The following is a 282,500-nucleotide window of genomic DNA, read 5'->3' as shown; positions in this document are numbered from 1 at the left end:
AGGAATAGAATAGAATAGGAGAAGGAATAGAATAGAATAGGAGAAGAAATAGAATAGAATTAGAATAGAATAGAATAGAATAGAATAGGAGAAGGATTAGAATAGAATAGGAGAAGGAATAGAATAGAATTAGAATAGAATAGAATAGAATAGGAGAAGGAATAGAATAGAATAGGAGAAGGAATAGAATAGGAGAAGGAATAGAATAGAATAGAATAGAATAGGAGAAGAAATAGAATAGAATTAGAATAGAATAGGAGAAGGAATAGAATAGAATAGGAGAAAGAATAGAATAGAAATAGAAGGAATAGAATATAATAGGAGAAGGAATAGAATAGAAATAGAATAGAATAGAATAACAGAGTTGAAAGGGACCTTGGAGGTCTTCTAGTCCAACCCCTTGCCTAGACAGGAAACCCTATACCATTTCAGACAAATGGTTATTCATTGGATGTGCTAAAATTTCTCACACCTGATAGGAAAGATGGAGGGGAGGATGGAGAGATAGGTAAGAACTGGGGAGGAGGGGACCGTGTGATCTTAATGTAGAAAAGGAGAATGTATGTACCTCTTCAGTTCTTTCTCCCCTACAAATATACAAGAAAGAGAATGATGAATCAATGCCATCCTCTGGATCCCTTCTTTTAATAATCCTGGGAGGGGGGGGAGAGGGCACATGTGGAGGTGGGTTTCATTTGTGCCGCGTCTAGGACAAATAATAAACCTTTCCTATTTTAAGCATCCATTGAAATCGCTACAGGTAAAAGAATGCCGCCCGAAAAAGCCAAAATGTCCAGCCTTGTATAACAACGAGGCTACCTGAATTTCAAGAATGGAGGCAAACTGGTTCTCAGACGTTCATTTGGCTTGATAAGGATCTTCAGATTTGCAAAGGAAGGGCGATGGGGAGAATAAGAACAGAGGGGAAATGCCAAAGGAAGGCTTCAAGGCCGAACGTTTGTTCTCGAGAAAGAGCTTGAATATTGATTTTGAAAGGCCTGTAAGGCGAAGGTCGGGCCAGGAAGAAAGAAATGAATTGCCACAATCTTTGAGACTAGGTCCACGGAGCAGGCTGAAAAGCTGGAGTATCTCGAGAGAAGCAGGGTCTCACATAGGTAGGAGTGAAGTCAGGAAGGGTCATACCACTCATTATGCGTTCACCAAAGCCTTATCCTGCCCCCTCTTCCCCTATCCCCCAATAAAAGCCTTCAAGGTGTCGCAGATTAGTCAACATTTGTTGTGGTTAGTTGCAAAGTCTTGTCCAACCCATCGCGACCACATGGACAACGTTCCTCCAGGCCTTCCTGTCCTCTCCCATCCTCTGGCGTCCATTTAAGCTCACGCCGACTGCTTCGGTGACTCCATCCAGTCACCTCCTTCTCTGTCGTCCCCTTCTTCTTCTTTTGCCCTCCATCGTTCCCAGCATGAGGCTCTTCTCCAGGGAGTCCTTCCTTCTTCTTAGGTGGCCAAAGTCTTTGAGTTTCCTCTCCAGGATCTGGCCTTCTAAAGAGCAGTCGGGGTTGATCTCCTCTAGGACCGACCGGTTGGATGGCCTTGCAGTCCAAGGGACTCGAAGGAGTCTTCTCCAGCACCAGAGTCCAAAGGCCTCCATTCTTTGGCGCTCAGCCTTCCTTAGGGTCCAACCTTCACAGCCATCCATTGCAACTGGGAAAACCACAGCCTTGACTAGACACACTTTTGATTGGCAGGGTGATATCTCTGCTTTTTAGTCTGCTGTCTAGATTGGCCATCGCTCTCCTCCCCAGGAGCAAGCCTCTTTTAATTTCTTGCCTGCCGTCCCCATCTGCGGTGATCTTGGAGCCCCAGGAAAACTAAATCGGTCCCTGCCTCCATTTCTTCCCCATCTATTTACCAGGAACTGAGCACCCCCTAATTTTTTATGTAGCCTGACTGGTGCAGGAGAATCCGAAATCCATCTCACGATGGGGCGCGTGCATTGGGAAAGATGCAAATTTCCCGACTTGTTGGAGGGGACCATTGTGCAAAAGATGGCACACCAAGGAATTCCTGTCTTCCTCTGTTGCTCCGTTGATTCAAAGGCCTTGCTCGAATGCCACTTTTTGAGACCGAAGCATTTATGCCCTGTTGCTGCTGCTTCCTTGGATACAGGATGTGCCGTATTTTTCAGAGTATAAGACGCACCTTTTTCCCTCAAAAAAGAGGCTGAAAATCTGGGTGCATCTTATACACGGAATACACATTTTTTGCCTCCCGAAACCCTGCCCCCTTCACCAAAGTGGCCATGCAAAGCCTGTAGAAGGCTTTCAGAGAGTTCCTGGGGGCTGGGGAGGGCAGAAATGAGCAAAAAACTGGCAATTTTTTGCTCAATTTTGCCCCCCCCCCCCAGCCCCTAGGAGCACTCTATAAGCCTCCTAAAGGCAATGCACGCCCCCCTTTTTTTTGACGAAAAACGGGCCGTTTTGGGCAGGTTTGCAGAATGCAAATGTTTCCTCTTCAAAACCTTGGTGCGCCTTATACTCTGAAAAATACGGTACTTGCTCTGAATTTGCAACACCCTAAAATGGCACAAACGGGGTGTTTGCTGGTTCGTATGTTGCCGGATAACTTTCCCACCAACTTTGTTCCCCGGCCTTGGTTTGTGGGTAACAAAGTTGGTCTAGAATCAGGAGTGCCCAGCCCGTGGCGACTTTTAAGACCCCTGGACTCTTCGGTTCCCACACTTCCTCAGGCAGTTCTCGGAGACACATTCCTGGCACCCGGTTTTTTTTAAAAAAATAATCTTTTTATTACTTCCCCAAGTCTTAAAAAAAAAAAAAAAACTCGCGGTTGCATCACAACTTGAGTGTAGGATTTATTCCCCCCCCTCCTTACCACTTCACTCGTTGCTTTTTTTTAACCCGCCGTTTGAAAGTGTCATTTTAATTTTTCAATGTTGTCCCTGCCCAATCTCGGGAAATTGGGGTGCGTTTGTTCCTTTTAGAGGTTCCAAAGGAAGCCAACCCCCTTCTCCCCCCCCTTCTCCCATTTGTTTGCGCTGCGGCGGTCACATCGGGAACGGATAATCCCAGTTCCAATTCGAGCGTCGTAAAATTGCTTCACCCTTTTTTGAGAACAGAGGTGATATTTGCTGAGCAAGAAGGAAAAGCGTCTGTGTGTGTCGTTCTCCCCCCCTGCAGCATCTGTTGATTTCGAGAGCCTCTTGTTTGCTCTCTCGCGCGCTGCAAAACACACTCCTGGACCCTGCCGGGGTTAGCAGATCCAATGCTTCAGAAGCTCGGGAACAAACACTATTAATCAGTTCCATAGTCCAGTTGGAGGTGATTTTGTTGACTTTCTCCCTTGAGCCAACTGGGGCATCTCTTTTCTGTATAAAAAGGCTCGCTCCTCTTTCTGCCCTCCTCCCAACTTGGTGAAATATTAATGGACATGTGTTGGATCAGTGCAGCTTTCCTATTCAGAGCATCTCACTTTTAAATATATATATATATGTATGTATGTATGTATGTATGTATGTATGTATGTATGTATGTTATATTTGTACTGATAAATAAATAAAGGGAGACTAGTATAGATCTATTTCGAGCTAATTAGCTCTCATCAGCTAGCCATACCCTTACTGGGATTTGAACCCGGGCTGTATATATCTTAGGCAGGAGTTTATATATATTTAAACTCCTATTTATATAGGAGTTTGTGTGTGTGTGTGTGTGTGTGTGTGTGTGTGTGTATAATATACTCACATAATGTGAATATATGATCACCCCGACTCCGCAGCATTGCATTGTTTTAAATGTAAATACATTTAAATACATTTAAAACAATGCAATGCTGCGGAGTCGGGGTGATCATATATTCCCATTATGTACAGCTAGTTTCAACCATTAACAGTTAATCTACTTAATACATTGTCTGTCCTTCTGTTCAATCACAATATATACATTTGTTCCAGTCTTGTCATCTTGACTTATACCAATGATAAAATCTATTCCATACCTCAAAATATTCTGATTCCCCTTTATTTTTAAGTTCCAAAGTGACCCTATCTGCTTCTGCACAGGCCAACACTTTTCTGATTATATCTAGCTCTGATGGTGTATTTTCTTTTTTCCAATGCTGTGCATAGGTTATGCGCGCTGCAGTCAGTATATGTATAATTAGATAGAGCGTATCTTTCTTAAACCCCTCCGGTATTATGCCTAGGAGAAAAGTTTCTGGTTTAAACATAATTTGTTCTCCCACCATTTGTTCTAACCACGATTGAATCATTTTCCAATATTTTTTTGCCTCATTGCACGTCCACCACATAGGATAGAAAGTGCCTGGTGTTTTTTTACACTTCCAACAATTTGGGGCCAGATTTTTAAACATTTTAGAAAGCCATGCTGGCGGGAGAAGAGCATCTCACTTTTAAAGAGAGATCGGTTTGTTTTTTTCTCTTCTTATTTCCTTGCTGTTCTTGTCCTGCCAGGATTTTCTTTTTTTATACCTGGGCATGACAAAACTAAAGGTAGAAGCACAGATTATAGGTGAAACCTGGCTCAAACACAATCACCGGGAAAGGGACCTTGGAGTCCTAGTGGACGATTCCTTAAAACAGTAGCCAACAAGGCGAACACCATCCTGGGTTGTATAAACAAGAGGCGCAGAATCAAAATCACGTGGTGTGTTGGTAACGCTTTATTAAAACCTTAGGCGTCCACAGCTGGAATACGGCATCCAGTTTTGGTCACCACATCACAAAGAAACAAATGTGGAGACTTTGGGAGAAGTGCAGAGAAGAGCAACAAAGATGATTAAAGGCCTAGAGACAGAAGGAACGGTTGCAGGAATTGGGTTGGGCTAGTGTAGAGAAAAGAAGGAGTAGGGAGGACATAATAGCAGTTATTTGAGGGGTTCCCCATTTTCCAAAGCCCCCCGAAGGCAAGGCAAGAAGCAACGGATGGAAACTAATCAAGGAGAGAAGCAACTTAGAACTTAGGAGAAACTTCCTGACAGGGAGGACAATGAACCAGTGGTACAGCTTGCCACCAGAAGTTGTGAATGCTGGAGGTTTTTAAGAAGCGATTGGGTAACCGTTTGTCTGAAGCAGTGTAGGGTTTCATGCCTAAGCAGGGGGTGGGACTAGAAGACCTCCAAGGTCCCTTTCCAGCTCGATTCTGATTCTGAGGCTTGATTTGAAGATGCTGTTTGTTTAACGGCCAGAGGGGGATGTGGGGTGGGGGAATAATAGAGTCCTTGGACATCTGTCCCTCCATCCCCCCCCCCCCCCCCCGGGACACCAGCTCTCTGTAACCAGCTCCTTGTCTCCATGGGAAAAATCATCCGTTCCCTGGGAAATAAATCATGAGTCACTTTTCAAGAGATAGGAAAAGCAACATCTGTTGGGAGAGCCTGTATCATTTCCATAGAAATAGGTCATCTCGGGAGGGTTCCCTTCCCCCCCCTTCCACAGGAGACATTTGTCCTGTATTAATAAGGTAAATGTCCCCCTCGCACATCTGTGCTGGTCGTTCCCGACTCTAGGGGGCGGTGCTCATCTCTGTTTCAAAGCCGAAGAGCCAGAGCTGTCCGAAGACGTCTCCGTGGTCATGTGGCCGGCATGACTCAACACCAAAGGCACACAAAACACTGTTCTCTTCCCATAAGTGGTCCTTATTTTTCTACTTGCATTTTTTACGTGCTTTCGAACTTCTAGGTTGGCAGAAGCTGGGACAAGTCACAGGAGCTCCCTCCGTTACATGGGGCCAGGGATTTGAACCGCCGAACTGCTAACCTTTTTGATCGACAAGCTCAGCGGCTTAGCCCCTGAGCCACCACGTCCCTTTTGTATTAATGGACACATTTATATTCCCAAGTGTTGGTAAACTCATTCTGAAGTCGTGAGCCAGTTCAGATCTCACAGCAAAACAGGAGGTTTTTTTTTTCAAAAGGCAACTGGACTTTGTTTTTCCTTGAAGAGGTTTCACTTCTTATCCAAGAAGCTTCTTCAGATCTTCAGAAGGCAACTGGACTCTGTTTTTCCTTGAAGAGGTTTCACTTCTCATCCAAGAAGCTTCTTCAGTTCTTCAGAAGGCAACTGTTTTTCCTTGAAGACGTTTCGCTTCTCATCCAAGAAACTTCTTCAGTTCTTCAGAAGGCAACTGGACTCTGTTTTTCCTTGAAGAGGTTTCACTTCTCATCCAAGAAGCTTCTTCAGCTCTTCAGAAGGCAACTGGACTCTGTTTTTCCTTGAAGAGGTTTCACTTCTCACCCAAGAAGCTTCTTCAGTTCTTCAGAAGGCAACTGGACTCTGTTTTTCCTTGAAGAGGTTTCGCTTCTCATCCAAGAAGCTTCTTCAGTTCTTCAGAAGGCAACTGGACTTGGTTTTTCCTTGAAGAGGTTTCGCTTCTCATCCAAGAAGCTTCTTCAGTTCTTCAGAAGGCAACTGGACTTGGTTTTTCCTTGAAAAGGTTTCGCTTCTCACCCAAGAAGCTTCTTCAGTTCTTCAGAAGGCAAGTGGACTTGGTTTTTCCTTGAAGAGGTTTCGCTTCTCATCCAAGAAGTTTCTTCAGTTCTCATCCAAGAAACTTCTTCAGTCAGAACTTGGATGAGAAACAAAACCTCTTCCAGGAAAAAGCGAGTCCAAGTTGCCTTCCGAAGAACCGAAGAAGCTTCTTGGATGAGACCATCCTTGGCCCCAATTGCATTGGACGTGACAGTTGAATTCAGCCCCCGTCAAGGCAGCCTTGGGCAAAAGGATGAAGTTTGTTTCTTTTCACAGGGACATAAAACTGAGGACAAACAGCACCGTTGATAAGTGCTGATCGATGGAGAATGGAGAAAGTCTGTAGAATTGTAATTTAACACCACACAAAAGCAACTTTTCAAGAAAGGGGGTATTTTTGTTGCCTTTCTCAACTGCAGGAAACTTTTCTCCTTGGTGAAGCACCTGAAGGCAGGACAAGAAGCAATGGGTGGAAACTAATCTTAGGAGAGAAGCAACCTAGAACTAAGGAGGAATTTCCTGACAGTGAGAACCATTAACCAGTGGAACAACTTGCCTCCAGAAGTTGGGAATGCTCCAACACTGGAAGATTTTAAGAAGATGCTGGACAACCATTTGTCTGAAATGGTGTAGGGTCTCCTGCTTGAGCAGGGGTGAGGCGCTGTGGCTCACGGGGCTAAGACGCTGAGCTTGTTGATTGAAAGTTTGGCGGTTCGAATCCCTGGCGCCGCATAACGGAGTGAGCTCTTGTCCCAGCTTCTGCCAACCTAGCCGTTCGAAAGCAGGTCAAAAAATGCAAGTAGACAAATAGGAACCACCTTTGGTGGGAAGGGAACAGCGCTCCGTGCGCCTTCGGCGTTGAGTCATGCCGGCCACATGACCACAGAGACATCTTCGGACAGCGCTGGCTCTCCGGCTTTGAAACGGAGATGAGCACCGCCCCCTAGAGTCAGGAACGACTAACACAGATGTGCGAGGGGAACCTTGACCTTGCTTGAGCAAGGGGTTGGACTAGAAGACCTCCAAGGTCTCTTCCAACTCTGATATTCAGTTCTGTTCCTTACTCAGTACCAGGGTTATTCATTCCGGTTTTAGCCTTTTCCGAGATGTAGCCAACTTTCAGCCCAGCCTGGATTGGGGGCACCCTCTTCTACCCCTCCTTCCTCCCATCTCTTCCCGCATCAGATTCCCCGGCTGCTGCATTTTCCTTGAGATCCGGTTGCTCTCCTTCTGCTCGCAGCCAAGACGCAACTTGAAAACGAATTTCCTTGCTGCATTGCGTTACATTCTGGCTTTGGGCTACTCAGGAGCAGCCTTTTCACACACACACCCCCGGGCTCTTGGAAGACTTCCGTCCCTCTTTGTTAGAAGCCAAAGCAGAGCTAGAGAACTCGCATTAGGAACCTGGCTGGTTGGGGACTTTTTTGGGGGGGGGGGCAGCCGAGGCTGAAAAGCGACATCTCCAGATCACCGGGCGCCTTTCAAATGTTAAGAGATTTCATTTTGCAACGCCTGTCTCCAGATTAACACTTGGGGTCTTCGGTCCCGTACCAGAAGGAAGCGATGCTGGGGTGGAGGGCTTTTCTTGTATCCCCCCCCCCCCGTGAATAGCGTCCCGGCCGTTGATCTTTGGGAAGCACTCCAAGAGCCATTGGGACCTTGTACCCCAGGAAAAAAAATCAACACAAAACCCTTCCCGTTGCCTGACAATTTCCTGAGCGGCCACAGAACCAGTATATGTGCATCTCTCCCATGTTCCTTAGAGGCTCCCAGCCAAAAGGAAAGATTGGGGAGCTGGGGGGGCGATTTAAAGGGGAGCTAATGAAGGGCGAACCCCCACCGGGGCCCACTCGGCGTTCGTCCCAAATTGGGATCAGATCTCCTGCTCCCCAGAGTCAAGAATTTACGGGTGTCTCCAACCATCCTGGCCACCTCCTGATGGGGAGCGTCTCTTCCATTTGCAGGGGCACCAAAGTGGGGGGTGCAGTCCTAGGAACCTATTAACCCCCCCCCACACACAAATATTTAGCCCTTGATGGGTTTTGGTTGAAGAGCAGGTGGCTGCAAACAGCTTCCTCTGTGTTTTGTGTGTAATTAAGCCTGTTGCCAGGTTTTCAATACCGGCAATGGATACCTGATTAAACTTTAATTTGTCAGGATTTATTACAGCCGGCCTTTAATTTTGTTATTACCTTGCCAGGTAATTTTGCCGAATGAATTGAGTAGAATAAACTTCTTCGGAAGTTTGTTTTTTTAATTTTCTGAGAAGGACTTCAACATTTCCTGCTTAGACTCTTCTTCTTCTTCTTCTTCTTCTTCTTCTTCTTCTTCTTCTTCTTCTTCTTCTTCTTCTTCTTCTTCTTCTTCTTCTTCTTCTTCTCCTCCTCCTCCTCCTCCTCCTCCTCCTCCTCCTCCTCCTCCTCCTCCTCCTTCTTCCTCCTCTTCTTCTCCTCCTCCTCCTCCTCCTCCTCCTCCTCCTTCCTCCTCCTCCTCCTCTCCTCCCTCCTCCTCCCCCCTCCTTCCTCCTCCTTCCTCCTCCTCCTCCTTCTCCTCCTCCTCCTCCTCCTCCTCCTCCTCCTCCTCCTCCTCCTCTCCTCCCTCCTCCTCCCCCCTCCTTCCTCCTCCTTCCTCCTCCTCCTCCCCCCCCCTCCTCCTCCTCCTCCTTCCTCCTCCTCCTCCTCTCCTCCCTCCTCCTCCCCCCTCCTTCCTCCTCCTCCTCCTCCTCCTCCCCCCTCCTCCTCCTCCTCCTCCTCCTCCTCCTCCTCCTCCTCCTCCTCCTCCTCCTCCTGACGATCCATCTGTATTGGAAAGTCCCACAAGATCTTCACCTTCTCATGTTCGGTATCTTTTTCCAAAAAGTTCTTCTTCTTCTTATAACATTATTATTATTATTATTATTTCTTCTTTTGGTCAAAAGAAACTTTGTGCGATGACGATTCTGGCTGCTGGCCAGGGCTTTCTAGTCTTGAGGACTAGAATCTTGGTGCCGAGTAGGTCAGTATTTGAGGGGCTGCCATAAAGAAGAGGCGGGGAGGGGGGGGAAACTTATTGTACAAAGCATCAAAAGGCAAGGCAAGAAACAGTGGAGGGAAACTAATCCAAGGGGAGAAGAAACCTGGAAGGAAGGAGAAACTTCCTAATAGAACAATTCACCAGTGGAACTGCCGACTACCAGAAGTGATGGGTGCTTCATCACAGGAGGTTTTTAAGAAGAAACTGGCCAGCCACCTGTGTGACAGGGTATAGGGCCTCTTGCTTGAGCAGGGGGTTGGACTAGATGACCTCCACGGTCCCTTTCCAGCTCTATTCTGACTGATTGATGGTTTTAAATAGCGGGAGGTTGAATCGCAGCAACTGGGATGACTTAAGAGTTTTATGGACTATGACCTAACCCTAGCCGAGAGCATTCGAATCATAAAGGTGGGCTCACGGGCAGTCCTCGACTTACAACACTTCATTTAATGACCGTGCAGCCTTCCAAAGACGTCTCCGTGGTCATGTGGCCGGCATGGCTCAACGCCGAAGGCGCACGGAATGCTGTTCCCTTCCCACCAAAGGTGGTTCCTATTTTCCTACTGGCATTTTTTAACCTGCTTTTGAACTGCTAGGTTGGCAGAAGCTGGGACGAGTCACGGGAGCTCCCTCCGTTATGCGCTCGGGATTCGAACAGCTGAACTGCCGACCTTTCTGATCGACAAGCTCAGCGTCTTTGCCCCTGAGCTAAGGGTCTTTTTTTTTCCCTTCCCTTTTTAATGGAGGATTGTTCCTGGCTGTGAGCCAGGCTGGCTTCCCGAAAGGGCACCCTGTGGGCATAACGGAGCCAGGCTGGTGGGAACTGGCCAAGAATGTGTAACTTGGACTGGTCTTGAGGGCAAGCGCCCCCCCCGTAAATCACGCAGTATCTCAAGCACGCCAAGCGCATGGCTGCAGCCGTGTCAAAAGGGGCGGGTTACAGAAAGATGCCCAAAAGGTGAGATGGGAAGGAAAAGGGGGAGCAAAATCTCTAGACAATGGGGGCTGTGCCTTTTTTTTAAAAAAAAAGCACCAGCTCTCATTTCTGTTTTCTTTTGTTTTTTCCTCCCCCCCCCCCCCCCCCAAGTGAGGTTGGCTTTAAAAGCAGTTTGGAGGAAAGAGAGGATTGGAGTTAGTGAGATATTGGAAGGAGATGGCGAAGGCAGCTGAGTGGGACAACTGGCAGCATTGCGTGGCGAGAGTTCTTTGGGATAATTGCTCCTTCCTTCCTTCTCTCCTTCCTTTCCTCCTCCCCTCCCTCCCTCTCATTCCATCTAAGAATCACTTTCTTCCTTCCCTTGCTCCTTCCCTCCCTCCCCTCTTTCCTCTCCTCTTCCTTCCTTCCCTTCTTCCTTTCCTCCTCCCTCCCTCCCTCTCATTCCATCTAAGAATCACTTCCTTCCTTCCTTTGCTCCTTCCCTCCCTCCCCTCTCTCCTCTTCCTTCCTTCCTTCCTTTCCTCCTCCCTCTCATTCCAGCTAAGAATCACTTCCTTCATTCCCTTTCTCCTTCCCTCTCTCTCTCCTCTCCCTTCCTTCCCTCCCTCCTTCCCTCTCCTTCCATCTAATGATCACTTTCTTCCTTCCCTTGCTTCTTCCCTCCCTCTCCTCTCTCCTCTTCCTTCCCTCCTCCCTCCCTCCCTCCCTTTCATTCCAGCTAAGAATCACTTTCTTCCTTCCCTTGCTCCTTCCCTCCCTCTCCTCTCCCTTCCTCTCTTGTCTCCTCCTTCCCTCCCTCCCATTTCCATCTCTTCCCTCCCTCTTCTTTTCCATCCTCCCATTTCTATCTCTTTCCTTCCTTCCTCCCGCTTCTTTCTTCCCATCCTCCCATTTTATCTCCTTCCTTCCTCCCTCCTTCTCTCCCTTCCGTCCTCCCCTCCCTCCCTCCCATCCTCCCATTTCTATCTCCCTCTTTCCCTTCCCACCCGTTACAGCTTTCTAAGATACGTGGATTGCAGTTCCCAGTGCCAGTTGGGGGATTCTGGGAGTCGAACTCCCCACACAAGCCTTATATATTTGCAAAATTGAGAAGCACTGCCCTGGTGCATAAATCGGCGACCCTCCCACATCGAGACTCAGGCCGCCTGTCTCTCCGTCTCTGTTTCGTCCTCTGTCCTGCCGCAGCTCCTGAGAAGGTTGCGGGGTTTAATCCCCGACAGTCACACCAGGTGACCTTGAATTGGAGCTGCTGCCTGGCTTAAAAGTTGGCATCTTCTGTCTCCCAATTAGGTGCGGCTTCAGTCTCCTACTCTTCCTCCATAAATCTTGCCAGGCAGCTTGAAAGCTGGCATTAGGCAAGTCCACCCCTATCGCCTTACTAGCTTCTTCGTGCAAACTCTTCAACATTTCTCTCTTCCCCACAACCCTCCCATTTAGGGACTTGCCAGGTTTCCGCAATCTGGGTGTTCACCATTTCGCTATTCAAACATTCTTAATTCCTTTGAAAGGTTCCTGACAGCAAACATTGCCAAAACTCCCCCCCCCCTCTATAATTAGCCGGTTTAGAGAAATAGGACGCGGTGGCCCAGTAGCTAAGACTCTGAGCTTGTCGACTGGCAGTTCGCCCGTTCGAATCCCTAGCGCCGCGAAACGGAGCGAGCTCCCGTGACTCGTCCCAGCTTCTTTTTGAAAGGATTTTTTATTTTATTTTTTTAAACATAAAAGACAAGGTAAAACATTCTCCTCCATTACACACAGCATGTCGTTTGGTTACAAGCTTTTGTGCATCCATATTTTGAATTACGTGTACCGTCACAAATTTTCCATCTCATATGACTAGGTACCTCACTTTCGTTTTACATCATATATTCAATTGCAGTTAATATTGTACAGTTTAATGTCGAGACGTCGAGCAACTCAACCCCCAAGGAGTTTTGGGTGTTGCGTCTTGCTTCACTAGGAGGCCTGATCTGCTCCTCCTTTTGTCCTCCTTCCTCTTTCCACACCACTTCCCCGAACCTGGACAGGACTTGTGGGAAATTAATTAAACATATTAACAAAGTTAGAAGGCACCTTGTAGGCCATCTAGTCCAACCCCCCCCCCCAAGCAGGAGACCCTACACCATTTCTGACAGATGCCAGTCCAATCTCCCCTTGAAAGCCTCCAGGGATGAAGCTCCCACAACTTCTGAAGGCAACGTCTGTTCCATGGGTTGATTGTTCTCACGGTCAGAAAATTCCTCCTTATTTCCAGGTGGAATCTCTCCTTGATCCGTTTCCATCCATTATTCCTTGTCTGGCCTTCGGGTGCTTTAGAAAATAGCATGAGTCCCCCCTCTCCTCTCTGTGGTAGACCCTCAAATATTTTTTTGATTTTACCGAGAAAAGAACCACCAACTGGAGATCAAAGGATGGAGCAGAACCCCACACTCAATAGGGTTTAGGATAAGTGTTGGTGCATTTTGTGCGATCGTGGTCTTCCCTGGTCCTTCTCTTCCCTAAATTCACCTCCACTTATCCTAAAACCCTTCTGAGCGTTGGCTTCCACTCCATCCCTCGATCTCCAGCTGGTTCTTCTTTCTCTCTAAAACCGGTACCCGAAAACTGCAGAAAGCTTTCTGCTCCATTCTCTCTCTCTCTGCCCCCCCCTCTCTCTGTGTCTCTCCCTCTATCTCTCTCTTTCTGTGTCTCTCTCTCTTTTCTCTGTTTCTTTCTATCTCTCTGTTTCTTTCTCTCTCTGTTTCTTTCTCTCTCTGTCTCTTTCTCTCTCCTTTTCTCTCTGACTCTCTCCCTTTCTGTCTCTGTCTCTCTTCCTCTGTCTGTCGCTCTCTCTGTCTCTGTGTGTGTGCGTGTGTCTCTGTGTCTCTCTTTTTTCTCTGTTTCTTTCTCTCGTGTTTTTCTTTCTCTCTCTCTCTTTCTCTGTATGTCTCTCTCTCTTTCTCTCTCCTTTTCTCTCTGACTCTCCCTTTCTCTCTGTCTCTGTCTCTCTTTCTCTGTCTGTCTGTCGCTCTCTCTCTCTCTGTCTCCGTCTCTGTCTCTGTGGGTTTGTGTGTGTGTCTCTCTCTGTGTCTCTTTTTTCTCTGCTTCTCTCTCTCTCTGTTTTTCTCTCTCTCTCTGTTTCTCTCTCTCTCTCTCTGTTTCTTTCTCTCTCTCTTTGTTTCTCTCTCTGTGTGTGTTTCTTTCTCCCTCCCTCTCTCTCTCCCTCCCTCTCTTTCTCTCTCTCTTTCTCTCTCTCTCAGCTCTGCAGGCTTGGAGAGAGTTAAATCTTCCCTGCCAGCAGGGAAAGTGAGTGACGTGTGTGTGTGAAGCTTTTACGAAAGGCCCGGGTGGGGGCAACGCCCTCCCATCACATGCCTTGGCAGAGAACAGGCAGAGCTCTAGATTTCCCCCAGCCGCAGACTTCCCTTTTGTAGTAGGAGGGCAGGGCCGGCTCAGCCAATGGCAGCCGAGACAGCCCCGGTCATACCTGGGCGTCATGCCCACTAGCCCGGCATTTCGGCATTTCCTCTCTTCCCGGCAAGGCCACGACTGACAGAGCAAAGGGAGAGAGAGAGAGAGAGAGAGAGAAATCCAGCCGGTGGGATCTATCGTGACCACGCAACTCGGGCGAGGGGGGAGATGCTTTGCCTGTGCCTCTATGTGCCAAACTTCGGCGCTTTCCAGGGGGAGTTTGAGTACTTTGAGTCGAGGGGCCTCCCCGCCGGGCTGAAATCCATCTTCAGGTTGAGCCTCTTGATCCCTTCCCAGGAATTCTCCACCTATCGGCAGTGGAAGCAGGTGAGGAGGAAGCCAAAGAGGCAGTTTTCTTCGGTTTGGTGTGGCAAAGAAGCCACCAGGGTGTGTGTGTGTGTGGTCTTCTCCCCCAATTCTTTCCCCCTTCTTCTCCTCTTCTTCCCTCCTCCTTCTCCCCTTCTTCTCCCCTTGTTTCCCCCTCCTTCCCTTTCTTCCCCCTTCTTCCCTCCTTCTCTCCTTCCCTCCTTCCCCCCTCTTTCCCCCTTCTTCCCTCTTCTTCCCCCTCCTTCCCCCTTCTTCCCGTCCTTCTTCCCTCCTCCTTCCCCCTTCTCCCCTTCTTCCCCCCTCCTTCCCCCTTCTCCCCTTCTTCCCCCCTCCTTCCCTCCTTCTTCCCCCTTCTTCCCCGCTTCTTTCCCTTTCTTCTCCCCTTCATCAAAGCCTTTCAGATGGAGAAAAAGAGAGATTCGCCCCATTAGCATCTCAAAGAGAAGTTGGCCGGCCCTGGTTGGGACCCTCATTGCTTCCCCCCTCCCCTGCATTTCTCTTTGATTTGGGGATCCCTTCTCAATTTCCCTTTTTTCTCCTTTCGGCTTTCGCTTCACTCTTTCTGCCGCTACCAGTTGCTCTTCCCCTGTAGCATATTTGGACACCTTCCGACTTCAACTTCCAGCGTCGGTCTATCTTTTTTGCCTTTTTGGTGCTGTCCGTGGGGTTTTCATGGCAAAAGATCCTGGAGTGGGTTGCCCTTTCCTTCTCCGGGGAATCCCGTTTTCTCTTGTGGCCCTGCGCAGCCTAGGTTATAGCTTCCTTTTTTAATTTTTAATTTTATTTTTCCCATTCAAGTTCATTCCTAAGTATACATTTTTATCATTGCTATTTAACTTTTGTCTATTCATCACTGGTCTCTATAATTATTTTTACACACACACACACACACATTCTGCCACCCCGTGCTTCCATCTTATTTTGCAACAACCTTACTCCTTCCATCTTCTCAACCTCCCTTCTCTACCTTCTTCTTTCCTCCTCTCCTTCCTCCTCTCCTTCCTCCTTTCTTCTTCCCCTCTCCTCCTCTTCCACTTCTCTCTCTCTCCTCCACATTCCCCACCCTTGCTGTCTCTGCTTTACCCCTTCCCTCCTCATCCTGCTCCTAGCTTCGTTGAGCTGTGCAAGCCCCTTCGCCACGACAAGGCGGTAACCCCTGAAGGGTTTGTGTGCTCCTTCTCTGGTTTTGCCTTTCCACTTTTGTGTATATCAAAAGAGGCAGAGCAGCGGGGCGTAAAGAGTCTACTTTCTCGGTCTCTTCACTTAAGAACTTCCTACGTTCAGTCTTAGTTCCTTCCTCTCTTCCCAACTGACCTACTTTTCTCCAAAGTGAAGCCTTTGTGACTTCCGATCGCCCGTTGGGTTTGAGTTTATTGGAGTGCATAATTTGGCGTGCCGGGGAAGATTTCCTCCTGCCTCGGTGTCATGGGGACAGCGGAATGAGTAACGCAGATGGAATTTCTCTGACTTCCTTTGAAAACGCTTGTGGGCTTTTTCTTCAAGCCGAGCCTGTTCTCGTGACCCGAGCCGGGCACCTTTTGGAGAGGTGGGAACTATAGTTCCCGTCATCTTCACCTAGGTTGGAGAGGAGTCTTCCGGCCTGAGGGACTTGCTTTTACCGTAGTTCCTGACCCTGCCCAAAGTGCAGAGACATGGTGGGGAGAGTCACCTCGGAGAAGATCAGGAGGAGGGGAAGAGGTGGAAAATGAGAAGGAGGAGAGAGGGGAGAGAAGGAGGAGGAGAAGGGGAAGAGGAGGAGAAGGGGAAGAGGAGGAAAAGGGGAAAAGGAGAAGGGGAGGAGGAAAAGAAGAAGAGGAGAAGGAGGAGGAGAAGGGGAAGTGGTGGTGATGGAGGAGGAAGAAAAGGAAGAAGAGAAAGGGGAAAAGGAGGAGAAGGGGAAGAGGAAAGGGAAGAGGAGGAAAAGGGGAAAAGGAGAAGGGGGAGAGGAGAAGGGGAAGTGGTGGTGATGGAGGAGGAAGAAAAGGAAGAGGAGAAAGGGGAGGAGAAGGAGGAGAAGGGAAGAGGACAAAAAGGAAAGGGAAGAGGAGGAGGAAAAGGGGAAGAGGGGAAGGAGGAGGAGAAGGGAAGTGGTGATGGAGGAAGAAGAAAAGGAAGAGAAGAAAGGGGAGAAGAAGGAGAAGGGGAAGAGGAGGAAAAGGAAAGGGAAAGAGGAAAAGGAAAAGGAGAAAGGAGGAGGAAAAGGAAAAGGGGAAGAGGAGAAGAAAGGGAAGAGGACGAGGAGAAAGGAAACAGGAGGAAGAGAAGTTGGAGGAGAAGGAGGAAAAGGAGAAAGGAAAGAGGAGGAAGGGGAAGAAATAACTTGGAGATAGTTGATGGAAGGCGGTGCATCTTCGAAATGATTTATGTTTTTTTTTTTTAACTCCTCAACTTTCAACCAGGATGGGCTGGTCTAGAAATTGCCCTGGGGCGAAATTTCCAAACCTGGCTTATGCAGATGTGCACTAAGAAGAAGCCTGCATTCACCTGTATCACTTGAGCAAGGACCTGGGAAGTCTCTCGCTTGAGTTTCTTTCCTGGAAACCGCATCCCTGGCCGATGAGCCCGGGTAGACCACATTCCTAGAAGGCACTTTTTGGGGCATGGCAAGTGATTTTAAGGCCGAAAGGATGGAGCTGGTGAGGTTGCTTTTGTTAAACAATAAATGTTGGAGCCTCCAGCTGAGGTCCTGATCCACTCAGCTCACCGACACCCGTGAGTTGAACGGAGGAAGACCTCAATGGAAGGTCTCAGCCAGGGCTAATTCCAGACTTGGGACACTGGAGATGGGAAGCAGGAGTGTAACAACTCGGACTTCCTGTCATACTTGCAGAATTTAATAGCAGCAGTTCCTAATCATTGTCCCCACCAACACAGAATTGTGGCACACCCTTGAAAAAGGACTGTGTGGGTTGCCAGTAATTTGTGTTTCACCGGGGCACCACCAGCCCTTTTGACTGGGTGTAGGCATCTCTGTAGGGTTTGATATTCAGGACACCACCAACATTTTTGACTGGGTGTAAGCATCTCTGTAGGGTTTGATGTTCAGGGCACCACCAACATTTTTGACTGGGTGTAAGCATCTCTGTAGGGTTTGATGTTCAGGGCACCACCAGCCCTTTTGACTGGGTGTAGGCATCTCTGTAGGGTTTGATGTTCAGGGCACCACCAACATTTTTGACTGGGTGTAAGCATCTCTGTAGGGTTTGATGTTCAGGGCACCACCAACATTTTTGACTGGGTGTAAGCATCTCTGTAGGGTTTGATGTTCAGGGCACCACCAACATTTTTGACTGGGTGTAGGCATCTCTGTAGGGATTGATGTTCAGGGCAAAACCAACCCTTTTGACTGGGTGTAGGCATCTCTGTAGGGTTTGGTGTTCAGGACACCACCAACATTTTTGACTGGGTGTAGGCATCTCTGTAGGGATTGATGTTCAGGGCAAAACCAACCCTTTTGACTGGGTGTAGGCATCTCTGTAGGGTTTGGTGTTCAGGACACCACCAACATTTTTGACTGGGTGTAGGCATCTCTGTAGGGATTGATGTTCAGGGCACCACCAACCCTTCTTACTGGGTGTAAGCATCTCTGTAGGGTTTGATGTTCAGGGCACCACCAACATTTTTGACTGGGTGTAGGCATCTCTGTAGGGATTGATGTTCAGGGCAAAACCAACCCTTTTGACTGGGTGTAGGCATCTCTGTAGGTTTTGGTGTTCAGGGCACCACCAAGACTCTGTAGGCATCTCTGTAGGGTTCGATTTTCAGTTCCACATGCTGAGTACCAGATAACAGGTGTTCTCTTTTTTTTTATGACGGCATTGATTAATCATTAATTGACCTAGAGAGATAACTCCAGGTCCAGCAGGAGCACATGACAACGTCGTAATTTCAGAATTGCCCGTGGACCTATCCCCCACAGGCTGTTCTCTTGCATTGACATTTGGCCCAATCTGTCTCAAGCACCTCTTTCCCCGTAGCTCATTCCCCAGATCTCTTGATAACGACACCCGCAGGCTAAAAAGCTCCCCCCCCCTAAAAAAAGACTCAAATTTTAGCCCCCAAAGGCATTTGCGGTGTCTTAGTTGCAAGGAAAGACTTTTCCATGGATTTCAGGAAATGGGAATCTTCGGTTTCCCAGTTTGATTCCCTTCTTCGCTGCGAGAACGCAAAGAGCTGAAATATTTTGGCACCGGGCGGGACGTTGCCTGTTGCAATTTTAGAAACACCCAAACTGAGCCAATAAGAGCCTTCATGCCAATTGAAGTTCCTTCTTCCTCCTTCGGTGCGATCCGTGGCAAAATTTCTGGGGAGGAGAATTCTGCATTTTAGGGCGGCTCCAGGGTTGATTTATTAAGGCCCCCAAATGGGGGTCCTTTGGCTGGGGGTGGGGGGGAACTCTGAATAAGTTTGCCCTTGCTGTCTTCTGCTGACTCGCCTCTTTCTATCTTTAGCCTGTAAGCGATGATGCCTGCTCTCATTCTCTCTCTCTCTCTCTCTCTCTCTCTCTCTCTCTCTCTCTCTCTCCCTCCCTCCCTCCCTCCCTCCCTCCCTCCCTCCCTCCCTCCCTCTCTCTCTCTCTCTCTCTCTCTCTCTCCTTTTTACAACCATCATATGATTGTCTGGTGCGTTGGTCAGCTTGAAAGTAACAAAGGTCATTGCAAAGGGTGGCTGGATGTCCTTACCGACCAGAAAAAAAAAAACCCGGGCTTAAATTATATAACGGTCCCAACTTCAGCTGTTGAGCGGGAAGGGACATAACGCCTCTCGAGTACAATTTTAATGTAATAATTCTCTCTCTGAACAAAATCATAATTATTTGTCGACAGCTGCACTTATGCAGCCCCGTGCCAGGGCTTTGATTTTTGCAGGATGTTGGCTTATGGTGCACCAGCTGCTTGGCTGCTTTTCGTGGTTTGATTTGCTAAGAGATGGGGCCCTGAACTCCAGATCGAGCTTCATCTGGCCGACAAACATGAGGACAGATTACGGGGCTTAAAATCTCTAGTGGGATGCTCCATGCAAGCCAATTGTTCTGACCCCAGCAGCACGAAGCCGGGTCCCTGTCCCGATAAACCCCTTCTATTTAATTTACAGTGTATTCCTCTCCAGCAAAGTCTTTCTCCTCCCACCGTCTTAGTTCATAATGACTGACCTTGATCAGGCTTGGAGAGTGGCCAGGCCGGTATCTTTCAGATGCCACAATACTTGGCAAGAATACAGGAATGAACTGATTACCTCCTGCAAACTCCACTCCCCCTTTGCTCCTCTTTTATTTCCTCTGGGAGGGGCCGTTCATTGTCCACCTGTGGCCTTACTCTCAAATCGATCCTTGTTCTTTAGCTGTTCCCTTTGTCTGGCAGCTCTGCGGATGCATACACTGGGAACAGGCTCCAGCTGTTCTTCTGCCTCACTGATGTCTGACTCTGAAGGCAGCTGATAACTGACATACGGCCCTGGCCCCTTCTCTGCCCCCCCTCCCCACCATAGAGTCTCTTCCTAGCGTGGCATCCTTTTTCCTTTGCCGACTGGAACTCTGGTACACCCCCCCCCCCCACCATAGAGTCTCCTTCTAGCGCACCATCCTTTTTCCTCTCCCTGTCCTAACTGAAAGCTCTATCAATTGTGGAGCCGACTGGCGAGAGGAAGCTGCAGCAGAGGGATGAAAGAGCCACACGCGGCTCGAGAGCCACAGATTGCTGAGCCCTGTCCTAGGTGCTTATAGGAAAGATGGATGACTGAGATCATCGTGCCGTGTGAGGATGAGTAACTCGCCTAGATGAGACACTGTCGGGCTGTTCCTTCCAGAGGTGGAGCCGTGTTATTTTATTGCTATGAAAAAATTGATACCTTGGCTACGCCGTGGAAGTAACAATCGCATCATTTGTTTGTTTTTCGGCTTTAACCTCCCAGTCTGGTTGCAGTTTATTTAGTCATCGATGGTGGGACAATAGCTTGAGTATGTTGGTGATTCCTAAGGCCTTCAAAGTCACGAGTTTTCAGCGCAGAAAGAAACCCTTTCCTTCCTTTATTCAAAACCAGGTCTGTCTCACTAAACCCACTATGCAAAGCAGGTGGCGCAACTGGGTTGAGCAAGCCAAGATTGGCTGCATTAACAGAGGGACAAGAATGCGTTAAGTGTTAAGTACCACTCTATAATGCTTTTTGGTAAGAACACACTTGGAGAGCTGCATCCATTTTGGTGGCCACGATGTAGAAAAGATGTGGAGACTCTAGAAAGAGTGCAGAGAAGAGAAACGAAGAGGATTAAGGGACTGGAGGCTAAAACATACGATGAACGGTTGCAGGAACTGGGCATGGTTAGTCTAGGGAAGAGAAGGACCAGGCAGTCTTCTAATATTTGAGGGGATGCCCCAGAGAGGAGGGGGTCAAGCTATTCTCCAAAGCACCCGAAGGCCAGACGAGGAATAATGGATGGAAACAGGAGAGATTCAACCTAGAAATAAGGAATTTTTCTGACAGTGAGAACAATCAACCAAGGGAACAGAAGTTGCCTTCAGAGGTTGTGGGAGCTTCATCCCTGGAAGCTTTCAAGAGGAGACTGGACTGCCATCTGTCAGAAATGGGGTAGGGCCTCGGGTTTGGACTAGATGACCTCCAAGGTCCCTTCCAACTCTCATATTCTATCATCATTCTGTTCTTGGATACTGTTGAATGCCTTGGGAATCGGTAAATGGAGCCCATATTGGATTTTCTTGTGCTGCACTCTGAGGATCCTTAGAAGAAAAAGGACTAGGGGAGACAGGATAGCATTGTTCCAATATCTCAGGGGTTGCCCCAAAGAAGAGGGGGTCAAGCTATTCTCCAAAGCACTGAAGGGCAGAACAAGAAGCAATAGGTGGAAACTCATGAAGGAGAGAAGCAACTTAGAACTAAGGAGAAATGTCCTGACCGTGAGGACAATTAATCAGTGGAACAGCTTGCCTCCAGAAGTTGTGAATGCTCCAACACTGGGAGTTTTGAAGAAGATGTTGGAAAACCCTTTGTCTGTAGTGGTGTAGGGTTTCCTGCCTGAGTAGGGGGTTGGACTAGAAGACCTCCAAGGTCCCTTCCAACTCTGCCATTCTATTCTCACCCTCTCGCCCTCCTGTCTCATGACGGCTGGAAGGAACTGTTTCTGCTGGCGGGAATGTTCAGGGTGAAGGGTATTTATTTCTGAAACAACCTGACCTTGCCATCTCTTAATCTCTTTTGCAAAGAGACACTTTGCTCCCGAATTCTAGTTTCCCCCAGGTTCTTGCACAAGAATATATCTGCAAGGCATCCAAACCAGTTCTGGCTTGTTTTAGAGCCTTTAACGATCGCTTCTTAATGTTTCTTAGCTTAGCCAGCAAGTTTTCCAGCGGCGGTTAGATTCCCCCAGAAATAGCTAGTTTTCCTGTTGGTTCTCCTTATTAAAGCAAAAGAAAAATATTTATTTTCCAGGGGAAAGGCTAAAAAGCCAGCGTTCAGATAGTTAGGTTGACCTTGGGGCTTTTTTTTTCTTTTCAATTTTTCAATTTTATTAACAAACATGTAAAACACACACACACACACGCAGAACTTAAGACGCACAACACATTTACCCAACGCAATACAAACAGGAGCTTCCTGTTCTTTCTAATAGCAATTATCAATCGATACCGCTCACCTTATATTATTTCCCCTTCTATTGTATTTCATTTGGATTTCACCATTCTTAACTCTCCCATTTTACTCGTAACTCTTATTTTTGACTTTTGTTATATTCCTTCATTGATTCTTGTTTCTTGCCTCCATCCACCTATACCATTTATCCCATATATCTGGTAGAAGCCACCATATCTTTTAGGATAATAATTTTTAAAAAGCCCCATTCTTCTCCAGGATGAAGGAATCAACCTCTTCTTTCCAAAATCCGTATTTTAAAACATTGGAGAAGTTTGGGATATCCAATTCGGGCACGCGATCCTTTGCCTCTTTTCCCATTCCTCGGAAGAGAGTAATGTTTTTGTTTTAAACCCGGTGGGCCGAGTTGCGCTTGTCAATTTGAACATTTTGTTGCCTTTAATTTATAAATATTTATAATTTAACACTTTAATTTATAAATAGGAACCAGAGCTTTCAAAAGGTGCTTCCTTGCCCCTGAACAGTAGCAGTGATGTAGCCAACCAAAGATTTTTTTTTTTTTGTCATTTTCTCCCCCCCCCCCTCCTTGCAGAAAATCGTAAAAGCTGGAGATAAGGATCTGGATGGCCAGTTGGACTTTGAAGAATTTGTCCACTACCTCCAGGACCACGAGAAGAAACTGAGGCTGGTCTTCAAGAGCTTGGACAAAAAGAATGACGGTGAGCAGACCGGCGGGTTGGTTTTTGGCTGTCCCCTTTTGCATATCGCGAGCTTTGAGGTTCACTTCTCTCTTTCTTCTCTCTCCCCCCTCCCACCCCTCTCGTCTGGATGTCGCAGGTCGCATCGACGCTCAGGAGATCATGCAGTCCCTCCGGGATCTGGGCGTCAAGATCTCCGAACAGCAGGCGGAGAAAATCCTCAAGAGGTAAAGGAGCCCCATCTCTGCACAAACACTTCGCTTTGCCATTGATTTCCCCCTTAATCCTTCCGTCGTAATAGCCAGTCAAGGAACAAGCTGCCCACATGTCTGTCTGTCTGTCTATCTGTCTGTTAGCTCTTTAACTAACTAGCTAACTACATCCATCCATCAATCTATAGAATAGAACAGAATAGTGGAATGGAATAGGGAATGGAATAAGAAATTAGAATAGAATAGAATATAGAGAGTAGAGGAGAGTAGAATGTAGTGTAGAGTACAATAGAATAGAATAACAGTTGCAAGGGACCTTGGAGGTCTTCAAGTCCAACCCGCTTCTCAAGCAGGAAACCCTGCACCACTTCAGACAAATGGTTATCCAAAAACATCTTTAAAAATTCCAGTGTTGCAGCATCTATCTATCATCCATCCACCTATCTATCTAACCATCCATCCATCCATCCATCCATCCATCCATCCATCCATCCATCTATCTATCTATCTATCTATCTATCTATCTATCTATCTATCTATCTATCTATCTGCTATCTATCTATTTATCTATCTATCTATCTATCTATCTATCTATCTATCTATCTATCTATCTATCTGCTATCTATCTATCTATCTATCTATCTATCTATCTATCATCTATCTATCATCCATCCACCTATCTATCTATCCATCCATCCATCTACCATCTATCTATCTCCATCCACCTATATCTATCTATCTATCTATCTATCTATCTATCTATCTATCTATCTATCTATCATCCATCTATCAATCTCTATCTGCTATCTATCTATTTATTTATCTATCTATCTATCTATCTATCTATCTATCTATCTATCTATCATCTATCTATCATCCATCCACCTATCTATCTATCCATCCATCCATCTACCATCTATCTATCTCCATCCACCTATATCTATCTATCTATCTATCTATCTATCTATCTATCTATCTATCTATCTATCTATCTATCTATCATCCATCTATCAATCTCTATCTGCTATCTATCTATTTATTTATCTATCTATCTATCTATCTATCTATCTATCTATCTATCTATCTATCTATCTATCAATCTATCGTCAGCACTCTGTTTTTCCATATGTTTTTCATCTGTACAAGCATAAGTATCTCAAAATACTTTTTGTGAGCTGGCAGCACCCGATTTTTAACCATCACTTACTTGTCTCTCTCTCTGCCTTCTCCCCTTTGCTTGCCTGACTGCCTGTCTGTCTGTCAGAATAAGGACAGGGCACGCCTGGGGTCCTGTCACTTAGTAAGTACCATGAGGTCTACCTCTGCCCGGCCTCTTGTCCTTGTGTATCTCCCAACATTCCCCCCTTCCTCCCCCCCTTGGTGAAGTTTGAAGCGAGTTGCATGTTTCTCGCAGGTCTGGCAACGAAGGATCAGGGACAATGTTTAACGATCGCTTTCCCAAGCAGTATCAAAATCCACCTGGTAAAAAAACCTCTTAATTTCTCAGCGGAAAGAGCTTTGAGCCCACCCAAAAACTTGTTTTATGCAGCGAATTATTTTAAGTCATAAAATCGTAAACTCTGACCTTTCGGGAAAAAATATCATGGACTCTAGAATAACGACCTGGAAGTAACCGGATCGGTTATTCTCCCTCGTTGCCAGAAATCTCCTGTTAATAGTGTCTAATTAAAGAAGCTGTAGTTTTTAAAATTACCGTATTTTGGGGAGTATAAGACGCACCTTTTTCCCTTAAAAAAGAGGCTGAAAATCCGGGTGCGTCTTATACACCGAATGCAGCATTTTTTGCCTCCCCAAACCCCGCGCCCTTCACCAAAATGGCCGTGCAGAGCCTTTAGGAGGCTTTCAGAGAGCTCCTGGGGGCTGGGGAGGGCAGAAATGAGCAAGAAACAAGCTGTCTTTTGCTCAATTTTGCCCCAGCAGCCCCCAGGAGCACTCTATAAGCCTCCTAAAGGCTATGCATGCCCTTTTTTTGACAAAATGGCTCAATTTTTGTGGAAAACGGGCCATTTTTTGTTCGTTTTGGGGGGGTACCCCCCCAGGAGCACTTGACAAGCCTCCTAAAGGCTATTTAGGCCTTTTTGGGGGGGGGAAACGGACCCGTTTTCGCAAAAAACGGACCCCTTTTGGGAGGTTTGCAGAGTGCAAAAACTTTATTTTTTTAATTTGCTTCTTGAAAACATTGGTACGTCTTATACTCCGGTGCGTTTTATTCTCTGAAAAATATGGTAGCACAGGTTTAATTCCCTCTTCCCTTTTCCCTCCCGGCCGATTCCCGCAGCATGGATAGAAACGGGACGATGACGATCGATTGGAACGAATGGAGGGATTATCACCTTTTGCACCCGGTGGAGAATATTCCAGAAATTATCCTGTACTGGAAACACTCAACGGTAAGACGGGAAGATCTCATGCGCACGTAGAACCAGAGCAAATTTTTTTATGGCGGTCCCAGACCAGCAAATTTAAAAAAAACAAAACACGAAAACCGTCATTTTGGATCATATGCTGCCAAGTGTGAAAAACGTTCGTGTTTTTCCATGCGGTTGTAACTTTGAAAAATGGCCCCTCAAACGAATCGTCGTAAGTTGAGGACCACCTGCAGTTGTCCCTGTGCGGCTACAGGAAACCGGTGCTCATTTTCCGACGGAAAAGTTCTTTAGCATCTTCAGAGTGCCCTGATGATGGCGGCAGAGGCTGATAGGTCTTGGCTTGGTTGCCTTTCAGATTTTCGATGTGGGGGAGAATCTCGCCGTCCCGGATGAATTCACCATAGAAGAGAGGCAGACGGGGATGTGGTGGCGTCACCTGGTGGCAGGAGGAGGCGCCGGCGCTGTATCCAGGACCTGTACCGCTCCCCTGGATCGTCTGAAGGTGCTCATGCAGGTAGGAAAGACCACCAAGGCATGGAAGCTTCGGTCTACTGGAGGTCCTTAGAGCTGGCCCTTAGGGTCTCCCTGGAAACAACGAAGGACCGGCCCGTGGTGCCCCTGCCAGTAAAAATGGAGGTCTAGAGGGCCGCATGCTGTCCTCCGGAGCTCTATTTCCACTGGCAAAGGGTTGCAGGAGGCTGTTGCAACAGGTTGGTTGAGCTCCGTTTTCTGCCGCGACATACTCCTGCAAGCCTTTGCTAGTGAAAATAGAGCTCGGGAGGACTGTATGCTGCCCTCCAGACCTCCATTTTCACCGGCAAAGGGTTGCAGGAGACTGTTGCAGCAGGAAACGGATCTCAAGTGCACGTTTTCGCCAGCAGAGGGCTCGAGCCGGTACTGGTGCCCCCCCCCCCCCAACATGAGTGACGTCGAGCTGGCCATGCCCACCTGAGGTCAAATACAACCCTGGTGCAGCCCTCAATGAAATCAAGTTTGACACCCCTGGAATAGAGGGAATACTTGGATGTGTTCTGATCTCGGCTTCCCCAAACCACAAAGCAGACTCCTTGTCCCAACAAAGCCATTTTTATTAATCTACTGTGAATTCTGCTCATTCACCTCCAGCAAAGTCTTTCAAAGGTGAATTTACAGTCACAGACCTTCTCTGACTTGGAGAGCTGACAGGTCGATATCTGCAGAACTTGGCAAGGAGACTTGGAGAGTCACGAACCAATGAAGCGAACTAATGGCCTCCTGCAAGCTCCACTCCCCTTTTGCTCCTCTTTTATTTCCTCTGGGAGATGCCATTCATCGTCCACCTGTGGCCTTACTCCCAAGTAGACCCCTGTTCCTTAGCTGTTCCCTTCTCCTGGCAGCTCTGCGCATGCGCACACTGGGAACAGGCTCCAGCTGTTCTTCTGCCTCACTGATGTCTGACTTTGAAGGCAGCTGATAACCGGCATATGGCCCTGGCCCCCTCTCTGCCTCCGACACAGAGACCTCATCAGAGCCTTCCCCAGACTCCAGGACTGGCCCATCTTCCTCCCCAACCCTCCCCACTGTCCGAATCTGCCACCAGCTCCGCTGCTTGCTGGCGGGTCACAACAGAATGCTTCAAAGCCACCATGTCAATGGCCCAAAATTGGCAACCACTGCCAACTTCAGGAAACCAATATGAAAGTTCAAACTTGTGACACCCGGCCAAAGTTCTTGGACATTTGCCTTTTGCATAAGAATCGTCCTTACATCATTCTGGTCATGCTTCGCCTCCCAAAGTACTACACGTCCCTATAGAATTGGCAAGCTTCGACCCATGTCACCGCGTTGATGAATGACCCTTCGGTCTTTATGGGTCCAGCCTTGGCAGGACAGGTCTCGGTGGTGCGCGAGATGACTCATGACTTGGTAGCACTGTTTTCCCTGTTGTGCGCGATCAAAGGACAGCAGAGTTCTTGTTGCGTGTCAAACGAGGACTTTGGACTTTGCGCGGAAGCGGTCCAAGCTGTCCATCCACACTTACTTTTATCAAATTTGGTGTGGATTTAGCTGCTGTACCAAAGTCCATGTTTTCTTTGGACCTTGTTTTCCCCTAAAGCTTCCACCTTTTAAAAATGGGATGGGATGGGATGGGATGGGATAGGATAGGATAGGATAGGATAGGATAGAATAGAATATGGAATATGGAATATGGAATATGGAATATGGAATATGGAATGGAATGGAATGGAATAGAATTGGAATTGGAATGGAATAGAATAGAATAGGATAGAATATGGAATATGGAATGGAATAGAAAATGAAATGGAATATGGAATAGAATTGGAATGGAATGGAATGGAATAGAATAGAATTGGAATGGAAAATGGAATGGAATGGAATAGGATAGAATAGAATATGCAATATGGAATGGAATAGAATTGGAATGGAAATGGAAATGGAATTGGAATGGAAAATGGAATGGAATGGAATGGAATAGAATAGAATAGAGAATGGAATATGGAGTATGGAAAGGAATAGAAGATGGAATGGAAAATGGAATGGAATAGAATAGAAATTAGTATAGAATAGAATAAGGAATCAAATAGAATTCTTTATTTGGCCAAGTATGATTGGACACATAAGGAGTTTGTCTTTAGTACAGATGCTCTCAGTGTACATAAGGAGAATAAAATACATTCATCAAGAATAAAAAGATACAATGGTGATAGTCAAGGTTACTAATTAGCAATCAAATCATACTAGGAAACAAATAAAAACAATACAAATTGTAAAGATAGAAGCAACATGGCTATAGTCATAAGTGGGGAGAGATAAGATGCTAGGAAGGAAGAGAAGAAGAATAGTAATACAGCCTTAGTAAATTATTTGACAGTGTTGTGGGAATCACCTCCTTGGACCAGTTTAAGACAAATTGAACTGGTACCTTGGTGTGTCGGTGAGAAAAACTGCCGGAAACGCATCAACGGGTCTCCGCCTCAACCCAAAATGGTCTCTTTTCTCAGGTCCACGCTTCTCGCAGCAACAACATGTGCATTGTTGGAGGCTTTTCTCAGATGATCAGAGAAGGTGGCCCCAGGTCCCTTTGGCGTGGCAATGGCATCAACGTCTTGAAGATCGCCCCGGAATCGGCTATCAAATTCATGGCTTACGAACAGGTAACGTGTCAAGGATTTATGATTTGTGCAGTTCCATTTTGGAGGCTGTTGAGGGAGGGAGAAGGAAGCAATTGATAGCAAGAGCACTTACACTTACATTCCGCTTCACGGTGCTTCAAAGCCCCCTCTAAGCGGTTTACAGAGTCAGCCTCTTGTCCCCCCCCAACAATCTGCGCCCTCATTTGACCCTCCCTCAGAAAGGTTGGAAGGCTGAGTCCACTTTGAGCCGGTCAGGATCGAACTGCTGGCAGTGGGCAGAGTTAGCCTGCGATTCTGCATTCTAACCACTGTGCCACCACAGCAGATGGATGGATGGATGGATAGATAGATGATAGATAGATAGATAGATAGATAGATGATAGATAGATAGATAGATAGATGATAGATAGATAGATAGATAGATAGATAGATAGATAGATGATAGATAGATAGATAGATAGATAGATAGATAGATGATAGATAGATGATAGATAGAGAGATAGATAGAGAGATAGATAGATAGAGATAGATAGATAGAGATAGATAGATAGATAGATAGATGATAGATAGATAGATAGAGAGATAGATAGAGAGATAGATAGATAGAGATAGATAGATAGATAGATGATAGATAGATGATAGATAGATGATAGATAGATAGATAGATAGATAGATAGATGATAGATAGAGATAGATACATAGATGATAGATAGATGATATATATATATATATATAGAGAGACAGACAGACAGACAGATAGATAGATGATAGATAGATAGATAGATAGATACATACATAGATAGATACATAGATAGATAGATAGATAGATAGATGATAGATAGATAGATAGATAGATGATAGATAGATAGATAGATAGATAGATAGATAGATAGATGATAGATAGATAGATAGATGAGAGAGAGAGAGATAGACAGACAGACAGACAGACAGACAGACAGACAGATAGATAGATAGATAGATAGCAATAGCACAGACTTATATACCCCTTCACAGTGCTTTACAGCCCTCTAAGGAGTTTACAAACTCAGCCTATTGACCCCAACAATCTGGGTCCTCATTTTACCGACCTCAGAAGGCTGAGTGAACAACCTTGAGCCTGGTGAGATTCAAACTGCCAAATTGCCGTCAGCCAGCAGTCAGCAGAAATAGCCTGCAGTACTGCACTTTAGCCACTGTGCCATTGTGGCTCACGTAGACTTCTCCAGGCTAAGCATGGAACACCTTTCTCGGCAGATCAAACGTTTCATCGGCACAGACCAAGAGGTCTTGAGGATTCACGAGAGGCTGGTGGCCGGCTCGTTGGCTGGAGCCATTGCACAGAGCAGCATTTACCCCATGGAGGTGAGTTGCCTTCTCTTCTTTTCTCTTCTGGGCACGGTTTCAAACTTGGCTGGAGGTTGAAGATCTGAAGACGTTGACCCCCCGATCCGCTGCCATCTTGATCCGAGGTCTCCACACTTGGCCACTTTCAAGACTTGTGGGCTTCAACTCCCAGAATTCCTCAGCCGGTTGAGGAATTCTGGGTGTTGGAAGTCCACAAGTCTTGAAGATCCCGAGTTTGGAGACCCCCTGACCTTAGATGGACAGCATTGTTGATCACGCTATGAAAAGTAACAGAGACTAGAAGACTGGAGGGTGGGAGGCAGATTGGGGGAGATGGTTTGAGAACGTTCAACCTTCCCTCTTGACGTTCTCCAGGGCTTTTTTCATCAGAGATATTGGTGCACCTCTACCGCTCCGTTGCTCTTCCTTGGCCGTGAAATCTTCTATGCATCCAACCCAGAGGCGGTTTTGTTCCCCGTCTCCCTCCTGCCTAGATTTTTCACAACTCTTCCTCTTCCTCTTGTTGGCTAGGTTCTAAAAACCCGAATGGCTTTGCGTAAAACCGGGCAGTACACAGGGATGCTGGACTGTGCGAAGAACATCCTTGCCAAAGAAGGACTCGGTGCTTTCTACAAGGGCTACATTCCCAACATGCTGGGGATCATTCCGTATGCTGGGATTGACCTGGCCGTTTACGAGGTAAGCCACGTGGCTCTTCTCTCTGGCAAAGAAGAGAGGTTCTCGAGATGGTGGTTGGTGGCCCTCAAAACCCCAAGCAGAAGACCTAGCGGTCTTCGGCTCCAGATTCTCTCTGAAGCCTTAACCGCTCCCTGCCAAATGGGATTGGCTCAAGGCTCTTGAACCAAGTTGGCTCTCCGTTGACTGTTGATGGTTTCCTTCTAGACGTTGAAAAACAGCTGGCTGCAGCGTTACGCCGTGAACAGCGCAGACCCCGGGGTCTTCGTCCTGTTGGCCTGTGGTACCATGTCAAGCACTTGTGGGCAATTGGCCAGCTACCCCCTTGCTTTGGTACGGACACGAATGCAGGCTCAAGGTAAGATAACACCCCAGGCGTCACCCAAAAGCACGAAGCAGATTCCTGGTCCCGACAAAACCTTTGTGATTCAATGAATGTGAATTCCTCCCATTCACATTCAGCAGAGGCCTGGCAAACAGTCTTTCAAAGGAGCATTTATGACCACAGATCTCATCTAGCTTGGGAAGCTGCCAGGTAAATATTTTCCCAATGAGGTGCTGTGCGAGGAAAGACTGGGCACAGAGTCTCTGAGATTCATGGACAGATCTTCACACTCCTGAAACAAATGAACAAATTGCCTCCTGCAAACTCCACTCCCCTTTCGCTCCTCTTTTATTCCCTCTGGGAGGGACCATTCATCCTCCACCTGTGGCCTTACTCCCAAGTCAAGCCCTGTTCTTTAGCTGTTCTCTTCGTCTGGTCACTCTGCGCATGCGCACACTGGGAACAGGCTCCAGCTGTTCTTCTGTCCCACTGATGTCTGACTCCGAAGGCAGCTGATAACTGTCAGACGACCCTGGCCCTATATCTGCCTCCAACACAGAGCCCTCGTCCGAGCCTTCCCAGACTCCAGGACTGGCCCAGGTTCCTCCCCAACCCTCCTCACTGTCCGACTCACGTGTTCCAAATAGGTCTTCCCTGATTATAGAAATATGGCATATCAATGAGGAAGAAGGCCACAAAATCCACTTCTCATGCCATTGGTAGTTGGTTTGTGGGTCTTGAAGAGTAAGATATTAAATCACAGAATCATGGGTATGGAAGGGACCTTGGAGGTCTTCTAGTTCAAGCCAGAATGCTTACACCAGGGGTCAGCCACCCACGGCCCTTCCAACCCTCTGCTGCCGCTCCCTGTCGCCGGTTGGCTCCACAATTGATAGAGCTTTCGGTTAGGACAGATAGAGGAAAAAGGACGCCGCACTAGAGGAGACTCTATGGTGGGGGAACCGGACTTCCGATCGGCTCCAGAATTGAACGGGGGGCTTCCGGTTAGGACTTTTGTGGCTCTTTGAGTGTTTAAGGTTGCCGACCCCTCCCTTAGACCGTCCCAGACAAAGAGGTGTTCAGGAATAGACTGGACCAATGGACCATGACTTCTTACCTCTCCCAATCAGGAAATGTTCCCTTAGTTCAAGTTTGCATTTCCCTCCATATGCTGTACTCGTTGGTTCTTGTCCGACCCACAGAAACTATGGAGAATAGAATCCATAGGTCAGGAAAGGGACCTTGGAGGGACTTTCTCCTAGTCCAACCCAGAGCCCTCAGATCATCCCAGGATCTCTTGGAGAAAGCTACCAACCCCGTTGACCGTCTCATGCCTTCCCTTTCAGCCTCCATCGAAGGTGCCCCGGAGGTCACCATGAGGGGCCTCTTCAAGCATATCCTGAAGACCGAAGGCGCCTTTGGGCTCTACCGGGGCCTGGCCCCCAATTTCATGAAGGTGATCCCCGCCGTGAGCATCAGCTACGTGGTCTACGAGAACTTGAAGATGACTCTGGGGGTGCGGTCGCGATGACCACCAAGTGGCCTCTTGCGGACTCCTTTGGCCGAGCCTCGGAGCGACAGCTCTTGGGGCGGAATGGCCGTTTCATTCTGTGAATGGGTTGAAGACACTAATAAGTTGTGCGAACCAAGCTGTGATAACTCCCAGGCCTAGAGGGGACTGGGGGGGAGGGAGGGAGGGAGGGGTGGGGTGGGGGGGGCTTTTATCTTTGGGTTGCTGTCAGAAGCACTGGGGGGGGGGGGTGAAGGACCAAACCAGGAAACTCTCCCACCCCACCCCTCCTCTCTGTCCTTTGGCTAGGAGACCATCCCAAGTTGCTTCTAAAGGAGCCGAAGATTTTTGGGACAATCACGTCTCACTTTTCCCCAAGCCGCTTGAGAGCGGGACGAGAGATCCGTCCTCCCCTCTCTGTTTCTCTTGTTGGGGCCGTCCACGTCTCCCGTCCACGGCTTCGGTTCCCCAAATAAGACCTGGATAAGGTAGAAATGGCTAAGAGCCCAACCCCTCCCCCCCAAATATCTTTGCTGTTTACATCACATTCTGCTGGGCGAGAGCGATTTACATTAGAATCCTGACACTGCAATGTATATATATCTATATATTTAATTTAAAACAAAAAGAAACAGGTTTGAGGGACGAGGAATGTTACTTTTATCTCTTCCTCCTCCTTCTCCTCCTTTCTCCTTCTCCTCTTCCTCCTCCTCTTTCTCCTTCTCCTCCTCTTCCTCCTCCTCCCTTCCCCCTCAAAAGCTGGACAGACAGAGCGAAAGAGGGCGGTAATTTAATTTTTGCCAGCCTGCAAAAATGAGATGCACTTAATTTTGGAAGGGCCCCCTGTCAAGGCGTGTCTTCGCTGCTGATTATCAGGGGGGGGGGATACAAAATCTCTGCTTCCTGTTGTAACCTTTCTCTCCCCCCCCCCCCCCCCGCTTCCCTTTGGCTCACGAGGAGCATCGTTTTTGGAAACTCTTGAACCGCGTGTCCGTTCCGTCTTTCTTTAGTTCCTTACAGAGACGGATGCCAACACTTTGGGTTAGGGTGTAGGAGAGTGGGTTACAACCATTTTTTTGGGGGGGGGGGTTAGGGGTAACAAGTAGCTTTTTGCTACAGGGAGCAAAAAAAAGGGCTTTGTTTGATAATGGAGCAGCACATTGTGGGGGATTGGAAAAAATTGAGCTGCCCTGTTTTATCTCCTTTTTCTGCGAGGTCCTTCTCCCAAAGGGAAAAAAGGGAAAATTGTAGCAACCGTATTTATGACTTTCCCGAGGGGGCTGTTTAGCCCTCCTGGGGAGGCAGGGGTGGGGTGGGGGGGAAACAATTCTCTGAATTTTTTTTTCGGAGGCCAGCCCCTCTCGTTTCATTTCTTGTTTTTACTGCTTAGAAACGTATTTATTTTGTATTTATTTGGAAGGCGGAGCCGCGCCTGCCCCATCTATTTTTATAGATTTCTGTTGCCACAGAGTTTGTGTGTTCGTGTCCTTGTTATTTTTTGTAGAGGTTCTCTGTATTTATATGTTCTGAATTAAAAACAAACAAATGTTTGCTTTTGCACGTTGAAACTTGGAATCCCGCCCCCGGAGGAAGAAGGAAGAAGAAATGGAGGCAGTCGTCTCACCGAAGGGGGCCGGCAAAGCTCGTCTTCGGTGAGCGAGCGCTGCCCGTTTTACGTTTGAACCACTGAGTCAGGAGGGGAAAATGTTGAGCCGACAAGGAAAAGGGATGGTGACGGTGGAGAAAATCTTGTTTTCACTTGCACGAGAGTTTCGGATCTGCCTCCTCCTTAACCTTCCTCGGGGATTGGGCCTGACGGCGCGCGGGTTTTGGGTTGCGTTGATGTTTTTCGTCTTCGATAATGCAAAGGGCTGGTTGGACTCTAGAGGGAGATCTCAGGGACCACCCCAAAAACAAGCAAACACATCACCACGAGGTGCCAGTTTCGTTAACGCACAGAAGAAGGCGGGAAGCTGCTGCTGGGAAGGCCGTCGGGTGCCCCAACCGAAGGCGTCTCTTCCCAAATTCACCAAACCTTCGCAAGGAGAAGCTACAGATCTCGAAGCAGCAGTGCCCCTAGATATCCTTCACCCATCCGGTCTCAGCTGCTCTGTGTTCCGAAAGACTAATTTGATGGGTAATTGTGGTGGCATTCGGCGTCTCTCTCTTTTCTCCGTCTTTGTTGGGACCATAAGCACTCTCGTCTTCACTTCGCCACGCGTGTCTATCCAGATCGGTGATAACGACGGTGTCGTGTCCTTCCACGAGCCCCCTGCCCCCTGTTCTTCTCACAAGTTGTCGTGTTTGTCTAGGCAAAACCCTTTCCTTCCTTACCATTGGTGGCCTGGAGATAGTATTCGGAACATGCGAATCAATGCAAAATTCACCGCCTCGGGAGCGCGAAGAGCAGAAAAAAATAAAATAAAAATAAATCCAGAAGTCTTTGACGGTAGGGAACAGTTTGCTAATAAAGGTTTCTCATGCTAATATTTCTCCGGCTTCGGTTTGTCTTTGGTTTTTTTTTTCAGGTGGTCCAACACAGGGGTGAAATGTTACCGGTTATTTAAAAAAAAAATTCCTTTAAAAAGTTTTTTTTTTAAAAACAGTTCCGATGATCAGCTGGGCGACGAATCAGCTGTGCCACATGATTGTCGGAACTTTTTAAAAAACTTTTGTAAGCGTTTTTTTTTAAACTACCGGTTCAGAAGAACAGATAGTTTAAAAATGTTTTTTTTAAAAATCTTCCGACATTCAGCTGTGCAACAATTACCTTATTTTTCAGAGTATGAGACGGACCTTTTTCCCTCAAGAAAGAGGCTGAAAATCTGGGTGCGTCTTATACACTGAATACAGCATTTTTGGCCTCCTGAAACCCCCCCTCCTTCACCCAAATGGCCGTGCGTAGCCTTTAGGAGGCTTTTAGAGTGCTCCTAGGGGCTGGGAACACCAACTTCAAGGTGTGGCTTCTGACCTCTCCATGGCCATTTCTAAGCTCAAGCACCATTAGATCAATGTGTCCGTTGGGAATTAAATGTGTTTTTTGGGGGTGGGGAAGCTTGTTCAAAATGCATGGGACTGCACTGTTGATCTTGTATAAGTGAGACCTCTCCTAAGACCACCTTAGAAGAAATCCCTACGGCCTCTTCTGAGAGGTCTCGCGTGCAAAGGCTAACTCATCGTCTAGGGGGCCTACAGAAAGGTCGTTCTCCCTAAAACATGTCCCTGTTAAAAGCAAGCGCATTTGAAGTAGAAATGATGCAGGACAGCAGGACAGCCAAAAATCTTCCCTTCAGGTCGTAGCTCTTCTTTGGAGTATACCTTCTGCTGCTTGGACTCAGGTGTCTTTCTGGAAGAGAGGCTTACATTTAAACAGTGTCCTCTATTAGGTGTACGGACAGCTGCAAGCACAGGTTTGATGAACACGGAATGTGCAAACAAGCGTTGATTTGGAAAATGGAACCGGAGGTGTTTGCAACTAGGGCAGTGATGGAGAACCTTTTCGGCACCACATGTCCAAACTGGAAATGTGCAGGGATGTGTGCCTGTGTGTATGCTGGAGCACCGGAAAACCGAAGGCCAGTTGCCCGGTGCTCGCATGTCTGGTTTTTGCCCAGTTTTCGGGGCATTTTTCAAGCCATTTTCATGGAGTTTTTCGGGGAGTTTTTGTCCCAGAAAATGCCCCCCAAAACAGCTTGTTTTGGGGCTGTTTTCAGGGCCATTTTCAAGCCATTTTGAGGGAGTTTTGGGGGGTGTTTTTGGCCTGGAAAAAAGCCCAAAATGGCCCCCCAAAACAGCTTCTTTTTGACCCATTATCAGGCCTTTTGGAGGGCATTTGTGGCCCAAAAAATGGCCCCAAAACAGCTTGTTTTAGAACCATTTTCAGGTCTCTTCAGGGTTTTTTGGCCTGAAAAAGGCCCCCAAATGGCTCCCCAAACAGCTTGTTTTTGACCCATTGTCAGGCCTTTTGGGGGGCATTTGTGGCCCCCAAAATGGCCCCAAAACAGCTTGTTTTGGGAACGTTTTCAAGCCATTTTCAGGCCTCTTTTCGAGGTGTTTTTGGCCTGGAAAAAGCCCAAAATGGCCCCAAAACCAGCTTGTTTTTAGGCCATTTTCCAGCACTCCAGTGCCCACGAAGACCAGCTGACTGGCGCACGTGTGCCCACTGGAAACCCAGAACAGCAGCTGGTGACAGTGCGCGCGCCCACAGAGAGGCCTCTAATGTGCCACTTCTGGCATAGGTTCGCCATCATGGATCTAGACATCCTTGACCATGGAAACTTTAAGCAGACCCAACCTTGGTTAGGACTTGTTTGGGTGACCCCAAGACTTCCAAGGCTTTGAGTTAGACTTAAAAATCCCAAAATATCCAGTCCTTCTCTTAAGGGAAGGGCAAATATTTTCTGGAAAATCAGAATACGGTTGGACGGATGGGCAGTCTCCAAAAGTTCATCCCATGCCTTTAGAAGAAACGATCATTTTAGGACGCTCCAGATTTGCCATGCTAGGTTGTTCTCCACAGTGGGTGACGGTTCTGGTCTGCTTCTTTCCACATCATAACTTTCTAAAAGCAGGAAGGACCTCAAAAGGGCGTCTTCCTTTGGCATGGGTGAGGCTGGAGCAGCTGTCGTTGTCGAATGCCAGGAATGGAAGCCCGTTCATGGTTGCAGTCCCCAGGAATGAAGGATGATACGATCCACAAGCCGTCTCAAAAGGCATCTGCGTAGCTCCTCCAGGAGGGGGAGACTTTGGCCAATAGTTTGGCGTCTCGTATATATCCAGATCTTTCCAGAGTTGGTGAAATCTCTTCTTGACTCAAAACACCAGTAGCGGAGTTTGAGAGGCACGACGAGTTTAGAAATTCAAGGCGAAGGTAGACTTTTCTCAACTGGGATAACTCAAAAGTAGAATAATAACAGAGCTGGAAGGGACTTTGGAGGTCGTCTAGTCCAACCCCCTGCTTAGGCAGGAAAATCTACACCACTTCAGACAAGTGGCTATCCAGCATTTCGGGTCGCCTCTGGCAGCAACTTGAGGCTGATCAAATTGGCAACGCCACAACTGCAAGGACAAGGGCCTTCGTTTTTTTACAGCAGCAGTCACCAACTGTTGGTCCGTGAGAAAATTTTGGTCGCCCACGGAAAGATTTTTGCACTTTTTATATTGCACTAAATCAGGGATCCTCAAACTACGGCCCTTGGGCCGGGCGTGGCCCGCCGAAGCAATTACTCCCACTCGCTGACGGGATGGGGTCCTTCAGGCACTTAGCTTGGTTGCCCGTTTAGTAGCTCCAGCCCTTCCTTCCCTCCCTCCCTGGGAGTCCAGGCGCTTCAGTGAGTGGTGCGCGAAACTTTGGCCAGGCGCCTCAAAAGACAGAGTTTGCAGGGGGCCGATTTAGCGCCCGGGCTGGCTACAAGACAAAAATTCATTCTTGGCCGTATTTGAGATTCCTAGCTGCAATGGGCAGCAAAGTTAGGGTCGACCCCGGGCGCTTCTCTCCGTTGACAGGCAGCCAAGCTAAGTGCCTGAAGGACCCCATCCCGTCACTAATTCATATTAGTGGTCCACGGGATTTAAAATTATGACTTTAGTGATCCCTGAGGTCCGAAAAGTTGGTGACCCCTGCTTTACAGGGCAAATTCTCTTGAGGTCCACCTTTAAGTCCGAGGCTAAACGTGGTGCAATTCCGCGTGGATTGAAAGGACAGGAGATGACCTATTTCATTGGTGGCTTCTCGTCTGCCGAGCATGGGGGGAGAGAGCAGCTGGTGTGCAAATATTTGGCTCTGAGGTCCGAAAGGTTGGTGACCCCTGCTTTGCAGGCCAAATTCTCTTGAGGTCCACCTTTAAGTCCGAGGCTAAACGTGGTGCAATTCCGCGTGGATTGAAAGGACAGGAGATGACCTATTTCATTGGTGGCTTCTCGTCTGCCGAGCGTGGGGAGAGAAAGAGAGAGAAGCTGGTGTGCAAATATTTGGCTCTGAGGCATGTAGATTTCCCTTAGGTGAACTTCTTGTGAAAGAAGTGCACTGTGTTGAAAAGTAGGCAACTTTGGCTGAAGGAGGAACGTTTCCGCCTAACATGATTTTAGGAGGGAGCTGTACAAGCCAAGAATTATGTCTCTGAAGGGTAGTAAGAAATCAGTCCTTCAAGAAAACATTATGTATAAAGATAGAACTGCCAAATGTTGGAAGTGTAATCAACCATTGGGTCCATACTATCATATGTGGTGGACCTGCCCAAAAGCTAAAAGTATTGTACAAAAATACACACCTGGTTGGAAAAAAATGAATAAAGCAGCATATAAACCTGAAACCAGAGTTATATTTTGCTGGGCGTGCTACCTGAACAATACGATAAAAAGACTATATATCTTGGTTTTACATATAGTAACTGCAGCCACAATTGTATCTGCACAACAATGGAAATACTATGAGACTCCATGAGATGAGAATGTAATTAAGAAAATACTAGACTGCGCAGAAATGGATAGACTAACGCTTGCTCTTAAGGATAAAGAAGAAAAACTGAATATTTTTTGATGTGGGATGTATTTTATTGACGCTCAGACAATAGAAACAGAAGTTAGAAAGGAGGGGATATAAAAAGGAAATGCTAATGTGCAGAGAATTTGATGATGAAGATGTTATGCATTATTGCAATTATATTAATATATAGTTATATTATTAACGGTATTGTGACAAATATAATAACAAATGTGGATTAAAGGTAATAGTTCAATACAATACATTACAATACAATACAATACAATACAATACAATAGCAGAGTGGAAGGGACTTTGGAGGTCTTCTAGTCCAACCCCCTGCCTAGGCAGGAAACCCTAGTTCCCATCGCACATACGTGCTAGTTGTTCCCGATTCTAGGGGGCACAGTAAATCTACCTGTTCTGACATAATGTAAACCTTATGACTAGGGTAAAGTAAAGATTCCCCTTGCACATAAGTGCTAGTCGTTCCTGACTCTAGGGGGCGGTGCTCATCTCCGTTTCAAAGCCAAAGAGCCAGCGCTGTCCGAAGACGTCTCCCTGGTCATGTGGCCGGCATGACTAAACACCGAAGGCGCACGGAACGCTGTTCCCTTCCCACCAAAGGTGGTTCCTATTTTTTACAATAGAATCCCTTATGCCACCAGGCTCAGAATTTTGGGCTTGGACAATCAGGAATAGCGCTGCCTGCGGTCGGACCTAAGCATAGTACACAAAATTATCCGCTACAACATCCTACCTATCAACGACTACTTCAGCTTCAACCGCAATAGCATACGGGCAAACGATCGATAGAAACTCAAGGTAAACTGCTCCAAACTCGATTGCGGAAAATACGACTTCAGCCACAGAGTGGTCAACGCTTGGAATGCTCTACTTAACTCTGTTGTTACATCCTCAAAGCCCCCACAGCTTCAACCTACAACTCTCTACTGTGGACCTCACCCCATTCCTAAGAGGTCCGTAAAGGGGGCGTGTATAAGCCCACCAGCTTGACTTCCATCCCTCTCCTACTGTCCCCATGTATCTGTATTCATTTCCTTTGTTCATGTCCATGTTCGTCCTTATACCCGCTATCTTATACATGTTTGACGAACTAATAAATAAATAAATATGGGCACCACTTCCTGGGGAACCCTGGCGCAAGATCAATCAACATGGCACACGCTGATCCACCAAGGCTGCCAGACATCTGAAGACAGGAGGACAATCGTAGCACAAGAGAAGCGAGCACTCCGCAAATGGTGTTGCAATGGTGCCCGCTCATATCTGCCCGGCACATGGCAGAATGTTTCATGCCCATAAACATTCCGGCCACATCGTGTTCATCCCACAAGCTATTAGATGTCAAGGACCTCTTCAAACACGATGGACGAACATCAAGGAAGGCTGGACGGTCCATCACCCTCCAGTTAAAAACTGGCGTTTACACATTCCCCCCCCAAAAAAGCGCACCTTTTTCGACTGTGTTTGGAGAAAAACGTTCCTGGGAGTCAGATCTGGCTTTAAGGTGGCCTTCCATTGCTAACAAATGCCTGGGGTGTAGCAATCAATCAGACAGAAGCAACGAGGGAGTGAGACATTTCAAGGCAGGAGTCAAGAAAACACTTTGTCATCTGTGACGGTTTTCAGTCCGCTAGAATGGGGGGTCTTCATACAGAATGTTTTAGTTCAAATAAACTTGCTTTGACAAGGACATGTTTTAGGGAGAGTGACCTTTCCATAGTCCCCTAGGCGATGAGTTAGCGTTTGCACGCGAGACCGCTTAGAAGAGGCCTTAGGAGCTTCTTCGAAGAAGGTCTTAGGAGAGGTCTCACTTACACAAGATCAACTGTGCAGTTCCATGCATTTTGAACGAGCTTTCCCCCCCAAAATGTTTTAATTCCCAATTTAATTCCCAATTTAATTCCCAATTTAATTCCCAATGGACAAATTGGTTCTAATGAGGCTCGAGCTTAGAAATGGCCATGAAGAAGTTTAATAGAAAGAAGGACTAGTTTAATAGAAAGTTTAATAGTTTAATAGTCTAGTTTAATAGAAAGAAGGGTTTCCTGCCTAGGCAGGGGGTTGGACTAGAAGACCTCCAGGGTCCCTTCCAACTCTACTATTGTATTAAGGACTAGGGGAGACATGATAGCAGTGTTCCAATATCCCAGGGGTTGCCACAAAGAAGAGGGAGTCAAAAACTATTCTCCAAGGCACCTGAGGGTAGAACAAGAAGCAATGGGTGGAAACTAATCAAGGAGAGAAGCAACTTAGAACTGAGGAGAAATTTCCTGACAGTTAGAACAATTAATCAGTGGAACAGAAGTTGCCTCCAGAAGTTGTGAATGCCCCAACACTGGAAGTCTTTAAGACGAGGTTGGATAGCCATTTGCTGAAACGGTATAGGGTTTCCTGCCTAGGCAGGGGGTTGGACTAGAAGACCTCCAAGGTCCCTTCCAACTCTGCTATTGTATTGTATTAAATCAGAAGCCAAACCTTGGAAGTTGGGTTGAGTTGAATTGACTGCCAGGAAGGGTTGGACTATTCTCCTAATGCAGGGGTCAGCGACTTGCATTTTTTAAACATGCTTTCGAGCTGCTCGGTTGGCAGAAGCTGGGGCGACTCACTGGAGCTCGCTCCGTTACGCAGCGCTGGGGACTCGAACCGCCGAACTGCCGACCTTTTCTGATCGACAAGCGCTGCGTCTTAGCCCCCGAGCCACCGTGTCCCTTCTCAACAATGAGACCCCAGTTTAAATGACCTTGGAGGCACTCCGCAATCCTCGGCAAATAGCAGAGCCGTTTATAGCTACAAGAAGGCAACTACTAACCCTCCCGAATTTCCAATGATTGACCTCCTTCAACCAGGAGGAGCTTCCACCAGAACCTTTCCTTCTGCAATTCAGTTCTCTGTCCTCCTCCAACTTTCCTCAAGCATGAATAGAGGTGGTTCATCCCTCTGAAAGCGAGAGGACAACGCTGCCCTTCACCCCAGAAAGACCCAGAGGAGAAAGTCCTCTCTTAACTCCCTCGACCTACACCGGCCGCGCCTTTGCTATTTAGGGTAGTGGAGCCAAGAGTAAATAAATGCATTTTCCACCCATTTCTCTCTCCCCACTCCCTGTACGGAGATCTGTTCCAATCCGAACAGGAAGCCACGGATTGGAGAGAAAGAAAAGCGTATAGGTAGAAATATTAATGAGGCCTTCCCTCCCCACCCCCCAACCACCATCGCCGTGTTATAAAGAGCTCCATTGAAAAGGGTTTGAAGGGGAGGGAGCATATGTGCCTTCTGGGACCAGGCGTTTTATCGGCCAAAACTCAGAGAGATGGTATGAATTTTTTAAACACCGTTCCATCTGGTCTGAGAGGCAGGGCTCGAGGTAGCCAAAGGCGTCTGGAACGAAGAAAATGCCCATTTTTGAAACGGACAAGCGAATAACAGGATCGGAAGGGACCTTGGAAGTCTTCTAGTTGAACCCCCTGCTCGGGCAGGAAGCCCTATACCGTTTCAGACAAATGGCTATCCAACATCTTCTTAAACACTTCCAGTGTTGGGGCATTCACAACATCTGGAGGCAAGTTGCTCCACTGGTTAATTGTTCTCACTGCCAGGAAATTTCTCCTTAGTTCTAAGTTGCTTCTCTCCTTGATTAGTTTCCACCCATTGCTTCTTGTCCTGCCCTCAGGTGCTTTGGAGAATAAGTTGACCCCTGCTTTCTTGGGGCAGCCCCTCAAATATTGGAAGACTGCTATCATGTCTCCCCTAGTCCTTCTTTTCATGAAACTAGACATACCCAATTCCGGCAACCGTTCTTCATATATTTTAGCGTCCAGTTTGCTAATCCTCTTTGTTGCTCTTCTCTGCACTCTTTCTAGAGTCTCCACATCTTTTCTACATAGTGGCGACCAAAACTGAATGCCGTATTCCAAATGTAGTCTTAGCAAGACATTATAAAGACCTTGATAAGGTCTTCTACCTTGGAGGTCTTCTAGTCCAATCCCCTGCTTAGGCAGGAAACCCTATTCCATTTCAGAGAAATGACTACTTCTGGGGGCAAGTTGTTCCACTGGTTAATTGATTTATTCCATTCCAATTGTAATTCTCTTCTCTACTCTACTCTACTCTACTCTACTCTACTCTACTCTACTCTACTCTACTCTACTCCAATAGTTATTCTATTCTATTCTATTCCATTCCGATTCCTATTTCTATTTCTATTATTTCTATTTCTATTTCAATTCTACTCCATTCTACACCGTATCCTATCCTTATTCTTCATGGATGAATTTAATCCTTATTCAACCGTCATGTAAACGAAGAATAGGACCTTGAAGGTCTTCTAGTCCATCCCTCTCCCCCACGGAGATCCTCTGCCATTCCAGGCAAATAGTTGTCCAATCTCTTCTTTAAAAACCTCCAGTGATGAACACCCAAGACTTCTGGAGGCAACTTCTGTTCCACTGATTAATTGTTCTCGCGTTCAGGAAATTTCTCATTTACAGGAAAAACAAACAAACTACCTTCCATCCAGTTCTACGTCTATTTTTTCATCCTTCTTTTCTTTGGGGGCAGAGTCTGAAGGGCCATCACAGTTGGCAGGAGGAGGAGACCAGGTTTGAGAATGTGGCCGTTTCACATCAAGGCTACATAAGGGTGAAACGCTCCTTCTCAACCAATCACTATTTGGGGAGTTTTCTGAATCCTACTAACTCAGTGGCAAGATGCCAAAATCAACTGAGAGAGCTTCATCTTACAGGGCCTTTAAAGGGTCTTTATTCTCCCATGGGCTGGTCTCCCAGTTGAATATGTTAATTGGGCACATAAGCAGCCACATCTTGGTATCCTGGGTCGAAATGCCAACCCAGGTGGACTGTACATTTACTGTGCCCACTGTGGGCCTTTTTTTTTAAAATGCATAAAGTTATTTTTATTTTTTAACTTGCAAGAATTCCATTTTCGTTTAAACCGGGTGTTTGTCTGGGTACAAATAGTTTTGGAAGATAGCGGTCATCGTGTTTTAAGGATCGCGACGGCTCAGTGGCAAAGACGCGGAGCTTGTCGATCAGAAAGGTTGGCCGTTCGACGGTTCGAATCCCGAGCGCCGCGTAACGGAGTGAGCTCCCGTGACTTGTCCCAGCTTCTGCCAACCTAGCCGTTTGAAAGCACGTAAAAAAAAATGCAAGGATTAAAAATAGGGACCACCTTTGGTGGGAAGGGAACAGCGTTCTATGCGCCTTCGGCGTTGAATCATGCCGGCCACGTGACCACGGAGACGTCTTCGGACAGTGCTGGCTCTTCGGCTTTGAAATGGAGAAACTTCCTATAATCAACAGAAGAGGGAAAGAAAAACTCATTTTTTCAATCCTCCAATTAACAAAGTGAAGCCAACAATTAACGAAGTGAAGCCAACTCCTCTTGACAAAAAGTGAAAGGACCTAGAATAGGGCGATTGTATCCACAATTTATGTGGCTGAGCAAGACAGCTGTAAAGTGAATTTGGCCCCATTTTATGAACTTCCTCGCCATAGTCGTTCAGTGAATCATTGCAGTTGCTACATTAGTAACACCGTTGTTAAATGAATCTGGTTTCCCCCTTGACGTTCCTTGTCAGAAGGTCGTGACCCTGGGATGCTGCAACCGACATAAGTTCATGCCAGTTGCCAAATGTTTGAATTTTGATCACATGATCCTAAACGTCGTAAATGCCGTAAACCGATCGTAAGCCGTTTTTCTCAGTGCCATCGTAACTTTGGGCAATAAATGAACCGTAAGTCCAGAACTACCTGTACTGGGATGGAGAGAAGAGAAAAAAAAAAGAAGAAAGATACAAAATACAAAGATAACAAACAACGCGATGAAGGTTGATCTTAACAGTTTGGGTCTGGTATATTTTCTTTTTTTTTTTAAAAAAATAAAGGTTAAAAAAAAGGAGGGCTTGTTTTTTTAGAAACGTGCAGCCTTAAATTGAGCTCCAATTTTGTAGCTGCGTCCAAAAGTCCTAAACCCCGTGATTTGTATTGATTTTCTTGCATGAAAAGTCACGCTTTAAAAAAAAAAATCTTTCCCACAGTGATGTGCTGCATGGAACTATTAAAGGTGGCCCAGAAGGAAAGAAATGAGGCAACAATTGTTTTGCACGCTAGGAAGAATATTGCACCCCCCAACGTGAAATACGGGGCAATAATAACCATTTTATTTCAGATGGAGCTCTGTTCCCCTTTCCAACCAACTGCAAAATGTAAAAATAATAATCTATCTATATATAAAAGCCAAATACCATTCACTCATCACGAAATCTCCACAACTGTAAAGCCAACAAACTTGAAATTTGGCACCTTTGCTCCTCTTGGCTTTTAGGTGCTCGCTAAGAAAGGATTTTTCACAATGACCATCAGATCATTAGTATTTCTTATACTGTAATTAACACGCTTGATGCTAGGGAGTTCTACTTCCCCTCCCCATCTGAAAAGAGCTCTGTTTCAACTGCCAGTTGCCTCACATTCCATTACCTCAGTTCAAACTGGCAGACGTTCCACTCCTTCACTCAGGAGCGGTTTGGGGCGCCTTACAGTACTAAACGTCGGGTACCTCACCAAAATATCTACACCTTCCACCTATGGAATTGCTTCTGGACTCAAGGCAGCGGGAGCAATATTCCCTTACGTGTTTCAATCACCCACCACTACTGAGGTAACGGATTGAACCGGAGTGAACCGGATTTCTCCTGCATTGCCCGATCGCATAGTTTCATCGCGAAGCACAGGTATCCAGCTAGTAATAAAATAAAATATCATTTTAGCACTGCCAGCTTCTGGCCAAACAACCTTGAAATATCTCCGTGAGGAGAAACTAATTTTGAGGAATAAATCAACGTTATTCATCTCGAGCCCTTCCAAGTTAAAGCTTCGGCGGAGAGTTGATTAAGAAAAAGGGATCCAGCAAAAAAGCAGTGATTTTTTTCTAATATTAATGAGGGGAAAAAATTCTCGGGCCAACAATATAATTTAGCTGGAGACTTCAAATCGCCTCCAGAGTCATGCTGACGGAAAAGGAAGCTAAATTTGATCAAAGGTTTGGGCCTCGGCTGCACGGGCGGTATGTGTAATTTGGGCGTCTAGGTGTAATTTGGGAAACTTTAATCTTTAATCTGACCTTTTACTTTTCTAAGTAATAATTCTTTGTGAGACAGGAGAACGCTGTGGGGAGAAAGGACGCTGGGAGGGAAGGCGAATTCCAAAACTGTAAAAATAATACATAAAACAAGCAAATGCACCGGTACAGTCCTCAGCTTACGGCCACCATTGTGCCCGACGTTTCTGCGTGTTAAGCGAGGGATTTGTTAAGATGAGTGTGCTCCCTTTTACAACCTTTCTGGCCACCATTGTTAAGTGAATAACCGCAGTTGATCAGTTAGTCGCACGGTTTTTAAGTGACTCTGGCTTCCCCGTGGACTTTGCTTGTCGCGTGAAACTTGGGATCCAACAACGGTCATAAGTATGAACCAGTTGCCAAGCGTCCGAATTTTGATCACCCACCGGCGTGGGGCTGATGCAAAGGTCGTAAGTGTGGGAAATGGTCATAAGTCATTTTTTCCTGTGCTGTTGTGACTTTGAATGGCCAATGAGTGAGCTGTTGTAAGTTGAGAACTACCTGTATAAGTGTTACCTGGCTCAACAGGAGTAACTGTGAGAGAAGAAGAGAGAGAATAGAGCTTGGAGGGGACCTTGGAGGTCTTCTAGTCCAGCCCCCTGCTCAAGCAGGAGACCCTAGACCATTTCAGATAAGTCACTGTCCAGTCTCTTCTTAAAAGCCTCCAGTGATGGAGCACCCACAACTTCTGGTGGCAAGATGTTCCACTGGTTATTTGTCCTCAGTTTTTTTCCTGAAGTTTCCAGAAGTTGCAAATGCTCCAACACAGGACGTTTAAAAGAAGACATTGCCCAAACTTTTGTCTGAAATAGTATAGGGTTTCCTGCCTGAGCAGGGATTTGGACTAGAAGACCTCCAAGGTCCCTTCCAACTCTGTCATTCTGTTATTCTGGTCTTGCAAGAATTTTGTTGTGGCCGGCCAGTGGCCAGCAGAATCGGACAGTGAGGAGGTTGGGGAGGAACCTGGGCCAGTCCTGGAGTCTGGGGAAGGCTCGGACGAGGGCTGTACAGGAGGCCAGAGCTGTCTGACAGTTATCAGCTGCCTTCGGAGTCAGACATCAGTGAGGCAGAAGAGCAGCTGGAGCCTGTTCCCAGTGTGCGCATGGGCAGAGTTGCCAGACGAAGGGAACAGCTAAAGAACAGGGGTCAACTTGAGAGTAAGGCCACAGGTGGACGATGAATGGCCCCTCCCAGAGGAAATAAAAGAGGAGCGAAAGGGGAGTGGAGTTTGCAGGAGTTCGCTTCATTGGTTCGTGACTCTCTGAGGCTCCTTGCCAAGTTTTGCAGATATGGGCCTGGCAGCTCTCCAAGGCAGATAAGTTCTGTGACCGTAAATCCTCCCTTGAAAGACTTTGCTGGAGGTGAAGGAGCAGAATTCACTAAATTAATAAAAGGGTTTTTTGTTGGGACCAGGAGTTTGCTCTTGGGAAAAGCTCGGTCAGAGTATCTTTTTTATTTCTCATGCTGCAAGATCCAGCTGGTGAGACGAAAGACAGCATGGTGGATTCCTGGATTCTCTCCTGATCGATCTACACGGCAAAGGGTGGAGTGGATTCCTTTCCAGGTAGAGAACATGGGTGAGCTTTGCGGTGAGTTGGCAAAGACGGGCGGCTGGAAGAGAGAAGCTTGGATTTGTCCGCTGTGAAAGCATCTTTCTTTTGGGCGTCTGGGGTGGCAGCTGGTTGGCACCGACGGTTTGGAAGGCAAGCCCCATCTGAGGTCAGGCCCCATCCCAGCTCAACAGGGAACGCACAGGTTGCCAGATGCAACATCTACAGTTGGCCAACGCCTTCCGCCGTGCCCTCCCCAAAAATGCCTCCGAGCAATCCGAAGGCTTTGCAGTTTTATTCGGGGAATATAAAAATGAAACGAGGAACGGAAGATGCATGCATAGATCAGGTCTTTTTCTCTTCCTTCCCTTTTTTTCAAAGAAAGAATGCCTTCGTCAGGCAGCATCCTCTTAGCCTTCTGCCTTCTGTAAATAAAAAGGAAGCGTGTGTCGTTTTGTAACGTAAGAGACAGTGCTTAAAATTTCCCCATGACAGCTGATGGGCAGGAGACTTAGGAACAGATAGGGCAGAATTCGTGGCTGCCGCTTGTGAGGTCACAACTTGGAATCTGCTGTCCAATTCTACTCACCGAGATGCAGAAAAGAGGTTGAGGCTCTAGAAAGAGGGCAGAGAAGAGCAACGAAGATGAAAGGAGTCTTCTAGTGGGGACTCTCACCCAAAAGAGGGCAGGACGAGAAGTGACAGATGGAAGATGATCAAGGAGAGAAGCAACCTAGAATTAAGGAGATATTTCCTGACAGTAAGAACCATTAATCAGTGGAACAGCTTGCCTCCAGAAGTTGGGAGTGCATCATCGCAGGAGGTTTTTTAAGAAGAGATTGGACAGCTATTTGCTTGGAATGGCATAGGATCTCCATGGGCAGAGGGTTGGACTAGAAGACCTTCAAGGTCCTATTCTTCTTTGTTTACAAGACAGTTGAATAAGGATTAAATTCATCCATGAAGAATAAGGGTGGGGTGGGCGGGGGTGGAGTGGAGTGGAGTAGAGTAGAGTTGAAATAGAAATAGAATAGAATTACAATTGGAATGGAATAGAGTAGAATAGAGTAGAAATTAGAATAGAATTACGAGTGGAGTGGAGTGGAGTGGAGTGGAGTGGAGTAGAGTAGAGTAGAATTGAAATTGAGCAGAGTAGAGTAGAGTAGAAATAGAAATAGAATTACAATTGGAATGGAATAGAGTAGAATAGAGTAGAAATTAGAATAGAATTATGAGTGGAGTGGAGTGGAGTGGAGTAGAGTAGAGTAGAGTAGAGTAGAGTAGAGTAGAGTAGAATTGAAATTGAGCAGAGTAGAGTAGAGTAGAAATAGAAATAGAATTACAATTGGAATGGAATAGAGTAGAATAGAGTAGAAATTAGAATAGAATTATGAGTGGAGTGGAGTGGAGTGGAGTGGAGTGGAGTGGAGTGGAGTAGAGTAGAGTAGAGTAGAGTAGAGTAGAGTAGAGTAGAGTAGAGTAGAGTAGAAATAGAAATAGAAATAGAAATAGAATTACAATTGGAATGGAATAGAGTAGAATAGAGTAGAAATTAGAATAGAATTATGAGTGGAGTGGAGTAGAATAGAGTAGAGTAGAGTAGAAATTAGAATAGAATAGAATTACAATTGGAACGGAATGGAATCAAGATGGAAGGGACCTCAGAGGTCTTCTGGTCCAGCCCCCTGCTCAAGCAGGAGACCCTATACCATTACAGACAAGTGACCGCCCAGTCTCTTCTTAAAAATCTCCAGAGGTGGAGCACCCACGTTGAAGCGTAGTTGCTACGAAATTCACTTTTATCCCCAGGACTGATGATGCCGGAGTTAGCCTTGGGATTCTGCACATGTATAACAGTTGTTGGAAAATAGCAACAAGAAACGGACCGGTATATCCTGTCCAGATTCTTCAACTAGATAAGACGTCGGGTTTGATCCATTTATAGGCTGCCTTAGATCCTGTGGTTTGGAGAAGCAGAAGGTCTGCGCGGAATGGTTGGCCAGCACGTCTCCAGCGATCCAATCTTGGCCCTCCCTTGAGTGTAGAAATTAAATTCAGACGGCCCAACGCGCCCAACGGAAGGCTTATTTTAGAAAGGGGTCTCCAAGGCAGAATCTTAAGGGAGATTACAGATGTCAGGCGGCTAATCATAGCGGGTGGTTAAAGACCGCATAGCATCTGAAGGTGTCTTCAAACCCATGGATTCTCTCAGGTCAAGACGAGGCCAAATGAAACCAGCTCGCGGAGGGTATCTTTGGGAGGCTGCGCCAGACATGAATCCAAAACAAATGATTTTTTTTGGGGGGGGGGGGGGAAACAACAATGCCTAATATCAATAAAGGAGAATATTTGCAGCTCAGAGTTGAAATGACGGGTCCTTGGTGATCTCTGACCTTGGTTGTTTTCTTTTTTTTTTTAATATATATTTTTATTATTTTTACATTTAAAACAATGCAATGCCGCGGAGTCGGAGTGATCGTATATTCACATTATGTACAGCTAGTTTCAACCATTAACAGTTAATCTATTTAATACATTGTTTTCTTGCAGACATTTCATGACCCAACTATGTAATATCATCAGTGCTAGAATGGAGGGAGGTTTGCAGAGAGGAGGAGGAGGAGGAGGAGGAGGCGGAGGAGGAGGAGGAGGAGGAGGAGGAGGAGGAGGAGGAGGAGGAGGAGGAGAAGAAGAAGAAGAAGAAGAAGAAGAAGAAGAAGAAGAAGAAGAAGACACTAGATTTTCGACAGGATACAGTACTTTTAAAATAATAATAATAATAATAATAATAATAATAATAATAATAATAAGAATAAGAATAAGAATAAGAATAAGAATAAGAATAAGAATAAGAATAATAATAATAATAAGAAGAAGAAGAAGAAGAAGAAGAAGTAGGAGGAGGTAAAAGAAGAAGAAGAAGAAGAAGAAGAAGAAGAAGAAGAAGAAGAAGAAGAAGAAGAAGAAGAAGAAGAAGAAGAAGAAGAAGAAGAAGACTGGGATCTTCAGTGCTCTCTGATCTTGGTTGTTTTCTTGTGGACATTTCATGACCTAAATAGGTGATATCATTAATGCTAGTCGATGACGCTAGCCACTAGCACTGATATTGTTCCCTAGTTGGGTCATGAAACATCTTCAAGAAAACCACCAAGCTCAGAGAGCACCAAGGAGCCCTCAGTACCTAATATAACTGATTAATTGCCATCAGCTAGAATTCTGGGACTTCAAGATGGATGCTTCTGCCTAACAATATTTCTGACCTGTTACGCTCCTTTCTGGGTGGAGTTTTATTAATTTAGGTTGGCCATGCCTAACTAACAATAAACTAGCAATATCATTGCGATTTCTGGTTAGTGCATTGCCGCACGAAAGACTCATTTTAGCTTCTTTTGCTTCTAGCTGAATTGTTCCGTTGGTCTAATAAGCTCTCTAACTCAAAGTAAAGGTTCACCTTGCCCATATGCGCTAGTCGTTCCCGACTCTAGGGGGCGGTGCTCATCCCCGTTTCAAAGCCGAAGAGGCAGCGCTGGCCAAAGACGTCTCCGTGGTCATGTGGCCGGCATGACTCAACGCCGAAGGCGCACGGAACGCTGTTCCCTTCCCACTTAAGGTGGCTCCTATTTTTCTACGTGCATTTTTTACCTGCTTTCGAACTGCTCGGTTGGCAGAAGCTGGGACGAGTCACGGGAGCTCACTCCGTTACGCGGCGCTGGGGATTCGAACCGCCGAACTGCCGACCTTTTCTGATCGACAAGCTCAGCGTCTTAGCCCCTGAGCCACCCTTAATCCGGACTGTTTCCCCAGCACAATGTCTCCTTTGCATTGACTTCTGTCCCCGAAATAGCCTGCTGGGATTAATCTATTCCTGGTCTTGTGTTCCTCCATCCAACAAGGGATGTTTGTCTGCAAAAGCAGTTGGTTTTCCTGCTTAGGAAGAAGTCCCGGCGGCCAACAAAATAAAAGAGAGCCAAGCAACCCACAACAGAGCTCCAGTTGTGGAAGAGATGGAGCTGATATCAGCCTCTTGGCTCCATGGGAGATGGAAAGGAAAGCCAACACGTTGAGCCAACCTCACGTCTCCTGCTGTTTCTGAAAAGGAGGAAGCCAAGATGTGTGATGTACATCGTCTTTGTTTAACAGGAGAAAAAAAATTGACCAAGCTTTGGAGATCCACAACTTCCTTCCCTTCTCCTTTTGCCGCTTCCTGCTTGCATAATGAGTCAGAATCAGAGTAGAGCGGGAAGGGACCTTGGAGGTCTTCTAGTCCACTTCCTACTTAAAGAGAATAACAGGGTTGGAAGGGACGTTAGAGGTCTTCTAGTCCAACCCCCTGCCTAGGCAGGAAACCCTATACCGTTTCAGACAAACGGCTATCCAACATCTTCTTAAAGACTTCCAGTGTTGGGGCATTCACAACTTCTGGAGGCAACTTCTGTTCCACTGATTCATTGTTCTAACTGTCAGGAAGTTTCTCCTCCGTTCTAAGTTGCTTCTCTCCTTGATTAGTTTCCACCCATTGCTTCTTGTCCTGCCTTCAGGTGCTTTGGAGAATAGCTTGACTCCCTCTTCTTTGTGGCAACCCCTGAGATATTGGAACACTGCTCTCATGTCTCCCCTAGTCCTTCTTTCTCTTAAGCTAGACATACCCAATGATCGCCTACTAGTTATAAAAAATTGGTGGAGTGAGAGAAGGGAAAAAAACACCATTTGGTAGCCAGATCTTTGACGATTGGGGTCATTAAAAGAGAAATGCACGAAGAAAGTTGCCATTTCAATGGACCAACCATTTACGGATGGGTTTTTTTCAAGTTTCTTCTTACAATCCGTTTTTAAAAAAAGTAAAAATCATTCAGTAAAGTTGAGTTGGTGTTTGGGGACTACTAGCTAGCAATTACAGCTCCCTGAAGTTGCAAAGAGCCACAGAAAGGCATAATTGCAGTTCTGGACCCACCAAACACCCATGGAAAGTTTAGTCTTTGCTTTGCCAGAAATAACGAAGCCAAGTTAAAAAAGGGGTTTTTTAAAAAAAGCCCAGCATTAAACCAGGCAGAACAAGACGCTACTTATTAAACTCCACTACAAGTTTGCTCCGCGAAAGCTCGCCGCAAGCACATCGCGGGGGACGGAGGAGTAAGCCATGCCTTTCCAGCTCGGCTGAACTTTAAACATTTCGAAGGGTATTTTTATTTGATTTTTTTTTAACCCAACCTGGAGGGCCTACGCCCACTTACTCCCATCCAAAGCTAGCTTTGTTTCTTCAGTTTGAGAATTGGTGCATTATTTTTTTTAACCTGGGAGGATCGTCGGAGCCTTTGGTCCCAACCTTCTAATCAGATGATTCCACGTCTTATCTCTAGCTCTTGCTGAAATATATCCTGGCAGGCTGGACTGCAAGGATTAGGCAGGGAATTGACAAGATCAATCAACCAGAATAGAGCTGGAAGGGAGCTCAGACATCTTCTAATCCAGCCCCCTGCTCAAGCAGGAGAGCTTATACCTTTTGAGACAACTGCCTGTCCAGTCTCTTCTTTAAAAACTCCAATGATGGAACACTCCTGATTTCTGGTGGCAAGCTGTTCCACTGGTTAATTGTCCTCACTGTTAGGTTGTTTCTCCTTAGTTCCAGGCTGATTAGTTTCCATCCATCGTGTCTTGTCTTGCCTTCAGGTGCTTTGGAAAATAGGTTGACCCTCTCTTCTTTGGGGCAGCCCCTCAAATATTGGAAGACTGCTATCATGTCTCCCCTAGTCCTTCTTCTCTCTCGACTAGCCAAGCTCAATTCCTGCAACCATTCTTCATATGTTTTGGTCTCCAGGCCTTTCATCATCTTAGTTGCTCTTCTCTGCACTTTTCCAAAGTATCTTTTTTTGTAATGTGGTGACCAAAACTGGATGCGGTATTCCAGGTATGGCCTTGTTGTTGTTAGTTGCGAAGTCGTGTCCGAACCATGTTGACCCCATAAGACAACGTTGCTCCAGGCCTTCCTTTCCTCCTCCGGAGTCCATTTAAGCTCACGCCGGCTGCTTCGGTGACTCCATCCAGCCACCTCCTTTTCCGTCGTCCCCTTCTTCTTTTGCCCTCCATCGTTCCCAGCATGAGGCTCCTCTCCAGGGAGTCCTTCCTACTTCTTAGGTGGCCAAAGTCTTTGAGTTTCCTCTTCAGGATCTGGCCTTCTAAAGAGCAGCCAGGGTTGATCTCCTCTAGGACTGACCGGTTGGATTGCCTTGCAGTCCAAGGGACTCAGTGCAGGAGTCTTCTCCAGCACCAGAGTTCAAAGGCCTCCATTCTTTGGCGCTCAGCCTTCCTTAGGGTCCAACCTTCACAGCCATCCATTGCAACTGGGAAAACCACAGCCTTGACTATGCGCACTTTTGTTGGCAGGGGGATGTCTCTGCTTTTTAGGATGCTGTGTAGATTTGCCATCGCTTTCCTCCCCAGGAGCAAGTCTCTTTTAATTTCTTGGCTGCAGTCAGTATCTAACTTTCCTCAAAATATTCAGAAAAGATCATCTTAAAACAACAGGCATTAGCAAAGGACTACAATCAATGTTTATGTCACATATCAGCACATTTCCTCTTCAGGATCTGGCCTTCTAAAGAGCAGTCAGGGTTGATCTCCTCCAGGACTGATCTTACTAAGGCATGGCCTTACTAAGGCTTTATAAAGGGGTACTAATACTTTCACTGTCCGAGGAGGGGAAGTGAGATTCTTGACATGGTCCTAGAAAGCCTTGCAGAGAAGAATCGATGTCCCACCAAGCACCAAACCGCTTCTGAGTAGAGAGGGAAACCCGCCCCTTTTGAGGGCTAGCGATGAAGTCCCCCCCCAGACGCCCGACCTCCATACCTGACAATGTTTGTACAATCGTAGGCGCCCCGATGCCAACTTCTATAACCGCCAAGTCAACCTGGGAACAAAATAGCTCATGATCTCGTTGGCCAAGAGGGGTTTGGGTCCCCTAGATTGTAGGCCATAGCAACTATGGGTTACTTTGCTGGCCGAGGATATGGGAATTGCACCGTCATATTTTAGGCGATTGTTCCACGGTTGGCGTTGAGGACAGGGGTCTCCAACCTTTGCTGGCTGAGGAATTCTGGGAGTTGAAGTCCACAACTCTTAAAGTTGCCAAGGTTGGAGACCCCTGGTTTTCGATACCGTTCTCTGAGTTTTCTAATTCACTGGAGACTGGCGTCTAATTTCTGGGCACCTCCAAAAGACAAAATTTAAGAAGATGATGGGGAACTGGAGCGGTTTACCCAGAGAGCCTGACACCCGGTTGTGTGTTTCGTTCTTGATCATATTTCAAACAGAGAACCGTGGAAGAAAGCAGATATTTCTTTAGCATGCCGTAACGCACGCCCAATGAGCCCTGGTGGCGCAGTGGTCAGAGTGAGGTACTGCAGGCTATTTCTGCTGATCACCGGCTGCCAGCAGTTTGACAGTTCAAATCTCACCAGGCTCAAGGTCGACTCAGCCTTCCGTCCTTCCGAGGTGGGTCAAATGAGGACCCAGATTGTTTGGGGGCAGGAGGCCGACTCTGTAAACCGCTTAGAGAGGGCTGTAAAGCACCGCGAAGCGGTATATAAGTCCTATTGCTATTGCTATAAGGACTGCCGTAATCTTTTTCAGGACAATGGACTGACTAGATTTTGATGTCAGTTATTTCTACTTCTATAAGGGACGTGGTGGCTCAATGGCTAAGATGCTGAGCTTGTCAATCAGAAAGGTCGGAGGTTCGGCGGTTCGAATCCCTAGCGCCGTGTAACGGAGGGAGCTCCCGTGACTTGTCCCAGCTTCTGCTAACCTAGCAGTTCGAAAGCACGTTAAAAAATGCAAGTAGAAAAATAGGAACCACCTTTGGTGGGAATGGAACAGCGTTCCGTGCACCTTCGGCGTTGAGTCATGCCGGCCACATGACCACGGAGACGTCTTCGGACAGCGCTGGCTCTTCGGCTTTGAAACGGGGATGAGCACCGCCCCCTAGAGTCAGGAACGATTAGCGCATATGGGCAAGGGGAACTTTTACCTTTATTTCTATTTCAGTTCAAACAAAATAAAATATCTTGGCCCAGGCTTTACAATAGAAGAGTACAGTAAAAGGGGATTATGGAACGACAGAATGACAGATTTGGAAGGGGCCTTGGAGGTCTTCTAGTCTAACTCCTTGCTCGAGCACGAGACCAAGTACCATTTCAGACAAATGGCTGACCAATCTTTTATTAAAAGCCTTCAGTGTTGGAGCACCTGCAACTTCTGGTGGCAAGCCGTTCCACTGGCTAATTGTTTTCACTGTCAGGAAATTTCTCCTTAGTTCCAGCTTGGATCGCTCTTTGATGATTTTCCACGCATTACTTCTGGATATTTTTTCCCCTTTATGGCTCTAATCTATTCATCTACGGAACGGCTCCAGTAATTCACCCGTGCACAATTTTTTAAAATCCGTTGAAACCAAAGTGGACTTTCCCTCCAGGGATGGACGCCCTCCCAACTGGCCAAAGAGAGAAGCACCTCTTAAGACTCCCAAAACAAAACGGACAACAAGAATTGGACAAAATAGTAACAGGAGCTGAAGAAAAAATGATTACAAAAAAAATACAATTGTCTCTTAAAATTCAAAATGGAGGAGGAAACCGTGAAGGAAACCATGATAATTTGGGCTAAAAACTTCGGCTACAATATCGAACTGGAGCACTGGGGAAAATTATGGGGGGGAAATTATAAATTGACAATGTCAGCATCCTATAAGGAAAACATATAGAAAATGTTTTATAGGTGGCATTTACCTCTGGCGAGATTGGCCAAAATGTTCCCGAATAGCTCTCCAAGCTGTTGGAAACGTAACCACCAACTGGGGACCCTCCATCCTATATGGTGGAGGTGTCCAAAAGCCAAAGAATTCTGGACAAAAATTCAAAAACGGTGAGAAGAAATAGTAGAACAAAAAATTGACATGAACCCTGAGCTGTTTCTTCTAGGAATAATAACAAAAATATTAGTAAGTATGTCCAATATTTAATGCTTCATATAATCACTGCTGCCAGAATCTCATTTGTCCAAACTTGGAAACAAAAAAAACATTCCCTCAAATGAAGAAATCATAAAAAATGTGCTAGAATGAGCGGAAATGGACAATTTAACGATGGGACTAAGAGATAGAGAGGAAATAGAGTACTACAAGATATGGGACAGGTGGTATAACTGCCTCGAAAAGAGATGTAAAATCAATGCCTAAGGAACACGTAGCAAACGCAATGGAAAGAGATGGCATATACTTAGAAAGCAATAGAGATGGAAAGATGGTATATAGATGTATACTGTACAATGTAAAAATGAGAAAGTATGAAACAAAGAAGAATATGTGAATGGTGAAAAGAGTAAGGTTCTACATTTAGGCAAGAAAAATGAAAGGCACAGGTACAGTATAGGAGGTGGTACCTTGCTCAATAGTAGTAACTGTGAGAGGGATCTTGGAGTCTTAGTGGACAATCATTTAAATAGGAGCCAGCCGTGTGCAGCAGCTGCCAAAAAAGCCAACACAGTTCTAGGCTGCATAATAATAATAATAATAATAATAATAATAATAATAATAATAATAATAATAATAATAATAATAATAATAATAATAATAATAATAATATTTAATGCTTCTAGACCGCCCCCTCTCCCGCAAGGGACTCGGGGCGGTGTACAGTTCATACAAAATATAACAGGATACAATAAAATTAAATTAAATATGTACAGTTGACAATTGACATGGAGGAGGTTAAAATGTAGTTAAAAGAACTGTACAAAGCAGATATAAAATAAATTCAAACCCCTAAAAACAAATACAGTAAATTAAAAAACCCTAAAATAACCAGATATAATACATTTGCCAGGAGGGACAGTTGAATTATGCCAGGCCTGCTAGTCGGAACAGGTGGGTCTTCAGTTTTTGCCGGAAGGAGCGGAGGTCAGAAGTGGTTCTAATGTCGGGGGGGAGGTCATTCCAGAGGGTTGGGCCCATCACAGAGAAGGCCCTACTCCTCGGTGTCGCCCGCTGGCATTGCCTAGTGGACGGCACCAGGATAAGTCCCTCCCTGTGTGAGCGTATTGGCCGCAGGGATGTATGTGGGAGGATGCGATCCCGCAAGCATCAACAGAGGGAGAGAATCAAGATCACGTGAAGTGTTAATACCACTTTATAATGTCTTGGTAAGGCCACACTTGGAATACTACATCCAGTTTTGGTCGCCACGATGTAGAAAAGATGTGGAGACTCTGGAAAGAGTGCAGAGAAGAGCAACAAAGATGATTAGGAGACTGGAGGCTAAAACATACGAAGAACGGTTGCAGGAACTGGGAATGTCTAGTTGGATGAAAAGAAGGGCTAGGGGTGACATGATAGCAGGGTTCCAATATCTCAGGGGTTGCCACAAAGAAGAGGGAGTCAAACTATTCTCCAAGGCACCTGAGGCTAGAACAAGAAGCAATGGGTGGAAACTAATCAAGGAGAGAAGCAACTCAGAACTAAGGAGAAATTTCCTGACTGTTAGCACAATTAATCAGGACAAGAAGCAATGGGTGGAAACTAATCAAGGAGAGAAGCAACTTAGAACTAAGGAGAAATTTCCTGACTGTTAGCACAATTAATCAGGACAAGAAGCAATGGGTGGAAACTAATCAAGGAGAGAAGCAACTTAGAACTAAGGAGAAATTTCCTGACTGTTAGCACAATTAATCAGGACAAGAAGCAATGGGTGGAAACTAATCAAGGAGAGAAGCAACTTAGAACTGAGGAGAAACTTCCTGACAGTTAGAACAATTAATCAGTGGAACAGCTTGCCTCCAGAAGTTGTGAATGCCCCAACACTGGAAGTCTTTAAGAAGATGTTGGATAGCCATTTGTCTGAAACGGCATAGGGTTTCCTGCCTAGGCAGGGGGTTGGACTAGAAGACCTCCAAGGTCCCTTTCAACTCTACGATTGTATTGTATGTGTAGAAGATAACAGAATGGAAATTGGAAAACCTGAAATCAGAAAAAAAAAATACCGATAACAGAAAACTGCAAAAGTGTCATTGTGATTTTAATGTTTGGAAAATGTCCAATATAAAAACACACACACACACACACACACACAAATAAGGATCCCAAAGCAACATCGTCTTGAGGGGTGGGGGTGGGGGTGGGGGTCTCTTGGCATTTTGGTGGTCTGGGAACAAAAGGCCCCAAGTGTGGTGGGAAAAGAATGCCAAACATTTGACATCAAACGGTGGCCGAGATTTCAACGTGTCACCACTGGCAGAGTCCATAACGGGCTGTGTAATTTCTCAAAAGCCCATTGAGATGTTTCGCGAGCGCCTGGGCTGGGAATGGACACAAACGGACCAATTCCCCTTTGATCTCGCCTGGCGTTCTTGCTCCCCATTAATTGGGGGGGGATCAGCTCATGGGACAACATGAGCTTTTGGAGCAGTTCCATTTTTGAACATGGCAAAAGATGCAGAGTTATTTCTTCACCTCTGCGAAGAAGGAATCCATGGCCAACTGGACAGCCCATCCCAAATCTGGAATTTAGGGGGCAGGGGGGAGGAAAGTATTATTATTTAATAATAATATTATTAAAATTTTATCTTGAATGCAGAGTCCACAACATACAACCGTTGTGACTCTTTGAAGCTACAACAGCACTGGGAAAAACAACTTATGACCATTGTCCACACTTACAAGCATTCATGAGAGAGTTGGAAGGGATCTTGGAGGTCTTCTAGTCCAACCCCTACTCAAAACTCTGCACCACTTCAGACAAATGTCCAATTTCTTCTGGAAAACTTCCAGTCCTGGAACATGCACGACCTCTAAAATTTAGCAAGCTACGGGGAGAACGTAACAATTGTTCCACTCATTAATTGTTCTCCCTGTCAGGAAATTTCTCCTTAGTTCTAGGTTGCTTCTATCCTTGCTTAGTTTTCATCCATTGCTTCTTGTCCTGCCTTCACGTGTTTTGGAGAATAGGTTGTCCCCATCCTCTGTGTGGCAGCCCCTCAAATTTTATTTTATTTATTTATTTATTTTATTTATTAGACTTGTTAGCCGCTCCCTCTCCACGAAGGGACTCGGGGCGGCGTACAATAAATAAATCACATGTTACACGATTAGACATTACACGGTTAGACATTACACGGAGGAGGTATAAAATCACAACAATTGTTACAATACATAAACAACAATAATAGTAAGGTTAAAAATTAAAATACCCCGATTTAAAATTTTAAAATGTAAAAGTTTAAAATTGCCAGGAGGATTAGAGATAGAACTATAGTTGGGCCAGGCCAGCTAGTTGGAAAAGGTGGGTCTTGAGTTTTGTACGGAAGGAGCGGAGGTCAGTAGTAATCCTAATGTCGGGGGGGAGGTCATTCCAGAGGGCTGGGCCCATCACAGAGAAGGCCCTGCTCCTGGGCGCCGCCCTTTGGCACTGCTTAGTGGACGGCACCCGGAGGAGTCCCTCTCTGTGAGAGCGGATTGGTCGTAGGGATGTATGGGGCAGGATGCGATCCCGCCAGTAACTAGGTCCTGTGCCATGGAGCGCTTTAAAGATGGTGATCAGCACCTTGAAACGCACCCACAGGGAGCCAGTGCAGCTCGCGCAGGAGAGGTCTTATATGGGAGTATCTCGTACTCCCCATGATCACCGGCGCGGCCGCATTCTGGACCAGCTGTAGTCTTCGGGTGCATCTCAAGGGAAGCCCCATGTAGAGAGTATTGCAGTATCCTTCCCCTGGAGTGCGGAGGGAATGGGGAATGGGGATTTTACAGTATCCTTCCCCTGGAGTGGGGAGGGAATAGGGATTTTGCAGTTTCCTTCCCCTGCAGTGCAGAGGAAATGGAGATTTTGCAGCATCCTTCTCCTGGAGTGGGGAGGGAATGGAGATTTTACAGTATCCTTTCCCTGGAGTGGGGAGGAAATGGAGATTTTGCAGCATCCTTCCCCTGGAGTGGGGAGAAAATGGAGATTTTGCAGTATCCTTTCCCTGGAGTGGGGAGGCAATGGAGATTTTGCAGCATCCTTCCCCTGGAGTGGGGAGAGAATGGAGATTTTACAGTATCCTTCCCCTGGAGTGGGGAGGGAATGGAGATTTTACAGTATCCTTCCCCTGGAGTGGGGAGGGAATGGAGATTTTGCAGCATCCTTCCCCTGGAGTGGGGAGGAAATGGAGATTTTACAGTATCCTTCCCCTGGAGTGGGGAGAAAATGGAGATTTTGCAGTATCCTTTCCCTGGAGTGGGGAGGAAATGGAGATTTTGCAGCATCCTTCCCCTGGAGTGGGGAGAGAATGGAGATTTTGCAGCATCCTTCCCCTGGAGTGGGGAGAGAATGGAGATTTTACAGTATCCTTCCCCTGGAGTGGGGAGAGAATGGAGATTTTACAGTATCCTTCCCCTGGAGTGGGGAGGGAATGGAGATTTTACAGTATCCTTCCCCTGGAGTGGGGAGGGAATGGAGATTTTGCAGCATCCTTCCCCTGGAGTGGGGAGAAAATGGAGATTTTGCAGTATCCTTTCCCTGGAGTGGGGAGAGAATGGAGATTTTGCAGCATCCTTCCCCTGGAGTGGGGAGAGAATGGAGATTTTGCAGCATCCTTCCCCTGGAGTGGGGAGAGAATGGAGATTTTGCAGCATCCTTCCCCTGGAGTGGGGAGAGAATGGAGATTTTGCAGCATCCTTCCCCTGGAGTGGGGAGAGAATGGAGATTTTACAGTATCCTTCCCCTGGAGTGGGGAGGGAATGGAGATTTTACAGTATCCTTCCCCTGGAGTGGGGAGGGAATGGAGATTTTGCAGCATCCTTCCCCTGGAGTGGGGAGAGAATGGAGATTTTGCAGTATCCTTCCCCTGGAGTGGGGAGGGAATGGAGATTTTACAGTATCCTTCCCCTGGAGTGCGGAGGGAATGGGGATTTTATAATATCCTTTGCCTGCCATGCCCACCAAACCACACCCACAGAACCAGTATTAAAACTTTTGAATCCCACCACTGTCGCATATGCTCCTTCCGCGCATGCGCCTGGCCTCAAAAACAACTCCTAAATAGGACGGCATAGAATTGGGGCGGGGAGACAAGCCCACCCGCAATTTCCGCTACCGGTTCGGGCGAACCAGTCCGAACCGTCGGAGTGCCACCTCTGACTGCTACCACCTTATCTCTAATTCTTCTCTTTGTTAGACTAGACATACCTTGTTCCTTTTACCGTTCGTCGTACGATTTAGCCTCTGGATCCTTTATCATCTCTGTTGCTCTTTCTAGGATCTGAATATCTCTTTTTTTAAAATTTTGGGTCAACCACATCTGAACTTCATTCATCCCAGGAGGCATTTCTCAAGAACTTTTTGTTGTGTCCCACCAGCGGCCAGCACAGCTGGCGGCAGAGACTCAGACTGTGAGGAGGTTGGGGAGGAACATGGACCAGTCCTGGAGTCTGGGGAAGGCTCTGATGAGGGCTCTGTGTCGGAGGCAGAGAGGGGGCCAGAGCTGTCTGACAGTTATCAGCTACCTTCGGAGTCGGAGATCAATGGGGCAGAAGAACAGCTGGAGCCTGTTCCCAATATGTGCATGCGCAGAGCTGCCAGGAGAAGAGAACAGCTAAAGAACAAGGGTTGACTTGGAGTAAAGCCACAGGTGGACGGTGAATGTCCCCTCCCATAGGGAATAAAAGAGGAGCGACTGGGGAGTGGAGTTTGCAGGAGGCCATTAGTTCAATTCATTCGGGTGAAGATCTGTTCCTGACTTCTTGCCAAGGAATTGCTGCTACAGCGTGGAGTTTGGAAGATATCGGTCCTGGCAGCTCTCCAAGCCTGATAAAGGTCTGTAGATATGGAATCTCTTGAAAGACGGTTGGCCGGGACTTTGCTGGAGAGGAATTCCCTTTAACCTAAATAAAAAGAGGTTTTATCGGGACGAGGAGTCTGCTTCGTGATCTTGGGAAGCCTAGGTTAGAATACCTTTGCGATCGAGTTAAATGACTGTTTTTAGCATCGAGCTATAATTTGCGGGGTCTATTCCTGAGATATATTTATGAACCCACGAGAGAGATTTTTGAGCGAATTCTGGAGAAACTAGCTTGGCCTGTGTGTTGGTGTTAAAAAAAAAATGAACGCACAAGAGGAAAGTTCACTTCAGGGTATAGAATGTCATTTTCTTTCCTTTAAAAAGGGACAATCTGCTCGGAGAGCTGGATTCATCGCCGGGATCAAATCTGCCACAAAAGTTTAGCATCATTTTGAAAAGGATAAGTCGAAACAATTTTGGAACCATGAAGAAACACCGCAAGGCAGAGATAACGAAGAATATATTAGATTGAGCAGAAATGGATGGACCTATATTGAGAATCAAACAGAAAGAAGACATGGAATACTATCAAACGTGGAATTTATTTGATCAGTGGTTGGAAAAAAGGGATTGAGATTAAGAATAGAATCGGTATTGCTAAGGAAATTAAATATCCAGACAACACGTGTATTGTTTATAAGCACTAAGAAATGTGATTAATTGAAAATTTATTATCTATCATCTATCTATCTATCTATCTATCTATCTATCCATCCATCCATCCATCCATCCATCCATCCATCCATCCATCCAACTATTTAATCTACTTACCTATCTACCTACTCAACTTGTCTACTTGTCTGTCCATCCATCCATCCATCCATCCATCCATCCATCCATCTTTCTCACTGTCTTATTACCTAACTACCCATTTATTCTATAGATCATCCATCCATCCATCCATCCACCCATCCACCCATCCATTTAATCTACCTACCTACCTACCTTCCTACTCGTCTACTTGTCTGTCCGTCCATCCATCCATTCATCCATGTACCTCTTTCTCGCTCTCTTATCTTACTACCTAACTACCCATCTTTTCTACAGATCATCCATCCATCCATTTAATCTACCTACCTACATATCCTACCTACCTACACCTACCTAGCCACCTACTCAACTTGTCTACTTGTCCATCATCCATCCATCCATCCATCCATCCATCCATCCATCCATCCATCCATCCACTTAATTTATGTAGGTACATCTCTCTCTCTCTCTCTCTCTCTCTCTCTCTCTCTCTCTCTCTCTCTCATCTACCTACTTACCTACTTACTTACCTACCTACCTACCCACCAATCTATTCTATACACTCGCCTATCTGTTCATCCATCCATCCATCCATCCATCCATCCAACCATCCAACCATCCAACCATCCATCCATCCACTTAATTTATGTAGGTCTCTCTCTCTCTCTCTCTCTCTCTCTCTCTCTCTCTCTCTCTCTCTCTCTCTCTCTCTCTCTCTCTCTCTCATCTACCTACTTTCCAACTTACCTACCCACCAATCTATTCTGAACACTCACCTATCTGTTCATCCATCCATCCATCTCTCTACCTCCCTCTGCGAAAAGAGTGAGGGGAAAAAAAACCCCAGGGAACGCAAGGACTCAAGATAGCACTGCAGAATGGCTTCCCCTTCTTTCCCTTGGGGGATGCAGATGTTTGGTGGCCCATCCCGCATCCTCCATCGAGCTGGGCCGAGTCCCTTCCCAAGTCCCTTCCTCCCTTCTCTGATGCCAGCCTGGGGCAGGGGGCATCTTCCCCCCGTCTCCCTCCCGCTTCCGCACCTCCCTTCTTTTCGTGGTGGGGCTTCTACACCTTCTCAAGGCGAAGGGGAGCGGAGCCAAGAAGGATTTTGGCACTTCCTCGCCCAGCCTATTCAATTTGGAGAGGAGGCCGAGCTTCTGGAAGCAAGCTTGATATTCATTAGCTTGGAAAACGGCACAGAAACCAGACACCTGGTTCCCAATTTTTTTTTAAAGTCCCTGCAGCTATTTAAAAGCAACAGGAGGCAGCAGCGAAGGCAATTTTTGAAAAAAAACTCCGCTGCAAATCCATCCTCTTCTCTGCCTCCGAATTATTCCTCACTCCCAGCATCTTTGGATCGAAGGGTGAAGCTACCTGCACCCATCCAAGTAGGGGACTCATCACCTTTGATCCTTGGAGACGGTCTGGGGTGTCTCACGTCCCCCTCCCAGCTTTCCTTTGCATTTTTTTTTGCAATCCTCAAGGCTTTTTAGCTCAGGAATAGGGGAGGAAAAAAAAAACCCTCCCTAGAAGAAAACTGCAATATTTTTTTCTCTTTTTCTTTTAAAGTCTGTTTGCAGAGAGGATTCCTTCTACCCCTTACCTGGATGTAGCATGTAAGTATCTCCGCGCTCCCAAATCTCTCCTTCCGTGCGGCTTTCCATGTAAAAATCTGAATTTAAAATCGGGACGATGCTTTAAAGACTTGGAGAATTCGCGTGTGTGATGAAAGAAAGCTCCTTGGCCAATGATTTAAAACCCATTCTATTTTTTTTCTTTTTTTCTTTCTTTTTGCTTTTGCTAAACTTGAAGTGCAAATGATGTTCAGGGCGCGTGAATTTCTGCTCTCTTTTGACATTTTTTGATTCTGGGGCTCTCTTTTCTTTTAAAGGTCTGGAGTGATCGCTGTCCATAGGCAAATGCTAATTTTTTAGGAGCTGTTTGGCCGGGAATGTTTTGCTGTAAGGGAGGTAGAGCTGATTTTTATGGGGTGGGAGTGTGGAATTAAATTACAAAGTAAATTACTTTGCAGATTGGCATTGGAGTGCTTAAAATATCTAGCTGGGATAACCATTGCCTGGCGGTGTTTTCCTACCCTGCTTTTATTTAGAAATTGAATTTGAGAAAGCAAAGCCATCTACAGATCCTTTTTATTTTAGGTAGCTGGGAGAAAAAGGGCAGAATTCCTGTCCAGGTTTGGTGCAGTAGGGAAAATAATAATAATAATAATAATAATAATAATAATAATAATAATAATAATAATAATAATAATAATAATAATAATAATAATAATAATAGTAATAATAGTAATAATAATAATAATACCATTCTTCATTCTTTTCTCCAGCAATCTGAGAAGAAAACTGCTTTTTAGGAAGTCTGGCAGTCTCTTTGATCGTTAGCAACTTCCACTCCAGAGAGGAGGAGAAAAAATCAGGTGTGGTAGAAAGATGAAGTGTTGATATTGGCATTAAACTGGCCTAAGCGTTCCCTGGGATTAGGCTTCAAATCCTCTTAGGGACTAGCAGCTTTTCCATCCAATGCATTATTTATCACCTCTTTGAGCAACGTTTAAGAATTCCTTAAAAAGTCACCATCTGTTCAAAACCTTTTCTTTTGTCAGTTAGGTGTGTAAATTAAATAGAGAGTAACTTTTCAATTAATTCCACCTCTATTCCTTAACCATTCATGCTTCTGATCGTCCGGGGACATATTGAGGACTGGAATCTTGGTGACTGTTCACAACCCATTTTTTTTTAAAAAAGAGTTGTGTTAGCATCACATGAGCATAAGTTGTTTCATTAAATTGATGTGCCGCTTGTCTGTCTACCCAAAGGACAATGAATAACTTGAACCTAATTAGGGGCGCGGTGGCTCAGAGGCTAAGATGCTGAGCTTGTCGATCAGAAAAGGTCGGCAGTTTGGCGGTTCGAATCCCTAGTGCCGCATAAACGGAGTGAGCTCCCGTGACTCGTCCCAGCTTCTGCCAACCTAGCAGTTCGAAAGCAGGTAAAAAATGCAAGTAGAAAAATAGGATCCACCTTTGGTGGGAAGGGAACAGCGTTCCGTGCGCCTTCGGGGTTGAGTCATGCCGGCCACACGACCACGGAGACGTCTTCAGACAGCGCTGGCTCTTCGGCTTTGAAACGGAGATGAGCACCGCCCCCTAGAGTCGGGAACGATTAGCACAAATGTACGAGGGGAAATTTTACCTTTTTTTTACTTTTAACCCTGGATTCAGTTGAGAGTGTTGGGTGAGCCCCCAAAGACTCACAGCCAATTAAACCCCCATATCCCAAAGGTGCTTATATTCTCCCCACCCCTTGGGCAATTGGACCACCCCAAAAGGCAATTGGACTTTCTTCTGTTTTCCCTTGAAGACCTTTTGCTTCTCATCCCAGGAGCTTCTTCGGTTCTGAAGTAGAAACAAAAGAAAGTCCAGTTGGAAAGAAAGAAAGAAAGAAAGAAAGAAAGAAAGAAAGAAAGAAAGAAAGAAAGAAGCCCCTTTGGGACAACCATGACCCTTGAAGAATGGAGAATCTCCCCAGACATTTAAACCCCAATGAATTATCGTTTCATTGCTCACTTTTTGTGGGTCCTGGGGGTGGGGGGAAACTCATTTTAACTAAGCATGTACAATTAATCTTTTGCAAGCCAGATTCGGTTCAAGCCGGCCTCTTCTCTAAGAGGGGCAGCTCCGGATTTTTGCCAAGGGTTTAAATTTAATTTCCTGCTTCCCCCTTTTTTAATTCTTCACAGATTTCCCCCCCTCCCCTCCAATTTTGCCAATGGGGAAAAAAAAACACGTAGTTTCCAAATTACCCAACCAGCCCACCAGAGGGCAGCATCGACCGCCTGGCTGCGGGGCGCTGCTTAAAAGCGCTTCCCCCCCTTTTTTTTCCTCCCCCCTCCTTTCTCTTCTCTTTTTTAAATTCCCTTTTCTCCGTTTCTTTTCCTCCTCTCCCCGCTTTTCCCTTTCCTCTCCTCCTTCCCTGTTCCCCCACCAAAGCCAGACGCGGGTTTCCAACGGGGCGGAAAGAGCCACATCGCTTCTTAAAGAGGAGCTGGAACCCCTTTCTGGGTTCTTTGGGAAGACCCCCTCCCCAAAAAATAACACCCGGGCCAAATTTGCAGCCAGCCAAAGCGAGGTGCCGGGCTGAATCTTCCCGAACCGCGACTCGGTTCTTTCTTTCTTTCTTTCTTTCTTTCTTTCTTTCTTTCTTTCTCCTTCCTTCCTTCCTTTCTTTCTTCTTTCTTTCTCTCTCTCTTATCTCTCTTCCTTTCTTCCCTTCCTTCCTTTCTCTTTCTTTCCTTCCTTCCCTTCTTTCTCTTTCTTTCTTCTCTCTCTCTCTCATCTTTCTTTCTTCTTTCTTTTTCTTCCTTCCCTTCTTTCTTTCTCTTTCTTTCATTCTTTCTCTCATCTCTCTCTTTCTTCTTTTTCTTTCTCTCTCTCTTTCTTTCTTTCCTTCCCTTTCTTTCTTTCTTTCTTTCTCATCTCTCTCTCTCTCTTTCTTTCTTCTTCCCCCCTCTCTCTTATCTGTATCTCTCTTTCCTTTCTTCCTTTCTTCTTGCTCTCTGTCTGTCTCCCCCCTCTCTTTCTTTCTCTCTCTGTCTCCCTCCCTCCCTCCCTCCCTCCCTCTCTCTCTCTCTCTTTCTTTCTTTGGGGGAGTTTTTCCAGCAGGAGAGCGAGCTACGCTGCTGGACTTCGGCTGAGCCCCGGGAGGAGGGTAGGGGCGGCGGCGGCGGCGGCGGTTGCGGCCGCGCCGGGGGTTGGGTCGGTGGGCGAGCATGGAGCCCCCCGGCGGCTGCCCAAATAGCCTTCTTTCTCCCCCCCTCTGCCGCCCCGCAAGGCACCCGCGAGCGGAGACTTAAATGGGAAGCGAGAACTTCCAAGGCAGCCTTTCCAAGCCAGGAGTCCTCCGGAGCCGAGAGCGCCGCGCGGGCTGAGCCCAGAAGAGACGCTCCGAGCCGGGCAGCGGCGATTGGAAGCCCCCGGGGGGCCGGCTGGAGCGGAAGATGCACCCCCGGGCCACCTTTCAGAGGCTTCACCGCGGAAGAGCCATGCACTGAGAAACGGGATGACGTTGGTAGCGAGGCCGCCTGCCTGCAGACTCAAAGCCGCCGCGCTAAGGGGGTGAGCCAGCCAGGGGGAGCTGCTCTCGGGGGTCCGGGAGCTGGGGGGGTGGTCGGGGGAGGGGGTCGGTCAGGGGAGGGACGTCCAGATGTGGGAGCAGGCCTGGGAAGGAGCCCCAGCTCTGCTCCGGTGGGGGAATCCAAGCGGAGAAAGAGGGAAGGCATGTTCAAGGCAAGGGGGGGGAGGGAGGGAGGAGAGAGAGGAGGAGGAGGAGAGAGAAAGTTTTGCGATGGAAGAAAGTTGTTTTAAAAGAAAAAGAAAGGGAGAAAAAGGAAGGAAGGAAGAAAGAAAGGCGAAGGAAGGAAGGAATTGAGAACGAGAGGAAGGAAGGAAGGAACAAAGAAAGAAAGGAGAAGGACAGAAGGGAGAATGAGAGGAAGGAAGGAAGAAAGAAAGGAGAAGGAAGGAAGGAGTTGGGAATGAGAGGAAGGAAGGAAGAAAGGAAGAAAATGGAACGAAGGAAGAAAAAGGAAAGAAGGAGTTGAGAATCAGAGGAAGGAAGGAAGAAAAAGGAAGGGAGGAAGGGAGGAAGAAAAAGGAAGAAAGGAAGGGAGGGAGGGAGGAAGGAAGGGACGGAGGGAAGTCTCCTCTCCTTCCCTCCCTCCCCTCCTGAAGATACCTTAAAAGGTGGTCCAAGGGGCAGAAGTCCCCACCTAGGCAGAGAAGGTGGGAAAAGAAGTTGGCGGAGAGGAAGGGGATGAAGCTGGGGCACTGCCCCCCCATGAGAGTTGATTTATTCATACAATAGAGGTCCATGCCCCCCCCCCCCAATCTCGATGCATGCATGGAAAACCTCAATCCCTGGAGGAGCCCAAGAGAGAGTCATTCATTAGCTTTCTCACTCATTCATTGCTGTCCCTGTTGGGAGGTGGAGGGACTGTATATCTGTGCGGCGGCGGCGGCGGCGGCGGAGGAGGAGGAGGAGGAGGAGGAGGAGGAGGAGGAGGAGGAGGAGCAGTTTCTCCCTCCCTCCCTCCCGCTTCCTCCTTTCTCTCCCTCTCTCTCTCTCTCTCTCTCTTCCTCCTTCCCTCTGGCTCTGCCCCATTCCTCCCCTGGAGCCCAAGGGGTTAAGAGAGTTGGCTTGCCCTGCGGCTGTCAGAACCGGCCACACTTTGCAGATGCTCCCTTGATGGAATGCTGGCTGGAGGGGGGAAATGTGGCTCTCTCTCTCTCTGTGTGTGTGTGTGTGTGTGTGTGTGTGTGTGTGGAGGAGGAGGAGGTGATGATGAAGAAGAAGATAGATAAAAAGGTAGAGGAAGAGGAGGAGAAAGAGATGATGATGAAGAAGAAGAAGATAGAGGAAAAGAAGATAGAGGAGGAGGTGGAGGAGAAATGGGAGATGAAGAAGAGGAGGAGGAGGAGGAGGAGGTGAAGAAGAAGAGGATAGATGAAAGGAAGATAAAGGAGAAGGGGGGAGGAGGAGAAAGAGGAGGAGAGAAGGTGGAGAAAGTGGTGGAGGAGAAAAAGATAGATGAAAAGGAGATAGAGGGAGAGGAGCAGAAAGAGATGATGATGATGATGATGATGAAGAAGATAGATGAAAAGAAGATGAGGAGGGGGTGAAGAAGAAGAAGAGGATAGATGAAAGGAAGATAAAGGAGAAGGGGAGAGGAGGAGAAAGAGGAGGAGAGAAGGTGGAGAAAGTGGTGGAGGAGAAAAAGATAGATGAAAGGAAGATAGAGGGAGAGGAGCAGAAAGAGATGATGATGATGATGAAGAAGATAGATGAAAAGAAGATGAGGAGGGGGTGAAGAAGAAGAAGAGGGTAGATGAAAGGAAGATAAAGGAGAAAGTGGAGGAGAAGAAAAAGATAGATAAATAGAGATAGAGGAGGAGGAGGAAGAGGAGGAAGAGAAAAAGAGATGAAAAGATAGAGGAGAAGGAAATGAAGAAAAAGAAAGATGAAAAGAAGGTGAGGAGGAGGTGAAGAAGAAGATGATTCATTCATCCATCCATTCATCCATTTCTCCTTCTGTCCTTCCTTCTTTCCTCCCTCCCACCCTCCCTCCCTCCCTCCCTCCTTTTCTTCTTTCCATCCATCCATCCTTCCTTCGTTCCTTCCTCCCTTCCTCCCACTCTCCCTCCCTTCTTTCCTCCCTCCTTTCTTTCCTTCTTTCCTCCCTTGCTTCTTTCTTCCCTCCCTCTTTCTCCCTCCCTGTTTCCTTTCCTCCCTCCCTCCCTTTCTTCCTCCCTCCCTTCTTTCCGTCCTTCTTTCCCCTCCTTTCCTTCCTTCTTCCCTCCCTTCTTTCCTCTCCCTCCCTCTCTCCCCCCCTCCCTTTCTTTCTTTCTTTCTTTCTTTCTTTCCTTCTTTGCTCCCTCCCTCTCTCGGCCTCCTCTAAAACCAGATGGCATCCAACTTCTGACCTTCCCTTTGTAAACCTCCACCCAATTTTCACCCTTCCTGAATGAGAAGCTCCACCTGGTTTCATAGAAAAGGTGCCCATATGGGATTTATCCCTAAATTCTCTGCATTAGTATGTTTATTTTTGGGGTGTGAGTGTGTCATGCAATCAATCCAGTTTTGCAAAGCCTAAAACAGGAAAGGTGGGGGTTGGGGGGGTGGGGAAGTGTCTGATCCTGGCATCTCTCCTGTCCTAATTGCTATTTAGCTTACACATTTCTCTGTGTTGTATTTGCATCCAGTGACTTACATTCAAATCAGTTGGAGAGAGAGGGGGGGGGGAAGAGAGAAGGAGAGGGAGAGAGAAGGAGAGAGAGAAAGAGTGAGGGAAGAGAGAGGAAGGGAGAGGAAAAGAGAAGAGAGAGAGAAAGAGAGAGAAGGAGAGAGTGGAAAGAGAAAGAGAAGGAGAGAGAGAGGTGAGAGAGAACAAGAGAGAAGTGAGAGAGAGAAGGAGAGAGAGGGAAAGAGAAAGGAGAGAGAGAAAAGAGAGGGAAAGAGAGAAAGAGAAGGAGAGAGTGGTGAGAGAGAGGAGAGAGAAAGAGAAGGAGAGAGAAAAGAGAGGGAAAGAGAGAAAGAAGGAGAGAGAGAGGTGAGAGAGAACAAGAGAGAAGTGAGAGAGAGAAGGAGAGAGAGGGAAAGAGAAAGGAGAGAGAGAAAAGAGAGGGAAAGAGAGATAGAGAAGGAGAGAGTGGTGAGAGAGAGGAGAGAGAGAGAAAGAGAAGGAGAGAGAAAAGAGAGGGAAGGAGAAAGAAGGAGAGAGAGAGGGAAAGAGAGAAAGAAGGAGAGAGAGAGGTGAGAGAGAACAAGAGAGAAGTGAGAGAGAGAAGGAGAGAGAGGGAAAGAGAAAGAAGGAGAGAGAAAAGAGGGAAAGAGAAGGAGAGAGTTAGGAGAGAGAGAGGAGAAAGAGAGAAAGAGAGAGAGAAGGAGAGAGAGAGAGAGAAAGAGGAGAGAGAGAAAAAAGAGGGAGAGAGAGAGAGAGAGAGAAGGAGAGAGAGAGGGAAAGAGAGAGAAGGAAAGAGAGAGAGAGAAGGAGAACAGGTAGTTAAAAAATGCTTTACAAAGTTAAAAAAAAAGTTGGCCCCGCCCAGCCAGTCACATGACACCCCCACCTCCACCAAGCCACGCCCACCAAGCCATGCCCACAGAACTGGTAGGGGAAAAATTGGCATTTCCCACTGTCCAAAAGGGTGGTTGAAATCACCCACCCCATTTCCTGCTGTAGCACAACGTTGCGGCGGTCATATCTTTGTTGTCCTCGGTTTACGTCATCCCCCCAATTCTGTTGGAAACAAAATGAGGAATTGATTGATATGTTTCTCCTTTGTTCATTTTGTCCCCCCCCCCTTTAGGCGATTCCCTTTTTTCTGGACCGTTCTCTGTTTGACTTGCTTGCTTGGATTCACGCATGGAAATCCTGGAGGTAATTTTTTCACATTTTTGAGAAAAATGTTGGAGGAAGAAATGTTGTTGGGTATGCAGTGGCTTGGGGGCTAAGACGCTGAGCTTGTCGATCAGAAAAGGTCGGCAGTTCGGCGGTTCGAATCCCGAGCGCCGCATAACGGAGTGAGCGCCCGTGACTCGTCCCAGCTTCTGCCAACCTAGCAGTTCGAAAGCAGGTAAAAAATGCAAGTAGAAAAATAGGCGCCACCTTTGGTGGGAAGGGAACAGCCTTCCGTGCACCTTCGGGGGTTGAGTCATGCCGGCCACATGACCACGGAGACGTCTTCGGACAGCGCTGGCTCTTCGGCTTTGAAACGGAGATGAGCACCGCCCCCCTAGAGTCAGGAACGACTAGCACATACGTGCAGGGGGAACCTTTACCTTATGAAATAGAGACAATATTGGTTCAGGTGTTGGGCTGGAGAGACCCAACTTGAGGTTGTCCCTTAACTTGGGGAGACATTTGGGGATCTTTCTCTTATTGTGAATATTGTGGAGAAGGGTCTCTATGGAAGTCCTGTTAGCGATCCCAGCTGGTCTGCAACCTTAAACACTCAAAGAACCATTTGGACCCGTTTCCCACAGAAAAGAAAATAACGGGAGCCACAAAACCTGGGTCAGAGGTGGTATTCAGCCGGAGAACCGGTAGCGGAAAGTTTGAGTAGTTCAGAGAACTGGCAAATACCACCTCTGGCTGGCCGCGCCCCCATCTATTCTCTGCCTCCCAGCTGAACTTCTTTTGTTGCCCTGCACAGGAGAACGGAGCTGGAAAGCAGATTAGTGGGGTGGGGAGGGGAGGGGGATTTTACAGTATCCTTCCCTTGCCACGCCCACCAAGCCATACCACGCCCATCAAGCCACGCCCACAGGACCGGTACTATATATTTTTTTTAAAAAATCCCACTGGTGGAGGCGATAAACAGAATTTAAAGACGAACCTTTTCTTGGAAAGTGTTACGCTTCTCATCCATGAAGCAGAACTGAAGAAGCTTCTCGGGCAAGAAGCGAAAGGTTTTCGAAGAAACAAAACGAACAAACAACACCCCCCCCCCGAAGAAAGTCCAGTTGTCTTTTTGGAAGACACACACGCACAAAACATAGCGTCTTTGGCGTAACCATGATGGAGTTGGTGGAGACTCTCCGTAGAAGTTCAGCCGTGCCAAGATTTTCCACTCAGCCAACCGCAATGCCCAATGGGTCGGTGGCATTTCCCTGGAGGACGTCTAGGGTGCCAAAGAAACATTTGGCTCGTCAGTCTTCCAAAAGGTCATTCCGTGGGCCTGAATGGAAACGGAGAATCAACACCCCCCCACACGCACAATGGGACCATCCTTCATTGGTTGGTTCCCCCCTCCCCCTCTGGAATAAGTCTTGAGAAGGATGAGTAGGACGAGCTTCTGTCCTTCGCAAGTTTCCAGTCCCTGGAAACGGTCAACTGGAGGGCAAACATTATGAGTCCAATGTGAACATGGCTGGAGTTTGCATCTTTTTACCGTATTTTTCAGAGTATAAGAGGCACTTTTCCCGCCCCCTAAAAGAGGGTGAAAATTTGGGTGCATCTTATAGCCCCGCCTATCCCGTGGCCCCAAACGTTCGGCCATTTTTGGCCTTCGCACATCACATTCCAGGCTGCAGGGATCGCCACAGATCGCACGCCGCCTCTGTGCCTCACGTTTTCAGTCTCCGAATGCTCCGTTTCAGACCCGCGGAGATCGCCACAGCACATCACCGCTGATTGCCCCCTCCGTGCATCATTTTTTCAGCTCCCGCACGCCCCATTTTTGGCCTCCGCGCCTCGTGTCTCCGGGCTGTTCCGGGTGGCGGGGATCGCGAGGCACAGAGGCCAAAAACGCGAGGCACGGAGGCGCCGATGGTTTGTGGCGATGTCTGCAGCCTGGAACAGCTGACTGGAGGTATTCCGGGTAGCCGATCCACCTGCCAATCAGCTGCTTCTGCTGAAGCAGGCTAATTTGCTGAAGCTGCTAAGGAGGCTAGCCAGCTGAATTCCGATGGATGCTGGTAGGCAGAGGCAGAATGTTTTTTTTTCTTGTTTTCCTCCCCAAAAACTAAAGTCCGACATCTTCTTAAAGACTTCCAGTGTTGGGGCATTCACAACTTCTGTTCCACTGATTAATTGTTCTAACTGTCAGGAAGTTTCTCCTTAGTTCTAGGTTGCTTCTCTCCTTGATTAGTTTCCATCTATTGCTTCTTGTCCTGCCCTCTGGTGCTTTGGAGAATAGTTTGACTCCCTCTTCTATGTGGCAGCCCCTGAGATATATTGGAATACTGCTATCTTGTCTCCCCTAGTCCTTCTTTTCATTAAACTAGACACACCCAGTTCCTGCAACCGTTCTTCGTATGTTTTAGTCTCCAGTCCCCTAATCATCTTCGTTGCTCTTCTCTGCACTCTTTCTTGAATTTCAACATCTTCTTAAAAACTTCCAGTGTTGGAGCGTTCACAACTTCTGGAGGCAACTTCTGTTCCACTGATTAATTGTTCTAACTGTCAGGAAGTTTCTCCTTAGTTCTAGGTTGCTTCTCTCCTTGATTAGTTTCCACCCATTGCTTCTTGTTCTACCCTCAGGTGCCTTGGAGAATAGTTTGACTCCCTCTTCTTTGTGGCAACCCCTGAGATATTGGAAGGCTGCTATCATTTCACCCCTGGTCCTTCTTTTCATTAAACTAGACACACCCAGTTCCTGCAACCGTTCTTCGTATGTTTTAGTCTCCAGTCCTCTAATCCTCTTTCTTGCTCTTCTCTGCATCTTTTCTACATCGTGGCGACCAAAACTGAATGCCGTATTCCAAATTTGGCTTTACCAAGACCTTATAAAGTGGTATCAACACCTCATTTGATCTTGATTCCATCCCTCTGTTTATGTAGCCTATAAATAAATACCTACTCAATCTCCCCTGCCCACCTACGCATGCCCGCACGACCCCTCCCCAGGCTCTGGAGGTTGTCCTGAAACCTGGGGAGGGCGGAAAAGGGGGCAATGGCCCCCCGGAAGGGCAAAAAAAAAATCAGCTGGCCAGCGCGGACATGCACGTCGGAGCTAACGGCTGGTGTGCCACCGAATATGTCTCGCCATCCTGGCCCTATACCATTTCAGACCAATGACTGTTCAAACTCTTTTTTTAAAAGATCCAAAGTTGGAGCATCCACATTTTCTGGAGGCAAGAAGTTCCCCTGGTTAGTTCCAACATTATCCGTCCACCTTCAAGGCAGCGAGAGAGAGACCTCTCGTTTCTCCCTCGCGAAAACCTTACGGGAGAAGCCGGGATGGGACGGGATGAGCTGGCCAGCTCCTGCGCGCTAAAAGCAAACCACGAATGGAGAAAGACGTTGTCCAAAGATGCTTCGAACCGCTCTGGAGAACGTCAACGTTGAAGAAATTCTTGGAAATTCTGCATAGCTGGGATTTTGCAGTAATTGGTTGTTTAGGCTTAGGGTGAATCAACTCTTGAGAGTTGGTGGCAAGACTAACCTCTTGAGATTTTTCCCCTTTTAAGGATGATCAAAACGAATCATTAAAGCTACAGACGCAGCTGCTGGATTGGAAAGCCATGTCGCTTAGACATGTTTATTGGCAGCTACCTCCGGTCTCCTAAAATAGCAAAATCCCCTCCTCTTGGATTGATTTCCATTGCCTTCAACAGGATGTAGGGTTTTGGAGAGTCCCACAATAGAATAGAATCGCAGAGTTGGAAGGGGCCTTGGAGGTCTTCTAGTCCAACCCCCTGCTCAAGCAGGAAACCCTAAACTCTGAAGACAATTAATCAGGGGAACAACTTGCCTCCAGAAGTTGTGAATGCCCCAACACTGGAGGTTTTTCAAGAAGACATTGGACGACCATTTGTCTGAAGTGGTGTAGGGTTTCCTGCCTGAGCAGGGGGTTGGACTAGAAGACCTCCAAGGTCCCTTCCAACTCTGTTATTCTGTTGAGTGAACTGGATGGTTCATCTAAGCGCCCAGAGGCTTAGCTTCACTTTGAAATCAAACTCTAAAATCAGTGATGTTTAGAATAGAATAGAATAGAATAGAATAGGAAGGGACCTTGGAGGTCTTCTAGTCCAGCCCCCTGCTCAAGCAGGAGACACCATTGCAGAGAAGTAGCTGTCCAATCTCTTCTTAAAAACCTCCAGTGTTGAAGCACCCATAACATCTGAAGGCCATTCCACTGGTTAATTGTTCTCACAGTTGGGAAGTTTCTCCATTTCCTTCCTTCCTTCTTTTCTCCCCCTTCCTTCCTTCCTTCCTTCCTTCCTTCCTTCCTTCCTTCCTTCCTTCCTTCCTTCCTTCCTTCCTTCCTTCCCCTTCCTTCCTTCCTTCCCCTTCCTTCCTTCCTTCCTTCCTTCCTTCCTTCCTTCCTTCCTTCCTTCCTTCCTTCCTTCCTTCCTTCCTTCCCTCCTGAATCATAAAACTGCAAGGGACCTCAGAGGCCTTCTAGTCCAACCCTCTGCTCAAGCAGGAGACCCCACACCATCTCAAGCAAATCACTGCCCGGTCTTTCCTTAAAAAACCTCCAGTGAAGTTTCTCTTGATTCCAGGTTGCTTCTGATGTCAGAATCCTAAATATTTCACAGCCAGACATTGTCCTCAATGAGGGCCAGCCCCTTGAGAAGTTGGCTGAGATGTTCTCGGCCAGGGAGAATCCCAAATTAGCAGAACCTTAGGAGAAAAAAACAATAATAATCCAAGGCTGGTTGCTCAAAAGAACTTCCAGAGCTTGGTGGGAAGGAGAATTGTCCTCCAAAAAGTGACCCACCTGGGCAGAAGAAACATCTAATGTTGAATCACGACTTGTTCTACCTCAGAGTCGCTGGGAGTCAAGCAGCATAAATGTAATAAAATGATTCTGTCCAGCCTGGAAAATAATAGACTGAATCTTTTCACACTGGCTTTGGAATACATAAATTATAGTATGTAATTTTTTACATTGTAAGTTTTTTTTCATCCCCCCCCCCCTTCTCAGCTGAGATGTTTGGAAGAAGGAGAAAGCTCGTAGCGCACAAAATCATTTTGTATTTTTTATTTTGGTGGGGGGGATGAAGAGGAATAGGGCGAGTCTACTTGTCTTCCTGCGAACTGTGATATCACAACGGGGCGTGCCAAAAAAGTTGAGATCTTGACTCCGGTTGGCTTGAGGAGACGAAAACCTTGTTCTCTTGGAGTTGACTGTCCTTCTCATTCATTCTTCTTTGTTTTGTTTTTTTTCCCTGAGGAAGGAGAGAAATTCGGGAGATAGTATCAGAGGGAAGGAATAAAAAAAAATGTTCCATATCCTGAAATATTTTGCAAGGCTTCTTCAAAATTTCCTCGTGGGGACGCTTAGTTTCGCTTCATCATCACATCGCGGTTGGTGAAGTCTGGCTCTATTAATAGCCAGTCACCAAGGATGTTTTTTGGTTACGGTTTTGGGGTGTCACGTCAGAACGGTGGATGAAGGAAAGACAGTTTGTCTCTGGAGAGGCTCAGTCAACCAGGCCATGGTTATCCCAAAGGTGCTTTTTATTTTCCCCCCAAAGGCAACTGGACTTTGTTTTTCCTTGAATGGGTTGAAAGGGTATGTCAGAACCTGAAGAGGCTTCTTGGATGAGAAGCGAAATGTCTTCAAGATTAGTCAGAACCTGAAGAAGCTTTTTGGATGAGAAGAAAAATGTCTTCAAGAGTAGTCAGAACCTGAAGAAGCTTCTTGGATGAGAAGCGAAATGTCTTCAAGAGTAGTCAGAACCTGAAGAAGCTTTTTGGATGAGAAGCAAAATGTCTTCAAGAGTAGTCAGAACCTGAAGAAGCTTCTTGGATGAGAAGCAAATCATCTTAAGGACAGTCAGAACCTGAAGAAACTTCTTGCATGAGAAGCAAAATGTCTTCAGGAATAGTCAGAACTTGAAGAAGCTTCTTAGATGAGAAGCGAAATGTCTTCAAGAGTAGTCAGAACCTGAGGAAGCTTCTTGGACGAGAAGCAAAACATCTTAAGGACAGTCAGAACCTGAAGAAGCTTCTTGGATGAGAAGCAAAACATCTTCAAAGACATTCAGAACTGAAGAAGCTTCTTGGATGAGAAGCAAAACACCTTCAAGGAAAAACCCAGTTCGGTTGCCTTTTGGAAAAAAATAATAATAAAAGCACCTTTGGGGGGAAAACAATATTTGGTTTTAGTAGCTAGCAAACAAATACAACTTCTTGCAGGGACGAAAAGTGGGAATCAAACCTTGATCTAAACCTTGGTTGTCTTTATAACTTCATCCTCTCTTCCTTCTTCTAGATGTGGACGTCCTTCAGAAGTTGGGTCTGGTGGGACCAAGGACCTCTGGCTTGTCGCGCGCTGTTCCTCAGGGAGTTCTCCCCTTCCGGTTGGGAGTCATCCTCACCCAGCAGGCACGCCTCGAAGTGCCCTCCAGCTCCATTATCCCCGTCCCCGTTGGCCCAGACCTGACTCTCGTGTTAAGCGTGTGCTCCTTCCGTGTCAACAGCGCGTTCCTCTTCACAGTCAAGAGCAAACGGAAGAAGTTGCAGCTGGGCGTTCAGCTTCTCCCCGGCAAGCTCGTCGTCTACGTAGGCAACAAGCGCTCCGTCTACTTCGATTACGACGTCCACGACGGACGGTGGCACAACTTTGCCATTGACATCCGAAACGGGACGGTCACCTTGCTGACCGCTTGCGGGAAAGAGAAGGTGCAGGGGGATTTGTACAATAAGAAAGGGAAGACCTTGGACCCGGAAGGCTCTTTCCTCTTGGGGAGACTCAACCAACGCTCGGTCCAGTTCGAAGGTGCCTTCTGCCAGTTCGATATTTATCTTTCCGCCAAGGCCACTCACGATTACTGTAAGCACCTGAAGAAACAATGCAGGCAATTGGAGACTCTGCGACCGGACCTCCTGTCCTTTTCCCCGTTGACGTCCAAAGATCTGAGAACCTCTGAAATGACTCCAAAACAGTCGGACCTCGCAAGGATGGGATTGATGAACCTGACCACTATGGACCCTCCCTTGACGGTCTTCAAGACTCCTGCTTCTCGGAAGGAGAGGAGGCTGCAGGGAGCGTGGACCACCGTTCGAGCTCCTAAAGCACCATCTGCAACACCAACCATGAAGGTGAGGTTGCCTCCCGCTCGAACGATTGCAGAAGCATCGCAACCCGGCCGTCATCCCCAACAGATCGTCACCGTGGCGCCTCCGACTTCCAGGACAACTCGCCGGACAACGGCCAGAGTTTCAGGGCGTGCTTCCACTGTGGAGGAACTTCAGCCAGATGTTCCGCGTTTCCCGAACTCAACGGTGAAATTTGGCGTGGTTCCGGGTAAGACAGAGATGAGGAAAGCATCCCAAAAGCCGAGTAGCCAAGGAGTAACCATGAGGTCCTCTCGCATGCTGAGTACCACAAAGCCGACGATGGAGAGTAGAAGGAACTCCTCCAGTAGACGTTCTCCAGTCACCACAAAACACACGCTGGAAAAGGTCACTAGGGGCCCTGCACCAAAGACGGCCGTGATCCAGCCGGCAGGGGAGAAATCCACTCCTACCGTGGCTACCCTCTTCTACACCAAACCACCCCTTGGAGGGCCTTATCCTGTTTATGAAACGCATGCACAAAACTCAGACGACATCACTCTGGCTGCTGTTGATGGCCTCCAGGACTTCAATCCTGCGGGACCCACCTTGTTTCCGTTTGTTATTGGCCTCCCTGGGTGGAAAGGAGATCCAGGATCACCGGTAAGTCTATCTTCTTTCGATTATTGCTTGTGCCCGGTAGGTTGCTGGCTGTGAATTATGGGGTTTTGTAATCTCTACCCAAGGGGACGCGGTGGCTCAGTGGCTAAGTTGCTGAGCTTGTTGATCAGAAAAGGTCGGCAGTCTGACAGTTCGAATCCCTAGTGCCGTGTAACGGGAATGAGGTTGGTTGGTTGGTTGGTTTTCTCATCCCTTGTTTCTGGAGATTCTCGGTCATCCAGATCTTGGTTGTCCCCAAGGTGTTTTTCCTTGAAGAGGTTTCGCTTCTCATCCAGGAAGCTTCTTTAGTTCTTCAGCAGGCAACTGGACTTGGTTTTTCCTTGAAGTGGTTTCGCTTCTCATCCAAGAAGCTTCTTCAGTTTCTTCAGAAGCTTCGAAACATCTTCAAGGAACACCCTCCCTCCCCGCCCAAGAAAGTTCAGGTGTCCCTCTTGAAAAAGCCCCTCCTTCATCTAAGAAGCTTCTTCAGCTCTCGAGAAGCTTCTTGGATGAGAAGTGAAACCTCTTTAAAAACCTGAAGAAGCTTCTTGGATGAGAAGCGAAATGTCTTCAAAGAAAAACCAAGAAAGTCCAGGTGCCTCTTGGGGAAAAAAAAGCACATTTTGGGACAACCGTGACCTTGGATGACCGAGAACTTCCATAGACGTCGTCCAACCCAACGTGAACGGAGAGAGAGTCAATTTGAAGACTCTCTCCGTTGAGTTGTGAAGGTTGCTTTGGCTGCTGATATACAAAGTGGAGCTGCTGCGTTGTGTGTGTGTGTGTGTGACCCTTGGCGTATGAGTCATGCGTGGGGTTTTGGACATGAATGATGCTGATTTCTCCAGTCTGTGGAACATCTCGTGTGTCAGCTAGTCAGCCTTCCCATAGCATCCTTGACCTCTTGGCTATGAAGGAGAAGTTAGGATTGTCTTGGAGTCAACTTCTTTGACCTCCCCGCGATGACTAATGAAGGAAGACTCTCGCACGGTCTTTTCCGTAGCGCTTTGTTGGATGGAGAGCAGGGCGAGTTCTTGAGAAAACGTACCGCCTAACATCGATTCGGCCAGACAAGAAGGTTTTTGAGGATGGGAATGCTGATAACGAATGGGTTCCCCATTCTGACTAAGAGCCCTGGAATGATGGCCCTCTGCTCTCTTCCTCAAGCATGTCAGGAGAATGGCTCTTTCCCAACCTTTAACAGATGAACAGAGTTGGAAGGGACCTTGTAGGTCATCTAGCCTAACCCCCCCACCCAAGCAGAAGACCCTACACCATTTCTGACAGAGGGCAGTCCAGTCTCTTCTTGAAAGCTTCCAGGGATGAAGCTCCCACAACCTCTGAAGGCAACTTCTGTTCCATGGGTTGGTTGTTCTCACTGTCAGAAAATTCCTCCTCATTTCTAGGCTGAATCTCTCCTTGGTCAGTTCCCATCCATTGATCCTTGTCTGGTCTTCGAGTGCTTTGGAAAACAGGTTGACCCCCCTCCTCTCGAGTCCCTCAAGTATTGGAAGACTGCTATCCTGTTTCCCCGATCTTTCTCGTCACTAGACTAGCTATGCCCAGTTCCTGCAACCGTCCATCGTATCTTTTAGCCTCCAGGCCTTTGATCATCTTAGATAGAGTTGGCCCTCTGCACTCTTCCTCAAGCATGTCAGGAAAATGGCTCTTTCCCAACCTTTAACAGATGAACAGAGTTGGGAGGGACCTTGTAGGTCATCTAGTCCAACCCCCAGCCCCAGCAAGAGACCCTACACCATTTCTGACAGAGGGCAGTCCAGTCTCTTCTTGAAAGCCTCCAGGGAGAAGCTCCCACAACTTCTGTTCCGTGGGTTGATTGTTCTCACTGTCAGAATATTTCTCCTTATTTCCAGTTGAATCTCTCCTTGATTGCCGTTTGCTTAAAGAGATAAGCTCTGTGACAGGGTAGATTTTTAAAAAATGAAAGTATACGTTCCAAAGGTAGCTGCTTCAGGAGGATATCCACACCAGGCTCTCAAAATATCGACTTTCCTGAAGATTGAACGTTGCGTTGTTGCGTCTCCTCTTGCTTTGGTCAAAAGTGACGATGAAGCCCTTCTGCCATGGTTTCTGCTCATTTTGAAAGCCGGGCGAGGAAGGGAATCTTTTGAGAAGGGGAAAAAAAGAAAAAGAAAAACAGCCAAATCAAAAGGGATTTCGCTCTTGAGCCTTTGACCTTCCAGATGTTGCTGAGAGCTGCAGTATAACTTCCTCTTTGGCTTCTGCTGCTGCTGTGTCTTGTAGCTTAACCACTTCTGGAAGCCTGCAGAAAATTGCAGTTATGGCCCTTCTTAAAAGCAATCCCAATTCCTTTCTTCCACTGCCTCTTGTAAACTTCTTTTCTTCTAAAGAAGAAGAAAATTCCTAGTACCTGTCTCTTCCCACTTCTGACTATAACCATGCTGCTTGTATCTTTAAAATTTATATTGTTTCATTTGTTTCCTAGTATGATTTGATTGCTTATTAGTAAACTTGACTATCACTAAGTGTTGTATCTTGTGATTCTTGATGAATGTATTCTATTTTATTTTTCTTTATGTACACTGAGAGCTTCTGCACCAAGGATAAATTTCTTGTGTGTCCAATCGCACTTGGCCAATAAAGAATTCTATTCTATTCTATTCTATTCTATTCTATTCTATTCTATTCTATTCTATTCTATTCTATTCTATTCTATTCTATTCTATTCCATTCCATTCCATTCCATTCCTTATTCTATTCTATTCTATTCCATTCCATTCCTTATTCTATTCCATTTCATTCCATTCCATTCCATATTCTGTTCTGTTCTATTCTATTCTATTCTATTCTATTCTATTCTATTCTATTCTATTCCATTCCATTCCATTCCATTCCATTCCATTCCACATTCCATTCCATTCCATTCCATTCCTTATTCCATTCCATTCTATTCCATTCTGTTCCATTCCTTATTCTATTTTATTCCTATTCCTATTCCTACTCTATATTCTATATTCTATATTCTATATTCTATATTCTATATTCTATATTCTATATTCTATATTCTATATTCTATATTCTATATTCTATATTCTATATTCTATATTCTATATTCTATATTCTATATTCTATATTCTATATTCTATTCTAGAATATATGGTTGAACTGTGGGGTCCTTGGTGCTCTCAAAGCTCAGTTGTTTCCTTGCAGATGTTTCATGACCCAACTAGGTAACATCATCAGTGCTAGACGGGAGTGGTGTTTTCTGGGAGGAGGAGGAAGAGGAGGAGGAAGAGGAGGAGGAAGAGGAAAAGGAGGAGGACGTGGGGTCCTTGGTGTTCTCTGACCTCAGTTCTTTTCTTGCAGACATTTTATTACCCAACTAGGTAACATCATCAAGGCTCACAAACACCCCTCCCACCTGTGATACAAATATTCTCCTTTAAGCACAGCGAAGAAAACTTGTAAGTCTTGTATCCGCTGGGACGAAGCAGTCAAAATAAATGTTTCTCGTGTATTTCGGTGTTGGCTGTGGATGCAGGTCTGGTGGTCGTCGTCCTCCTCCTCCTCCTCCTCCTCCTCCTCCTCCTCCTCCTCCTCCTCCTCCTCCTTTGGAGCCTTCTTCTCAAAGGAGACTAGGATGAATCAAGCCAAGACCCCAAGAGCGTTGACTAACCCCTCTTCCCACGCAGCTTCCGCCACTGCCTTGCGAGCGGGATTGGCAATGCCAATGGTTAAAAACCAGAGGTGGTCCCAACCTTGGCAACTTTAAGATCCGAGGACCTCAACTCTGGCATTAAAGAATTAAACAAGAATAGAATAGAATAACAGAGTTGGAAGGGACCTTGAAGGTCTTCTAGACCAACCCCCTGCTTCGGCAGGAGACCCTATGCACCATTCCAGATAGGTGGCTATCCAGTCCCTTCTTTAAAACCTGCAGTAACGGAGCACCCACAACTTCTGGTGGCAAGCTGTTCCACTGGTTCATTGCCCTCAATGTTAGGAAGTTTCTCCTTATTTCCAGGTTGCTTCTCTCCTTGATTAGTTTTCATCCATTGCTTCTTCTCTTGCCTTCTGGTGCTTTGGGAAATAAGTCGACCCCTTCTTCTTTGGGGCAGCCTCTCAAATATTGGAGAATAGAATAGAACAGCAGAGTTGGAAGGGACCTTGGAGGTCTTCTAGTCCAACCCCCTGCCTAGGCAGGAAACCCTATACCGTTCCAGACAGATGGCTATCCAACATCTTCTTAAAGACTTCCAGTGTTGGAGGATTCACAACTTCTGGAGGCAACTTCTGTTCCACTGATTAATTGTTCTAACTGTCAGGAAGTTTCTCCTTAGTTCTAAGTTGCTTCTCTCCTTGATTAGTTTCCACCCATTGCTTCTTGTCCTGCCCTTCAGGTGCTTTGGAGAATAGCTTGACTCCCTCTTCTTTGGGGCAGCCCCTGAGATATTGGAAGACTGCTGTCATGTCACAAGAACAAGGCCTGGAATTCCAAACCCGAATATGCAGGAAAATATGTATTCTGCTTCTGCCTCTGTTGAGTCGAACAGTGGTTCTTACGGCTGGTCCGTCAGTGGCAGTTAATTATATTCCTGCTCCAAAATAGGAACGCAGAGTCACTGGCTGCAAAGCAAACATTTATGGGCCCATTGCCGTTTCCAAACCAGCGAAACGGCTTTAAATTCCTGCAATTCTCAGGAGGCGTATTTGAAGTCTTGGCTGCCTGTCACCACAATAGTCAGCCTCGTAGGCCACCGTTGAGGCCTCCAAGAAACAGAAGAGCTGATTCTTTGACCCATTTGGAGTCCAGGCATTAAGGAAATGGAGCAGCTGGGCTGATAGACGAATGAAAGCTCTTCCCTCTGTGTGGGCACAGAATTCAAACCAGACACAGAGCTGGAAGGGACCTTGGAGGTCTTCTAGTCCAACCCCCTGCTCAAGCAGGAGACCCTCGACCATTTCAGACAGGTGGCTGTCCAGTCTCTTCTTTAAAACCTCCACTGATGGAGCACTCCCCAACTTCTGGAGGCCAGCTGTTCCACTGGTTAATTGTCTTCAGTGTTAGGAGGTTACTGCTTAATTCCAGGTTGCTTCTCTCCTTGGTTAGTTTTCATCCATTGTTTCTTGTCTTACTTCCTGGTGCTTTGCCCCTCAAATACTGGAATACTGTCATGTCACCCCAATCTTTATTTTCGTTAAATTAAACATACCCAATTCCTGCATCCGTTCTTTGTATGTTTTAGTCTCCAAGCCTTTAATCGTCTTAGTTGCTTTTCTCTGCACTTTTCCCATAATCTCAACATTTTTTTGTGTAATGTAGTGACCCAAACTAGATGCAGTATTCCAGGGGTGGCCTTACTAAGGCTTTAATAAAGAGGTACTAAGGCTTAAGATAATAGAGGGCAAACTCTTTGGAACTGATTGTGTAGGGAGTGTGTTTGTGTTTTTATTTTTATTGTTATAATGTAGACTGAAGATGGCATTTAATTTTGTTATACCATGTGAAATGGCAATGACCTGACCTACCCTACCTAACCCACCCACCCCACCCCATTCTCACTACCCTACCCTTACCCAACCCAACCCAATACACCCAACCCTACCCTACCCTACCCAACCCACCCTATCCTACCTAACCCACCCCACCCCACCCCACCCCATTCTCACTACCCTACCCTTACCCAACCCAATCCAATACACCCAACCCTACCCTACCCTACCCAACCCACCCTAATCTAAGCGAACCCAACCTACCCTACCCCACGCTAACCCACCCCACCCCACCCCATTCTCACTACCCTACCCTTACCCAACCCAACCCAATACACCCAACCCTACCCTACCCAACCCACCCTACCCTACCCCAACCCAACCCACCCAACCTAACCCAACCCACCCTAATCTAAGCGAACCCAACCTACCCTACCCAACCCAACCCACCCTACCCTACGCTAACCCAATGCAACACAATCCAACCCATCGCACCCTACCCAACCCAACCCAACCTAACCCTCACCTTAACCCTAACCCTAACCCAACCTAACCTAACCCTAACCTAACCCAACCCAACCCACCCCACCCCACCCAAACCCACCCCACCCTACCCTAACCCAATGCAACACAACGCAACCCAACCCACCCTAACCTAACCCACCCCACCCCACCCTACCCTACCATATTCTACCCTACCCACCCACCCTATCCCAACTCAATCTACCCTACCTACCTACCTACCCCAACCCACACTACCCTAACCCAACGCAAGACAATCCAACCCAAAGCACCCTATCCTACCCAACCCAACGCACCCTACCCAACCCAACCCTACCCTACCCTACCCTACCCTACTCAACTCAATCCAATCCAAACCAAACCAAACCAAACCAAACTAAAGAGGAAGGCTGTGAAAAAGGGGCAAAATTCACTTAAGGACCGTCTCATTTAGCAACCAAAATGTTGGAGCTCGGCGGTGATCGTAAGACGAGGATTAGCTGTCGTGGTTCAGCAAAGCCCGTTTGTACATGACGGCCTTTGGTGCTCACACCTGCGGGCTTGAAACCTTTCAATCAAGTTTAGAATTAGGTTCCGCGTTTGGTCGAAGTTTGCCCTGTCTCTGTTTCTGGAGATTTCCTGGTCAGCTTCCAAGCATTCTTGAGCCTTCTGGTCTCTTTCACTTGGCCTCTTCTCTTACAAAGGGGGAAAAAAAAATACCATCATTCAGAAAGCAGCTACTTGGTCATCAATCTTCCAAGAGGCACCTTCGTTTATTCTCCCCGCCGAGGCTGCCAAAAAAGTAGAGGGAGAAAAAAAAAAAACCCAAGAATAATTAAAGCTGCAGCAGAATTGGACATCTTGCTGCAGCTGGAGAGGCGAAATCTGAAGAATTTAACCTCACGCATCCGTAACCTCTCCGGATGGGTCAATTTTTTAAGCTTAGCCTTACATTTCTCTTCAAACTGTACACATAAAATAGCTGGGCGATCACGTCATCGAGAAATGGATTATCCTTCAGCAGGGCAAATCTGGAAGGGGTCAGCTCTGCACATTTTCCCATCTGCTTTCTCAAAGCAAACGGGTGGGGGGACATTTTGGGTAGGAGAGCAATATATATATATTGTATATATACAGTATATACAATCTAGAGGGAAGTTTTTTTTACTGGAACCGAGCGTTTCCAAACTCCCATTTGGCTTTCCACCAAAGCAGGAGATTGCATCTCGGGCAGTTTGCACACCGGAGGTGCGCTCGGGGCACAGAGGCAGTGGTGCAGGGAAGACAATGCTGTTGTGGCCCGCCAGCAGCCAGTGGAGCTGGCAGCAGTCAGACAGTGAGGAGGTTGGGGAAGAACCTGGGCCAGTCCTGGAGCCTGGGGAAGACTCGGACGAGGGCTCTGCGTCGGAGGCAGAGAGGGGACCAGAGCCGTCTGACAGTTATCAGCTACCTTCGGAGTCAGACATCAGTGGGGCAGAAGAACAGCTGGAGCCTGTTCCCAGTGTGAGTTGCCGGATGAAGGGAGCAGCTAAAGAACAGGGGTCGACTTGGGAGTAAGGCCACAGTTGGACGGTGAATGGCCCCTCCCAGAGGAAATAAAAGAGGAGCGACTGGGGAGTGGAGTTTGCAGGAGGCCATTAGTTCACTTCATTGTTTCATGACTCTCCAAGACTCCTTCCACGTTTTGCTGATCTCGGCCTGGCAGCCCTCCAAGCCAGAGAAGGTCTGGGACTGTCAATCCTCCTGGGAACAGGCTCCAGCTGTTCTTCTGCCTCGCCGCTGTCTAGCTACCTCTCTGCCCTTCTCTGAGCTTTCCTCAGCCCCCAGGGCTGGCCCACGTTCCTCCTCAACCTCCTGACTGTCCAACTCTGCTGCCAGCTCCACTGGCCACTGGCGGGCCACAACAGTACCTTCCCACAGGGATGGATGCCTCTACGTTCCTCTATGTTTCACCCCCCCCCATTGCACCAGGTGTGCTGGCTCTCAGTTCCCCTCCCAGGTGTAATTCCAGATGCTGATTTTTCCCCCTTTAAAGCTCTGTTTGGCCCAGAAATCAGGGCACAGGGAGTCCTCGACGTAAGTTCATTTAGGGACCGTTCCGAGGTACAATGTCACTGAAAAAAAGTGTCTTTATGTCAGTTCTATGAATAAATTCCTCTGAAAATCAAACAAAAAGTTTCTTATGGCCGTTTTTAAAATCAGTTACCACCTTTGCAGGATCCCCGTGATCCAAATTCAGAGGCTTGGCAACCGGTTCGCTCTTACGACCGTTGCTGGGATCCCCTTTTATAAACTTCAGACCAGCCAATGGGGGAAGCCCGATTCACTTAAGCACCGGCTTTAGTCCCGTGACCAAAGTCATCACTGGGAAAAACATTTTTCTAAGTCACGTTTTCCAGTGCCACTGTAATTTTGAATGGTCACTAAATGAATGGTCATAAATCGAGGACTGCCTGTAGTTTGGCTTGACAAGGGCCTTGATAGGTGTAAGACTTGTCTTTTTTAACTCTAAGCAACTTGTAATTTTTTTCCTTCCTTCCTTCCTTCCTTCCTTCCTTCCTTCCTTCCTTCCTTCCTTCCTTCCTTCCTATCTTCCTTCCTTCCTGCCTGCCTGCCTGCCTGCCTCCCTTTCTTCCTCCCTCCCTTCCATCTCCTCCCTTCCTTCCTATGTTACTTCCTTCCTTCCCTCCTTCCTTCCTTCCTGCTTCCTTCCCTCCCATACCTTCCTTCCTTCCTTCCTTCTTTCCTTCCTTCCTATCTTCCTTCCTTCCTTCCTTCCTTCCTTCCTGCCTGCCTCCCTCCTTCCCTCCCATCCCTTCCTTCCTATCTTCCTTCCTTCCTATCTTCCTTCCTTCCTTCCTGCCTGCCTCCCTCCCTCCCTCCCTCCCTCCCTCCCTCCTCTATTCCTCCTTTCCCTCTCCTCCTTCCCTCCCTCCCATCCCCTTCCTTCCTTCCTGCCTGCCTGCCTGCCTTCCCTCATTCCCCTCTCCTTCCTCCCTTCTTCCCTGCCTCCCATCTTCCTCCCTCCCTCCCTCCCTTCCTTTCCTAGGGTCCTCCTGGTTTACCTGGGATCCTGGGCCTTCCAGGCAAGCGAGGACCACGGGTAAGTCCAAGATCCAGGGGAAATGGAGGGGAGGAAGTGGGGAGGTGGCAGAGGAACCAACAAGCTGTTGAGCTTCCATCTGCCCATCAGCCTGCATGAGTTTACCAGCTTCCAGCAGAGAGGGCCAATGTCTCAAGCTGGCTTCAAGCTCACCACGTCTTCATCTAGATTTTGTCTTTTTTTAAGGGACCTCCTGGCCCTCACGGAAACCCTGGCCGTCCTGGGCCACCTGGCGCGAAGGTAAGGGAGAAAACATCTGTGTGTGTGTGTGTGTTTGTCTGTCTTTATACACCTGAGTATCTGCTAACGAAGAGCATATTTTGATGTGCCGGTTGGACAGGACCAGTCTAGATGACCCTCAGGGGCACGTCCAATTCTAGGATTTCTTTCCAAACAGCTGAGCAATTTCCTTCTGCCAATTAAGTAGAAGATCCTGCAAATTTGGGACAACGGGGCACAGAGCCAGCAATGTCAGTTCTAGCTGCTTTCCTTCCTTCCTTCCTTCCGTTCCCAGACATTTCTTCCTCACCCCTCCCTCCTTCTTCTCCCTCTCGCTGTGTAATGTCTTTAGTCCGCTTGATGATTTTGGGGGGGAAATCATTCCCCCCCCCCTCATCTGGCTGCTCGCCGGCTGCCTGATTAAGAATTAGGCACTAGAGAGATGCGTTGGCAGTCAAAAAAAAAAACCCAACAAAAAACAACCCAGGCGGCATTTTAAAGGCGCAGTTGCAAACTCTGAAAAAGGGATAACTTTTAAGAAAACAAAAAGGGGGGGACAATTAAACCCTAAACTCTCCCAATTTGTATCGATGCCCTTGCGAGAGGATTTGCAGATTTCTGCTTTCTCGTGCGGTTTATTTATTATTATTATTATTTCTTTTATTCATTGAACATGAAACCCAGTCAACTGAACATTTAAAGATATGTCACAAATACCATTGACTGGTGCTGATGGTTGATACGGGTTGCTGCCAGTGTCCTAGGGATCAACCAAGGACCTTCTTAAAATATAAGATGTTCCGAGTAGCGCAGTTTTTTGCAGTTCCGCTGGTGTTATTGCAGGAAGCTGCAATGTCTTTCTTTCTTTCTTTCTTTCTTTCTTTCTTTCTTTCTTTCTTTCTTTCTTTCTTTCTTCTCCTTCTCCTTCCTCCTCCTCCTCCTCCTCTTCTTATTTTTATTATACTTTATTACAATAATACAATACAATAGCAGAGTTGGAAGGGACCTTGGAGGTCTTCTAGTCCAACCCCCTGCCTAGGCAGGAAACCCTACACCACTTCAGACAAATGGCTATCCAACATCTTCTTAAAGACTTCCTTCTTCTCCTCCTCCTTCTTCTTCTTCCTCCTCCTCCTCCTCCTCCTCCTCATTATTATTATTATTATTATTATTATTATTATTATTATTATTATTATTTTAAAAGTACTGTATCCTGTCGAAAATCGAAAGCTTTTAAACCTCGCTCCTAGCTCTCTTGCTAGTCCCACCTGGCATTGGTGTGAAACCTGCTGGGGTTTTTTGTAACGGTCTTAATGGGAAAAGACAGCTAACATGAGAAATAAACTTATTTCTCAACTTTTCCCCTCTTGATCTAGGGGAAAGTGGGCGTTTGGCCAACTCCGTGTCACCTGGGGGCCTACAACTTGGAAAAGCCTCATTAAAATGATTTAAAGTTAAAGAGGAGAGGCATGGAAAGGAAAGAGGATAGCAAGAAGGAAGAATGTAGCCCTTGATCTTTTTGAAATATACAACTTATTCCTGAAGTAGAAAGATTTGGGGGGAAAAAACCCACGCCGGTTGGATGGGCGGCCGTGCACAAACCGAGTTTTTATTAAACTTGGGTTGCCATCAGCCCATCCTTAGTAGGAGGTGATGAAAAACACGAGCGTGTGATAGTTACCGTATTTTTCGGAGTATAGGATGCAACTCCCCCCCCCTAAGAGAACGTGGAAATGTTGGTGCGTCTTATACACTGAGTACAGCCATTTTTGGCCTCCTGAAACTCCACCCCTGCATTCCATTTTTGGGAAAAATGGGCAAAAAACGGGCCATTTTTTTGCAAAAGTGGAGGCGTTTTTTGCAAAAGTGGAGGCGTTTTTTGCAAAAATGGAGGCATTTTTTGCAAAAATGGAGGCATTTCCCCCTTCCTTTAGCCCCCAGGATCACTCTGCAGGCTTCAGCAGGGCTGGGGAAAGACAAAAATGCCCCTGTTCTTTTGATAAACAGCCCATTTTCCGCCCATTCTTTGCAAAAACAGGGACATTTTTGCTGGGGAGGACAAAACCTTTTTTTTCTTACTTACCTCTTCGAAATCCTGGTGCGTCTTATACACCGCTGCGTCTTATAGTCCGAAAAATACGGTAGGCGGTGTGGGCATGCAGGCTAAACATTCTTCGGAATTGCCACGCTGGGTGAACATCTGGCTTCGAAATGGGTTGGACTTCCTAGAATTGTCACTGTTTTGATCATGAGTCACATCTGGACTCGTTGAAAGTTGCACCCAGTAGATTGGTAAGGAAAGGTTTTTTTTTTGAGGGGGATTCCCCCCTCCACCATGGCTGTGTTTTAGATCTTGAATCTTGGTGCTCTAGAATAGAATAGAATAACAGAGTTGGAAGGGGCCTTGGAGTCTTCTAGACCCACCCCCTGCTTAGGCAGGAAACTCTACACCACTTCAGACAAATGGTTATCCAACATCTTCTTAATAATGTCCAGTGTTGGAGCATTCACAACTTCTGGAGGCAAGCTGTTCCACTGATTAATTGTTCTAACTGTCAGGAAGTTTCTCCTCAGTTCTAAGTTGCTTCTCTCCTTGATTAGTTTCCACCCATTGCTTCTTGTCCTGCCTTCAGGTGCTTTGGAGAATAGCTTGACTCCCTCTTCTTTGGGGCAACCCCTGAGATATTGGAAGACTGCTATCATGTCTCCTTTAGTCCTTCTTTTCATTAAACTAGACATACCCAGTTCCTGCAACCGTTCTTCATGTGTTTTAGCCTCCAGTCCCCTAATCCTCTTTGTTGCTCTTCTCTGCACTCTTTCTAGAGTCTCCATATCTCTTTTACATCATGGTGACCAAAACTGGATGCTGTATTCCAAGTGTGGCCTTACCAAGGCCTTATAAAGTGGTATTAACCCTTCACGTGATCTTGATTCTATCCCTCTGTTGATGCAGCCTAGAACTGTGTTGGCTTTTTTGGCAGCTGCTGCACAAAGCTGGCTCCTATTTAAATGGTTGTCCACTAGGACTCCAAGATCCCTCTCAGAGCTTGGTTGTTTTCTTAGACTTCCATTACCCAAGCACTGATGACGTTACCTAGTTTGGTTAATAAAACGTCTGCAAGAAAACAAAAAACAATGCTAACCCTTCATGTCAACCCGAGCTACAAATCTTCTCCTTTATTGCTTTCGACCTTCGCTAAGGGTCTGATTTTTATGTCCCGGTTCCTTTTCATAGTCCCAGTTCTAGGCTGCTTGTCCCAAAGGTGCTTTTTTTCCAAGAGGCCACTGGTTTTTCTTTGAAGACGTTTCGCTTCTCCTCCAAAAAGCTTCTTCCGTTCTGACTGGATGGTGGGGAATGGAAGGATTTATACTCCTTGCAGACAGCTGGTCCTTTGCATCCTTTTAGAGGGTCGTTGAGGCCACTTGGGGGTTTACCTGTGGTGATCCTTAGGACACACACAAACCTCCAGGTGGTCTCAACGACCTCCTAGCGTGGCCTCCTTTTTCCTCTACCTGTCCTAACCGAAAGCCCTATCAATTGTGGAGTCGACCGGGTGACAGGGAGCTGCAGCAGAGGGATGAAAGAGCCATATGCGGCTCGAGAGCCGCAGATTGCTGAACTAGACCTACCCAGTTCCAGCAACCGATCTTCATATGTTTCAGCCTCCAGCTCCCCTGATCCTCTTGGTTGCTCTTCTCTGCACTCTTTCTAGAGTCTCAACTTCTTTTTTTGTTAACATTCGGACGACCAAAACTGGCATTCCAAGGGACGGCCTTACCAAGGCAGGCTTGGAATAACCGCATCCAGTTTTGGAGAGTCCCTGGGATTGGTTTTGCCTACGCCCTTCCCTCTCTCCCACCCCGCCCCGCTAAAGTTTTGCTTGCTGTTCCTGGAGGAGCTCCCAGCCAGCAATTCGGTGCCGGTGAAGGAAGCCCTGCCTTTGAGAATAGCTGCAGAGTGGAATTATCAGCACGACTTTGCTGAACGCTTGGACGGGCTGACCAGTTTCATTCAGAAATTGGACAGTCACTGGGCTGAATCCCCAGGGCTCCTAGCTGTCTTCTGCCAAGAATTTCCCCCAGCTAACCGACTTCTCCACTGGGCCTGGGTGTGTGTGTGTGTGTGTGTATGTGTGTGTGTGTGTGTGTGTGTGTGTGTGACCGCCTAAAGGACGGGATCCAGCAATAAAAGTTTGAGGATGCAGGGAAGGGAAGGAGCTACAAAGGAAATGCGGAAGCTTTCACGCAGGTATTCCCCTGCGTACGGACAGTTACTGTTCAAAGTGACGCCATCGCCGGGAAGAAAGTGACTTATGAACAGGGGTTTTTTTTCCCACACTTAATGACCGTTGCAAGCATCTCCACAGTCCTGTGATCAAAATTGAGCTGCTTGGCAACTGACTCGCAATTATGACGGCCGCGGTGTCCCACGCGATCCCCTTTTGCGACTTCCTGACGAGCAAAATCCATGGGGAAGCCAGATTCATTTCACAGCTGTGTTACTACCGTAACAACTGCAGCTGATTCGCTTAACCAGGGCAGCAGACAACTAGGCACAAGGACAGGTTTTTCCCCCCCGAATGCCCTCACTCTGCTAAACAACTAATTCCCTCCCCACTGTCAGACTATTCACTAAGGCTGCATTACTATGACTATTAGTCTTCTCATCGTTCCTATCGCCCATCTCCTCCCACTTATGACTGCAGGACTGTAATTTAGTTCCTTGTATCTTTACGATTTATAGTGATATTATTTCCTAGTATGATTTGATTGCTTATTTGTACCCTATGGCTATTATTAAGTGTTGTGCCTTATGATTCTTGACGAATGTATCTTATCTTTTTATGTACACTGAGAGCATATGCACCAAAGACAAATTCCTTGTGTGTCCAATCACACTTGGCCAATAAAGAATTCTATTCTATTCTATTCTATTCTATTCCATTCCATTCCATTCCATTCCACATTCTATTCTATTCCATTCCATATTCTATTCTATTCTATTCTATTCTATTCTATTCTATTCTATGCTATTCCATTCCATTCCATATTCTATTCCCTTCCCTTCCCTTCCATATTCTATTCTATTCCATTTCATATTCTATTCCATTCCATATTCTATTCTATTCTATTCTATTCTATTCCATATTCTATTCTATTCTATGCTATGCTATGCTATGCTATTCCATTCCATTCCATATTCTATTCCATTCCCTTCCCTTCCATATTCTATTCTATTCTATTCTATTCTATTCCATTCCATTCCATTCCATTCCATATTCCATTCCATTCCATATTCTATTCTATTCTATTCTATTCTATTCCATTCCATTCCATTCCATTCCACATTCTATTCTATTCCATTCCATATTCTATTCTATTCTATTCTATTCTATTGTATTCTATGCTATTCCATTCCATTCCATATTCTATTCCCTTCCCTTCCCTTCCATATTCTATTCTATTCTATTCTATTCCATTTCATATTCTATTCCATTCCATATTCTATTCTATTCTATTCTATTCTATTCCATTCCATTCCATTCCATATTCCATTCCATTCCATATTCTATTCTATTCTATTCTATTCTATTCTATTCTATTCTATTCTATTCTATTCTATTCCATTCCATTCCATTCCATATTCCATTCCATTCCATTCCATTCCATTCCATATTCTATTCTATTCTATTCTATTCTATTCTATTCTATTCTATTCTATTCTATTCTATTCTATTCTATTCTATTCTATTCTATTCCATTCCATATTCTATTCTATTCTATTCTATTCTATTCTATTCTATTATATTCTATTCTATTCCAGATACTAGTAAGGAACAGAAGAATATAGTAATACATTCTTATTTATTTGACAGTATTGTGGGAATTAGTTGTTTAGCAGAGTGATGGCGTTCGGGGGAAAAACTGTCCTTGTGTCTATAGTTGTTCAAGTGTGCAGTGCTCTATAGCGTCGTTTTGAGGGTAAAAGTTGTAACAATTTATGTCCAGGATGCGAGGGCTCTGTAGATATTTTCACAACCCTCTTTTTAACTCGTTCAGTGTGCAGGTCCTCAATGTAAGGCAGGTTGGTAGCCATGGCTTTTTTTCTGCATAAATAGGGAAGGGCAAACCCCCTTGGTAGGAAAGTTACTAGGGAACTGCTCGGACCTGGCCTTGTAGTTGGCAGGAAATGAGTCTCATTCAAAGACCCAAAAAATAAAAATGGAGCCATCACTAGAACATTGGCGCAGCTATAAAGGATCCTACAATTAGATAAATACACGACACTTCGGGTCACATGGTCTAAAGTAAACTACAATGATAAAAGTTAACTACTAAAGCATGCTTAACTCAACTGAGGCTTGTTAGGAGTCTTTATTTCATCTCTCCACGTTGCAGAAGGCAACGGCAGCCCACTTCCGTTTTGTCGCCAAGAAAACTTGATCGGTTCTTGGACGTCTCCGGGAGTTTATTTGATAAGCTTCACTTTGTTTTAGCTAAACAAAGAGAGGGAGAGAAAGGAGGACAAAGAATAACCTTCCCAAGTAGAAGGGAGAGCTGGATTATTACCCACTGGGCAGAACTGGCAGAACGCCCAAGACCTGGAAAACTTCCAAAAGCTTATTTAGACATTTTAGGTGTTCAAAATTTACATTACGAAGCTCTCTGATTATATTATGGAGGTCTAATCAGAGGTGGATTTCTGCCGGTCCGGCCCAGATCAGCCGAAGCCGTAGTAGCGGGGGCGCAAGGCTCCACTTACCCAACCCGATGCTTCTGCACATCCGAAGATGCATCGCGCATGCACAGAAGTGATACGTGGAAGCGCACCACAACCGGTAATAAAAAAAATTGGAAACCCACCTCTGGGTCTAATGCAAGGGAAGAGCAGGGAAGAGCCAGGAGTGGAGTTAAACAAGTCATCAGCTTAGAGTCATTACATTGCCATAAACAATCCAATCCCTCTTGCATTCTGGATGGATGGATGGATGGATGGATGGATGGATGGATGGATGGATAGACAGACAGACATTGGACATAGAGATAGAGATAGATAGATAGATAGATAGATAGATAGATAGATAGATAGATAGATAGATAGATGATAGATAGAGAGATAGAGAGAGAGATAATAGATACAGGAGAGAGAGAATAGATACAGGATAGATAGATGATAGATAGAGAGAGAGAGAGAGAGAGAGAGAGAGATAATAGATACAGGAGAGAGAGAATAGACACAGGATATATGATAAAGAGAGAGAGAGAGAGAGAGAGAGAGAGAGAGAGAGATAGTTAATAGATACAGTAGAGGGAATAGATACAGGATAGATAGATGATAGATAGATAGATAGATAGATAGATAGATAGATAGATAGATGATAGATGATAGATAGATAGATAGATAGATAGATAGATAGATAGATAGATGATAGATAGATAGATAGATAGATAGATAGATAGATAGATAGATAGATAGATAGATAGATAGATAGATATAGAGATATACAATACCTCCAAGGTCTAAATTTTGTTTTCCATTTTCAGGGCCAGAAAGGAGACCCCGGATTATCACCTGGGAAAGCACGGTATGGGCAGAAGGTAAAGTCGGGCTCGGTCTTGTATTAAGCGGGGTGGCAATGTGGTTTGGGGAGCGCCGTGTGTCGTGAGGATTTTGCATTCCTCTTTCCCCCCGCTTCTCAATGGAACTAGGGAATGTCACAAATATTTATGGCAGTGGACTTGATTTATATGGACTGTTCTCCAAACCTCAGTGGATGTGGGAGAAGATTCTGTTTCTCTTCTTCTGACCTTCTTCTGCGTGTGCCAGAAGAGAGGAGAAGGTCTTTGGTGTCTGGTAAACAGACACCAGATTAACTAGCTTTTATAGAGCCATGCTTCAGCAGTCTCAAGAGATTAGCCTCGGGTGGGAGTGCTCCTGGAAGCGATCTGACATTAGTTTATGATGTATTTAATCCTCCGAGTGGCAGAAGTTTTCCTGTGGTTCTCTTGTACAAAAATATCAAAAGAAGGCAGAATAAGGTAAAGGTAAAAGTTCCCCTCGCACATCTGTCGCTAGTTGTTCCCGACTCTAGGGGGCGGTGCTCATCTCCGTTTCAAAGCCGAAGAGCCAGAGCTGTCCGAAGACGTCTCCATGGTCATGTGGCCGGCGTGACTCAACGCCGAAGGCGCACGGAACTCTGTTCCCTTCCCACCAAAGATGGTTCCTATTTTTCTACTTGTATTTTTTAATGTGCTTTTGCACTGCTAGGTTGGCAGAAGCTGGGACAAGTCACGGGAGCTCCCTCCATTACGCAGCGCTAGGGATTCAAACCGCCCAACTATCAGTCTTTCCGATCGACAAGCTCGGCGTCTTAGCCGCTGAGCTACTGCGTCCCTTGTCTTTGACTTTGAATAGTACAAAATAATACAAATAAAAATCAGCACACACCAATGCCCAGAAACCGTCTTCCTGATGTGATACGGGTTGCAAACATGTCAAAATTGAATGGGTTAGAAGGAAAAGCTACCGTAATTTTCTAAGACGCACCTTTTTCCCCTCAAAAAAGAAGCTGAAAATCTGGGTGCGTCTTATACACTGAATGCATCATTTTTTGCCTCCCGAAACCCTGCCCCCTTCACCAAAATGGCCTTGCAGAACCTTTAGGAGGCTTTCAGAGAGCTCTTAGCGGCTGGGGAGAGCAGAAATGAGCAAGAAACAGGCCGTTTTTGCTCAATTTTGCCCCCCAACAGCCCCCAGGAGCACACTATAAGCCTCCTAAAGGCTATGCATGCCTTTTTTTGACAAAAAATGGGCCCATTTTTGCAAAAAAACACAGACGGGCAGGTGGATGGGCCAAATGAGCCATTGTATCAGTAGAGTGGCCGCTGCTCCCAGCTACTACCGGTATAGCTGTACCGGTCCGTACCGCCTGGAACCCACCACTGCCTCGTTCTCTTATAACAATGTCTCTGAGATTGTCTTTGCGGTCGTGAAGATTTGACATACGGAGTTCCTTCCTGCTTAGATTTCTGGTGGCCAGGTCAAATAAAAACCTGCTCTTCTTTTTTGGTTACAGGGTCATATGGGCTTGCCTGGATTGACAGGATTTCCTGGATCACCTGGTAGGAAGGTAAGAACTTATTTCATTCTGGGGTGGATCCTATTGGGTGGTTTTCCTGAGGTGGACTGAGTATGGACTCAAGTGAAGTTTTGGGACCTTCAAACCCAAGAACTATTTGAGACAAGCAGTCATTCTTTAGTAGCCTTGAATCCATGTATTCTGGAGGAACATCTTCAAGATCAATTCCAAGAGGTGCTCCAATTGCTTCATCTTGCAGAGGAAATAAAAGAGGAGTGAAAGGGGAGTGGAGTTTGCAGGAGGCCATTAGTTCGCTTAATTGGTTCGTGACTTTCTGAGACTCCTTGCCAAGTTTTGCAGCTCTCGGCCTGGCAGCCCTCCAAGCCAGATAAGGTCTGTGACTGTAAATCCTCCCTTGAAAGACTTTGCTGGCTGTGAATGAGCAGAATTCACAATCAATTAATAAAAGGGGTTTTTTTTTCGGGACCAGGAGTTTGCTTCAGGCTCTTGGGAAGCCTCGCTCAGAACACGTATTTCCTGCTGTTGCGGAGACACGAGTCCATTTTTCCTCCACTTTCTTGGTTCTCCTGACACAACGGAAATGGCCCCCCACACACCAGGACTCTCCCCTGTGACTTCTTCAGACATTCCTTGCAGCCGTGGATTTACCCACAATGCCCCTGAGAAGAGTATCCGAAAGAGCTGACCAAACCATGCAGAGATGCCTTCAAAAAAAGCAAACAACAAGAACCCCAAAACCCAGCAATTTCAAACGTTGCTTTCGCAGCCCTTTCCAGCGGTGGTTGGTGGGTCTTCAACATCCTCCAACCTCTGCTCCTCCCACATCGGGAGGAGGTTCCCCTCCCCTGTTCCGCGGAAGTTGCATCGGGGTTATTTGTGAGCGGACTAAATTTGGCGTTGTATCCGATCTGCAGAATTGTCTCTGCTGATGTAGCTCAGGATCAGTCCAGTTCTGGGTCTGGACCTGAAGAACTCAAGGAGTGTCTATTTTTTAAAAAAGTGGCTACGTAGGAATCTACAAATAGGATATTGCCCCCACCCCACCCCCCAGGTTTCGGCCTCCTAAGCTTTTTTTTGTTTTGTCATAACTGTAAAGTACTTTTTTGGATCTCACCCCACCTCTGGAGAGTTTTCAGCTCACCATTAAACTGGGCTTCGCTTGCGGTCTTCCCCAACTCTTCTTGGCAGATGTACAAAGCTGTTTTGGTCATCATTTCTCCTCTTCTTTTCTGTCTGGACTGTCACACGGACCGTCGGCTGGGGATTAAGCCTGCCACCAAAGATGAGCGATTCGTCCCCTTCTCCCAAAAGAAGGCTCAATTGTGACTGACAGCTTGGAATTCTCCAGAAACCTCTGGGGGAAAAAAGAAGAGTAAATCCAGATGGTCGTTTTTCCCCCCCCTCCCCTGTCTCTTGACATTTCCGGTTCTTCTTGAAGGCATCTTGGGGACGTCAATCAAGATTGCTTAAAAGCCGATTGCCTCTTTCATCACTTTCCCGTCTTGCTTTGGAAGGGTAGTTAATTTTTTTTAAAAAATAATAATAATATTAATAATGCACGGTCGGTCATGCAGCCTGAAAAGGATCGACAAGTTAGCCGAAAGTTTTTCAGGACACGGTGAGCCAAATTGTGGGGGTCAGGTTTCTGGATGGAGAAGATGTGGATGGTTTAGTTGAGGTAGCCAAATAGTACTTCAATTTCAATGCGTCGAATATGGTGTTGGCTTTAGGATCAATTTAGGGTATCAATCAGGATAGAGCTGGAAGGGACCTTGGAGGTCTTCTAGTCCAACCTCCTGCTCAAACAGGAGACTTTATACCATTTCAGACAAGTGGTTGTCCAGTCTCTCCTTAAAAACCTCCAGTGATGAAGCACCGACAACTTCTGAAGGCACTGGTTAATTGTCCTCACTGTTAGGAAGTTTCTCCTTAATTCCAAGTCCTTGCTTAGTTTCCATCTGTTGTTTCTTGTCTTACACTTTGGCAAGAAAAACCAAAATAGACAAGGAGAAACCGGGCTTAATAGCAGTAACTGTGAGAAGGATCTTGGAGTCTTAGTGGACAACCAGTTAAATATGAGTTAGCAATGTGCGGCGGCAGCCAAAAAAAGCCAATGCAATCCTACGTTGCATTAAAAGAGAGATACAATCAAGATCAAGGGAGGTACTAATACCACTCTGCAAAGCCTTAGTAAGACCACACCTAGAATACTGCATTCAGCTTTGGTCACCACGCTATAAAAAAGATGTTGAGACTCTAGAAAGAGTGCAGAGAAGAGCAACCAGGATGATGAGGGGACTGGAGGCTAAAACCTACGATGAACGGTTGCAGGAACTGGGCATGGCTAGTCTAGGGAAGAGAAGGACCAGGGGAGACAGGATAACAGTCTTCCAATATTTGAGGGACTGCCACAGAGAGGAGGAGGTCAACCTGTTTTCCAAAGCGCCAGACAAGGAATAATGGATGGAAACTGACCAAGGAGAGATTCGACCTAGAAATAAAGAGGAATTTTCTGACAGTGAGAACAATCAACCAAGGGAACAGAAGTTGCCTTCAGAAGTTGTGGGAGCTTCATCCCTGGAAGCTTTCAAGAAGAGACTGGACTGCCATCTGTCAGTCATGATGTCAGGTCTTCTGCTTGGGCTGGGGCTTGGTCTAGATGACCTACAAGGCCCCTTCCAACTCATCTGTTATTCTGTTATTCTTTGCGTCTGCCTCTCAGTCCGCTGAATCTTACGTTCATAATATACTGAGTACCGAGCCTTCTGTTAAGATGGAGCTGGGCTCTGGAAATGTGTGTGTGGGGGGGTGAGCTTAGCAAACTCTACAAACCTTCAAACCAGCTGTGCTGTGTTTCCCTCCGAAGCAATGTAGGAAGCCACATGCCGAATTAGACAACTGGCCCGTCCCAACTGCAGGAATGATCTATTATGACTGACAGCTGGCCCAGCTTCCGTGCGTAAAGAAGGAATTTGGCACCTCAGGAGGCTTCACTTCTGATTCATACACTTCTTGAGCTGCTTGAGAGGACAAAGCCATCTGCAGGAAGTCGTGGAAGGAGTCACCAGCATATTGGGTGGCATTTTTTTTTTGGTTTAGTAGCAGACACTGGCAAAAACACCCACATACTTTGGCATGTGGTATCTCCCCCTCATCCAAGAATGGTCGTGGACTTCTCCTTTCCACCTCCTCGCTCGACGCAAAGAAGGTGGATCCAAGCAAGCCATGGTGCTGGTGCTTGCTGGTTTCATCACTCTGGATCGTACGTGGGCATCTACCTTCTCGAGTTTGGAAGATGGCTTTTCCCTAAACAACTAAATCGTTGTATGTCCATGTGTATTGTCCCAAAGGTGCTTTTTCAGGAGGCAACTGGACTTCCTTGCTTTTTTTCTTCTGAAGATGTTTTTCTTCTCATCCAAGAAGCTTCTTCAACTCTGACTGGATGATGGAGGGGAATGGAAGGATTTATATTCCTTGCAGACTGCTGGTCATTTGCATCCTTTTGGAGGGTCGTTGAGGCCACTTGGAGCTTTCTCTGTGTCCTCAGGTTCACCTGATTGGTGCCAGTGGTTCCAGGAGTCTGCAATTTTTCCCCTCTGGAAATCCATTCCTACAACATTTGAAGGGTGCCCATCCCAAATTGTAGAGCTAAAAGTCTGTAGAGCAGGGGTGTCCAAACTTGGGAACTTTAAGACTTATGGACTTCAACTCCCAGAATTCCCCAGCCAGCCATGCTAAAAGGATGCATCTAAAAGGATGCAAAGGACCAGCTGTCTGCAAGGAGTATACATCCTTCCATTCCCCACCATCAGTCAGTCAGAGCTGGAAGAAGCTTCTCGGGTGAGAAGAAAAAACATCTTCAGAAGAAAAAGACAAGAAAGTCCAGTTGCCTCCTGAAAAAAAAGCACCTTTGGGACAACTGTGAGCTGGATGACTCTACAAACTTATATGTCCATCTTTATTCTTTTGAACAGGGACACAAAGGTTATCTCGGTCCAACAGGCCATTCCGGACAACCTGTAAGTATTTCTCCTGATTTTGAGATTTTTTTTGAGGGTGTGATGCTCGTCTCGTGATTGGCCAGAAATTCTGGATGGATAGAATGTTTGTTTTTTGAAAGCACAAGTTCAGTTTTATTCATAGCCACGTCGATGGGAACGTTGGCGTAAATTCTCTCCGAGGAGAATGTTCCAAGTAGAATATAGAATTCAAAACAGGTATTAAAAATAAATAAAGTGCACCCAACCTAATTTTGTTGTCGATGATATAGAAATTTGGCAAGTATTGTTCAAACGTTTTATACAAAACCAAGTTCCTTGCAAATTTATAATGCACTGCACATTTCTACAACACAATCCCGAACATAGCATTTTTGAGTATTTATGGTTCGTTTGCCATTTTGCAAACGAAATAATCAATCACAGCCTGGACTCAAAAATGCCCACTGCTTTCGATTACTGATATATAATTATACCAGGGGTGAGTTGTTACCGGTTTGCGAGCGTGCGCAGTTCACTATAATTTGTGAAAAAAACACACCAGCAACAGCAACGGAGACCGGGGAACTGGTACAGGGGTGTGGCCAGCCTGGGTCGCTGCCGGTTCTGTGACCCAGGCCAAATTACCATTACTGGTTCGCCCGAAGCGATGCAAACCGGTAGAAAGCCACTTCTGCATTATACAACACCTGTGCTGAATCAGGCTGCAATAAGCGCTGAAGCTGACCTGGCTGGGCAGAGTTTGCAGCGGCAATCACATTCAGAAAGCACAGTAACTGATTCAGCAGGATTCCAAATAATAATAATATACAATACATTACCAAAAGCAGGTTTTCCAAGGTAGCAGTAAACACAAGCAAAACACAAGCCGTTTCACGTTCAGTTGTCGGCTAAGCCAGGTTCCTTCCTGTCTCCTTGTTGCTCACACAGCAAATACTGTTTCAGAGTCCATATAGCCCTCGTTGGCTGACTTAATTGCTCTGCCTATTCATTGGCTGATCTTGTTACCATGTGTCAGCTGAATACCATGGATGCTGGTGGGCAGAGGCAGAATTTTTCCTCCTCTTATTTTCCTCCCCAAAACCTAAGGTGCGTCTTATACACCAGAGCGTCTTATGCTCTGAAAAATACGGTAATTCTTCCTCTTCTCTTTTCTCCACTAACCTTCTTTTGCGGGTTTTTTCTTTTCTTTTCGGGCAGGGCAATCGAGGTGCTCAAGGAAACCGAGGAGCCAAAGGTTATCCTGGCAGGCAGGTGCAGTAAATCTTTTATTGTGCTGAACGCAGCACAGGGTAGGGGGGAAAATCCTGGTAGGTGATTTCGGATCCTATCGGGAGGGGTTTGCCGACGGAGCCACGGCCTCCTTCTTTCTTTCTCCCCGTGGGGAAAGCTAGCATGTCAGGGAGAAGGGCTTCCAACCCTCCGCTTCTTCCTGAGATGCTGCTGTTCGGGAAAATGGGATGGTTAGCCCAACACCATATTTGATACGCCGGTTGATTTGATCAGGTGAGTTATTGTTCTCAAAACAAACCCCTGAATATGGGAGATGCATGGTGTGATCTTTCTCTTTTCTTTTTACAAGGTTTTTGAATGTCTTGGCTCCAGAGGACATTTTGGATTAATGCATTGTGGCAGTGGTGGGATTCAAATAATTTAGCAACCGGTTCTCTGCCCTAATGCTTTCCTCCAACAACCAGTTCACCTAACTGCTCAGAAAGTTAACAACTGGTTCTCCCAAAGTGGTGCAAACTGGCTGAATCCCACCACTAGATCTATCTATCATCTATCTAGCTCTATGTCTATCATCCATCCATCCATCCATCCATCTCTTTGTCTGTCTGTTTGTCTGTCTGTCTCTATGTCCATCGTCCATCCATCCATCCATCCATCCATCCATCCATCCATCCATCCATCCATCTATCATCTATCATTCTATCTATCTATCTTCTATCTCTCTATCTACCTATCTCTCTCTCTACCTATCTCCATGTCCATCATCCATCCATCCATCTATCTATCATCTATCATTCTATCATTCTATCATTCTATCATTCTATCTATCTATCTATCTATCATCTATCTATCTATCTATCTATCTATCTATCTATCTATCTATCTTCTATCTCTCTATCTACCTATCTCTCTCTCTATCTCTCTACCTATCTCCATGTCCATCATCCATCCATCCATCCATCTCTATGTCTGTCTGTCTGTCTGTCTGTCTGTCTGTCTGTCTATTTCTATGTCCATCATCCATCCATCCATCCTGGGATGATGTTCCCTAGTTGGGTCATGAAATGTCTGCAAGCAAACCACCAAGGTCAAGGAGCAGCAAGGACCCCACAGTCCTCCTCCTCCTCTCTCTCCAAACCCCACTCCCTTCTAGCACTGATGCTGTTCTCTAGTTGGGTAACGAAATGTCTGCAAGAAAACCACCAAGCTCAGAAAGCCACAAGGACCCCACAGTCCTTCTCCTCCTCTTCCCTTTCTCCTCCGCCTCCTCCCAGCAAACCCCACTCCCTTCTAGCACTGATGATGTTCCCTAGTTGGGTCATGAAACGTTTGCAAGAAAACCACCAAGCTCGGAGACATCCCCCCCCCAAGGACCCCACAAACCTATCCATATATATATATATAGTGTTGTATTTGTGCTGATAAATAAATCAAGGGAGACTAGTATAGATCTATTTCAAGCTATTTAGCTCTCATCAGCTAGCCATACCTTTACTGGGATTTGAACCTGGGCTGTATTACATATTAGGCAGATGTATTAGCCACTAAGCCACAGGCTCTCCTCCTTATCAGCTGAGCCAGGGAAATAGGTATGTATTTGTGTTACAACCCCTGGTATGCCCAAATATGGGAGGGAGCTCACTACTCCCCCTTTCTGTCCTTCGGCTCATTACAGAAGACCATCCAGGCAGAAAACCATATTTTTATTTTTAATGTTGCCTTTGCTATGTTTGTGTTGTATTTGTGCTGATAAATAAACATATATATAGTTTGGAAATATATACATTTCCAAAAACGGGACAGATCATTCCACAGGGGCCAAAATACTAAACTGAATTTTCCGTCTGGAAAAAAAGAGGAAGGGGACATCCTGCTTTAGATGAAAAGGAAAAGAACCTAGATTTAAATCTTGAAAATACTCCAACCTGCTCATTTGTCCCAGACGCTATTCTTATTTGTCGGGAGGTGGGGAGGGAGGGAATCGCAACTTGGCGAGATGAGGTTGGCCCAACGAACGGTGCCCTTCCTTGTTTCTCAGTTCTTTGTTTTCCCGTAAAACGTTAAGCTTTCCCATAAAAGTCAGAACCGAAGGGCAGTAAAAGGCGGTGAGCCATCTATTTATGAAAAACACACGGGGGGAAAAAAGAAAAAGAAATAAATAACCTTTTTAGATCCGTCCCTCTCTCTCTCTCCCAGGAGGGCAAGCCAGATACTTCTGGCATCCACTCAGCCAGGGATTGAAGAGCAGGTTGGATGTCAATCGTCACAACCCTTCCAAGTTGGGGACAGAGCCAACTGGATGCTGTGTGGGCCGACCCAGCGGGATAATATGAGTTAGCATGGCAGCTTTAGAATAGAATAACAGAGTTGGAAGGGACCTTGGAGGTCTTCTAGTCCAACCCTCTCTGCTTAAGCAGGAAAACCTACACTACTTCAGTCAAATGGTGATCCAGTCTCTTCTTAAAAACTTCCAGTGTTGGAGCATTCACAACTTCTGGAAGCAAGTTGTTCCACTGATTCATTGTTCTCACTGTCAGGAAATTTCTCCTTAGTTCCAAGTTGCTTCTCTCCTTGGTTAGTTTCCACCCATTGCTTCTTGTTCTACCCTCAGATGCTTTGGAGAATAGCTTGACTCCCTCTTCTTTGGGGCAACCCCTGAGATATTGGAAGACTGCTATCATGTCTCCCCTAGTCCTTCTTTTCATTAAAGTAGACATACCCAGTTCCTGCAACCGTTCTTCATATGTTTTAGTCTCCAGTCCCCTAATCCTCTTTGTTGCTCTTCTCTGCCCTCTTTTTAAAGTCTCCACATCTTTTTTACATCGTGGTGACCAAAACTGGATGCCTTACTCTAGGTGTGGCCTCACCAAGGCCTTATAAAGTGGTATTAACACTCCACGTGATCTTGATTCTATCCCTCTGTTGATGCAGCCTAGAACTGTGTTGGCTTTTTTGGCAGCTGCTGCACATGGCTGGCTCCTATTTAAGTGGTTGTCCACTAGGACTCCAAGATCCCTCTCACAGTCACTACTATTGAGCAAGGTACCACCTATACCATACCTGTGCATTTGGTTTTTCTTGCCTAAATATAGAAACTGCCTTTTTGCACCATTGAATTTCATTTTGTCAGATAGCTTTGTACCCCCAGCCCTGCCCTACGAAGACAGCAAGGCTTAGTATCTTCTAGATCCCTGTTCTAAATCCAGATGTTTGGGCTTCCAACTTCTGCCAAAGGGGGAAATGTCTCATTCAACATTCAGCTCCCATTAAAAGGCCATTGACAGACCTGTTGTGTTGGCCAAAAGTTGAATGATGTGCGTCTGTCTGTACTAGCAAGAGAGCAAATGGATCAGTAACCTAAGGAGAGAAACAACTTAGAACTTAGGAGAAATTTTCTGACAGTGAGAACAATTAATCGGTGGAACGACTTGCCTCTAGATGTTATGGGTGCTCCATCACGAAGAGATTAGGCAGCCCTTTATTGGTCTGAAATAGTATAGGGCTTCCTGCCTGAGTAGGGGGTTGGACTAGAAGACCTCCAAGGTCCCTTCCAACTCTGGTATTCTAAGTTCTAACCAAGGAGAGAAGCAACCTGGAATTAAGAAGGAATTTCCTGACAGTGAGAACAATTAATCAGTGGAACTGCTTGCCTCCAGAAGTTGTGAATGCTCCAACCCTGGGGGTCTTTAAGAAGAAATTGGACAACCATTTGCCTGAAGTGGTAAGTGGTATAGGGTATCGTACACATAAGCAGGGGCTTGGACTAGAAGACCTCCAAGGTCCCTTCCAACTCTGTTATTCTAGTCTACCTATTTGATCCTGGCAATGGGGCTGTCCATTCTCTCTCTCTCTCTCTCTCTCTCTCTCTCTCTCTCTCTCTCTCTCTCTCTCTCTCCCTCCCTCCCTCCCTCCCTCCCTCTCTCTCTCTCTCTCTCTCTCTCTCACACACACACACACACACAGACACAGTGGCTCAGTGGCTAAGACGCTGAGCTTGTCGATCAGAAAGGCCAGCAGTTCGGCGGTTCGAACCCCGAGCGCCGCATAACGGAGTGAGCTCCCATGACTTGTCCCAGCTTCTGCCAACCTAGCCATTTGAAAGCATGTAAAAAATGCAAGTAGAAAAAATAGGGACCACCTTTGGTGGGAAGGGAACAGTGTTCCGTGCGCCTTTGCCATTGAGTCATGCCGGCCACATGACCACGGAGACGTCTTTGGACAGCGCTGGCTCTTCGGCTTTGAAAAGGAGAGGAGCACCGCCTCCTAGAGTTGGGAACAACTAGCAGGCAGGTGTGGGTGAACTTTTGCCTTTATGTATATATATAACTTTAGATATATATATATATATGCAGAGTCGTCTCGCTCCAACAACTAGCCAGGAAAATGTCTATTATTAGTAATATTGTTATTTGTCTTTCCCTTTGACTTTTGAAATTCCTTTCCGATTTTTCCTTGGCGCCTTCCCAATTCCCAGCAGTGTGTTTTCTTGCTGCTCTCCTCAAAGATGCTCCGAGTGGGGAACCTCTCCCAATTAATTTGCCTTTCGTTTGTTTCTCTCTTCCCTCTTGTGTTTTAGGGGTTACCTGGACCGATAGGGGATCCTGGCCTAAAAGGGAGCCAGGTAAGTCAGCGAGAAGAAGGTTTTTCTACAGCCAGGTTGGCAGGTTGAAGTTGAAGCCATTCAAACGGCTGCTTCTCCGCTCATCCGCTCTCTTAAATGGACATTTATTTTATTTAGTTTGTCAAGCGTGTAAAAGATAACAGGTATACGTATAAATGTAAGTATGAAATCAGTAAATGGGTACGAATAAATGGAGACAGTAGGATGGTAGGCACGCTGGTGGACTTATGCATGCCCCCTTTACGGACCTCTTAGGAATGGGTTGAGGTCAACGGTAGATAGTTTAAGGTTAAAGTTTTGGGGGTTTGAGGATGTAACAACCGAGTCAGGTAGAGCATTCTAGGCGTTGGCCACTCTGTGCCTGAAGTTGTATTTTCTGCAATCGAGTTTGGAGCAGTTTACTTTGAGTTTGTATCGATTGTATGCCCGAGTATTATTGTGGTTGAAGCTGAAGTAGTCATTGACAGGTTGGATGTTGTAGTGGATAAGGCAGGGGTGTCCAAACTTGGGAACTTTAAGACTTGTGGACTTCAACTCCCAGAATTCCCCAGCCAGCCATGCTGGCTGGGGAATTCTGGGAGTTGAAGTCCACAAGTCTTAAAGTTCCCAAGTTTGGACACCCCTGGGATAAGGCATAGCTCCAGGTTTTCCAAGCCCAAAATTTCGAGCCTGGTGGCATAAGGGATTCTGTTGTGAGAAGAGGGGTGGAGGACTCTTCTCGTGAAATACCTCTGGACCTACTCAATTGTATTAATGCCCGATATACAATGTAGATTCCAGGCAGACGAGCTGTATTCGAGGATTGGTCTTGCAAAGGTTTTGTATGCCCTAGTTAGCAATACGAGAGATACCGGAGAAGAAGCTTCGCAAAATTAGATTGACAACTCTTAATGCCTTTTTGGCAATGGTGTTACAGGGAGCTCTGCTACTTAGATAGTTTGAGATGCGGTGGAAGAGATCGGAACTGAGAAAAAAAGAGTCAGAAGAGGAGGACTTGGGCACTTTATTGGCCAATTAGTAAGCTCACCACTTTCTCCAGTTCGATTCTTGTACCAACCAACTCGGGTTGCAGAGTTGAGGATAAGTTGAGAACATCGGAAAGACCAATCGGAGTCGGTCCCCAGGACCAAATGTTTATTCTTACAAATTCTGGGGTTCGTGCCGGAACTCATTCCCTGGGAATTTCTCTCTCTTTAGAATATCTGAATATTTCCAGAATATATTCTGGAGAGAGAGGGAGATGTTCCTTCGGAATGGGTTCCAGTACAAGCCCAAAAGCTTAGCAAAATAAACCTTTGGTTCCGGGGAACTGACTCAGATTGGATCCTGAAATGTTTGTTGTTGGTGGTTGTTGTGAAGTTGTGTCCGGCCCATGGACAATGTTCCTCCAGGCCTTCCTGTCCTCTTCCATCCTCCGGAGTCTATTTAAGCTCAGGCCGACTGCTTCGATGACTCCATCCAGCCACCTCCTTCTCTGTCGTCCCCTTCTTCTTTTCCCCTCCATCCTTCCCAGCATGAGGCTCTTCTCCAGGGAGTCCTTCTTCCTTCTCATCAGTTGGCCAAAGTCTTTGAGTTTCCTCTTCAGGATCCGGCCTTCTAAAGAGCAGTCAGGATTGATCTCCTCTAGGACTGACCGGTTGGATGGCCTTGCAGTCCAAGGGACTCGCAGGAGTCTTCTCCAGCACCAGAGTTCAAAGGCCTCCATTCTTTGGCGCTCAGCCTTCCTTATGGTCCAACTTTCACAGCCATCCATTGCAACATTATTCTGGGACATTCATTTGTGAGGACACCGGATTTTTTGCATTTCTCCCCAAACTTGCCCTTGTGCTAAAACTGCCTTTTTTTAAAATTAAAACACCCTCCAGCAACTTTTGGGTGCGCATGCTTTAAAACAAAACAAAACCCATCAGGTGCATTTTGATCTTAAGCCAAGGAGCAAGTACCCAGCTACCTGGAAACGGAGAGGAACACAATTTGTAGAGTGAAGGGGCATGTATAATACTCACACCTGATCTCTGTGGGCTTTTTCTATTGTTTTTTAAGCTCTTCAAAAGTTTTCCTCTCTGTTTAGTATTCGCACTACCCTCTAGCATTACTGTTACCCCAGGTTCTGAGTATCTCCATATTCCAAGACAGTAGCATCAAAGTTATTCCATGCTCTGACTACTTTCATACTCCCAAGACAGTAGCACCCGTGTTACTCCATGCTCTGAGTATCTTCATACTCCAAGCCGGAGTATCAATGTTACTCCATGCACTGAGTTTTGCTTCATTTGAAAAAAGTCTCAATTCTTCTATTCTAGTCTGAGGGCTCCTTTCCCTCTTTGAGATTATTTCTTCTTCTTCTTCTTCTTCTTCTTCTTCTTCTTCTTCTTCTTCTTCTTCTTCTTCTTCTTCTTCTTCTTCTTCTTCTTCTTCTTCTTCTTCTTCTTCTTCTTCTTCTCCTCCTCCTCCTCCTCCTTCTTCTCCTCCTCCTCCTCCTCCTCCTTCTCCTTCCTTTCCCCCTCCTCCTCCTCTTTCTGTTCTTCTCCTCCTCCTCTTCCTCCCCCTCCTCCTCCTCTTCTTCTTCTTCTTCATTTTCTTCCTCCTCCTCTTCTTCTGCTTCCTTTTCTTTTCTTCCTCCTTCTCCCTCTCCCCTCCTCCTTTCCCTCCTCCTCTCTCTAATTCCTCCTTTCATTTTGCCCAAAAAAGTCCAAATGGCAGGATTACTACCTTGTCTTGTTCCTCTTCCTCGTCTCCTCTTTGCTCATCAATCACAACCGAGCTCCAGGCCAGCATATCCGCCTCCTCTCTTTCTCTTGTCATGTGTTTTTATTCCTCGGAGCAGTAAAACACTACCAGCTGCTTTTTTCGTGCCAGGAAACTTGTGAGCAATAAACAAAAAAAAAAAACCCACACAAAACACAACGCAACAACTCTTAAACCTGGCCGCGTTTTCATATAATGTGTGGAAAAGAGATGGGGTGGAACCAGGGGTACGAGTGAGTCAGTCTGGTAATGGCTTGCAGAAGTGGTCTTAAGCGGTAGCGAATTCTGACCTCTCTCGATCGCCCGTTAGGAAAACTCACTTCAAAAGTTTGCATTCTGCAGGGAATGGAAGAAACAGTTGTGACGTTGCAAAAGTCCCCCCCGGTTCAGAGGAGAAGGGTCAAAACATGTTGTTACTGGTAGTCCTCAACTTATGACCCCAACTGAGCGCTCTCCTTCCCCCAATGTTTTGTTGCTAAGCGAGACATTCGTGAAGTGACTTTTCTTGCCATTGTTGTTAAGGGAAACATTGCAATTACTCACATAGTTGGCTTCTCTGTTGACTTTTGCTTATCAGATGGTCACAAAAGGGGATCATCTCTCTCTCCATCTCTCTCTCTCTCTCTCCTTCTCTCTCTCTCTCTCTCTCTCTCTCTCTCTGTCTGTCTCTCTCTCTCTCTCTCACACACACACACACACAATACTGGGACATAAATATGAGTCAATTGCCAAGCCTCTGAATCTTGATCATAGGTCTGTGCGGATGCTATTTAAGCATTGAAGTGTGGAAAAAAAAAAACATTCACAAGTCCATTTTTTTCAATGCCGTGGTAACGTCACTAAATGAATTCTTGTAAGTCTGTAAATCAACCAGGGTGGAAAGTGAGTTTGGCGTATATATATTTTTTCCAAGTGTTTTTTGCTTTTTCTAACTTGGGTGGAGAAGGCGAAGAAGATTGAAGCACTGGGAATAAGAGGGGTGGGCGGGGAACGGTGATATTTGCAGAAGTACTCCCTTCCCCCAAATATACTAATATCTATACTAAACATGAGCCATGGTGGCGCAGTGGTTAGAGTGCAGTATTGCAGGCTACTTCTGCCGACTGCCAGCTACCTGCAACTTATAGTTCGAATCTCACCAGGCTCAAGGTCAACTCAGCCTTCCGTCCTTCCGAGGTGGGTAAAACAAGGACCCAGATTGTTGGGAGGCAAGAGGCTGACTTTGTCAACCGCTTAGAGAGGGCTGTAAAAGGACTTATAAACCGGTATATAAGTCTTATTGCTATTGCTAAATATATAAAGCTGGAAGAATCTGTTGGTGCAACGATAACCAAGTCTGTTAAAGGCTTAGGGGCTGTGTTCATACCACTTCCTAACCCTGAATTACTGTAATTTTCAGACTATAAGTGTTAGATTGGGTAATGAAAGGCACAAAAGGCTAAGAAAACAACAGCTCTTTATTTGGTCAAGCACAGGCATCCACTGAGTGAGAGGTCTGGCAGCTCCCTTTTTAAAGGGGAGCTGGCCAGCGCTTCAGCCAATCAGGTCTCTCTCTGTTTCCGCCTGAAAGGAGAGGACCTGACTGGAAACTACTATTGTCCTTGCAACAACTAGAGGGGGGAGTATCTAACAATAAGACACACTTTTCTGTCTCCCAATAGGGGGCGAAAATGTCTCTGTGTCTTATAGACCAAATATTGCCAAAGCCCCGCCCACCTGGCGGCCATTTTTTGGCCTCCACACGCTCCTTTTTCAGGCCCTTTTTTTGGCCTGTTTTGAGGCCTTTTGGGGGGGCTTTTTTTGGAGGCCTTTTTTGGCCTGTTTTTGAAGCTTTTTGGCTCATTTTCAAGGCTTTTCTTGGCCTGTTTTTGAGGCTTTTTTTGTGGGGGAAGACATTTTTTGAGTCTTTTTTTGGCCCGTTTTTGAGGCTTTTTTTCAGCCCGTTTTTGAGTTTTTTTCAGGCCATTTTAAGGTTTTTTTCAGCTTTTTAGGTTCATTTTTAAGGCTTTTCTTGGCCCATTTTGAGGCTTTTTTCAGGCTGTTTTGAGCCTTTTTTCAGGCCATTTTTGAGGCTTTTCTGTCCCATTTTTTGAGGCTTTTGGGGGGCCATTTTAAAGGCTTTTTTCAGGCCATTTTTGAGGCTTTTCCTAGCCTGTTTTCGAGGCTTTTTGGCCCGTTTTTGAGGCTTTTTCAGCCCATTTTGAGGCTTTTTTCAGCCCATTTTTGAGGCTTTTTTCAGCCCATTTTTGAATCTTTTTTCGCCTCATTTTGAAGGCTTTTCTTGGCCCATTTTTTACGCGTTTTTGTCCTGTTTTTGAGGCTTTTGGGGGGCCATTTTTGAGGCTTTTTTCAGGCCATTTTTGAGGCTTTTTTCAGGCCATTTTTGAAGCTTTTCTTGGTCCGTTTTTAAGGCTTTTTTCAGGCCATTTTTGAGGCTTTTTTCCAGGCCATTTTGAGGCTTTTCTTGACCCATTATTGAGGCTTTTGGGGCTTTTTCAGGCCATTTTTGAGGGTTTTTTTGGCCCGTTTTTGAGGCTCCTTTGGCCCATTTTTTAGGCTTTTTTCAGCCCATTTTAAAGGCTTTTTTCAGCCCATTTTTGAATCTTTTTTCAGCTCATTTTGAAGGCTTTTCTTGACCCATTTTTGACGCCTTTTTGGCCTGTTTTTGAGGCTTTTGGGGGACTTTTTGAGGCTTTTTTCAGGCCGTTTTTTAGGCTTGTCTGCTCGTTTTAAAGGCTTTTTCCAGCCAATTTTGAGGCTTTTTCCAAGCCGTTTTGGAGTCTTTTTTCAGGCCATTTTTTGAGGCTTTTCTTGGCTTGTTTTTGATACTTTTTTTGGGGGGGGGGTTAGGCTTTTTTCAAGTCGTTTTTGAGGCTTTGGGGGATTGTTTTTAAGGCTTTTTTCAGGCCACTTTTGAGGTTTTTCTTGGCCCACTTTTGAGGCTTTTTTTTTGGCCCATTTTCAAGGCTTTGACCCATTTTCCCAAAACAAATGGAAATGCCAGACCTTCGCTGTTTCCAGGGTGGCTCCACAGGCCAGATCTAAGCCACCCACAGGCTGGATGTGGCCTTGAGTTTGAACCCCTGATCCTTGAGTTTGAACCCCTGATCTAGAAGAATAGATGAGAGTTACCTTGAATTACCTTAAGAGCCGTGGTAGTGCAGCGGTTAGAGTGTTGTATTGCAGGCTCACTCTGCCCACTGCATGGAGTTCGATTCTGATGGGGCAACAGGTTGAGACTCAGCCTTTCCATCCTTCCAAGGTCGGTCAAAGGAGGACCCAGATTGTTGGGGGCAACGCGCTGACTGTGTAAGCCGCTCAGAGAGGTCTGCAAAGCACGATGAAGCGGTGTATAAGTCTTAAGTGCTATTTGCAGCTGATTGGATGTTGCATTAGGAGCTGTGGTTAGAATGCAGTATTGCAGGCTGACTCTGTCAACTGCCAGCAGTTCGATTCTGACCGGCTCAAGATTTACTCAGCTTTCCAACCTTCCCAGGTCGGGTAAAATGAGGATTCAGATTGTTGTGGGCAAGAGGCTGACTCTATAAACCGCTTAGAGAGGTCTGTAAAGCACTGTGAAGGGGTATATAAGTCTTAAGTGCTACTGTTATCTGCCTGTTTATCTGCTGGTTCCTCCTTCTCCACTTCCTCCCTGCCAAGCACACTGGTCCCTGGTGTGAGGGTATGTGCCCTTGGACTACATCGTGGAAAATATCACCATGCAGTCCATGGGCATATACACTTGCCCCAAGGTTTCTTTCGTCACGGACCCAACGCTGGACAATGACCTGCTCTGACCTTCCACCTTCCTGAGGAGACAAAATGCTCTTTGTTTTTCTTTCCCTGCTTCCCACAGGGGTACATTGGCCCACCGGGATTTTTGGGAACACCAGGGGCCGAAGGGGAAAGAGTAAGTATTGGCCAGTCTTGCTTTATCATTGTGGGGTCTGGGGGTGTCCCCCAGGGATGGGATTGGAATATTTTAGCAACCGGTTCTCTGCCCGGTTGCTGGGTGTGCAAGACCATTGGGGGGGGGGATTTTTGCTCTCCCCAGGCTCTGGAGGCTTTCCTCCAGTCTCTGGGAATGCTAAAATGGCCTCCCCCAGGCTCCGGACTTCTGGAACATCCGGGAGGCCTGTTTTTTGCCTTCTCAGAGCCTCTGCACTTACCTGGCATGATGAACCTACCTGGCATGATGAACGGGCCATATGCAGACTTCTGGGAGGGGCGGGAGGGGCCAGCCAGTCCTTCCAACTACCGGTTCGCTGAACTGGTCCCATCCGGCTGAATCCCACTCCTTTCCTTTCTTCCTTCCCTTCCATTCCCTTCCTTTTCCTTCCTTACCTAATTCACACCTAATATATTTTACCTATCCTCCTTCTCTCCCCTCCCTTCCTTCCTTCCTTCCCTAATTTACACCTAATATATTTTACATATCCTCCTTCTCTCCCCTTCCTTCCTTCCTTCCCTAATTCACACCTAATATATTTTACATATCCTCCTTCTCTTCCCTCCCTCCCTCCCTCCCTTCCTTCCCTGATTCACACCTGATATATTTTACATATCCTCCTTCTCTCCCTTTCCTTCCTTCCTTCCTTCCTTCCCTAATTTGCACCTAATATATTTTACATATCCTCCTTCTCTCCCCTTCCTTCCTTCCTTCCTTCCTTCCCCAATTTACACCTAATATATTTTACATATCCTCCTTCTCTCCCCTTCCTTCCTTCTCTCCCCTTCCTTCCTTCCTTCCCTAATCTAATATATTTTACATATCCTCCTTCTCTCCCCTCCCTCCCTTCCTCCTACCCTCCCTCCCTTCCTTCCTCCCTCCCTCCCTTCCTTCCCTAATTTACACCTAATAAATATTACATATCTTCCTTCTCTTTGTTTCCTTTCCTTCCCTTCCCTTCCCTTCCCTTTCTTACCTAAGTCACTCCTAATATATTTTACATATTCTCTTCCTCTCCTCTCCTCTCCCCTTCCTTCCTCCCTCCCTCCCCCCAGGAGATCCATGGCATCAGAGATCCTAACCTTTTCTAGAGAGCTTCTGAACTTGAGACTGGGAACAGCTCATGCCTGTACGAGTGCAGCCCCTCCACCCCTCCTGTTCCCCCCTCTTACGAAGCCCCTGGTGGAAGAATAAACCATTTCGCCTCATTTCCGTTGGCTTTCCCTATTTTCTAATCTGTAAACAATGAGGTCATGGCTGAACCGTGAGCACCCCGAGGGTCAAAGTGAGGCCGGGAAAGTCTACTGGTGGCCAACCAGAGCAGGAAACCGACTTGAAGTCTTCCTGTACAGTTGGGAGCTTTGATAAAGAGAGTTAGAACTCAATGTGTGCCTTTTAGACTGGCTTCCTTCTCCTAAGAGATCTCAGAGCAGGGCCTACAGCCCAGGCCCCCCGTGTGTCTGAGAACGTTCCCACCCCCGAGACGCTCCCCCTAAGACAGAGATAACTAGCCCTAGACTCATCCTTCTCAAGGGGGCTTCACGGCCAAGTAAGATTGGACTTTGGATCTCTGTAGGCTTCATTGGGGAGTCTGTGGTCCCAGCTCTGCACTGCTAAGCCAGCTCCTCTGCGCTGTGCTATTGACAGACCCTGGATCCCACAGCCTGCGACTGTGTATATATTACAAGAGGAATGCACTAATGCTCAGGAGATGCTAATTTAAGACTTTTGCGTAACTGGATCAGAACTATAAAGTGATGTTCTCCAGCGAGCATTGTTGGCTTGGATCCCCCCAGGGTCCAGATCAGTAGCTTAATTATTCATCCAGCTAAGCACTGTCTCCAGTTCCTGTCTGGGGACAAACCGTGTGTGTGTGTGTGTGTGTGTGTGTCTGTCTGTCTTACTGAGACTCAAGATGGAAAAAGTTTAAGGGCTGAATTGAACTCCTTCTCCATCTTCTTTTGCTCTCTCATGCTATCCTTCTGGCCCACCATCTTTCTAAGTTATTCCCTGTTTTGATTTCCTCTTTCTGGTTTCTCCTTTCTGGCTGTCCAACCCTTCTCCAGGTTTTTCTTTTCATGTTTTCCCCTCTCTTTGTTTTTTTTTAGGGAATCCCCGGAGTTCCTGGGAAGAAGGGCAAGATCGGTAGGCCGGTAAAGTTTTTCCTTGTCTATTATGCAGATCTTGTTCTCAATGAAACAGGAGAAGGGTGGAGGGGATGGGGATATTGGAGGTTCTTGAGAACATTGCAATTCTGGATTGTGCTGTCCCTTTGGGTTGGTTGATGATGGTCCAATGAGGTGTTGTGGACTCTTGAGGGACCACGCAGGTAGATTTTCTCCATGATGACCTACACTTAACTTGGTCCTTCAGGTCTTCTAATGGTGTACTCATCTCTACTGTCACTGAGTCTGTCCACCTTACTGGAGGTGATCCACTTCTTTTTCCTTCCATCTTACCCACCATCAGGACCTTCTCCAGAAAGCCAGATCTTAAACATGTCTGAAATAGGACAATTCCAAGCCTAGTTCTTCCCACTTGGGGTGAAAACTCTGGGTTGAGTTGTTCAGTGATCCCTCGGTTTCTTTTCTTGGATATTTGGTGTCTTCTCCAATGCCTACAGAGATTCTCCATCATCCAGGTCGTGGTTGTCCCAAAGGTGATTTTTCAAGAGGCAACTGGACTTTCTGTTTTTTTCTTTGAAGACATTTCGCTTCTCATCCAAGATGCTAAAGAAGAAGAAGGAGAAGAAGAACAAGGAAGTCTATTGCCTCTTAAGAAGAAAAACACCTTTAGAATGTCAATGCTCTTTTTCTCCAGCTTCTTCTAAGTTTACCTTGCGCGTCTCTCTAATGTATGTAGTGTATCTTCTAGTGTACATTTGATAGTGAAACATGGGCCTTGTTGTTTCCCAAATGTTAAGCAAAGCTCTTGATTCAACTGAAGAATTAGAGGGAGGGCTATGAATTAGACCTGAACCTGCATTAAACAGAAAATTGGTTTGGTTTGGTTTGGTTTGGTTTGGTTTGGTTTGGTTTGGTTTGGTTTGGTTTGGCTTAGTTTACTTTAGTTTGCTTTTAGTTATCGCATCTTCGTGTACATTATAACTATAAAATAAAACACAAATGCACATCCTTCGCATTCTATACAATTGAAATTGAAAACCCCTGATATTGCATTAATATTGCACTATATAGTAGAATTCAATATAGTTCCTGCCCTGGGATAGAAGCTGTTTTTCAGCCTATTTATCCTTGTTTTTATTGTCCTGTACCGGCGGCCAGATGGTAATAGTTCAAAAAAAAAGGGGATGCCCAGGATGAGATGGATCTTTGAGAATGTTTTAAACTTTCTTAAGGCAGTGGGAGCTATAAAGCTCTTCCAAAGAGGGGGAGAGGGCAACCCATGATCCTCTGGGCAATGACGTTGACCCTCTGGAGTGCATCCTATCTGCCACTGTGCAACTGGCAAACCGGACACAGGGGCAGTGAGTTAAAATACTCTCCGTGGTGCAGCGGTAGAAGGTCACCAGGAGTTTTCCATCCAGTTGTTGTTTCCCGAGAAGTCTCAGGTCGTATCATCTCTGCTGGACCCTTTTGACCAGGGCTGCAATGTGAGTATCCCCGGGTCAGGTCCTCTTTTTATGATAACACCCAAAAAATTAAAACTGGCCACTTGCTTCACTCGGTCTCCATTGATAAGCAAGGGCTGGATGCCTGATCTATTCCTTCTGCGGTCCATTAAATAGGATTTAATGCAGGTCAATGCAACATTAGCCTAAAATGACAGATGGATTTTATCCACCGTGGCTGGGAAAATCACCCAGCCCCTCTTCTACTTGAGAGCCCAAACCCATAGGATGTTCTTCTTCTTGTTTTTTGAACTTTTCCCATCATAAGTGAGCACTAGTTTTATCAAGTTAAAAAGGTCTCGGAAGTTAGAGGCAGGAATCTTGTTCCAACTCCCCAAGCTGATAATTACCGCTTACATCACAGACTTTGGGTTTAGAATATAATATGGAATGGAATGGAATGGAATAGAATATGGAATGGAATGAAATGGAATAGAATAGAATAGAATAGAATAGAATTCTTTATTGGCCAAGTGTGATTTGACACACAAGGAATTTGTCTTTGGTGCAGATGCTCTCAGTGTATATAAAAAGATAAGATACATTCATCAAGAATCATAAGGTACAACACTTAATGATAGCCATAGGGTACAAATAAGCAATCAAATCATACTAGGAAATAATATCACTATAAATCGTAAAGATACAAGGAACTAAATTACAGTCATACGGTCATAAATGGGAGGAGATGGGTGATAGGAACAATGAGAGATTAATAGTAGTGCAGATCCAATTATTTGTTTAGCAGAGTGATGGCGTTCGAGGAAAAAAACTGTCCTTGTCTCTAGTTGTCTTGGTGTGCAATGCCCTACAGCATCGTTTTTGAGGGTGGGAGTTGAAACAATTTATGTCCAGGATGCGAGGGGTGTGTAGATATTTTCACAGCCCTCTTTTTGACTCGTGCAATGTACAGGTCCTCAATGGAAGGCAGGTTGGTAGCCATTGTTTTTTCTGCAGTTCTAATTATCCATTGAAGTCTGTGTCTGTCTTGTTGGGTTGCAGAGCCAAACCAGACAGTTATGGAGGTGTAGATGAGAGACTCAGTCATTCCTCCATAGAACTGAATCAGCAGCTCCTTGGGCAGTTTGAGCTCCCTGAGTCGACGCAGAAAGAACATTCTTTGTTGTGCTTTTTTGATGACGTTTTTGATGTTAGGTGTCCATTGTAGGTCTTGAGACACAGTAGAACCTAGAAATTTGAAGGTCTCTCCTATTGATACTGCGTTGTCTATTATTGTCTGTAAGAGGTGGTAGTATGGGAAGGTTTCTCCTAAAGCCAACCACCATTTCTACGTTTTTTGAGTGTGTTCAGTTCCAGATTGTTCCGGGAGCACCACGAGGCTAATTGTTCAACCCTCCCGTCTGTATGCAGACTCATCTGAGACTGATCACTGTTTTATCATCTGCAAGTTTGTAACTGTTAAAACAAAATAGAGAAAAGGAAAAGCGGATCATCCCCCCCCAAATTAAAATGAGCTAAACTAAACTGAACAACGGTTGTTAAGCGTAGAATATCTGGTGGGGATTTTGATGCAACTTGTATTGTATCAGAATTCTCAATCTTCTCCAGATGTTTCCCCCTCACTGTCTTCCACTCCAAATCCTCATATTTCCCTTCTCTCCCTCTCTTTTTTTAAGTAGAGCACTTAACTTTGATGTTGTTCTTAATGTAGTTTCCCTCCCTCCCCCCCCCTCTTAAAAGAGAAGGGCGAGATTCTCTTTGGCAAATATTTTTCACTCCGGTTGGGATTTTCTCTGCAAACAAAGCAAACTCAAACCTTCCATTTCTGAATCATTTGCGTTACAGTGGATGTTTTTTTTTTAAAAGACAAACTTCTAACGTGCAATTAAAGAGAACTGTTAACAGATATTTCAGAGGGATTTTGGAGCACGCTTTATCTTAGCGTGCGTTTGCTAATGGGTATAATTACAGCAGAAAGCTTGTAGTGGAAAATAAACTTGGAAGGGTAGGAGGGAGGCTCGTATTTCTTCCCAATTGGTCTCAACAACCAGGGTATCTCAGGATCTCTTAATTCAGAGGACTGATTTTCCCCTCCAGGGAGCGTATTAAGGAATAAGAAGAAAAAAAGAAGAAAAAAAGTTTGGAGAGAAATGGATATTCTGGGTATTCTAGTGTGACAGGCCGGTTGTTGCCGTTGTGATGTTTCTCCTTTGATTTTCAATTTTGCCGAGTTTCTTGACCATTCCTGTGTCAACACACTTCTGTGTAGAAGTGTGTTGCTTATACTGCAACCAGGTGCCCTCGGATTAGGTTGCTGTTAGCCTGAGACCCTTTCTCCTAAAGGGTTGGCCTCCAGATTAAGAATTGGCTTGGCCCCCTCAAAAGAATTGAGTATCCATTCATGGGATTCTTCCACCTTGAGAAGTTGTGAGAATCTCCCATCTGTCTTCAAACTCCTAGTTTGGTTGTTAGAGGAGAGCATTTGGTGTTCTTCCAGGGCGGGAGACCCATGGGCCTTTGGGGCCCTCTGCCCCATGTTCATGTCTCTCAGGGTCTCTTCCATGTCCCATTCTTTAGCAAAGAGGTATGTCAAACCATGAAGTGATACGTAGCTAGGTAGGTGGGCAGGTAGGTAGAAAGGTAGATACGATAGATAGATAGATGATAGATAGATAGATGATAGATAGATAGATGATAGATAGATAGATAGATAGATAGATAGATAGATAGATAGATAGATAGATAGATAGATAGATAGATAGATGATGGATGGATGGATTATAGCTGGAGATGGATAGACAGATAGATGGATAGAAAGATGATAGATGGAGTTGGATGGATAGATAGACAAGTTGGATGAATACATATAATACCATAACGCAATACAAGATAGATAGATAGATGATAGATAGATAGATAGATAGATAGATAGATAGATGATAGATAGATAGATAGATAGATAGATAGATAGACAGACAGACAGACAGACGGATGAGATTATAGCTGGAGATGGACGGACAGACAGACAGACAGATGATAGATGGAGTTGGATGGATAGATAAACACGTTGGATGAATACATATAACACCATAACACAATACAAATTAGATAGATAGATGATAGATAGAAAGATAGATAGATAAATAGAGATAGGTAGATAGATATAGACAGAAAAACAAGTAGAGTAGAGTAGATAGATAGGTTGAATGGATAGATAGATGGATAGATAATAGATAGACATACAAACAGACAAGTTGAGTAGATAGAGGAGTTGAATGGATAGAGAGACAGACAGGCAGACACAGATAGATAGGTAGGTAGATAGACTGATAGACAAGTTTAGATAGTTAAGTTGAATGGATAGGTAGAAAGATATATAGAAAGAAAGGAAAGATAGATAGCCAGATAAATATAGATATAGAGATAGATAGATGATAGATAGATAGACAGACAGACAGATAGATAGATGATAGATAGATAGACAGACAGACAGATAGATGATAGATAGATGATAGATAGATAGATAGATAGATAGATAGATAGATAGATAGATAGATAGATAGATAGATGATAGATAGATAATAGATACAGGAGCGAGAGAATAGATACGGGATAGATAGATAGATAGATAGATAGATATTCATTCAGTAGGCCTCCCAGAGTGATGTAACAATGTTAAAAAAAGGAGGGGATTAAAATAGATGCGCTGGACGTGAGTCAGAGCTTGGAAGCCTTCCAAGGGACCTCAGCTCAGCAGGGGCGGGAAGGGACACGATGAATCTTGGAAACAGACTTTTGATGATTCCACTCCTCGTCCATGCTGCTGTTTTCCAGTGCATCCAAGGCACAAAGCTGCCCGGGGAAGTGGCGATTGGAAGGTAGCAGCATGTTAGGATAGCGTGCCAACAGGAGAGGGAGGCCTGCTGTCACACCCATTCTCGAAGCTCTGGGAAACCCTGGGTAATGTTGATGTGTCCCAGAAGGAGAATTCAGATGTTGAGGGCGGGAAAGGAATCTTTTACAAAAGAACAGGCTGTGGAGGAATCCCCCATTCACATAAGACATCATTCAGTCCTTGACCCAATTGGTTGTGCTCCACAGCTTTGGCAGGGAAGACACTTGGTCGCATGCCACGAGCAGCTGAAATCTCTCCGATTTCCTCAAAGTTTTTCCTCCCGCTCCAACCTCTGTTTCTCTCCGTCTTATTCAGAGAGCTTTAGAGTGCCCATCGATGGTGTCTGTGGAGCAACATCCTTGTCCCATGATAGTGGCCACTTGGAATAGAGAGTCCCAAAGTCCTGGTTTCTCCGTTAGACCGTGCGGTACTCTACGTAATTGGGTGGAAAAGAGACTTTTTAATGGAAGAACATTGGTTTTGTGTTCAGCGATCCTGCCGTTCTCCCAGACTCATTTATCTTTCTCCAATCTGCAATTTGGAAGGGAAGCAGGGGTGAGATTCAGCCAGTTCGGACTGGTTCAGGTGAACTGGATACTAACATCTGGTTTGCCGAACTGGTTTTGCAGATCTTTTAATCTTTTGAAAAAGCGTTTCTAAAGCCACCGAATCTGGTTCCAGCTTTAGAGACCTTTCCCTCTCTTAAAAGGACCGTGTGAATGGATCTTGCACTGGTCGGCGTTTGTGCAATTTTTGCAGCGTTGCAAACCCCAGCCGGCTACAGGCTGCTCTATTCCGTCCGCCCCTCCCCCCCTTTTTTAAATTTGGCAAGGCAGAAAAAGAAAGTTTATTCACAGTACAGGATTTCCAAGACCTCTGCAGCCAACATAAGCTTTGAGATGCTTGCTGGATTTATTTCTCCTCTCTCTCTCTCTCTCCCTCTGTCCCCCCCTCTCCCCAGATGACTACTTTTAAATGAATCCTGACTGGATTACCTCTTCGATTCCACGTTCCTTTTCTTCTGCGTGTGTGTATGTGTTTGGTAATGATTTCATTCTTGCAAACCCTGGGAACGTAACCCAGGGGTGGGCTTCAAAAATTTCAGCAACGGGTTCTCTGCCCGGTAGCTGGGTGGGCGTGGCCATGGTGGGCGTGGCCCAGTGGTGGGTTGCAGGCGGTACGCCCCGGTACGGGCGTACCGGAGCCTGCCCGGAGCACTGGATACCGTTCCGGTACGGTGCTCCGGAGAGCCCACCCGCCTGAGCTCCTTAACGATCTTTTCAGTCTTTGGCTTTTCCGCGCATACTCATGGCGCTTACAGCACCTAGCGATGCTCCGCTGAGCAGCTGGAGCATCACGGAGGCTCGCGGAGGTGGTAAGACGCATGCGTGCGCTAGGCATGTCCATGTGGACACTGCCGGTCCCGTTCCAACCGTACCAGTTGGAACGAGATCCGGAACCCACCCCTGTTGGGAATGTACCCATGGGTGGGCTTCAAAAATTTCAGCAACGGGTTCTCAGGGAGGGACGTTTTTGGAGGGTTTCCTGCTTGGGCAAGGGAATTGGACTAGAAGACCCCCAAGGTCACCTTCATCTCTGTTGTTCTGTTATCTTCTGATGATCCACATTAGACCATGCATAATCAGCTCCTTGTGTCTTTTCTACAAATTACAGTTCCAAGTCAGACTCCCAATGGATGTTTGGAGTCTGACCTGGAGCTTTAGTTTGTAGAGAAGACACAAGGAGCCGAGGAGAATAAAATGACAGAGTTGGAAGGGACCTTGGAGGTCTTCTAGTCCAACCCCCTGCTCAGGCAGGAAACCCTACACCCCTTCAGACAAATGGCTATCCAACATCATCTTAAAAAATTCCAGTGTTGGAGCATTCACAACTTCTAGAGGCAACTTCTGTTCCACTGATTAATTGTTGTCACTGTCAAGAAATTTCTCCTCAGTTCTAAGTTGCTTCTCTCCTTGATTAGTTTCCACCCATTGCTTCTTGTTCTACCCTCAGGTGCTTTGGAGAATAGTTTGACTCCTTCTTCTTTGTGGCAACCCCTGAGATATTGGAAGACTGCTATCATGTCTCCCCTAGTCCTTCTTTCTCTTAAGCTAAACATACCCAGTTCTTGCAACCGTTCTTCATATGTTTTAGCCTCCAGTCCCCTAATCCTCTTGGTTGCTCTTCTCTGCACTCTTTCTAGAGTCTCCACATCTTTTTTACATCATGGCGACCAAAACTGAATGCCGTATTCCAAGTTACCAAGGCATTATAAAGTGGTATTAACACTTCACCTGATCTTGATTCTACCCAATGCCAGCAACTGTTCTTTATATTTTTTATCCTCCAGTCCCCTAATCATCTTCGTTGCTCTTCTCTGCACTCTTTCTAGAGTCTCCACATCTTTTTTACATTGTGGTGACCCAAACTGTGTGGCCTTACTAAGGTGTCGCAAAGTGGTATCAGCCCTTCACATGATCTTGATTCTATCCCTCTGTTGATGCAGCCTAGAACTGTGTTGGCTTTTTTGGCAGCTGCTGCAAATGGCTGGCTCATATTTAAATGGTTGTCCACTAGGACTCCAAGATCCCTCTCACGGTTATTACTATTGAGCCAGGTACCACCTATACCGTACCTGTGCATTTTGTTTCTGTTGCCTAAATGTAGAACCTTACTCTTTTCACCCTTGAATTTCATTTTATTAGATAGTGCCCAATGTTCAAGTTTGTCAGGATCCTTCTGTATCTTAAGCCTATCTTCTGGAGTGTTGGCTATTCCTCCCAGCTTGGTATCATCTGCAAATTTGATGAGTTCCCCATTTATTCCTTCATCCAAATCATCGATGAAGATGTTGAAGAGTACTGGACCTAAAGCAGAGCCTTGGGGTACTCCACTGCATACTTCCCTCCGTGTAGAGTTGAATATTCTGTTAGACCAACTCTAAATGTCGGTTTATGTGGGGAGAGAAGGAGGCAATATCTAATCCCCTGAAAGAGAGTTGTATTACTGATTACTCTGAAGTTTTCTTCTTTGATGGTTCGGTTGGTACAGCATGAAGCTTTCCTGCCTTGTGGAAGACACAGCTTGCTGTTTGTTGTCTTATTCAACAAAGTCTTGTCGACTTTGCAGAGGTGCAGCACTTCCTTCCTTGCAGCAAAATGCAAATTCGTGCAGACACTCAACCTAAAAAAGCGAGGGGTTTTGTTTCTTCCTTGATAAAGCCGGCCGTGCACCATGGGTGGAGAGCAAACATTGCTGAAATGCTTGGAATGTTAACTTCGGTGGTCACAATTGTTGTGAAGCCAAAGAGCTGTGGGCTGAGTCGGTCAACAAAGACCTAATTTGTGAGACGAGATGAGTTGGCCTCGCAAGACGAAACGAAGGTTCGTTGAGGGTCTACTGACCTGGAAATTCGGATAAAAATTAGCTTACTTTGGCTCATCTAGTGGGATGCAGTGGCTCAGTGGCTAAGATGCTGAGCTTGTCAATCAGAATGGTGGGCAGTTCGAATCCCTAGTGCCACATAATGGTGTGAGCTCCTGTTACTTGTCCCAGCTTCTGCCAACCTAGCAGTTCGAAAGCACGTAAAAAATGCAAGTGGAAAAACAGGAACCACCTTTGGTGGGAAGGGAACAGCGTTCTGTGCGCCTTCAGCGTTGAGTCATGCCGGCCACATGACCACGGAGACATCTTCGGACAGCGCTGGCTCTTCGGCTTTGAAACAGAGATGAGCACCGCCCCCTAGAGTTGGGAACGACTCACACCTTGCTCATCTAGCTCACTGTTACTGTTCTCAACTGCAAACTTCTAATGTGTCTCCTTGACTTTCTTTTAAACGGGGGACTTAATTAGGACCTTAAAATCTTATTGCACGGAGAAGATCTTTGCATCTTCACAAAGATCCACCACAATATTTTGTTTCTTTCTTTTTTTACACTCCTGCATTCATTCCCTAAGATTCTTTCCTACCATTTTCTTCTCCTTTCACTGCTTTTCTTTGTGTCCCTTTTAGGACTCAGAGAAACTCAAGATCTTCCTCTGATTTCTTGCTTTGGTGTCTTCTCCTTGCATCCTGGGCCATTGTCATGTTCTCCTTCATTTGTCTTAATCTCCATAAACGGGAAGGCAGACTATCTGAAAGGGGTCAAAAAGATCCACCACAATAGAATAGAATAACAAGAGTTGGAAGGGACCTTGGAGGTCTTCTAGTCCAACCCCCTGCCTAGGCAGGAAACCCTATACAGTTTCAGACAAACGGTTATCCAATCTCTTCTTAAAAACTTCCAGTTTTGGAGCATTCACAACTTCTGGAGGCAAGCTGTTCCACTGATTAATTGTTCTCCCTGTCAGGAAATTCCTCCTTAGTTCTAAGTTGCTTTTCTCCTTGATTAATTTCCACCCATTGCTTCTTGTCCTGTCCTCAGGTGCTTTGGAGAATAGCTTGACTCCCTCTTCTTTGGGGCAACCCCGGAGATATTGGAAGACTGCTATCATGTCTCCCCTAGTCCTTCTTTTCATTAAAGTAGACATACCCAGTTCCTGCAACCGTTCTTCATATGTTTTAGCCTCCAGTCCCCTAATCCTCTTGGTTGCTCTTCTCTGCACTCTTTCTAGAGTCTCCACATCTTTTCTACATCATGGCGACCAAAACTAGATGCTTCTTGTTCTCTTGCTTTGGTGTCTTCTACTTGCATCCTGGGCCACCGTCATGTTCTCTTTGTCTTTCTCCACCGAGGCCTAATCTCCATAAACAAGAGGGCAGACTATTTGAAAGGGTTCGTGGCATTTCATGCGAACTGACCAGTTGAACTCCCTTAGCTGAAAAAATATATATATACATACATTTTATGCATAGTTTCCAATTCTTAACCATCTGTTGGATGGATTCCACCTCTAAGAAAGACAGATTCTTGCATACTCCGAGTTTGGCTCCTGGGTATCTTCACACACACCTTCTTCTGTGTCTTACACCTTCGCTTCAATGCGTGTGAAAACGCTGGTGAACCAACCCTTTTCTCTCTCGAGGCCTGAAACAATGTACTTTAAGTGGACTGATATATTAGGTGAGGCGAGCCAGACGTAAAGACAAAGAAACAAACACTCTTGATTGAATCCAACAGGATAAATATTGTGTTACAAATATTTTCCAAGTGGGATAGATCACGGTTTGTTCATTCAATGCCAGTGAGTGCTGGATCATTTTAAGCCATTCCTGAGGATCGTCAATAATTCATTTAAAAAACCCAGTTTAAGTCTGGAGGCTCCAATGTTTGGCATGTCTTATTCCTTGTGCAGGGATTGTGGTGGTTCAGTGGCTAAGACCCTGAGATTGTCAATCAGCAAGTTTGGCAGTTCGGCGGTTCAAATCCCTAGTGCCGTGTAATAGAGTGAGCTCCCGTGACTTGTCCCGGCTTCTGCCAACCCAGCAGTTCGAAAGCACGTCAAAAATGCAAGTAGAAAAATAGGAACCACCTTTGGTGGGAAGGGAACAGAGTTCCGTGCTCCTTCGGCATTGAGTCATGCCGGCCACATGACCACAGAGACGTCTTCGGACAGCGTTGGCTCTTCGGCTTTGAAACGGAGATGAGCACTGCCCCCTAGAGTCGGGAATGACTAGCACATATGTGCGAGGGGAACCTTGACCTTATTCCTTGTGTTCCAGCACGAGAGGAGGTCCAGGGTTGGCGATGAGGCTAAGAAAAAATTATGAAGTTCCATTGAGTGTGCCAGCAGAGACAAAGTCACATTGGCAATACGAGTAGTCTTCATTAATCCCAAAGGTGCTTTTTTTCCAGGAGGCAACTGGACTTTCTTGTCTTTTTCTTTGAAGACGTTTTGCTTCCCATCCAAGAAGCTTCTTGGACGTAAAGCGAAACATCTTCAAAGACAAACAAGGAAGTCGAGTTGCTTCTTGAAAAAAAGCACCTTTGGGACAACCATGACCTTGGATGACTGAGGATCTCCATGGACATTTGAGTTTAGAGCCCACAATGGTGTGCTTAAAACAGGTTCTTCTTACCATTGCAGAAGAATTTTGGGCATGGAAGAGCTTCATTTATTGCTAAGCTCAGGGATAGGATTCAGCCAGTTTGGAGCGGTTCGGGCGAACTGGATGTTAATTTTAATTTGGTTTGCCGAACTGGTAATTGCAAGGACTGGCTGACCCCGCCCCCTGCCCCTCCAGAGCCCGGTGTGGAGACCATTTTTGCCCTCCCGAAAGCTCAAGGAAAGCCTCTGGAGCCTAGGACGGGCGAAAACGCCCCCCTCACCGTGGTGCAGAAAGCCAACTAGGCCACGCCCCCATGGCCACACCCACGCAGCAACCCCTTGCTTAAAAATGTTCAATCCCACCCCTGGCTAAACTAGTTAACCAGCTAGTTAAGGCCCTGGAGAGGAGGGTTCCTGATAGCTTTCCGGCATCAAAAGGATTGAATTTCAACAGCTCCTGTATTGTAGCAGACTTCCTGCCTCCCCCCCCCCCCAATCTAAAAATTATCTGAACAGTGCCAGTGAAAAATCACTTTGATGAAATAGTTAATCAAAATGACTCAGTAGATTTTTGCTGGAAGCTTCTTTCTGATCCCATCTAGCTGGAATGGTTCATTGGCCCCGGGACTGCAGTGAAGCTGGGATCCTATCTGAAATTACCGTATTTCCCCGAAATAAGCGCTTGGCCTTATTTTCGGGGAGGTCTTATTATTTTTGAGGCGCAGGAGGCAGCGAGCGTGGTCACCTCAGGGCTGCTGCTGTGTTGCAATATTTTCTGGCTTATTTTCAGGGGAGGGCTTATTTTAGGGCATGCACTCAAAAGCTCCGATTGGGCTTATTATCCGGGGAGATCTTATTTTCGGGGGAAACAGGGGTATTTAGAAGGCAAACTGGATTCTCAACGATTGATCGCATCTCGTGGGGAGCGCCTGTTATTCCTGCCTCTTAAGAAAGAGGACATTCACTGTTTGGTGACCTAACAGCTTGATTGATGTGGCTGATAATACGATCCACCACAAATCCTTGGCACAGACTGGTGGTAAATGATACCAACTTTAAGAGGCCAGATGTAAATTTTGCTCTCCCTTGGACAATGGAGAATGCATTCACACTGGCCTGCCTGGTTAGAAAGAAAGAAAGAAAAGAAAGAAAGAAAGGAAAGAAAGAAAGAAAAAAAGAAAAAAAGAAAGAAGGAAGGAAGGAAGGAAGGAAAGAAAGAAAGAAAGAAAGAAAGAAAGAAGAAAGAAAGAAAGATTATTTACCTGCATTGATCTGAATGCAGCCTTTTGATTCTAGAGAAATTTGATGAACTCTGGGCAAGGCGCCCAAGCGCTAATCTTTGTGGTTGATCTTCCTCTTTGGCAACACGTCAATCAAAATCTTTTCGGAAGCGTGGAATTGCTTGTCAGTGAAAGCTTTGCACAAAAGTGCATGTGTGGCTCCCGGCCTTTCGACTGTATATGTATCGAAGTCATATCTGAAATGAACACCTTCCTTCTTTCCTTCTTTTAGTTTGATGGACGTGCAAGTAGGCAGGTTCAGGCTGTATAGGAATGGAATGGAATGGAATAGATTAAAATAGAATATGAAATGGAATGGAATGGAACGGAACGGAACGGAATGGAACGGAACAGAACAGAACAGAACAGAATAGAATATGGAATGGAATGGAATAGAGAATGGAATGGAATAGAATAAGGAATGGAATGGAATAGAATGGAATGGAATAGAACAGAATAGAATATGGAATAGAATGGAATAGAGAATGGAATGGAATAGAATAGAATAGAATAGAATATGGAAGGGAAGGGAAGAGAAAATGGAATGGAATAGAATAGAATAGAACAGAATATGGAAGGGAAGGGAAGGGAAGAGAAGAGAATATGGAATGGAATGGAATGGAATGGAATAGAATAGAATAGAATAGAATAGAATAGAATAGAATAGAGTATGCAATGGAAGGGAAGGGAAGAGAAGAGAAGATAAAAGAAGAGAAGAAGGAGAAGAGAATATGGAATGGAATAGAATAGAATATGGATGGGAAGGGAAGAGAAGAGAAGAATGGAATGGAATAGAATAGAATATGGAAGGGAAGGGAAGAGAAGAGAAGAGAATATGGAATGGAATGGAATGGAATAGAATAGAATAGAATATGGAAGGGAAGGGAAGATGGAATGGAATAGAATAGAATAGAATATGAAAGGGAAGGGAAGAGAAGGGAAGAATGGAATGGAATAGAATAGAATATGGAATGGAAGGGAAGGGAAGGGAAGAGAATATGGAATGGAACAGAATAGAATAGAATAGAATATGGAAGGGAAGGGAAGGGAAGAGAAGAGAAGATAAAAGACGAGAAGAAAGAGAAGAGAATATGGAATGGAATAGAATAGAATAGAACAGAACAGAACAGAACAGACATTAATTCATTCTATTCTATTCTGTTTTGTTCTATTCTATTCTTCGCTTGCATGAATTCACTCCAGAATTCATGATTGCCAGGAGTGAATTGCAGAGCATGATTACGGCCCTCACCTCACCTCACTAAATTATCCCTTTCTCATAAACCTTTTTTTTTTTTTTGGTTTGGCAACGATTTGGTTTACAATTCAGGGAGAGAAATTGCCTGGAAAAGATTGCTAGGGAAGGTAGATCAGCAAACCACGTTCGAAGACAATGGGTTTTCACTCATCCAGGTTCTTATTCCGTTTGTGTGATGGGCAAAAGAGCCAAAACTTTTAACATGTCGCGTTCGACCCCTGAAATATCTTCTTGGCGTTTAAGCATTAAGCATTTTTCTCCCGCTTCGTAACCCAAAAATAATGGGAATATGTTTTCCCTTCCCCTCCTTTCCTTCATCCCTCAGGGTTTTCCGGGCGAGATGGGAGAACGTGGACCACCAGGTAGCGATGGCAACCCGGTAAGTTGGCAACCCGGTAACTTTGTTCTTGTGGGTTTGGGGTTAGCCTCCTGCAAACAGCCACTTGGTTTCTCCTGTGCTCTGAGGTTCCCTCGTGAAATTAATCCCCTCTACTCAAAAATACTTGAGTAGCAAATGAGATGCGTTGCTCCTCTCTTGGTAGAAAGGATGGAGCAATCAGACACCCGTGCTCTGTTTTAGGGGAGGTTTTATCCTTTTGGGGGTGCTTAGATTGGGCCCAGGGGACACGGTGGTTCAGTGGCTAAGAAACGTGAGCTTGTCGATCGCAAGATCGGGAGTTCGAATCCCTAGCGCTGCGTAACGGAGGGAGCTCCCGTGACTCGTCTCAGCTTCTGCCAACCTAGCAGTTCGAAAGCGCGTAAAAAGTGCAAGTAGAAAAATAGGGACCACCTTTGGTGGGAAAGGAACATCGTTCCGTGTGCGCCTTCGGCATTGAGTCATGCCGGCCACATGACCACGGAGACGTCTTCACTGGCTCTTTGGCTTTGAAACGGAGATGAGCACCGCCCCCTAGAGTCAGGAACGACTAGCACATAAGTGCGAGGGGAACAAATTTCTTTACCTTTTAGAACTGGCCCATGGGGACCAGTCTGGAAATAGTAAAATATTAGCCTGTGGTGACTGTACTATCAAAAATGAGGCATGGGGGATGTACATCTCCTTCTCTTTCTATTCCTTCCTTCCTTCTTCTCCTTTCCTCTTTCTTCCTTTTCTTCCCTTTCCTCTCTCCTCCTCTCTTCCTTTCCTTTTCTATTACTGTGGTTATCTCTTTTCACCTCTGAACTGGTGTCTTTTTGGGATGGTATTCCCGCAAACCCTGTTATAATTTTATGCTTATCCTTTCCTGTTCCCTTTTCTTCATTATCGGTATGATACCAGAAATGAAGCTTTTAAGGAGACAACTATTTGTCTGAAACGCTGTAGCATTTCCTGCCGGAGAAGGGGGTCAGACTAGAAGGCCTCCAAGGTCCCTTCCAACTCTGTTATTCTGTTATAAAAGATTTAGACTCCAGGTTTCTCTAACGCATGGAACTAGAGGTCTGTGGTTTTCTGATAGGATTGACCCACATCTCTTAGCAATCCCATCTGATATTGTCCATTTTCATGGATGTTTGGAGATCAGCCACCTCTGGGGGCCCCAGTTTCCCATTCCTGCCCAGATGTGTGTAGATATTAATGTAAATAACACCACACACTTTCTCTTTTAGCTCACGTTTCTTTAATAGAGTTCTTGGCTACGTAAATTCCCTTTCTGCGGGCTTTTAAAAATGCAATTTGAAGGAACCCCCCCCCCTCCCCCCCTCCCTCCCCCCCTCCAGGGCTACATTTGCTTTTATTTCACCCGCCCGCTTTCAAAAACACGGCATTCTTTTCCAAATGCATCTTTTATAAAGATATAAAAGGTTTCTAAAGGATTGCTTTCTTTTAAAAAATGTGGATTTTTTTTTGAGTAGAGGGACTCTTTATCATGGTAGTGTCTCTGTTCCTTGTAGATTTTTTTTTAAAAAAATGCTTGTCCTCTGTCAACAGAGGTTGACAAGGAGGGAGAAGAGGAAAAAGATGGGTGGTTGGATTGGGAAAAGCCCAATGGGGTGGCTGGTTGTCTTCTCTTTGAAAGTGTGGGTAGCAGCTGGGGGTCTGCAGGAGGTTCGGGAGAACCTCTAGCTAAGATTCTGTGCAGTTCGGAGAACCCCCAAATCCCACTCCTGGCTGGCCCCACCCACCCGGCCCCTACCAGGAGTCCCCATGCGGCACCTTTTGGATACAGGTAAATGCAGGGCATAGGTGGAGGCTCGGGGAGGGTGAAAAACGGGCCTCCAGAGTCTGGGGAGGTCATTTCGCCCCCCTCCCGAGGCTCGAGAAAGCCCTTGCCAGAGGAGTAGCCTCTGTTTTGCCATCCAGATGTCTCCAGCTGTTGAACTTTAGAAGCCCGTAGGTGTGGCTCCTGCAGTGATGGAGCACTCACAATTCCAGGAGGCAGTGTTCATCCATCCATCCATCCACTCACCCACCGATCCATCCATCCATCCATCCATCCATCCATCCTTCCAGCCACCCACCCATTGATCCATCGATCAATCGATTGATCGATCATTCTATTGATTGATCCATCCATCTTTCCACCCACCCATTCTTCTATCCACCTATCCTTCCACCCACCCATCTATCCATTCTTCCACCTACCCAACCACCCACCCACCCACCCATCCATCCATCCATCCTTCCAACTACCCACTCACCCACCCACCCACCCATCCTTCCACCTACCTACCTACCCACCCACCCATCCATCCATCCTTCCACCAATCCACCCATCCTTCCATCCATCCTTCCACCCACCCACCCATCCTTCCACCCACCCTTCCTTCCACCCACCCATCCATCCATCCATCCATCCATCCATCCATCCATCCATCCATCCATCCATCCATCCATCCATCCATGCATCCTGTCTGTCTGTCTGTCTGTCTGTCTGTCTGTCTGCCTGCCTGCCTGCCTGCCTGCCTGCCTGCCTACCTACCTACCTACCTACCTACCTACCTATCTATCTATCTATCCAGAGTGAGCAGTCTTAGCAAGCCAGAAGTTGTGAATGCCCCAACACTGGAAGTCTTTAAGAAGATGTTGGATAGCCATTTGTCTGGAATGGTATAGGGTTTCCTGCCTAGGCAGGGGGTTGGACTAGAAGACCTCCAAGGTCCCTTCCAACTCTACTATTGTATTGTATTGTATTGTATTGTATACCAACTTTGAGATCATAACTCTCTTCTTCTCTTGAGGGGGGACCCAGACGGTCGGCCACGTCTACTCCGCTTGAGGACAAGGCCATCCTCCGCCATGGATGTTGCTTTCCCCCAAGTCCATTCAGGGCCAAATATTTCATTGAAAGCTCATTGCCTATTTTCACTTCTCCTAGCAGATTTTGTCCAGGTCCAAGTCCTTCCCTCCTTCTCCTTCTTGGATTGTGTCCATCGAGGTTAATAGTCAAGTAAAAACAGAAACTGGTGGGAACAAAGAGAAAGCAAAATACTTATTAGGCCTTTATTTTCATGGATTTGGCTTCTGTAAAAGTGCATTCACACCCGCACACACAAACAGACTCTTTTTAAAGCAGATTTTTGTAATTGGCTTTTTTCCCCTCTATAACATCTCACGCTTGCTTTTCAAGGAGGCATTTTCAGAAGTTTCTCGCACAGCTTTGTGGTTCAAACTTTTCTCTAACGGACGGAACTTTTTCTATCTGTCCCGTTCCCCCCTCCCCCTGCACCCCCAAATGTATAAGCTCCTGAAACGTTCATGAGTTCCCTTCCCTAGAGTCCCGAGTGCCAGTTTCTCCAGCTGAAAGCCGTCTGTTTTCTGTAACTAACCATCATACATGTTTACATGCAAGTGTGTGTGTGTGTGTGTGTGTGTGTGTCTAAGCATATTTCCTCCCCCTCCTTCTCCCCATTCCCCCATCTGGCATGGTTTGTTGGTCTGAAAAGATCCGGCTTCAAATTTTACCTGGGGAAAAAAAGACACATGGCACTTGCTTTTTCCAGCCCCAATTCCAGAGTCTCTAAAATGGGTGAAGGGACGGCATTGTGTTGAGCTTAATAAGAGATTCATATATTGGATGTAAGGAGAGGAATGACACTGCTTTCTTCTCTCTTTTTTGTCTTAATTCCTTTTTCCTTTCCTTTTTCCTTTCCCCTTTCCTTTCCTTTCCACATTTGACTAGGATAATATAAGGTCTCTTGCCTTGAGCTACAAGGCAAAGCTACAAGACCTACAAGGTTGCTTGCAACCTTATGATTCTATGATCCTTCTCCTTCTCCGTTTTCTGCTCCTCCTCTTCCTCTCCTCCTCCTCCTCCTCCTCCTCTTCTTCTTTTTCTCCTCTTCCTCCTCCTCCTCTTCTTCTCCTTCACCTCCTCTTCTTCTTCTTCTCTTCCTCCTCCTTCTCTATCTACTTCTCTTCTTTCTCCCCTCCTCCCCCTCCTTTTCTTCTTCTTCCCCTCCTCCTCCTTCTCTGTCTACTTCTCTTCTTTCTCCCCTCCTCCCCCTCCTTTTCTTCTTCTTCCCCTCCTCCTCCTTCTCTATCTACTTCTCTTCTTTCTCCCCTCCTCCTCCTTTTCTTCTTCTTCCCCTCCTCCTCCTTCTCTATCTACTTCTCTTCTTTCTCCCCTCCTCCTCCTCCTTCTCTTCTTCCCCTCCTCCTCCTTCTCTGTCTCTTCTTCTTCTCTTCCTCCTCCTTCTCTATCTACTTCTCTTCTTTCTCTCCTCCTCCTCCTCCTCCTCCTCCTCCTCCTCCGTCCTCTCCTCCTGCAATTCCTCCTTCTCTCCTACCCCTTCCAGCCTTTTCACATAGCTGGCACGGTCAGAGCAAGCAAGCCATCTGGGGTTTGCAAAGCTCCCCTCCTGTTGTTGTTGTTGCTGCCGCCGTTGCAGTTCTGCTGGCGGGAGGGGCTCCTACTCCATGAACCATCGGGGATGGTGGGGTTAGCTCTCTCTCTGGCCCCAGCCCTGCCAAAACCTCTCTTCCCGCACCTCCACTTGCGAACAGGCCCTAACCGTGTTTCATCTTTCTTCCTGCTTAGGGAGACTTAGGAGCGCTTGGTCCCCCTGGAGTCCCTGGCCTTCTTGTAAGTACCGAAAAAACAGACAATCCCTTTTATCCCCCCCCCCCCCAAGCCCTTTTGAAAGAACAATAAAGCTACTATGCATTTATTTAGCAGCTGGGGGTTAAGGAGGAGCTGGCGGAGTAGGACGATAAGCCAAATTTCTACTCAGCTTCTTTCCCGAATCAAGGATTACCCACCATGGCAGGTGCCCAACGTCAGAGAATTCGGGTTAATGTCAGGGTTCCAAATAGCATCCAAAATTAAATCAGAATCCGAGGCAAAATATTGCTCAAAGTTCCAATTTATGAAGAGAGCCAGGTTGGCACATCTGTGGAAAACCCAAATCTGAAAGCTTCCCGATTTTCCCCACCCAGTTGAAAGTTCAAGATCTTTTTCCCCAAACCCACAAGTCCATCTCCTGGTCCAATCTCCCACTGCCATGCTGGCAGCTTCCACCCATCCAGTTCCAGTCAGGTGCAGAGGTGCAGAGACAAAGGATGACCTTGGTTTCCTAGATAGAATGTTGTTTTGGCTACATAGCATCTAACTCCGTACGATTTTGTAAACAAAGTCGAGGCCGTAGGACTCCCCTGTATCTGGGCTGAACCCCATTGAACTGCCATTGGGGGGGGACTTCCTGGGGCAAATGTCCCTTTTTGGGGTGCTGAAAATCCTTTGCTTCCCCCCCCCCCCCCCAAATCAGGGTTAGTACTTAGGCTGTAGCCTTCCTGTGAAGCCTTAGTGCAGGCAGGGAACGTTTTGTTTCTGACACTTGGTGAGTTGAAAACACACACACAGACACACACACATACATCCTGTTGTGTGGTCCAGTGTTGTATAAACAATACAGCAAAGTTTTTTTTAGAGGGGGGAAAGAGGAGGGAGACAGTCTGGAAGCGGATCTCTTGATAGGAAAGTGGGGGATGAAAGTTCAGGAAAGAGGAAATTGCACATCGCTGGCGTTTTCTGATAAAGGAGCAGCGAGAAGAACTCCAAGGAATGGGAGACACAGTTATACGCTGGATTTGAACAAGAAATCTCACAAACAACAACCTCCAGACTCCATGTGTCCCTAAGATTTTGTGGCCCATATGTAGGCTCACCACCTTCCTTTGATGAGGCTGTCACGCTGGATCCAAGTTGTGGACAATCTTTCGGATGGTTTAAACGTGAACTAAGTGAGTTTTAAGAGAGACACGTCATCTACGTGGATCAGGCCTGAACCATTTCCCCCTACCCCCTACCTCCAGAAATGGTTCCTCCTGGCCTGGGATTCTAATTCTAAACCTAACCCTGAAAACGAATCTATCACGAATGAAGGCTAGAGAGAAGTTCCCTGAAGATGGACTCCAGCATGAGTCCAAAAGCTTGGAAGACAAAACCTCTGGTCCTGATGACAGGAGGTGATTGGATCCTGCAACATTATCCTGGGCCACATATATTTACCAGATAGATAGATAGATAGATAGATAGATAGATAGATAGATAGATAGATAGATAGATAGATAGATAGATAGATAGATAGATAGATAGATAGATAGATAGATATGTAGATAGATAGATAGATAGATAGATGTAAGATAGATATAGATGTAGATAGATAGATGTAAGACAGATATATGTAGATAGATGATAGATAGATAGATAGATAGATAGATGATAGATAGATAGATAGATAGATAGATATAGAGATGTAGATAGATAGATAGATGTAAGATAGATATAGATGTAGATAGAGAGATAGATGTAAGATAGATATAGATGTAGATAGATAGATGTAAGACAGATATATGTAGATAGATGATAGATAGATAGATAGATAGATAGATAGATAGATAGATAGATAGATATAGAGATGTAGATAGATAGATAGATGTAAGATAGATATAGATGTAGATAGAGAGATAGATGTAAGACAGATATATGTAGATAGATAGATAGATAGATAGATAGATAGATGATAGATAGATAGATAGATAGATAGATAGATAGATAGATAGATAGATAGATAGATGATAGATAGATGTAGATAGATGGATGGATGGATGGATAGATGGATGGAAGGAAGATAGATAGATAGATAGATAGATAGATAGATAGATAGATGATAGATAGATAGATAGATAGATAGATAGATAGATAGATAGATGATAGATAGATAGATAGATAGATAGATGTAGATAGATAGATGGATGGATAGATGGATGGAAGGAAGATAGATATAGATAGATAGATAGATGATAGATAGATGATAGATAGATAGATAGATAGATAGATAGATAGATAGATAGATGATAGATGATAGATAGATGTAGATAGATGGATGGATGGATGGATAGATGGATGGAAGGAAGATAGATAGATAGATAGATAGATAGATAGATAGATGATAGATAGATAGATAGATAGATAGATAGATAGATAGATGATAGATAGATAGATGATAGATAGATTAGATAGATAGATAGATGATAGATAGATAGATGATAGATAGATGTAGATAGATGGATGGATGGATAGATGGATGGAAGGAAGATAGATATAGATAGATAGATAGATAGATGATAGATAGATGATAGATAGATAGATAGATAGATAGATAGATAGATAGATAGATAGATAGATGATAGATAGATGTAGATAGATGGATGGATGGATGGATAGATGGATGGAAGGAAGATAGATAGATAGATAGATAGATAGATAGATAGATAGATAGATAGATAGATAGATAGATAGATAGATAGATAGATAGATGATAGATAGATAGATGATAGATAGATGTAGATAGATGGATGGATGGATGGATAGATGGATGGAAGGAAGATAGATAGATAGATAGATAGATAGATAGATGATAGATAGATAGATGATAGATAGATGTAGATAGATGGATGGATGGATGGATAGATGGATGGAAGGAAGATAGATAGATAGATGATAGATAGATAGATGATAGATAGATAGATAGATAGATAGATAGATAGATAGATAGATAGATGATAGATAGATAGATGATAGATAGATAGATAGATAGATTAGATAGATAGATAGATAGATAGATAGATAGATAGATAGATAGTGGATGGATGGATAGATGGATGGAAGGAAGATAGAGATAGATAGATAGATAGATAGATAGATAGATAGATAGATAGATAGATAGATAGATAGATAGATAGATAGATGGATGGATGGATGGATGGATAGATGGATGGAAGGAAGATAGATATAGATAGATAGATAGATAGATAGATAGATAGATAGATAGATGATAGATAGATAGATAGATAGATAGATAGATAGATAGATAGATAGATAGATAGATAGATGGATAGATGTAGTTCATGTACATTAATAGTAATAATAATGAGAAAAACAAGAGATTGCTTCAGCATTAAACCCATGGAACTGTGCAGCATTATTCATACAATATAGATCTACAAAAGGACCATTTGTAGCGTGGGACAACCTGTAGGCTTCCTAGGGTTTCCACCTCCAAATGATTTCTCCTAGGGAAAAAATGCAAGAAGTAGTTCTTGAAGGCACCAGGAGATGTTTCTGGCTATCTTCCAACCTAAGCCTCCTCTCTTTCACCAGGGCGATGTAGGTGTTCTTGGGGAAATGGGCTTCCCAGGACCAAAAGGACTAAAGGTGAGTCCAAGAAGTCCTTTTTCTTTAGTTGACTCCAGATCTGCTCTGGAGAACTAGGAGACAGGAGAACTTCAGGAGGCTCGATGGCTGAGCCACAAAAATGGTTGTTGTTAGTTGCGGAGTCGTGTCCGACCCATCGGGACCCCCCTGGACAATGTTCCTCCAGGCCTTCCTGTCCTCTAGCATCCCCCGGAGTCCATTTAAGCTCACGCTGGCTGCTTCGCTGACTCCATCCAGTCACCCCACTCTCTGTTGTCCTCAATCCTTCCCAGCATGAGGTTCTTCTCCAGGGAGTCCTTCCTTCTCATCAGTTGGCCAAAGTCTTTGAGTTTCCTCTTCAGGATCTTCTAGAGAGCAGTCAGGGTGGATCTCCTCTAGGACTGACCGGTTGGATGGCCTTGCAGTCCAAGGGACTCAATGCAGGAGTCTTCTCCAGCACCAGAGTTCAAAAATCTCCATCCTTTGGCGCTCAGCCTTCCTTAGGGTCCAACCTTCACAGCCATCCGTTGCAACTGGGAAAACCAAAGCCTTGACTAGACGCACTTTTGTTGACAGGCTGATGTCTCTGCTTTTTAGTCTGCTGTCTAGATTTGCCACAAAAATAACAGGTGTGATAACACGAAGAGGAATCGCAAGGGAAATCCAGGGCTACCCTTAGTCAGGATGGCCTAAATTCGAAGGTCATCTTTCCAAAATCCAGCCTACCAGCTTTAATTTTGGGTGGTGTTTCAGGCCAGCTATTTAGATCTGAACTTTCTCCCCATGATTAGGTGAAGCCTGTTCTCTTATAGGTTTGTTTGCCTTTCCTGTCCAGAGAAGGACTTTGAGAAGGAAGGTTATATGAGATTCTTTCTGTTTTATTTTAAATCAGGGGTTGATGGGAAATCCAGGAGAACATGGACTGAAAGGTGATAAGGTGATCTGAATATTCCCTTATTGTTTGTTGTGATTTCTTTGCATGCAAAAGCTTGTTGCCATCCCATACTCCTTCTCTTCTTCTCTCTTCCCATCTCTTCTCTTCTCCCTTCTTTCTCTCTTTCCTTCTCTTCTCTCTTCCTCTTCTCTTCTTTCTTCTTTTTCGCTTTCCTTCTGTTCTCTTCCCTTCCCTTCTCTCTTCTTTTCTCCTCTCCTCCTTTCCCTTCTCCTCTCCTCTTCTCTCTTCTCCTCTTTTCTCTTCTCCCTTCTTTCTCTCTTTCCTTCTCTTCTCCCTTCTTTCTCTTTCCTTCTCTTCCCTTCTCTCTTCTCTCCTCTCCTCTCCTCCCTTCCCTCTCCTCTCTCTTCCCTCTTCTCTCCTCTCCTTTTTTCCCTTCTCTCTTTTCTTCTCTTCCCTTCTCTATTCTTGTCTCCTCTCCTTTCTTCCCTTCTCTCTTCTCTTATCTCCCCTTCCCTTCTCTCTTCTCGTTTCTTCCCTTCCCTTCTGTCTTCCTTCTCTCTTTCCATCTCTTCCCTTCTCCCCCTTCCCTCCCCCTCCCCCTTCACCTTAATTGTCCCCACTTTCTTTCCAGAGCTACAGCATGGATCTGCTAGTTTTCTACAACTAATACTCTCTTGATTGTTCCACAACAGTTGGTGGCAAAAAAGAGAAGGGGGTGGGGAAAACAGTTTGGGGGGAAACCTAACCTTTACCTCTACAGCTGAATCTACTTGTTTAAGTGGCTTCTGTGGTTGTGGCTGATCAGACAATGTGAGGTCCACCAGAGTGTCAACCTCTGAGTTGGAGCAAGCTCACGATTTCAGGCTACATAGAAGAGTTCTCAGGATACACGGAATCCCCTTTGCTCTTGGTTTCCAACCCAGTTGAGTTGGAACTGTTGAGCTTAGAACTCCTTCCTCCTTTAGCGAGAAGGTCCTGGTGGCATCTGAAACTCCCTGTCCTGCTTCAGACGGAGCGAGGCATGGCAATCCAGGACCATTTCTGTTGCCAGGGACTCAGCCCGCTCTTGAAATAGTAACTCAAATCAGATGAAAAGGCTGGACGGTAACTCATTCCATCTGCTACGTCTTGCTGACTTGCAAAAACTGGAGGAGGAGAAGGAGAAGGAGGAGGAGGAGGAGGAGGAATGTTGTCAAGGGCACTCCACTTCCTGCTTAGCCACAGGGCCCTTCTCTCTCTCCCTCTCTCTCTCTCCTCTCTTGGAACACGCCAGAGGTTTCCTTTGGTGATACCTCTCTGGAGATCTGACATCTTTTGAGACAGTTTTCGTAGAGCGTGACGCTTGTTCAAATGAGTGGCTCTTACGCAGAAGATGTTCCCCTTGGACTGGTGCCCCTATTTGTTTGTTTAGGAGTAAGATGAAAGGAAGATAATGTTTTCCATTGAATACTACTATTGGGAAAAAAGAGCAATGACAACCCGGATTTATTGTACCATGTTTTAAGCCCCGATTTGATGAATATCCATACCAATTATACTAATCCATTGTCCTATGATCTAAATTCACTTGGCAGCCCATTCTGAAGAAACCCACCTCATCCAACAGCTATTCTGGCCATGCTATAATCTTGTTTTTGCCACCAATCCTGGTTGTGGAACAGCCAGAAAAAGCAGCCTGCTCCCTTCCTCCTCTAAAATCCCTCTTGAACCGTGGACTTGTGTTGTGTTCTTGGTGTGTTATTTGTTGTAACTTTCTTTGGTGATGTACATCCAGGGTGAGGAAGGGATGGCAGGCATTCCTGGAGAAATTGGTTTCCAAGGGGACAAGGTAAATTCAATTATTTTCTTCTCTCTTTCTCTCTCTCTCTTTCTTGTTCTCTCTCTCTCTCTTTCTCTCTTTCTTTCTTTCTTTTGCACTTTCTTTTTCTCTTTCTTTGTCTCCTTTCTCTCTTTCTCTTTCTCTCTCCCTTCTCTCTCTCCCTCTCGTTCTCTTTCTTTCTTTCTCTTTATCTGTCTTTTTCTTTTTTAATTGCTGTTGTCCTTTTGCCTTTCCCTTCCTTTCATTAGCGAATTCTATTTATTTTTCAAACTTCACACGCTAGCAATTCTCCAGGGTCGGGAAATATCTTTCCCAGAATCTTCTACCAGACAGAATTCATACTGTTGTGTTGCTGAGTGCCAACTTTGCTGAGTACATAACTCCGTGGAAGTGATGGTTGACTAGATAATTCCTAGATAATCCCATGTTGTCTTTATTTTTTACAATGACAATAAAGACTATGCTACGTATGTTTGTTAAAAGTATATCGGAACCAAGTTAATTTCTTGGACTAGGCTTTCGAAGTAGCTTTATCCATTCTGAAGATTTCTACTACTGCTTTTCAGGGTAGCCAAGGAGTGCCCGGGATGCCAGGATTAAGAGGAAAACCAGGCCCAATGGTAAGTAATTGCTTGAGTTCCTTGCATGAAATTTGTTGAATTGGTTAGAATGAGGAAAACTGTTGTGGCCCACCAGTGGCCAGCAGATTCAGACAGTGGGGAGGGTTGGGGAGGAAGATGGGCCAGTCCTGGAGTCTGGGGAAGGCTCTGATGAGGGATCTGTGTCAGAGGCAGAGAGGAGGGCAGAGCCGTCTGACAGTTACCAGCTGCCTTCGGAGTCAGACATCAGTGAGGCAGAGGAACAGCTGGAGCCTGTTCCCAGTGTGCGCATGCACAGAGCTGCCAGGAGAAGCTAAGGAACAATGGTCGACTTGAGAGTAAAGCCACAGGTGGACGGTGAACTGCCCCTCCCGGAGGGAATAAAAGGAGAGCGACAGGGGAGTGGAGTTTGCAGGAGACAATTAGTTCGCTTCATTGGTTCGTGACTCTCCGAGACTCCTTGCCAGGTTTTGCAGATATCGGCCTGGCAGCTCTCCAAGCCAGATAAGGTCTGTGACCGTAAATCCTCCCTTGAAAGACTTTGCTGGATGTGAATGAGCAGAATTCACAGTCAATTAATAAAAGGGTTTTTTTGTCGGGACCAGGAGTTTGCTGCATACTCTTGGGAAGCCTCGGTCAGAAGAAACATCATTGCTGTCCTTCATATCTTACTTGGATGCAATTCCTATCAGCCACCATGATGGTCATATCATATTATATCATTAATCATCATTGGTGAGGGAAGTTGTAATTCAACCCCAGAGAACATCTTGAGGCACTCTTTAAAAATCACTTGTCCCCTTCAATCTCCATAAAAGAGTTTCATGGGACATTTGAAGGACCACATCGGTGAGGTCTGGACTCAAATTCCCGTTGGGCCACAAACTTTCTAGGGTAAACCTTGGATGGTTGTGAGAATTAAAGAAAAGCCAAGAGAGAAGAATTGGAGAACGTTGTCAAATCCACGAGGAAAAAGAGGGTATAAGTGCAGAATATTGCGACATGAGTGGGGAAAAATTGGAAATAAATCCTGGCTGATATCCATAATTGTTTTGGGGAAAGCAAAAAGACTTTGGATCTTCTTGGAGTAGCAGCTTAAGATGGTGGACTTAAGAATATGGACAGCCCATATTCAGGTCCATTGAAACTCATAGTTGCTCCTATGGTGATATTGGGTTAATCATTAATCCCAAGGGAAAACTGAATAAGGAGTGGTGAGTTGGTTGCTTTGATCTTCTGGAGAAGTTATAGAATGGAAATCAGATGAATGAATGAATGAATGATTCAATGAATGTATGAATCAATCCATGAGTCAATCCATGAGTCAATCAATGAATCAATCAATCAATCAATCAATCAATGAACCAACATGGCCAACGGGAAAACTAGGAGATGGTTAGCAATATCTGGAGATACTGTCTTCCATATTTCTTCCTAGCTAGATTAGGTCACCCTCAATGGTCACCTCATGTGTTTGTTTCCTGCAGGGAAGAGTTGGTGAAAAAGGTCCAGCTGGAATTCCAGGCCCACCTGGCCCAGAGGTAGGTTCTGTCTCCAATTTGGCTTCTTCTTTTAAGGAACTGTATGATTTAGAGATTTTTTTTTAAAAGGCTGAGATATTCCCGATATTCTGAATAGGCCATTGAAAAGGAGCTGCTGGAAGGTTGCTGAAATTATGATGTTTTGAAATCTTTACACCCCCATTCCTCTTCATCCTATCAAAGGTGAAATATTTCTTCTTTACCACTCTTCTCTTCTGTCTAAGAGGAATCTCTGTCTGTCTGTCCATCCGTCCATCCATTCATCCATCCATCCATCCATCTATCTACCTACCTAATCTATCCCATCTTTCTCTCTCTCTCTATCCATCCTTCCATCCATCCATCTATCTCTATCTGTATATCTCTCTGTAACCCCCCTCTCTCTCCCTCTTTATATCTATCTATCTATCTATCCATCCATCCATCCATCCATCCATCCATCCATCTATCTATCTATCTATCTATCAACTATCATCTATCTATGTCTGTATCTGTATCTCCTATCTATCTATCTATCATCTATCTATCTATCTATCTATCTATCTATCTATCATCTATCTATCTATCTATCTATCTATCTATCTATCTATCTATCTATCTATCATCTATCTATCTATCTATCATCTATCTATCTATCTATCTATCTATCATCTATCTATCTATCTATCTATCTATCATCTATCTATCTATCTATCTATCTATCTATCTATCTATCTATCTATCATCTAATCTAATCTAATCTCTCTATCTACTCTCTCTCTCTCTATTTGTATCTCTATAGCTATCTATCTGTCTGTCTCTCTGTCTAATTATTTATCCTCTCTCCCCCCCCTCTATCGATCGATCGATCAATCGATCAATCGATAGATATAACCTCTCTCTCTGTCTGTCTGTCTCTCTCTCTCTCCTATCTATCTATAAAAAGCTTCATTTCTAGAGCTCTTAAGTTACCCGCAGAGTCCATTTGGTTCACCGAATACCTTTTTTCAGTCAAACCCCTTACTCGCTACTCTTACTCAAAGCAGAGACTCAGCACCACGAATGCATGTCTGGGTCCAGACAAACCAAGGTGGAAATTACGGGGTGCTTGGAACGCTTCCCAGGTTGGCCTCCACCCATCATACTAACAGCCTACAATTCCTTCACGCTGGAACTCAACGACTCATGCTAATCCAGCCAGCTCTGGCTTCTTCAGCAAAATATGACGAAAACCACGGCTTATTACGGTGGATAAATACAGCCAATTCACGACCTAGCGGTGACTTCCCAAGAGGATTGCATCACGGCTAACTATACTCACTTGTAAAATACCCAAGATGTCCTAAAATCAAGTCCAGGTCAATTGCTGGCAACATCTCCGAGCAGGGATTGGGGAAAAAAAACCAAAAACCAAGAGAGAATTAACAATATCTGAGATAGGTGGACAAACGATCCAATTCAACAGAGAGTCCTTTCCAAGACTAACGCGCTGCGAATACCAAATTCCACCCGAAGGAAGCCAGGGCTAAATTTAAACCCTTGGACTCCGCCGCCGGCGGTTAAAGTAACATCCTTGTAAACTTGGCAAGAAAGGTGAGAGAGAAGAATCGGAGAAAGAAATGGGTCGGCCTCCATCAGTCATGCATGGAAAAAAAATAAAATAATGAAATAAATAATTGAAAAAAACCTCACTTGCTTTCTAGTCAAAATAAGGGCTTGAAGAGCTCGTGATGAGATCCTGGAAGGAGACGCGATGAATGAACGATAACTTTTGGCACGCCGTTTTTAGTGTCTCGCTTCGTTTCTGCTTATCAATCTGTCTAATAGCTGTGAAAGATCAGAATGAAGTTAAATAAAAACCTAGTTTATATATTTTTTTAAATCCACCGTTCCTCTTTTTTCTCATGCAAACCCCCCCAATTTGTCCCCCCCCCCTCTAGGGATCATTCCATTAATCTGGGTGTTTTCTCTTTTGTTGGCTAGAGAGTGATCAACTTTAAGAAATGAGGAGCAGCCCTGTGGTTTAACAGAGTAACAGAGTTGGAAGGGACCTTGTAGGTCATCTAGTCCAACCCCCTGCCCAAGCAGGAGACTCTACAGCATTTCGTGACAGATGGCAGTCCATTCTCTTCTTTTGGATTTAACTATATAAGTGCAGCGTTTTTATTCATGGTGTAAGAAAAGAGGACATTTGCTGGACAGGTGTTTGCATATGTCTGGTTTAAAGTATAGGTGGTTAACTTATGGCAGCTCATTTAGTGACGGTTCAAAGAATATATCTGCTGAACAAAGCTCTGCATTGGCGACAGGAAGGGCACCTGGCCATTAAACGCTCTGCTAGCTCCATTCAGTTGCCCAGACTCCACCCCGCAAGGCAGTGGTGGGTTGTAGGCGGTACGGGCGTACCAGGAGCCTGCCGGGAGCACCGGGTATTGTTCCAGTATGGTGTTCACTCGCCTGCCTGAGCTCCTTACCTGTATTTGAGCTCTTCAGCGCTTCCGCCCATGTGCACAGAGCTCACGATGCCTGTGCAACGCTTCGCCGAGCAGTTGGAGCATCGCAGAGGCGTCGTGGAGGGAAGGACGCATGCACCTGTGTGGGAGATGCCTGGCCCTGTTGCACCATACTGGTTGCAACAGGAGCCGGAACCCACCACTGCTGCAAGGGATTATGGGGTCGTTAAACGATGATGATGATGAGTTGGTGTCCTCTTAGAGCTTCAGGAGGTCCAGCTCAGCCCAGCCTCTCCAATTCCTAAAGAAAGCTTGAACATCTAGTTAGGAAGATTGTTGACAATGTTTGTCCCAAAGGTGCTTTTTTCCCAAGAGGCAACTGGACTTTCTTGTTTTTCTTTGAAGACATTTCGCTTCTCGTCCAAAAAAGCTTCTTCAGCTCCATAGACATGTTGAAGACATGTTCCTCGCTCTTCTTTCCTCATCTCCTCCACCAGATATCTAGTATTTTACTAAGGCCTGGAACCACTTGTTGTGGTCCGCTGGCAGCCTGTGAGGAGGTTGGGGAGGAAGATGGGCCAGTCCTGGAGTCTGGGGAAGGCTCGGATGAGGGCTCTGTGTCGGAGGCAGAGAGGGGGCCAGTTATCAGCTGCCTTCAGAGGCAGACATCAGTGAGGCAGAAGAACAGAGGGAGCCTGTTCCCAGTGCATGCATGCACAGAGCTGCCAGAAGGCAAGAACAGTTAAGACAAAAGGAGCAACTTGGGAGTAAGGCTTGGAGATGATTGGCCCCTTCCATAAGTCATAAAGGAGGAGCAAAGGCACGTGGGCCTTTGCAGGAAGCAACTTGGTTCGTTCTGGTTGGTTTAAACTCTGAAGCTCCGTTTTGACTCTGTGCTCCGTGTGGCCTTGCAAAGCTAATTGCCAATTATGTCTTTGGCAGCGTTTCAAGGGAGATAAAGGTGGTTGCTTATCAGCCTTATCCCGAAAGACTTTGGCAGGCTTCTGTCGGACTCTTTACAAACTATTTGTGACTCATGACGGGCTGCGAATGAACATAATTCACAGCTGCTGAAATGAAAAGAGGGTCTGGGGGACTAAGCGTGTGGTTTTTACTGTCTCAGGAAGCTTAGGTCAGAACATCACTCTTGGTTGGATTATCTTCACTTAGTCATCTTTCTTCTTTGTCAATTTAGGACTGGACTGTGCCTCCCTTTGTTTCTTGAGCTGAATGGATTGTGGGCGGAAAAAATTACGGGTAGTCGTTCCAAAACCATGTGGTCTTCTAAGCAGCATGTCGTCACCTTTCCCTTCCTCCATGCCAAGTCTGCTTCTCCCTCCTGTCAGGCTTGCTGATTTATGTCCCTGGGAAAAAGGCGGGGATGCGGCCGTCCCAGAATTCGTCCCAGAATTCGTGGAGAACCACACACTGGGCTACGAGGCAACATTCGCTGACCCCGTGCAGAACCCTGGTTGAAGGGCCAAGACAAATTGGAATCCACCTCGCTTCATTTTCCTGCAGTCCTCTTCTTCCAGTTTTTCCCCCTCTTTCGCTTTCCCTCCCCATCAGTTGACATCACAGTGAAACCAAAGTACAATGTCAACGCAAGGAAAAGTCTGTATCGGGTGCCACCTTTGCTTTCCCAGATCTCTGTTTCTGCTTCTCCAGGACCATCTGCCCCCCCAGCGTGGTCCTTCGGATCTTCCGACAGGGCTAAAATATTGGACCCCATCAATCTTGATTTTGCTTGGCCTTTTCCTTCCTCTTCTTCTCGTTCCTCCTTCTCTCCTTTCAGTGAAGGAAGTCCGTAATGACTTTCCCAGGAACTATATGGTAAAGGTTCCCCTCGCATTCCCAACTCTAGGGGGCGGTGCTCATCTCCGTTTCAAAGCCGAAGAGCCAGCGCTGTCCAAAGACGTCTCCGTGGTCATGGAGCCGGTATGACTCAACGCCGAAGGCGCACGGAACGCTGTTCCCTTCCCACCAAAATGGTCCCTATTTTTCTACTTGAATTTTGTACGCGCTTTCGAACTGCTCGGTTGGCAGAAGCTGGGACAAGTAGCAGGAGCTCACTCTGTTATGTTAGGCACTAGGGATTCGAACTTGTTGATCGACCTCTCTGATCAACAAGCTGAGGAGCATCTTAGCCACTGAGCCCCCGCGTCCCTAAAAAGGCACTATAGACTCCTCCAAAGAACTAGGTCTTCTTCAGGTAATCTATCCAGACCAGGAACCTCAAAATATCTTGTCTACCGTAAGTAACAAAGGAAGCAGAGGAGACCACAGCACCCTTTCTAGGCCATACGGCTGGACAGCTCCTGAGACAGAAGATAGTCTCTTTCAAAGTTGGACGTGGGACTTCTGTAGCTCTGAATGGGGTCATCCCAGGCTGGTCTGTAAAGATTCTCAGTCGTCCTGGCCATGGTTGTCCCAAAGGTGCTTTTTTCAAGAGGCAACTGGAATTCCTTGTTTTTTCTTTCGCTTCTCAACCAAGAAGCTTCTTCAGCTCTGACTGGATGATGGTGGGGAGTGGAAGGATTGACGCTCCTTGCAGACAGCTGGTCCTTTGCATCCTTTGAGAGGGTCGTTGAGGCCACTTGGGGGTTTATTTGTGTCTTCTTTGAAGACAGTTTGCTTCTCATCCAAGAAGCTTCTTCAGCTCTGACTGGATGATGGTGGGGAATGGAAGGATTTACACTCCTTGCAGACAGCTGGTCCTTTGCATCCTTTTAGAGGGTCGTTGAGGCCACTTGGGGGTTTATTTGTGTCTTCTTTGAAGACAGTTTGCTTCTCATCCAAGAAGCTTCTTCAGCTCTGACTGGATGATGGTGGGGAATGGAAGGATTTACACTCCTTGCAGACAGCTGGTCCTTTGCATCCTTTTAGAAGGTCGTTGAGGCCACTTGGGGGTTTCTCTGTGTCCTCCGTTGTCACTTGAGTTGCGCCAATTGTTCTTGTAGTCCCAGGCTGGTCATTTCCCCCCACTGTTAGGCTGAAGATGCGATTCAAGGCACAGGAGGCAACAGAGTTAAACTCTCCACATCTGCATTCCCCCTTTGACACTTGAATCAGCAATTTTTTAATCTGCTTCAGCAAGATCTTAGAAACAGGTTTATGCCTTGCGCGAGGAGCCAAATCGTTCCGTCTCAGTTTTGGCCCGTGAGTTGAATACGGGGCTAATTAAAACCTTGGTCCTTTGACCAGCCTAAAATAACCCATCCAAGTTAAGACGTTTGGTGGGCCTCCTTGAATCTTTGCAGGCCCTCTTCTCTATTTCTTCTCTCTCTTTTCTCTCTTGCTCTTCTCTCTCTCTCCTCTCTTTCCCCTTCTCTCTCTCCTCTCCTCTCTCTCTCTTCTCTCTCTCCTCTCCTCTCTCCTCTGTCTCCCCTCTTCTCTCTCTCCTCTCCTCTGTCTCCCCTCTTCTCTCTCTCTCCTCTCCTTTCTCCTCTCTATCTCCTCTCTCCTGTTCTCTCTATCTTTCTCCAACTCTCCTCTCTCTCTCTTCTCCTCTCTCTCTCTCTTCTCTAACTCTCTCCTCCTCTTCTCTCTCTCTCTCTCCTCTCTCTCTCTCTTCCCCCCCCCCCCAAAGAGATGACGCCCCGGACTCCTCTTCTTATTGTCCTCTCCGTTTGATGTTTTCCAGGGCTTCCCAGGAAGCATCGGCCCTCCGGGAGAAAACGGCCCCGAAGGTATTAAGGTGAGGGGTGCTGCAAAGAAATGTCTGTGGGGTTGCTTTGGCAGTGGCCCAAAGGAAAAAGAGGTAAAGGGAACGGTAAGGGGAGGGACAGAGAAAACCCCGGAGATCTCCGCGCGGCGTTCTGGCTGGGCTTTCAGATTTCATTTGGATGCTGACGGCTCCAAGAATGGGAGTTTCTTCCCCTGTTTTCTTTCTTCGGTGGTGGTTCTCCCCTTCCTCACATACTCCTTTCGGCAACGGGATTGACATTGGACGCCGTCCCACAGCAGCGCATGTTGGCAACGTGCGCCTGCTCTGTGTTTTTGTAGGCCCACCGGGGTCTGTCTGCCTCTCTCTTTGGCTGAGCCTTTTTTTTCCCCTCCTTGTCCTCCCCCCCTCACCCTTTGCAGGGAAAGCCTGGCGCGAGGGGTTTTCCTGGTCCCAGAGGAATGCCTGGCCAAGAGGTGAGAGGCTGCTCCCTCCATGATGTGCGTCTGTTTTCCTTTAAAAAAAAAAAGATTGGGGGATTTTAGAGATTGATTTCCCCAAAGATGGCTGGAGTCCCTGGCAGATTAAGTCTGTCTATGAATGGATTTAGATTGTCTTGGGGATGGGGATGGGGGGACTGAGGAAGAACTTTGTATTAAATGTGGTCTTTCTTTCTTTCTTTCTTTCCTTTCATCTTTCTTTCCCTTCCCTCCCTCTCCTTCCATCTATCCTCCCTCCCTTCCTTTCTCTTTCCTTCTTTCCTCCCTCCCTCCTCCTCCCTTTCTTCTTTCAATCAATCCTTCATTCCTTTCTCTTTCCTCCCTCCCTCCCCTTCTTTCCTTTCCTCTTTATTTCGTTCTTTTCTTCCTTCCTTTCGTTTCTCTTTCCCTTCCTTCTTTCCTTCCATATATCTATCTCTCCTTCCTTCGCTCCTTCCATCTATCCTCCCTCCCTTCCTTTCCCTTCTTTCCTTCTTTCCTCCCTCCCTCCCTTCCTTTCTTCTTTCATTCCTTCCTCCCTTCTTTCCTTCTTTCCTCCCTCCCTCTCCTTCCCTTCAATCTTTCCTTCCTTGCTCTCCTTCCTTCCCTCCTTCTTTCCTTCCTTCCTTTCCCTTCTCTTCCCTCCCTCCCCGCCTCGCCTTGCCTCCCTCCCTTCTTCCCCTTCTATTTCCTCCCTCCCTCCCTCTCCTTCCTTCCTTCCTTTCCTTCAATCTTTCCTTCCTTGCTCTCCTTCCTTCCTTCCTTCCTTCCTTCCTTCCAGGGCGATGAAGGGCCACCAGGTCCCTATGGACCCCCAGGGGAAGAGGTAAGAACACAGGTGGTGCTTTTAGAGTGGGAGGGTTGCCTTTTACTGGGCCACATTGCCCCCAGCCTTGACTTTTGCTCAGTTACTCCCCACCGCAGCCCCCTCCCAAACTCCCTCCTTCAAGCAGAACTTGGGGGGGACAAGAGCCTCCTGCTCTGGATGACGCTTTTCTTCTCTTCAACGTCTCACCTGCCACTTGTCTCCTTCTTAGGGTCCTCCTGGGCAGAAGGGGTTTCCTGGCAAATCAGGTCCAGAGGGTTTAAAGGTAAGGAGGGCATCGTCCTAGGAGACTCAAATCTGTCGCCAAAACAACTCACCCTTTTTGGGTTTCCCAAGCTGGTAATCTGAAAGCATGCCTTTCACCCACTCCTGGCCTTGGCACTGCCTTCCTTTCCTGAAATCTCCTTTTTCCTCCTTCCCCCCCTTTTTTTTGCTCTGGAAATTCCGACTCACCGTGGTTTCTGGAACAGAGAGGAGCCTTGCATATATTTCTGCAAACCGCAGCGAATTTTTATGATTAGCCAGTTTCCCCCTTGCTTGTTCTTTTCTTTTCGAAAATTGGTTAATTGTGTGATGGAGGACAGCCTCCCTCCAGGGGAGGGAAAAAGAGAGAGAGAGAAAGAGAGGGGGAAAAAAGAACATTATGCAATTGGAAAAGCTGCTAAAAACGGAACCGTTGCAACGAAAATAAAATGTGGAAGAGGGAATTTGTGTAAATGTGGAACGAAGTTTGCTCGACTTCCATCAGAGTGAAGAAGAAAATAAATACAACAGTGGAAGGAGGGAGATAGAAGAGGGAAAGAAGAAAGGGCAAAGAAGAGGACGCAAGGGATGGGGAGTAAGAGTAGGAGAGAGGCTAGGAAGGGGGAAGAAGAGAGGAGGAGCAGGGAAGAGGGAGGGGAAGAAGGAAAGAGAAAGGAGAGGAGGAAAGAAGAAGGTAGAGAAGGGAGGTTGGGAGGAAAGGAGGAAGAAGGAGTAGAGTTGTGGTAAAATAAGATGGATGTACGAGGTGGCAGGAAAGTAACCCCTATTATATTTTTAATTCTTGAAATGAATGGTGATAAATGTTAAAGGGTAATATATAAATAACAATAGTACTTATGATAAATGTACATGTGTGAATGTATATATGAGAAAGAAAAATAAAACTCTTTAAAAAAAAGAACTGAAGAAACTGAAGAAGCTTCTTGGATGAGAAGTGAAACCTCTTCAAGGAAAAACAAAGTCTAGTCGCCTTCCGAAGAACTGAAGAAGCTTCTTGGATGAGAAGTGAAACCTCTTCAAGGAAAAACAAAGCTGCTAAAAACGGCTGAAGTCCTTCCATCTCCCGCTTCTAAACACATTATGCTTAACAACAACAACAACAACAACAACAACAACAACCAAATTTTAACGGCACTCTTTTGTGCGTGTGTGAACTGAATCTGAAATTGCTGCTTTCGTTCCCTTTCTGTACTTCTTTTTTTTGGGGGGGGGGGGGGGTTCTCATGGTCTTGCAATATCCCTAAATTAACTAGGTTTTCCTCTCTCCACTCCAGCTGGCCGGTTCTTCCAAAAGCTTTTTAATTTCTTTTTAATGCACTTTTGAATCTCAAGTGTTCGCAGAGCAGTTTTGCAAGGCGGCGTTGGAGAGAAGGCAGCTGCTCCTGGCCCATTCATTTCCTTCACACCCTCCCTCCCCCCCCCCCCAGAAATACTCCTCCGTTGCCAAAATATTGTGTGCACAGTTTTGTCTTGCCTTCTGGTGCTTTGATAAATAGGTTGATCCCCCCCCCCCCTTCTTTGTGGCAGCCCCTCAAATCTCAGGGGTTGCCACAAAGAAGAGGGAGTCAGTCTATTCTCCAAACTAACTAAAGGCAGGACAAGAAGCAATGGTTGGAAACTAATCAAGGAGAGAAGCAACTTAGAACTGAAGAGAAATTTCCTGACAGTTAGAACAATGAATCAGTGGAACAGAAGTTGCCTCCAGAAGTTGTGAATGCTCCAACACTGGAAGTCTTTAAGAAGATGTTGGATATCCATTTGTCTGAAGCGGTGTAAGGTTTCCTGCCTAAGCAGGGGGTTGGACTAGAAGACCTCCAAGGTCCCTTCCAACTCTCTTATTCTATTCTATTCTATTCTATTCTATTCTATTCTACTCTACTCTACTCTACTCTACTCTACTCTATTCCTATTCCTATTCCATTCTATTCTATTCTATTTTCCATATGCCATATTCTATAGTTTATTCTATACTCTATTCCATTCCATTCTATATACTGGCCTACTGCTATGATGCCACCCCTTCATTTCATTTCATCCAATAACGTGGGACAATTCAACAGTTTTTTTTCCAATTCAGCAATTGTGGAATGATTTCAGCGATTTTTCAATTGAACCGATGTGGAACGATTCAGCAAAAAATTTTAATTCCACATTGGTGGGAACGATTCAGCAATTTTTCAGTCGATGATGGAGAAGATGTAACCTTCACAAGAAGAAGAAGAAAAAAACAACAACAACCCATCACCCACCACCGTGGGAAGATGTTTTCCGCAGCTGAAGATAACCAAACAGCTACAGTTCCTATTTGTTCTGCTACCCACTCATGTTGGGACGTGATCAGAGGTTAATCCGTTAATTAACAAGCTTGAAACGAGCTAAAATCATTTGTGCGTGCTTGGCTCTCTGACTTATATCTTTATTCAGTCTTCCCCAACCCGGTCCTCTCCAATGACTTGGATTACATGTCCCATCATCCATACAATGGCTTCCCTTAATTGGTTCTACTGGGAGGGGCCATTAGAGGTTGAGACAATTTAAGATTTCACGGTCTCGGTCTTTCTATCTGTAGAATGGGTTGTTGGGTTTGTTTGTTTTTTCAAAATATTTTTTTAAATTTTATTTTTATATAAGCAATCTGTTTTCCATTAAACAGTGTGTCGTCTGGGTACAACTATTTTGTGCCACCAATTAAAATGTACCTTATTCATTATTTAATCTCTTCTTAGCTTAATTTCCAACCCCTTAAATGTCTGATAGGCTAGAGCCATCCTCATTATGATTTAATTAACTCTGTTATATTAATACATTTTTCTATACTTTACAGAACTTATTTTACTATTAATCCTTACGTCTGTTCTCTAACCACTGGCAAAAAGATCCCCCAAATTGTACAGCAATCAGTTTGTTCTTTCTCTTTGATAGCCAGTGCCAATCCATTCATTTCGGCACATTCTAATATTTTCCTAATCACATTTTTCTCTGTAGGGTTTTTGTTTGTTTGTTTGTCTGTTTTGAGGGCAGATTAAGGTGTTGAGATGCACTTTGCAAAACTGCAAGGACGGTGCAACTCATTATTCTTTGCTTGGTTTCAGGGTGAACCAGGAAACCGAGGACGACTGGGAAAAATTGGTGATGAGGTAACTCCAACATCACTTCTTCTCTTTCTTTGGCATGCTGATCTTTGTCTCTAGTGATACCTGCCAGCCGGAGGGTTTCCTTTATCCAAAATAACTTTGACTGCTGCTGGCATCTTTCTTTCTGGATTTGATCTTCCCTACTTGTTAGAAGAAGGGACGCAGTGGCTCAGTGGCTAAAACACTGAGCTTGTCGCTCAGAAAGGTCAGCAGTTCGGAGGTTCGAATCCCTAGCGCCGCGTAATGGAGGGAGCTCCCGTGACTTGTCCCAGCTTCTGCCAACCGCAGCAGTTCAAAAGCACGTTTAAAAAATGCAAGTAGAAAAATAGGAGCCACCTTTGGTGGGAAGGGAACAGCGTTTTGTGCACCTTTGGCGTTGAATCATGCCGGCCACATGACCACGGAGACATCTTCAGACAGCGCGGGCTCTTCGGCTTTGAAACGGAGATGAGCACCGCCCCCTAGAGTCCGGAATGAATAGGGAACCTTTACCTTTGTTAGAATAGCTGGAAATCCTATTTTGGAGATGTTTATGCGCCTGAATTATCAATGTTTAAGCTACGTAGAAGCAGAGATGGGAGGATGGCCACGCTAGAAAGCGTTGTGATTATTTGAATAGTCCTGCAACAGAATGGATCCAATGTGCCTGCATTTCCCAAAGGTGCTTTTTTCAAGAGGGCAATTGGACTTTTTCCTTGAAGACGTTTCGCTTCTCATCCAAGGAGCTTCTTCAGCTCTGAGAAGTTCCAGTTCTGAGAAGAACTGAAGAAACGTCTTGGATGAAAAGCGAAACGTCTTCAAGGAAAAACCAAGGAAGAAATCCAGTTGCCTCTTGAAAAAGCACCTTGGCCTGGAGGACTGAGAATCTCCATAGACAACATGCCTGAACTACAGTTTCCATGTTGGTCCCCGTTCTGACATAGCTTTGGCAACTTCTGTGCCGTGCAATGCCTGAGGAGATTCGACAGGAAGAACTCTGGAAAATCTGGGAATAAGAAAGAATCAAACACTCACCTCCTTTGAAGTATATCCCAAATCATCACACTGACCAACGTGGTCCAACCTCAAAGCTTCCATATGTTTACCTCATTCCTGAGCGACCGCATGGGGCAGCAATGGTGGCTTTGGCTGAACCAATCTTGGTCTCCTCAATTGTTGGCTAAGGGACCCACAATCTTTCCTGAAAACCTCTTTCTTTGGCAATCTTTTTTTTTTTAATGGACTGCTTTTTATTCATGATGATGGTCTAACCTACAGACAGGCATGCACGGGGACCCTCGAAATCCCCTCCTCATGGGCAGAAACATTGTGAGGACATGCCTTTTTTTCTTCTGGAGGAGGAGGATTTCTCCAGATTATTTACTGAGGAAGCGTGCCAGTCAAGAATCTTGGAATGGCTGAAACTTTTGTGGCCCACCAGTAGCCATTGCAGCTGGCAGCAGATTCGGACAGTGAGGAGAGGTTGGGGAGGAAGATGGGCCAGTCCTGGAGTCTGGGGAAGGCTCGGAGGAGGACTCTGTGTCAGAGGCAGAGAGGGGGCCAGAGCCATATGCCAGTTATCAAGCTACCTTTGGAGTCAGACATCAGTGAGGCAGAAGAACAGCTGGGGCCTGTTCCCAGTGTTGCCAGATGAAGAGAACAGCTAAAGAACATGGGTCGACTTGGGAGTAAGGCCACAGTTGGACGATGAATGGCCCCTCCCAGAGGAAATAAAAGAGGAGCGAAAGGGGAGGGGAGTTTGCAGGAGGCAATTAGTTCGCTTCATTCGTTCGTGATTCCGTGAGACTCCTGGCCAAGTTTTCAGCTATCGGCCTGGCAGCTCTCCAAGCCAGAGAAGGTCTGTGACTGTAAATCCTCCCTCGAAAGACTTTGCTGGAGGTGAATGAGCAGAATTCACAGCAAATTAATAAAAGGTTTTTTTGTCGGGACAAGGAGTGTGCTTCACGCTCTTGGGAAGCCTCGGTCAGAACAGAAACGTTTCCCAAAACTCATTTTTGGATACGGTAACCCCGTGATGGTAGAAGCCATGGCATTTTGACGTCCCGGTTGCCGTTTCGTCTTGCCCGTAGCGTCCACAAGAAATGGCAATTGTCTTTTTCTCCGTGTCTTGCACGAACATCTGGAAAAGGTCCTGCAAAATAGCCTCCTTTTACTAGAGGCAAGGAAACAATTCAGGAAAACCCCACACGTTTCCTTAGGAAAATCGAGAAACCGTGACTCCCCCCGAAGGTCTTTTCGTTCCCTCCCCCCCCCCGAGATTCCCCCCCCTGCCCCCAGCCTCCTAGAAAGCAGGAAGGTCTGTCTTTCTTTAGCACTTATTCATTAGATGAATTCCACTACTTGGATCCGCCCGTAGCTAAAACAGTTTAGGGCTGAATTCCATTCCGTTGGATCCCAGGTTGAGAATGTGAGCTGATGAAGGAGACTCGGTCTGTCGCTGGTTGTTCCTTTCTCCCCCCCCCCCCCCCCTAGCTACTCCAGACATACTCCGAGCAGGAAACCGTGAGCCTCTGTGGGGTTGAATGAAAACACAATGGGCCTTTTCACCGCCATTTGCCAGTGACCCAGTCCAGATGCATCTAAAGCCCCCTTATTTTCCCTCTGCTTGTTTCTGCCTAGCCGAGGAAGACTTCCCTCTTGTTGCCAATTATGTCATTAGCGAAAGAACGCTGTGCCAGCCATGGGGGGGGGGGGGATTCCTTCCTCTCCTCCTCCTCTTCTTCTGCCCCACTCCTCCCTCCATCGCAATGGCTGGCTTGCTTTAAGCCATCCTGGAGTTCTGGAAAACATCCGCCTCCAGAGGGAATTTTTAAATATTTAGAGAAAGTTGTGTCCCAGTTCTGCAGGCAACAAAACGGGGTTCCATGAAATATTTGGTGGAGTTGGAGTTCGAACACAGCAAGGTTAGCTGTCGCTGGATTTTTGCCCCTACAAGGGGGATTCCAGAATTTCCTTGCTATTGAACGGCCAGGTTCCATGGTCTGAAAAAAGTTTGCAGACTCCTGGACTACAACATCAGAGGGCCTTGGTCCATGAAGGTCAGGGCGATGTTCATTTGCTACAGGTTCACCATCGGTCAATTCTAAGGAAGGGCAGAATGAATGAATAAATGAATGATAGGTAGGTAGGTAGGTAGGTAGGTAGGTAGGTAGGCAGGCAGGCAGGCTATTCTAAGGAAGGGCATAATGAATAAATAGAATGAATGAATGAATGAATGATAGGTAGGTAGGTAGGTAGGCAGGGTATTCTAAGGAAGGGCATAATGAATAAATAGAATGAATGAATGAATGATAGGTAGGTAGGTAGGCAGGCTATTCTAAGGAAGGGCATAATGAATAAATTGAATGAATGAATGAATGAATGAATGAATGAATGATAGGTAGGTAGGTAGGTAGGTAGGTAGGTAGGTAGGTAGGTAGGCAGGCTATTGTAAGGAAGGGCATAATGAATAAATAGAATGAATGAATGAATGAATGAATGAATGAATGAATGAATGAATGAATGATAGGTAGGTAGGTAGGTAGGTAGGTAGGTAGGTAGGTAGGCAGGCTATTCTAAGGAAGGGCATAATGAATAAATAGAATGAATGAATGAATGAAAGGGAGGCAGGCAGGGAGGCAGGTTATTCTAATGAATGAAAGATAGATAGATAGATAGATAGATAGATAGATAGATAGATAGATAGATAGATGATAGATAGATAGATAGATAGATAGATGATAGATAGATAGATGATAGATAGATAGATAGATAGATAGATAGATAGATAGATAGATAGATAGATAGATAGATAGATAGATAGATAGATAGATAGATAGATAGATAGATAGATAGATAGATAGATAGATAGATAGATAGACAGGCAGAAGGATGGATGGATGGATAGACGGAGGGATGGATGGATGGATAAAAGCAGGCAAAGCAAGTAGGTAGGTAGATACCAGCATATTTTTTCCTTAAAAATTCAGGGTAGTGGGTACTGAAAATCCTGACTTGTGTCTACCACAGCTCTGCTTGCATGGCATCGTTGCCTCTATGCCTCCAGGCTTCTCCCTCTGCCCCCCTTTTTTTGAGATGTTTGGCAACGGCTCGGCTGAATTGCAGGATCTCCAGCTTAGATCTCCTTCTTGACCTGATCATCGCACCAGAGTCTGGTCTTCACGGCTCTTCATCAAAGACGTTTTTTTTTCCTGCTTCGGCATGTGTCAAGAATTCATCCAGTTGTGTGTCTCCCCACTCCCCAACTGCGTTTTGCAAGCTGGGAGGCAACCGAAGGAGAAGGTCACGGGGGGGGGGGGATCCTAAATGTTAGCGCTCTCTCTGACCTTCACGTCACGGGGGTTGTCTGTAATTTGTTCCTGCACTGGAGTCCTTTGTCGAGCCTTGAGCTTCAAAGGCCCACAGCCCAGTGTTTTTTAAAGTTGGGAACAGCTGCTGTTTGTGCTGGGGAGGCCCAGCCTGTGAGAAAAGGACCTTCGGGGGAGCTTGCAGAAGATGCTGCTCTTATTCAGTCTGCAAGGAAAACACTTTCTCCGATGCTTTAAGGCAACCTTAAACACTCAAAGAGCCATTGGGACCCTCGTACCAAACAAAAGAAAACAGCGGTAGCCACAAAACCTGACTATTTCCTGAGCGGCCACAGAACTAGAATATGTTAATAATTAAACGTTCGGTTTTCTTCTGAAACTTTTCTTGGATTTATCCATGGTGGGCCTACCGGGGGTCGAAAAGCTCCCTCAATCGTGTGCCGGCGCGGGCTGCACATTGGCGATTGCGACGCATATTTTGACCGACAGGGAGCCGCAGCAGAGGGACGAAAGAGCTGCATGTGGCTCCAGAACTACAGATTGCTGACCCCTGCTTTAAAGTAAATAATTTCAGTTCCTTTTTCTCTCTCTTTCCAGGGTCTGATGGGGTTCATTGGTCCAATCGGGGAATCTGGCGGTGTTGGGGAGAAGGTACGAAGGGTAGTGAGGTGGTTGTAGAAGCAGCATTAAGCTGAGGAGACCTTCTGCTAAGAGCCCTCAAGGTTTTGGGGGACTATGAGCTCCAGCAAGACCCAAAGTTGATTCCTTGCAAGTCCTGATGGCCAGTTTTTGATCAGAACTTCAATATCCCATGCTGGATCCTTTCCTGGGATCCTGTGGCACCCTGCCCTGAGATCCTCAGAAAAGATTTGATGGCTTCAAGAGTTACGGAGAAGCTGCGATGCTTGCAAGACTCAAGCAATGTTTCTCAATTGTTTCAGTCCTGATATTTACACACTTTGTGCACCATTTACCTCCACTGTTCTTGCCCTTGTATTCATCCCATAATAAGCGAGCTTGAGAAATGACAATTGGCCAACTTGGCTTCAAGCAAGCAGCACTGAGGGAGCGCTGGTAGGCCACCCAACTGTATGACTTCTCTGCAAGGATATGGCATCTATTTTGAGGATGGAGTGGTTGACCTCTGCTTCTCTGCCTCCTAGGGAGACCGGGGCACAGTTGGATCACCGGGGCCAATAGGCGTCAAGGGGTCGATGGTAAGGAGTAAGTCTGCATTCTCTCACTCCTCCTGTCTTGAGAAGTGTCATCATCCTGTGTTCTCACTACTATTTAGATGGCATTGGCTGCATGTTGGACTAGACATGGTTGGACTAGATGGCCTACAAGGTCCCTTCCAACTCTGTTAATCTGTAATCTAATTCTACACAGTGGATTTTCTTTCTCCTCTTCCTCTCCTCCTTCTTCCTCTTCTTCCTCCTTTCCCTCTTCCTCTTCTTCTTCCTCCTCCTCCTCTTCTTCTACTTTCTCTTCTTTTTCTTCTTTTTCCTCCTCCTCTTCTTTTTCCTTCCTCTTCCTCCTCCTCCTCTTCTTCTTCCTCTTCTTCCTCCTCCTCTTCTTCTTCCTCCTCCTTCTTTTCCTTCTTTTTCCTCCTCTTCTTCCTCTTCTTCCTCTTCTTCCTCCTCCTCCTCTTCTTCTTTTTCCTTCCTCTTCTCCTCCTCCACTTCTTCTCCTCCTCCTCCTTCCTCTTCTTCCTTTTCCTCTTCCTCTTCTTCCTCTTCTTCCTCCTCCTCTTCTTCTACTTTCTCTTCTTCTTTTTCTTCTTCTTTTTCCTCCTCCTCTTCCTCTTCTTTTTCCTTCCTCTTCTTCCTCCTCCTCTTCTTCTTCCTCTTCTTCTCCTCTTCCTCCTCCTCCTCCTCCTCCTCCTCCTCCTCCTCCTCCACCTCCTCCTCCTCCTCCTCCTCTTCGGATTAAGAACCCGATAGGCTCAAGGCTCTGAACCTTAACATTTCCCCGCATTTTACGCCAAATGGGTCAGTGCATCACACGTTCAACTTCATTTTCAGGTTTCAAGCATTCAAACGTTCAGGTTTAATGCTTCTACCTACAGAATCCACTGTGTGCGGGGTTGATAATCTGCTTCTCGCGTTATCGGGGTGAAAAGGTTATTTCGGTTGAATTTGCAGTAAGAAAAGATACCCTTGGCTTCGCTTTTTGTTGTTGCAGGGTCACCCTGGAATATCTGGAGAAGTTGGGGAGCCTGGCCCTGCCGGACCACCAGTAAGTAACAACTTTTTCCCTTGTTTTTGATACTCGTGAATTTTGTTCAAAGAAAACTCTGCCCGATATAATTTGGAGCGAATGCGGCTTATGAATTATTGCCATTAAGCCGTATCGAAATGTGGGAAGCCCCTCCCCCCTGAGAATATTTTGGGGAGTTATATTAAAAGAGGTAGGAGACTTGATGGTGAGTCCTAAATTATCTGAGAAGGTTATTTCATCATTTTCAAAGGGGTCCCCAGGAATTCGCGGCTCCCCAGGGATAAGAGGACCTAAAGGCCGGCGGGTAAGTGAAATCAATCAGTCTGTCTGTCTGTCTGTCTATCTATCTATCATCTATCTATCTATCTATCTATCTATCTATCTATCTATCTATCTATCTATCTATCTATCTATCTATAGCTCTGTGTGTGTATGTTCCAGCATAATGCAGGAACTCTGGAATTTCAACCAAACTTGGTACACAGACGACTTACTGTCTGGAGAAAAATACTGTGGGTTAAAACCCCTTGGGGGTCTGTATTCTGCTAAGATGCAGCCTGTTGTGCCTTTAAATAGCTTCTACTGTACTGCTGTAAAATGGCTTCTACTGTACAGCGCAGTGGAATTGCCATGGTAACGGATTCAGAGTACTCCACAAGGGGGCTCCCTCTGGTAAGGAGGAAAATCCAACATTAGAAGTTATGTTGGTCCGGACATCCCTCCCCCCCTATAAATAAATATAAATTATCGGCTAGCTTGCTATATTTTCTAGAGAATTTAGAGCAGAAGCAAACTTTTAGGGTTTGAAACAGAACTGTTCGCCATTATCAGAAGTCCTCCATCATAACGGTGAGATCGAGAGCAAGCTTTGGGTGATTTCTTTTTAAATAGAAAAATGAGGAAAAGAGGCTTAAATCCACGGGTCCCTAACTTTTGCAGTTTGGTGAGAGAGGGGAACTGGGCCACACAAGTGGTGAGCACACGGGCGCAGCTCCACCCACGCCAGAGAGAAGAGAAGCCCGTTTCGTGCTCCTTCAAGCTTCTCTGAGCCAAAAGCATTTGCAAACAGACAGCAGGCCTGATGTAGTGCGAGAGATCGCTCCCCCGGAGCCTTTCATCCCTTTGCAAAAGCTTTTGACACAAAAAAAGAAAAGCCTTGGTGGTCTCCTGCTGCTTCAGACTCACCAAGGCTGCTCGACACCCTGAAAGCGGATTGGATGTCCGGCGCAGGAAGCCTCCGTGAATCAGTGAAGTAGTACGCACTCATCCCATCGCTGTGGGCTGGTCCTTTGATATATGCAGGCTGATGCCACTTGGCAGATTTAAGCACCCTGCGGGTGAGATGCGGCCCGCGGGCCTTGAGTTTGACACCCCTGGGCTAGAGGTCAACAACTATCGGTTGGGCTTAAAACACGCTTCCTGCCCAGCTAGTTGGAAAGAGATTGGTTGGGTAAGATTGCACAGTAGCGAACCAGAAGCTGGACAAGTTAATTGATTGACGGATGGGTCTTTCATACAGCCTATTGTCTTGTTTCTTGGTGTTTTGTTTTGTTTTTTGTAAGAAAGTTGAGATGCCCAATTCTTTCTTCCTACTAACAGGGTATTGGATAGTTGGGGACTTTCCTCTCCTACTCCCCGTGGCAGAATAGCTATTTTGGAGGAATGAGTGATGGAGAGGGACCCACATCTCTTCCAAAAGGGATTCATGGAAAAAATATTCCGCAAATCTTCCGGAGCCAAAAATCATCTTTGTCAATGATGCTTTTATCTCCAGTATTTTGCACCACAAAGAGGCAACGGAGCCAGAAGGAAGCTTCTCTTTGGCTCCTGCTTTGCTCTCGCTTTTCCCCATCTCTTTTTTCGTAATTTTTTTCCCCCCGCAGTGCCAAATCTGTATTTCCAGCAGCAACTTTGCTGCAACTGCGGTTTTTTCCCCCCGGCAACGTCTCTGCCAAACATTCTCCCCACTGCGTACAGCTCCTGTGCTTGGCTTCCCTTCCTGGAGATCTGGGATGAAACACTCCAGGGCTTTGAAACCTGGCACCGGTGGCAACGTTTCCCAGCTTGTCCTCAACCAAAAGTTTTGGAAAGTTGGTTTTCCTAAGGTGGAAATCAGGCCCAGCGGGAGGGTCTCCTTCTGCGGTAGGAGAAAGAGCTGGATTCCAAAGAAGCACAGCATTCTGTATCCAGGATCCTCAACTCTGTCCTTGATCTGTGTTGTGGCCTGCCAGTGGCCATTGGAGCTGGCAGCAGGTTCAGACAGTGAGGAGGTTGGGGAGGAAGATGGGCCAGTCCTGGAGACTGGTGAAGGCTCTGATGAGGGCTCTGCGTCGGAGGCAGAGAGGGGGCCAGAGCCGTATGTCAGTTATCAGCTGCCTTCAGAGTCAGACTTCAGTGAGGCAGAAGAACAGCTGGAGCCTGTTCCCAGTGTGCGCATGCGCAGAGTGGCCAGACAAAGGGAACAGCTAAAGAACAGGGGTCGACTTGGGAGTAAGGCCACAGGTGGACGATGAATGGTCCCTCTCAGACGAAATAAAAGAGGAGCGAAGGGGGAGTGGAGTTTGCAGGAGACCATTAGTTCGCTTCATTGGTTGGTGTCTCTCCGAGACTCCTTGCCAAGTTTTGCAGATACCGACCTGTCAGCTCTCCAAGCCAGATTAGGTCTGTGACTATAAATCCTCCCTTGAAAGACTTTGCTGGATGTGAATGAGCAGAATCCACAATTAATAAAAGGGTTTTTTGTTGGGACCAGGAGTTTGCTTCCTGCTCTTGGGAAGCCTCGGTCAGAATACCGAGGTATGTGATCCTTTCAAACTCCATATACCACAGTCTTTACGTGGGCTTCAATTAATGACTATTATTTTGAGGGATTAGACCGCAAGGGAGGCTGAGCGCTGAGGAATGGACGCTTTCCAATTGTGGTGCTGGGGAAGACTCCTGAGAGTCTCTTGGGCTGCGAGGAGACCTGATCCGTCAATCCTGAAGTAAATCAACCCTGACCGTTCTTTGGAAGGAGAGATCCTGAAGCTGAAGCCCACATACTTTGGCCACCAAATGAGAAGAGAGGAACTCCTAGGAGAAGACCCCTGTGGCGGGAAAGGCAGAAGGCAAAAGGAGAAGGAGAAGGCAGAGGGATGAGAAGGTCATCGATGCAATGAACGGGAATTTCGGCAAACTCTGGGAGATGAAGGAGGACAGGAGGGCCTGGCGTGCTATGCAGAGGTATTATTCAGCCAGTTTGGATTGGTTCACCCTTTAGCGGAAATTATGGGTGGGGCCACCCATCCGCCCCGGCCTCTATGCCATCCTGTTTCGGCACGTCTATGAGACCAGGAGTCACACTGCCAAAGTATCTAAAAAGGCAGCATTGCCACCATTATTCTATTATATTCTCTGCATGCATGCCTGCTTTATGTGTTCATGAAGTGGGCAGGCACACGTGGGGCGAACCGGTAGTAACAAAACGTGCAACCCACTGCTGGTTCTATGGTTGTGAAGAGTCAGACATGACAACCGCAACAAAAACAACAATGTTGAAGGCAAGAATTGGGAATCCATCTCCATCATCCCAATCCCTCGTGAAGGAACTGGGGGTCTTCTTTTCCATTTTGGAATATCCGGGGATTTTTCAGACTTGAGTTCCTCTGAACGTCTTGCTCCTCCTGGCCTGCGGAGAGGTCCCTGTTGGTTTTCATTCCACCTTCATTCTTGATTTGGGTGCGTCGTTTGAAGAATTTGGGACCGCTGAGCACTTGCAGGAGACCTCTTAAGCCTCACCAAAGGCTTGCTTGCGTCTCACTGAGATGTTCTCTGCTGTTTTGGGAGACGAGGGATGGAGTACTTCCAACTTCTCCCCTCCAAATGATGCTATGGGGCACTGCATGTCAGAACAACTAGACACAAGGACATTTCTCTCTCCCCCCAACCACCACACTCTGCTAAACAACCAATTCCCACAACACTGTCAAAGTATCTAAAAAGGCAGTATTACCACCATTATTCTATTCTATTCTATTCTATTCTATTCTATTCTACTCTACTCTACTCTACTCTACTCTATTTTACTCTACTCTATTCTTTTTATTTCTATTTCTATTCTTTCTTCTGCCATGAGAGTTTCTTGGATTGCTGCATTGTCTACACACCATGAAAGATTTCTTTATGGCTTTCCCTGTCAGCGAAAAACAGCCAACTTGAGATTTCCCCCCCCAATCCCCATCCTTTTCAGGAACAGTGTTCCCTACAGATGAGCCCTGAACTTCAGGGTAATATGCAAAAATTGAAAGTTATCCTCCTTTGAAGTCACCCTCCACATTTCCCACAAGCCCCTGCTGTGTCCTTCTGGGCATTCTGGGTAACTAAGATGGCGAGAGGCGAGCCGGAACCAGCTAGCTTGAGATCATTCCAACTTATTTTGCTCTTGAATTTTTACTTAACTGTCACTGGAAGAGTAAACAATTGCATAAGTTTTGGTTCTCCCACCCAATGGATACTCAAACAGCTCTCTTGATCCCACCCTTTTGTAATTAACTCTTGAGAACAAATCCTTAATTTCATTGACATTTCTCTCCCCCCTCTTCCCCTTTTTGATTTTGTAAGTTTCTGAGAAAAAAAGCCCCTGGCTATAATTTTAGATGCTGCCGCTCTCTGCCTGCCATCTGCGTCTGATCTCCTATCCAAAAATATAATTCAAGGCAGAATGGAAAGCTGTTCTTTCCCCTCTTTCCCTCCACCCCATCTCTTCTCTCTCTTCTCTCTTCTCTCTTTCCTCTTCTCTCTCTTCTCTCCTCTCTTATCTCTATCTTCTCTCTTCTCTCCTCCTCTCTTCTCTCTGTCTTCCCTCTCTCTTCTTTCTCTCTCTTCTCTCTATTTCTTCTCTCTCTTCTCTCTCTCTCCTCTCTTCCCTCTTCCCTCCCTCCTCTCCTCTCTCTCTCTCTCTTCTCTCTCTCCTCTCTCTCTCCTCTCCTCTCTCATCTGTCTCCCCTCTTCTCTCTCTCTCTCCTCTCCTCTCCTCTCTCCTCTCTGTCTTCTCTCTCCTCTTTCCTGTTCTCTCTATCTTTCTCTAACTCTCCTCTCTCTCCCCTTCTCTCTCTCTCTCTTCTCCTCTCTTCTCTCTCTCTCTCTTCTCTAACTCTCCTCTCTCTCCTCTTCTCTCTCTCTCTCTCCTCTCTCTCTCCTCACCTCTCTATTTCTCTTCTCTTTCTCTCCTCTTTCTCCTCTTCTCTAACTCTTCTCTCTCTCTCCTCTCTCTCTTCTCTCTATCCCCCTCTCTTTTCTCTCTTTTCTCTCCCTCTCCCCCTCTCATTTCCTTTCTCCGCTGTCACAATTGATCTCACGTTGTACTGTTCCGGATCCCTTTCGAAAGTGAGATGACTCAGATTCTGGTTCAGATTCAGAAGCCCTGATGTGATTTATGAGGGTCTCAAATTTAGCAATTATAGCTTTGGGATGGAAAAGAACTCCATGTCAACTTCTGGGGGGGCAGTGTGTGTGTGTGTATGTGGAAAAAAACACCCAAACCCCAAACTAAAAACAGACGTTTTAAAACGATTCTTCTCTCCCGTGACAAAGATGGGACTCGGTTTTCATTGGGTCTGCATCCTATTTCTTGCATGTTTCCACCAGGGAGGGATGTTTGTTCGTTTGGTCCTTTGCAAGTTGTCGTTCATAATGCGACCCTGGTTTTCCCTCTTTTTGGTGCAATGATTTTAATCCCCCCGATTAATCCTCACCACATGCGGAAGATTGTGCATCCTCCGACATGGGGTCTTTGCTTACACGGTGTGGCCTCAGCGCAATTCAATCCATGTGCTTGGAAAATGTTGCCCTGTTCTTGCAGGATCAGGTTCCCTTGCTGGATAGAAATCTGGGTTCCTCCACTGGAGGAAGGATAAGAAATCTGTCAAAAGTGACAGAAATCAGATAAGCTGAAGACCCCCCCTGGAATCTGGAGAGCTTTTTCTTGTTACTTTGCGCCTTTGGGACCATGGAGAAGACAGTGTGAAGAAGCCATTGGTGTAAACTGTTTCTGCTAGAAAGAGTTGTAGGCATCTGTTTCCTCTTATGGATGGATTGATTCCTGATGGATTGATCCACCCGCCATCAAATGAGGGCCATCTCTTGGTGACCACAGTGATAGAACATCTCCTGGAGGACCTGCCCCCCAACCTGGTCTTTCTGTTCTTCTAATGGTGATCCTTTCCTTGCTCCAGGCCATCTCTTCTTCCATACCTTCAACTTTTCCCTGAACTAAGGGATCCCTTGCTCATCATTTTACTCATTTGACATTTCTGCGGTTGAGTTCTTGAGTGAATGAAGAACTACTGTATACAGTTAAGACAAAAAAAAAGGGTGACTCAGGAGTAAGGTTTGGAGATGATTGGCCCCTTCCATAAGACATAAAAGAGGAGCAAATGGGCATGAACCTTTGCAGGAAGCAATTAGTTCATTCTGTTCGGTTCAAGCTCTGAGAAGCTCCGTTTGACTCTGTGCTCCGTTTGGCCTTGCAAAACTAATTGGCAATTAGGTCTCTGGCAGCGTTTCAAGGGAGATAAAGGTGGGTGTTTATCAACATTCCCCTCGAGCAGACATCTGTCGGACTCTTCGCAGGCTGTTTGTGAATCATTACGGGCTGTGAGCGACCATAATTCACAGCCGTTTAAATAAAAGATGGATTTTGGGACTAAGAGTGTGATTTATGCTTTCTCAGGAAGACTAGGTCAGAACAGATAGAAATTGAATGCTACGTGAATACATAGAAGGAAAAATGGGGACTGCAGGTGCCTCTGAAATGTGGTCCCCAAATCTATACCACTACCGGTTCGGCCGATCCGATCCGAATCGGTAGGCACCCACCACTGCCCTGCTGGCATGGAAAGGGTGTGTTTATATTTGTGACCTGAGTGTGTTTTTTTTCCCCCATCTCTCCAAGGGCGCTCGAGGTCCTGACGGAACACCAGGTGAATCAGGGCTCCAAGGACCGAAGGTGAGTCATTTTCCCCCTTCCCCCAATCAAAAATGCAGAGCCATTGTTGGACAGGTGCCACAGTTGGCCCATTGCATTGCTGGAAGACAGAGACTGGAGCTTTTCCATGCTTTTGTGCCAGATTACAGAAATTCCGTGTCCAATGATTTGATTCTGTTACTGAGTACAGTTGCAAGAACTGGGCCTGGCTAGTCTAGTGAAGAGAAGGACCAGGGGAGACATGAGAGCAGTTTTCCAATACTTGAGGGGCTACCCCAGAGAGGACGGGGTCAAGCTGTCCTACAAAGCACCAGGAGGCGAGACAAGGAAAAATGGATGGAAACTGATCAAGGAGAGAAGCAACCAAGAAATAAAGAGAAATTTTCTGGCAGGGAGAACAATCAACCCATGGAACAGAAGTTGCCTTCAGAAGTTGTGGGAGCTTCATCCCTGTAAACTTTCAAGAAGAGACTGGACTGCCATCTGCCAGAAATGGTGTAGGGTCTCCTGCTTGAGCAGGGGGTTGGACTAGATGACCTACAAGGTCTCTTCCAACTTTGGTATTCTATTTTCAATAGAACAGCTTGCCACCCCATTCCAGGGGAAGAATACTGCAAAATCTCCATTCCCTCCCCACTCCAGGGGAAGGATACTGCAAAATCCCCATTCCCACTCACTCCAGGGGAAGGATACTTCAAAATCTCCATTCCCTCCCCACTCCAGGGGAAGGACACTGCAAAATCTCCATTCCCTCCCCACTCCTGGGAGAAGGATACTGCAAAATCCCCATTCCCTCCCCACTCCAGGGGAAGGATACTGCAAAATCCCCATTCCCTCCCCACTCTGGGGCCAGCCAGAGGTATTCGCTGGTTCTCCAAACTACTCAAAATTTCCACTACCTGTTCTCCACAAACTTTCAGAACCTGTTTCACCCCTGCTTCAGAGGTCTTCTAGTCCATCCTCCTGTTCAAGGAAGGAGACCTTATATCATCAGTCAAATGCTTGTCCAGTCTATTTTTGAAAGAATCTGGTGACGGATCTCAGAATCCGTGCTCTACAAAGCTCCACGGAACAGGAATAACATTCCCGATACTTCTACAGAGCACAAAGAGTAAGGAAGTCATTCTTCCTTGCCAAACACAGAGGCAGAGTTTTAATATTTCCTTCCGCACAGACTGAGCAAAGACTGCCCCATGTTCTCGACACAGCTTCCCATTTCTCCACATGCTCCATTAGGGAGAAAAAATTGGCCCAGAACTCCCCTCCATGATGTCCTAGTTGGTTGCATGCAGGATTTTTAACATTTTTGCAAGAAGGCAAGGCAAGGAAGAGGGCTATGGATACTAAATTTGTCCTTTAGACCTTGGCCAACTGGGAGAATTCCACCATGTGTCTTTTTTCCCCATTGTCTTTTATTGTAGAGTGGATTTTCTCTCAGCTCTTTGATAGAATGGCCAGATGGAAAAGGGGGGGGGGGGAAGCGAACCTTTCCTGCATTAAAAAAACGCCTCTCTCTTTTGTTATGATCTTATTAACAGGGCCTCCCAGGCAACCCAGGTAAATCAGGATTGGACGGTCAAGAGGTACGTTCAGTATTTTTTGAAGGCATCTAAAAGTCTTTGAGATGTTTATGGTATCTTCTCAGGACTCACTCTAATCTTCCTCCTCAATTCAAATCTTTGTGTTTGTAGGGACAGGTCGGCGAAATTGGAGAGACTGGATCTCGTGGCTTCCCTGTAAGTCCATCCTTTGTCTTGCTGTTGTGGCCCGCCAGTGGACCTGGCAGAAGATTCAGACAATGAGAGGGGTTGGGGAGGAACCTGGGCCAGTCCTGGAGTCTGGGGAAGGCTCAGACGAGGGCTCTGTGTCGGAGGCAGAGAGGGGGCCAGGGCCGTCTGACGGTTATCAGCTGCCTTCAGAGTCAGACATAAGTGAGGCAGAAGAACAGCTGGAGCCTGTTCCCAGTATGCAAATGCGCAGAGCTGCCAGACAAAGGGAACAGCTAAAGAACAGGGGTCGATTTGAGAGTAAGGCCACAGGTGGACAATGAATGGCCCCTCCCATAGGGAATAAAAGAGGAGCGAAAGGGGAGTGGAGTTTGCAGGAGACAATTCGTTCATTCCTGCATTCTCGCCAAGTATGGCGGCCTCTGAAAGATATCGGCCTGGCCACTCTCCAAGCCTGATCAAGGTCGGTAATTGGGATCTCTCTTGAAAGACTGTTTGGAGAGGAAAGACTTTGCTGGAGAGGAATTCATGGTCAATTAAATAAAAGGAGTTTATCGGGATAAGGACGGCTTCGTGCTGCTGGGGAAGCCTAGGTCAGACCACTTGCTTTATACAAGAAGAATTAATACCCTCTTTCCCCGAAAATAAGACCTCCCTGGATAATAAGCCTAATAGGGCTTTTGCGCGCATGAGCTAAGATAAGCCCTCCTCCCAAAATAAGCCCTCCCTGAAAATATTGCAACACAGCAGCAGCCCTGAGGTGACCACGCTCGCCGCCTCCTGCACCTCAAAAATAATAAGGCCTCCTTGAAAATTAGGCCAATTGCTTATTCCGGGGGTCAAAATAAATTAAAAGACCCTGTCTTATTTTGGGGAAAACATGGTATGTTATCAGAGACAGTAATAGAGAGAATCCATATGAGATTATTTCCACCATTTATGGGCTTTGATCCAAGTTGAATTAGGGAGGGATTTTCCCCCTTTCCTTTAATTGCCATTTTTCTCCTCCTCCTCCTCCTCCTCCTCCTCCTCCTCCTCCTCCTCCTCCTCCTCCTCCTCCTCCTCCTCCTCCTCCTCCTCCTCCTCCTCCTCCTCCTCCTCCTCCTCCTCCTCCTCCTCCTCCTCTTCTTCTTCTTCTTCTTCTTCTTCTTCTTCTTCTTCTTCTTCTCCCTCTCCCCCTCCCCCTCCATTTTCTCCCCCTCCCCCTTCTCTTTCCCCTTCTCCTTCTTCCTTCTTCTTCCTTTTTCTTCCCTTATGGTTTCTGATTTTCAACATCACTTGAGAAGCTTCTTCCACTTCTATATGACTTTGGAATTTTTAAATTTCATTTTATTTTTCTAAAGCTCTCATGAAGTTTGGTGCCCCATGAGTTTTGCTTTATGTGCAAAAGATTTTGAAAGCAAATTTCCTACATTATATAGTTAACTTTCATGTATTATTTGTAATTATAGTGGTGGCTTGAAAAGTCATTCATTTTTTTTTTCAAAAAAATCTGCCTTCTGCTTGGTTATAAAGCTGAATTACTTAATTTCGAGGAGTGGAAAAATGGAAGGGCAATTAAATTTACAAGAGAGGTTACATCTCGTTTAAAGCTTGGTCTCTTCATTGGCTTGTTTCGTTGCAGGGCATCCAAGGATCTTCTGGGCCCCAAGGAGCAAAAGGACCTCCTGGAGACTTGGCAAGTACCACAAATGGACCTCTAGTTTTCTCTCCACTCCTGTCCACTCTTCAACCCCTCTATTGATTATTTCTATCTGAGAAGCTTGCGGAGAAGCCATGTGGAAGAACGTGAGAAGTCTTGTTCAAAGCAGCCCTAGCATTGTTGCATTTCTTTCTGCTTGGTCCATTCCCGTAACGTTTTGGCCAAAATGAGGTCTTCTCTGAAAGTCTTCTCTGAAGACGAGAAGAGGTCTTCTATAAAGAAGATGCATTTCTTTCTGCTTGGTCCATTCCCATAATATTTTGGCCAAAATGAGGTCTTCTCTGAAAGTCTTCTCTGAAGACGAGAAGAGGTCTTCTATAAAGAAGATGCATTTCTTTCTGCTTGGTCCATTCCGATAACATTTTGGCCAAAATGAGGTCTTCTCTGAAGACCTTCTTTGAAGATCTTCTCTGAAGACGAGGAGAGGTCTTCTCTGAAGAAGCATTATTTTTCTGTTTGGTCCATTCCCTTAACACTTTGCCCAAAATCAGGTCTTCTCTGAAGATGCCAGAAGATTCCCTTAACATTTTGGCCAAAATGAGGTCTTCTTTGAAGGTCTTCTCTGAAGGTCTTCTCTGAAGGTCTTCTCTGAAGGTCTTCTCTGAAGGTCTTCTTTGAAGATCTTCTCTGAAGATGAGGAGAGGTCTTCTCTGAAGAAGCGTTTTTTTCCTGTTTGGTCCATTCCCTTAACACTTTGCCCAAAATCAGGTCTTCTCTGAAGATGCCAGAAGATTCCCTTAACATTTTGGCCAAAATGAGGTCTTCTTTGAAGGTCTTCTCTGAAGATGAAAAGAAGTCTTCTCCAAAGAAGGTGCATTTCTTTCTCCTTGGTCCATTCCCTTAATACTTTGGCCAAAATGAGGTCTTCTCTGAAGATGAGAAGAGGTCTTCTCTGAAGAAGACCTCTTCTTTCTCCTTGGTCCATTCCCTTAACATTTTAGGCCAAAATGAAGTCTTCTCTTGAACCCGGCACCTATATTTGATTTAATTTGATGAAAAGCAATGAAGGAAAATGCAAAGCTTACGATCCACGGAAGTTGCCATTTGATTTGAAAACTTTGGAGGGAGGGTCGGAAACGATTCTGTGTACGTTGAATCTCCAGGCAATTTGTGTCCATCACGCAACCAACTCATCAGTCACGTACATTTAAGATCCTGCTCAAAGAAGGCTTTGTTTGTCCTTAACTTTGTGTGCCTGTCTTTTCAGGGACCCCAAGGCCCGCCAGGCCCACCAGGAAGTTTGGGAGAAATTGGACATAAGGTAAGATATGATTTCCACCTCCCTCTCATTTTTCTATAATTTCCTGGAATCCACCCAGTTTTTTGAGAATCCCCCCAAAAACTGAACTGGAGGATGCACCCTGTATTAGAAAGTCTGGGAGGACAGAAGATGGTTGATATCAAGAGCAGAAGACCGGAAAGCTTTCTTATTCTGGAAATGAACGATTCGCTCTTCGGCTCTTTTTTTCTGGGTGAAAAAGAAGCAATCTCATTTCTTCTCTCCAACATGTTCTGGGTTGAGTCTTCTTCCCTGTTTATTTGTCTTCCTTCCCTCCCCCTCCTCCAGGGACCTCCTGGTGCAGCGGGACAAAGAGGGCTTCCAGGAGAACCTGGCATGAAGGTAAGGGAGAGAGAAGATCTTCCTTTCTCTTTAGGTGACCAAGACTCTTGTTTCGGTTATGCCAGTGTCATGGCGCTGGGTATGTTTTGGTTGATGACCAAGGTCATGGCGGTATGAAGGCAGAGGAAAGGGTTCCAGTTCATTTCCAGCCAAGATCTGATCCAAGAATTTGATCGTTTTTTTGATATATAAATCATGGGTGGTAAGGAAGGGAGAGAGAAAGGAAAGGAAGAAGGGAGGGAGGGAGGGAGGAAAGAGGAAGGGAAAGAGGGAGGAAGGGAGGGAGGACAGAAGGGACAGAGAGAGGAAGGAAGGAAAAAAAGGAGGAAGGGAGGGAGAAAGGAAGGAAGGGACGGAGGAAGGAAGGAAGGAAAGGAGGGAGGGAGGGAGGAAAGGAGGGAGGGAGGAAAGAAAGGAGGAAGGGCGGGAGGGAGGGAGGGAGGAAGGAGGGAAGGAAAGGAGGAAGGAAGGGACAGAGGGAGGAAGGAAGGAAAGGAGGAAGGAAGGGAGGAAGGAAGGGAGTAGAGGGAAGGAAGGAAGGAAGGAAGAAAGGAAGAAAAAGATAGGGAGCGAGGAAAAAGGATGGATGGATGGAGGGGAGAGAGGGAGGCAGGTGAGGGAACAAAGAGATCACACCTTGCAGTTCAATTATGAGAGTCCATCCCATTCCAAGCAATTACATTCCGCTTCCTTCCAGCGTCTTGTGCGTTTCTCCTCCAGCTGCTCTGTTTGCTTTGGAAAGCCTCCCAAGCCATTGCTGGAGCTACTGTGTCTTCTGAGGGTCACTCTTTCTCTCGCTCTCTTTCATCTCTCTTGGTCCTGCATGATGTTTATCCACCTCCTCCTTTCACCATCTCAGGAATAGAAAACCCCTTTATTTGCCTGGCTTTTCACCTCCTCCGACAGACAGACTCTTGGAGAGCAAGCTCATGTTTCAAACAGGAAGCAGGGTTTTTTTTTTCATCTGTAGGAGAAATGTGTAAAAACTGTGTATGCTCATGGCAAATCTAGACAGCATACTACAAAGCAGAGACATCACCCTGCTAACAAAAGTGCATCTAGTCAAGGCTGTGGTTTTCCCAGTTGTAATGGATGGCTGTGAAGGTTGGACCATGAGGAAGGCTGAGTACCAAAGGATGGAGGCCTTTGGACTCTGGTGCTGGAGAAGACTCCTGCGAGTCCCTTGGACTGCAAGGCCATCCAACCAGTCAGTCCTAGAGGAGATCAACCCTGACTGCTCTTTAGAAGGCCAGATCCTGAAGAGGAAACTCAAAGACTTTGGCCACCTGATGAGAAGGAAAGACTCCCTGGAGAAGAGCCCAATGCTGGGAACCATGGAGGGCAAAAGAAGAAGAAGGGGATGACAGAGAAGGAAGTGGCTGGATGGAGTCACCAAAGCAGTCGGCATGAGCTTAAATGGACTCCAGGGGATGGTAGAGTCTCCTCCTCTTCACACATGTTCTTCCCTCTTCTTAACATGTCTCGAAAGCTAACTTCAAAAATCTCTTCTCTTCTAGGGCGACCTTGGTCCACTGGGGATTTCTGGAGAGCAAGGATTGGTTGGCCAACGGGTAAGTTGAAAACTATCCTATGAGAGCAGACTTCCAATATCTCAGGGGCTGCCCCAAAGAAGAGGGAGTCAAGCTATTCTTCAAAGCACCCGAGGGTAGGACAGGAAGCAACGGATGGAAATTAACCTAGGAGAGAAGCAACTTAGAACTAAGGAGAAATTTCCTGACAATGAGAAGAATCAATCAGTAGAACAACTTGCCTCCAGAAATTGTGAATGCTCCAACATGGGAAGTTTTTTAGAAGAGATTGGACAACCATTTGTCTGAAGTGGTGTAGGGTTTCCTGCCTGAGCAGGAGGTTGGACTAGAAGACCTCCAAGGTCCAAGGTTTCAATTCTGTTATTCTATATTCTATTTTATCCATGTCCCTCTTCCTCTAACTGCATGGACATGTTGACATTTATTGTCCCAATAAGATATATGGATTTTATAATGGTTCTGAAATAACTGTGAAGTCCTTGATGTTCTCTTAAGTGTGGTGGTTTTCTTGCAGATGTTTCATGACCCAACTAGGGAACTTCATCGTTGTTGGTGAGTGTGGGATTTGCTCCCAGGGATGATGATGATGTTCCCTAATTGGGCATGAAACATCTGCAAGGAAGCCACCAAGCTCAAAGACCACCAAGGACTCCACAGGTCAACCCTGATCTATGTAGATTCTCTTCCATTTTTTCTGATGTAAGCTCCCATCTTCTGCCAAATTTGATTTTATCCACGTGGGCAGATCAACAAACATTACATATTGAAGGGAGGTTAATTTTGAGCAGGGATCTATTCCAAATGAAGGAATGGGGTTTGCTAATGGTGAATTTGAAGTTCTCGCCAATGGTGAGAACATCAAGACGTGAGATTGAGCCTTGTTGTGGATGATGGCACCTTCCAATGCCATCATTCGACTCTGAAATGTTCATTCAAAGGAAATTAATTTGAGTGTAAAGCAGTTCTGGAAAGGTAGAAGGAATGATCTGACCCAACATAGAAGTTCTAATGATCTTTCCATGTTTCTTATAAGGGAGAACCTGGTCTTGAAGGAGACAGTGGCTTAGCAGGACCAGATGGACTGAAGGTATCTTGCTTTTCTTCCCTTCTCCTGATTGGTTTAGAACCTGGTCCTGTTTCTCTGACTATCACTTCCCAAGGTCTTCTCCTGTGTAGGATGAATCTGAAAAACCAAATTTTTGGTTTTTCTGGAAGCTCTGCTTCCTTTTTCATTAGACTCTTGAGATTACAGGAACTCAGTTTTTCCATTCCAGGAGAAGAAAAAGTCAATCTACAACACCCTTGTCTTTTTTTTTAAAAAAATCCTCCTCTAATGTCACTCCAGCCAGGTATTCTGCAGTAGGATCACTCAAGAGTAGATCGAGAAGAATCCCTTTTTAAGAGAATCCCTTTTTGCTTTCCTTCACTTCAGATGGATTTCATCTGTCAAGGTCTTCGCAGGTAGAAAAACCTGCATCTCCAGGATCCAAGATCTAACTATGTGAACCTTTTTTAATTGGGACGCAGTGGCTCAGTGGCTAAGACGCTGAGCTTGTCGATCAGAAAGGTCAGCAGTTCAGTGGTTCGAATCCCTAGCGCCTCATAACAGAGTAAACTCCGGTGACTTGTCCCAGCTTCTGCCAACCTAGCAGTTGGAAAGAATGTAAAAAATGAAAGTAGAAAAACAGGGACCACCTTTGGTGAGAAGGTAACAACGTTCTGTGGCCCTTCGGCGTTGAGTCATGCCGGCCACATGACCACGGAGACGTCTTTGGACAGCACTGGCTCTTCGGCTTTGAAACAGAGATGAGCACCGCCCCCTAGAGTTGGGAATGACTAGCACATATGTGCGAGGGTAACCTTTCCTTTTTTTAAATGAAATGCGCAGGGAATTTTTGTACATTCCATTTCGCTGAGTCTGTAGATCCAGTAGTGAAATCTTTTTCAGTTTTCTTGGGTTAGAGATGTAAGACTTCTCTGTTTTGGCCATCGGAATCTTTTCTTATATTTGTACACACATGTAAAGGAGAACATGGTGAATTCCAGAGGAAGAAAAACGTAGCGGCCGTCACCCTTCTTCCCGAACAAATGGAAAAGTGTGTTGCCCATTTGTCTCTTTCAGGGTGACAAAGGACAACAAGGCCCAGAAGGGGAACGTGGAGAGAAAGGTCAAGGTGGGATCCAAGGAAAAGAAGGGGCTCCTGGCGTTCCTGGAACCCCGGGTGTCCGAGTAAGTATGAAAAGATGGTTGTTGTTCCTTCTGCCTTGTTGGACTCACGTTGAGCATTGGTGGAGATGCCATGCTGTGTTAGAGAAATGCCTTGTGTGTCCAATCACACTTGGCCAATAAAGAATATTCTCTTCTCTTCTCTTCTCTTCTCTTCTCTTCTCTTCTCTTCTCTTCTCTTCTCTTCCCTTCTCTTCTCTTCTCTTCTCTTCCCTTCCCTTCCCTTCCATTCCATTCCATTCCATTGCTTATTCCATTCCATCGTCCATTCCATTCCATATACTACTCTGCTCTGCTCTACTCTACTCCATTCCATTCCTCTACTCTGCTCTGCTCATGTCTCTTGGGTTTTTGTGAGCTTTGTGAAGGGAGATCATGGTAGAATGGCTTGTTTTCAATACCCGGGGTCATGTTGAAGATGAACTCTGAGACCACCTTTGCCTGTAAGACAGAGGTTGTGCGAACTATAACTCATATCAGCCTACGTTACAGGAGAGGTTATTCATAGACTGAGCCCAAATGCCGGAAGATAGATTTATCCTCTCCCCATCTCCAATTGACTTAGGAATTAAACTGATCTCTACTGAAATCTCCCATGGTTTCCTCAGAGGTTTTTTTTTAAATCTGTGGTTGATCTACTGATCTAAACCAGGGTTCTCAAAAGTGGACAATATCAATCCTATTTGGGACTTCCCAAGGGGTTGATAAATATCCCAGGGTCAAAAGGGGTTCTGTAAATGTCGGTGAGTCAATAAGCAATTGATAAATGATGGATTGGGTTCAATTAATCTTTTGGGGTCTCTTTAGAGCTTCACACAATTTTGAAGGCTGGCAGGGAGATGGCATTACCTAAGGACAGATGGTCAGCCAGTGGCTTTGAGTGGTCATTTCTAGTAGTATTGTGTTCTGGCACTGGGCAGGACCAGCAGATTCGGACAGGGAGGAGGTTGGGGAGGAACCTGGGCCAGTCCTGGAGTCTGGGGAAGGCTCGGACGAGGGCTCTGTGTCGGAGGCAGAGATGAGACCAGGGCCGTATGCCAGTTATCAGCTGCCTTCGGAGTCAGACATCAGTGAGGCAGAAGAACAGCTGGAGCCTGTTCCCAGTGTGCGCATGCGCAGAGTTGCCAGATGAAGGCAGCAGCTAAAGAACAGGGGTCAACTTGGGAGTAAGGTGGATGATGAATGGCCCCTCCCAGAGGAAATAAAAGAGGAGCGAAAGGGGAGTGGAGTTTGCAGGAGACAATTATTTCGCTTCATTGGTTCGTGACTCTCCGAGACTCCTTGCCAAGTTATGCAGAGATCGGCCTGGTCGCTCTCCAAACCAGAGAAGGTCTGTAACTGTAAATCCTCCCTTGAAAGACTTTGCTGGATGTGAATGAGCAGAATTCACACTCAATTCATAAAAGGTTTTTTTTTTTGTCAGGAAAAGGAGTTTGCTTCAGACTCTTGGGAAGAACAAGTAGTAGCACCAAGAATTAAATATTTATTAAATTATTTTCATGAAATAAATATTTGATGGTCCATGAACAGTCTAAAACTTCATGAAGGGGGGTGATGAGCCAGAGAATTTGGGGACCCCGACCTACCCTTTAAGGTTACACTAAAATTTCCCAAACTCTACAGCTTGCAAAAATGGAGGGTTTTTCCCCCCCAAAGGGTACCTTTGTGTCTCTTGTGTCAATGCTACCTTCTCTCCTTGTAAGCCGATAACCCTGAAGTTCTCGTAAAATATGCGTTTAATCAGATCTGGATGCAGTTCTTTAGAATTCTAATCTGGATGGTGGGAAGAAGCTCTGGGTGGATTTGCTCCTAAAAAAAAACACGCCTCAAACCACAGGTTTCCCCCACTTTCCCCGAAAGCCAAGACAAGGAACGCTTCAAAACGTACACGCATGCCATTCGAAGTACGACCGAGTTATACAGCCTTATTCAAGAGCTTTTTGAATGGAGGCTGTGTCCTCTGTGCCAAATGGGCCGTGGCGTGCGTTGATTTTATTTTGAAATGCAAAAAAAAAAAAAAAGAGCCAATATAATTCAGCTGGCTCGCAACCGCTGTCCTTCATTGTTATTGTTGGTGGGGTGACAGCGTGGTCTCCAATTTTAGGAACAGAATGCTGGAAAAAGCCAAGCCTTCAGACTAGGTTGCAAATGTACTAAACCAGGGGTGTCAAACTCGATTTCATTGAGGGCCGTGTCAGGGTTGTGTTTGAACTTGGGAAGGCAGCTCTCCTTAGCTCTGTTTTTGCTGGCAGAGGCACCGTGAGGCAGTCCTTCGCCGTTTCCATGGCCGCCAGATCTAAGCACCCCGTGTGCCAAACGCGGCCCGTGGGCCTTGAGTTTGACACCCTTATGCTAAACAATAAAGACCGTGGGGTACGATTGCTGGCAATTTGATGGAGATGTCTATGTCGTTTCTTTTAAAGCAAGAATATGGATCCACCTCATTGTTGTTTGTAACTTCTTGACATTCTGCCAGCCACTGTATTTTTCGGAGTATAAGACGCACCGTTTTCCCTCAAAAAAAAAGAGGCTGAAAATCTGGGTGCATCTTATACACTGAATACAGCATTTTTTGCCCCACGAAACCCCACCCCCTTCACCAAAATGGCCGTGCATAGCTTTTAGGAGGCTTTCAGAGAGCTCCTGGGGGCTGGGGAGGGCAGAAATAAGCGAAAAACGGGCCGTTTTTTCTCAACTTTGCCCCCCACCAGCCCCCAGGAGCACTCTATATGCCACAACACAAAGTGTGTCATCAGTCACACTCTCCAGTGAAGCAAGTTCGCAGGTTGTAGAGATCACTTCCCTCCGGCCACTATGGGTAACCCCAGAGACAGCCTTGACAGAGATATGCCTGGAATGTGCTTTTGGTTTGACTGACATGCTGCCTCTCCGCAGCTGCAAACTTTGTTTTCCCATTCTCCTTGCCTATGGCAACTCGAGAGCAGGCCAGGGATACTTTGTGAGTTGACATTCTATACATCTTGCCATAAGGAACCCTGGTTTTTTTCCCCTTACTCCCTGTGTAGAAGACTGAGTGAGCTAACAAACCAGCCAAGAGCCAGGCTGAAGCTTTTCAATGGCGCTCTATTGTCGAGCATACTTTTTTCATAATAAGCTGCCTTTCGTGTGCCACGAGTATGAACTAATCTGATTTTTGCAGTTCCAAGAAAATAATTGTCAAATTGGCCAACAGTAAAACACATCATGCCGGGGAAAAGGGATTTTTGCTATTTCTTTGTAGCAAGGATACAGGGGCGCGTTGGCTCAGTGGCTAAGATGCTGAGCTTGTCGATCAGAAAGGACGGCAGTTTGGCGGTTTGAATCCCTAGCGCCGCGTAACGGAGTGAGCTCCTGTTACTTGGCCCAGGTTCTGCCAACCTAGCCGTTCGAAAGCACGTCAAAAATGCAAGTAGAAAAATAGGAGCCACCTTTGGTGGGAAGGGAACAGCGTTCCGTGCGCCTTCGGCATTGAGTCATGCCGGCCACATGACCATGGAGACGTCTTCGGACGGCGCTGGCTCTTTGGCTTTGAAACGGAGATGAGCACCGCTCCTCAGAGTCGGGAATGAATAGCACAAATGTGCGAGGGGAACCTTTACCTTTTACTTTGTAGTAAAGAAGGGAGCTTTCTTCTTCCTTCTCTCTCCTCTTCCTCACTTACTTACGGAGTTCAGGATCCGCGTTGTTTCTGGTTTCTCCCGCTAGACGTCTTCTATAAGTCACAGAGTTCTCCTTGTGACAGGGAAAGGAGGTGGAGGCAGGCTTGGCATGGTACGCTGGCAGTGAGACCCATCGTTTACAAAACATAATTTCTGTTTTTGCTTGCTGCGGTTTGGGGCGATGAATGGATAAGCAAAGCGGTGGAGACAGGAGTCAAATTATGCAGCTGAGGGCGAGGGGGCGAAATCAAACGAGGAGACTGTCTTGTAGCTGTCTCATTTTCTAACTTTCATGTCCTTTTTTCTCCCTGTTTCTTCCAAATGCATGTGTTGTTGTTTTTTTTGATTCAGTTATGAGGCTAGCCTACATATCTTTCAAGCGTGTTCACTCCTCGGAAATCTCTCACCGTAGTAGATTTTCTTTTTTAAAGTCAAGAACTGTTGGCAGAAATTTTGCTCAAGCCGATGAAAATGGCTTTCCCACCTGCCTATTGCTTGTGGAAGTCTACTTTGGATTAGTTCCCGTGCAAAAATTGGGGAGGACATTAAAACTTTGGGGCATTCCTAGCCAGGATGAGGATGGACTGGGATGTTGAAGTTGGTGTCTTGACAATCCCATGGTTGTGAAAAAGGAGCAGCCAAATAATAGTTACCGTATTTTTCAGAGTATAAGACACACCCTTTTCCGCCCCAAACAAGAGGGTGAAAATCTGGATGCGTCTTATACACTGAATACAGCATGAATGGTTAAATATACATTCTCTTTATTATACGTTTCAGGTAGAATTCCTAGCAGAAATGTTTCTGGCTTCAACTCAATACGTTGTTGTATCCTCTCTTCCAACCGTGTCTTAACTTTTGCCCAATTCTTTGCTTCTCCACATGTTCACCATAGATCCATCTTTTTTGAGTGTTGATTTTTCGTTCCGGTCAGCTGCCTCATCCGTGACTCAGCTTTTAGGCCATGACAGTTTGATCTTCTGAACAGAAACAGAATTTTCTACTCCTTCTGTCATATGGGGCCCAGCCTTGTATGGCAGGCTTCCTGCAGCAATTCACGAGAACTCTCTAGCGGTAACTTCCAAGAATTTGATTGAAGGAATGAAAGGAAGGGAGGGGAATAGTACCTCAATAAATACATAAATCCTCCCTCTGTGAATCAGTGCTGGGAAATCTGGCTCTTAGTTAGCAAAGCAGAGGAGGAGAAAACAGATATCACATCTTCCTTCAGTGTGAATTGGCAGGAAACTTCGTTGCTCGTGAAAGTTGAATCCGAGATTTGGGATGGGAAAGATTTATCCAGCTGGCATTTGTGGGTTGTTGGTTTTTTTTTATTTTTTGAGCCGGTACAAATTGGAAGGAGAGAGCTGTAAGATCTAGCTTGTTCTCTCCCTAGATTAGCCTAAGGATCCCTCTCTTTTTTCTCTCTCTCTCTCTCCATCCTTCAATGTTTGCCTTGGAGACGATGATCCAGAACGAGTGTGGGAGGGAGGGGGTGAATGAGTGACCAGGAACAGTTGTGTCCATGTGTTTTCTCAGGACAGTGACTTAATCTCTGTTAAATCCGTTCTCCCTCCCACTTGAAATTCTAAGGAAAGATTAGTTCCATGTAAAAGAGAGAGAGACATATACACAAAGAAAGAGAGAGGAAGGGGAGAGAGAGGGAGAAGGAGATGGAAATCAAAGAGAGAGAGAGAGAGAAAGGGAGGGAGGGGCTTTGGGCATAGGCTGGAGGGAAGCGCTACTGGTGGCGAAGAACTGAAGGGCCTCATTCCAGTGGGACTACCTCATGGTCTAGAACTGGCTGACTATCTCAGCCTGCTGAGCCTCCAGGCGCCGGTACCTGGCCTTGCACTCCCACAGGTCTTCCCTCTGCTTGAATAGCCTATGCTCCTAGTCCTCAGTGAGGTGCTTCTGCTGAGCCTCTTTCTCGGTCAGATCCAATTTGAGCTGAGCTGTTTTGCCAACTCTTTCTCGTGGTCGCTGCTTAGCTCCAGCGACGGCTTCCTGTTGGGGCCCTAAGGAGCCCGGGTGGGCAGGCGAGGAGTGGCTTTGAGAGGATGGGTGAGTAGAGGCCGTCAATGTACCCCTCGACATGAGTGACATTGAATTGGCCATGCCTACCCAGTCACATGACCACCTAGCCACGTCTACTGAACCAATCATTAGGCAGATCATATTAGTGGCCCAGGGGATTTAAAATTATGACTTTAGTGATCCCTGAGGTCCAAAACATTGGTGACCCCTAGTCTAGGCCTTAAATAGTCAAACTGGCTGGAAATTTTAGGAATTGGAGCTTCTGGAGGGTGCCCAGTTTGGAAAGGCTGTTCAGTGTCTTGAGGATTCACCTGACCACAGAGGACTCAGTTTTTCCCACGTTCAGCAATTCCATGTATTTCTCCCCGATCTGAAGTTATAAACTTTGAAGTCTTCCACTTAGTCATCCTGACTGAGAGAACGCAGACCAAACGTGTTTCTGATGATTCTGCAAGTAGTTAGGTCATTGTGGGACTAGCTCTCCACTTCAGCTAATTTCCTGGAGACCTTCAGGCCATTGTCTGTGTGGACAAGGGTTTCTCTTGAATGATCTTTGGTTAAGGAGATGTTCTTGTGGAAGCAGCTGGAATGCAAAATACAAAATGCCAGGAAATCTGGACAGTGTGTCTTCCTTGTCTCTCTTTAATGACTAGGTGGATGCTTTATACGAGTCCATTTCTTCGTTTTGTTGTTAGCTGCGAAGTCGTGTCCGAACCATCACGACCCCATGGACAATGTTCCTCCAGGCCTTCCTAATCTCTACCATCCTCTGGAGTCCATTTAAGCTCATGCCGACTGCTTCGGTGACTCCATCCAGCCACCTCCTCCTCTGTCATCCCCTTCTTCTTCTTTTGCTCTCCATCTTTCCCAGCATCAGGCTCTTCTCCAGTGAGGAGGTTGGGAAGCATGGACCAGCCTTGAGACTGGGGAAGGCTTGGACTAGGGCTCTACGTTGGCCATCAGGCAATTCTCAGCTGCCTTTGAAGCTAGACAGCAGTGAGGCAGAGGAACAGCTGGAGCCTGTTCCCAGTGTGTGCATGTGCAGAGCTGCCAGAAGAAAAGAACAGCTCAGAAATCAGGGTCAATGTGGGAGTAAAGCCACAGGTGGACGGTGAATGGCCCCTCCCATAGGAAATAAAAGAGGAGCGAAAGGAGAGGGGGCTTTTGCAGGAAACAATCCGTTTGTTTGTTTCAGGAGTGTGAAGATCTGTCCGTGAATCTCAGAGACTGTGCCGAGTCTTTCCTTGCACAGCACCTCATTTGGAAAATATTTACATGGCAGCTTTCCAAGCTAGATAAGGTCTGTGGTCATGAATACTCCTTTGAAAGACTGTTTGCCAGGCCTTGGCTGAATGTGAATGAGAGGAATTTTCATTCTCGTTTAATAAAAGGGGTTTTGCCAAGACCAAGACTCTGCCTCATGCTTTTTGGGCAAGCCTAGGTCAGAACACAAGGGATCCGAAACAGAACAAGGATTTTCTCAGTGGGGCAACGTCAAAATCCTCTTGAAATATCCAGCTCCTCCTTTGGAAAAAAAAATATGTATAAATTCATCATTTCATCAAGTCTCCAGCAGCTGCGGTGTTCCATCCCACCAATTCCTTGGCTCAATGCCTCGGGCCTGCAGGACTCATATCTCAAAACAGAGGTCTTTGGCTCCCTTGTTCAAAGTGATGACATGGAGATGAGTCATCTCACATCCTTGGGAAAATACCTAGCAGCTTTCCCGCTTTCCCTCTCCGTTTTTTATGATTCTTATTCTTTTTTGGGTGCGCTGCTGGCCTAAATTGGGCATAATCGGTGACCTATTCTCTCATTCCCCAGATCACGGAGGAATCTTCGTAATCTTGTTTCCTTCTTTGCTTTATTTGTAAACAGCTGGGTGGCATCCTTGACTTAAAGCCTAAATCACAGAAGCATAGATCACAATAATAAAAATAATAAATATAAGGGGGGGGGGGGATTTCTCACTAATCCTCAAATGGCCTCCATGTGAATAAATGGGGAAAGAAGCTTTTAATTAAAGGCACAGTGGTTCCAGAAAGTCTCAATATTGCGTTTATCTGCCCACGTCAACTAAGCTGGTTTGGCCGGGGATATTCTTGTTGAGCATTATACTGGAAAAATATGATAAAAAGACTATATATCTGGTCTTACATATACTAACCGCAACCAGAATTGTATCTGCACAGCAATGGAAAAACGCTGAGAATCCGTCAGAAAGTGATTAAGAAAATATTAGAATGCGCAGAAATGGGTAGATTAACACTCACTATAAAGGATAAAGAAGAAACTGAATATTTTTTGGTACAGGATGCATTTTATCAATGGCTAGACAACGAAACAGAAGCTAGGAAGGAGGAGATACAAAAAGAGGAAATATTAAAGTGGAGAGTTGTGAAAGAAGATGTTAAGTATTATTGTTATTATGTTATTATATTTTTAACATGATGATGATGAATAGAACAACAAGTATGTGGATTATGATTGTTTAAAAATAACTATATCCAGATCACACACTGTTCAATGGAATTTGAATGTTATATAAATAAAATGGAGGGCCTCAGTGGCTAAGATGTTGAGCTTGTCAATCAGAAAGGTCGGCAGTTCGGCGGTTCGAATCCCTAGCGCCGCGTAACGGAGTGAGCTCCTGTTACTTGTCCCAGCTTCTGCCAACCGAGCAGTTCGAAAGCGCATAAAATATGCAAGTAGAAAAATAGGCACCACCTTTGGTGGGAAAGGAACAGCGTTCCATTCGCCTTCAGCGTTGAGTCATGCCAGCCACATGACCACGGAGAAGTCTTCGGACAGCGCTGGCTCTTCGGCTTTGAAACGGAGATGAGCACCGCCCCCTAGAGTCAGGAACGACTAGCACACATGTGCGAGGGGAACCTTTACCTTTACTTTACCTTTTTATAAATACAATAAATAAAACATGGGGGGGGGGGAACCTAAGCTGGTTTGGTAACTGCTTTCTACTGAAAAATGTATTGCAACATCAGTGTGAAATTGGGGAGAAAAAAACATTTGCCAACTCTCAAATTAACCCTGGAGAAATATATTCAATTATTTTGTTTTAAAATGTGAGTCAGGATAGAATGATTGTAATTCTATGGGACGGTGGTTAGTCCCAAGAGGGCTTTTTCAAGAGGCCACTGGACTTTTTGGGTTTTCTTTGAAGACGTTTCGCTTCTCATCCAAGAAGGTTCTTCAGCTCATCCAAGAGAGCTGAAGAAGCTTCTTGGATGAGAAGATGTTTAATGAAAAGAAGGACTAGTGGAGACAGGATAGCAGATTCCAATATCTCAGGGGTTACCACAAAGAAGAGGGAGTCAAACTATTCTCCAAGGCACCTGAGGGCAGAACAGGAAGCAATGGGTGGAAACTAATTAAGGAGAGAAGCAACTTAGAACTGAAGAGGAATTTCCTGACGGTTAGAACAATTAATCAGTGGAACAACTTGCCTCGAGAAGTTGTGGATGCCCCAACACTGGAAGTCTTTAAGAAGATGTTGGATAGCCATTTGTCCGAAACGGTATAGGGTTTCCTGCCTAGGCAGGGGGTTGGACTAGAAGATCTCCAAGGCCCCTTCCAACTCTGCTATTGTATTGTATTGTATTGAAACCGTATTTCTACTAGTATGAAAAAGTCTTTCTAATAAAATTATTGTGTTTGGAAAGCTTTGACCCTGGATGTCATTCTTCTTATCAGGGCCCAGAGGGAAAACCTGGCCATCAAGGAGAAAAAGGCAAAGCTGGATTTAAGGTGCGGGTGATTCCATCTTTTTTATTCTCGTGCTAATCTCCTCTGCTTTCTGTTGGGTCTTTTCACCCTGAGTTGAAAGCGTGGAAACTTTCAGCTGATAGAAATGGATTTCTTAACTGGATTGTGGGAAGATGAAACTCGATGAACATGGAAGATCTTCAAAATGCAGAGAACTAGCCAATCCAGGAGAGTTCTCATGCTAAATATTTTTAAATTGATTTGTGTTTCAGTGGAGGGATTCAATTTTTTTTTACTAGCGGTTCTGTGGTTGTGGCTTGGTGGGTGTGGCATGGCATGGTGGATGTGGCTTGGTGGCAAGGCAGAGGAAGGATACTGCAAAACCCCATTCCCTCCCCACTCCAGGGAAAGGATACTGCAAAATCCCCATTCCCTCCCCACTCCAGGGAAAGGATACTGCAAAATCTCCATTCCCTCTCCACTCCAGGGGAAGGATACTGCAAAATCTCCATTCCCTCCCCACTCCAGAGAAAGGATACTGCAAAATCCCCATTCCCTCCCCACTCCAGGGGAAAGGATACTGCAAAATCCCCATTCCCTCCCCACTCCAGGGGAAAGGATACTGCAAAATCTCTATTCCCTCCCCACTCCAGGGGAAGGATACTGCAAAATCCCCATTCCCTCCCCACTCCAGGGGAAGGATACTGCAAAATCCCCATTCCCTCCCCACTCCAGGGAAAGGATACTGCAAAATCCCCATTCCCTCCCCACTCCAGGGAAAGGATACTGCAAAATCTCCATTCCCTCTCCACTCCAGGGGAAGGATACTGCAAAATCTCCATTCCCTCCCCACTCAAGGGGAAAGATACTGCAAAATCTCCATTCCCTCTCCACTCCAGGGGAAGGATACTGCAAAGTCCCCATTCCCTCCCCACTCCAGGGGAAGGATACTGCAAAATCCCCATTCCCTCCCCACCCCACTAACCTGCTTTCCAGCTCCATTCTCCTATGCAGGGCAACAAAAGAAGACCCTGCTGATCAGCTGGGACTCGGGAGGCAGCAAATAGATGGGGGAAAAGCCAACCAGAGGTGGTATTTGCCGGTTCTCCGAACTACTCAAAATTTCCGCTACCAGTTCGCCAGAACCGGTCAGAACCGACTGAATGCCATCTCTGGTGTTGCTTTACTGGGAGACCTTTCCTGACCTTTTCAGTTTAATGGTATTGTCTCAGCCTAGACAGACGTTCAACCATGGGGACTGGTGTGATTTCAGTGGCTGATGTGTCTGCTCTTCTTCTTCAGGGCAGCAAAGGCCATGAGGGGCAACTTGGAGAGACGGGCCCACCTGGAGCTATGGGTTCAAAAGGGACTCAAGGTCCCAAAGGATCAAGAGGCACCCTCGGACCTAGGGTGAGAATTCACTTTTTACTCTTGAGTTATAATCCATTAAAAATGCCCCCCCCCCCCAGTTACCTGTGTTCTACCAATCATGATTTTGCTTTGAGGAATCTTCGACCCTGCAGATCAAAATGGAGACTCCCTCCACTTAAAGAGACAGAGGCCAGGAAGGGGAGGGGGAGGAAAATGTCCAGGAAAGAAAATTGTCAAATCCAATTCAGGAGCCAACTAAAAAAGGTGTTCTCACTGGGCAAAACTGAGTGGAGTCATGCAGAGGAAGCAGAGAGGTGTGGCTTCAAAATTAACTAAGGGCAGATTGACTGTGAGAATATCCCACTCCTAGAGGCTTCCCCATCTCCTACGGAGAACAGGTGGGTCTATTCAGTTTAGAGAAGACCCTGGAAGTTTTCCCAAAGGAAGGGCTTGAGAACACGAATGCTGAGAGGCTAAAACCAGAGCTTTAAAGAGTGTGAATAGATATGAGAGAACATTTTTCTCTTGTGTTCCTCCTCTATCTTCTTTCGTTTTTGTCTGTACTGTTTATTTCTTTTTTCTAGATAAGTTGTTGCTAGTCCTCTAATATATGCTTTACTGGTATCCCACACATTCTGTAGGGATGTATCCTCCTTCTTGTTCTCTTTGGGGGAAAAAAGTTCAATTTCCCTATAGTGCTGAAATTCTTTTTAATTTAATACATTTTGATTTAATGTCCATCTCATTCTTTTTCTCTAACCTTGCCATGTCATTATTATTGGATTGTGGTCTGCCCATAGACTCATTTCTATGTCAATCTTTTCTGTTTTGGCAATTAAGTCTATTGTTGTCCAAATCATGTCTATTCTTTGCCACGACATGTGTCTATTTCAGTAAAATGTATATTGTTTTTCTCTCAAGTGTCTTCTTCTCCATACATCTTGTAGGCCTAATTCATCCATCGTTGTAAAGAATGTTTTAGGCAGTGTGAATAGATATGAGAGAACATTTTTCTCAGCTAAAATGCGTAACCAATGTTAGGAAGAGCAAGGATGGAATTGACTCTCTGTTGTTCTTCACAGGGACCTCCTGGCCAAATGGGGATCGAAGGAGAGATGGGATTAAAAGGCTATCAGGTAACTATGGTTTGGAACTGTGGTGGCTACACTAGGCTATATTTTAGCCACCATGCAGTGATCTGTGTAGGACATATCTTGCTGCCTTTTGTTAACCAGGAATTGGGTTGCCAAAGTAGACTTCCACGGAAGATGTTCTGACCTAGGCTTCTCCAGCAGCATGAAGCCGAGTCCTCATCCCAATAAACCCCTTTTATTTAATTGACAGGGAATTCCTCTCCAGCAAAGCCTTTCCTCTCCCACAGTCTTTCAAGATAGCTCACAATTACCGACCTTTATCAATCTTGGAGAGTGGCCAGGCCAATATCTTTCAGATGCAGAATGCAGGAACTAATTGTCTCCTGCAAACTCTACTCCCCTGTCGCTCCTCTTTTATTTCCTCCAGGAGGGGCCATTCACTGTCCACCTGTGGCTTTACTTCCAAGTCGACCCTTGTTCCTTAGCTGTTCCCTTCATCTGGCAGCTCTGTGCATGCACACACTGGGAACAAGCTCCAGCTTTTCCTCTGCCTCACTGATGTCTGACTCTGAAGACAGCTGATAACTGTCAGACGGCTCTGCCCCCCTCTCTGCCTCCAACACAGAAGTTTGTCAGAGTCTTCCCCAAACTCCATGTTTCCCCCCAACCTCCTCACTGTCCGAGTCTGCTGCCAGCACCGCTTGCTGCTAGCGGGCCCCAATAGAAGATGGAATTTCATTGTCATTCCCTTTCTTCTCGTTTGCAGGGACACACAGGTTCACCAGGCCCCATTGGATTTCCTGGACCTAAAGGGGAAAAGGTAAATGGACAGAATCGATGTTGAACGGGCAACTTCAAAAGAAGGAAATAATATGGTCCCTCCCCATTGCAAAGACCTTTTGATAAGAGCCGTTTCTTACTCTACTTTCTGAGTTTGAAAGTCTCTATCCTGGCATCATCCAACCATTGCTATGGGGAAAGATCAGGAGTGAAGGAGGTAGGCCGGTATTACAGAACGTAGAATAATAGGGTTGGAAAGGACCTTGGAGGTCTTCCATTCTAACCCCTTGCTCAAGCAGGAGAACCTATACCATTCCATGCAAATTCCTATCCAGTCTCTTCTTGAAAACCTCCAGTGTTGGAACATTCACAACTTCTGGAGGCAAGTCATTCCACTGGTTTATTGTCCGCACTATCAGAAAATTTCTCCTTGGTTCTAGCTTGCTTCTCTCCTTGATTAGTTTCCATCTGTTGCTTCTTGTTCAGTCTTCATGTGCATGAACAGTTGACCCCCACTTCTTTGTGAAAACCTATCCTCCTCCACCTCCTCCTCCTCCTCCTCCTCCTCCTCCTCCTCCTCCTCCTCCTCCTCCTCCTCCTCCTCCGATTGGACACACAAGGAATTTGTCTGGTGCACAAGCTCTCAGTGTACATTAAAAAAATACATTCATCAAGAATCACAAGATACAACACTTAGTGATAGTCAAGGTTACTAACAAGCTATCAAATCGTACTAGGAAACAAATAAAAACAATATAAATTGAAATATTCAACGTGGTTATAGTCATAAGTAGGGAGAGATAGCTACTAGGAAGGATGAGAAGAATAACAGTAATACAGTCTTAGTAAATAGTTTGACAGTGTTGTGGGAATTAGTTGTTAAGTAGATTGATAGCATTAGGGGGAGAAAACTTTCCTTATGTCTAGTTGTCTTGGTGTGCAGTGCCCTATAGCGTCGTTTTGAGGGTAGGAGTTGAAACAATTTATGTCCAGGATACAAGGGGTGTGTAGATATTTTCACAGCCCTCTTTTTGACTCGTGCAGTGTACAGGTCCTCCATGGAAGGCAGGTTGGTAGCCATTGTTTTTTCTGCAGTTGTGATTCTCCTCTGAAGTCTGTGTCTGTCTTGTAGGGTTGCAGAGCCAAACCAGACAGTTTAAAAAAAAACAGTTAGAAAGGGAAACGCAGCTGGAAAATCTCATTTTTCTCTCTTCTAAATTGCAAAGCAGTTTTTCCCACCCAGAGACGGCGGATGTTAGGAAGGGATCTGTCCTCACCCTCTCCTTTTCCATTCATACTTACTGCAGGTTCCTGATCGGGAGTTTTTCTTTTTCCCCATTAACATTTCAAAAACAATAATAATTTATTCTTCCAGCCAGCAGGGAACTGATACAGAATCACTGCTGAGATTGTTTCAATCTTCAATTCCATCCATCTACACTTAGCTCGCTCCCACCCGACCCCCCTCTCTCAATTTCAACCCCGGTGTACATATTTGCATTGTGCAGTTTGGGATGTTGGTTTTCAACTGTAAGACCAAATGGGGCAAAAGTAATTTATTTACTGTGAGGTGAGAGAACTTCACCCCCCCCCCTTTTTTTTTTTTTTTACAAATACCGTCTTTGCCCAAAAATAAGACAGGGTCTTATTTTCTTTTGATCCCTGAAATAGGCGCTTGGCCTTATTTTCAAGGAGGTCTTATTATTTTTGAGGTGCAGGAGGCAGCGAGCGTGGTCACCTCAGGGCTGCTGCTGTGTTGCAATATTTTGGGGGAGGGCTTATTTTGGGGGAGGGCTTATTTTGGGGGAGGGCTTATTTTAGAGCATGCGCTCAAAAGCCCGATTGGGCTTATTATCCAGGGAGGTCTTTTTTTTGAGGAAACAGGGTAAGCATTGAGACTCCTGGGGGGGGGGGGAAATGGCTTGCTTTTCTTTCCTCATCCCAAATCTTCCATTTTTGCTCTGTCCTATTCTGGATACTGCAACCAGTTTTGGTCCCCACACTATAAAAATGGTATTGAGACACTAGAAAGAGTGCAGAGAAGAGCAACCAGGATGATTAGGGGACTGGAGGCTAAAATATATGGTGAACGGCTGCAGGAACTGGGCATGGCTAGTCGAGTGAAGAGAAGGACCAGGGAAGACATGATAGCAGACTTCCCATTTTTGAGGGGCTGCCCCAGAGAGGAGGCGGTCAAGCTGTTTTCCAAAGCACCAGAAGGCCAGAGAAGGGATAATGGATGGAAACTGAACAAGGAGAGACTCAACCTAGAAATGAGGAGTAACTTTCTGACAGTGAGAACAATTAACCCATGGAACAGAAGTTGTCTTCAGAAGTTGTGGGAGCTTCATCACTGGAAGCTTTTAAGAAGAGACTGGACTGCCCTCTGTCAGAAATGCTGTAAGGTCTCCTGCTTGGGCGGGAGGTTGGACTAGATGACCTACAAGGTCCCTTCCAACTCTATTATTATTATTGTCCTTCCTGGCTCTTTCAGGGATACACTTAAGCCGTTCCCAAAGTCACTGGAAGCCTCATTTTGAGAAGATTGATGATGTAGGAAGAAACCACAAGAAGAAGAATTAAATGGTCCAGGCGCGAGAGCAAGGAGCAGAATAACATTTTGTAACAATTGCGCAGTGTGGTTTTAGAAAACCTGCCTGCTTCTCCGTTGTTATCCGTCTCAATAGCAAGACAGGAATGTCATCGTTTCCAGAACTGGCTGGTCTTGACCGAATTTCCTCGCAAAGGAAGTGTGCAGGATTCTAACTTTATTACTTTTCCTAAAAAACACCTTCAGCACATTTTTCCCCCCTCTTGCCAACCTGCAATTTTACGAGAAGTCCCGTCAGCTGGAGTTTATGAGCTTGCAAACAGCTGCTTCATCGAGTTTTTCAGTTGGATGGGGGTTTCTTCCTCCCCCCCCCCAAATATATTTTGGAACATGGCTTTATGGTTTAAATTCTTTTTGGATCCAAACCAGAGGTGTCTTTTTACTCCAGCTGGCCTTGCGGATTGAGCTGTAGGAGTGACAACAACGTTCCTTGTTTGCGGATTTTAAGAGGCGCCATTGTTTGCGAGATTTTCACTGCCGTGGGTCAGTGGCTAAGACGCTGAGCTTGTCGATCCGAAAAGTCGGCAGTTCGGCGGTTCGAATCCCTAACGGCGTGAGCTCCCGTGATTTGTCCCAGCTTCCGCCAACCTAGCAGTTCAAAAGCACATAAAAAATGCAAGTAGAAAAATAGGGACCACCTTTGGTGGGGAGGGAACAGCGTTCTGTGCACTTTTGGCATTTGATCATACCGGCCACATGACCGGTATTCTAGGATCCTAGAATTGCTTTTCGATCTCTCCGTTTGTGCTTCAGTGCTCAGCACTGAGCACCCAGGGCCTCTGGTGTATCTCTGCACTCCCAAGAGCTGAAGGGGCAGCCTTTTGCTTGGCGTGTTATGCTTCATATTTCTGTTACAATCTGCCTTTAAAGCTATTCATAAAGCTTAAATTCTCCTCACCTACTGGTGTGTTCATTGCCCTCGGATGCTTAAAAAGGCCAGTTGTCTTCCCTTGGCCGCTGACTATCGCTTGGCAAAAGAGAGGGAAGCAGGGAGCCTGCGAGCACTCACTCACAGATTTAGAGCCATGGTGGCACAGTGGTTAGAATGCAGTAGTAAGGGCTAACTCTGCCCACTGCCTGCAGTTCGATTATCGCCATCTCAAGGTTGACTTAGCCTTCCGTCCTTCCGAGGTGGGTCAAATGAGGACCCAGATTGTTGGGGGGAGGGGGACTCTGTAAACTGCTTAGAGAGGGCTGTGAAGTGCTGTGAAGCGGTATAGAAGTCTAAGTGTTATTGCTATTGGTCTGTCTGTCGGTGTCTGTCTGTCTGTCCGTCTGTCCATATATCCATCTATCCAATCCAATCCTATCCTATCCATCCATCCATCCATCCATCTATCTATCTATCATCCATCTATCTATCTATCTATCTATCTATCTATCTATCTATCTATCTATCTATCTATCTATCTATCTGTGGCACAATAGTTAAAATGCACTATAATTGCAGCCTAATTCTGCCCAGTGCCAGTAATTCGAACCTGACCAGCTCAAGGTTGACTCAGCCTTCTGTTTTTCCGAGGTGGGTCAAATGAGAACCCAGATTGTTGAGGGAAAGAGGCTGGCTCTGTAAACTGCTTAGAGAGGGCTGTGAAACACTGTGAAGCGGTATATAAGTCTCGGTGCTATTGCTACTAGTCTTTACCTCCATGTTGAACTAGCCATCTTTGCCCTGTGAACCAAGTATTTTGTGTTTTTTTTAGGGAGAACAAGGTGATGACGGGAAGAAGGAGGGACCCCCTGGGCCACCCGGAGAAAGAGTAAGCTCCCCATTGTATCTAGGACTATTACTCAATCAAGGTCTTTTGGCTTCCCCAAAAAGCACGAAGCAGATTCCTGGTCCCGGCAAAAACCCCTTTATTAAATGAATGTGAATTCCTCTCATTCACATTCAGCAAAGGCCTGGGAAATAGTCTTTCAAAGGAATATTTATGACCACAGACCTTATCTAGCTTGGAAAGCTGCCATGTAAATATTTCCCAAATGAGGTGCTGTGCAAGGGAAGACTGGGCACAGAGTCTCTGAGATTCACGGACAGATCTTCACACTCCTGAAACGAACGGACTGTCTGTCTAGCTTATCCTCACCATGACTTAAAGCAAGTTGCAGGGATTTGGAACGCCAGGGTGTATTCTCACGTGGGCTTTGTGTTTTTCTCGCCCTCTCTTGTTTTAGGGTCCCGCCGGCAACAGGGGAGATCGTGGGGAGTCTGGAGACCCTGGTTATCCTGTGAGTCCTTCTCCAAGTACCTGGTTAGGAAATTAACCATCTTGGGAACAGTACTTTCTTCTCTCCGCAATCTTCTCTCCGTCAAATCCTAAGCAGTCCCTACTTGTTCCAACAAGATGTCTGTTCCATGGGGTTCTACAGCATCCATCATCTCAGTTCAACCGTGATCGCTGATGGGAATTTTAATCCAACATTCCGGTTTGGGGGAAGGATAATGTGGATACAACTCAGCAGCAGAAAAGGTGGCAGAAGGGCAGGGGAAGGGGCCCCACTGTTGCTTTGAGTCAGCCATCAAATGAAATGAAGACCTTGGGCCTTCCTTTGAGTAGGGAAGCACACAGGGGTAGGATTCAGCCGATTTGTACTGGTTCAGGCAAACCTAATGTTAATTTTGCATCCAGTTCTCTGAACCAGTTGTTGCAAGGACCGGTTGATCCTCCCCTCCCATCCCCTCCCCTCCAGGAGTCTCCACATGGCCCGCTTTGGATGCGACTGTAAGTGCAGGTCCCATGCGGAGGCTCTGGGAGGGTGAAAAATGGGCCTCCGGGAATGTCAGGGTGTGAATTCCGCCCTGTCATTAACGAGGTATGAAATTGTGGCATTACCTTGAAGAATACTTTTTGAAGAAGCAAAATAAACCCGAGGTATATTCTAAGAAAAACATTTTATGGTAAAGAAAGTAAAAACAAAACTTACTGAGCTAATGATTACATTTTGGCAGATTCCCTGTCTGCCTTGGCAGACGGACAAAAGAAATAAATAAAGTGAAGTGTGACATGCGCAGTGAAGCTTAGATAAGAAACAGTTCATTCTGCCGTATAACTCAGAATGTGGGCACAGCTGGCAAACCAAATAAACGCAGTGACAGGGACGTCCATAAATGGCCCCGTTTCCGGCCTCCTGAATGCCTCCACAGCCCGGGGAGGCCATTTTTGCCTTCCCGGAGGCTCAGGGAAAGCCTTCGGAGCCTGGAAAAAGCAAAAACGCCCCTCCCCCCTGCCATGTGCAAGAGGCCGAGTAGGCCATGGCCACCATGGCCACGCCCACCCAGCAACCAGGCAGAGGACTGGTTGCTAATATTTTTCACTCCCACCCCTGGAAGCACAATTGTGAAGATTCGGCTCTCGGTGAAGTTTCCAAAAGTTGCCCCAATTAATTTACGAGCGTCAAGACAAAGTTCAAAAGAAATCCAGTCATTTATTAGGAGCAATATTTTGGCATGTTCTTCTGCGGAGCCGAATCTGACTTCTGGTTAATGGTGCCTGAACTTTGCCTCTGTGTCTCCCCTCCCCTCAGTCTGTGTCATAAATCATATCCACCAACGAGGTGCTGCAGCAGGCTGTGAACTTTCGTGCCTCACACGCCTGCTGTAGAAATCTGAGATCCGACTCTGGTGGAAGGTATGCATGGAATTCTCCCTCCCTTTTCCATGTCAACTTGATAATAGTCATGGAAACGCTTTACAAGTTGACATCAGTTAGATCAGTGTTTCTCACCATTGGCCACTCTGATAGGTGGACTTCAACTCCCAGAATTCCTCCGCCAGCATGCTGGCTGGGGAATTCTGGGAATTGAAACCCAGAAGGGACACTTGAGTTGAATGAGGCAGAATTCCACTTCATCCGTGATGGCTTCCTTCTTCGACATCTCGTCACGTTTGCAAGTTTTCTCCTCCCAATCATTTACACAGATGCTAATCTAAATTACAAAAAGAAGTTCAAAAAACAAAAAGAAGAGAAATCATCCTTTGTTCCTTGAAGACATTTTTCTCCAGGGTAGACCTGTAAAAAAGGGACGCAATCTCTCTGCAAAATGCATGCTGTTTGTATGTGGTCTTCTGAATGTACCTTTTCTCAGAGGTACCTTTTTCATCCGGGGGCACAAGGATGCTAACATCCCTTTCGCCTGTTGCAACAGGAGGGGAGAGGAAAAATCCGAATGCTGAAATTTATTTCCAGCAGGGATGTGTGTGAGAAGGAGATCCTGTAGTCTTTGAGCAATGGGGAGAAAATAACGAGGCAAGGAGAACTTTTCCTTCTGGACCAAAAATGGTTGAATGAATTATTGACTTGAATTCTCTCTCTCTCTCTCTCTGGTTTTCCTCCAGGGCCAAGAAGGAGTTGACGGCGAACGAGGAAAATCCGGGCAGCAAGGTTTGCCTGTAAGAAAGCCACTGTGGTTGTTGCATTTCCTCCTGTCTTCTTCTGAAGAGTCTCCTCCAGTGGAGGTCACAACGCCATCCAAGGGGGGACTTCAGAATCCACATTTCTTCTTGCCTTGGGCTGATGTTCTCAGTTCCTTTCCTGGGGACCAGAGATGCAATTCTGAAAGCTGTTCTGATGCGCTGGAGGTCCATTTAGGATGTTCAGCAGGACCTAGTGATTCTCCCATCTCCAGCGCGGCGGGGAAAAGCAACAGTGTCCAACTTTGGCCACTTTGTGGACTTGGATTCTCAGAATTGTTCTGTCCTGGATGGAATTCTGGGAATTGAAGTTCACAAGACTTGAAGTTGACAAGGTTGGACCTCCCTGCTCCAAGTGATTCCTTCTGTCCTTCTTTGCTCAGCCTTTGTGTTCTATGAAAGGAGATCTTTCCAAGGATTTTAGTTTTGGTTCTTTCCTTTTTTTTTCAGGGACATCCAGGACCCCCAGGAACCCCAGGCCTGAAAGGATCCAAAGGCTCTCTGGTATGTTTTGGAAAGCGAACATGGCTTGGTGGTTTTCTCATAACAGATCAGGTTGAGTTGGAGAGATGTGTTGTAGTGCGCTGGCGGCCTGCAGAGCTGGCAGCAGATTTGGACAGTGAGGAGGTTGGGGAGGAGCATGGGCCAGTCCTGGAGTCTGGGGAAGGCTCGGACGAGGGCTCTCCATCAGGGAGAGAGAGGGGGCCAGGGCCACCTTGGAGTTATGTGCTGCCTCTGGATCCTCCAGGGGCGGACATCAGCGAGACAGAGGAACAGGGGGAGCCTGTTCCCAGTATACGCATGCACAGAGCTGCCAGAAGGCAAGAACAGTTAAGGCAAAAGGGGCGACTCGGGAGTAAGGCTTGGAGATGATTGCACTCCTCCCATAAGACATAAAGGAGGAGCAAAGGCACGTGAGCTTTTGCAGGAAGGAACTTTGTTCATTCTGGTCGGTTTAAACTCTGAAACTCCGTTTTGACTCTGTGCTCCTTAAGAAGAGGTTGGATAACCATTTGTCTGAAGTGGTGTAGGATTTCCCGCCTAAGCAGAGGGTTGGATTAGAAGACCTCCAAGGTCCCTTCCAACTCTGTTATTCTATTCTAAATCAGACAAAGGGGGACACCAATTGGCTCCGGGCAAGTCCATTTTGAAGAACCTCAATAGATGAGGGACTATCCGGTGGATAAAGCAATTGGAGATTCCAAGGAAGGACAGACAGTAAGAAACAAAGAGGAATTCTAGTTTCATTTAGCAAGATCTTTCTCAATTTGCTTGTTCCGCTTGTCTAGGAAAAGCGGAATATTCTGCAATTATCCCTTTCCCCCCAATATTTAATCATACATTGAAGACGAGAGTGCCCCAAAACTCACCACCAACAAAAGCGTAGATGGGACAGGACTCATTATACACTGGAAATGTTGAGAAACTTACATCAGCTCTGCCTCATGGGGAGATATGCATGTTTAAAAGACAGTAAAAGGCAGTGGTTAGAGTGCAGTACTGCAGGTTACTTCTGCAATATGACAGTTCGAATCTCACCAGGCTCAAGGTTGACTCAGCCTTCCATCATTCCAAGGTGGGTAAAATGAGGATCCAAAATTGATGGGGGGCAAGAGGCTGACTCTGTAAACCACTTAGAGCATGCTTATAAAGCACTGTAAAATGGTATATAAGTCTATTGCTATCTCCATGCCATTCCTTCTTTTATTTTTCCCTTCCAAGGGTCAGCAAGGAAAACGGGGCCTTCCGGGTGCAAGAGGAAGCCGAGGATCGTCTGTAAGTAAGGTTTGCTTTTACTCACCTGGGGTGACAGGCAGCCAGGATACACACACCATCTCCTGCTTATCCTCAGCTGTCTCTCCTTGAGCTCCAGATTCATCATTCTCATCACCAGATTGTATTAAACTCTACCTTTTCTCTAACCTGTCCCACTCTCTCCGAAATTCTTCCGAAAATGGGCATCTCAAATTAGACGCCATTCTTGTGTGGTGTAGACCAGTTGTTATGCGGCCAGAGGAGCTGGTGGCCAATTCAGACAGTGAGGAGGTTGGGGAGGAACATGGACCAGTCCTGGAGCTTGGGAAAGGCTCAGACGAGGGCTCTGCATTGGAGGCAGAGATGGGGCCAGGGCCGTCCGACAGTTATCAGCTGCCTTCAGTAATCGTAGATCAGTGGGGCAGAAGAACAGCTGGAGCCTGTTCCCGATGTATGCATGTGCAGAGCTGCCAGGAGAAGGGAACAGCTAAGGAGCAAGGGCCGACTCAGGAGGAAAGGCACAGGTGGGCGGTGAATTAGGGAATATAAAGAGGAGCGAAAGGGGAGTGGAGTTTGCAGGAGGCCATTAGTTCAATTCATTAGAGTGAAGATCTGTTCCTGACTTCTTGCCAAGGAATTGCTGCTACAGCTTGGCGTTTGGAAGATACCAGCCTGGCAGCTCTCCAAGCCTGATAATGTCTGTGGTTATCAATTCACCCTTGAAAGACTGTTTGCCAGGACTTTGCTGGGTGTGAATGAGAGGAATTCACAGGAGCTTCATAAAAAGGGTTTTTGTCAGGACAAGGAGCCTGCTTCGTGATTTGGGGAAGCCTAGGTCAGGACACCAGTATAGACTAAAGGGGAGCTCCTATCTTCAGAAGCTATATTGTGGATGCAGCTTTAGGTTGTGTTGACCTTGTTTCACAGTGCCCACCCATGTCCAATGAGTAATCGAGGGCTGTTCTTCTAGGGTTCTCTTGGCCTGCCAGGCCCCCGAGGGGTCATTGGGCGAGAGGGACAGGAGGGCACTTCTGGAGTTGACGGGATTCCTGGAAAAGAGGGCAACCTGGGGCAAAAAGTAAGTGCAAGGTTTTGGAAGGTGGCTCCTAGACTTATGGATGGCACTGATACGACAACATCCATTACGGTTGATCATTCTAACGATTCGTTGATAGGAATCAGACTTCTTATGATGAATAAGTACCTGCATGGATCGTCCCCAAGGTGCTTTTTCAAGATGCAACTGGACTTTCTGGTTTTTCTTTGAAGATATTTCGCTTCTCATCCAAGAAGCTTCTCCTCCTCCTCCTTCCTCTTCCTCTTCCTTCTCCCCCTCCTCCTCCTCTTCTTCTTCTCCTCTTCCTCTTCCATTTCTCCTCCTCCTCCATTTCTTCTTCTTCTACTACTTCTCCTTCTCCTCCTTCTCTGCCTCCTCCTCTGCCTCTTCCTCCTCCTCTTCTCCTCCTCCTCCTCATTCTCCATTTCTTCTTCTACTACTTCTCCTCCTCCTCTACTTCTTCTACTACTTCTCCTCCTCCTCCTTCTCTGCCTCTTCTTCTTCTCTTCCTTCTCCTTTTTCTCCTCCATTTCTCCTCCTCCTCCTTCTCTGCCTTCTCTTCTTCTCTTCCTTCTCCTTTTCTCCTCCTCCATTTCTCCTCCTCCTCCTCCTCCTCCTCTCCTCCTCCTTCTCTGTCTCCTCTTCTTCTTCTCTTCCTTCTCCTTTTTCTTCTCCTCCTTCTCCATTTCTTCTCCTCCTCCTCCTCCTCCTCTTCTTCTTCTTCTCCTCCTCCTCCTCTGAAGAAGCTTCTTGGAAGAGAAGCAAAACATCTTCAAAAAAACCCCAGAAAGTCCAGATGCCTCCTGAAAAAAAGCACCTTTGGGACAACCACAACCTGGATGACTGAGAATCTCCATAGACATTAATCTAGGCTGATGTTCTTTCTCCCCTCTTCTCCCAAATTAGGGTGAACAAGGTGAGGATGGGGAAGAAGGCATCCCGGGAATGCCGGGAAAAAGAGGGAATGTTGGCGTCCCTGGCTTACCTGGAGCACAAGGTCCCACAGGATTCAAGGTTGGTGCCCACCTGTTCTTTGTCAGCCTGGAGTTTCTGCATCTAATTTCTTGGGACCTTCATTAACATGTCAGGTGTGGTGCGGGCTCCAATTGTTTCTTAAATCTTCCTCAAAGACCTAGTTATTCCATATCCAGATGTTGGGATGGTTAGCAGTTTAAAAAGTTGATGGTGGCGGTGATATGTTAGGGATTGAGGTCATTTTGATGCCACCGCCTTGCATTCAGATTTTAAGTTCTCTCTTTGAGAAAGGGACTCAGGGGCTAAGGCACTGAGCTTGTCGATCAGAAAGGTTGGCAGTTCGGCGGTTTGATTCCCTAGAACTGCGTAACGGAGTGAGCTCCCGTGACTTGTCCCAGCTTCTGCCAACCTAGCAGTTCAAAAGCACATAAAATATGCAAGTAGAAAAATAGGAACCACCTTTTGGTGGGAAGGGAACAGCGTTCCGTGCGCCTTCGGCGTTGAGTCATGCCGGCCACATGACCACGGAGACGTCTTCGGACAGCGCTGGTTCATCAGCTTTGAAATGGAGATGAGCACTGCCCCCTAGAGCCAGGAACAACTAGCACACCTTTACCTTCTTCTTATCTTACCTTAACTTCTTACCTTAGAGAGTCCAAAGATTTTTTTTTATGTATGAGATACTGCCATGACCTATGGGGTGAAGACCTTAAATCAACCAGCAGTTTGAGCTGTCAACGTGCCATCATTGCAAGCCTTAAAAGCACACGCAGAGTCCTCCTTACCACTAAATATATCAACTGGAAAGCCAAATCCAATATTGGAGAAGACATTCAGCACTGATGACCCTCAAGAGCTCCAAAGAAGGGGTCAACCTTTATTTTGTTCTCTGCAAATGCTCCAGAGTGAATGTCCACAAAGCTGGTAGTTTAGAGGCCCAGGATCTACAAGCAGACCTTGTCCTGTCTGCTTTGCTTCGGTTCTTCTCTTACTTACATTTGCTGAGAAAGAACTTGCTAAAAAGAGATATGCCCAAGTAGGTTGTAGGAACAGTTTGGGGGCTGGTTGAATGGGGATCTAATTCTCCCTCACTTAACCAGGGATGTGTCAATTGAGACCATCATTGCCCCCTAACGACCTGAGTTGAGAACGACAGGCGGGTTTAAGGTAATACAAATCTTGCCAGTTTTACTAAGGAAGATGCTCTTTCCTGAACTTACCTTGGGCACTCACATTGCAGCCCTGGTCAAAAGGGCCCAGCAGAGATTATATGACTTGAGACTTCTCGGGAAACAACAACTGGATGGAAAACTCCTGGTGACCTTCTACCGCTGCACCGTAGAGAGTATTTTAACTTAGTGCCTCTGTGTCTACTTTGCCAATTGCTCAGTGGGAGATAGGATGCACTCCAGAGGGTCAACGTCATTGCCCAGAGGATCATGGGTTGCCCTCTCCCGCTCTTTGGAAGAACTTTATAGCTCCCACTGCCTTAAGAAAGTTCAAAACATCCTTAAAGATCCATCTCATCCTGGGCACCCTTTTTTTTTTTTTTTGAACTATTACCATTTGGCAGCCGGTACCGGACAATAAAAACAAGGACAAATCTGCTGAAAAACTGCTTAGACCACTAACTATATTGAACTCTGCTGTATAGCGCAATATTAACGCAGTATCAGGGGTTTTCAATTTAATTGCATCGAATGTGAAGGATGTACGTTTGTGTTTTTATTTTTATAGTTTTTCTTATGTACGATATACACCGAAGATGGCATTTAATTTCGTTGTCCGAGGTGCAATGACAATAAAGTACTACTACTATTACTTTCCCAGGTTCAGTTTAGAATCAATGTTATTTTGGGGAGGCAGGTGGAGGACGCGGCATTTTTGAATCTTCCGCAGCTTTCTTGGCGCATCGGTCTCAAATTCAAGATGTAACAAAGCGTTCACAAAAATAGACTTTGAATAATTGTACTACTAAATATGTATAAAATATGAATAACAGTGGAACTTAAGGGGCGATTAGGGAAATATATGGCTTAGTGGCTAACACTCCTGCCTAAGATATATACAGCCCGGGTTCAAATCCCAGTAAGGGTATGGCTAGTTGATGAGAGCTAATTAGCTCGAAATAGATCTATACTAGTCTCCCTTTATTTATTTATCAGTACAAATAAAACACAAATATAAAAGGCAACATTAAAAATAAAAATATGGTTTTCTGCCTGCATGGTCTTCTGTGATGAAGCCAAAGGACAGAAAGAGGGAGTAGTGACCTTCCTCCCATATTTAGGCATACCAGGGGTTGTAACACTAATACATATACACACACACACACACACACACACACACACACACACACACACATATATATATATATATATATATAAAGATATATTAATCTAAACATGTGTATTAATGGTAGAATTATATGGATTGAAGAACTGGAAAGAACATGAATGGAAATCCTTTCAATGTATAAATGATTGTGATTGATACTAAAACTGTATAAGGGGATATTGAAAAATGGAAGAACGTTGATTTAACTATGGAAATATGAACAACAAAATAGGTGGAAAACACGTCTTTGAATACTATAACGATACGACAGGGGTAAAAAAAAGTTAAAATAGGGATCGAAAATAGTGGGGGGAAATAATAGTTATATATTAACGTTAAGATATACAAAAGGACAGAAAGGAAGGGTGATAATAAAAGACATGTATAAATAATATGAAACAATGGAAATGTAAGATTTAGGAATGATAAGACTATGTTTATCTGTACGTTGAAATGTATGTTACCCAGTTACCACACCATTCATACATTGAGATGTATAAACAATATAAAAAATAAAAATTGGATTGAAAAAAAAAAGGATGTAGATGTTGGCGATGCAGCAAAATCTTTGTCCTCTTCTCGGATTTTGGGAGATCCGGGTTCAAACGAAGGGCGAAGAACTTCAGTCTTCAGTGGCCTCGAGGACTTCTGGAAATCTGTACGTTGATGGAATATTTGGTGGCTCTTTTTTTAGGGAGAAAGGGGTGTGCCTGGAGAGATTGGTCCATTGGGGAAAAGAGGTTCTCAAGGTGGAATGGGATTCCCTGGGACATCCGGTGATCCAGGACCCAAAGGACAGCTGGTGAGTAGATGCGTGCAGTAGCTGCTGACGTTTGTTGGTTGATATCGCTCTTCAGGCCAAGAAAAGCGAGTCCTTCTGCTGCTGGGTGATTGATGGGGCAGGTAGAGAGGATAGAGCTGCCAAACATCTGATCTTCTGCATTCAATTTCCTGAAGTTACGTGGGCTGTCCATGCCAGGTTCTTCTTCATCTCCTCTCCTATTCCTGGGGATCAGCCCCTGCCAAATATGCTTAGATTAAGACATCAAGTACAGCAAAGCCCACCGAAGCTGGGAGAGACAAGCAGACTTCTTTCCAAGCCAAGCTATGATAGCGGAGGAGAGGATGGTTTTGTTTTGAGAGCTAAAAAAAACCCCATCTGGGTTTTTTTTGGGGGGGGGGGCGCATTTTTCTTTCCCGATTTCTACAAAAAGGGAAATTCAGACTGTTCATCTTTTTTGGCATCATCTCCTCTTGTTGTTCCTCCTTCTGCTCCTTGAAAAATCTATCTAGGGAGACTTCGGTGAATCAGGATTACCAGGGATTGCTGGGCTCTTTGGGCCAAAGGTGAGTTGCTACCTTCCCTAATAAGGTCGTGCCAAGTTCTTGATTCAGAGACAGGCCATGTTTTGTGTCAGGGGTCTACATCCGGGGTGAAATCCAGCAGGTTCTGGAGAACTGGTAGTGGAAATTTTGGGTAGTTCGGAGAACCGGCAAATGCTACCTCTGGCTAGTCCCAGAGTGAGATGAGAGTGGAGATTTTGAATATCCTTCCCCAGGAGTAGGGAGGGAATGGAGATTTTACAGTATCCTTCCCCTGGAGTGAGTGGGAATGGAGATTTTGCAGTGTCCTTCCCCAGGAGTAGGGAGGGAATGGAGATTTTACAGTATCCTTCCCCTGGAGTGAGTGGGAATGGAGATTTTGCAGTGTCCTTCCCTTGGAGTGGGGAGGGAATGGAGATTTTGCAGTGTCCTTCCCTTGGAGTGGGGAGGGAATGGAGATTTTGCAGTATCCTTCCCCTGGAGTGGGGAGGGAATGGAGATTTTACAGTATCCTTCCCCTGGAGTGAGTGGGAATGGAGATTTTGCAGTGTCCTTCCCCTGGAGTGGGGAGGGAATGGAGATTTTACAGTATCCTTCCCCTGGAGTGAGTGGGAATGGAGATTTTGCAGTATCCTTCCCCTGGAGTGGGGAGGGAATGGAGATTTTGCAGTGTCCTTCCCCCGGAGTGGGGAGGGAATGGAGATTTAGCAGTGTCCTTCCCCTACCACGCCCACCAAGCCATGCCCACCAAGCCATGCCCACCGAACCGGTAGTAAAAAAAGAAAGAATTTCGTCACTGGTCTACTGTACAGAGAAAGCTTGACCATGAGTGCTGAACCTGCTCACAAAATGGCAGCTGCGGAAGGTTGATCTCCACGCACATTGAGTGGGACCACTTATGAATGACCTCCTGTCCTCTAGAGGCAGACTTAAGTTTCTTCCCTGCCACCTACTCTGAGTACAGCTTCAATTTCTGTTTGGGGTCACGGCCCATTTCAGAAGGAAGGGAAAGAGAGAGAAATAACAGCAGAGGTGTTTGCAGCTTGGATGTAAGGTGCCATCCTACTTCGGGATCTTTTTAAATATTATTTAAAGTCTTCATTTAACGGCCTCATGATCCCTTTTCGGGGTGGAGTCTGGTCAACTCAATGGAGCTAACAGAGTTTATTGGCCGGATGCCTTACCTGTTGCCAATGGGGAGTTTTGTTCGGCAGATATATTTTCTCATTGCGCCCAGAGCCAGAAATATCTGCCTCTACCTAGGATCAAACTCACAGCCTCCTGATTGTGAGGCGACAGCTCCACCTCTAGGCCACTGCACCAATCCTTTTAAAGTATTATTTGAAATGGTCGTACTTTTCAAAATAGGAAAAGCGATAACCGAAGGAGATCATGTCCAAGGGTTGGATGGGACTCTCACCTGGTTATTTTCACCCAATGTTTCTTTCTCTCAATAGGGGCCACCTGGAGATCTTGGCTTCAAGGGCATCCAGGGCCCTAAAGGCCCCCAAGGACTCTGGGTGAGTTGAAGACTTGACCCCTTTTGCCTTGACCTTCATCTCTCTGAAGCTAGTTTCTTCTGAAAGATGGGGAGCTGCATCTTCCAGACCCACTTCTGTCTCTTCTGCACACCCCATAACCGAGCTGCTGAAACAGGACAGGCAAAGGGCCAGGTTTTTGACTTGTTTGGTGGTCAATCGTGATAGAGACAGCTTTCTTCTTGGTGGCCAAACACGTTTAGCCATATCCTACCAGGTGGTCACCACCTCACCAAATTCCTCAATCAGTCAGCCTTACCTGCTGGAATCGAGTCCATAGAATCAACAGAAGAGTGAGTTCCTCAGTAGTCGTAGTCCAAGGGATGGGTTTGTTAGAAGATTGGGTGGTCTTCTCCTCCACCTACTTTCCCTGAAAAATCTTCCCTCTACCCAGAAAAGGGGAAATACCTGTAACAACAAGCAGCTCCTATTCTGGGCCTGGTAGCCCTTCCTGGGTCATCTGAAAGTCCAAATTCCTTAGCTGAGCTTCTGGACATTGGGCAGATCTTTGAAACCCACCTGGTGCTATTGGTCAGAAAACCAGGTTGGGCTCAAAAGCTAAAGGAGCTGGATAGACACCACCAGGAAACACAGAGCTGGAGACCATTCCAGGAAAGAGAAGTAGAGTTCTTACAGTGATATATCTTATCCATTGAATACATGAATTGATTGTTTGTTTTCGTAGGGCTCAGAAGGTGTCATTGGTCCAGTTGGGATTTCAGGCCCACCAGGAAACTCTGTAAGTGTCTCTCTCCCTCTTCCATTCATCTTCTTAAGATTAGCACATTTTCTCTCAAGGTGCGGTGGGATTTTCTACGGCCATCATTGCTGTCCTATTCTCAACACTCACCCCTTCCTGATGGGGAGGTGCCCTTTATAAAAACAAAACAAAATTCAAAATCCACAGTTCCTCCTCCTTAGCTTGAGACTGTGACGGCTCTGCCCCTTTTCGAATGAAAGTGGACTTCTCTTCAAAGCTGGTGCAGATCCTTCAACCTCCAGTGTGATCCAGAAGACTTACAACTCTGGTTCTTATTGACTAATGTCTTGAATTATTGCAATGATTCCTATGTCGCATGGTCTTTGGGTCTTCCGTTGCGATCTGTCCCCCATGCAGCATCCCAAGGCATTACCAGGAAAATTGTGATGGTACACAACTGTGTGTGTATCTTTCATTCCAAAACTGAGATCTGAAAGTTGATCCATTTAGACCATGAAACTACAGCCTCAGATTTTCGCTTTGCCTGAACATAGAAAAGTAATATTTAAAGTAGAAATGGGCATCTAATACAGCCAGATTTTTTGAGCAATGGCCTCTTGATGTCAAGCCAAGCTGTTGGAGGTGATATGAGCTGAAGCCCAAGCATCTGGAAGGCACCATCGTTCCTCCTTCTCAGTCAACAAAGTTGTCCTACTTGGCTTTCCTCCCATGGTCATCTTTTTCACACATGATGCTTTCTAGACAATTTTAACCCTTCAGTCCAGCAACTTAGATACAGATTAGCAGAGTTGGAAGGGACCTTGTAGGTCATCTAGCCCAACCCCCTGCTCAAGCAGGAGACCCTACCCCTTTTGAGACAAATGGGTTGTCCAATCTCTTCTTAAAATCCTCCAGTGATGGAGCAACCACAACTTCTGAAGGCAAACTGTTCTCGATCTTTCTCACGCTTGGGGCTGGTTCACACTTCAGTGACTTCGGAGCTTTTTATTATATTGGAATGTGCAGACTTCTTACACGTGTAACAGGTGTGCATTTTGTCACCTTTTGCCCCCCCAGGGTCCTAAAGGAGAGAAAGGGAGCCCAGGGGAAACGGTGAGTGTTGTCCATTCTGTGCCATGGGTGTGAAAGTCATTTTGCACCCACACGCTTTGGTCTCGACTCTTCTGCGGAGGACCTTTTACATTTACAATAGCAGAGTTGGAAGGGACCTTGGAGGTCTTCTAGTCCAACCCCCTGCCTAGGCAGGAAACCCTATACCGTTTCAGACAAATGGCTATCCAACATCTTCTTAAAGACTTCCAGTGTTGGGGCATTCACAAGTTCTGGAGGCAACTTCTGTTCCACTGATGAATTGTCCTGTTTTCATCTCCTTTTTTGTTTCCTTTTCCAGGGTCTCCAAGGTCCAAGGGTAAGTATGACTTCTTTCTTTCTTTCTTTCTTTCTTTCTTTCTTTCTTTCTTTCTTTCTTTCTTTCTTTCTTTCTTTCTTTCTTTCTTTCTTTCTTTTCAAGAGGCAGCTGGATGTTTTTCTTTGAAGAGGTTTCGCTTCTCATCCAAGAAGCTTCTTCAGCTCTGGCGTAGCTAAATGTCTATGGAGATTCTCAGTCGTCCTGGTCATGGTTTATCCCAAAGGTGCTTTCTTTCAAAAGGCAACTGGACTTGTAGACTGTAGGATTCAGGTGACTCTGAGGGCACAGATAAAACCTCCAAGTGGCCTCAATGATGCTCAGAACGACTCCCAACGACCAGATGACTGCCAGAAATATAAATCCTTCTTCCCTTTCCCGCCATTCAGCCAGAACCGAAGAAGCTTCTTGGATGAGAAGAAAAACATCTTCAAGCAAAAGAAGAAAGTCCAGTTGCCTTTTGAAAGAAAGCACCTTTGGGACCGTGAAGAAAATGGGTGTGTGTGTGTGTTTGTGTGAAAAAGAGAAAGACAACTTTGGAAGAGAGGCTCCTGTCCTGCCCTCATTCACAATGATGTTTTGCATCTCCACTTCAGCCACTGGCAGTTCAGGTTGCGAAGGATCAATCGTGATTTATCTTGAACTTGTCTTCCTAGGGTATCCCAGGACCTCGCGGACCTCCAGGCCCCCCGGTATGTATTTAAAATATAATTTGGGTTTTTGTTGCGTTTGTCTTCGAAAGCACACCAGGATGGCCCAAGCTTTCCTGCAGCTGGGCTGCGGAACCTGAATGCTAGAGGTAGCAATAGCAATAGTAATAGCACTTATATGCCGCTCTACAGAATCGAACTGCTGGCAGTGGGCAGAATTGGCCTGCAACACTGCATTCTAACCACTGCACCATCACAGCTGATAGATAGATGAGAGAGAGAGAAAGAAAGAAAGAAGGAGAGAGAGTGGGAGAGAGAGAGAGAAAGAAGAGAGAGAAAAAAAGAATAGAGAGGGGAAGAGGGAGAGAGAGGGAGAGAGAGAGAGAGAAATAGCACATATACCGCTCTACAGTGTTTTACAGCCCTCTCTAAGCAGTTACAGAGTCAGCCTCTTGCCCCCAACAATCTGCGTCCTCATTTGACCCACCTCGGAAGGATGGAAGGCTGAGTCAACCTTGAGCCTGGTGAGATTCGAAATGCCACATTGCAGGTGCCCAGCAGCCAGCAGATGTAGCCTGCAGTACCAAACTCTAACCACTGCGCCACCGTGGCTCATGTTCTTTCTTTACAACCTAACCTAAAACATCCGACAGATAGCTTTCCAACTCGACCTCTCTCTCTGTTCCTGCTAGTCCTGCGTGGCCATCGACAGCTAAGAATTTTATCTTGATTTAACTTGCTTAATGCTTCCTACTTCATCTCTTATCTTTACAGGGCCCACCAGGAATTCACGCTATGTTGGTAAGTTTTCGGAATCCTCACTAGCTGTAGAATTCTACAAGTTTGGGACGTTTATGGCAAACCACCCCAAATGAAACCATGACATTATAGGTTACAGGAGACTGTGCGGTTCTTACTTCATTCAAGCATCACAATCTTCCCCTCTGGACATTTCAGCATGTATTCTATCTGCATGGACTTTCTCCTTCAAGTCCACCATAACTACCATATTTTTCAGAGTATTAAGATGCTCTGAAGTATAAGACACACCTAGCTTTTGGGGAGGAAAACATAATCTGCCTCCCAGCAATTTGCCTCCTTGCAGCAAACAGCAGCCTGTTTCAGCTTCAGCTTCAGCACAGCCTGATTAGCACAAGCAGCTGATTGTCGGTTGGATCGGCCTCCTGACCATCAGCTGTTTCAGGCTGCAGGGATTGCCATTGCCTATTGCCGCCTCTGCGCGCCTCATTTTCAGCCCATTCCTGGCGGCGGGGATCGGAATGGGCGGGGATCGGAATGGGTGGAAAATGGGCACACGGAGGCCAAAAATGGGGTGCACAGAGGCCAAAAATGGGTGCATGGAAGCAGCAATAGGCTACAGCAATCCCTGTAGCCTGAAGCAGCTGATGGTCGGGAGGTCGATCCAACCGACAACCAGCTGCTTGTGCTAATCAGGCTGTGCTGAAGCTGAAACTGAAACAAGCTGTTTGCTGTTTGCTGCAAGGAGGCAAATTGCTGGGAGGCAGAGGCCAAAGGGTGGGGGGCCAGCAGCCCAGCAGGGCTATATTTGGTGTATAAGACGCACCCAAATTTTCACCCTCTTTTAGGAAGTGTGTCTTATACGCTGAAAAATACGGTATGTCTTTTCTCCTCTAATCCAGGGGCAAGATGACTTTGATGCCGATTTCCACTCCATGTTGACTGCCAGTGCTGTCTTCAGATCAGAGGTAAGCCATGAGAGCTGTATAATTTATTTTTCAATTTTAAAAATATAAACGTAAGCAGTGTATCGTCTGGGTACGAAAAATTCTGTGCAACATCCTTCCATAGATTATAATACATTGAACCGTTAAAACATTGTAAAGTTCTACATTTCCTTCTTAACATGTCATCTAATGAAAATACAATAATAACATTAAACATAATTATTCTCATCATGCTAATACCAACAATTGTCATTTTATTCTTATCTCTATCTTGATACATTTTCTATTCTTGTTACTTTCTTCTTCTATTTCCAATTTCCTTTTTTATTCTCTAACCATTGGTAAAACGCTTTCCATATCATATCATAATCAGATTGTTCTTTCCGCTTAATTGCCAATGTCACTCGGTTCATTTCTGCACATTTTAATATTTTCCTAATCACCTCTTCCTCAGTAGGAATCTCTTCACTTTTCCAGTATTGTGCAAATACAATTCTAGTGTCAGGGTTCCAAAAAACACCCCCAACAAAATACAACTCCAAGGCTTGAGTTCCCTCAAAGTTCCACTTTATTAGAGATGTCATGTTGGCACATCTGGGAAAACCCGAATCTGAAAGCTTCCAGGTTTTCTCACCCAGTTGAAAGTTCAAGCTCCTGCCCCAACACCCATAAGTTCATTACATGGTCCAATCTTCCACTGCCACGAAGATAGATTCCTCCCATCCAGTTCTGGCCAGGTGCAGAGACAAAGGATGACCTTGACTCTCCAAGAAGAATGTTATTATGGCTACATATCACCCAACTCCATATAATTCCGCCCTCCCATTTTCCCACCATAGAAAGTGTGGCAGGCGTGAAATCCAAAAAGAAAAGGTATGACATCTAGCTGCGGTTAATATATGAATAATTAAATATGTATTCTCTTTATTATAAGTTTCAGGTAAAATCCCCAACAAACTTATTTCTGGTTTTAACTCAATACGTTGTTTTATCATCTTCTCCAACCATATCTTTATTTCTGTCCAATGCTTCTTTGCTTCTCCACATGTCCACCCTGTATGATAGTAAGACCCAGTATCTGGTGGCACTTCCAACATTTATCTGAGTTGACTTTAAACATCTTTGCCAACCTCTGAAATGCCAGGTGTGTGTGTGTGTGTGTGTGTGTGTGTGTGTGTGTGTGTGTAGCATCGGCCATTGCAAAGAATCCATCCGTGTCTTCTCTCTTTCCTGGCAGAGCTACGAACAGATGGATCTCCCAGCGATGGATCAAGGAGGGGAGATCTTTAAGACCCTGCACTACCTCAGTGTCCTCATCCAGAGCATCAAGAGGCCCGTGGGGACAAAGGAGAATCCTACCCGTATTTGTAAAGACCTCATGAACTGTGAACAAAAGATGCAGGATGGTAAGCCCTCCATCTGCTCCAGGGTGGACAACAGGCAGAATAATGTCCTCCAAGATCTACATGCTCAAAGAGGAGGAGGAGGAGGAGGTTGATGGACTTTATGAGGTGTCTAGATTTGCATCTATTTGGGCCAAAGCTGAACAAAGCTGTAAGGTCTTGATTTCATTCCTTCATGAATTTTCTCCCCAACCAGCTAAACATGAGCCAAGAGTTGTGTGGCGGCAGCCAAAAAAGCGATGTACCTGCCAGTCGTTAATTGCATTAACAGAGGGATTGACTTAAGATCAAGGGAGGTACTAATACCACTCTATAAAACCCTAGTAAGACCACACCTAGAGTACTGCATCCAGTTTTGGTCATCACATTATGAAAAAACATGTGGAGACTTTGGAAAGAGTGCAGAGAAGAGCAACGAAGAGGATTAGGGGACTGGAGACTAAAACATATGAAGAATGGTTGCGGGAACTGGGTATGTTTAGCTTAAGAGAAAGAAGGACTAGGGGAGACATGATAGCAGTCTTCCAATATCTCAGGGGCTGCCCCAAAGAAGAGGGAGTCAAGCTATTCTCCAAAGCACCTGAGTGTAAGACAAGAAGCAACAGATGGAAACTAATCAAGGAGAGAAGCAACTTAGAACTAAGGAGAAATTTCCTGACAGTGAGAACAATGAATCAGTGGAACACCTTGCCTCCAGAAGTTGTGAATGCTCCAACACTGGAAGTTTTTAAGAAGAGGTTGGATCACCATTTGACTGAAGTAGTGTAGGGTTTCCTGCCTAAGCAGTGGCTTGGACTAGAAGATCTCCAAGGTCCCTTCTGACTCTGTTCTTCTGTTCTGTTATTCTGCAATTGGTTTGAGGATGCGGGCCTACACAAAGTGCAGTTTAAACAGGTAGAATAAAAGAAATGAAAGATTAAAGGATGCTGATATTAGTTGAAGGTCTCATCTTGGTTGTTTGGTAGCTTCCATGCTGTTCTTCTCCAGAACTTTGGCAAAGTCAATGGCCTTCTCAAAGATACCACTACACCAGGATCTGGCCTCAACATGTTATTTTCCTCTCCTCTTCTTCAGGTCTGTACTGGATTGACCCAAATCTCGGCTGTGCCTCGGATAGCATTCAGGTCACCTGCAACTTCGCCCAAGGAGGTCAAACCTGCCTCAACCCTATCACAACGTCAAAGGTACATGAAAGGCACACGCCGTTTCTAGGAAAGCCGCGAAAACGTGGCGTTTCACATGCCGCCCAACTCTAAATGGGAACACGGTGGCTCAGTGGCTGAGACACTGAGCTTGCCGATCGGAAAGGTCAGCAGTTTGGGGGTTCGAATCCCTAGCGCCGCTTAACGGAGTGAGCTCCCGTGACTCATCCCAGCTTCTGCCAACCTAGCAGTTCGAAAGCAGGTAAAAAATGCAAGTAGACAAATAGGAACCACCTTTGGTGGGAAGGGAACAGCGTTCCATGCGCCTTCGGGGGCATTGAGTCATGCCAGCCACATGACCACGGAGACGTCTTCAGACAGCGCTGGCTCTTCGGCTTTGAAACGGAGATCAGCACCGCCCCCTAGAGTCAGGAACGGCTAGCACAGATGTGCGAAGGAAACCTTTACCAACTCTAAACACAAGGACATTTTTATTTTCGGAAAATGCCTTTGGGGCGCAGAGATGTTTCTCGGAAAGGCCGATAATGTATCCTGGGCTTGGCTGGGTCCTTTCCCATTTAATTTTTTTTTTTCCAATTCCAATAAAATCTTTGCAAAAAAAAAATAAAAATTTAAAAGCAGGCAGATGGGGAACGTGGCACGTGGCTGACACGTTGCTTATCCTCGCCGTAATACCACGTCCCAATTGTTTTAAGCTTTTAAATATAGGAAGCTCTTCCTTAAGCTGAACCTGGAAAGGAATAACTAGCTAGTGACTTTTTTTTTTTTTTAAAAGAAAAAGACCGAAGTGATATTTTGGCTCAGTTGAAAACAAGGCATTCTTTTCATGGGCAACCTCAAGCAATACTTAGCCTGGAGCAAAACCATTTGTGAAAAAAAGCAAAGCAATATCTCTTTTTGTCCCCCCGCCCACGGTCTAAACAGAATCGGGGTTGAGAATGTGAGATTCTGCTGGTTAATGTTATTTCCCGTTCCAAGCAGCAAGTAAAGTTTTTTTGTGAATGGGTCTTGCATTCAAAGCAGCCAGATTCATTGATTAAAATAGAGACATTAGCAAGGCTTGGCTGCAGGAAGTTCACTTTGTCCATGGGAAGGACGACTCTTAGTGCAAATCCATGCTTATCTGTCCATAGCACTTATATACCGCTTCACGGTGCTTTTGCAGCCCTCTCTAAGCGGTATACAGAGTCAGCCTCTTGCCCCCAACAACCTGGGTCCTCATTTTACCCACCACTGAAGGACGGAAGGCTGAGTCAATCTTGAGCCGGTCAGGATCGAACTGCTGGCAGTCAGCAGAATTAGCCTGTGATGCTGCAGTCTAACCACTGTGCCACCACAGCAGATAGATAGATAGATAGATGGATGGATGGATGGATGGATGGATGGATGGATGGATGGATGGATAGAATGGATAGATAGATAGATAGATAGATAGATAGATAGATAGATAGATAGATAGATAGATAGATAGATGATAGATGATAGATAGATAGATAGATAGATAGATAGATAGATAGATAGATAGATGATAGATAGATAGATAGATAGATAGATAGATGGATGGATGGATGGATGGATGGATGGATAGATAGATGATAGATAGATAGATAGATGGATGGATGGATGGATGGATGGATGGATGGATGGATAGATAGATAGATAGATAGATAGATAGATGATAGATAGATAGATGATAGATAGATAGATAGATAGATAGATAGATAGATAGATAGATAGATAGATAGATAGATAGATGGATAGATAAGATAGATGATAGATGGATGGATGGATGGATGGATGGATAGATAGATGATAGATAGATAGATAGATAGATAGATAGATAGATAGATAGATAGATAGATAGATAAGAGTCAGATAGAGGATAGATAGATGAATGATAGATAGATAGATAGATAGATGATAGATAGATAGATAGATAGATAGATAGATAGATAGATAGATAGATAGATAGATAGATAGATAGATAGATGATAGATGATAGATGATAGATGATAGATGATAGATGATAGATGATAGATGGATGGATGGATGGATGGATGGATAGATAGACATGCTGAAGGTGCCTGAGTTTTATACCCTCTGTTGGGTCCCACCTTAGAGTTTCCTGTTCCTGTACAAGAAATGTATCCCATTGGCTGTCAGACTCCCAGGGGGCAGGGGCCTTGGCTAACTTTGTAGGCTGTCTGTCTTTTGAGTCCCAAGCTTGGTTGACTCTTGCTGGGTGATGATGTCATGAAAGGGCTTTGGGATTCCTAGTGTGGATCTGCCTGAAGGAGGTAGATCTTTCTTATATAGAATACACTGGCTCAGGCCTTAATGGCCCATTGACAAAGGGGCAGGAAGCTGCAGGGAGCTGCTTAGTCTTTGAAACATGTTGCCTTTTCTCATCCAGGGAAATAGAATATTCTGCCTCTTTAATCTTTCCTAAAATATTTAGGAGAGGGAGGGGAGGGTGCTAACTTCCTACAGTTGGTTCATGCATGAAGGCCTCAAGATGTTCCTCCTGGCCAGGATGCTGAGTCCAGGCTTTATCCTAAAGTCATGTCCTTCCCCTTTCTCCAGCTGGACTTCGATATTGGAAGAGTACAGATGAATTTCCTTCACCTCCTGAGCTCTGAAGTCGTTCAGAACATCACTATCCATTGCTTGAACATGCCGGTTTGGCCGGAAGGACCGTCCGAAGGGACCTCTGTCCGCTTCAAGGCCTGGAACGGGCAGCTCTTTGAGCCGGGAGGGCAACTCACGCCGGACGTTGTGGTGAACCATTGCAAGGTACGGAAATTTTCCAGGAGAAAGAGTTGGGTGCTACTACCCCACCGAGTGGAAGATGCTGTGATTTCATAATCAAGATCTATAAGTATCTACCCTTAACAGGGTCTCCTTCCCCAAAGTGCAGCCGTTGACAGGTTGAAGGCGTTTTCGTCTTTTGGGTTGCTTTTATTATCCAGAGCAGAGATAGATGCTCTGACCCAGGCTTCCTTAACAAGCATGAAACAGAGTCTGTGTCCCTCTTTTATTTACACGACCGTGAATTCCTTTCATTCACAGTCAGCCAGGCTTGGCGAACAGTCTTTCCAAGGAATGTTTATCCACACGAACCTTATCTCGCTCGGAGAGCTGCCAGATAACTAAGTTTCCAAACGCAGGGCAAAGGAAAACTTGGCACAGAGTCTCTTATAGTCACAAACAGAACTTTCCACTCTTGGAACGACCGAAGGAATGAATTGTTTCCTGCAAAAGCCCCCTCCCCATTCGCTCCTCTTTTGTTTCCTCTGGGAGGGGCCAATCACCTCCGAGGTGTAAGTTTTACTCTTAAGTCGACCCTGCTTTCTTAGCCGTTCTTGTCTTCTGGCAGCTCTGCACATGCACACACTGGGAACAGGCTCCAGCTGTTCTTCTGCCTTACTGCTGTCTATCTCCCTCTCTGCCTCCGACACAGAGCCCTTGTCTGAGCTTTCCTCAACTCCCAGGACTGGCCCATCTTCCTCCTCACTCTCCAACTCCGCTGCCAGCTTCACTGGCCGCTGGCGGGCCACAACAGTAGACAGATCAGGTTCAAATCCTGCTGAACCCAACTCAGCATGGCTCCCTGCCAGTAAATTGTGGGCGCTGTCTACAAGACTTGTCACACAGGTGTTTTTTTTTCAAAAGGCAGATTTTTCTTGGAAGACGTTGAGCTTTTCATCCAAGAAGCTTCTTCAGCTCTGACTGCATAGTGGGGAATGGAAGGATTCAGTCAGTCAGAGCTCCTTCTCCTTCACCTTCTCCTTCACTACCTCCTCCTCCTTCCTCCTCTTCCCCCTTTTTTCTTTGTGGTCAGAGAGGTTGACCTACAGTCAGATTACCTCCTCCTCCTCCTCCTCTTCTCCCAAAGGTGCTTCCTCAAAAGGCAACTGGACTTTCCTGGTTTTGTTTTTTCTTTGAAAACGTTTTGCTTCTCATCCAAGCCGCTTCTTCGGTTCTGAAGAACTGCAGCAGAACCGAAGAAGCTCCTTAGGGTGAGAAGCGAAAGGCATTCAAAGACAAAAACAAAACCAGGAAAGTCCAGTTGCCTTTTGAAAAAGCACCTTTGGGACAACCATGACCTGGAGGACGGAGAACCTCCATAAGCATCTACAAGGCTTCAGCTTGTCTCTCTGTGTTAGGTTGACTTTTTGATAAAAAGGCAAAAGCGCCCCCTGCTGGTAGCCTGAAGGAACTGAATGCTGCTGAGCTCTAAAATTGAAATTGTATCTATGATGCAAGAGATCATCACTCTTTGCATCTTCTATTACGGTTGGGGTTACTATTGTGGTTGTACACGAAGCATCTTGAGAAAGCGGAGAATGAGAAGAGCAGCTCTGGAGAAAGATATTTAGCATTTTTATCCTGCTGTTTTTATGCTCATCCTATTCATTCTAGGGCAGGCTGAGTGTCTGATTGCATGGATGGCTAGGTAGACAGATGGATGGATGGATGGATTAATGCATGGATTGGTGTATGTATGGATGGATAGATGAATGGATAGATGGATAGATGGATTAATGCATGGATTGGTGTATGTATGGATGGATAGATGAATGGATGGATGGATAGATGGATTAATGCATGGATTGATGTATGGATGGATGGGTAGATGAATGGATGGATGCATGAGTGGATAGATGGATTAATGCATGGGTGGGTGGGTGGGTGCATGGATGGATGGATAGATGGGTGGATGGATGCATTGATAGATGCATAGATGGATGGATAGATGCATGGGTGGATGGATGAATGGATAGATGCGTGGATGGATGAATGAATAGATGGATAGATGGGTAGATGGATGGATGCATGGATGCATGGATAGATGGATGAATGGATACATGTGTGGATGGATGGATGGATAGATGGGTGGATGGATGCATGGATAGATGCATGGATGGATGAATGGATGGATAGATGGGTGGATGGATGGGTGGATGGATGCATGAACAGATGGATGGATGGATGGATAGATGGGTGGATGGATGCATGAATAGATGGATGGATGGATGGATGGATGGATGGATGGATGGATGGATAGATGGGTGGATGGATGAATGGATAGAAGGATGGATGGATAGACGGACAGATTATGTGCCATCGTTTTTGACTCCTACCAACCAGAGAAGGAGTACTCCAAGGACAATATTTCCCTAACCTGGTCTTTCAGGTCTTCCAATGTTGCCCCCATGACCGCCATTACTGAGTCGCTTCACCTTTCCTGTCGCTCATCCTTTTCTTCTCTTTCCTTCTACCGTTCCCAGCATTAGCTCCTTTCCCCGGGGAACTGGCTCTTTGCATAAGGTGCCCAAAGTCGGATAATTGGAGCCTGATCATTTCTGCCTCGAGGGAAAGAGCTGCGTTGACTGGTTTGACGATCCATTTGGAGGCAGAAGGAAACATTTGGTGGGGAAAAGAGGGGGTGGGAGGGCTTCGCGACGGATTTCCCATGTTTTTTTCCTCCTTTGGGGCGGTTGGGTCTTCCTACCTCCATCCCCCACCTGGTTCAAGGGCGTAACCATCAGGTTTCCTCTCCAACCAGATTCAAGACGGCCAGTGGCACTACACTCTCTTTACCTTTCGGACGTACGACATCCAACGGCTGCCCATTGTGGGCATTTCTAACCTTCCGCCGAGCAAACCGGGGAAGGAATATTTCCTGGAGGTCGGGCCAGTGTGTTTCCTCTAGAAGCCAACTTTCTTGGTGCTTCACCCTTTGGCTTCTTTCAGAAGAGAGGCGGTGTCTTCAGCCGCGGGACTCTTGCCCACTTGGGCCTCTGTAAACCCCGAGATTTGGGGCTTCAGCACTGGGACCACGTCAAATGAGAAGACTTTGCAATCCATCCGTTTCTCCATCTCAGCACGGGGGAGAAAAAGTTCAGCAAGAACCCCGGTGGGCCTGAAGGAACTTCAGAGATGGCCAGTTGAAGTAGACATTCTCCACCCATTCTCAGCCAAAGGAGAGAGAGAGAGAGAGAGAGAAAAAAAAAGTGGCTTGCAGAAAACCCAAAATCTTTCGTACAGTTTTTGGGTCGCCAAGCATAACATTCCGGAATCCAGGTCCTTTTTTAAAAAAAAAATCAAGCAGAGTTTTGCTGGACAAGACAAGGAAGCGACTTGGGAAACCAACGTTGCCATCTTATTACGATAAGATTATTATTTTTAAAATCTGCTCACTGTTCTGGAACAGGAAGGATTTTGATGTGCAATATTAAACAGAGAGAGGAGAGAGAGAGAAATATATAGATATATATAGATATATATATTTTATTTAAGGCAAAAAAGAAAACCTAAATAAAAGCGAGCAAGATCCTTCTTCCTTTTGGAAATGAAAAAAAAATCACCCCCTTTGACACAGGGTGGTAAGGGGAGATATCCCCCACCCCTCAACCAAGTGAAAAGGGGTGAACAAACTTTGGTGCTACATTGTAGAAAGAGAAAACAGAAGAGAGGAAACAAAAGAGAGAGAGAGAGAAAGAGAGGGACAGGCCTTTTCAATTTGATTCTACCTACCTCTCACTGTGAAAATACTTGGTGCTCTTTTATTTTTTAAAGAAGTTGTAATTAATTATACATACATACATACATACATACATACATACATACATACATACATACATACATACATATATATATATATATATATATATATATATATATATATATATATAAAACTGTAGCACCTCTGAGGAGTTTTAAATATAAAAAACGATTTAAAACTCCTCAGAGGTGCTACAGTGTCTCTTAATAGCCCCTTCCCCTCTGTTTGGGTAAATTTCATTTGCAGGAAAAACCAAGAAGAAAACACAGAGCACAGAGGACTGATAACCGAATTAATTTAAAAGCGCATGAAATATTCTACAGATTATTATTTTTCCTGTGGAATCCAACAACTTAGCAACAGGGCGGGCAGGAAGGCAGGGTGTAAAATTGAAGAGTAGTTGTTAGCTTATATATATATATATATATATATATATATATATGTATGTATGTATGTATGTATGTATGTATGTATGTATGTATGTATATGTATATGTATATGTATATGTATATGTATATATATATATACCTAAATAAATAAATAAATCTATATACCTGTATGTGTGTACCAAGTTTAAGTAACAGAGGCTATTCAAATTCAAAAAAAAATGTGGTTTTTTTTGGAGAATGTATGTGTTAGTCCACAGGGACGTGGTAGCTCAGTGGCTAAGATGCTGAGCTTGTTGATCAGAAAAGTCGGCAGTCTGGCGGTTCGAATCCCTAGCTTCACGTAACGGAGTGAGCTCCCGTGACTTGTCCCAGCTTCTGCCAACCTAGCAGTTCGAAAGCACGTAAAAAATGCAAGTAGAAAAATAGGGACCACCTTTGGTGGGAAGGGAACAGCGTTCCATGCGCCTTTGGCATTGAGTCATGCCGGCCACATGACCACGGAGACGTCTTCGGACAGTGCTGGCTCTTCGGCTTTGAAATGGAGATGAGCACCGCCCCCTAGAGTCGGGAACGACTAGCACACACGTGCGAGGGAAACCTTTACCTTATGTGTTAGTCCAGCTTTTCAGTCCGGGCTCCAAGGAGACCCCGATGGGAAAAAGTTATTTTCCAAAGTAAACCGATGTGTCGTAGCTTTCCTATAAATAAGGGAGTCCATTTTAGCATCAGTTTTGGGATTTGTCCGTAGGGTATAAGGAAAAACCAGATCAAGAAGAGAGGTATGTTGGAATCGTCCGCATTCATTTTGTCTTGGGTTTTGTTTTGTTTTGTTTGTGGTTGTCATCATTCTTGTCGCTGTTTCTCTGTTTTGGTTTTGTGCTGCGTTCTGTAGAAAGCTAGACCTTGGTATCTGTAAATTTGGAACTCGAAAGGGAAAAAAAAAGACAAAAAGAAAAACAGGAGGTTTAATCATATGGTAACTGTTTCTTTCTTTCTATATAAAGAATGTCCTAATGATGGGATAAAGGTCAACTCTGTCCGTTGCTTGCTGACTTTTCCTGGTGTTTTGTTTTTGTAAGAAAAGAGAAATAAGCGAGATGTGTGTGGGGTTTTTTTTTTTTTGGAAAGGGGGCGGTTTGGGGGGGGGATTAAAATAAAAGCCTGTCTCCTGCTCCTGTTTCATGGAGCAAAAATGTAAACTGAACTTTATCCTTTCTTCCTTCCAAGGCTCTCTCTCTCTCTCTCTTTTTTTTAAAGGATTTTCTGTGTCAAATCCAAACCTTACCGTTGAGTGAATTCCAAAGGTGCTTTTTTCAGGAGGCAAATGGACTTTGTTTTTTTTCTTCTGAAGACATTTTGCTTCTCATCCCAGAAGCTTCTTCAGCTCTGACTGGGTGATGGTGGAGAATGGAAGGATTGATGCTCCTTGCAGACAGCTGGTCCTTTGCATCCTTTTAGAGGGTCGTTGGGGCCACTTGGGGGTTTATTTGTGTCTTCTTTGAAGACATTTTGCTTCTCATCCCAGAAGCTTTTTCAGCTCTGACTGGATGATGGTGAGGAATGGAAGGATTTACACTCCTTGTAGACAGCTGGTCCTTTGCATCCTTTTAGAGAGTCGTTGAGGCCACTTGGAGGCTTCTCTGTGTCCTCAGGGTCACCTGATTGGTGCAAATGGTTCCTGTAAATCTGCAATTTCCCCCCCCTGGAAATCCATTCCTCCTCCCACTCCATTCCAAGGGTGTCCTTCTCAAATTGTGTAGCTAAACATCTATAGAGATTCTGAGTCATCCAGGTCAGTTGCAGACTAGAGGAGCCACCATGAGCACTACTCAGGGGACTGTGAGATAAACCTCCAAGTGGCCTCAACGACTCTCTGAAAGGATGCAAATGACCAGCTGTCTGCAAGGAGTATAAATCCTTCCATTCTTCATCCACCCAGAGCTGAAGAAGCTTCCTGGATGAGAAGCGAAACATCTTCAAAAGAAAAAGCAGAAAGTACTGTTGCCTCTTGAAAAAAAAAGCACCTTTGGGACAACCATGTCCTGGATAACTCAGATTCTCCGTAGACAAACTGAGTGAATCCAGCATAAATATCCTTCCTCCAGCCTGGTGCACACCCTATAGGATTTCGGCATAGGATTCCAGCTTCTGGCATCCACAGTAGAGTTTCTATTTGTTTATAGCCATAGCAATACCACCTCGTGGTCCTTTATAGCCCTCTCTAAGCAGTTTACAGAGTCAGCCCTCAACAATTTGAGTCCTCATTTGACCCACCTCAGAAGGACGGAAGGCTGAGTCAACCTTGAGCCTGGTGAGATTCGAACTGCCAAATTGCAGGCAGACGGCGGTCAGCAGAAGGAGCTTGCAGTAGCGCACTCTTAACTACTGTACCACCGTGGATAGAGATAGATAGCTAGATAGCTAGATAGATAGATAGATAGATAGATAGATAGATAGATAGATAGATAGATAGATAGATAGAAAGATGAGAGAGAAGATAGATGAGAGAGAAGATAGATCTTGAGAGATAGATAGATAGATAGATAGATAGATAGATAGATAGATAGATGATAGATAGATAGATAGATAGATAGATAGATAGATAGATAGATAGATAATAGATAGATAGATAGATAGATAATGATGATAGATAGATAGATAGATAGATAGATAGATAGATAGATAGATGATAGATAGATAGATAGATAGATAGATAGATAGATAGATAGATAGATGATAGATAGATAGATAGATAGATAGATAGATAGATAGATAGATAATGATGATAGATAGATAGATAGATAGATAGATAGATAGATAGATAGATAGAAAGATGAGAGAGAAGATAGATGAGAGAGAAGATAGATCTTGAGAGATAGATAGATAGATAGATAGATAATGATGATAGATAGATAGATAGATAGATAGATAGATAGATGATAGATAGATAGAAAGATGAGAGAGAAGATAGATGAGAGAGAAGATAGATCTTGAGAGATAGATAGATAGATAGATAGATAGATAGATAGATAGATAGATAGATGATAGATAGATAGATAGATAGATAGATAGATAGATAGATAGATAATGATGATAGATAGATAGATAGATAGATAGATAGATAGATAGATAGATGATAGATAGATGATAGATAGATGATAGATAGATGATAGATAGATGATAGATAGATGATAGATAGATGATAAATAGATAGATAGATAGATGATAGATAGATAGATAGATAGATAGATAGATAGATAGATAGATAGATAGATAGATAGATAGATAGAATCAAGACCGAGTGAAGTGTTAATACCACTTTATAAGGCCTTGGTAAGGCCACCCTTGGAATACGGCATTCAGTTTTGGTCGCCACGATGTAGAAAAGATGTGGGGACTCTAGAAAGAGTGCAGAGAAGAGCAACAAAGAGGATTAGGGGACTGGAGACTAAAACATATGAAGAACGGTTGCAGGAACTGGGTATGTCTAGTCTGATGAAAAGAAGGACTAGGGGAGACATGATAGCAGTCTTCCAATATCTCAGGGGTTGCCCCAAAGAAGAGGGAGTCAAGCTATTCTCCAAAGCACCTGAGGGCTGGACAAGAAGCAATGGATGGAAACTAATCAAGGAGAGAAGCAACCTAGAAATAAGGAGAAATTTCCTGACAGTTAGAACAATTAACCAGTGGAACAACTTGCCTCCAGAAGTCGTGAATGCTCCAACACTCGACGTTTTTAAGAAGATGTTGGATAACCCTTTGTCTGATGTGGTGTAGGGTTTCCTGCCTAAGCAGAGGGTTGGACTAGAAGACCCCCAAGGTCCCTTCCAGCTCATTCTATTCTATTCTATTCTTTCTACTCTACTCTACTCTACTCTACTCTACTCTACTCTATACTATTCCTATCCTATTCCTACCCTACCCTACCCTAACTCTGCTCTGCTCTACCCTGTTCCTGTTTCTATTCTATTCTATTCTATTCTATTCTATTCTATTCTATTCTATTCTATTCTATTCTATTCTATTATTTAAGAAAGAGTCAGTGCCTTGGTGGTCTTTCAGAGAGCAACCTATTTCTTCGACCCCTTGAACCAGATGGAAGTTCAGTCTCTCTTCACTGGTGGAGACGAAGATAGAAGCGGGGCCAAGGATCAGGCTGAATGGGACCCGAAGGACTTTTGTTGCCAAACAGTAAATCAGCAGCTATATAGGAGAGTCCTGAAAAACCAGAGGGGAGTTGATAAATGGGTATTTCTGGAAAGAAAGGAGCTTTTGATTTAGCGGGACGGAAGCACAAAGGAAGAACAGCGAACAAGCCAAATTGCTTGCAAGAGAATTCGAGAAAAGGTTTATTTCTTGCAGTTTTTTTCCCCCTCCATTGATTTTCCTCCCCATGTCTTAATTTTTTTTAAATGTGTGTCCGGTAGCTCTCACCAGGGGGCAATAAAAGCCTGACTTAAAATCTCAGCCGTATATATGATGTGTTTATATTTGTCGTTCCCGCAAGGCATTTCTCCAGCTGCTTTTTTTCTTAGCTTTGTGCATTATTGGTTCCCCCCACCCCCCGTTCTTCAATGTGTATTTCAAGCTGAAATCAGTTTAGGAGTAAGGCCCATTAATCCATCTCAGTGGGCCTTACCTGTGAGTAGTTGTATTTTCTGTCATCGTTTCCAAAGTACTGGATTGCATGAATTCACCTCTGGCATCTGACGTTAGTTGTAAGAGTTGGTCAAGTTAGATTTTTTGAATAGACTCAATCTGGGATAGAAACAGAAGTGGAAGAGAAGAGAGAAAATAGAAGAGAAATAGAAGAGAAGAGAGAAGATAGAAGAGAAATAGAAATAAAAGAGAAGAAAATAGAAGAGAAAGAGAAGAGAAGAGAGGAAATAGAAATAGAAGAAAAGAGAGAAAATAGAACAGAAATAGAAAATAGAAGAGAAGAGAGAAAAGAGAAGAGAAATAGAAAATAGAAGAGAAATAGAAGAAAAGAAAAGAGAAATAGAAGAGGATAGAAAAGAGAAGAGAAATAGAAGAGAGGAAATAGAAATAGAAGAAAAGAGAAGAGAGAAAATAGAAGATAAATAGAAAAGAGAAGAGAGAAAATAGAAGAGAAATAGAAAATAGAAGAGAAATAGAAGAGAAGAGAAACTGAAGAGAAATAAAATAGAAATAGAAGAGAAGAGAGAAAATAGAATAGAATAGAAATGAAATAGAACAGAGTAGAATAGAATAACTTTATTGTCGGTTTGAATATACACTAATTGGCATACATTAAAAATGAAGTATTGTTGCCTACAGCTCTGAAAGGGTCACCACCTCCAATTTTACATTACATAAACATGACAAGATACACAAACATGAAAAGACTCGTCTTACTCCCCCTGAAAACAAACTCATCATTTGTGCATCATCCCCCCCCCCCGAAAAATCTATTCCCATTTCTTAAGAAATCTCGTGATATCTCAGAAGAACAATAAGCCACATAAAAACTGGTGATTCTAGGAGATCTGCTTTTGCATCCAGCTGTGGGGAAGTGAGAAGGAGAAGGAGCACAAGAACAAGGGAGGAGAAGGAAAAGGAGGAGCAGGCAAAAAAAGAAGGCTAGGAAGAGGGAAAATAAGAAAGGGAAGGAGAAGAAGCAGAGGAAGAAGGAGGAGGAGGTGAAAACAAAAAGGGAGGAGAAGGGAAAAGGAGAAAAAGAGAGGGAGGAGGAGAAGGGGAGGAAAAAGGCAGAGGAGGAGCAAAGAGAGAGGGAGGAAGAGGAGAAGAAAAAAGGATAGGAGAAGAGAAGGAAGAGAAGAAAAGGAAGAAAGAAAAAAGGGAGAAGAAGGGAAAGGAGACGAAAAGAGGGAGATTGATAATGAGAAAGAAAGGAGGAGAAAATGGAGAAGGAGGAAGAGGAGAAGAAAAGGTAGAAGAGAAGGAAGAGTAGAAAAGGAAGAAAGAGAAGAAAAGGGAGAAAAAAGAGTGAGAGGAAGGGAAAGGAGATGAAAAGAGGGAGGAGGAGGAGACCAATAATGAGAAAGAGGAGGAAGAGGAGGAGGGGGGGGAACTATTGCCATTGCCTGGAAAAGGATTTCCATCCAAAATTGGGGGGAGAAAGAAATATTCCTTTCCTTCATTCTTAACTCAAAACGCCAAGGAGCCATATTATTTTCATTGCTGCTTTGCAACAGAACAGTCGAGGCAACCCAACCCAAAATCTATTGAATTGAATTAATCCAAGGCGAAACGTACTTCTGAAATTCCCCGCTGTTTGACTAATGTTCAGTTTGCATGCAACCTTAATTATAGCTCTTTGGCAGGCAGCAAAAGAGAAGTGTTTTGCTGGCCCCCTAAAGTGATACTTAGGTTTGTCAACGAGGGGAACGCAGAGACTTGCTGTCCTCCTGGCTCCTAGCTCAAAACTGAGTTTCTCTTCTCGCAAAGGAGGAGGGCAGCTGATCCCTGCAATAGTCTAAATTTAGGCCAGGCGGTTCTGCAAATTTGCAAGGAAGCGATCTGGAAATGTCTAATATATATATAATTAAAGACATTTTCCCCCCTTCCACGAGGAGCCTCAAGACATTTGTTTTTCATAGGGCTGTTTTCTCTGACTTGGAGGGCCAGTCTCGGCGGTGGGATTCACAGCCGGTTGTTAACTTTCTAACCAATTTGGAGAACTGGTTGTTGGAAGAAATCTCCTTTTGATTTTTTCCCACTTTACAGGGCTATTCCTGTAAGGGAGGCAGGAAGGAGATGTCCTGGTGCTGTTTCTAGCCTCATCTTTGTTGCCTTGCTTACAGAAACTGCCTCTCCGGTTAACCGTTGTAACGGCTAAAACGAAGCTCCCATTGACCTGAGTGACGTTGAGTTGGCCACGCCCTCCCAGTCACATGACCACCGGGCCCCGCCTACCCAGCTGGCAGAGAACCAGTTGTTAAATTATTTGAATCCCACCACTGGCCAGGCTTTATTTGCCAAAATTCTCCTCCGGACCCCCCACCATCTGAAAAGAGGGCATCCAACAAGAAAAATAAACACATTGCAGGGGGGGAAAAAAACCTTTTTCTTCCTCTTCTCCCAAAGGTGCTTTCCCCCCCCCCCCAAAAAAAGAGGACTTTGTGTTTTTTTTTCTCTGAAAAAAAAAAGTTTAATTCTTCTCCGAAGAACTAACGTCGAACCCGAAGAAGCTTCTCGGATGAGAAGCGAAACCTTTTCAAAGGAAAAAAAAAACGAAACAAGAAGGCCCAGTTGTCTTTTCGGGGAGGGGGGGAGCATATTTGGGACAACCCTGACAGAGGTCATATTAAGCCGGTTTTGACCGCTTCGCCTCTAACCGGTAGTGGAAATTGTGGGTGGCACGCCCACCCGCCGAGAGCCTGTGCGTTTTTGTGGCCGGGCACATGCACAGAAGGTACAAGGGCGAACCGGCGGTAACAAAATGTGAAAACCAACACTGAACCCTGACTTGGGTGCTTGAGAAGCTCCACAGACGTCTTGCTGGGATAACTTTCCACCCTGTAGGAAGGACGCCCGAAATCCTTCTAGGGAACCGAGGGTATGAACGTGGGGCATTGTGTAATTGAAATTGAAATTGAAATTTAATTTGTTAGCCGCACCCTCTCCAAACGGACTCGGGGCGGCGTACAATAAAATATATACAATATACATATAAAATACATATACAAATACAAATAACACATACACATACATATACCTAGAGGAGGTAACACTCGTAAAATATATATAAAATACAATTAAAATGGCTATTTAAAACACCCTCAATTAAATTACAAAATTTAAAAAACCCGTCAGGAGCAATAGGATAAAACTATGGTTGAGCCAGGCCAGCTAATTGGAAGAGGTGGGTCTTGAGCTTTACACGGAAGGAGCGGAGATCGGAGGTAATCCTGATATCAGGGGGGAGGTGATTCCACAGGGCTGGGCCCGCCACAGAGAAGGCTTTGCTCCTAGGCACCGCCCCCCGACACTGTCTGGTGGACGGCACCTGGAGAAGTCCCTCTCTGTGCGAGCGAATTGGTCGTAGGGATGTATGGGGCAGGACGCGATCCCACAGGTAACTAGGTCCTGTGCCATGGAGCGCTTTAAAGATCGTTATCAAAACCTTGAAACGCACCCGATAGACCACAGGAAGCCAGTGCAGCTCGCGCAGGAGAGGTGTTACAGGGGAGTATCTAGTCCTCCCCATAATCACCCGCGCGGCCGCATTCTGGACCAACTGCAGTCTCCGAGTGCATCTCAAGGGAAGCCCCATGTAGAGAGCATTGCAGTAGTCCAGGCGAGACGTCACCAGCGCATGAGTGACTGTGCGTAAGGCATCCCGGTCCAATAGGGGGCGCAATTGGCGCACCAGGCGAACCTGGTGGAACGCCCCCCTTGCCACGGCTGTCACATGGTCATCCATGTACAGGCGGGCATCCAGGAGGACGCCCAAATTGCGCGCCCGCTCCACGGGGGCTAGCTGTACGCCCCCGATGGCCAGAGATGGAAACAACTGGTTGAACCGGGGGGCCGGAACCACATCAATTGGAAGCACCACATCAATTGGAAGCACCACATCAATTGGAAGGAAGTGGGGAAGGCAGGCAAGACGCAACCCCCATCTCCAAGTCTTTGTAATTTGAGGCTTCCTCTTGCCTTAGCTTTCTAAGACCGACCATTAAGAGGCCCTGGCGAATTGTAAATGACAGGTATGGTGGTGGTGGTGGGGGCTGTCTTTTGAGTCCCCATCCCCCGCACAAGCTAGGTTGGAAATGGGATCGTGGTGGAAGTAGCTAGCCAGGATGTTATTTCTCTCCTGCCTTGATATAACCTAACACCCACATAGGACATGGACAGGGCTGCAGGGGCTTCGGGAAAACCTCTAGCTAAGATTCTGTGCAGTTTGGAGAAGCCCCCCAAATTCCACCCCTGGCTGGCCCCACCCACCCCTCCCCTCCCAGGAGTCCCCACGCAGTCCATTTCGGATGCAGGTAAGTGTGTGGTGCACGCAGAGACTCAGGAACAGCCAAAAAACAGGACCTCTGGAGCCTGGGGAGGGCAAAAAAGCCCCCCCATGGTGCAGAAGGCCGACTAGGCCACCCCCCACCATAGCCGCTCCCACCCAGCAACTGGCGAGAGAACCCCTTGCTCAAAATTTTGAAGCTCACCCCTGGAGGTGAAAGCTTCCCACAAGGGGTCTATGAAAATGAGGGCCAACTTGCCGCAGCCAGTTTCCCGCGGCCGACTCGCCGTGGCTAACCCGCCAAAAGCCAACTCGCCACGGCCATCTCGCCCAGGACAAGATATTATACTAATATCAAAGAAACGGTGGGATGGAATCATTCAGAGAAAAGATGCCAAAGGAGGGATATGGAATGAAATGAAATGCGAACGGGAAACGATTTTGTAATTTATTTGTATATATTTGAATGGGATTCTTAAATTGCCCGAAACAAGCTCTCTCACGATGAGTTGGCTGTAATGAGTTGCCCTGCAGAGTAAGTTGGCATTGATGAGTTGGCCACAGGAAGTTGGCTGGAGCAAGGGGTCCGATTCCCCCCCACAAATGTGACCCTCTGGATGTACCAAATGAGTATTTCTGGAGACCCCTAAAGCAGGCGTCCACAATCTATGGGGTCCCCCTAAAGTAGGGGTCCATAACTTTAAGCCTCAGCCCACTACTGGGACGCAGCCTATTTTTCTGACCCAAGAGCATGAAGCAAACTCCTGGGTATTCATTGACTGTGAATTCTACTCCTTCACCTCCAGCAAAGTCCTTCAAGGGAGGATTTACGGTCACAGACCTTATCTGGCTTGGAGAGCTGCCAGGCCGAGATGTGCAGAACTTGGCAAGGAGCCTCGGAGAGTCACGAACCAATGAAGCGAACTAATTGTCTCCTGCAAACTCCACTCCCCTTTCGCTCCTCTGTTATTTCCTCTGGGAGGGGCCATTCACGGTCCACCTGTGGTCTTACTCCCAAGTCGACCCCTGTTCTTTAGCTCTTCCCTTCGCCTGGCAACTCTGCGCATGCACACACTGGGAACAGGCTCCAGCTGTTCTTCTGCCTCATTGATGTCTGACTCTGAAGGCAGCTGATAACTGTCAGACGGCCTCAGCCCCACTTCTGCCTCTGACACACAGCCCTCATCAGAGCCTTCCCCAGACTCCAGGACTGGCCCAGGTTCTTCCCCAACCTTCTCACTGTCCGAATCTGCTGCTGGCTCCACTGGTGGCCCACCACACCTATTGGCCACCGGGCAGCGTGGGTAGTTGGCGGTATATGCGCACATACACACACTCACAGGCCCACTCCTGTGTCAATACAACCATCTCGGGCACTCATGGCCCCACTCGTATGCACCTGCTCCTCACACAAAACCATCCCCTCTTTCCCCCCCCTCCCCTGCCTTTGGGTCATCAATCCGGAAAGGTTGAGGAATTCCGACCTAATGGAGGTGAGAATTGGGGGGGGGGGCGCCCAGTTGGGGAAGGATGGAGTTCAATCAAAGCGGGCTGGCTGCAGCCGTGTTGTTATTGTTTCCTTCCTGGGAAGTGGAGGCCCATGACAGGTAGTCCTCGACATATGGCCGTTTGTTTCGTGCAGGGGTCAGCAACCTTAAAACATCCAAAGAGCCACAAAAGTCCTAACCGGAAGCCCCCCTCCCCCCGTTCAATTGTGGAGCCCACCAGAAAAACCCGCCCCTTGCCATAGAGTCTCTTCCTGGCGTGCTGTGCTTCCCCCCTCCAACCGGAAGCTCCTCCCAAAACTGTGGCGCCAACTGGTGACAGGGAGCTGCAGCAGAGGATTAAAAGGGCCACAAGCGGCTCCAGAGCCGCAGGTTGCTGATGCCTGGTTTCATGAGCAAAGTTGCAACAGGACTGGAAAAAGGGACTTACGACCGGTTTTTCACACTCAATGACCGTTGCAGCATCCCTCGTGAGGCCCCCGTTCCGGATAGGTGGGGGACCCCTGGATTAGAGGCTGATTTAAAACAGGCCGCCTTTACGCCACACCCAGTGTTCCTCCCTGCTGTTTAACCCGACATTATCAAAATTGGCTTCTGCCCGAGGCTGGGTGTTCCCTTGTACGGGTGGAGAATAAAAGAGGAGCTGGCACTGCACATTTGTTTACCCATCATGGGCATTTCCTCCTTGCCCTGCCAGTCAGATTCTCCGAGCCGGCTCTCCCATTAACTGCCGGAAGCGACTGCGTTGTTACCTTTGGCCTTCAAAAGTTGGCAAGGGAAGGTGAGATCACCGTGCCCCGCCCAGCCAGGTCTCTCTTCTTTTAATAGGCAGTTGGGCACAGCTGGGCATTGCAGCCAGGGAAGTTTGCTTGGCAGGGGAGGAGGAAGCCGCGGGCGGCTCTCCCGGGCCCAATGACCAAGGGGTACGTCACCGCCTGGCGATGAAAGGAATGGGAACCGAGAGACGAAATTGGGGCATCTCCGTGTCTCCCTTTGGGAGACAGACAAGGCCTCTGTCTTTTCCCGCAAAGTTATTTTGAGAAGAAAAGCGGGGTGAAAATAAATAAAATATGAGGAATCGGTTGGAAAGCCCTGGTAATAATTCACAGGGGTTAAGCCAGGACCAGGGGAGGACAAAGAATTCCCATCTGCCAGGTTCTCTCGTGGCCCTATTTCAGTCCGTGTATTTCTCAGCAGCTTTCATTCATTAGGACGTTCTCTGAAGAACACCCTGCCTCCCCCCCCCCATCTCTGGTCTCGTGTATGTTGGGTGCTAAGAGTCCAGTTGCCCAGTTGCCTCTTAGACATCCCAGCGAAGGTGTGTGAAGGAGCTAACGTTCTGAGTTTCTCTTGAGGGCCCACCGACCTTCAAGATCTGACTTCCCAACAGTGCGATGGGGGGGGACACAGGGTGTGTATTGAGCTAGCCATCTCTTGCCAAACTTTCTTGGTGTCCGCCACAAACACCTTTGGGGAATCTACCCTAGAGAGAGGTGGAGGGAGAGGGAGAGGGAGAGGGAGGGAGAGGGAGGGAGGACTGAGAGGGAGATGGGGGAGGGAAGAGAGAGGGAGGAAGGATGAGACAGGGAAAGAGGGAGAGAAGCAGAGAGAGAAAGAGGGAGAGAGTGAAAGGGGGAGAGAGAGGAAGGAGGGAAAGGAGGAGAGGAGTGAAGGAGGGAAAGGGAGAGGGAGGGAGGGAAGGGGAGAGGAAAGGGAAGGAGTGAGCGAGTGAGAAAGGGGGAGGGGAGAGAGAGGAAGAGAGGGAGGAATGAAGAGAGGGAAAGGGAGAGAGAGGGAGAGGGAGGGAAAGAGGGGAAAGCGAGAAAGAGGAAGTGAGAGAGAGGGAGGAATGGGAGAGAAGGAGGAAGAGAGGGGGGGAAGGAGAGAGGAAAAGGGAGAGAGGGGGGAAGAAAGACTCTTGCCCGCTCCCAGGTGGGGAGCTTCGGCGGCTTCCTCTGAGCATGGGCAGAGGGTCTTCCTCCCCCCACCCCCACCCAAAGAAATAGTGGGGGTGGGGAGCAGCGCTTTCCAAGACTCCCCTGCTGGAAGGCCAAGCCAACTCCCTGCCAGAGGTGCAGGTTGCTGCCGCTTTGAGCTCAACTCCGCTTCTCTCCCTCCGGATCGCAACCGAAGCGACGCCGGGGCTGGAGGCGGGGGAGGGCAGAGGTGTGTGTGTGTCTGTGTGTGTGTGGGTGGGTGGAAGGGCCCGATCCTCCTTTGTTCGCTGCTGCCGCCGCCGAGCCGAGCATCTCCTGGTCGCTGGGGAAACGCGGCAGCCCCCCTCCCTCGCCTTCCAGCTGTCGGGGATCCGGGGAGAGGCGGGTCTTCCAACCCTGGCAGCCCTTGTGCCCATTGGCCGGCCGGGCCCCCCCGAGGAGCCCAATCGGGCCGCTCACGTGGCCCAGCCGCCTCCCCATTGGCTGCCTCGCCAGCCTGTTTGCCCTCCCTCCTTCTTTCTCTCTCTCTCTCTCTCTCCTCTCTCTCGCACTCCTCCTTTCCCCCCGCTGCTCCTTTCTCTCGCTTCCTCGGCGCTGCCTGGCTGGGCGAGGCGGGCAGGGGGAGAGAGAGGCGGCCGCTCGAGCCTCATTGTTAGCAAATCGGGGAGGGGGCGGCCGGGCGACGGGAGGGGGTGGTGGAAATCGTGGGGAAGGGTCGCGCGCTCCTGCCAAAGGAGGGAAGAGAAGATGCCATGGTGGTCCCGGCTGGCCTCTTGCCCGCAAGCCGGCTGCCTCCTCGCCCCTGCCCGCCGCTGAGCCAGCCGGAGAAAGACCCTCCCCACAGCTGCCTCGGCCGGATTCGGGGGTCCCCACCCCGGCTGGATGGCCGGGCGGCGGCCGCACTATGATGCTGGCCGTGGTGCTGGTGGTGCTGGTGCTGGGCTCGGCGGGCGCCTTGCAGCCGGCTTCCCCCGCGGCCCCCGGGCCCCGGCGGGCCGAAGGCAGCGGCGAGAACGACCTGTCAGCCTGGACGCCCAACGCCAGCCGGGAGCCTCCGCGCGACTCGCCCGCGCGGGCCATTGACAGCTCGCCCGGCCCGGACCCGACGCTCCCCTGGACGTCCCCGGCGGCCCCTTCCGCCTCTCCCCCGCCGGCCTCGCAGGGGGACGCCCCCGGCCCTCCGACGGATGGGCCTCCTCCCTCGCCGGCAGAGGAGAAGAAGGAGGTGGAGGAGGAAGACGAGGACGCGCCGGTGAACAGCGGAGCAGGTGAGCGAGGCGAAAGCGGAGGCGGACGTGGCTTTTTTTGGGGGGGGACCCAGGATGGATGGATGCAGCTGGCGGTGGCTTTTTTGGGAGGGGGGTACCCAGGATGGACGTGGCTTTTGGGGGGAAACGAGGATGGATGAATGCACCAGGACGTGGCTTTCGGGGATATCCAGTGTGGATGAATGCAGGGCTGGATGCAGCTTTTGGGGGTTCCCAGGCTGGGCATGGTTTTGGGGGATATCTAGCATGGATGAATGGAGGGTTGGATGCCGTTTTGGGGTTTACCCTGGATAGATGTCGCTTTTGGGGGGGGTATCTAGGGTGGATGAACCCAGGATGGATGCAGCTTTTTGGGGGGTACCCAGGGTGGATGAACGCAGGTCTGGATTCGGTTTTCGGGGGTACCCTGGATGTACGAACGAGGCGTCAAGGCCATCCGGTTATCCATGTGGGGAGGGGGCAGCAGGATTTTTCCAGGCTCTGGCGGCCTCGGCTGGCTGCCCCCATCTTCCACAGCCGGCTGTGGATAATGGGAACGGCGGGGCATCAGCTGAAGTAGCCTGCAGTACCCCACTCTGACCACTGCGCCGCCTGGGCTCCGTATCCCACCATTCTCAAGGGAGCTGCTGCCCAACATAACCGAAGGGCGCCCGATTGGACACAGGCAAACCTTTAGTGTGTGAAAAGGCACCAGGTCACGGGGAAATTCCATCCTACTTGGGTTGCATCTCCATTTGCGTGGAGTTGTTTTCCTCTTTTCCTCCCCTGGAGAACTTTCGGGCCCTAATGCTGTGGAAGTAACCTGGAGTGGGGGGGACGGGGACGGACAGACGGACTTGTAATCCAATATAAGCTGTTAGGACAGACTTGCTTCCTGGATCTTCAGAATCCTCATCTTGAGCCATCCGGTTGACTCGTCCTTCTGTCCTTCCGAGGTCGGTAAAATGAGGATCCGGATTGTTGGGAGCACCAAAGCACCAGAAGGCGGGGCAAGCACCAATGGATGGAAATTAACCAAGGAGAGAAGCAACCTGGAATTAAGGAGAAACTTCCTGGATTAATCAGTGCCTTTCAGAAGTTATGGGTGCTTCATCAATGGCATTTTTGAAGAAGAGATTGGACAACCATTTGTCTGGAATGGTGTAGGGTCTCCGGCTTGAGCAGGGGGTTGGACTAGAAGACCTCCAAGGTCCCTTCCAGCTCTAACTCTGATTTGAAAAATAGAAGTGCTATTGCTTTTGTACACTCTCAAGAGGGAGCAAGGTGGACGAAGAGTTGGTCATCCTTGGGGCTGATACCTCAGGAGGGCCCCCATCTCTTGAAGAATGTTACAAAGGTCCTTTTTTCAAAAGACAACTAGTCTTTGTGGGGTCTTTTTCCCCCTTGAAGAGGTTTCACTTCTAGTCGCAGAAGCTTCTTCAGTTCTGACGAAGCTTCCCCAGAACTGAAGAAGCTTCTGGCATGAGAAGTAAAACATCTTCAAAGAAGGGGAAAAAAAAGAATGAATGAAAATTCAGTTGCCTTTTGAGAAAAAAACCCACATAACTTTGGAACAGTTATGACCTGGTTGGGTGAGAACCTCCATAGACATCCTGAAGAATGATGGCAAATGACTATATGGTAACCTTGGAGTTGGCCTTTTAGTTTGGGCCAATCAAGACATCCAGAGTGTTGCTATTTTCAACATCAACATCAATAAGATGAGTATATGCGTTGCCGTTTCTCCTGTAATCGTTCCTATCACTCTCGTTTCGTTTATGTCTTTGGCGTTGAGCCTGGAGGAAGCCAGATGCTGGCAAGGTGAAGGCCATCTTCCCTTTTGACCCAGAAGGACCTTCCTGCTCCCATAACTACAAGCTAGCTTCGCCCTGTGGCAGGCAGAGGATTATGGGAGCTGATCCGAGGCTCAGCACAACTGCGCTAAGATAACCGAAGGGCGCAGATCTGGTTCTGTCTTTGAGGGAAGTGATTGTCATTTGGCAGCTTCGTTTCAGGAAGCCGTTCAGAAGCAGACTTCCTGTCAAAAGAAAGACAGGAAGTGGAAATGAAATTGAAGGTGGCTTTTTGATTTTGCTGTAGGATTACAGATTAACAGAGCTGGGAGGGACCTTGTAGGTCATCTAGTCCAACCTTCTTCTGCCCAAGCAGGAGACCCTACACCGTTTCTGACAGATGGCAGCCCAGTCTCTTCTTGAAAGCTTCCAGGGATGAAGCTCCCACAACTTCTGAAGGCAACTTCTCTTCCACGGGTTGATTGTTCTCACTGTCAAGAAATTTATCCTTAGTTCTAGGTTGAATCAATCAATCAATAAATCAGAATAGAGCTGGAAGGGACCTTGTAGGTCTTCTAATCCAACCCCCCGCCCAAGCAGGAGACCTACACCATTTCCAACAGATTTCAGACCAATTTCTTCTTGAAAGCTTCCAGGGATGAAGCTCCCACAACTTCCAAAGGCAACTTCTGTTCCATCAATTGATTGTTCTCGCTGTTAGAAACCTCTTCCTTTATTTCCAGGTTGAATCTCTCCTTGATCAGTTTCCATCCATTATTCCTTGTCTGACCTTCGGGTGCTTTGGAAAATAGACTGACCCCCTCCTCCTCTCTGTGGCAGCCCCTCAAATATTGGATGATGCTATCCTGTCTCCCCTGGTCCTTCTCTTCCCTAGACCAGTTCCTGCAACTATTCATCATGTGTTTTAGCCTCCAGGCCCTTGATCATCTTAGATAGATTCTGTTTAACAGAGTTGGAAGGGGCCTTGTAGTCCATCTAGTCTAACCCCCAGCCCCAGCTTCTCAAGTATTGGAAGGCTGCTCTCCTGTCTCCTCTAGTCCTTCTCTTCACTAGACTAGCCAGGCCCAGTTCCTGCAACCATTACTCTCCTGTCCTCTAATTATTTTGGTTACTCTTGGATCCGCCCTGAACCTATCTTCTCCTCCTTTCACATCTGGTCTCATTTTCCAGGGCATTGTCTGTCATCCTGAGTCACTTCCCTTCCTTTTGTGATTCTGGTTCTTTCACAGAACTCCTGGCAGGTTTGATAAGATTATTATTCCTATTATTCCTAACATGACGATTATTATTATGGGTGATTATTTATGTGGGATAAAAATAATCACCGCCCATAGGGAGTCTCCAGAGATGACTGGGCTGTTAGATTAAAAAAAAAAAGCCTGTTCAGACAGGACCTAAAAAGTCCACCCAATTTTGCTCGGATGCCTTAAGCCAATTCATCATATTTGCGTTGGCTACGAGGTTGTCTTCAAATTTTGTTCTGTGGGTGGCCTACGGAAAAATTAAGTGGGGCACCGTTCTGTCTTCTCCCCCTCCAAGGGAGAACCCTTTTTCTAAGTCATGGCAACCCAGAGGTGCTTTTTCAAGAGGCAGCTGGACTTTCTGGTTTTTCTTTGAAGAAGCTGGATGAGCTGAAGAAGCTTCTTTTGACGAGAAGCAAAACCTCTTCAAAGAAAAAAAGAGAAAGCTCAGTTGCCTCTTGAAAAAAAGCACCTTTGGGGAGAACCATGACCTTGGATGACGGAGAATCTCCATAGACATCCAGCTTTTTGGAAGAGGCAACTGGACTTTCTGGTTTTTCTTTGAAGAGGTTTTGTTTCTGCCAACACATCGTCGGGAAATACTGATGTGAGCGGGATTTGAACCGCTTGCCACAATGGTCAGATAGGGGAAGATTCCATTTTACACCCTACAATGAGCGTCTTTGCATTTGCGGAGCGGCAGAGGTAGAAGATCTGGCTCCCATCCTATTGGATTGTTGCTTGTAGAAGGGGGTGAGAGAGGGGTACATTGGTCCATACACCAAACGAAGGACCCCCTGGGATCCCCATATCAAAACAACATACGTTATGCGTGGCCAGAACCGGAAAATAACATATAACACAGCAGAGGTCTTCAACAAAATGCTTTGGTTGAGATCTGCATATGTGGGACTGATTGGGCTAGATTGTAAGAGTGGCACCGAAATGTAATTTTAGGTCATTTTATTCTATTTAACATACTGATGTATTAAAATGTTGTACCTTATCCCATAACTATTGTATTTCACCCTGCTCTTATTTTAAATTGCTTGTATAGGATTCTATTGGTGATATGCGCTGAACCTTGTGCCTATAGGCTAATCGATAAAGCTATTATAATAATAATAATAATAATAATAATAATAATAATAATAATAATAATAATAATAATAATAATAATAATAATAAAAGAGGCCATTGAGCTTCATTTTTCCTTGAAGACATTTTGTTCCTCACCCAATAACCCTCTTCCGTTCGGACTGACTTCCATTCTCAACCAGAACGGAAGAAGCTTCTTGAATGAGAAGCGAAACATCTTCAAGGAAAAACAAAGGAAGACCAGGTTGCCTCTTGAAAAAAGCACCTTTGGGGACAACCATGACCTTGGATGACTGAGAATCCCCACAGACATTAGTGATGGATGCCTGATCACCCGAAGGTCTCCTTTCCTCTTTTCAGAAGCAGGGTTTAAAAGTAGTCCACTGGGGGGGTGCTCAACCCATGATGCTCTTATCGGATTCTGGAAGCTATGGAAGAGGATCTATGAGAGAATGGTTCCTCCCCTTTCCTTGTATTGTAACTCTGGTTTATGGAGATTCTCAGTCACCCAGGTCATAGTTGTCCCCAAATTGCTTTTTCAAGAGGCAATTGGACTTTCTCTTGATTTATTTGATTTAGTTGGTTTGTCACACATGCACGAGAAAGCAGGTATAAGTATAAACATGGAATGAACACAGGAAACGAGTACAAATAAATGGGGACTGTAGGACAGGGACGGTAGGCACGCTGGTGGGCTTATGTACGCCCCCTTTACGGACCTCTTAGGAATGGGGTGAGGTCCACGGTGGACAGTTTGAGGTTGAAGCTGTGGGGGGTTTGAGGACGTAACAACGGAGTCAGGTAGAGCATTCTAGGCGTTGACCACTCTGTGGCTGAAGTCGTATTTTCTGCAATCGAGTTTGGAGCGGTTTACCTTGAGTTTGCACCTATTGTTTGCCCGTGTGTTATTGAGGTTGAAGCTGAAGTAGTCATTGACAGGTAGGACATTATAGTAGATAATTTTGTCTACTACGCTTAGGTCAGATCGTAGGCGGCGTAGTTCCAGGTTGTCCAAAATTTCGAGCCTGGTGGGCATAAGGGATTTTATTGTGAGCAGAGGAGTGGAGGACTCTTCTCATGAAATACCTCCGGACGCTACATGGAGTAGCATCAGGCTTTCTTTGTTCCCATGTTTTCCTTCGGCCACGCGACGTGCAGCTGTTGCATTTTAAGGCGAGCTTTGCCAATGTTGCAGGTGCACATCTGGAATTCATACTGGACTAATTGCGGTTGTGCTTTCACTCCCCTCCTTTGTGTACGTATTGCTTGGCCCCAAGAAGACCCAAAGGAAATTGCATTTTTAAAAATCTATCTCACCTGTAGTAGTGGCTTCAGGAGACCCAAAAATACTTTTAAAATGTCGTTTTGGTGGGACACTTCTTAATCAGTCCTTCAAAGTATTTTCAAAGTTTTCTCTTCTACAATCCTGTCTAATTTTTTTACCTTTCATTTCAGTCTTATTCTCCTAAATATTTCTCGGTCCGTGTAACTTTGAATTCCAGCTTCCCTGCGCTAGTCAGTTTCAAGTATGCTTTTAAAAAAAATGATTACAATGGTCAAATGTCTACTTTTCCTCATTATGTTGGTTGCAAAGCTTTCTCTTCTAGGATCTTGACTGGTTTTGATCCCTTATTCCAGATTTATTTCCTAAATATTTATTTCTCTGTCCATGTAATTTTGAATTCCAGTTTCCCTGTGCTAGTCAGTTTCAAGTATGCTTTAAAAAAATGATTACAATGGTCAAATATCTACTTTTCCTCATTATGTTGATTGCAAAGCTTTCTGTTCTAGGATCTTGACTGCTTTTGATCCCTTATTCCAGATTTATTTCCTAAATATTTATTTCTCTGTCCATGTAACTTTGAATTCCAGTTTCCCTGTGCTAGTCAGTTTCAAGTATGCTTTAAAAAAATGATTACAATGGTCAAATATCTACTTTTCCTCATTATGTTGATTGCAAAGCTTTCTGTTCTAGGATCTTGACTGCTTTTGATCCCTTATTCCAGATTTATTTCCTAAATATTTATTTCTCTGTCCATGTAACTTTGAATTCCAGTTTCCCTGTGCTAGTCGGTTTCAAGTATGCTTTAAAAAAAAACTACAATGGTTAAATGTCTACCTTTGCTCACTACGTTGATTGCAAAGCTTTCTCTTCCAAAATCCTGACCCTTTTTGACCCATTATTTCAGATTCATTCTCCTAAATATTTCTCTGTCCATGTAACTTTGAATTCCAGTTTCCCTGTGCTAGTCAGTTTCATGGTGCTGATTACAAAAGTTTCTCTTCTACGATCTTGACTATTTTTGACCCCTTCTTTCAGTTTTATTTCCTAAATATTCCTCTGTCTGTTTAACTTTAAATTCCAGTTTCCCTGTGCAAGTCAGTTTCAAGCGTGCCTTTTTCAAAATAATAATCACAATAGCCAAAGATCTACCTTCCCTCATTGTGTTGTTTATTACTGGGATAGATTTTTGAAATAGGAGTTTCCTTGTGGGTCATTCTCCTATATCTCCGTCGTCTCTAATTCTTTGGACTGCGAATTTTTCTTTTCTTGCTTCAACGTTTGGCTGTTTTGAGAAGCAGGTGCTTTTGCGTTCTTCACATTCACTTCTCTGCTTATTTCAATTTTTTTAAAAAGAAGGTTTATGCTGCTAATTTTTTAGACAGGTTAGAAATCTAACAAAGGTTAGATTTGTAGAATGTTCTTTCACCGCCAACTCAGAAAGCTCAAACCACTGATTCAGTTCTACGGAGGAATTATTGAGTCTGTCATCTGCTCCTCTATAACTGTCTGGTTTGGCTCTGCAACCCAACAAGACAGACACGGACGTCAATGGATAATCAGAACTGCAGAAAAAACCATGGCTACCAAGCTGCCTTCCATAGAGGACCTGCACACTGCAGGAGTCAAAAAGAGGGCTGTGAAAATAGCTACAGACCCCTCGCATCCTGGACATAAATTATTTCAACTCCTACCCTCAAAATGACGGTATAGAGCACTGCACACCAAGACAACTAGACACAAGGACAGGTTTTTCCCCGAATGCCATCACTCCGCTAAACAACTAATTCCCACAACACTGTCAATAATTTACTAAGAATGTATTATTATTATTATTATTATTATTATTATTATTATTATTATTATTCTTTTGCTTCCTAGTATCTACCTCTCCCCACTTATGATTATAACCAAGTTGCTTGTATCTTTCAATTTATATTGTCTTTATTTGTTTCCTAGTATGATTTGATACCTTATTAGTAACCTTGACTATCCCTAAGTGTTGTATCTTATGATTCTTGATGAATGCATTCTATTTTAATTTTCTTTATGTGCACTGAGAGCATCTGCACCAAAGACAAATTCCTTGTGTGTCCAATCACACCTGACCAATAAAGAATTCTATTCTATTATATTCTATTCTTCTATTCTACTCCCCATTCTTATTCTTATTCTATTCCCATTCTTATTCTCTTCTCTTCTTCTATTCTATTCCCTATTCTTATTCTTATTCTATTCTGTTCCCTATTCTTATTCTATTCTATTCTATTATTCTATTCTATTCCTATTCTATTCCTTATTCTTATTCTATTCTATTCCTATTCTATTCTATTCCCTATTCTTATTCTTATTCTATTCTACTCTACTCTATTCTACATTCTTCTCTTCTCTTCCCTTCCCTTCCATTTTCTTTTCTTTTCTTTTCTTTTCTTTTCTTTTCTTTTCTATTCTATTCTATTCTATGTGGTACTTATCTTCTTTCTCTGACCACGGAACCCTCCAACTCCTCCGAATCACGTGGGCTTGTGGCTTGGACAGCTGAAACACTTCCCTCGAGCATCGTCTTTCGCTTTCGTTGTGTTATGTGCAACCACAGCGGAGAGGCCATCCGAGGAGAAGGTTATATACACTGCAGCAAAATGTGGCAGGACACACACGGCGCGTCCTTCACCCAGCATGGCTATTCCTTCTTTCTCAACTTTGAGTCCAGATCCCAATCTGAGGATTTTTCAACAATGATGCCGCAGAGATATTTATAACAGAGACTTGCAAACTTCGGAAATCTTCAAATCAAGGCTTAGAATCAGACTCGAGCTGGAAGGGACCTTGGAGGTCTTCTAGTCCAGCCCCCTGCTCAAGCAGGAGATTCTATACTGTTTCAGACAAGTGGCTGTCCAGTCTAAAAATCTCCAGGGATGGAGACCCCACAACTTCTGGTGGCAAGCTGTTCCACTGGTTAATTGTCCTCACTGTTAGGAAGTGTCTCCTTAATTCCAGGTTGCTTCTCTCCTTGAACAGTTTCCATCCATGGTTTCTTATCCTGCCTTCTGGTGCTTTGCAGAATAAGTTGACTGCCTCTTCATACTGGAATACCGCTATTGTGATTGATATCAAGGTCATGGTTAATTGTTCTCACCGTCAGGAAATTTCTCCCAGGTTGGGAAAAACTTTGGAAAAAGTTCAGAGAAGTGCAACTAAGACGATTAAAGGCCGGGAGACTAAAACATAGGAAGAACGGCTGCAGGAATTGGGTTTGGCTAGTCTAAAGAAAAGAGGACTAGAGGTGACATGATCGCAGTTTTCCAATATTGGAAGGGCTGCCACAAAGAAGAGGGAGTCAAATTGTTCTCCAGAGCCCCACAAGGCAGGGGAAGAAGCAATGGTTGGAAACTAATCAAGGCTCCTTACATTTGAGCAACACAAGGATTGCGTGAACAGAAAACCTGATACCCATGAGAGTTTTTTTTGACCAAGTAGGCAAGTGTGACTATTAATCAGCCCCGGCTTCTTTGGAGGAAGAATCTGGCTGGCACGCAAGATGCCATACGGCCGGAGGAGTGTCTTACTTTTCATGAAAAACCTAGGAAACAGCAGGTTCTATATAGGCCTGGAGCCAGATTGTGGTAGGCGTCCTTCAAAGGAGAGAACAAGAGAACCAGATCAAAAGATACGCAGAAATCCGTGGCTGTTTGCTTCCCAACTCTTGTGGTGGAGGCACTGGAGAAGGTCCAATGGATGCCCTCAAAAAGCTGCCACCCACTTCTCAGAAAGGGACTTGGTGGGGTTTGTACCATCCTGCAACTTCATCTCTTTCGGTCACCACGATATGAAGAGATGTTGAGACTCTAGAAAAAGTGCAGAGAAAGGCAGCTGTTCTGACTGAGGCTCCCCCAGAGTATGAAGCAAACTCTTTGTCGTGACAAAAAAACCCTTTTATTAATTGAGTGTGAATTCTGCTCCTTCACCTCCAGCAAAGTCTTTCAAGGGAGGATTTACAGTCACAGACCTTATCTGGCTTGGAGAGCTGCCAGGCTGATATCTGCAAAAGGAGATATCAAGGAGTCTCGGAGAGTCACGAACCAATGAAGCGAACTAATGGCCTCCTGCAAACTCCACTCCCCTTTCGCTCCTCTTTTATTTCCTCTGGGAAGGGCCACTCATCGTCCACCGGTGGCCTTCCTCCTTGCCAACTTTTGCAGAGATCAGCCTGGCAGCTCTCCAAGCCAGATAAAGTCTGTGACCGTAAATCCTCCCTTGAAAGACTTTGCTGGAGGTTGAATGAGCAGAATTCACAGTCAATGAATAAAAGGGGTTTTCTGTTGGGACCAGGAGTTTTGCTTCAGGCTCTTGGGAAACCTCAGTCAAAACACTCATCAAGGAAAGAGCCAACGCAGAATTAAAGAGAATTGCCCTGAATTTATTTATGAAAGGCCTTCCCCCCTCAAGGGAGCTAAACCTCCCCACCTTGGCATGAATGCAGGCATATCAATCCAATAAAACAAACAAACAAACAACAATACTCCTGCATACACAACCACAAACCCTTGTAAGGTTGCTGGTTCATCCCCTTAGTTTTCTTCGTTTGGGGTTTCTAAGAGAGAGCAAAGATTCTGAAATAGAAAATGACGTTTTCTTCGCAGCCGGATGTCGGCTGACTTGCTTTGCCGTGATGGATATTGCTAACCAAAGCCGGGCTCACTTGATCACAGCTTTTTTTATTTTTATTTTTAATCTTATTGATCTGATTCATTTGTGGATTTATAGCTTCCTGGCACGGGAAGCACCGTTCCTGTGGCTCAACGGCCCTAAATGCTGAACCCACACGGGTCAAAATAACAGTAAATTACAAAATAGGGAAATAAAGAAGAGACGGAGAGGAAATAGGATTCTTAAGAGTTTGGAGAAGTTGTCCAGGATGTGGTGGACCGAGTCGCCGTGTGCCTAAATGACACAGAGGAAGGCAGTCCTCGACTTACAACAGTTCACTTAGTGTCCATTTGAAGTCACAACAACACTGAGAAAAGGGACTTACGACCGTTTCCCCCCTCCCCCCACTTACGGCTGGTCATGTGATCAAAATTCAGACACTTGGGAACTGGTTCGTATTTAGGACGGTGGCGTATCTCGGGGGTCACGCGATCCCCTTTTGGCGACCTTTGGATGAACCAGATTCACGTCACGACCTGGTTACTAGCTTATCAACGACAGTGACTCCCTTAACAACCGTGGCAAGAAAGGTTGTAAAATGGGTCAAAGCTCATTTAACCAATGTCTCACTCAGCAACATAAATGCTTGGCTCAATTGTTGAGGACTACCGGTAATATATTGGGAAAAAAGCAGGACTTGGGATCTGGGGAGATGCTCACCAGCTCATTTTGGTGGGGAAAATAGGAGGAGGAAAGACTATCAAGGTTTGATATGTTGTGGCCCACCAATAGCCAGTGGAGCTGGCAGCAGATTCGGAGAGTGGGGAGGTTGGGGAGGAAGATGGGCCAGTCCTGGAGTCTGGGGAAGGCTCTGAGGAGGGCTCTGTGTCGGAGGCAGAGAGGGGGCCGGGGCCATCAGACAGTTATCAGCTGCCTTCGGAGTCGGAGATCAGTGGGGCAGAAGAACAGCTGGAGCCTGTTTCCAATGTGTGCATGCGCAGAGTTGCCAGACGAAGGGGGCAGCTAAAGAACAGGGGTTGAATTGGGAGTAAGGCCACAGGTGGACGATGAATGGCCCTTCCCAGAGGAAATAAAAGAGGAGCAAAAGGGGAGTTTGCAGGAGACAATTCATTCGCTTCATTGGTTCGTGACTCTCTGAGGCTCCTTGCCAAGTTCTGCAGATCTCGGCCAGGCAGCTCTCCAAGCCAGATAAGGTCTGTGACCGTAAATCCTCCCTTGAAAGACTTTGCTGGCTGTGAAGGAGCAGAATTCACAGCCAATTAATAAAAGTGTTTTTTGTCGGGACCAGGAGTTTGCTTCCTGCTCTTGGGAAGCCTCGGTCAGAACAGATACCTTGAATTCTCTATAAAGCAGAGATGGTATTCAGCCTGTTCGGACTGGTTTAGACAAACCAGTAGCGCCGATGATCAGCTGGCCCTGCCCATCCGTTCCCACCCTATACTGTCCTTTATTTTCTGCTTTCTAGCTCATCTCAATTGCACGGCACAGCTGATTTCTCCCCCCCCCCACCTCTTGCTGTTTTACTTACCACTGCTGACTTGAAAGATAAGTAGCTGAGCTTCTAAATGCTCCATTTTCAGCACGCTCTAACCAACTTGGTTGTTAAGCCAGTAGCATCCCACCACTGCTATGAAGCAATAACGGCAGGATAAAAATTTAATTAATCAATAAATCTGGGTGTCCTTGGTTTGAATGGTCTGGAGAAGCTCAGAGCTTGCTCAGGCTTGGAGGGCTGTTATCCAAAAACCACTTCTCACCCAGATCTTCTGGCTGCCTTCCTACTTAGAAGACTCCTTGTCGACGTTCTTGCCATTCTTTGATGTTTTGAAATTCTAATTACAGTGATGAATGCCCTTGGATGCTTGAGGTTGGTTCACTCCTCTTTGACTCTTTGCCAAGGAGGGGATCATCAACCTTCTGAATGCCTAAACTTGCAAAACCGTCCATCCAAGGACAGGAGGCAAATCTAGACAGACGACTAAAAAGCAGAGACATCACCCTGCCAATCAAAAGGGTGTCTAGTCGAGGCTGTGGTTTTCCCAGTTGCAATGGATGGCTGTGAAAGTTGGACCCTAAGGAAGGCTGAGCGCCAAAGGATGGAGGCCTTTGAACTCTGGTGCTGGAGAAGACTCCTGCGAGTCCCTTGGACTGCAAGGCCATCCAACTGGTCAGTCCTAGAGAAGATCAACCCTGACTGCTCTTTAGAAGATCCTGAAGAGGAAACTCAAAGACTTTGGCCACCTAATGAGAAGGATGGACTCCCTGGAGAAGAGCCTCATGCTGGGAAAGATGGAGGGCAGAAGAAGGGGGTGGCAGAGAAGGAGGCGGCTGGAAGTCACGGAAGCAGTGGGCGTGAACTTGAATGGACTCTGGGGGATGGTAGAGGACAGGAAGGCCTGGAGGACATTGTCCATGGGGCTGCGATGGGTTGGACATGACTTTGCAACTAACAACAATGACAGAGCGTCGTGGAGGCCACTTGGAGATCTATCTGTCTCCTTGGGATTCACCTGAAAATGTGTTTGGCTGCAGGATGTTTTTTGTCCCATGTCCCTTCAGTCTTCAAGCTGTTGTGGATGCGTCTGTGTTAAAAGTCCAGTTGCCTCCTGAAAAAGCACCTTTGGGACAACCATGACCTGGAGGACTGAGACCCTCCATAGTCTTCCTCTCGGACAGGACAGATTTAAACTCTCTCTGTTGCCTTCTGGCCCGTACCTTTGAGTGAATCATCGCTCCGAATGCATGCCAAGCGTCCTGCTTAGCTGCGCAAGGAATGCAATCCTCTTGCCTTATATAATTCAGTAGGTGTTGTTTAGCGACGTCCAGGCCTGGGTCCTGGTCTTCACAGTTCAAAGAGTCTTTCGCTGAGCAGGCCCGTGCGTGTTTACTTCAAGGCAAGCCTTGTGCATTCCATGAGAAAATACCACGGCTAGCCAAGGAAACACATAAACGGGCCCTCAAAGAGAGCGATCCGAAGCCGTAACTCAAAACACAAATGGCCGGCTTTCAATGATCAAAGCTAGGACCCATTATGCAAAAAAAACCAACTCTACAGAGAGGTTATAGTGCTGAGAAAATATATTGTGAAGGTTTGTGTGTGTGTGTGGGGGGGGGAAGCACGGCATGCCAGGAAGAGACTCTGTGACAAGGGGCGGGTTTTCCGATCAACTCCACAATTGATAGGGCTTTCGGTGAGGACATGTAGAGGAAAAAGGATGCTGCATTAGGAGGAGACTCTATGGACTTCCGGTCGGCTCCAGAATTGAACGGGGGGCTTCCGGTTAGGACCTTTGTGGCTCTTTGAGTATTTAAGGTTGCTGACCCCTGACTTAGAGAAAGCCAACTTTCTCCAACGTGGCCGCTTCCAGATGTGTCAAGATGACGGTTTTCAGAACTCCAGTTGAGATGCCATCGTGAAGAAAATGGTAGCCGTTTTTATTTATGTATTGCTTTCTTTGTCAAACATGTACAAGATAACAAGTAGAGGGATGAACGTAAACATGAACAAAGGAAGTTAATATAGATAAGTGGGGACCGTAGGACAGGGACGGTAGCCACGCTGGTGCGCTTATGCACGCCCCCCCTTTACCGACCTCTTAGGAATGGGGTGAGGTCCACAGTAGACAGTTTGAGGTTGAAGCTTTGGGGGTTTGAGGACGTAACAATGGAGTCAGGTAGAGCATTCCAGGCGTTGACCACTCTGTGGCGGAAGTCGTATTTTCTGCAATCGACTTTGGAGTGGTTTACTTTGAGTTTGTATCTACTGTTTCCCCGTGTATTATTGAAGTTGAAGCTGAAGTAGTCGTTGATAAGTAGGACGTTGTAGCAGACAATTTATGTACTATGCTTAGATTGAACAGTAGGCAGCATAGTTCCAGTTGTCCAAGCTCAAAATTTCGAGCCTGGTGGCGTAAGGGATCCTATTGTGAGCAGAGGAGTGGAGGATTCGTCTCGTGAAATACCTCTGGATTCGCTCAATCGTATTAATGTCCGATATACAGTGTGGATTCCAGGCAGACGAGCTGTATTCGAGGATTGGTCTGGCAAAGGTTTTGTATGCCCGAGTTTGCAGTACAACGTTACTGGAGAAGAAGCTTCATTCTCCTTCTTCTGCGTGTCCCTTTAAGGTAATGTCTCATCTGAGAATGTTGGACCTGTGAGCTGTTGCTATGAAGACCATCTTTGCATTACAAAGACAGGATGGAGAGTCTTCGTTCCAACCTGCAGATGGGGAAAAAAACACATTGCCTCGAAATAATCAAAGGCACCCGTGACGTCAGGGGTTTTGCACACTCCGTTGTTTGCACACTGTTCCTGGTGACGTCGGTGGCAAACTCTGCCAGCCACAACTTATCCTCTCTCTCTCTCTCTCCTCACCTGCTTAAGGTGGAGAACGCGACTGTTTGTGTTTGATACCACATGTGTGAAGCAGCCCAGCTTTTTCCTGACCCTCAAGGGAGGAAATTTCTCCTGGGGACGCTTGTGTAACAGGCCGACCTCTATACATGCCGTGACCTGCCTACTGGAAATACATGTTTGCTTATCGGCTTGCTCCATACAATACGTTCCCTCTCCTTTCGTCATGGGCAAATTCGGGGGGAAATTCTACTCGCAAACGAGAAGTTCTACTTTTCTCGGCCCATTTAAGAGTTGGCACCACAAAGAGAATCTTGGAGAGTTTGTTTTTAAGGCCTTCAGCATCAACTTTGCGTTCTTCTTTCCCCTTAAAATGAGATCTCTCTCGGGAGATTCACCAACAAGACAGAAGGGGCGATGGATTTCTCCGTTCCCCAGCAACCTGCTCGGCTTCCGAGAAATGAACAAGGAGCTTGCTTGTTCACTCATTGACGGATTTGATGTATGTTTGTGGCTCCCCAGCTCGGGAACAAGAGATTCCGGCCGGCTAACATTAGGTTAGAAGTGTCAAAACAGAAAAAAAAAAAAAGACGCATCGCGATATGGAACGCAACGGTGGTTGAACGCACGAACACTTCCAATCTGAAAACCACTATAACATGGACTCTGGCCTGATGGAGATGCCACAGGTTTCTAGACCTCATGAAAAGAGGTCAAGGCGATTTGAATGTTGGCATCAGGGATATGCTGGCCCCCCAAGGGAAATGAAAGAGATTGAGACTCTAGAAAGAGTGCAGAGAAGAGCAACCAAGATGATTAGGAGACTGGAGACTAAAACATACGATGAAACGGTTGCAGGAACTGGGCATGGCTAGTCTAGTGAAGAGAAGGACCAGGGGAGACAGGATAGCAGACTTCCAATATTTGAGGGGCTGCCACAGAGAGGAGGAAGGGGGTCAAGCTGTTCTCCAAAGCACCAGACAAGGAATAATGGATGGAAACTGATCAAGGGGAGATTCAACCTGGAAATAAGGAGAAATGTTCTGACAGTGAAAACAACATTATTCTCAACATTAGGAAATGTCTCCTTAGTTCTAAGTTGCCTCTCTCCTCAGTTAGTTTCCATCCATTGCTTCTTTTCCTGCCTTCTGGCACTTGGGAGAATGGATTGACTCCTAATTCCTTGTGGCAGCCTCCCCCAATTAATGCTCAGGTTGGAATGGGATCTGGGAAAGGACATTTCCAGAAGGCAGTTGGTTGCAAAGGAACATCTCAAAACTGAACTGAAATTTCAGAACGTTCTTCCTCATTTGAGGTTGTTGTTAGTTGCGAAATTGTGTCTAACCCATCACGACCCCCTGGACAACGTTCCTCCAGGCCTTCCTGTCCTCTACCATCCTCTGGAGTCCATTTAAGCTCCGGTGACTCCATCCAGCCACCTCCTTCTCTGCTGTCCCCTTCTTCTTCTTTTGCCCTCCATCGTTCCCAGCATGAAGCTCTTCTCCAGGGAGTCCTTCCTTCTCATCAGGTGGCCAAAGTCTTTGAGTTTCCTCTCCAGGATCTGGCCTTCTAAAGAGCAGTCAGGGTTGATCTCCTCTAGGACTGACCGGTTGGATGGCCTTGCAGTCCAAGGGACTCGCAGGCGTCTTCTCCAGCACCAGAGTTCAAAGGCCGCCATTCTCTGGCGCTCAGCCTTCCTTATGGTCCAACCTTCACAGCCATCCATTGCAACTGGGAAAACCACAGCCTTGACTAGACACTTTTGATTGGCAGGGTGATGTCTCTGCTTTTTAGTTGGCTGTCTAGATTTGCCACAGCTTTCCTCCCCAGGAGCAAGCCTCTTTTCATTTCTTGGCTGCTGTCCCCATCTGCGGAGATCTTGGAGCCCAGGAAAACACAATCGGTCGCTACCTCCATTTCTTCCCCATCTATTTGCCAGGAATTGAGAGGGCCGGGTGCCATGATCTTCGTTTTCTTAATGTTGAGTTTCAAGCCAACTTTTGCACTCTCCTCTTTCGCACGCATCAAGAGGCTCTTTAGTTGCTCTTCGCTTTCTGCCATTAGAAAGCTATCCGATTTGATAGCTCCTGCAAATTCTTACATGGGAAGGTCGTTGCCGTTAGGAAAATTCCTGCTCAGGAATCCTTGCGTCACTCCTTCACCTTTCATTGGAGTGTTATTAAAAATAGATTTTCCCCTCTTGCATTGCTCAGAAAGGGAGGCAGAGATACTATCTGTCAACTATTCAGTTGCATAAGCACTGGGCAGCAAAAAATGTCTCTGGAGGAGCAAAGACATTCCAGAAGGCAATGCTGCTATTTATTCTACATGCTAAGGGTGCACTCATCATTTTCAAGTGACTCGCTGCACAATGAATCACGGCGCTTTGTGAAATCCTAAGGTTTGAAAAAAAAAAAAAAAAAGGTTTCCCCAAAGGAGAAACAGATCTTAAATAGGAAGCAACGGAATGAAATCTGTGCGCGTAGAATCTAAGGCATGTTCTCATCCTTTGGTGGGTAGAATGGTGCATTTGGAAATGGGCACGCCGGTTCGGTGGTAGGACTCACTTAAGGTCCTCAGACTTCAGAAGGATCAGAGTAGGAGAAAAGAAAGGAGACTCGGCGTCATCTTTTTTGAAAAAAGTTTTTTTTATTTACCTTCCAAATTCATTCTTAAATAAACATTCTTATAATTGCTGTTTAACACTTGTCAATTCATATCCTTTTTCCGCCTGTATATTTACATTTTCATACTTTCTTATTTCCCCTCCCCCTGATTTAATGAGGTGTCGTCTGAGTTATTTGTTTTGTGCTTTGTTCCTTTCCCTTTCTATTTGTATCTTTTTCCAAGCCAATCGTAAAATCGCCCCCATGTCCTGTAATACACTGATTCCTCGTTGTCCTTTATTCTCAACGTCAGCCTATTCATTTCTGCACAATCTAATATCTTCTTTATTATCTCTCCTTCTGGTGGGATTTTGTCTGCTTTCCAGTTTTGTGCAAATACAATTCTAGCTGCTGATATTATTAGTACAATGAGTCTTCTTTAGTATATTTCTCTGGTAGAATATCCAATAAGAATATCTCTGGCTTAAATTCTATGGGCTGATGTACCATTTTCTCTAACCATGATTGTATTTTAACCCAATAGCTTTTTGCCTCTCTACATGTCCACCACATATGATAATATGTTCCTGGTAGTTGGTGACATTTCCAACATTTAGCTGATTTATCCTTAAACATTTTTGTTAATCTTTCCGGTGTCATATGCCATCTATAAAACATTTTATATATATTCTCTTTGTATGCTGTCCCCATTGTCATTTTTTAGTTCCTTTCCCATAGCAGTTGCCATTTTTCTAGTTCTATTGTATATCCAAAGTTTTTTGCCCATAAGTATAAGTATAATCTTTATTGTCATTGTACTTAAATACAAGGAAAGGAAAGGAAAGGAAAGGAAAGGAAAGGAAAGGAAGGGAAAGAAAGAAAGAAAGAAAGAAAGAAAGAAAGAAAGAAAGAAAGAAAGAAAGAAAGACGACTCAAAAATGCAAAACATATCTTAGATCATCGGTTCCCAGTTTGGATGCTGTCCAGAATTATGACATCTTCAGAATTCTCCGTGATGGTCCTTCAGGTGGTGGAAAAGCTATGTTAGATGTGCAAACAGAAGCTTTGGCTTCTTTCGATCATTGTAATTGAGGATGGGGTCTGAAGACTGGGTGCTGAGGTGGGTTTCTTGCTTCCCAGACTTACTATAGTTTATAGTTTATTTAATTTATAGACCGCCCCCTCTCCCCGTAGGGACTCGGGGCGGTGTACAGACCATTCATAATCAAAACAATAAAAATGACATAAGACATAAGACATGAAACACAAACAACTCATACACACGGTCTGTTATAAAATCCCAAAACCAATTTAAGTATTAAGAACAATTTTAAAACCCGTTAAAACCCCAATATAAAATTTAAAAAGCCATCCAGGAAGGTTTGAATAGATGTTAAATGCAGTTACGATTATGGTTGTAATTAGGCCAGACCTGCTACTCGAAACAGGTGGGTCTTGAGTTTCTTGCGGAAGGAGCGGAGATCAGAGGTGGTCCTAATATCGGGGGGGAGGTCGTTCCAGAGGGTTGGGCCCATCACAGAGAAGGCCCTACTCCTAGGCACCGCCCGCCCGCACTGTTTAGCGGATGGTACCCGGAGGAGGCCCTCTCTGTGAGAGCGGATTGGTCGCAGGGATGTATGGGGTAGAATGCGATCCCGCAAATAACTAGGTCCTGAGCCATGGAGCGCTTTGAAGATGACGATCAACACCTTGAAACGCACCCGAAAGGCCACAGGTAGCCAGTGCAGCTCGCGCAGGAGAGGTGACTTTTCTGCCCCAGAAAATCTTAAGGTCTCTTCTCTCTGAAGACCTTGGAGGCCTTTAAAATATGCTCTTGAATACTATTTCAGTATCCAGTCCAGTTGGCCTGACCTCTTGCCTGTTTGACCGGTTAATCTTCCTTAACCAGTTATTTCCCCCACTTCTCCTTTCTTTTAAAGTTTGTTTTTGCTGCCCGAGGTTAACTGATAACGTTCTTGTGTGTGTGTGTGCTTTGGTTGCGATGTACCAAAAACATTATCACGCTATGCGAAGGAGGCGTGCTTTGTTGACTTGCATCCTAGCACTCTGGACTCTGCTAAGGAAGCGCGTGATGGATTTTGCTGTGGCTGTTCCTCCCCACCCCACAGCAAAACAACAACAATGGAATAGCATAACAGAGCTGGAAGGGACCTTGGAGGTCTTCTAGTCTAGCCCCCTGCTCAAGCAGAACAAAAGCTTATGTGTGTGATTTATTTCCACCCAATGCAGAACTTCTTATCTTTGTGATTGTACGTGCAGTTGCTTGCTTACAAGGCGTGATGAGGGCGTATATATCGGCCAACTGAAGAAGAATGCAAATCCTACCCAACCAAATGGACCTTGGACCAAAGCTGAATGTGCAATAAAGTCCCAGCCCAGCTTGGGTGTCCCCATCAACCTTGGATGGAGAAGCCAAGAAAAAAATCAGATTAGAACCTGGTGGCTTCTGAGTCCTCCTCAAACCACCTTTTTATTCTGACCTAGTCTTCCTGAGAAAGCATAAATCACACTCTTAGTCCCAAAAACCATCTTTTATTTAAACGGCTGTGAATTATGGTCGCTCACAGCCCGTAATGATTCACAAACAGCCTGCGAAGAGTCCGACAGATGTCTGCTCGAGTTGCCGCAGTCTTTCAGGGGAATGTTGATAAACACCCACCTTTATCTCCCTTGAAACGCTGCCAGAGACCTAATTGCCCATTAGTTTCGCAAGGCCAAACGGAGCACAGAGTCAAACGGAGCTTCTCAGAGCTTGAACCGAACAGAATGAACTAATTGCTTCCTGCAAAGACTCATGTCTGTTTGCTCTTCTTTTATGTCTTACGGGAGGGGCCAATCATCTCCAAGCCTTACTCCCAAGTCGCCCCTTTTGTCTTAATTGTTCTTGCCTTCTGGCAGCTTTGCGCATGCGCACACTGGGAACAGGCTCCCGCTGTTCTTCTGCCTCACTGATGTCAGACTCCGGAGGCTCCAGAGGCAGCAAATAACTACCAGATGGCCTTGGCCCCCTCTCTGCCTCCGATGCAGAGCCCTCATCCGACTGGCCCATGTTCCTCCCCAACCTCACTGTCCGACTCTCCTGCCATCTCTGCAGGCTGCCAGTGGGCCACAAGAAGATATTACAAAACTGAGTAAATTTACAAGGAGGGATTTTTAGGGGTGGGGTGGGGTATGCGATTTTCCTAGAACAAGAACTTGCTACAGCTTTTACACGCGACTGTGCCTCTCTCAGATAATTGAAAGAGACATTTCTGGATTCACGAGGCCATTTCAGTGAACTGCCTTCACTTCCCATACACGGCCCTGTTTTTTTTTATTTTATTTTAAGGCAGGCGAGGCTAAAATTAGCAGCTTTCATAATCAATAGTTAATGATTTAAGATGCTTCCTCTGACTCCAGGCACTCGGCTTCTATTTTGGAAGCTAGTTGCCTTGGGTTCTCCTGTATCCTCCCCACGAGCAAAGAATCAGAATAGAGTTGGAAGGGACCTTGGAGGTCTTCTAGTCCAACCGCAACTTTCCAATTTGTGTCGCCATTTCGTTCCCCTGAGAGTGAGTTTCAGTCTTTCAAAAATAAAGTCTCCCCGGGGAGGAGAGTCGACTTGGTTTCAAAAGGAAGTCAAAAGAGCAATCAATCAGAATAGAGTTGGAAGGGACCTTGGAGGTCTTCTAGTCCAACCCCCTGTTCAAGCAGGGGACCCGATACCAATTCAGACAAGTGGCCGTCCAGTCTCTTCTTAAAAACCTCCAGTGATGGAGCATCCACCACTGCTTAATTGTCCTCACTGTTAGGATATTTCTACTTCATTCCAGGTTGCTTCTCTCCTTGATTAGTTTCCATCTATCTAGCCACCTATCTGAAATGGTCTAGGGTCTCCTGCTTGAGCAGGGGGTTGGACTAGAAGACCTCCAAGGTCCCTTCCAGCTCTATTCTGATGAACTCAAAGCTTATCTTGTTTGAGCTGGAGTTTGATCCCAATGCATTTTCTTCCACCCAATTTGGTAGGTAGGTAGGTAGGTAGGTAGGTAGGTAGATATCTACCTACCTGCCTGCCTGCCTGCCTGCCTGTCTCTGTCTCTATGTCTATCTCTTTCTCTATCTCTCTATCTCTATATTTATCTATATCTACGTCTATCTATCTATCTATCTATCTATCTATCTATCTATCTATCTATCGAGAAATAAATAGATGTAGATAGATAGATAGATGGATGGATGGATGAATGGATCGATGGGGAGAGAGAGAGATAATATAGAGATAGATAGATAGAAGATAGATAGATAGATAGATGATAGATAGATAGATAGATAGATAGATGATAGATAGATAGATAGATATAAATGGATAGAGAGATAGGTAGAGATAGATAGATAGATAGATAGATAGAGAGAGAGAGAGAGAGGGATAGATAGATAGATAGATGATAGATAGATGATAGATGATAGATGATAAGGTGATAGATAGATAGATGATAGATAGATAGATAGATAGATAGATAGATAGATAGATGGTAAATGATAGATAGATAGATAGATAGATGATAGATAGATAGATAGATAGATAGATAGATAGATAGATAGATAGATAGATGATAGATAGATAGATGATAGATAGATAGATAGATAGATAGATAGATAGATAGATAGATAGATAGATAGATAGATAGATATAGATGGATAGATAGATAACCTTACATGATATGCAGTGTGAGTTATTCTTTCCCATGGTTGCTGGATTAATGGCCTCTCATCAAAAGAACAAGGGGAGGGGAGGCAGAGATGAGGAGGGTCTTACCCTCCCAGATGTCAACATTTCATATCTCAGCTACTCCTAAGGGAAATCTGCAGGTGAAGGCATTCAATGCGTGGGGGGGGGGGGAAAACCCCACCCCAAAACATCTTACATCAAAACTACTGAGTAGAACCATCCTCTATAAATAGAAAAAGAAAATGACTCGGGGGGGGGGGGGGGAGACGGGGACAGGAGATATTAGAACAAAGGGGAAAAGTCAGTGGAACTAGCCAAGAAGTCTGTCGGCTTTGATTCATTCGGGGGAACTTTTGATCTCCGAAACAGAGCCATACCGTCTTCCCTTTAGCCCTTCGCTGAAAGATTAAACTGAGCACACTTGATAAAAAGATAAACCCAAATGCTGCACCCTTCTCATCTTAAAGAGTTTTGGAAACTCTTTAAGAGTTTCTAGCCAAGGGCAGGAGCTTGACTAGAACCCATAAAGTTCGGGAGTGCCTCATTTTCCCCCTCTCTCGTCACTTTTAATGCTTTTCCAAAGGGAAGTCCTTCTTGGAACTTCTGCCATCTGACAATACGCTCTTTCCACCTGGTTGATGGGGAAAAAAAGAGAGCAAATATATGTATACCTGGATGATAACCTGGCGTTGCTCAGGTATTTATTTATAGGGGGAGGGGAATGTCCGGACAAAATGTAATTTCTAATGTTGGAATTTCCCCCTTGCCAGAGGGAGCCCCCTTGTGGGGTACTGTGAAGCCATTATCGTGGCAACTCCGCTGCGCTGCACAGTAGAAGCCATTTGAAGACACAACAGGTTGTATCTTAACAGAACACGCACCCCGAGGGGCGTTAGGGGTGTCTTTCCCCCTCCCCTCCCCCCAGTATTTGTTTCCAGAGATCAAGTCATCTCTGTACCATGTTTGGTTGAAATTGCTCGAGGCATTTCAGAGTTATGCTGGAACATACATACACACAGCCCTATATATATATGTATTTGTGTTATAACCCCTGGTATGCCCAAATATGGGAGGAAGCTCACTACTCCCTCTTTCTGTCCTTCGGCTCATTACAGAAAACCATCCAGGCAGGTTCAAATCCCAGTAAGGGTATGGCTAGCTGATGAGAGCTAAATAGCTTGAAATAGATCTATACTAGTCTCCCTTTATTTATTTATCAGCACAAATACAACACACACACACACATAATTGATGATTAAGTACGGTAGACATGTTGTCAAATAGATCTGGAAAACCTCAGGAGCTGAGAATGTCGATCTAGAATGATCCACTCTGTTCCAAAGCAGTGGGCTCCCAACCTCATTCGTTCATTGTAACTCCCAGAATTCCCCAGCACCAGGAAGAAAATGATCATATTTTACCAAAGGCAGGACAAGAAACAACGGATGGAAACTAATCAAGGAGAGAAGCAACCTGGAATTAAGGAGAAACTTCCCGATCGTGAGGACAATTAACCAGTGGAACAGCTTGCCACCAGACGTTGTGGATGCTCCATCACTGGACGTTTTTAAGAAGAGACTAGCCAGTCACTTGTCTGAAACTGTGTAGGGTCTCCTGCTTGAGCAGGGGGTTGGACTAGAAGACCTCCAAGGTCCCTTCCAACTCTGTTATTTTCTTTAAGTAGGAAGTGGACTAGAAGACCTCCAAGGTCCCTTCCAACTCTGTTATTCTGTTTAAGTAGGAAGTGGACTAGAAGACCTCCAAGGTCCCTTCCAACTCTGTTATTCTGTTTAAGTAGGAAGTGGACTAGAAGACCTCCAAGGTCCCTTCCAACTCTGTTATTCTGTTAAGGCTGTCAGTTTATCTTATTGTTTATGAGACCAACATCTTTTTTGAAGGCTGAGTTAGTCACCCCAGGTACTCGCTGTAGAATTGCTTTAATTTTCTGCCACTCAAAGCTCACCGCTTCAAATTAACAACACCGCAAGATGTGTGTATCTCCTTCTTGGGGTGTGTGTTTGGTCTGATCTGAAGTATAGTTTCCTGGGCATTCTCCCCTCCCCTCCGGTCTCTTCACTTCTTCAGCCTTGATTTCCTCGACGTTTAGGATGACGGCTTGACAACCCAACACATTCTGACATTTGTAAATTCCCTTTGGGGGTCTGTCTGATTTGTGGGCTTTCCTCTGCCTCTCGCCCTTTCAACACTTGTCTTTTTCGTGCCAAGGGCAGGGGGAAATGTTCTGACCGAGGCTTCCCAAGAGCACGAAGCAAACTCCTTGTCCCGACAAAAAACACTTTTATTAATTGACTGTGAATTCTGCTCATTCACCTCCAGCAAAGTCTTTCAAGGGAGGATTTACGGTCACAGACCTTCTCTGGCTTGGAGAGCTGCCAGGTCGATATCTGCAGAACTTGGCAAGGGTCACGGAGAGTCACGAACCAATGAAGCGAACTAATGGTCTCCTGCAAACTCCACTCCCCTTTCGCTCCTCTTTTATTTCCTCTGGGAGGGGCCATTCATCCTCCACCTTACTCCCAAGTTGCCTTGTTCTTTCGTTCTTCCCTTCCTCTGGCAACTCTGCGCATGCGCACACTGGGAACAGGCTCCAGCTGTTCTTCTGCCTCACTGATGTCTGACTCCGAAGGCAGCTGATAGCTGTCAGACGGCCTTGGTCCCCTCTCTGTCTCCGACACAGAGCCCTCATCAGAGCCTTCCCCAGATTCCAGGACTGGCCCAGGTTCCTCCCCAACCTCCTCACTGTCCGAATCTGCTGCCAGCTCCACTGGCCACTGGCGGGCCACAACAGGAAAAACCATAATAGTAAAACAAGCTCCTTAGGTTAAAAAAACGAAGCCACAATTGCCGGAAGACAACTGAACCTGTCATGGCTACTTACATCTCAGCAGGACGAAAAGAAAAAAAAAACAGGGAAAGAATGATCTTAAATTTGACAAATGGGATTTGCTGAAGGCTGTGATCCAACATCTGGGGGAAAGAGACAGGATTTCAATTGCCACGCAATGGAGTGAGCTCCTGTGACTTGTCCCAGCTTCTGCCAACCTAGCAGTTCGAAAGCACGTAAAAAATGCAAGTAGAAAAATAGGGACCACCTTTGGTGGGAAGGGAACAGCGTTCCGTGTGCCTTTGACATTGAGTCATGCCGGCCACATGACCACGGAGACGTCTTCAGACGGCGCTGGCTCTTCGGCTTTGAAACGGTGATGAGCACCGCCCTCTAGAGCCGGGAACGACTAACAGATATGTGCAGGGGGAACCTTTATCTTTAAAGCATGGACTTTTTTTATCAAAGGGTTGGCTTGCAAGAGAGGTGTGAGTTTTGGTTCATAAAGGCCTATGTGTCGTTTCAAATTAGGAAGAACCTCGGAGAGGCAAGGGAGGTCCCTCGCTCTTGTCTTTTAGTATTAGTAGACCAGATACTGATGTTGTGGGTCTAATTAAAATGTGGATGCCCATCAAAAGTCTGTGGCTTTCCAAAGGTTTGTGTGAATCAGCGAGCGCTGCGTTTGTGCAGAGAGGGCATCAAAGAATATTTTTTTGGCATCATGCGATGAGCCAAACTTGCATAACTAGCTTTTCCTGTCCCGGGGTTTGCTTAGGGATTTAAAAGTGATGAACAAAACAGATTTAAAAGAGACACCGGGGATTAGTTGGCTAGTTAGGTGTGGGGAGGGGAGGAAAGTTATGGGGACGCCTGGCAGTTGGGTTGTGGGAAGATATCATCTGAAAGGATGCAGGAAGCATGTTGTTGAGCAGAAATCTTGAGGGTCATTCCTCTTTCATTCAAGGTCGCTTCAGGTTTCACATCTTCTAGTAGGAAGACCATGGAGATTACAGAGTTGGAAGGGACCTTGTAGGTCATCTAGTCCAACCCCTCCGCCCAAGCAGGCGATCGTACCCCATTTCTTACAAATGGCAGTCCAATCTCTTCTTGAAAGCGTCCAGGGATGAAGCTCCCAAAACTTCTTAATTATAATAATAATAATAATTATTATTATTATTTAATATACATTTATGTCATCTTTGCAACACTTCTACATCTTTTAAATATCCATTATGTTTCTTTTATCTATACATATATACCTTATACATCTCTATCTATCATCTATCTATCTATCTATCATCTATCTATCTATCTATCTATCTATCTATCTATCTATCTATCTATCATCTATCTATCTATCTATCTATCATCTATCTACAGTATCTATCTATCCATCCCTCCCTCCATCCATCCATCCATCCATCCATCCATCCATCCATCCATCCATCCATCCATCCATCCATCCATCCATCCATCCATCTATCTATCTATCTATCTATCTATCTATCTATCTATCTACAGTATCTGCCTGCCTGCCTGCCTGCCTGCCTGCCTGCCTGCCTGCCTGCCTGCCTGCCTGCCTGCCTGCCTATCTATCAATCAATCTATCTATCTATCTATCTATCTATCTATCTATCTATCTATCTATCTATCATCTATCTACAGTATCCATCCCTCCATCCCTCCATCCCTCCATCCCTCCATCCATCCATCCATCCATCCATCCATCCATCCATCCATCCATCCATCTATCTATCTATCTATCTATCTATCTACAGTATCTGTCTGTCTGTCTGTCTGTCTGTCTGTCTGTCTGTGTCTGTCTGTCTGTCTGTCTGTCTGTCTGTCTGTCTATCTATCTATCTATCTATCTATCTATCTATCTATCTATCTATCTATCTATCTATCTATCTATCTATCTATCTATTTACTTACATATCTTTTATCTCTATTAATTCCATACAATACATCTTTTATATACATTTGATTCTCTTATATTTCTTATTTCGTACTATTTGTTATATACAATCTATCTTATATTTCCCCCTCTTGTTAATTCTATGGTTTTGTATTTATTTTCTGGTCTCTTGATTTTTTTTCCCCTTCCATTTATTGCTTTCCTATTTTTTACCTCTTTCCTCTAGCCACTTGTACCATGTTCCATACTAAGTACTATTCGGAGTCCTCTTTGTCTTTTAGCTCTTTTGTGAGTCTGTCCATTTTGGCGTACTCCAGCACTTTCTTTTAAAATCACATTTTCTTCTGTTGGCGTATATTTGTTTTCCCAGTTCTGTGCGTATGTGATTCTTGCTGCCGTGATTATATGTAGTATTAGGTATTTGATTTTTTTTTCCTTGCAGTTCCCTGTAATTATTCATAATAAGAATATTTCCGGTTTTAATTCTATTGGTTGCGCTCCCACAACTTCTGAAGGCAATTTCTGTTCCATGGGTTGATTGTTCTCAATGTCAGAAAATTCCTCCTTCTAGGTTGCATCTCTCCTGGATCAGTTTCCATCCATTATTCCTTGTCTGGCCTTTGGGTGCTTTGGAGAGTAGCTTGACCCCCTCCTCTCTGTGGCAGCCCCTCAAATATTGGAAGACTGCTATCCTGTCTCCCCTGGTCCTTCTCTTCACTAGACCAGCCATGCCCAGTTCCTGCAACTGTTCATCGTATGTTTTAGCCTCCAGTCCCCTCATCATCTTGGTTGCTCTTCTCTGCACTCTTTCTATATCTTTCTATATCAATAACTTCGGTTATTGATAGGATTAGGATGAAGGTTCTCTGAGCTTGTGGGTTGGTTTCCAAAAAGCTTAGTGCCCCCTCCCCTTTACATAAGTAAGATGTTCTTACTTATAAGGACACCCTTACTTATAAGCTATGTATCTCCTGATTAAGACAAGATGGCATTCTTTGCTGCGTGCCGTCCCCGGAAGGAAGTGATGAGTAAGTTAACAAGATGGTAGCAGTGAGTGAACTCCCATCATTCGAAGAGACTCATCAAGGGCCTTCTCCTGAAGCAAACACAGCCTACTCTTCTCCTTTGGGGTTTGTCAGAAATGGTGTAGGTTCTGCTGCTTGGGTGGGGGTGGTGGGGGTTGGACTAGATGACCTACAAGGTCCCTTCCAACTCTCTCCAACTGTATATCTCCAAACTGCTAGCTCTAACAAGAAACTCTCTTCGTTAAAATTGGCTTCAGTGTTCCAGAGATTAAAAACCACAAATTTGCTTCTCAACCATTGCCCGAGAGTTTTTGTCACTTGACGGGCATCCTATGTGTCATTCTTGGACATTGTTTGCATGTCATTTTTGCTGATCGGGTGCAATGTCGGAAAAACAATGAGGCTTTGAGCTGACGGCGTGGCTCTTTTTGAGTAGGCGTTGGAAGGGATCAACGGATCAACCTATTTTTCTTCTTTTGCCACGGGTTGGGCCTCCAAAGCTGAGTTTTGCTGGCGCTCTTGAATAATGCTGGATCAAACCATTCCTGGCAGTTGGCGGGAGGCATGCATTTGACGTTGTCCACCGGATCAGATAACCCTCTCCAAAGACGGAAAACGTAAGGCACATCCTCTAAACTCCGCCTAATTTCCTTCCAAACAAGCTTTGGAGGCTACCAGTGGTCACAAATGGGTGTGGAGCTTTCTTGGAACTGTTGAAAAATCCAACACAATCTACAACACAGTCCTTTTAGCAATTCCAAGAAGGCTTCACACCCACTTGCACCACTCAGGGGATCCTGAGGACACAGAGAAGCCTCCAAGTGGCCTCAACGACCCTCTAAAAGGATGCAAATGACCAGCTGTCTGCAAGGAGGAGAAATCCTTCCATTCCTCACCGCTATCTAGTCAGAGCTGAAGATGTTTCTTGAATGAGAAGCGAAACGTCTTAAAAAAAAACCCCAGAAAGTCCACCTTGGGGGCAAAGATGATCTTAACTTTAGGCAGAGGTGCTATACCTCAACAGGTGTGGTCTAGTTGTGTTTCTTGGGTTGGATTGGAGTTCAAAGACCTGCTTGGGCACTAAGCTAAGCCTGCTCCACCTCGTAGTATGTTGCAAGAATAAAACTAGGGTTGAGGGTCATTAAGGATCTTCATGCTTTAAGAAGTCAACTCATTAGTTTGATTCAGACCTCCAATTTGGAGATTCGGTTGAACTGGCTCTTAACAGATTAACAGAGTTGGAAGGGACCTTGTAGGTCATCTAGTCCAACCCCCCCCCCCATCCAACCAGGAGACCATATGCCATTTCTGACAGATGGCAGTCCAGTCTCTTCTTGAAAGCCTCCAGGGATGAAACTCCCACAACTACTTCCGAAGGAAACTTTGGGTTGATTGTTCTCACTGTCAGAAAATTCTTCCTTATTTCCAGGTTGAATCTCTCCTTGTTCAGTTTCCATCCGTTATTCCTTGTCTGGCCTTTGGGTGCTTTGGAAAATAGCTTGACCCCCTCCTCTCTGGGACAGCCCCTCAAATATTGGAAGGCTGCTCTCATGTCTCCCCTGGTCCTTCTCTTCTCTAGACTAGCCAGGCCCAGTTCCTGCAACCGTTCGTCGTGTGTTTTAGCCTCCAGTCCCCCTCATCATCCTGGTTGCTCTTCTCTGCACTCTTTCCAGAGTCTCAACCTCTCTTTTATAGTGTGGTGACCAAAACTGGATGCAGTATCTTAGGTGTGGCCTTACTAAGGCTTTGGAGAGTGCTATTAGTACCTCCCTTGATCTCGATGGTATCCCTCTGTGAATGCAACTTAGGATGGCATTGACTTTTTCTCCTACACCCTCCAAATCGATGTACGGGGTAAGGGAGGTTGTCTACGATGACTCAACTGTAGCCCCAAAAAGAAAAGAAAAAGATGAAATATAATTCTCCAGTCATCCCGTAATTAATTTCGGGTTTCTCTTCCCTTTGCTCTTCTTGCAGATGTCTTCTGTAACTGCAGCTCCGTCGGAAGCCCAAGTGTGGGGGAGTGCAACGCCACGGGCCACTGTCACTGCCACCCAGGTTACACGGGGCCCTCGTGTGACAGATGCGAAGAGGGCTACCATCTCGGGCAGCCTGACCCACGCTGCCTTCCTTGCGAGTGTCATCCCGAGGACTCCATCTCCTCGTCCTGCGACCGGTAAGGAGAGCTGCGTCAAACGTCTAGCCCGCCCTTCTTCTTCGTTCCTTCTCTTTTACTGGCCAGGGAATGTTGGGTAATTGTAGCTTGGGAGTGAGGAATGATGGGTCCAGTGGTGGGATTCAAATTTGTTACTATCCGTTCTGTAGGTGTGGCTTGGTGGGCGTGGCTATATGGGCGTGGCGGGGGAAGGATACCGCAACATCCCCAATCCCTCCCCACCCCACTAACATCATCAGTTTGTGGAATGGAGGAGGAGGAGGAGGAGGAGGAGGAGGAGGAGGAGGAGGAGGAGGAGGAGGAGGAGGAGGAGGAGGAGAATGACTGTGGGATCCTTGGTGCTCTCTGAACTGGCTTGTTTTCTTTTCATGACCCAACTAGGTAACACCATCAGTGCTAGAAGGGAGTGGAGTTTGTGGAGGAAGAGGAGGAGGACCGTGGGGTCCTTGGTGCTCTCTGAGCTTGGTTCTTTCCCTGCAGACGTCTCATGACCCAACTCGGTAACACCATCAGTGCTAGAAGGGAGTAGGGTTTATAGAGAGGAGGAGGAGGAAGAAGAGGAGGAGGAAAAGGAGGAGGAGGAGGAAGAGGAGGAGGAGGATGACGACTGTGGGGTCCTTGGTGCTCTCTGAGCTTGGTTCTTTTCCTGCAGACATTTTATTACCCAACTAGGGAACATCATCAGCACTAGAAGACAGTAGGGTTGAGGCGGAGGAGGAGGAGGAGAACTGTAGGGTCCATGGTGCTCTCTCAGCTGAGCTGTTTTCTTGCAGACGTTTCATTACCCAACTAGGTAACCTCACCAGTGTTGGAAAGGAGTGTTTGTGGAGGAAGAGGAGGAGGACTGCGGGGTCCTTGGTACTCTCGGAGCTTGGGGGTTTCCTTGCAGACATTTCACGACCCAGCTAGGCAACACCATCAGTGCTAGAAGGGAGTGGGGTTTCCTCTCTGTTTATATCCTCTGTTGATTTCCTGCCAGCGTGGGGGGTCCCACTGTCTATTCAGGACTCTGTCTTTTAGGGCGATATTTTCCCCTCTCTACTTCCCCAGTCTTGACAATAGGCAACCACGAAAGCAATCGATGGATTTTTTGTTTCCTCCTCCTTTTTCGGGAAAAAACTCCAATCAACCCTCCCTCTCACCGTTTCGGGACTTTTGATCCAGGAAGCCTGATGTGGCCCGCCATGCCTCCAGCCGGGAAAAGACTGTTTGGCAGAGGTCTTCGCGCCGTGCCGTCCAGCCGCGCCGGGCATTTTGACATTTCACCAAAACGCCTCTTCAGAATCCTGAAGAGTCTTTTGGCCCCGGCGAGCGAATTCATGCCACTTGCAAGCCCTCGAGGGAGGAATGCAGCCCGCACAATGCGCCTGGTGTTCGGGGGGCATAGAAAGCACCCCTGTTTTCTGCCCACCACGGAGGGGGGGAGGGTCGCTTCGCTTGCCTGGCGTCATGGAGAGGATGGGGCTTTCCCCCCCCAAAAAAACAAAGTTCTTTATTTATTTATTTCCTCTGGGAGGGGCCATTCCTTGTCCACCTCTGGCCTTACTCCCTGTTCTTTTTTTAACTGTTTAAACTTCTTTTATGAACAAAGTGTTGTCCTGTTTCCCCCCTCCCTTTACATCTTCTATTTTGCATATTACATTTTACATCCTATTTCCATTTCAGCCCTCTTATTTTTATTCCACGTTCTCCCGCTTAATTTACATTTTTTCCATAATATGTAAACAATATCCTTTTGCTTCTCCAAGCTAATCAAATTTAACATACCCTTTCCCTCTACGATCCTGTTTTACTATTCATAATGCGTATCCTCAAGTTTAATTTTATATAGTAAACATTTCATTGAATCAGTTATCCGCAAGTAGCAATTTTAATCTACATCTCACACATTTTATTGAATATATAGACCGTTGGCTACATGTACTAAGTTTCATTCTGTTCTGCTGGTAAATCCTTTTCGTTCTTTCCTCCTTTCAACCATTTTTCTCTTAATCTCTCAGGATCTTCGTTTCTCTCGTATTCTCTTCTCATGGAGAGGATGGTTTGAGAGATGCTGAAGCGAAGAGAGAACTGGGTGGGCGACAGCCCTGTGCGAAAGGCCACTTCCTCCAAACACAGAAGCTGTTATTAAATTCCCGAGTTTCAAATTTGGGGCCGGGCAGAAACCAGACATGATTGAGACATTTTGCCAAGGGGCAATCCTGGCCTCCGACTGCCCTATTTCCTAAAACGTCCAGATTAATTGAGCTGAAAATCAAGCCAGGGTGTGTGTTTTTTCCCCCACCAGGAGGCGAGAGGTCGGTCGAGGAAGACGGAGTATGACTCCCCATGGAGCATCTTGTGCAGGGGTCGTTGAGCCATTTTGTGAGGCTGACGGAAGGCAGGAAGAAGGAGAGAGAGAGATGGAGGGGGAGAGATGAGAGAGAGAAAAAGAAAGAGGAGAGAGGGGGGGAGAGGAAAGAGACAGAGGGAGAGCGAGCAAGGATAGAGAGAGGGAAAGAAAGAGGAGAGAGGGGGAGAGAGAGAGAAGAAAGAGAGAGAGAAGAGAGAGAGGGAGAGAAAGGGGAGGGAGAGAAGAAAGGGAGAGGGGACAGAGGAGAGAGAGAGAAAGAAAGAGGAGAGAGAGGAAAGAGACAGAGGGGGAGAGAGCAAGGAAAGAGAGAGGGAGAGAGAGAGAGGGAGAAAAAGAAAGGAGAGATGGAGCGAAAGAAAGGAGAGAGGGAGATAGAAGAAAGAGAGAGGGAGAGAAAGAAAGAAAAGAGAGAGAAAGAAGAAAGAGAGGGAGAGAGGAGAGAGAGAGAGAGAAGGAAAGAAAGGAGAAGAAGAAAGAGAGAGAGAGGAGAGAGAAAGAAAGAGGAGAGAGAGGAGAGAGAAGAAAGAGACAGAGGGCGAGAGAGCAAGGAAAGAGAGAGGGATAAAAAGAAAGAGGAGAGAGAGAGAGAGAAGAAAGAGAGGGGGGAGAGAGAAAGAAAGAAGAGAGAGGGTGAAAAAGAAAGGAGAAAGAGAGAGAGAGAGAGAGAGAGAGAGAGAGAGAGAGAGGGAGGAGAAGTGTCAGGCAGTAAATCTTGACCGAAATGGATTTTTAAAATCTACCAGGCGTGTAAGGACATTGGTTTCTTTGTCCGAGCCTCGCCAGGCCCAAAGACGGGTCATCACTCTTTGCATGGCCCAAGGGAGCAACAGAAGGAGGGAAAAATTAAAGGACTGATAGAAAACGAATGTATTTTTCTAAGTCTTGCCCGTCTCGGAGCCCCATGATTAATTGACCTTCGTTTACTCAATGAAACCAATTCTTTGGGCTTGTGCACCGCAGGGAGCCATAGCTAAGCACCCAAGCTTGGTTCCCCCCCCCCTCTGCCCTTGGGTGAACTGCGGCAGGATGAGGCCCCTGGTGTGGTTGGCTGTGTTGGGTGTGTGAATGGAATGAGTTGGTTTAGAGAGTGTTGGCCAGTCACTTCTTTAAAACTTTTCTATCTAATAAGATGAAAGAAATAAAATCTGTTTCCCATCAGGAAGGAGTGTTCCTTCCTTCCTTCCTTCCTTCCTTCCTTCCTTCCTTCCTTCCTTCCTTCCTTCCTTCCTTCCTCACTCCCTTCTTTCCTTCCTTCCTTCCTCACTCCCTTCTTTCCTTCCTCTCCCACCCTCCCTTCCTCCCTTCCTGTCTTCCTCTCTTCCTCCCTCCCTTCTTTCCTTCCCCTTACCTCCCTCCCTCCTCCTTCCTTCCTTTCTTCCATCCTTCCTTCCTTCTTCCTTCTTTCTTTTTTCTTTCTTCCTTCCTTCCTTTCTTCCTTCCTTCCCTCCCTCCCTCCCTTCTTTCCTTCCCCTTCCCTCCCTCCTCCTTCCTTCCTTTCTTCCATCCTTCCTTCCTTCTTCCTTCTTCCTTTTTTCTTTCTTCCTTCCTTCCTTCCTTCTCTCCCTCCCTTCTTTCCTTCCCCTTACCTCCCTCCCTCCTCCTTCCTTCCTTTCTTCCATCCTTCCTTCCTTCTTCCTTCTTCCTTTTTTCTTTCTTCCTTCCTTCCTTCCTTCCTTCTCTCCCTCCCTTCTCTCCTTCCCCTTACCTCCCTCCTCCTTCCTTCCTTTCTTCCATCCTTCCTTCCTTTTTTCTTTTTTCTTTCTTCCTTCCTTCCTTTCTTCCTTCCTTCCCTCCCTCCCTTCTTTCCTTCCCCTTACCTCCCTCCCTCCTCCTTCCTTCCTTTCTTCCACGTTCGGGGGGTGTTTGCTTCGGGCAGTTTTGTAAGAGGGAGGGACGCCGAGGGAGGGCTTGGACAATGGACTTTGGTTGTCACAGCACGGCTGCCTCAGCCGGCTTCCCAATTTCACCGGGGCAATAATAAGTGTTTCCATCAATAAACGCGTCTCCCAGTTGCCATTCGGTCTCCACTGCTTCGCTGTTTCCTGTCTGGATTCAGAAAACAGAATAGCAGGAATAGTGGAAAGCGCCATCATTATCTCCTTTGTAAAGAAAATTGTGTGTCCCAGTTTGGCTGGACTGGAAGACAAAGAGCTCCCCATCTTCAGATTTGTTCCAGTCCTCAGTTGGTCTTTGGTCTTTGGCCTCGTGCTCTGGACTGCTCTCTTTCCCTCCTCTTGTTTGGCTGATTTTGGCTTCTCCTCCTTGTTCCTGGATCACTTCTGAGCCAGGCCCGTGGCTGAGGTGACCATTGTTGAGGCATTTGCAAGAGGCAGTGCCAAACAACCCTCAATGTCCCTATTGTGGCCCGCCAGCAGCCAGCGGAGCTGGAAGCAGATTCGGACAGTGAGGAGGTTGGGGAGGAACCTGGGCCAGTCCTGGAGTCTGGGGAAGGTTCTGATGAGGGCTCTGTGTCGGAGGCAGAGATGAGGCCAGGGCCGTCCGACAGTTATCAGCTGCCTTCGGAGTCGGAGATCAGTGAGGCAGAAGAACAGCTGGAGCCTGTTCCCAGTGTGCGCATGCGCAGAGTTGCCAGACGAAGGGAAGAGCTAAAGAACAGGGGTCAACTTGGGAGTAAGGCCACAGGTGGACAATGAATGGCCCCTCCCAGAGGAAATAAAAGAGGAGCGAAAGGGGAGTGGAGCTTGCAGGAGACCATTCGTTCACTTCCCTCCTTCCCTCCTTCTTTCCTTTGTCCTTCCTTCCTTCCTTCCTTCTCCCTCTGATCACCTATCGCTCTTCCTTCCTTTATTCCTCCATTCCACTCCTTTACTTTCTTTGTTCCTTCATTCCCCCATTCCTTCCTTCCTCTCCTTTCCTTCCTTCCTTCCTCCGTTCCTTCCTTCCCTTCCCCCTTCCTTCCTTCCTTCCTTCCTTCCTTCCTTCCTTCCTTCCTTCCTTCCTTCCTTCCTTCCCTTCCAAAATAAACTTTATTTTAAGGCTGATTGGTTCTATGGTGAACACTTTACTGAATTTCAATCTCTTTTCCTCCCTCCTCCCATTTCCCTCCCTCCCTCCCTTCCCTCCCCCCCCCCTCTCTTTCATCATTTTCCAGATTGCTCTATGCCTCTATGACCTGAGCTTTATGCGAATGCTTGAGTTTTGCGGAGGGGAGGGTTGGGGAAGAATAAACAGAGAAAGAGCTTTTGCAGTAGGCCAGCCATGAAAGGGGATTTTGTCATACGGTTCATTCTATAGAGGCATTGAGTCGGCCGGGGGGGGGGGGGACAGAGGGCAAAGCCAGGATTTCTGTCTCTTCTGAAAGATTTCCTTCTGGCCCGTGGCTTCCAGCCATCCGAAGTGAATTGAACATCCTGCCACACCGGCATTAAAACTTGAACTTTCAGGCACCCAAACGTCCCTTTCAAATGCTTAATAACTTCCCTTCTCCTTCTGGGTCAACTGGGAAGGGGAGAATTTGGAAGCACAGAGCCAGAGGAGGTGGCCTCCTTCAAATGGAAGTGTTTGACATCGGATTTCTAGCGGGATGACACTCCCGTGTTAAGCCAATTCTGCTCCTCCCTTCAGCTTGAGGAATAAACTATGGTTAAGTCTATGGAATAGATTCTATGCGTGGTTAGAGATAAGAGGTAGAAATTAGATGAAGAAAGAGTATTGTTATGTATGAATTAAATAGAAAGGTCGTTTATAATGATAAAACAGACAGGGTGGCTCAGGGGCTAAGACTCTGAGCTTGCCAATCAGAAAGTTCGGCAGTTTGGCGGTTCGAATCCCTAGCGCCGCGTCACGGAGTGAGCTCCCGTGACTTGTCCCAGCTTCTGCCAACCTAGCCGTTCGAAAGCACGTGAAAAATGCAAGTAGGAAAATAGGGACCACCTTTGGTGGGAAGGGAACAGCGTTCCGTGCGCCTTCGGAGTTGAGTCATGCCGGCCACATGACCACGGAGACGTTTTCGGACAGCGCTGGCTCTTCGGCTTTGAAACGGAGATGAGCACCGCCCCCCTAGACTCCATTTCCTCTTCTCTTCCTTCACCCTGCTTTCAAAGGCGCCTCCACAATGCTTCCTCTTTGATCTCTGGTTCTTTGTTTCCAAACAGCCTTGGAAGATGCCAGTGCAAAGCAGGAGCCACGGGGATCAAATGTGCCCAGTGCCAGGAAGGCTTCTCCAAATTCAACGGGACCGCCTGCCGTCCATGCCAGTGCAACGGTCATTCTTTGCAGTGTGATCCTTTGACAGGTAAATCGGGGATGCTATGGGGTTGTTTTGTGAGGAGTGGGCCTATCTCCAGGTTCCTCCTGGAAGGGGCTCTCCAGGAGGAAGAACTGATCATGGCAAAATCTGGCTCAGATCATAGAGGAGGAGAAGGATTAGCACAAGGCAGGACTATCCTTCCTTTGGTCATTGGAGGTCCATCTCACTATACTCTGATGGAACCTAAAGCAGCTTAGATTGGCCAGAAGAACTAACCACGAGCTTAGCTTGAGGAACCTCAACTCAAACCATAATATAAGCCATAATTTAATCCCGAGGACCTCAAATTACTGCCTCCAAGGTCCCTTCCAGCCCTGTTTTCTATAATGTAAAGCATTAATGTTGGGCCTACGTTGGAGCATTTTCTCATTTCTTTGGCATTAAAGAAGACCTTAACCCCAGAGAAAATCTGAATTCTTCATCTTTGTACCAACATTTCTCTCTCTCGCTCTTATCTGCCTGCCTGCCTGCCTGCCTGCCTGCCTGCCTGCCTGCCTGCCTGCCTGCCTGCCTGCCTGCCTGCCTGCCTATCTATCTATCTATCTATCTATCTATCTATCTATCTATCTATCTATCTATCTATCTATCTATCTATCTACCTACCTACCTACCTACCTATCTATCTATCTATCTATACATCCATCCATCATCTATCTATCATCTATCTATCTATCTATCTATCTATCTATCTATCTATCTATCTATCTATCATCTATCTCTAATCTTTTTTATCTGTCTTCTATCTACTCCCCCCTCTCTCACACACATCTCTCTATCTAATGTCTTCTATATGTCTTCTATCTAATTTCCGTCCGTCTGTCTGTCTATCAATCTATCTATCATCTATCTAATCTTTTCTGTTTTCTATCTATTCCCTTTGTATCTCTCTCTCTCTCATCTATCTATCTAATGTCTTCTATATGTCTTCTATCTAATTTCCATCTGTCTGTCTATCTATCTTTCTTTCTTTCTTTCTTTCTTTCTTTCTTTCTTTCTTTCTTTCTTTCTTTCTTTCTTTCTTTTCTAGCTACTCCCTCTGTATCTCTCTCTCTCTCTCTCTCCATCCATCCATCCATCCATCCATCCAAACTATGGCCCGCCGAAACCATTAATCCAGCCTGCATGGGACCATGAGGCTGTTCCCGCCCAAATTGCCCCACCCACCTGCCACGCCCCTACCCTTCAACCGAGCACAGGACTTACCTTCATGAGTCCTGCGGGCTGCATCTGGAAGGTAAGGCCAACATTATTGGCCTGCAGAATGCTACTGGAGGCAAGAGAGGCCAAAAATGTATGGACTGCTAAATTGGCCATGTCCACCTAATTACAGGACCACCTAGCCATGCCCCCCCCCAGGTGGTCTGCCCCCCTAACAGTCTGAGGGACCGTGAATTGGCCCCCTGTTTAAAAAGTTCGAGGACCCCTGATTTATCCAGTGCAGCGGTTTGCCTCCAGAAGTTGTGAATGCTCCAACACTGGAAGTTTTTAGAAGAGTTTGAACAACCGTTGGTCTTAAATTGTTTAGGGTTTCCTGCTTGAGCAGGGGGTTGGACTAGAAGGCCTCCAAGGTCCCTTCCAACTCTGTTATTCTGAAATAAAAGTTCAGAGACAGATTATTTCAACTCGAACGTCTCCTCACGAAATGTCGCTTCGCCTCCAAACCGCTGCGTCATTTCTGTTGGGTTTTGTTTGTTTGTTTGTTTGTTTGTTTGTGTTTTTGGCACGTAGGCGCTTGCCTCCATTGTCATGGAAACACCGAAGGCACCTACTGTGAGAATTGCAAAGGACAATTTTATCGCAACCGCTCCGAGCAACACGAGTGCGTCCGTTGTCCTTGCTCCACCGAGTTTTCCAGCGGCCGCTGTCAGATAAGTAAGGTGGTTTCCTTAAAAGGTGGAAGAGCAGTGCGGGTTGAAGAGACCTCCTGTTTGGGTTGGCGTCTGGGGAGAAGCTGTGGGAGCTGTGCGGGCCATGGCGGGCTTTAGGGCTGATCTAATTTGAGCTTATAGAAAGGAAGGAGTCCCACGGACTCTCTGACCAAGAAGAGATTCAACCTAGAAATAAGGAGGAATTTTCTGACGGTGAGAACCATCAACCCATGGAACAGAAGTTGCCTTCAGAAGTTGTGGGAGCTTCATCCTTGGAAGCTTTCAAGAAGAGACTGGACTGCCATCTGTCAGAAATGGGGGATAGTCCCCTGCTTGGGTGGGAAGGCGGTGGACTAGATGAGCTACAAGGTCCCTTCCAACTCTGTTAAATCTGGTCGTTATGGAGCCCAGGATGGAGACCTGGCATGTATAAGTCTTGTAGACAAGTGGTTGTGGCAGAATAGTCCGTAGTCTTCAACAACACCGCAATAGACCCTGGTGTTGTCCTTGCTGGATCTTCATCTCCCTCTGCTGGTCACTTCCTCTGGTTGCATTGACAGATAGGGTGGTTCACCCTTGATGGAGAAACATCTCCCTCTTCTGGCTGGCCAGCTCAGCTATGTGAGAACGATCACCCACAACGGAGTTGCTCGAAACCCAGCAGGATCACCAGAGTTTCTGTCCAGAGATCTTCTTAGGATCCATCTCTTGTCAGTTATCTCATCAAGTTCATGTATGGATCTGGTCTCAAAGCTTTTGGTTGATTCCTTCTTCTCTTTCTTCTGTCGTCCACCACTACTACTACTGCCACCTCCTCCTGCTCCTCCTCCTCTTCCATTATTCTTCCTTTTTTCTTCTCTTTCTTTCTTCATCCTCCTTTCTTCCTCCTTTCTTCCTCTTTTCCCCTCCTCCTCCATTCTTTCTACTTTCTTCTCCTTCTTTTTTCCTCCATTCTTCCTTCTCCTACTTTCTTCCTCCTTCTTTCCTCCTCCATTCTTCCTCCTTTTTTCTTCCATTCCTCTTCCTCCTCCATTCTTCTTCCATTACTCCTTCCCCCATTTTCCTTCTTTTTTCCTCCATTCCTTCTGCTCCTTTCTTCTTCCATTCCTCCACTCTTCTTCCATTCTTCCTTCTTTCTTGCCCCATTCCTCCTCCTCCTCTCCCATTCCTCCTTCTTTTTTTGCCTTTCTTCTTCCATTTCTCCTCCCCCTCTATTCTTCCTTCTCTTTCCTCCATTCCTCCTCCTCCTGCTCCTTTCTTTCTTTTTCCATTCTTCCTTCTTCTTCCATGCCTCCTCCTTCCTCCATTCTTCCCTTTTTCCTCCATTCGTCCTGATCCTCCTCCTCCTTTCTTTCTTCTTCCATTCTTCCTTCTTTTTTCCTCCATCTCCTTACTTTCTTCCTTCCATTCTTCCTCCATTCCTCCTCCTCTTCCTCCTTACTTTCTTCTTCCATTCTTCTTCCATTCCTCCTCCTCTTCCTCTTCCTCCTTACTTTTTTCTTCCATTCTTCCTCCATTCCTCCTCCTCTTCCTCCTCCTTACTTTCTTCCCTCCATTCTTCCTCCATTCCTCCTCCTCTTCCTCCTCCTCTTTACTTTCTTCTTCCATTCTTCTTCCATTCCTCCTCCTCATTGCATCTTCATAAGTACATATCCCGCTTGACTGACTGCTGGCAATGCGGAAAGCACCCCTGTAGCAAACAGGAGCTGTTGAACTAACTAACATCCCTCTTACCCAATCAGAGCCTGGTCAGCAAACCGCAACCTGTGATGACTGCCGTCCTGGCTACATCGGCCCTCTCTGCAATGAATGTGACAAGGGCTACTACAGCTCGGACAGCATCTGCCTGAAATGCCAATGCAACGGGAATGTGGACCCAGCCCTTTCACCGACAGTCTGCAAGGCGGATACGGGCGAGTGTGTGGGTTGCCTCTACCACACAGCCGGGGTTCATTGCGAGAAGTGCCAAGAAGGCTACACCAAACTTTTGGAAGGAGCAAACTGCACCAAGGAAGGTAAAGGGTTTTCTCCTGTTGGATTTGCGCGTTCTAGCAGATATATAGATATATAGATATATAGATATATAGATATATAGATATATAGATATATAGATATATAGATATATAGATATATAGATATATAGATATATAGATATATAGATATATAGATATATAGATATATAGATATATAGACATATAGACATATAGACATATAGACATATAGATATATAGACATACAGATATATAGACATACAGATATATAGATGATAGATAGATAGATAGATAGATAGATAGATAGATAGATGATAGATAGATAGATAGATAGATAGAGAGATATAGATATAGACATATAGATAGAGATAGATTTAGATATAGATATATAGATATATGGATATATAGCTATAGATATATAGATATAGATATAGATACAGATACAGATAGATATAGATTTAGATATACAGATATACAGAGATAGAGAGATAGAGATATATAGATATAGATATAGATATAGATATAGATATGATATAGATTAGATATAGATATAGATATAGATATAGATATAGATAGATTTAGATAGAGATAGAGATAGAGATAGAGATAGAGATAGATAGATTTATATATATATATATATATATATATATATATATATATATATATATAGATAGATAGATAGATAGATAGATAGATAGATAGATATAGATATAGATTAGATATAGATATAGATATAGATACATAAAGGTATATATGTACGGATAAAAGGAATATAATGGATGTGTAACGATGTAGATGATATTTATGTTTTTTAAAAATGGAAAAAACTGTTGAATAAAAATATATTTTAAAAAAATAACCTTCACTTTGTCCTATTTTTTTTTTTAAATGTAGAATATACTCCGGCCCCGAGGCTCATCCCTACAGTCCCAAACTTCAATGCGTCCACCGTCTCGCCTACGACGGCCTTCAACGCCACATCGGTGCGGCCTACGGTGCAGCCGGCCTTCCCGAGTCCCTCTTCGGAGAACGGCACGTCGACATTGGCCGACGTCTCCTGGGCCCAGTTCAACATCATCATCCTAATCGTGATCATCATCCTGGTGGTCCTGCTGATGGGTTTTGTCGGCGCCGTCTACACCTACCGCGAATACCAGAACCGGAAGCTGAACGCTCCTTTCTGGACCATCGAACTGAAGGAGGACAACATCAGCTTCAGCAGCTATCACGACAGCATCCCCAACGCGGACATCTCCGGCTTGCTAGAAGACGACGCCAACGAGGTGGCGCCCAACGGACAGTTGACGCTGGCCACGCCGATGCATAACTACAAAGCGTGACGAATGCAGGCAGGGATTGTACGGGTTGCGAACTCATTTTGTTTTTTTACGCTTGGGACGAATCAGTGCCAGGGCGCTTTGGGTTGAAGATTGGATGGTTCCTGCGGAAAGAACTAGATGTTTTCTTTTTTCCTGGGTTGGCCGAGCTTCCTGTCCGTTGTCCAACATGACAAGAGTCGGAGAATGACCAGAGGCGAGTCAAATGAAAATTACGGATTGGATTCAGCTCGGCCTTTCTGTTGGCCCAGTGGGTATTGGCCTGTATTTTTTTTTAAAGAAAGAAACAGCTGCTCAAATATATATTTTTGTATAGAAGAGACTCAGAAACCATCTCATGGCCACTCAGAAAACCCAAGCGGACACTGGAAACGGAATTTTTAAAGCGCTTGTTGGAAAAGCGATCGAGGGACAGAGTTTGGAAGAGAAGAATCAAAAGTGTTTCATTTTTTATTTCCCTTTGTTTTGGACATATCCCCCCTTTTCAGTTTTCCCTATGCCACTGTCAAACCCAGTGAAATCTTTGTCTGCTTTTTATTTCCCTTTGTTGGGACATATCCCCCCTTTTCAGTTTTCCCTCAGCCACTGTCAAACCCAGTGAAATCTTTTGTTTGCTTTTTATTTCCCTTTGTTGGGACATATACCCCCTCTTTTCAGTTTTCCCTCAGCCACTGTCAAACCCAGTGAAATCTTTTGCTTGCTTTTTATTTCCCTTTGTTGGGACATATACCCCCTCTTTTCAGTTTTCCCTCAGCCACTGTCAAACCCAGTGAAATCTTTTGCTTGCTTTTTATTTTCCACCGTTTCTACCATTTCATTACCCTCCCCCTCTTCTTCCCTCATTTCCTGTTGTGTTTCCCGGTCCGAGTTTTGCTATTTAAAAAAAAAAAAAAGATTGACGGATCCAGGCGGAAGAACGGTGACCAAAGTTTTGCGTAACTCCTTCGTTCTCCTCTACTTTCGAGAAAGGGACCTAGGCGTGCTCTTTCCATCCTTTTGTGAATAGTTCCTTCCAAGCGGGTAATGTTATTTAAAAGTGAAACGTGGCTTTTTTTTTTTTTTTGCTGCTCCCTCTTGCTTCGATTGCTGGATACTTTGCCCAGATAGGAAGCGTGAAAGATGAAGTCAAGAGGTGTTTTTTTCCCCCCGGAACCGTATTTCGAGAAGAAACGGTATGCATACAGAAGGTGAACACAGATTCCTTCAGCTGCATTTGTAACTATTTGTACAAAAGAAGAAAAAACCAGGTGTCGAATTTTAACTGTTTTAAGATTTTTTTTTTAATCTGTACAGGAGTTCATGGCATCGTTTAAAAAAAAAATGAGGCCAAATGAAACCAGACCTAAGCTAAGATTTGGGGTGGGAGAAAGTAAGTATTGTATTAAAATGCTGTAAATTTAGAGGGTGAATATCTGGAGCTGGGACTCCAGGCGAAACAGGTGTGTTGAGAATCTCTCCTCGTCGAACAATACAAGTTGTTTGCATCTTTAAGTTCCAGTTTTTCCTGCTTGTTATTTCAAGGATTTTTTTTTAACCTAACAAGAGTTTTGTGATTTTGGGGGGCAGGGGGGAGGAGGCAAGGATTTAGGATAGTGAGGTAGAGCTGAGGAATAGTTGTTCCCCTGAATACAAAGTTGGTCTAGGACATTGTTCTAGGCTTCCTGAGAAAGCATAAATCACAATCTTAGTCCCCCAAACGCTCTTTTATTTATACGGCTGGAAATTATGGTCATTCCCAGTCTGCAAGGCTTCACAAACAGTCTGTGAAGATTCCGACAGATGTCTGCTTGAGTTGCCACAATCTTTCAGGGAAATATTGATAACTGTCCGAATCTGCTGCCAGCTCTGCAGGGGGCTGGCGGGCCACAACAGATATGGAAGGAGAATGCAGATTTCTCCTTTGGCAGCTCTGATCACACTTTAGCCCAAAACCCAACCTGAAGATGGCGAGTGAGACCTCGCTGAAACGTTGCCAAGACAATCTCAATCTTACATGGGAAAAGACCCGAATACAACAAGACCAGCATACCTAAACTATATATATATGTTTGTGTGTGTGTGTGTGTGTGTGTGTGTGTGTGTTGTATTTGTACTGATAAATAAATAAAGGGAGACTAGTATAGATCTATTTTATTTATCAGTACAAATACAACACAAATATAAAAAGGCAACATTAAAAATAAAAATATGGTTTTCTGCCTGCATGGTCTTCTGTGATAAGCCGAAGGACAGAAAGAGGGAGTAGTGACCTTCCTCCCATATTTGGGCATACCAGGGGTTTTAACACACATACATACATACATACATACATACATACATACACACACACACACACACACACACACACACACACACACACCAGCCATGTGACTGGGTGGGCGTGACCAACTTGTAAAATGTGGTGAAACTCACTTAACAACGCTTTTGCTTAGCAACCAAAATGTGCGATGCGTCTGCCAATGAAAATGGCGCTTGGGAGGGCCAGCACATTTTCGCTGGTAGTTGGTTGCAGGAAACTTTTGCAGCCGAAAACGGAGCTCGGGAGACCATTTTTGCTGGCAGAGCATGTGGGCTGCCACAGTGGCCCTCAATGAAATCGAGTTTGACCCCCCTGATCTAGAAGAACGGTCTAGGACAGAGATTGCCATCTGAATGGGTGGCATTAGATTACTCTTGCTGCATATTCTCCGTTCTCCAGGCTGTGGGTCTCGCCAGGTGTGACTTTGGTCTCATTTGGTTTCTCTTCAGTATTTCTTATCAGTAGGCAACGCGGGATCAAGAACTATTAGCCCAAACCCTCTTCTCTAAGAAGTTGGTTCCTCTCGCTAAATAACTCCAAATAACATTATTTTGAAACTCAAATACTTTTGGCCGCCTGATGAGAAGGAAGGACTCCCCGGAGAAGAACCTAATGGTGGGAAAAGAAGAAGGGGACGACAGAGAAGGAGGTGGCTGGATGGAGTCACCGATGCGGTCAGCGTGAGCTTAAACAGACTCCAGAGGATGGTAGAGGACAGGAAGGCCTGGAGGAACGTTGTCCATGGGGTCGCGATGGGTCAGACATGACTTCACAACTAACAACAGCAAAACATTATTTTGAGCAATAGTCTGGAAGCCATTGATCTGCAGAGTCCTTGGTGCTGTCTGAGCTCAATTGTTTTCTTGGAGACGTTTTGTGACCCAACTAGGTAACATCATCAGGGCTAGAGGAGAATAGGGTTTTCAGAAAGGAGGAGGGGGAGGAAAAGGAAGAGAACAACAACGATTGTGTGGTCCTTGGTACTCTGAGCTTTCTTACAGATGTTTCAATACCCAAAGTACATAATATCAACAATCTTACAAGGTTGGAAAGAGAACTCACGATATCTCAGGGACACACATCGATTAAAACACCAGTGTTTCATCTGCTTTATTGAGAGGTTATTATTATTATTTTTAAAGTGCTCGAAGCTGAGAGTCCCGTATGAATTCACGCCTCGGAGTTGGGTAATCCTGTTTGCTCCATGCAACGCATCTTATTAACATTAACTCTTAGGCTACAGGGAGGGCAGAAAATGTAAAAATGGTTTCCTCCAGGGCTTGGAGAAGGAAATTGCGTGAAATGACTTCCCACGCAGTGTCACACTTATTCGACGAACAGAAAAACAACTTTCATCAGCACAGTTTGGTATTGAAGAAATTGCCTGGTAGGCTGCCTCAGTGGAATTCGACATTTGGAAAAAGGGACTATTAGCAGGAAAAGCATCCCGGATCAAAAATGGATTGGATTTCAGTGGACGGAGCAAGAAAGGAGACAAAAATAGACTTGGGACCAAGATAAAACTGTACTCTTGAGCAGGGCTCACCAATCTTTCAGACTTCAGGGACCGCTAAATTCATAATTTTAAATCCCACTAATATGATCTGCTTAATGACCGGCTGGCTACATCAGAAAGAACTGTGAGCCACTTCAGTCCCTGAGTTGGTGGGCTGGAGAAAGGCGATGTCCCCCAGAGTGTTGGTCTTTACAGAAAGTATTGTTCAAAATGTTTTACAATTCAAGGAAATGGGCCAGTGAAAGCGTAAAATACTTCGTTCCATGGCCACCTGGGGAGAAATACATGCCTAAACATAAAGAGGGATTTCATGTGTATCTTCTCCCCTCCAAAAATCTTAAATTTAATGACCTAACCCTAGCTAGAAATAATTGCATGAAGTTTAACTGTAGACAGATGGCATGAAACTGTATAATGAGATAGGTACAGCGATAAACCAGCCCAAAACACAATATATTTAAACTTATGAAGCGAGTATGATCATTTTATAGGGTTTTATACGGTGGCTCAGTGGCTAAGAAGCTGAGCTTATCGATTAGAAAGGTTGGCAGTTCGGCGGTTCGAATCCCTAGCGCCGCGTAATGGAGTGAGCTCCCGTGACTCGTCCCAGCTTCTGCCAACCTAGCAATTGGAAAGCATGGAAAAAGTGCAAGTAGAAAAATAGGAGCCACCTTTGGTGGGAAAGGAAAAGCGTTCCGTGCACCTTCGGCGTTGAGTCATGCCGGCCACATGACCACATAGACATCTTTGGACAGCGCTGGCTCTTGGGCTTTGAAACGGAGATGAGCACCGCCCCCTAGAGTCGGGAACAACTAGCACATATGTGCGAGGGGAACCTTTAATCATTTTAGCATGGTTTGCCAAGCCCATTTTGACACTTAAGGATATGCGAAATAGAGTCTGCGTCCCACAAACACAATCCATTTAAAAGAAGCTTGGAATATCTCTTAATGCAACCCTCTAAACGTTGGATAATCTCGCAACGTTTATGCCTCTAATTCTTTGCAATAAGATTTCGACTTGCACAGCTTGAATGCAAGTTGTATGCGTTACTATATTTTGGGCGGGCCTTTTTAATCCTAAGCATTGGTTCGGCTTATGAAATGCATTTATTTGAGGGGAAAATATGTTTCTCTGTGTGGAAGAGTACAGAATGTGTGTGAGAGTATGATCTGAATTTTCCTGGAATTCATACTGAAGAATGTTATTTAAACATCAAATAAAATGTAGATAATTTTGTTATCTAACCCAGTTGGGCTGTTTGTAAGTTTATTTTTATGGCGTGCAACTTCGTCTTTGTGTCTCGTTTCTAGAGGAAGCTGCAAACCACGTATAGAGAAAGAACACACAGTTACTCCTCAACTTACAACCACCACTCAGCCCAGGATTTATGTTGCAAAGTGAGAAATGTGTTAAGCGAGTTTTGCCCCATTTTACGACTTTCCTTGCCACGCTTGTTAAGCGGATCCCTGCAGCTGTTAAATCAGCAACACGGTCGCTAAGCGAATCTGGCTTCCCCTTGGACGTGGCTTGTAAGAAGATCATAAATAAAGAAGGTCACCGTCATAAATACGAGTCCATTGCCAAGCATCTGATTTTTATTTTTATTTTTAAAAAATTATTATTCATTTCATATTAAAATATCGGACACATCCTGGCGACGTCTGAGTTTTGACCATATGACCAAACTGAAGATTCAAGAACTCTTCCCATGAAACAGAAAAAGGACTCCAAGTCCCATCAGAAAAGACACGTGAGGAGACTCCAAGTCCCATCAGGATAGGCAGCAGAAATAGAGAATGGGAGTTGTGGTCCAGCAGCTCCTGTAGTTGATGGGCTTGGCCTGCCCCTTCCCACCCTAGTTTTGGAGATGTGTCCTCCTCCTCCAATTTAACTTTAATTAGCATCTCCATCACCAATTCCTAAAGCATCTTAATTAGCCCATCCTTTTCCCCTCCTCTCCTCTTGGGTACCAAGCCCTCGACAAAGATGGCGCCCGGCCTACGCGCCTTCACTCCCTCTCACCGCGCAGGCGCACCCGGCCATGTCAAACCAGCACGTGACGCTCCCCCAACGTGCCACCTCTTGTTTTTCGCCTCAAGCGAGATGGCGCCGGGACGGGCTTCTCAGCGCGTTGCCCCGCCTCAAAATGGCCGCCCGGACGGCTCCCTGCGCTTAAGCCGCCCCCTCTTTGCCCTTCTCTGGGCGGTGTCGGCGGCGTCGGCGGCGTCGACGTCAAGATGGCGGCAGGGGCGGTCCCAACCGCCCGCTGCGGTTGTTTAAAATTCCGAGGCAGCCGCCAAAGACGGAGACGGAGAAGAGGCGCTGCCGTCTCCGCAGCCGCTGCGAGCCGCCAGCCGGCTCCCCCTCGCCGCCTCCCGGGGCCCCGCCATGGACTCCATCCCGGGCGAAGACCCCACTTTGCCGCTGGAGATAAACAGCGGGTAACGAGAGCCGTTAGGGCCGTTGACGGGAGGGGAGGGGGGAGGCCGTTGACGGGAGGGGAGGGGGGAGGAGGGAGGGGGAGAAGGGAGGGGGGAGGAGGGAGAAGGGAGGGGGGACGAGGGGGAGGAGTTAACTCTTTCCCTGCCCGCGCGCTGCCGACAAAGCGAGTGGGCGGGGCCGACCCTCCCTCGGTGGAGCCTCCAGCGCCCGGCGCAGTGGATCTGAGTCCGGTTTTTTTTTGGTTTTTTGGGTGGGAAAATGAGCGGGGCTGCTTTGGGACTGCCCTGCAGGAAGGGTGTTAGAGGGGGGTCGGTGGGAAGGGGATAAGGGAGACCCTTTCAAGGGTAATGAGGATTGGGGTGCGTGTGGTTGCCTGGCTAGGTGGCTCAGTGGCTGAGAGGCTGAGCTTTGTCGCTCAGAAAGGTCGGGCCTTTTCGAATCCCTAGTCGAGGGAGCAGCGGGTTGGACTAGATGACCTCCGAGGTCCCTTCTGACTCTGTTACTGTTTCCCGCTGGATCGGATCTGGGGGTTGGGCTTTAGACCAGGCTCTTTCCTGATCTTGATGGGGTGTACTACAACTCCCATCCTCTGAGGGTCTGGTCTTGGCTGCTTTGGATGGACAACCCTGCAGGAGGGTTGTTAGAGGGGGGAAATGGGGGTAAGGGAGGCCCCTCACAAGGCTGATCAGGATTGGGGTGGGTGTGGCTGGCTGGCTAGGTGGCTCAGAGGCTGAGCTTTGTCGATCAGAAAGGTCTGGTGGTTCGAGTCCCTCGTAGAGGTCTCCTGCTGGAGCAGGGGGTTGGACTAGATGACCTCCAAGGTCCCTTCTGACTCTGTTACTGTTTGCAGCTCGATCGGATCTGGGGGTGGGCTCTAGACCAGGCTCTTTCCTTATCTTGATGGGGTGTACTACAACTCCCATTCTCTTGCCCCCTTCTCTCTTCAACTTGGCATCTTTGGACTACAGTTCCCATCGCTCGTCTTGAAGATGCAGGAGAGGGGAGGGAAGTCAAAGTCGGAAAATTCCTTTTTAATTTATTTAAATGCACCTATGAAGGAAGGTGGAGAAATATTGTGTATTGCAGAGATTGGATAAGCCACGGGGCCTCTATCCAGATATTCTCAAACCCCATTGCTCCACCGCTGATGGGACATGTAGTCCTGGGCTGTAAAAGTGGGTAGG

The 282,500-nt window shown here is 45.9% G+C and overlaps 4 protein-coding genes across 11 annotated transcripts in view; all 4 read left to right on the top strand.

The window, feature by feature from the left end:
• The window catches only part of SLC25A25 (solute carrier family 25 member 25), a 50,842-nt gene extending 16,304 nt beyond the window's left edge, over nt 1–34,538 (top strand). For 2 of the 3 annotated variants that reach the window (XM_081967282.1, XM_081967283.1), the window contains exons 2-10: nt 22,390–22,516; nt 22,635–22,722; nt 25,007–25,118; nt 25,453–25,611; nt 28,100–28,252; nt 29,486–29,593; nt 30,107–30,274; nt 30,479–30,629; nt 31,943–34,538. In XM_081967282.1, coding sequence (XP_081823408.1) covers nt 22,390–22,516; nt 22,635–22,722; nt 25,007–25,118; nt 25,453–25,611; nt 28,100–28,252; nt 29,486–29,593; nt 30,107–30,274; nt 30,479–30,629; nt 31,943–32,127 — 1,251 coding nt within the window. In that variant the 3' untranslated portion in view covers nt 32,128–34,538. Of the gene's footprint in view, nt 1–13,820; nt 14,193–22,389; nt 22,517–22,634; nt 22,723–25,006; nt 25,119–25,452; nt 25,612–28,099; nt 28,253–29,485; nt 29,594–30,106; nt 30,275–30,478; nt 30,630–31,942 lie in introns of those variants that run through there. The other variant, XM_081967284.1, reaches the window with a different exon arrangement.
• Nucleotides 34,539–65,879: 31,341 nt separating this feature from the next.
• On the top strand, nt 65,880–269,390 carry COL27A1 (collagen type XXVII alpha 1 chain). Of its 4 annotated transcripts, none has more exons than XM_081967198.1 (62): nt 65,880–66,103; nt 67,761–68,044; nt 71,795–71,865; nt 78,155–79,602; nt 88,625–88,678; nt 88,865–88,918; nt 96,443–96,496; nt 97,975–98,028; nt 101,973–102,017; nt 103,197–103,250; nt 107,806–107,850; nt 114,455–114,508; nt 116,656–116,700; nt 130,886–130,939; nt 135,540–135,584; nt 139,164–139,217; nt 140,089–140,133; nt 141,866–141,919; nt 142,477–142,530; nt 143,997–144,050; nt 150,126–150,179; nt 150,569–150,622; nt 151,407–151,451; nt 151,663–151,716; nt 154,808–154,852; nt 159,754–159,807; nt 160,320–160,373; nt 161,341–161,394; nt 161,627–161,680; nt 168,308–168,361; nt 169,879–169,923; nt 170,032–170,076; nt 171,692–171,745; nt 172,977–173,030; nt 173,337–173,390; nt 174,908–174,961; nt 175,974–176,027; nt 177,063–177,170; nt 186,575–186,628; nt 187,889–187,996; nt 189,040–189,093; nt 189,818–189,871; nt 194,146–194,202; nt 194,618–194,671; nt 196,779–196,832; nt 197,304–197,357; nt 198,576–198,629; nt 199,579–199,686; nt 200,572–200,679; nt 203,672–203,779; nt 204,271–204,324; nt 205,758–205,820; nt 206,524–206,577; nt 207,616–207,651; nt 207,950–207,967; nt 208,621–208,656; nt 209,389–209,415; nt 210,276–210,341; nt 211,558–211,726; nt 212,798–212,907; nt 215,470–215,679; nt 218,456–220,934. In XM_081967198.1, exons 2-62 carry the CDS (start codon nt 67,989–67,991, stop codon nt 218,600–218,602), a joined length of 5,241 nt encoding a protein of 1,746 aa, XP_081823324.1. In that variant the 5' UTR covers nt 65,880–66,103; nt 67,761–67,988; the 3' UTR covers nt 218,603–220,934. The 4 variants fall into 4 exon arrangements, 3 of the variants coding, with proteins under 3 accessions (XP_081823324.1, XP_081823323.1, XP_081823325.1); XR_014176514.1 differs by lacking the exon at nt 65,880–66,103 and adding an exon at nt 269,357–269,390 and having other exon boundaries at nt 67,443–68,044; nt 218,456–220,148; XM_081967197.1 differs by lacking the exon at nt 65,880–66,103 and having other exon boundaries at nt 67,443–68,044.
• On the top strand, nt 232,789–276,547 carry MEGF9 (multiple EGF like domains 9). Of its 3 annotated transcripts, none has more exons than XR_014176518.1 (7): nt 232,789–233,500; nt 263,039–263,237; nt 269,706–269,845; nt 271,589–271,732; nt 273,471–273,743; nt 274,614–275,494; nt 275,572–276,547. XR_014176518.1 is itself a non-coding variant. In XM_081967281.1 (6 exons), the coding sequence occupies exons 1-6, from the start codon at nt 233,137–233,139 to the stop codon at nt 275,057–275,059; spliced, it is 1,566 nt and encodes a 521-aa protein (XP_081823407.1). In that variant the 5' UTR covers nt 232,789–233,136; the 3' UTR covers nt 275,060–276,547. The 3 variants fall into 3 exon arrangements, 1 of the variants encoding a protein (XP_081823407.1); XR_014176519.1 differs by having other exon boundaries at nt 274,614–275,496; nt 275,925–276,547; XM_081967281.1 differs by having other exon boundaries at nt 274,614–276,547.
• A 4,596-nt stretch (nt 276,548–281,143) lies between these two features.
• CDK5RAP2 (CDK5 regulatory subunit associated protein 2) overlaps nt 281,144–282,500 on the top strand; it is a 70,827-nt gene continuing 69,470 nt past the window's right edge. Inside the window, 1 exon segment of the mRNA XM_081967683.1 lies at nt 281,144–281,315. Within this exon segment, the coding sequence (XP_081823809.1) occupies nt 281,263–281,315 (53 nt within the window). The 5' untranslated portion in view covers nt 281,144–281,262.

Source organism: Natrix helvetica (assembly GCF_964273705.1).
Source record: "Natrix helvetica genome assembly, chromosome: 15".
NCBI lineage: Eukaryota > Metazoa > Chordata > Lepidosauria > Squamata > Natricidae > Natrix > Natrix helvetica.
Note: the sequence above shows the minus strand (reverse complement) of the source record. Positions and strands in the feature narration are given on the sequence as shown.

What these genes read in the sequence shown, in the direction of transcription:
- COL27A1 (XM_081967198.1), top strand. Translation starts at nt 67,989, where the DNA reads ATGACGTTGGTAGCGAGGCCGCCTGCCTGCAGACTCAAAGCCGCCGCG. An exon ending in CTGGCCTAAAAGGGAGCCAG is followed by an intron (nt 107,851 to 114,454) that starts GTAAGTCAGCGA and finishes TGCTTCCCACAG; the next exon opens with GGGTACATTGGCCCACCGGG. An exon ending in AAGGATCCAAAGGCTCTCTG is followed by an intron (nt 197,358 to 198,575) that starts GTATGTTTTGGA and finishes TTCCCTTCCAAG; the next exon opens with GGTCAGCAAGGAAAACGGGG.
- MEGF9 (XM_081967281.1), top strand. Translation starts at nt 233,137, where the DNA reads ATGATGCTGGCCGTGGTGCTGGTGGTGCTGGTGCTGGGCTCGGCGGGC. An exon ending in ATCTCCTCGTCCTGCGACCG is followed by an intron (nt 263,238 to 269,705) that starts GTAAGGAGAGCT and finishes GTTTCCAAACAG; the next exon opens with CCTTGGAAGATGCCAGTGCA. An exon ending in GCAGTGTGATCCTTTGACAG is followed by an intron (nt 269,846 to 271,588) that starts GTAAATCGGGGA and finishes TTTGGCACGTAG; the next exon opens with GCGCTTGCCTCCATTGTCAT.